The following is a 288358-nucleotide window of genomic DNA, read 5'->3' on the forward strand; positions in this document are numbered from 1 at the left end:
ATGCCATTTTATAATATACTCATGAGATTTCATCTGGAAACTCCATAAAGTTCTAGCTATCCTCACACAACAAGAAGCGGAGTTAAAATGGCAGGAGAGAAAATTTCCTAGCATGATCAGGGAAATGAGAAAGGTTGTCTTCACAGACAGCACTCAAAGAGCATGACTTGCTCATTTTACCAAAATGAAGGCTGTGATGTGGAAAGGAATTACAAGTGATCTTTTTACAGAAAGAAGGAATGAAGGAAGGTGTAGGAAGATGAAGTAGGATGGTGTCAGATGGAAAGAGAACCAGTGTGGAGGTAGAAGAATCACATAAACTGCAAGAGAGACTAACACAAAAAATACGTAAACTAGTACAGAAATAAATTCAGGCTGAAAATAAGGATTCTGTTATGAGAGTAATGAGCTTCTGGAACAAGCTTTTGGTTTAGATGGTGGATAGAGGGGAACCCATATCTAAATTTTATATGGCCCAGATCAGGTCAGCTCACTGACAGTAGGGAACTAAATTTTAAAGGCCAGGGTTTTCCTGCAGCTGCCACACTTCATATTGGTTCAAGGAGTTAATTGAGTTTCATTGCAATTAATTTTGATAAAATTAAAGATAAGACACATCAAAAAAATTAGCCTAATCTCCAGCATGGCATTATAAATTTTCCAGAAATTAGTATAGATTGTTGGAGTTTCTGTTCAGCTCTTGGTGTCTACTGTCAAACTCTAGTGACGCTCAAAACAGCTAACATGGTAGATTGAGTTCAGACATGTGAACAAAATCACAGTCCTTATGTGCTGTAGTCTTTTTTTTCCTACTAATGATTTTTTTCCCAAGGTATACTGCAGAGTGTGTTTGTGCTTAATCCCTAAATTTGACAGGGTATAAATTTTTATAGATACAATCACCATGGTATCCCAACACCTTCTATATTGGGACACTTCAGCACTTGACTTGATCAGAAACACTCTTTTAATGGATTTCCAGAAGGATGTCAATACTTTTATGCTAATTTTACTGTGTAAATTGGATTTAAAACAAAACCAAAAACACAGCTAGAAAAGTATAATTTTATCATAATTCAAGTGACACATCTTCTACACTTTCTCTGTTCCTGGAATTGAAAGAATTGATCCAGACAAGAGACTCAACTGTATATTCCAGAACATCTGCTACATTTTTAAATACAAGCGCAGAAGAAAATACAGTCAGCAGCTTCTACTTGCTTTTTATTCTTGCTATTACCAAGTGAAAGTAATCTAAGGTCAAAAATGATTCCAAATAAAATGCAAAAGCTGTGGAAGATAAATCTGAACTGAAGAAAATTATCTTATTAGCTATCTAAATATGTTAGTTGTGCTCCTTAATCTTGAAGAAAAAGTGATCTGCTAGATTATGTTCTGTTAATGGCTTCAGGATGACTCAGAATAAACTGGAACAAAAAAAATAAAGCAAATAGTGTAGTGGGTCTGATAGCTTTGTGTACAAATCTGTTCACTGCACAATACAAATATAGAGTATGCACCCACTTCATGAGTGCTGCAACATCTCACAGCACTGCAGACACCAAGGAACACTGGAGAAATATGGCTGAGTGTAAGACCAGAGAGCAGATCCACCTGCACGTGCACTGCCTCCTGTGCTAAGGGAAAAATGGTTCATCTTTTGAAACTACTCATTTTCTCCCCTTGGAGATGCTGATGAATTCAAGGCTTTATGGACAGTGAGGAATACACAGAAATAAATTCAAACATATACCATGACACCTCAAAAGGCCATTTCAAACTATTCAAATGTATAGACCTTGCTAAATGGGACAATTTTTCTTTACAAGACATAGACCAAGTGTTAATTTCCTGCAGGTTTCTGAGGAACCTTCATAAGTTTAGGTCAGGGGGAAAAAAAATCAGAATAAAATCTTGCCAATTTCTTAATTATTTTTATTGTCTTTCCTCAGGAAAAGGATCTCTGCTACAAACAGAAATATCCATGCAAGTCATTGTTGCAGAAAATGTCTAGCATAATTCAACAAATATTTCATTGAAAGATCAGCTACAGGAGTGCTAGGAAAACCTCTATTTCACACAACATGATGCTTCTATGAAAGTATAAGATATATTCTTAAATGTCTTTCTTCTAGCCTTGCTCCAGGAGAGTAATAACTTATTTCATAAATACTCTATGCCTGCATGTCATTTGCATTTTTTGTGAAGACAAGACATAATCCTTATATTGAACGAAGTAATCCAGAAACTACTGCATGGTTTGCATGTTGCAATGACTGGCCTAACGTGCTGGCTGAAATGAGAAAAAATTACTATTATCTGTATTACTCATACACCTAACTTCCCACTTTCCCTCCCAGAATAACAGCAACCTTAGATTACAGGTGTTAAGGAGTTCTGAGTGTTACATCAAGGTATAACTGGTATATTGGGAAGATGATGCTGAGAGAAGTCCTCTAAGTTAAAAAAAAAAAAAAAAAGAAATTATTACAAACAGTTCAGAACAGAAAATGAATCTATAATTGATGCAAGAACAGGAGAATCTGTTCAAAAGTTCTACTTCAGCATTTCACTGATACACACAGTAAATGCTTTTAGGGTAAAGGAAACAGTATTACTGGATATTTACAGATAAAGAAGAATTTTCAGAGATGCAAATTTTATTTCAGTCTTGTAATTCATCATAAAATAAATCTGAAGCGTGTGACAGAGCATCAGTGAGAGATGAAAAGGGGAGATAAACTCCTTGTACACCCCACCTCCCCCAGTCTCCTCACTGGTGGGGTGGGTGAGAGGCAGAAAAGGCCTTGACTCTGTGCAAATCCTGCTCAGCAGTGACTAAAACATCCCTGTGGTATCACCAGTGTTTCCAGCACAAATTCAAAGCACAGCCCTTTAAAACCTATTGTGATTTAAATCTACTCCTACAAAACAAGCGTTCCAGAAAAAACACAAGATATTTTATTCAATAGTATTCTCCATCCCCAAATCTACTTTTCCTATGTTTCTTAGGAATATCTTCTATGCATTTGATTATTGGAGAAAAGAAAAATTACCTTTTTGTCTTTGTGATGCAGCTAGAACTCGAAAATATGTCTATTTTATTATGGAACACTAAATTTGACCTGACTCTTTTTACTTTTAAGTTTTAAACAACAATTTACGTATTTCCAGATTCTTCACTGGACACTCTGAAAATGTCAGTTCTTTGTAATCTCTTGCTACAGACCTACTTTTTCAAGCTGGAGAGATCATTCTGTTTTTCCTCATGCTGAATGCTTGAAATGTCCAGAAAAATTTAAATGGAAACATCTTTTAGTGCAGAAGGTAATTCTAGCAATATTAATCTTTTTTGAAAACATTTTCACTGGGATTTTTTTTAAGTGTGGGGGGTTATAAATGAAAAGAAAAAAAGTGACAGAACAAGAGCATGAATTAATCCTTTTTTGAAATAATTAAACCTTAATTCCTTCCTCATTGTTTCATTTATTTAATCTGTCTGTAGACTAATGCAGTGATTAGATTCAAATACAAGTCCTGTTTTCCTGCTATTTCAGGTAAACAATCAGAATTTTTAAGAGCCGATTACTGCCCTGATAAGTCAGGACCCACAGATTTGTGAAAAGAGACAAGGTTACATCAGCATTTAATGACCTGCCTCTAAAAACTGCTGTGAAAAACTTTTAGTATTTCTTTTTCGAAGATGGGGTTCTTGTAGATGTCTGTGGATATTTTTGTAGCAGTGTGATTATTCCTGGCAAGGACACCTCAAAACACTTCTCCAAAACTTGTTTGTTCCTATGACAGCTGCTGACCTAGTGACAGTTTCTGACAATGGCTTAAGCACAAAAGTATCACTGAAAGGGAAGAATCATTTGAAAAGTCATTGTTTGATGGCCATTTTTTTCCCAGCTATAATAAATAACATGTTGTTGCTGTTGTTGCTGTATTCTGCTTAGCAAACCTCAGCAACCAAGTGATAAAATGGCTGTTGAAATTCAACAGCAAAGTAAGAAGTAATGCAAGAAGGAAAAATACTTTTATTGATGGATGCTGAGGACTCCGTGTCAATCATCTCCACTAAGAAAAAACTATGAGAACTTCTGTGGATAGCTCTCTGAAAATGTCAGGAAAAACACTTAACCAGGAATTCAGGTAGCAACTGGATGTTGAGGATCATTCCAGAACAACTTAAGAACGACCTACAAGAAATCATTGCATCACTTTTTGAAGCTGCAGGTTCCATTGGAAAATTTCATGAGGTCTGAACAAACCATTGCAAAAAAAGTATCCTAGAAGATGAACACGATTATAGAATATTTTGCATATTACAGTAAATTACATAGATTTCAGCAAGGAAAATAAATATAACGATTTCACAAGAAATACATATTGACATAAAAAAGGAAGAAATATGTGTCTTCATGTATCACAGCAAGATAACTGGAGAACATGCTAAGAAATAATCAGGCAGTAAGCATAAATCAAACATGAAATTAAAATAAAATAAAATAAAATAAAATAAAATAAAATAAATAAAATAAAATAAAACTGTAAAATTTACTGCAGGATGCCATAAAAGGTTAAAATACAGGGAGGGCTCCGAATAGGTCAGACATACTCATGAGGTGTGTTAGTTCTGTTTTTTAGTGGTTTAATTTTTTGCTATCTGGCCCAAACTAGCTCTTGATAATCACAATTCCATCTTCCAGATTATTATTATTATTTGAACTGTCATATTAGGAAATAACACAACTGGATTCATGTCTTTGACCTACAAAATAATCAATTATTTACACAATGGTGCACTGCCATCAGGATACATCAGTGTTTCCCACCTTGGAGCACCCAGCAGGTATTAGGCATTCTTCTCTGTTATGAAAAGTACAGAAATAAATCCCATCAGTTTGCTGAAAAGAATCCTGCCTACTGCCCACAATGGGCAGGAAGAGACAGGATTTTCTAATCTTCAACACAGGCTTTAGGCACCTAAAGTACTCTGACCTATTCTAATGAAAAGAAACTGCTTGCTGAGTTCAATAGTGCTTCTGAAGCTTCAGTCCTTTCCTCTGCCTTCAAATCTCTCTGTGATTTAGCAACATGACTTCTGCAGATTAGCAAGTGTCAATTAAATGGAGGTTGGTATAGTCACAAGTGCCAGAGCAGCAGCATTTTTCTGTGCTACTATAAGCAGCAGGACCTGAAAACACACAAAATCCACGTGCTTGCAGAGAATCTTGTGTAGGAATCTCTTAGACAGGTTTTCAAAATACTGCAGAGAGTGAGAAGTTGCTTGTCACAAGCCACACATTGCTAATGCCACGTGTAAGGGGTTGAGCAGCAGCAGTGTCTGTTTGAAGCAGGTTCTGGTTGGAGCTGCATCCTCCCCATCACCCCAAAGCTATACAGCCTTGCAGCACACACACACACAGCTACTCCAAAATCTCTGGCAACACCAAATATTTATTTAATGGGATGGATGCAGCTCATCACAAGAGTGCAGCAAGGTCAGGGATAGCTCCAGTTGAGGTGAGCCAGGGGCCACTGTCCTACCCCTGAAGGGAGCAGTGCCACTGACACAGGGGAGGGGAGGGGAGGGCAGGGCAGGGCAGGGGGGTGACAGCACAAGGTCTTGTCAACAGCCTGGTGGTCTTCAGGTAAGACAGCAAGTCAGCAGCAAGGTCAAGCCAGGCAATCCACAGCATTTTCTAGGAATGAGAGCAGAGGCAGACACCCCTGCAACAGGGCTCAGACAGAGACTCGGTGATCCTGGACTAGGCTTAAATGGAACCCTTACTCAGAGGTGTGGAGAGGTCCTAGGCCAGCCTTGCTAAGGTCATCAAGGATTATCCATGACCTCAGGACTCCTACATCTGTGTGTAAGGCAAACTCTACTGTGCCTAACAATCATGTGCAAAAATACTTGCCATTCGAGCTGAGATGCACATCTCAGAAATGGAAAATGAAAAGTACTGGGCTGTAAAATCATAGCATACTGCCCTTTGCAAGCTTAGCTCACTGTAAAGGAGTTATTTTCACATTTCCAGTGAAACTCTATGACATAGCTAAATTGATTTACAGAAGCATTTAAAATAGGAATGTGTGGGATTTTAAAAAACCTGCTGATTTTATAGTACTCTCGCAAAACTGAGGTTTTATGCATCCTTATTACAACAGTAACTAATTCATCAAAACAATGGTGCTGCTATAATGTGAGCTGTTGGTAGTATTGTGCAGAAAACATAGAGCAGAACCACGTGCCTCAGCCTTAAGGAATAAACAGCAATAATGCTTCCATCCTATTCTGCATCTGCAGAATACATTATTTTATTAACTACTGCTAGCTGCAGTGGCAGCACAGGTGAGACTGTGATGCTGTCTCTAATTCTCACCCACCCTGTACTGGGCATTTACATTCACCCTCTTTCCTTCTTGTCTCACTGGTTGCTGCTTTCTGTACCCAGTTATCTCATTTTCCTACAGTAGGGCTCAGTAAATTCATTTCCCTAAGACAAGACTAAGGAATCCTGGCATTTTAACAGCACACATCATCACAGTGTGATGTTTTCAAACACTGCTGTTGAGGGTGAATGCATGATCCAGCTTCAAAGAAAGACTGACACTTGCCACAGAATATTCCTGCATTACTTATAACTTACTATGTCTTGTTCTTGTTACTTTGCTTGTGAATCAGTATATGTGTAAAATCAACACGTATGGAAACCTTTCTATTCCCACCAGTCACTGAAAAAGTTTCTCTTTATTTTTTAAAATTATTGGGGACCATTTTGCATCAGCCAGTTTTAGCATCCTGGAATAATCAAAACCTCTTTAAAAAAAATAAGCGTGTTTGAAAATTTATCTGTTTACTAATGGAATTTGCTGATAATAATTGCCTGTTCAAAGCTTTTATTACTTTCCAGTCCATTTTCTAATAAAATTTACATCTGCAATATATCAATAAGCACATGATCGAGTTTGTTTATGAAAAGAGCATGTACTAGATGGAAAAAAATCAATACACTAACTTTGTATCCTAACAGCTAATTTATTGAAGTATTTGACATTAACTTCAAATCGTTGCTTCATCATTTCTGGGCAGTGTTTACAAGAGGGGAAAAAACTTCCCCAGTGTTCAGGAATTACTCAGCAAAGCTTCTGAAACTGATATGACTTAATGAAAAATAAAAGTCTACTAACCTCTACTGTACTGGGTTTGTGCAGCCAGGTTTCGGCAGCAGTGCGGTTTTTATACAGGTAGGGCTGCTTTGAGAAACAGCTTAAAGCTTCCCCCATGTTTGACAGAAACAATTCCAGATGGATACACCACTGGTAAAAGCTGGTCCTATCAGTGACAGTGATAATTCCTGGGATAAAATAGTTAAAAGGGGGGAAAAAATAGGGTGCAGAAATAGTTGTGCCCAAAGAAGTGAGGAGTGAGAATCTGTAAGAAAAACCAGCAGCAAAGAAGGAGGGGCAGGAGATACTCCAGGCACTAGAGCAGAGATTCCCCTGCAGCTTGGGGTGCAACCCCTGGTGAGGCAGCTGTGCCCCTGCAGCCCATGGAGATCCATGGGGATGCAGATATCCACATCCCACTCCAGAGCAGAGGGATGCCCAAAGAAGACTGCAACTCTGTGGGATGCCCTTGCTGGAACAAGTTTGCTGGCAGGACTTGTGACCCTGTGTCACAAAAATAAGTTCTCAGGCCCAAAGACAAAATAATATACAGGAAATAATTAACTTTTTTAGAAGTACCATTCTGCACTCATTTTCCAGTACCACTCTCGAATCCAGATTATCTTTTTCTCTCCTGTTAAAGGTGATTTTTCATTACTTAGATCCAAATGCCTCACCTTCTAAGTGAATTTCAAATTACAGTAGCTCTGTGCATCACAATCTTCTTGTGACCCAACAACAAAATACGTGTTAATGACTAAAATCAACCCCTACCCTACATTTTCAAAATTTTAGTAACCCTACAAAGCGTCATGGCTCCTGACTAGAATGTTTTGACTTTGAAACTATCTTTACGAGTTGATTACTTTACTTTAGGCTAGATGAAAAATCCAGCAGCATGACCAAAAAAAAAAAAAACCACAGAAAAGAGCAATGAAAGGACATGCCAGCTTATGTCATGCTTTCGTTTCAGTTGGAGACCCAAATATCAGCATATTTCTGCTTCAATTTCAATTTTGTTGTGTTATCAAGCATAGCACCATTTCACAGGAACAAATACCACCAACACTAAATCTACCATATGTGGCAAGCATACATTTATAAATAATTATAACATATCCATATTTACCTGGGAATATCTAGGTATAAATCATAATTCTGATTGTTTAATTTTCTATCTGTATGTCCTCAACAAGATTTTATAGGCAAAAACTACTTTTATATTTGAAGAAAGCCTGAATGTTTTGCAGTACAAGATGATAAAGAAGACAGTGATTTTGCAGATATATCTCTCTCCTAAAAAGTCTGCTCACTTTTTGAGAATCTCCCCCCGTCAAAGAATCTGCATGCTGAAGTTCTGAAAAACTGGTAACATGACAGCAAATACTCAGCAGAGAATTTAATTTCATAGTCATTAACTGTCTGAAAACAATGCTTTTGAGCAGAAAGCTGGTATTCCTTCTCTACACAGTCCTGAACTGAAACAAGAGCCCAGTTCCCAAAACAGAAGCTAGAATGAGACACGGTGTCGTGCATCATGAAAAGCGGCTTTTAAATAACACACAGCAAACAGGAATGTAGTCTTCTTTCAAAGCCGAGTTCTACATCTGTGCTCAAAAAGCATGAACCATGAGACACATGATGAATGTCTGCAAATGTTCACTGAGACTCAGAGTAAAGGGCAAAGTATATAATATCAGTCAGTCAATCAGTCCAGCATCTGTTTGCACTGATTCTTACAGACTGCTTTTCAAATACACAGGTGTGGCATTAAAACCATTTGCTGCTGCAAGTTATGAAGCATCACAATGGCCCTTCCCCATATTTCAACCTTCTACCTTGCACATCATCTTAGAATCTCACCCTTGAACATGGTAAGTCATCCTGCATTGCTTTAACTTTGAATAATTCCTTAGAGTTAGCAGAATTATTTCATTGTTAACTTATATATGAAAATAATTTTACAGGATCAAGACCACACTGTGTAAATACTTGGGTCATGTACTATACCTAAGGCATATTTGAATTGTATGGTTGAACACCATCTATTTTTGAACATAATACAAAAACAAGTTTTGAAGTTTACATATTACAATCTCTTTAACTCCTATTAACAATAATTTATAAGTTTTTTAGGTGTGCTGACACACTGAGATTCAATTTTTGTTGAAGAAAAAACTCTAAGGCGAATGCAATAAGCCTTGACCCCTTGGAAATAATTTGATAATGTCTTAACCTCTCTCAGCTATTGCTGTTTTTGTTATTACCTGACATCCTTCTCAGCCAGCTTTCACTTCTCTATTTGGCTGGGATTGGTTTCCTATTAAGAACTTTTTTGGTGGGCCATCTGAAGCAGTACACTTTACTTCTTCATGGCCATAGTACCTGAAGGAAACTCAGAACACTTTAGCACTAACTAGAGCAACTTCAAATATCTTGGAATATATATCACTAGATTCCTACAGGATTTATTTCTTCCTCTGTCTGAGAAAATAGGCCTAAATTCCTGAAAAGTTTTTACTCAAAAGTTCACCAGTTCAGTGCAAGCTTAGGAGCAAAAGACTTACTATGAAAATTGATAGTGTTTGAGAGAAAAAGTTATAGCTGATTTCCACGAAATTTAATCAGAAATCCAGTCCGGTTTTTAATTTGCTATAATTTTCAGTAGCTTTGAATATATGAAATAGCTATACATTAACATTCCCTTCCCCTCTGCAATAACTGAACCTGTCTAGAGATACCAAGGGGCAAACACAGCAATTTTGATTTCATGCAAAACAGCTGATACCCTTCCAGATCATCTTCTATTGTCTTTATTGTATGTTTGGCACATTGCAAGACTTTTTATTTTGCAATTTGACAATGCCTTTAGATTAAGAATTAATTGGATATATTTATTTCTTCACTGTTACCACAATATATGAGAGTATTTTACTTGCATGGATCAAGTGCTCTCAGACTGTGAGATGAGCTTTCCTGATGCAATCTGTGAGATGATGCTTTCCTGTTAGATCTCTTCCCGAGAAAGATGTACCAAGTCCAGGGAAAAACAAAAAAAAGAAAAAACAAAACCAGCATTCATTTTCTCTTATTTTTCTCCATTTGGGATAACACAAACCTGGAATTTCCTAACTTATGCTTCATAGAATAGGTGCTTCAGTTTTTTGATGACTTCCAAGCAGAAGTGAGCTGGCAAAGCGAGAAGTAACACCAGGACTGTACATCCAGATGTCGTAAATTTTCACAACTATGTGATATTTCCAGAGGTCTATTAGAATGAAGTTAATGCACAGGGTTTCCAATTTCTGTTTATCTCAGCAGTGGAAACATATTAAGTTGTTTTTATTTTGCAAGTTTTTGATTTTTTTTTCCCCTGAATCTAATGGCACTTAATGAATAAGCCTTTAAGTCAACTTTCCAAAGGTATGATTTGATTATCTGTTGGGGAAGAAACAACGGGGAAGAAAGTTGGTTGGTATAGTATTTCTGGAAGACCTAGATTCCCTTCAAATTTGAATTCCCACACTTTGAACCGGACACTCAAGCCAGGCGTGCAGGCATTGAGATATGGGGTGACAAGTTGGTGTTAAGAACTGAAGCATGGAAATAAATCAAGCAAAATGATTTCTTCCTCGTAGTGGTAGGCCACACAGTAAGGATGAAACAAGATTAAGAAAACAACAGATTACAATAATGTATCAGTCTGTTAACTGTGATTTGTCCTTTATTATGAAATATCTACTGTTTGATCTGATCTTGTTTTAAGCTCTTTCAAATTAAGAACATATTTGTTCCCTTAGGTAAAGATCCCCAGCTCCCAATTCCCACATCAATGACATCTTCAGCTAGAGCCAATGGCAAATCTTGAATTATAGATAACAGATATTTTACTAAAAAATATCTAAATACGCTTAATACGTCCCCATTTATGAAATCTTCACTGTATTTATTAATGCACACTTTGTAAAAATATTCAGCATTTAGGTGGAATAGCTGTTTGCTTAGATCTGGATAAACTAGCTCAGTATTACCAGTTTTCAGATTTTTTGATTATTCCCTCCTCGGCTCAACAGAAATTCCCTTCATTTCTTACAGTAAGTGATACTGTTCCTTTACTCAGACTTCATCCTGAAAAATCTCATTCATTAGTTAAGTCAGGACTCTCCTGTCCCATAAAAACAGGGTTGTTGAGCATTTGCATAAGTTCCTGTTAGTAGAGTATATTTCACCTTCAGTTAAAAGCACTTTTTGGGGGGAGAACCTAATAATTTGTAAGCATGGTCTTACTAGAGACTGAGAGTTTTCAAGAAATGTTACATAGAAGCCCACTTTTTCATGCCAAATAAAGAAAGGTGATTATTATATCAGCTCTCATGCTTTAATATAAGCCCGTTGAAAATTCAGAAGTTCATAAATTTCCCGGATCCATTAGAGTTCAGGAAGGTTTTTTTATTTGTTTGTTTTTTGTTTGGTTGGGGGTTTTTTTGTGTGTGTTGTTGCTGTTGTTGTTGTTGTTGTTTTCTTTTGGTCTAAGCTTAATCATTTTACTGGGTTTGCATAACAGTGAAAGATCTACTTTTCCATATAGGTAGATATAAATCTATTCAAAAGACACTGAAGATTAGGAGGAAAATTTAAGAAAAGACAAGTACAGTGCCCAACAAAATTTTGAATAATGCAACAATGAAGCTTGAGAAAGAAATTATTCTCACTTTTACATTCAATAATTACCCTGTTGGAGCAGCTTTCTTACTTCCTTCTTAAAGTTATGCTACAGAAGAAGAAAAGCCCCACAAGACGTGCAGCTAAAATAGTAAAATCAAGCAGTTAGAGCTGTGAAAATCAAGGGGTTGGAGCGGCATTTGTGATTTTAAATTTGTTCATTTTAAGACATAATTTAAACTGTCATTACTATAAACTGTCATTACACAATTACTTTGAATATTTTCCACATAATTCTGACTCGGTGTGTAGTCATTATTCAAGTGAGTAAATATTTAGTAGAAAAATTCAACCCATCTTTATTTACAATCACAGAATCATAGAATGGTTTAGGTTGGAAAACACCCACAAGGGACTTCATGGGGAGATCTGATGAATGTGCTACAATGATGCATTGTCCAATAACATTATCAAACACTAAATTTGACATATTTTCCCTCATTAAGCTGCCTTGAATATGAATATATAATATTCATTGACAAGACTGAACTAACACCATTTTTTCAAAGGCTGCCATTTCTCCTTCTGGGGCTATATTGTAGCCTAAATCCTAAAAATGTCAAAAAATGCTGCATGTACAAATCCCCAGTGCTTGTTTCTCCTGGTAGCCAGCAGCACTGCAAGGTAGACTATAAAAGACGGAAATGAGGAGGCCTTTACAAGAAAAATTTTTTTCTATTAGGTATGCCAAATAAGTTAAGTCGGATTTTTCCTCCATGAAACATGTTAGACAGCCCAGGCAAAGAATTCCTTCAAATATTATATACTTGTAAAGCTTGTCATGCATCAGCAGAAATAATGTATTTTTTTTTCAATTAATAAGGTATATTTAAATCTTTCCAGAAACATCTGATCATAGATCAAATCATAATTTGCAGAAATAACAAAAATATTTCCAAATTCTCAGCTGTTGAGTAGCAGAAAATTGCCAGTGAAACTTAAGAAAATATTTTTGAGCCTATTGGCACTGTCTAGTGATTCTTGAGTAACTCTTAAGATATAACCAAGAAAACCATGTGTGTTTTGATTTGTCCACACTTCTATCCTAGAAACTTTTGATCTCCTACACTGAATGACTCTTGGCAGCTTTGGCTTAGGAAGTCCTGCTTTTCCTGACCTGTGAGATGGATTTTCAGAGTCCTCCTTGGGCTTCAGCACAGCTATCTGGCTACTGATATTTAAAGTGCCTATTTTAAAACTCACTGTACATCTCCAACCTACACTAGCATCACAGAAGCAACTGCTACCTAGACCTATTCACAGATGGTTTGGCTGCATATGACTTGACAGCTGCTGTTGATTCCATCTTAATACCATTAACCTATGAAAATGCATTCAACATAACTGCAGCCTTCCAGGCTGAACTTCATAAAGTAGTTCAAATCATTGTTTGCTGCAGGTCATTAAGGAACTAGTAAACAGACTACTTAACAATGATGCTAATGTAAATTTTCCATGACAGCAGTCACTGGTATCCTGCTGACAAATGATAATGTCCTCACAACATGTCCTTAGAGCTCAGTAATTACTTCTGTATTCATGAGTGCATTTGGCTGGAAGTTTACCTGATCTGAATGTAAAATCTCTCTTCAAACTTTGCATGTGCTAAGTGCATCAGGTGCATGTAGAACATGAATATGTTCAAAATACCTCTAAAATAAATAATCTGTTCACCTCAGGAATTATACAATCTTTTCCCCACCACTCAAGATTCTTCCTGAAATACTGCTTTATTCAGCTATTGCTTTAGCTCCTTGCCTTACAAGATTACACAATAAGAAAGCATTTCAAGGAACAAAAATTTAAATGCTCCAAAAGAAATGCAGAAAAAAATCTTTACAAGTGTCTTGGCTATTTGAGTATAACAGGCTTTTGATATTTCAAACACCACTAGCATAGTTTGAAGCATAGTTTTATGATGACGAGGATGATGATTCTTTCAAGCTGTTTTTAAACATTCTAAACAATTTGAAGGATGAAATTTAAATCTCAGTAGCTAAGACAGAATAGATAATATTTTTAAGTGAGTTTTTTTAATTTTAAAGTGTCCACTAGTTGATTAAATAAAGAAATAAACAATATTGTATTTGAAGCATCAGTGATTCTGTGTGAGAAATCATTAGAGAGGGATAGTCTCAGAAAATAAGAAAATGTGTATCTTTAAAAGAGGGATAACAGGGAATCCAAAGAAAACAGGACAATTAACTACAGAGTGCATTAAAATTGAATAGATGTGCACACAGAAAGCTTAGAAACACACGAAGAATAATAATAAAAAAATGTATATTTTTCAAAAATTAACTGTGTGCAAGCCAAGCTAATCTCCTGGGGTAGGATAACTATATTACTGGGTGAGATGATTTTGGCTGGTGTCAATTCCTCATACTAGTTGGTTCGGGGCTCTGTTCTGCATTTGTGCTGGAAGTAGTGTTGGTAACACAGGAATGTTTTAGTCACTGCTGAGCAGCACTTAAACAGAGTTAAGGCCTTTCCTGCCTCTCACCCCACGCTAGAAGCAAGTAGGCTCAGTGTGCACAAGGAGCTGGGAGGAGACACAGCTGGGACAACTGACTCCAGCTGACCCAAGGGACATTCCAGACCATACAGCACTGGGCTCAGCATATAAAGCTGAGAGAAAAAGAAGGAAGGGAGGATGTTCAGAGTTTGTTTGTGTTTGTCTGCTCAAGTCACTGTTACATGTGATGATGGATCCCTAGCCTTCTTGAAGATGGCTGAACACTGGGCTGCCCATGGTAAAGGGTGAAGGAATTCTTTGCTTTGCTTGTGTGTGTGTCTTTTTATTTCCTTATTAAAATGTCTTCATCTCAACCCATGAGTTTTCTCATTTTTCCCATTCCAATTCCCTGATCACGCTGTGGACGGAGAGACCGAGTGGCTGTGTGGTGCTGAGTTGCCAGCTGGGATTAAACCATGACACAGGGAAGAAGAATAAATTTGCAGTATCTTGAGTACAGTAAGAAATTTAATATTTTTCATATTAAATTATCATAGGAAAATAAGGGAAATGTAATCTTGATGAAAAAAACTTATAGAGATTGTGTGTGACTTCTTGGAAAGCTCTTCTCAAAGAATAACTATCAGTATCAAATGGGGATTTTCTTTCAGACTGTATCCCTCAGAGATTTCAGGCCCAACTCTGTTCAGTGCTTTCATTAAAAGTATGGATTAAAAAGTTTGTGGATGAAATAGGATATGTGAGGGTTACAGAAGTCTGGAGAACAACCTGAAAATCCAGAACTGTCCTAATAAATACACAGTCTAGAATAAAAAAGTAATTAATAAAATAGAAATAAAGTTCAGAGCAAAATAAGTAGTAAGGAGAAATGAATACTGAAAATACCAAGTAAGGAAAGAAGAACCTGGAAGTTTCAGAGCATTAGAAAAGACCTATAAGTCAACACTGCAGTATTTTTGCAAAACAAGGAAAGGGAAGATCCGCTGTCAAACATTTTGCAGGTAAGATATGGGTCAGAATAATTTCCTTTTATTTGTTTACAGGGAGAATGCAGCTGAAGGAGTGCCAGTGGCTTTCAGTGCCATACTCCAAAACACCCATCGTCACTCTGGAAAGAATACAGAAGAAAATAGCAGGAAAGAGAAGAGGGCTCTGAAAGTATTAGTAGTGAAGGAAGACTGCAAAAATAAGGGCTTCTTTAAATCTAGTCAGACAACGACTTGATAGATCTTTTAGGATATGGCAGATTGCTAAGAGCAAAGACAATGATCAATTGTTACCAATTGTTCATGTGAAGGAAAGAAAAAAAAACACAGTATAACTTGAAGTAAAGACTATATAGGTCATATATTAATAAAAAAAATGAGAAGAGAAAGCTTGAACATGACACCCTTGGAGAGTCTTTTAGCAGAAATTCTAAAAAAAAGTAGCAGATAAAGATCTCTGTAGGAAGCTCTGGTGTATTTGTTCCTTCCCCAGAGACAGAGGACTGAATGATATAACCTTTGGAATCTATTCCATGCCTGCATTTCTAATTCAATGGCCACATCATGTGCTTTAGTAAGGACCACTTATGGGTTTTTTAAAAGAGTGCTCGAAGAGACATAAGGTTAGATAATTTCACCCTTTTGCAAAGTAGCTTTTTTTTCCCCTAAAGGCAGCCCTGCTTGCCTTGCACTTACAGATTTCAGTGCTATTTGGCACAGCAAAATACTAAGAAAGTTAACATAAAATATATTCAGGGCAATTTTTGTAAGTATGTATACATCAATGAGCATGACAAAAGCTGACCTGTTTTTAAAGATGCTCAAAGAAAAACTTTCTACCAATAATCCCTAGTCCTTAGAGTATGAATCATTGTGTATCAACTATTAAATAAACCAACAGCTTATAAATTAATTTATTTTCAGGGACATTAGTGCTAGATGGGATCATTACAGCACTAAATTGCTCCATAAACATTAGTTAATAATGCAACAGATAAACCCACCTCGTATCCTCACCACATATTTCTGAAGAAGAAATAACTGGATAAAAACTGACATGTCTTGGCTATCAGAGTACTGGTAAGAACTTATACTTACAGCATTTAAGGCATCAAAGGCTGATTTTCTAGGGAAACAGATTCTAGTTCTGCAAACACAGCACATGGCTATAGCTGAATGACAGCAATTATCTAGTCTGCAGCTTTTGCAGTGTGGGGGACTGGGGCTGGCAGCCAGCAAGAGCTGAGCCAAAGAGACAGATTTATTTGAGATAAACTTTAACCCTACCATGGAGAGAACAATACAATTTTGAATACAGAAAGGCCAAAACTGTGGGCTGAAAATGCATCTTCAAATCCAGGTAATATTTTATGTGCTCTAATTAATGTGAAAATTTAGAAGAAAATAAAGAATGTGTTTGTGTATGGGTGTGTGTGTGTGATTTGAGGAAAGCATTGCATTACTTGATTATATGCTGTTTTTTTCTGAAGCTGAGAAATAGCTTCATCTAAGTAAGCAATGCTTTGGTACAAAAGTATCAACGGTATGACAGCAGGATATTTATCTCTCAGAAATGCAGATGCAGGTCTGTTAGGGACTGGGAAACGCAAGACAAGATCATAGGATGTGGGTGAAAAGTATAATTTTTATTGGCAATTAAGCTCACTAAAACTAATTTTTATGAGCAATTTGGTGTATCAAACTGCTGTTATAGTCCATAAGTATGATTTTACAGAAACAGCATTGGAGGTTTCCTGGTTATCATGCTTGAAATACTTTTTATCAAATTTGTTTCACTTCATGAGTTAGAAAGACAGGGCAGAGGCTTCTTCTCAGCAATTTCACCATTCCCTTTCTTCCCCTGGATCCAGAATCATCCTTTTTGCTCATCCAGCATCATCAATCCTGAGACTTCTGCAGCTGGATCTGCTGAGGTGATTCTCTGCTAGTGGTGGCACAAGCCACACAGAAACCAGCTCACTCCTTCTTGTGGATGACAGCACTCAGGAGGTGAACAAGAGAAATGAGCTAAAAACTATTGCCTTCAAACAAAGGTGAACTTTGGGGTGTTTTTTCACAAGAAGTGACAATTAGGTCAATACAGCAAAATGCTATGGGTAGTGATCAGAAGCTGTTCTTCATACAGGTCTGACATCTTCCTCACTCTGATGAGTAGATTATGTCACAGAGGTCATGGCAAAACATCTTCATGAGAACTGATAAGAAAAGGAAAAATATTTTCCATAAACTTTTGGCAAAAAAAAGGCCCAAAGTACCTAAATGTTTAGGGCAAAAATCTTTTTTATTTTTTTATTCATGGAATTAGGGTGATGTTTTAATATATTTCTGTGTTTTTTTTTTTTTGTTTTTTTTTAATATAACACAGAGAAACAGCATTTTTTTTTTTAGGAAAAAAAGATTTTTATTCATAAGAATTCACATTCCAAACATCTGTAATTACCTAAAACGAGTTTCTGCCTCCTGATTTTCTTCTGGTTTCTTCCCACCTCATTCCACACTGAATTGAGTTTCACTACAAAGTGTTCACCTGCAGGGAGTTGTCTTTGTTACTGCGACTGTTCTTTGCTTAGGAGATGTAGAACCAAGGTCCTGATCCTAGATAAAAAAGGGAATTTTTAAGTACTGCATGATTCAGAAGAGCCATATGCATGTCTCCTGTCCACAGTAAAGGGACATATGGGTGAATGACTTTCTCAACTTGTACCCTTACTTTCAGGTAGCAACCTGACTTTTTTGTGTGGGTTATTACTAACCACACTCCTCAGATATACCCAGGGAAACCCCTCCTTTGCTACTTTAGATTGCTACTCAAATGAATAAGTATTGAAAATGAGAATAAAATACATTTATTTTAAACCCTATTTCATGTAAGTTTACAGTTAGTCTAACTTACCCAGTACCTAGAAGACTAGCAATAACTCATTTTGAATTCAGGAATTAATACAAATGATGAGCAGATATCAGCATTAGCAAAAGATGATCTTTTATCCCTATATAAACAAGACCAGATGGGCTCAGGTGGAATGCTTTTAAGTTGCTGCATTTTTCCCCACAAGCACACCTCTAATTGATGAGGATATTGTCCCATCCTTCAGAATTGCCTGGCACTTACTACTGCAGTAATCAGTACTTAGGAAAGAAACATTGCTTCAAACTTTTGTATTTTCTCAGGTACATGCCATGATGCAGCCAAGGTTATAAATATGGACAGAAAAAAAACTATTAAGCCATGAAAAATGTAATGAATATGAGATCAAATTTAAAGGGAATAGATTCTGATTTTGTTATTTTATCAAATTCCCAGGGACTGAAGCTGTCTGGGAAGTATTGCAGAATATTTTCACAATACTAATTCATTGTGAAATAAAATAACAAACTAAATTCTGTATAAAAAAAATACAGAGCAGTGTATATGAGAAAAACAACCTTAACTATGCATACACAATGATAAGCTCTAAATTAACTATTACCATCCAGGAAGGAGATATGGAAGTCTTTGTGGATAGTTTCCTGAAAACATTGTCTGCATGGTCAGAGGAAAATGGTGTTTTAGGAATGATTAGAAAAAAATGATTTAAGCAGAAACCAGTTTTACAGTACAAAAAAAAAGGTGTCCTATTTCATGTGTCCTGTCTTTCAGAAAGACATAAGAGATAGCAGAGAGAATAGTGGCAAGGAGGATTGATATGTAGCATAGACTATAAGATATCGGAAGACAGAAAGAGGTGACTGAAAAGTGACATTATAAAAGTATATAAAGCTATGGATGATACGGAAAAGTAAACAAATTATTATTATTATTATTACTATTATTATTATTATTATTATTATTATTATTACCTTTGGGAATTTCCAATAAATGGTCAATACAAAATAAGGTTTAAATCAAACTAAATAAGCTATTTTTTTAGGATGGGGTTATAGAGTGCATTTGCACAGGACGCTGCTGGACATGTAAGTAAATATAAGGCAACAACACCGTAGGCAATTCTTCAACTGAGGACCTCTAGAAAATCTTTAGTTTAGAAACCTCAAAGCCCTGACTGTCAGGAGGTCAGAGGACTCCGCAAGAAATAACCTCTCCAAAGTCCCTTAAAATTTAAAGGAAAAGTTTCTTAGGTCTCCTACTATTCCCTAATAAACCTCTATCAGATAATGTTACACATAAGATACTGTTAAAAATGGACATTGAGTCTAACTTAATAAGGCTGTTCTCAATTATATCAGTGTTACCACATTTTTCTCAGACTGAATAAACTCCCAGACTGATATCAGCACAATTTAAATTATGAAAAGGATTTTTCACTTTCCACAACAGATTCTCCTTTCATGGTCAGGGTGTCTTATAGTATCCCTTTAATTTCTTCAGGTCATTAGGTTAGCAAAGAATGATGTTAATGTGCATCACAGTAGAAAGGAGTAGGACTGGTGGATAAACACGTTCAGGGCCATATGCACTGTACTACAGTTTTTCCATTATCAAAACTCTTAATGAGAAATATTATTAAAAATAATTAACTGTTCTCTCCACCCCAGAATTTAGATTAATGAAAAATAGTAAGAATGAAAATGGGAGGAAAAAAATCTCACAAAATGAAATAAATTGCTGTAAAGTCATGTCCTGCAAAGGAGTTCTGCTACTGAAAGAATACTGTATCTTCTTCTGTGGGCTGTTCAGTACTGCTGGTATGACTACAAAAGTTCAGGTGAGACCATGCTGTGGTGGAGTGCAAAAAATTTAACGTAGATGATTTGTATTTTATTTACTCTTTATTGAAGTGCTAAGCACAAAAGACACAGCCTTGTCCCAGAATTTACAGTCTAAGGGATCCATCTGACAGATGTGTGAGCTACAGCATTTCATAAGGCAAGAAAGGACTCAGAAAGTACAGACTCGATTGGTTTTGCCATCATTTATTTATTGCTGAAGCATTTCCAGTGGCCACACAGTGAAAGCTGCAATGAAAATTGAAGCAAGGGTAATCTAAATGAAGGAGTCCCTTTTTGGGATGAATCTCTGTGCCCATAGTTGTGCCATAGGGAGCCATCGTGGTGCAGGCATTTGCCTATTCTGAAAGTAGAGCAGTCTCATTAGGAGCTATGGCAAAGAGGCCAGGGGCATGGTCTTTCCCATTTTAAAGCTGTTTTTACACTGCCTTTGTGCACCTGGAACCTGCAAGGAAGGGGTGATGGTGGATCTTTATTTTTGTGCCTTTTGATACTGAAATTGTCATTCTCCTTTCCTCCTCTCTGTGCTCCTAATTGTCACAACCTGTTCCTTGACAATTGGCACAGCCTCTACTTTCCCCCTTTCTCACTCAAGACCTCCCTCACAAAGTTACATGTGTCTCCAGACACATAATGGCATGCCTTTTCAATAGATGGCGTAGCTAGAATTTGCATTTTGGATGAAAGAAAATAAAAAGAGGAATCAAAGTTGCTACTTCAGCATGCGGATATTTATCTACTACATATGCAACACAAACTCTGTCCACAGTGCTCAGTGTGTCTCTCCCCCATATCCTGCTTTTCCTCTGGGATTCCCATAAGATGAATGCCCTTGGTATCTTCTCTGCAGTTTTATTCCTCCTAGCTAACATACAGCCTTCATCTCTTCCTTAAAATATATCTTCTCATATTATTCAAGCTCCTGCAGGGACTTTTCATACAGGCATTTTGTTCAAGCACAAGACTACCTAATCAAGAAAATAGCCAAGGGTTTCCAAACCTTGCCAGAGGGGGGGGGGGGGGAAATCCCATTCATGCACCTTCTGCAGCAGGAGTCATTCATGCGCTGCAGCAGACAGTCAGCCTCAGCTGATTCTCCACAGAGAGAGTCTTCTCCCTAGTGGTGGCCTCCAGCCAAGGCCAACAGGAGCTGTCTGTGCCCTAGGGCAGAGCCAGCACTCCCTAGACAGACCCCCTCTAGTCTATCACTTCCATACAGCTGATGCATTCAACAAAACTTCTTCCAATACTTTCTTAATTTCTCTGATATTTCATTGTGGAACTCCGAGACCTGTCCCTTGTTCCCTTAATCACCAACCACAACCTTCCTCGTCTGCCTGAGGGGAACTAAAGGAATGCTGGGACCTCAGTTCAGAAATGGCTTCAGTGCAGCACGTCCCCAGCTGTCACCAGGAAAACACACAGGCTTTTCCTTCTGGTCTCCTCTTGCTTGGCAGGGCACAGCTGTATTGGTTTGTGTGGCAAGGCTGTGGTGGGAGGGTGTGCTGCAGAGGTGGCCTCTTGTCACAAGACATCACAAGCTCCCAAGTTTCATCCAGCTCCAAAACAGCTCCCATTGCTGCCCAAATCTGAGGCCATCCGTGATGCTTGGTGGCACCTCTGGGATAACATACTTAAGAAAGTGGCAAAAAACTGCTGCACAGCAGCTGCATGAAAAGAGTGAGAATAATGGGGAAGAAATAGCCCTGCAGACACCAAAGTCAGGGAAGAAGGTGCCCAATACCCTATGCTGAAGCAGGTAGAGGTGCCTCAAAAAGCTGCAGCACTCTGAGAGCTCGTGGTGGAGAAGGTTTTCGGTCAGGAACTGCAGCTCATGGAAAGCCTCCACTGGAACAGACTGTTCCTGAAGAACTGTTCCCAATGGAAAAGACCCACTCTGAAGCAGAGAAAAACAATGAGAAGAAAGGAGCAGCAGAATTTTATGGATTAACCAGAAGTCCCATTCCTCATCCCTGTGTATTGCTCAGGAGGAGGAGGGAGAAAAGTCACGAAAGGAGTGAAGTTGAGCCTAGTAAGAGGTGTTGTGTGGGGGGTGTTTATAGTTTTGTTGCTTTTTCTTACCATCCTGTTCTATCCCTCACTGGCAATAAATTAAATTACCTTTACCCAAATTGAGTCTGTTTTGCCTGTAATAGTAACTGGTGAGGGATATTCCTATCTTTACCATGACCCATCAGCTTTTTCACCTTATTTTTCACCCCCTCCCTTATGGGAATGGGAGAGCAGCTTCATGAGCACTTAGCAACCACACAAAGTTAACCCACCAGAGCAGTAGAGTATAAAATTCTTATCTCACCTTTCCTCCCCTCCAGCTTTAATCCTGATTACATCTCTTCTACCTTTGCTGTTCCAGTTCTTTTGTAAGATAAACATAGTGATCAATTACTTGATCATCTGCCAATCACTTCTCAAAACTTATAGAAATGGGACTTCACCCCTTTGATACTGCAATTCTTAAACAAAATTGCAAAATGCAGGTTTTAACAAATGAGAGTAGATACCAACTTGAACAACTTACCTTGGGATGTGATGGATTTCCAGTCTCTTGAAGTCTTTAAATTAAGATTGGATGTTTCTCTAAAATACATTGTCTAACTCCAAGAGAAATTACAGATTTGATGTAGGAACCACCAGGTGAGACTCTTGGGCAGACCAGCTTGGACCACTATATGTTCCTTGTGCACTCTCAAATTAAATTTAAATTAACATGCTACCATTGTGTTTGAAAAAGACCAAAGCATATTCCTCAGCTCAGTTAGCAGGCAGTAACTCGCTGATCCACTATAATGGATATATGTCTAAAATCCTAATATTTAATACCTATTTTGCATGAATTCACATGCATATGTTCAAGCAATTTAACTATTTTCCAAGTTCACTTGCTCCTAGTGGTGAAGAATCAGCCAGCCATGGAAATATTATCCCATTTTCATTGCTTTTTGTGTGGGTTTACAATGCCAAAAAGTGAAATGATAAAGAATGGAGGAAAAGAGGAACCAATTTTTGGGGAGAATTTAAGGAGACAAAGGAGGCAAATGAAGGAGGAAGAAAGGAAAATCAAGCAAGAGCAAAAGCAGAGGTCACAAAAAAAGAGATGGGTAAATAATGTGAAGAGCAAGCCTGCCGTTTCAGAGAGAAGACTGGAAAACGTGAAGGGAAAGTAAACAGAAGTAGAAGATTTACTGAAACATAAAGGAATGAGTACTCTGGAATGCAGGTGAAGTCTGTTTGCTATTGATCTGTAAAGAAATAATTCAAAAAGTAATTCATTTACAGTCTCCCAAACACATGCACACACAGAGTCTCCCAAACACATGCACACACAGAGTCATGCACACAGCTGGACATGTCCATGATGGTAAGTCTGTCTGTCTATGCATCTCTGCTTTCAGTGTTCTCTGCTGACTCTCCCATGTGGTAGGAGCCCACAGTCATTCTTCACAAAACACTGTCACCCTCTGCAGCAAATAGAGGGGCTGTCTTTCACCCTGCAACAGGAAATTTTGAGGACACAAGGTACAGTAAAAAACTAAGTAATTGAACTTGAGTGGAAGGAGGCAAAACTCTGATCTTGGAGCAAATGTGTGTGTTTCAAAGCAGAGCCACAAAGTTCACCTTAAAAAAATCAATATTCTTTCATACTGCCAATTAACATTTTAAAATTATGCTATTGCAACTCCAATCATTCCCTGTGACTGATAGAAATACCTCGTAAAGCCACATGTGAAGCTAGAAGCTCCCTCCTCTGACACACAGCTATTGTTGGATTATTTCATTACCTATCATTTATTATATATATCTTTTAATTATTAACTGCAATAGACCCAGACTTCTGGCAGCTCCTCTGGGAAACTTCCAAGGCCAGAAGAGGTAAAATTCAAAGGCACCAAAAAAAGACTAGGGCTCCACTTTTTTTTTTTTCTACCCCCACTAAAAAATATTAAAAAGGGACAGGAAAAAAAAAAGAAAAAGAAAAAAAATCGAAGAGGAGGCGCAGTGAAGTTTTTCCTTTCCATTCGCTCTCCCTCTCTTTGGCATGAGTGCCACAGCGATGAGCGCTGCCCTGCTCGCGTCCCTGCGCTCCATGCTCTGCCGCAAAACCCGGGAGCGCGGAGCGGAGCGGAGCGCACCCCGGGAAGGGGGGGACATCCCCCCGCACACCGCGCACCCCGCTCCGCAGCCGCGCAGCACACGCACACCCGCCCCGCCACCTTCACTCGTGATAAGCGGCACCTAACAGCAACGATGGGCTGCAGCGGCCGAGCCTGGGGCTGCTGACCTCGCCCGGCCCTCCCGCCCGACGCCCGCAGCGCACAGTTCAGCGGGGCTGCGCGCCCGCGGATGGGCGAGCGGCAGGAAAAAGCCGGTGGGAGGGAGGCGGAAAAAAAACCAAACAAACAAACAAAAAAAAAAAACAACAACAACAAAAACCCAACAAACAAAAAAAGCGCCCAGCAAACCCCAAAAAACCAACCCGACCAAAAAAAAAACCAAATCCCCCAAAGACGACAAATAAAGGCGAACGCCGCGCCTGCGGCCGGCGGTGCGGGCGGAGCGGGGCGCGCACGGCGGCGGCGGCTCCCGCCCGCGGCGGTGCGGGGGGGCGCACGGCGCATGTCCGCCCGCGCCGCGCCGCGCCTCCGCCAGACGCTGCCCCCCGCCGCCAAACTCACCACCATCTTCTGCATGTGCAACATTTGCAGCCGGACACACTCCTCCGCTCCCCGGCGATGGAGACTGCGGGAAAAATCCGCCGCGGCGGCGTGGCTTGCTGAAGCGGCAGCCGGGAGAGCGGCAGAGCGCGAGAGGGAGAGGATAGCGGGCAAATTCTAAAAACAAAACCACCAGGGGAAAAAAAAAAATAGAAAAAGAAAAGGAAAAAAAAAAAAAAAGGAAAAGGAGGAAACATCTCCTTTTCTCCCCCTTCCCCCCCCCTTTTTTTTTTAATTTTTTTTCTTCCTGGTTTTGTGTGCATCCTCCTCGCCCTCGATGCCTCTTTGAGCAGCATCCAGCGAGCGAGCGGGAGAAGGGGAGACAGAGAGGCAGAAGAGAAGATGAGGATAATTTGCAGACAGCTTGTCTTGTTGTTTTCTGGCTTTTGGGGACTAGCAATGGGAGCTTTTCCTAGCAGCGTGCAAATAGGTAAGCGCTGCATTGGGCTGCGTGCGTGAGTCCAGGGGTTCAATCCTTTGCGAAGTGAGTTGGAAAGGAGGCTCCGAAGGCAGTTTTTGCAGATTTCTCCTCCAGCATCATCCCATTTCTATGCCTGCACGAATCATCCTCGTGTTTCTGCAGATGTGCCTCCGTGTGTGTGTGTGTGTGTGTGTGTGTGTGTGTGTGTGTGTGTGTAAATATTTCTGTGTGCGTTCGCGTGCGGGAGGGAAGATGCTTATCTTGTGCAGAACTCCTTCCAGCGCCGGGTGTGCGATATCAGCAGGGCAGGAAGGGGCTCGGGGCTGATGCCCCTTGGCTGCCTCAGCCCCTTCCGACTCCCCTTGCTTTTGCGTTACTCTCGAAGGAATGGCGAGTCCTGGGCACCCGGGGTTGCGGTAGCCGGCAGGGGATAGGGGTATAAAAGGCTACACCGTCCTTCGTTCGTCACTGTAGTTGGAAAGTTTAGGGTTTTGTAGGTGCCTCCCTGTAATCCTGTACCCCCATTCTCACCCCTTTCCCATCGCCTTCTGCTCCCCTCCTTTCAGACGTGTTTCGGATGGGACGCAGCTATCTGAATTCTTTCCAGCTCAGCTCCATCACTGCATCATTTCTTGTGGACTTGTAAAGATGCTGCTAATAAGGCTGAACTGCTCCCTGCCCGCACATGGCTGCAAAGGAGCAAAGTTCATTATATTCTTCTTCGATGTAGATTATCCTACGCCGAGCTGGTATTCCCTTTTTTTAATCCAGAAAGCATCGTTCCGCTTAATCAGCCCGCCACTTAATGTGAGAGGCTGTTGAGCAGCTGATTTACCAGTGTGCTCGGTATCAGGGAGATGGAGGCTAAACACTTTAAAAGGTCACTGTAATCATGACAAATCTGGGTATTTATGTATGAAAGGCTGAAAACCGAGAAGTCGGAAAAGAAGCTTGAATGCATCAGGGAGGTTAAAATCGATTGAGGATGGTGATTTAAAGGTAGTGGTTGTGATTATGAATACGATTAGTTCCTTATCCATTAAAGTCTTAGGACTCACTGTGCAGCTTTGGGAGAGAGAGTTGCTCGGTCTTACGAGACAGTGAGTAGCTTTCAAATGATTTACCCAGCTTCTTTTGCTTTTTGCTTTTTTTTTTTTCTGTTTTCTTTGTAGGTGGTCTCTTCATCAGGAACACAGATCAGGAATACACTGCTTTTCGATTAGCAATCTTTCTTCATAACACCAGCCCTAATGCATCCGAAGCACCTTTTAATTTGGTTCCTCATGTAGACAACATTGAAACAGCTAACAGCTTCGCTGTAACAAATGCCTGTAAGTAAACATGCCTCTGATCTGACTACCTTAGGCATAAATTGCAGTGGAAAGAAAAGGAAACTACATCGTTATCTTGCATTATAAATACGTCAGGAAGTCTTTGGTACAGATACCCTTTGCAGAAGAGCGAAAGGGGCAGCAGTCCTTGTTAGTTCCATAGTGGAGCAAAATCCCCTCTCCTGCCTTCTGCTGACTAACCTGATGTGACATTTGCTTTAGTGTTATTACTGTAGTTTCTTGCTTCCTGGTTTCTATGGAGATGAATTTTGTTGTTGTAAAGAAAAATTATGAATGTCTCAGTAAGTGCATAAACCCCACACTTACTCTTGTTTGCTTCTGTGCATGCTGTGCATGTATTTGAAAATATATGATAATGCTTGTGCTCCCAAATGCTTTTCTAATGGCTGGAAAGGAGACATGGAAGCAGTGGTGTGCAGGATAATATATCTGAGTTGCTTGACGCTGCAGTTGATCTGGTGATGTCACTTGAGGCAGCCCTGCTCTTATATTCTAGGTTGTAAATGTCTCTTACCATTTCGTAATGCATACATCCTGTGGATATGTCTCTGTGCATCCATACATTGGTGCCAAATCAAGTTAGTATCTGATCTACTTGATTTCACAGACCACCTCAACTGGAACAAATATTCTCATCCTACTATATATTTTATAAACACACACCCACACCCACATAGACACAGAATCACATACACAATGAGAGGAAGACAGAGCAAGAAATGCCCTTAACAAATGAGGTAACATTTCATTTCTTAATTTTTTTATTTAAAACAAAAAGTGGCATGCAATTAGCTGAACTTGCTACTTTTCGGTCACCTCAGGGTCTTTACCAGCAGCTGAAACACGTGCTAGATATGCCTAATCTCTGAGAGGGGCAAAGTATTATTTGTATTTATTTGCATGTATGTCTGTCTCTATTCTTAAAAGGAATTCATGTTATTATGTAAGACAATGGTATACAGTGGGGCAAAGCTGAAGACAGTAGTAGCATTACTATTTTGATGTTCATATTTCAGGACTCTATAGGTTTTCCTCTGTAGCTCTTAAGTTTTTGAATCTCTCCTCTTCATTGAAGAGAGAATTGCCTCTGGAAGTAGATGCACTAAGCAACATTGCCGAGCGAGTTTAAAATAGAAACATACTGGAGAATGTCTTAGTCTTCATCGTGCCTTTAAAATAGGTGCTGTGTGTCTCTTCATTTTCTCACTGCCATCTCTGTGGCACTTTTTAGTATGTAAACATACAATATGCTGTGCAGTTCTCATGAATAATTTATTACGTGATTGCTAAATTTATTTATACAAGTCTTTGCTGCTTCAAGTTTCAGATGACCTTGCCACCTTGTTTAAGAGGAAAAGCTTCTGAGCTGCCAAAATGGCTCCATTCATTTTATGCGGAAAGACTGATGTCCCATAAAGCATTAATTCTGTATTAAGCCATGTATTTGTTATGTTTAGTGTGGAAATCAGTATCAAATGCCATAAGGTAAAAAACATTTGAAAAGATGCTTTGAAACCACAAAGAATCAGGTCTGTGCAGGTGTAGTTCATTGAGAAATTATTACAGTTCATGTCAACTTTTGCAAGCAACTGATAATATTTTTTCATTGGAGACCAATGACACAGTACCTTTTTTAAACTTAAATTTTTAGTAAAAGAGAATGGGACTAAAATTTTTGTGTACTAAATTCAGTGATTTTAGGTGAAGTCAGTTATTCTAGATTCTGCCTGTGCCTCTAGTTCTGACAGTTTCCCAGGCTATTGTTAATTTTTGGACTAAGGATATTGCTTAAATTGAACCACTTTTCTTTGTAAAACGAAACACCTTAAATTCAAATAGTGTTTGCCCAAAACTTTTCTCATTTACACTATTTGTAGCAGATTCTTCACTCATTCCAACCACCTAATGGTTTTTTGCCTTGTATTTAACTGAGGAACACCTTTTCCATTACAATTGCTGTCATTTATAGAAATAGTGATTCATAACCTGATCCATTTTTTCCTCTTTAAGTTGAACCCAGTTTCAGTTCCAAAATGTTTAATGGCTTTAGAAATGATGAATCCTTGTAGTATGGGGGGAGGCAGAAAAGAAAGAGAAAATTAAATTTATATGCTTATGTGGTGTGTATGCTCATATAGTTCTGTACCTCTGTGTTAAATAGAGGTAATCCTAAAGGCCTTCTTTATGTTTCTCCTTGCCACATAAACCCACATGTATTTTTGCATTAGTCCAAGTTTGCATTTATTTCATGTTTTGCATTCTTGTGCCAGTAATCTGACTACTTCTTTTTAAAAATATTATATTACCGAAGAAAATTTTTTAAACAACAAATATTCTCCTAATGAAATGTAGGCAGACTGAGTGACAACTGAATGAACATATCTCATGTTCCTTAAGCTAAATGTGAGCAGAATCCTGCAAAAATCAATTGTCTAATAGCTGGAGGACACTGGCTTCCATGTGATTGAATTTGCTGGCTTGACAGAGGCTTCTAAAGCACAGATGTGTGAGTTTTTCTAACCTAATTAAAGAAACCCCCACCATCAGCTCTGAATTAAGTGATTTCATGGTAATATGAAATGAAAACTCTTTGCTGAACCGCTGTGAACGGTGGGTTTGGACCTTGCTGTTTGTGTAGAAATTACTCAGAGCACATGTCCCCAAATATACCCTACAAAAGCCTTAGAGCTGCTGGATAGAGGTGAATATTCATGTGAGTTCAAGCATAAAGCTCTGAGATATTACCAGTTTCCTCAATTTCTGTTTCCATTTGCTGCAGAGGTTACTTGGGAAGATTCAGGGCCTGACCCTCTGCATGTGTCAGGGACAGTAGAGAGATTATTCCAAAGGATTATGGATGGCATTCTAGCAGGTAACTCACTGCAACACAGGCAAAACTTTAATTTTTATTTTTTTTCCCTTTTCACTAGGCAAAAAGCATACATCAAAATGTTCACCCAGGAGTACTTTTGGAGCTGGAATAATTTTGTGTATTCAATGCCATAGCTAATTTCCACTAGTTATTTTGTGCATTTTTGTTTTCTTCAAACAGGCCTAGAACTTTAGTATTTTATTTTAAATGTTGAATGCTTATGAAACAGGTTGCCTTAGCAGATAGAATCTGCTGTGAGTTATCAAAATTGATCTGATCCATATAACTTTGGTGATTTCAGTTCTTTTTCTTTTCCCTTCACATTTGCGTGTTTTATTTAAACTCTGTTCATTTCTTCTGTGCTACATACATTATTCAGAGAATCCCTCTTACTGACAGAGCTGAAATTATTCCAAAACATGAATAGTACAAGATTCTTACTCATCAGAACACAATACACCAGAGCTGAAACATTTGTCTATTGGCATACATTGGTTTGCAACTTATAAGCAGTAAATTCTGCTCATGATTAGAAATCTACCTGCATTCAGTTGGATTTCAGATGTTGAAGCAACACATTGATTTTGGAGAAGATTTTATATATTTATACTTTAGCTGAATGCAAAGTAATGTTTTTCCTTCTGTGCACCATCTATGTAGTACATTAATATATCTCAGCAACGCATTCAACATGAAACATGTTTTAATACTTACTTATGAGAAGTAGTGCTATAATTTTACAAATAACTATTTGCCTTTCAGCTCTTGTCTTGTGGTTGAGAATTTTTCTGTTCAAGTTTGAAAAATCCCTAATCTGTAGCAGCTTGAAGTTCTTGCACAGATTTAGGCTAAAGGGGATGAAGAGAGATTGATTCAAATCTTTCATTAGTGTTTTATACAAAAGGTAAAGCTTTTCTCTTTGAGTCTGTTTGGTTTTATGTGTATTCTGAGATGAAGATGTACCTAATAAGTGTAATTTAGGGAAAAGGAGACACTTCCTTCCTCTTTTGCACAGTTCTGTTCTTACTAGATTTTAGTCCCAGGAGAAGCAAACCCCCCAAAACATAACCTTGTTTATCATGTGCCATACGGATGAGAAGAAAAGCCTACTGGAATTAAAAATTTTGTATATTGGAATAACTTTCCTCTTTCTCCAAGTTAGTGTCTTCGATTCTTTTGCCCTCTAGATTTATGTGGGGTTGGGGTCCTGAAATTGGAGGGCCTGATTCTGCCTCACTGGTGGGAATGCAGTTTCTGGGGAAGATCTACTGAGGTCAGAGACAGCCCTGAGGACAGACAGGAGCCTCCCTTGTGCCCCTTACCTCTCTGTGTGTTTGTCTCTGGGTTTATACATGCTACTGAGGGGAGAGGCAATGTCATTTTGGAGTTAACTTTCTGCTGAGAACTCTGGAAAGCTGAAGGAATAGACTCACACATAGTATTGCCCTTATAGTCATAGTATTGCCCCTATATTGTGACTATCTTTCATTTTACCTACAGGAGTTTCAGCTTTGATTTATTCAGCTGCAATATAATGGGATTTTCATTAAATTTGGTTATTAATTCTGCTTTATAATTACAACTCAATTTAGCAATAGAAGCGTAACCTTGGTTGAATAATTAGTGTCATCTAGAACCATGGTGTTCTTTATTTAGAAAGTGAGGTTTCATACAGCTGAATGGTGTTTTATTATCAAGAGCAGTGCAGTATTCCCAAGGATGCAGCCTGGAGTGTGTTGGGACTTAACATACAGTCAGGCCTTAACTGCAAAAGCAAATAGTGTACCAGTTAGCTAGAAATATGGAACTGGATTAAATTTTACTCTTCTAAGATAGGTTTGATTACAAAAATGATTTTGAAGTGAGTGTTTTACTTTGATACGTGGAATTTATCTCAAGCTAGACTCCAAGTATTGTAAACAATTTCTGTTAACATTTTTATTATTAGCATTTGCTGATGGAATCAAAGAATGTGTGTGCACTTGGGTGTCATCTACCATAAGAAGGATTCTGTATATTTTTAAGAGATAGGAACATCCATATTCAATGAGTTTTATAACTCTAAATGTGATATTTGTTCACAGCCATACAAGAGAGAGAAGATCAACTGTCAGTATCTCATCAGACTCTGGTTTTAGTTTTCAAGGTTATTTTTGGGAAAATAAATTAGGGGCTTTCGCTGACATACAGTCAGATTTCTACCCCGGAATCCCAAACTTTCATTTCCCTGGCATTAAACGTGACTTTTGTCCTAGCATCTTACTGGACTGACTAAAACTTTAAACTCAGAAGCTTTATAGTAGCCTGTAGAAATAATTTAATGTTCATTTCAGAGGATTAATAAGAAGGATTGTGTTCCTTCATTCCTTTTGCAGAAGGCAGTGCAGCGCAGCACTTCTTGTGTAGGACAAAGCACTTTAACAAGTAAATTAAATTGATTAACTTCAGCTTTATCATTGTGATCTAAGATTGTATGCTAGTCAAAATAACTCATGCATTTCATTTTTAGGTCTTGATTGTTTTGAGACTTACTTGTTCCTGAGAGGGGAAGACATCTGCTTTGATTTCTTTATGGTATTAGATCCTACAATGACTTGTGCAATTTTAGATTGTGAGCAGGTGAAGTTCTTTGGATTTAAACATGTTGGACCAAATAATCATTTCTCATAGTTCCTATTCCTTAATATTTGACTGATTTAAGGGTATGAAATTTGTGCTGGTGCAAAAGTGAAGATATCCCTATGATTGCACCAGTGTAATTATAGGGGAAAATTGGCCTCTTTGGATTTCCATTCCTCTGGGTACTTAGCTTGAGGCAAAGATTTTGGACTAGTACAGCACTGAGTTTGCTTCTGCAGCTGAGGTGGGCATACTGAAGTTATGTGGTAGGAGACAAAATCAAATTAGATAATTTTTTTCCTGTGTAAATTAAGAATTGATTTGAATTCTGGAAAATAAATTTACTCAAAAGTATCTGTTCACAGTGTCTTTGAAATTTTGATGTTGCTTTACTTTTAATAATTTTCTCAAGTTTTAACATCTTCCTCTATCTAGTTCAGGTTCTTACATAGATTTTGGTTTTTATTATGTTTTATAAAGATCTTACTGGCTTTTATGAATGTTGATGTGCATTCAGTTGTTTGTCAATGCAGTTATGTCTTGAGTAATCTCAAAAATTCTGTATTAGTGATGTCAGCTTTCAGGCACCCAAGTTCAAATAGAAAGGCTACCCTACATTTTGGCACTCAGAGACATTCTAATATTTTCCAGAGTCCTTAGCAGTACCTGCCTTCCTGTTGGGAACTGCTTACTGCTGAGCACTTGGGAAAATCTGTCCTTCCTCCTCTGTGCAGTATCTCATGGGGCAAGTGTCTTCTGCTGGTAATGCTACTTCCTTGTGAGGAATGGGTTTCTTCCTTACTCTTTTTCTTGTGGTCCAGATGAAATCTGCCTGACTTGTACAAATAATCGCAGGGTCCGTATGGTAAGAAGATGGAACCAGAGTGACACATGCATGTCACCCTTGTGCTGGCAATGCATTGGAGAGACCCATCTTGTCCTTCCTCTTCACCAGTTCCTCTAAAGCTGACTATAGCTAAGTTTTATGTTGGACTCAGGTGGGAATACCAGGCTACTTACAGCAAAGCTACTGGCTGGATTTTGACCAGCTATGCTAACATTAACAAATTCCAATGCAAACACTGGCCCTTGTCCCGCAGGCTTTTTTTCCCTCCAGGCAGAGCTGTTTGTGATTTAAATAGGGGCTCTAGCTGAGCTGTGATTACATACTGGAACTCTTAAAAATAAGGAGTAGTAGGAATCTCCATTATTTGCAAGGGGAATTTGTTCTCATTTTTCATCTCATAGCTCAAGTTTTAAAACTTATTAAATTGCTTAACTCCTATTATTTTTAAAAACCAGTATGTTTAGCAATTGAACCCCTGGTACATAACTGCCTGTTTACAAAGAAAGTCAGTTGGGCTACTGTTTTCTTGTGTTCCACAGTCTATTTCAGTGTTGTATTTGTATGCAGCAATTGCTCCTGAAGCATGCAGGCTTGTGCAGTACCTTTCACTGTATTCATGGCCAACATGCAGTTGTTTTTTTTCCCTGTAAATACAAATACAGCCCAAGAGAAACAAAAAATACTTACGCTTTTCACTAGATTATTTATCAGACTATTTGTGGGGAAAGGCTTTAAACACATGTTGAAGACATATTAAAATACATAATTATTTAACTACTCATAATAGCACTCTGTTTCTCACTTGCAGACCTTATGTGGGGTAGATCCTGTGCCATTTATGCATGCACACTCTTCCAGTTGCTTCTGTGGTGTATTTTCATAGTGAACTTTTAAACCCATAAAATTGCAACTTCATTTTTATTTGCACATGTTCTTGACCTAAAGTTGAGATACGCCTAGTGAGGATCCATCAAATTTTAGGAAAGTTCACAGGTAGAGAGTTAATTGGTGAAAAGAATTGAGACCTTTATGCTTTTCTTACTACAGTTTTCAAGGATATGGAATTTACACCTTCACATTGTGGTGCAAAAGATGATACGTATATTAGTATTAGAAATTATTATGCAAAATGGTTAGGAATTATTATTAAAAATATTCTGGTTTTGTTAATTCTTTCTCAGATATGTGTTATGCTTCATTTTTTATTATCTTCAAGGTCCCCTTCCAACCCAAACCGTTCCATGATTTCTTTTTGTTAGAGATTTCGCTGATGTCAGGGTCAGATCTGTTTTCCCAGTGGATAAAGTGATTCAGGTAATACACATTCAAGGTAAAGACAGCAGAAGGACAGGAAATTCTTGTAGTAAAATAAAGTATAAAATGTAGCATATTATTTTCCCCCAAAACCTACCTGTGCTACTTTAATATTCCTGATGTTCAGCAGAGGTGTTTCACACTACTAGTTAACGTGAGATATAGATCTAGATGATGCTATGTTGAGGTCTGGAAAACACTGACTATAAGGGAGAAAGATTTTATCAAATACAGATACATCCATTTAAAATTCAGGAGAAGAAACTATAAAAATTTTTAAATAGCATGTGTCTATGAGTAAACTGAACTCTGTTTTTTCACCTAAGTTGATAGGGGGAAGAGGGAAGAAGATTTTACAGACCCTCAGTCTCAGCAGAGTAGTGTAGGTTCTTCTTTCAGTGATTTCCTCCAGGCTTTTTGTGTGGATGTGTCCTGGAGAGGTTTGCTAATAAAGGCCTTAAGCCTTGGTAATTTCCATTCATTTAAACCTGAGAAGAGTGTTTAAGTGTGGACTTTTCAAAAACACTGCAGCTAGGATGATAATTTCCTTTAAAAATCGATAGTCATGGGCTCTTCTCTGGCTGAGGAGTTTTTCTCACTTCTCCTTCAAGTGGAAAGCAGAAGCCAAGTAAAAAGCTGGCTTTTGGGCCTGTTTGTTTTTACACACTCTGTTAACACTGTCTCTGTATCTAGCTGTTTGTGTGGCCTCCAGGTGAGGGTTGTTCAGGGGTTTTTCTTTCTCAGGTCCTTTCTTTAAAAATCAGTATATTTGGTCAGTGATTCTCTTGGGTGGTAAAAGCAGCAGAGTAATACTGTATGATATGTTGTTATTAGATAGATTGAGTAATAATTAGAGTTGCTGTCTGGAGGCACAAACAGAAGTCCAAGAAAAAGAGTGTAAGGGGTGTATTGGGAAGACTTGCATTGGAATCTGCTGCATCATTACATATATCCCATGAAAGTGTGAGTCTGGAACGTCAGGTGTAGTACTGAATGGAAGTGATCCAAGTTACAAGTCCTTTCCAGATGATGTAAGAAAGATGTGAAAGCAGTCTGGGGGAGGAAATATTAACGGATGGCTACGAGCATCATTGCTTCAATGAAGAAAAAGTAAAGGTCACCAATACGTGGGAGTGTTGGGACAACATGCAATAATGTTCACAGATTAAGGCTAGGTGGGACTATTTTGGTCACCCAGTGAGACCATCAAGATGCTTGTCAGCCAGCCTCAATACATTTATCCAACCTCTGTTTTTTCCCCCGAATAGATCCAGTGCTGACTTGACGACTAAAAAAAAAATCACAGGTAAATTTGCATATCATCAACACTTCATTGGGATATGTCAGCCAGTGTCTTTATCTGTGTTGAATGTATGAGCCATAAAGAGTAGGCAAGGGAAAAAAAAATCTACTGGGTTTGTTGTTGGCTTTTACTTTAGAGGGATACCCTAATCAGCATGACTTTTATCCAGTTGTCAGAGCTGTGGAGTTCCCAGAGCCCCTGAGGTTTGTTCTGGATGGTTGGAACTGTGTCTTGCCAGCACAGAAAGGTGGCTTGGGACACCCTTAGTAGCATGGCTTAGGCAAGACATGTAAGGACTTACTGGGGGCTTTTTCAAGTTCCCTTGAGAAATACCTAGGGTAGACACCAATGGGTGGGGCTTTTTCCCTCTCATAAGAAAAAAAATCTAACACAAGCCACGGACTGTGGCTTGAAGCAACAAGTAATATAAGCTTGGTAAATATGTTCCAAGACCACTAAGTATATTTTTGCTAACAAATATATGGTAATCCCTATTATTTGCATTCACAGATTCATCTACCTACAAGTACAACTTAGTGGTCATATATGTTACACGTATTTCACTTTCTATGAGCCACAGAGGATGTGAATCTATTACTGCTTTCACCTGGAGGCTTTGGGCTGTTAGCTTAAAATATCAAGAGTTATGAATTTAGCTTTGGAAATCCCTAGTTTCATCTGCTTTGTGTGTCGGACAAGATTGCAGCCTGAACACAAACATGATGATGAATGAGATTTAAAACACCAGAATATTAGCAGAAAGCAAAAGACTGAATAAAGGAATACAAGAAATGCTCCCATAGCTGTCTTGTTGATCTGTTGCACTGTTCTGAATAGCAAATGTATGTGGAAAGAATAAAAAAGGATAAACCCTTTCTTTTCTGATATTGCAAGTCACTAAAACAGGGACTAATACTAAAGAAGACCTCAACAATTAATTATTGTTATAGTAATAGCTGTATTTACAGTCTTCTGTTTCATACCACTCTATCCACTAAATGCTTTACTTAAATTATTTATTATTCATTTATTATTGAAATCAGCTGAAAAATGTAAAGTTGTTTTCAGATAACTCCGAAAAAGAGCAGGCACAGTTAATGCAAATGCATGCACACAGCAGATAATTGACAAGGTTTCAGCAAGTGCTGTGTGAGATGATTTGGAGCCCAAATGGGACGTGGGTTTTCAGGCATCTTTGCAGACTCAGAAATGAGAGGTTATCCAGAGTAAGGACTGTAATTTAGAATTTGAGATATTGCCCCTGAAGTTGCTCTTTGCCCTCCATTGACCCCCAGCTGGGAGGGAAAAGGGGTTCAAGATACATCCGGAGCTGTGTGTTAAGGAAACACTGGTGTTGGGGAAAGATGTTTCAAAGAGCAGAGAACAGACTGACATGGAGCACTACTTGCTGCATGGGGAATTTTCTGCTTCTGAAAACAGCTGGAAGGTGTGGCTGGTGCTTGTGAACCAGGGATTATAGTTGGTGTGAGTTGACATGACAATAAAAAGCTTTAAGGTGAACTTGTGGTTGTGCCAAGCTGAGAACTTTGTACAGAGGGGGAAGTAGCACCTAGACCAGACATCCAGTGAAGCACAGGAGGAGTTACAGAGTAGCACAAGACTAAAAAATACTGATCCAAGAGACACAGAGAAAACTGTGCTCTCTTCCATCAACTATCTTCTCCTGATTTTCTGTTACATGCCCTAGCTTTACCTGAGAAAATGGGAACAGTGTTCAAGAAGCACCACCAGTGGAACCAGCTGACATGGTGCTTCACATGCTCTGCACCACTGAGGAGGATGCTTGCATCCCAGAAGTGAAGCCATAATGTCCCAATCCTACCCCACATCTAGGGACCCGCTGCTGCGGCTTCTGGGCTCAGCACCAGAAGCCACAGCAGCATATTAGCTCCTGTAATGTATTGATTGCAGATAACTGTCAGCTTAACTACTGCAGGGAAAGGAAGGAAAGGGAAAGAGCATAAAACCTTTGCTTCTTGGTTGCAAATAAAAAAGAAAATGCATCCTTATATGACCTCAGAAAAACTCTGCCTGTTTCTATCTCTTTCTTACTCCCCCCAAGTCAGACTTGGACTTCAAAATGGACAACACTTTGAGGGAGTGGTAGTGCTGTACCATAAAAAACAGTTCATGCAGATGCATTGGATTGCTTCCCTCCATTCATTTCTGGGTCTCTAACAGATGTTGCAGGTGTACTGCTTTTTTATTTCCTGATGAAAGGACCAGAAAGCCCATCATTCGTTCACTTACTCTTTATGATGGGAATCTCTTGCTCTTCAGACCAGCTGACAGGCACCAGAGCTTCATACCTTAATCACATTTTCTTTGTTAGCCTTTCGCATACTATGCTAAATGGGAGACTAGCAGAAAATCCTTCAAGCAATTACAGTAATAGGATAATAATAATTATTGAAGTTCCTTGCACTTATATAGTGTCTGTGAGATTAAAATGAGATCCAGCATAATGTTAGCCCTTTGAAAAGGTGTGGATATCCCCTGCCAGCAGCATCACCTTGAGAAACTGCTCTCCAGGGCCTCACCTTCCTGCTCCCTTGTATTTGATATGGTAAAACAGGGCTGTACTGCCACCTTCCTATTCACATCTGTGAGCAATTGACTGTACAAACGAAGTCATGAAAGAGAATGTGAATGAGAGGAATAGACACCATGAAGAAGTTTTTTTCCTTTTGTGCCTACAAAAGACAGGAGAACATTAAAGGGTAATCTCTTCAGTTCAGAGGGAGCATGCTTACATAAGATATTTTCCTTTCTTGACTGCACATCATACAGATCTTAGAAGTACTAGTTAAGAGAGTGAAGTGTGTCCCACCAAAAATGTAACACTAAAAGGTATAGCTTTAAGCCTGTTGATTTCTTAAAAGATATGCATTTCAGTAATGTACTGCCTTCCTGTCTGGGAAAGTATAGTCTGCAAACTGTTGGATTATTGGCACAGTAAGTTAGCAGTTTCTATCTACGGAAATAAAATCCCTTGAGGCCTTTTCTTAGCCCCAATAAAAGTGTTTCACATTTAACTAAAATTATAAGATTCAATGTCAAGCATTAAAAACTTTGTGCCTATTGTTAGTGCTGTGATAATGATAACTTCCTTACGGTATGTCACCATAATAAAGTCATGCTATGGTTTTTTCATTGAGAAAAAGTAGAAAACTCAGTAAAAATTCTAGGGTTTTTTGTTTGTTTTGGTTTTGTTTTTTTTTTTCTTGTTGTTATAGGCTGCCACTTCCCACACTGAAAATAAAGAACAATTCCAGATTTTATTGCGACCCTGCCCCTTTTTCTCACTTCTCTCAGCAGACAGAGATGGTAGCATTTAAAACCTGTCAGAAGACAGGAATGAAGCAGATTTATCTCCCTGCATCTGTAGCATGGGTGATTGAAAGACTTGTTTGTCACTTCCATTAATATGTCCGTCCTGATGCTTGACTTCAAGAGAGAAAACAATGGCTCAGACTTCCTAAAAATCCAGAATGTACCACAATTCTGCTCCCTCTATAGCCGGTTGTTACCCATATTAGACCTCCACTGGGGGAAGCTTGAATGTGGCCATTCCCGGTGTCATACTGGATGAAATGCTTTTACCACTGGTCATCATCATTGCATAAGAAGGCAACATCAGAAGTTATACTGTAATACTGCTCACTCTCTTCTCTTCATCCTCACCAAACAGATGTTTTGGTCACGGGTGTCTGTTTGGTTGTAATCCCTGGAAATTGTAATACCCCACAGTGGTCCCAAAGGGTTGCATCAGAGGTTTGCTGGAGTATCTCATTTCTGCCACTCATGTGTTTACCCACCTAATTCTATCTCTATTTGGCTTTGTGAAGGACATGAAGAGAGCTGAAGGTGGCTGGCAACCCTGCCCTTACTGGGGCCTTTTACTCTTGCATCTACATTTCATCCAGTACAACCTCTACCCAGATTAATTTTTGGAGCTCAGACTGTTTTCTTAGGATTGTTACTTGTATTTCAAATTACACACTTGGTTGACAGTGTTTTTACCCAAGACAGGAGGTTTGGGATAATAGGAACAGGTCACTGAGGCTACACTACAACTTTTTGGGATGGTGTCTTACACTGAGCTGCAGATACATGCAAGAACATCTTACTTGGTTTCTTCCATCTGTATGTAGAGAAAGCTCTAGAAAACATTTAAATACCTTTATAATCCTGTATTTTTGCTTTATGTGGAGAACTGTAAACCTTTAGGAGATGATTTTTCAGGAAGCGACTTTAAGGTACTTTAGACATTGCACATCCTGGCAGGGCAAATTCCAATACTCTCTTGGAAGCCTGGATGGAAGTTATTTTACTTAGACCGAGTTGTTAATTTCTGGTTGAAACTGCTGCCCAGAAGTCTGTGTAAATGTGTATAGCTGGCAGAGACCTGTTCTCTGTGCATGTGTTTTTGTACTGCTTTCAGCCACTTCAGTGATCGAAATACTAGATGTAGCACTCAGACAGCTTTTGGATTTACGACAGTCCCTGAAGGACTTTGGCTTACAGTTATTCATATAGGTAGTTTTGAAAATTTATGACAGAAATAATAACTCTGTGGTAATATTCATCCAATTGCTTATTTAGAGCACACAGTGTGAGAGCAAAAAAGGAGCAGCTAGAAATTCCCAGGGCAAAGCTTTGGCTCAGTGCTCTGCTGTCTCTCACAGGACGGGGACACCAGAGGCATTTCAGAGACTTAAGGCAGTTTTCAGAATTTGCAGAGATGTAAAACCACAGTGAAATTTGTCCCCAAGCAGCAACTAGTATATTTAACTGTATTTTAGGTACTGTCCTTATCTATTTCAACTTAATTATTGTTTTCTAATATTCAGGGATGTAGTGCACATGCATTCTAGAAGAATTTAGTGAGTCACCTCTGTTCCGCTCCACATGCTGCTCACAGTATGATAGTGATTTTCAGCAGCTTGTTCTGCCCCTTTTGCTCCTCTGTCATTGTCTGTGGTGTTGCCCAGAGCACGCTCTGGATCTCAAGAGGCTACAACAGATCTCACGGGTCTAGGTAGTAACAAGAACAGGCAGCAGGAGATGAGTGGAATCAAGTCCCAGTGACCTGCCTGATGTGGTGTTGCCCTTTCTTCTCCCTTCCCTCTTGAGCCATCACTTCCACCAAGCTTTATGAAAGGAACGTGCCAACCATCAGGGATGATTTATATATATATTTTTCATATTTTTGTTACACTTACCATTTGTGTTTTATGCATTCTTTAGTCAAAAAGACCAGCTGTGACCTGAAGGAAAGTCCTTCTGCAGAGGGGGCAGAACATGTCCTTCTAACAGGCATGTGTTTGTAAGAAGAGGTTGGTGATGTGATCAAGCATGAGCAAGAGATGTGAACATTCAGGTGTGATCTTTTATATATGCTTGGGATGGTAGTTTTGCTTTGATGTTTGATTTTTGTTTGTTTTTTTTTGGAGGTTGTTTTGTTTTATCTCAAATTCAAAAATCACCTGCAAAAATCTTATTAATCATAACAAAGAAAAAAGAAAAAAGATAAAGAGAAAAAAAAGAAAAAGAAAAAGAAAAAGAAAAAGAAAAAGAAAAAGAAAAAGAAAAAGAAAAAGAAAAAGAAAAAGAAAAAGAAAAAGAAAAAGAAAAAGAAAAAGAAAAAGAAAAAAACAAAAAGAGGGATAGGCAGGGCTGGTTATCAGATGGGGATGAGATATAGCCAGTAAAATTCTACAGAAGTCGGGGGGGGAGGGGGGGCTGCAGCTCTTTGAGAATAATGGAACAAACCTTCCCTGAGCTCCAGCTGTGTGGAGCAGTGCCCACCTCTGTGGCTGCCTGCCAGGTGTTGGGCTCCAGACATGGAGCTGCCCACCTACATCCCTACTGGGGAGGTGGCCAGGCAGTGGGGCTGGAGAGAAATCAGCATTTCTTCCACAGAGGTAAGAACCTAAAAATGCTGATTATCAGCTTCAGGCTTACTGCAGGGAGAGTTCTGCCGTGAAAAGCTCAGTTGCAGCTACTAAGATGAATATAAGTGACTCCAAAAATAAATTATTTCAGAGGGAAACTTTCAGACTTTTTAATAAGCAAAATAACTGGTGCTTATTTGTGTGCCTTGAAATGATGTGGGTTTTCTTCTTGCTCTTCAGGGTTAATGCACTGTGGCCATGTCATAAGAGCATGTCTGCTAAGTGTTTCTAGCAAGACATCTTGAAATGCTGCCAGAGACCTGGAGATCTGCATACCTTGCTTTTAACACAGAGCGACAGCTTTGAATCACACATTGTGCCACTGCACAGCCAGGATTGTAAATATCAAATTTTAATTATCAAGTATATTCATAATTCATTAATAGGAGGCAGACAAATAGACTGGGCTGGCTTTGCAGTGCAAGGAAGATAAATGGAAGATGGTGCATAGGTAATAGATGCTGGAGTAGAATGTGTAGAATTTTTCTTTCCTCCATTTTGTCTTGCTGCAGCTATTTTTCTTGAACTTTCAAAGTCATTCCAGGAAGAGGGGCTGGAAATAGGACAAATGTACATTCATCACAAGCGTTCAGAATTCTGAAACTGAGCTTTAAGTACAATGTGAGCTGTTGAGTGCAAAAGCTACAGGATCAGCCATGATGTTATGAATGTTCTGTGGCAAATATTTCTCTAGTTACTTAATAGCAACCATTGAAACTTCAGATGTATTAAATAAAATAATTCTTAACCATGTCCATTGCATTTGTTCTTGAATATATAAATTTAACTGTCTTAATGATAAATATCCCAGGAATTGCTTATCAATTTGGGTGGTATGATAGATGATATGGCATTGATTTAATGACATAGAACCATGTTTAGGTAATGAACTTTTCACAGTCTTTCTCTTGTTAACCTTCCACAGGTTTTGCTTTCTTTCAGGCTAAATAAAAAGTAGCATGTGAGAAGTGTAATATATATTCAGTATATCACATACTCAGCTGTATCTTGAGGCTAGATAGCAGAGCACACAATTGCCTGACCATCAGGCTGTCTTTGGAGAAGTAACCAGCTATAAGAAAATGATGAGCACATAATTTTAGATCATTAGAGGTAATTATTGTAACTAGGAATGCTTTTAACCTAAAGGTGAATAAATGGCACCTCTGCAGTATATATGCCCATGGCTTGAAATACCAACTTAAATGAAAGATGTAGTTGAAGATAGAAAATGGAAATTCTTTGTTCATAATATCCTATTTTTTGTGGAGGTATCTTGGGACACTTAGGATGGAAATGACTTTTAATACAATGTACTATTTGTGGGAGGCTTAATGTCAGATATAATGTTACCTTGCTCCTAAATGTAGTAGTTCTTTGACTGTTTGCATTAGGGCTTGCCTGGGAGGCACCATGGCTTCTACTAGTCCCCACCACATGGGTGTTTGGAGAGTCTGGGGGAGCACAAAATTGCAGGGCCACTAACTTGTTTTACTCTACATGATGCAGTTTAGTTGGGAACACAATTCATAAATTTTAAATGAAAAAGGTACTTGAAACTTAAAAGTCAAAAAATGCCAGACACCCCATTGCCTACTATGAAAATACCTGCTTATAAAATGATATTCAGGAGCATACTTAAGAAGTCATGGCAGGCAGGTAAAGTTCCTGCTGACTGGAAAAGAGGAAACATAACCTCCATTTTGAAAAAGGGGAAAAAAGGAAGACATGGGGAACTAGAGACCAGTGAGTCTCGTCTTGGTGGCAAAGTCATGGAGAAGATCCTTCTGGAAGCTGTGCTAAGATTTAGATTAAGTATTTGGAAGACATTCTTTCCTGTGAGGGTGGTGAGGCACTGGAACAGGTTGCCCAGAGAAGCTGTGGATACCTCATCCCTAGCAGTGTTCAAGGCCAGGCTGGATGGGGATTTCAGCAGCCAGGTATAGTGGAAGGTGTCCTGCTCATGGCAGGGGTTGGAATGAGACAGTCTTTCAGGCTCCTTCCAATTCCATCCAGTCCATGATTTTTCCATTTTCTACTGATCAGGCATTTGGTGTCTTGTTTTCAGGAGTGGTGTGCTGACGTCACACACTGTTCCATCAGCCAGAATGCTAATGGGAGATGTTGTTCTCAGTTTTCTGAAAAACAGGGCTGAATTTTTCTCCCAGCTGAATCACAAAATGTCAAAGGCGGTTTATTTTGTCTGGAAAACAAGGTCAGTAGGGTTTCTGCTGAAGTACTTAAATGGTTTCACACAATTACAAAGTCGGTAGTTTGGTGAAGTGACTTCAACTATCAATTTCTGGTTCTGTTTTTGGTGGTAAAATAAGTAAAACCAGCCAAAACCAACTTCTTTTATGATTTTCAGGACAGCTGAAAATTCCAGAAAGGTTCAGTGATCAGGTATGAATGCTGTGTGTGCAATAGCATCTCCTAGGGAAACACCATGGCAAAATGACTCGAGGTCCAGTTTCCAACAGTTAATTCATGTATGTACCAAAGACAGAAATTTCCTTTTATCTAGATGTCCTCACCAGCAGTGATCTGCTAGTTAAAGACTGAAAATACACAAAAAAAAGTTTAACAGAAGGAAATCAGTGGCATAATCATGTCAGGCATGTTTCTATTCCCTGTATCTGAAAGTTTAAGGGGGCACTTTCATACTTCAGAAAGACATTACACCTTATCAGTTACAAGTTACTTGTAGCCAAGCTACGAGTGACAATAATCATTACTTTATTATCCATCCAGTGTGCTTTTAGGATTTCCCCTTTAAAACACAAGTTAGACGTGCTCTTCAAGGCTCATCTCAGAAAAAACATCAAGTTTTGTGCTTTTTCAAGAAAACCTATTATGTCAAAGTGTCATTGCAATTACATGTATGTGTAAAGTTAAGCATACATACTTCAAAATGCTGAACTATGCATTCAGGACATTTCATTGTTCTTCTGGCCAAAATACAAAAATTTTACAAATGGGGAAAACAAAGTGAAATACTTGCTTGGGGCTAAGGAGTCAGTTGCCAGCAGGCTTGGAAGGGACTAAATTCCCTCACTAGCTTCCTGACAGATAGAACACAGTCTGAGAGCCACTTGTTTTTTTAGATATAGGTGTAAGAAAATTCATGATGGGTGTGTTTTGTGGTTGTCTTCATTCTCTGTAAATCCTCTGTCTGAAAAATAGTATACTTTTTGGAGAGGAAATAAGCTATTACATGGCAATCTATTATTACAAAAATAAATTAAAAACTGTGGATAATTTCTTGATTTTATCTTATAGTGTTGTCAGGAATATGTTCAAAGCCTTAGCATTATGTTTTATTTTCCCTAGAAACATTAAAGCTGTCATTTAATTTTAGTGGGATATACAAGTGATAGTTGGTTTATCATCCAATTTAAAGGGTACATTCTTGGAGCATGGGGCACAGTGATTCCCAGGAAAATTAATTGCCTGATTGTAAATGTCAAGAACAGTTGCTGAACTATTGTTTTACTATTCTGCTTTTAACTTTTGTTTTAATAATGTATTAAATATATAGTGTAAGCTTCTGACTCAATAATCTTTGCCTGAAAAAAAATCTGAAAATATTCTTCTGTTTATTGTTGATCTGTTTTAAAGGAAAATTTATGCCTGTGCTGACTTTTTAATAACAACTGAAGTATGGAAACAATTGTTTCCAGAGAGTGGAATGAACTTTTGGAGTTTAAGTAATAATGATGTAAATTAAAGTTTTTTATTTCATATATTTTTTTCTGCATTTCCTCAACAAAGTTTTTAAGTAGAGGATTTAAAACAAACAAATAATGAAACAACAAACAGATGTGGTTTTGCATGACAAGTGGTAGTCCTATGGGACCTTTTTCTGGAGAATATTAAGTATGCCAATGGTTTGCATGGCTTCAAGTTCAAACTAGCTGTGCACTGGCAAAGATCCATGAGGCCAAACCACTCAGAAACTGCAATCACGAGTTGTAAATGCAAATAGTTGAGTACTGGGAGAATATTCAGGCGAATTACTGACTTCTGGACACTAGTGGAGATAGGTGGATCTTTTACCTGAGGCAAAATTGCCATTCTTGCTATGGGGCGTGTTCCCAATCCTGTAACAATTGTGTAAGAATAGGATGTGTAAGAATGTGTTACACCATAGAATGTGTAAGGACAGGCTAGGCATGATGGCATGCTGGGACTGATCTGAGGTGTCTTTGGACAACTGAGTGCTGTTTCTAGGAAGCGAGGACCACCCGGGAGTGCTGCTCATGCTGCTGAGCATCGACCTCTGGTGACTGTAGGTAATGGCATGGGATGGAAGGGTGGGAGAGGCTCAGAACCAGGGAAAGCAATTTTCTGTCCAATGCAAACACCAGCACTAATGAAAGCCTCACAGGTATTTTCAGAGGAGAATGTACCCTTTCTATGCATAAACATCAAAGGATTCGTAGGGTTACTGATTAGGACGTGCATCTTATTTTAGTTAAAGAAGGCATGGTTAATTAATGATTTTGCGTTCTGATTAGAAAATTAACATTGCTAATGCTGTTATTAGATAACTGAGTTTCGGTGTTATAAAAGCCTTTTGAAATGCAATTTGACAGAGCATATATCAGATTAAATTGGATTGATTATGGGAGTTTTGAAGTTGTTGATTTCTTTGAGAGCTCTGTTAACGAAGCATTATATTGTAACAGAATCCATTAATAGCTCTGTTCTCCTTAGTTAATGGCCTATTACCCTTGGTAGGTAATGAAGTGCAGACATGAGACATCCTGCAGGCAGGGTAGGACAGAGTTACTCCACTGTGACCACTGCAGATCTTCATGTACAGTTCTAATTTTGTAGAGCTGGGGGGATCCTGTTCCCACTGTCAACTTGGGTTGGCAACACCAATCCCACAGAGCACTGTCATGAAGCAAAGCCGGGGTTTGGGGCTGTCTGTTAGCATCAGAGGGCTGGTGTGATAGTACCACATGGCAGGATGGTGCAATGACAATATTCTGTCTGTTCCAGGAACTGGTGAAAAGAATTGACACACTGGGACATGCGACCCTCCCAAAATTGGAAATACTACCTGCCTATCCTCACCTCCCCAAGCCATTTGTTTAGCACTCTACATATGCCAAAGTAATTTCCACAGACCTGCTGATGTGCTAGATACCTAAGTAGACAAGATAGTATTCTGGGTTTCCCCCTCCCAGGCGGGGGTAGGAGTCTCACATCCCAGAACTAGTGAACCAGTTTATTTACCTGACATCTCTATACAAAACCAGACATTTCTAAAAAATCTAGGAGTACCTAAAGACATTTACTGCACATGTAGGGGCATCATTAAATTGGCTCATGGGGTTTTTTTTTTGTGTTTGTTCTTTTTTTGTGTGTGTGTGTTTGTTTGTTTTAACACAAACTGGTTAATAGTTGAACTTAGTGATCTTAAAGGTCTCCATATTAAAAAATTTTGTGATTTTATGATTCTATGTTGTTCTGCTAAGTTTCTTTCAGGTGAGTTACTTTTCTCCCTGGAGGCCAAAGCAACTGTTGTACTCTGGGGTACCATGCAAGAAATGAAAGATATGCACTGAATATTAAAATAAGTAAGTCAGCCTCAGAACTAATAGCAACTAGAGGCTTTGTCTGAATACCAGAAGCTCTTTTCAATTCTTTTACAGACTCCCCTGCACTGTATTTTGGCCAAACTTTATCTTGGCCAAACCCCATATATTCAAAACTTTGGAGAGAAAAAGCCTTGGTGTCTCATCTCTGAATGTTAGTGCTGCATCTTTTCTACTCTCCCATCCATTAATGTAATGGTCCCATTGTGAAGGCAATGGGCAATGCCATGGTACAACTCAAGAGTGTAATCCAAATTCCTGTGGTGCATAGAAACGCCAAAAAATTATTTTTCATCTTCTGAGCTTTTTTGATAACAGTGATGATGCAGAAAAAGATATTTTCAAAGCTAGCAATTGAAGACTGGACTTTCTGAGGTCAGGAATATAAGAGTCAAAAAATAAACTCCACAGTGCTATGTATTGTTACCTTTTGGAGTAAAATTGCCTTTAATGTAGATGTTGTCAAGTCCACAATTACATACTGTGGTTGTCTGGGAGCCCCTGTAAAAGAAACCTGCAAAGGAAACAACCAATAAGGAAGTACATTATGCAGCAGTTCTGTTGCCATCCTGGCATGTAATGTCTGCTTTGTAATGCTTGGGAGATAAAGCAAAACTTTTATTTTATTCTGTGAGGAGATTTTTGAGGGTGGCAGAAAAATTTGGGATGTGAGAAACTATGTACTTTCTGGAGGTTTCTATTAAATTACATGCCCCTAGTATCCCAGAATAATCTTGACTGTAAGAGATGAAATCTGGGCTTGGTAGAGGTTAATAGGTCCTAGAGCAATAACCCAAGAATACCTAAATGCACCTGTCAAAGACTGATAAGAGCTGAGGTCTGTCAGCTGCATTTCTGTAGTTCCGGAATTGTGTCAGCCCAATTTCCTCTCTATTTTATTACTTTCCAGTGACACAAAATTCTTAGGAGTGTCTGGTGCCTTGCAACCCCTGAAACATAATTCAAATTATTTGCCACCAAAAACACACAGACCTGGAATACTAAAATTCTGCCTGCATTGCAGGGTGAAAGTAGTAGCTAATTTATTTTTTTTTTAAGCCCCAACAAAACAAAACAAAACAAAAAACAAAACAAACCCAAAACACGACACTGTTGGCCTTTGATGTTAGTTTCCACTTTGTCAGACTGGGGGGTTTTTTTGATGAAAATGACTTTACACAAAGTTAACTAAATTGAGTTAATTGACATTTATATGAATTACCATTGGCTCTTAATTATTTTATCAAATTTTCATTTTCATTAGTTTGGGTTGTATTTTGAAAAGTATTCTCCACACCCAGAGTTGGACTTGTGAAGCAGTCTTGTTGTTAATGTCATCTCTTTCAATCAAAACAGAGAGTAAAAAGCAGATGGAAAGGATTTACTACCATGAGACAAATAGGAAAGTAAAAAAAAAGCAAGTCCAGGGCACTGGAACATGAGAATAGTTGCACTGTGACCTGTGCCATTTATACCAGGATGCAGAGATTTCTGGAGCCAATCTGTTTATCCATGCCACGGAGACTTATTCAGTTTATGTATCCTTCAGGAATTTGCATAAACCCTTTCTGAATTTGTATATCCTCCTGAAATTCTCAGCATCCTGGTGTGGGAAGGGCACTGGAGACACATCATATCCATCACCTACAGTGTCTTTCCTGTTTTAAATTAGGAAATGAATGGGAAGGAGTAAAATCTTCAGCTACTGGCAGATGCTTTTCTGGAGTTTATGTGGAAAGCTGCACTAAGCTTTGATTAAACCAGACAAAAACTTTTCCTCCAAAATATCATTTAGCCAAACATGCAGATCTGTTGCTATTGATATATTTCATTAATCCATTTAGATTTTGTGAGTATGTCTGACAGCATGTTCTCTCCCTGTCTTGCTCATCTCCTTCACATTAGATATACTTAAATACCGATTTCTAGGTTTAGCATTTGACATTTCAGTTTTGAAAACTACTTTGAATTCAGTGTAAAACAATGAAAATACAAAATGATTCAAATACAGAAGATTTTTTTTATACTTTCAGATATGTTTCCGACTGTTTTAGTGTCAAGAAAAAAAAAAAAATCCCCATCCCCATAAGATGTTGATTTCATTTGCAGAATTTCAAACAAACTGAAAAAATAAATTATTAGGACAATCTTCCTTGTGCATCTTTGGAAAATTCACGTTTATTTTAGAAGCCTCAGATGACAATAATATGTATTGTAGTACTCCCTGGTATAGTCTAATCTTGCAAATAGTAAAAGAACATGTACACCATTGGTACATTGCATGGAGTATCACAGGTGGTAGTAGCACAATGTACTGGATTCCCAAAATAAACAGTTAACTGTCAAAAATTAGTCCCTTTATGCAGCTATGAAGTTGCTACACAACTCCCTGTCCCCTTAAGATTCTTGTGACTGCTCTGTCAATCAAAATCCATGTGGAACAACTAGCTCTTCAGGACACTGGATTTGTCAAAGTCCTTTGGAGAGGTGGCATTTGATTTACAAGATCAAAATGACAGTAACATTTTCTGTAATATCTGTGACTTCTTTTCCTGAAACCACTGCACTAAAATTTTTTAACATAAGTGTTTGAAGACTTCATTTTTGGAAACTGTACTTTTATGATAAGTAACCACAGATCAATTTTAAAGGATATTACAATGTCTGTATAAATGATCAAAAATTGCAAATTATTTAATAAGTGGGCACAATTTTTTATGCCATGCCAGTGAAGAAAGACAGTGAGCAGGGACAGAGCTGAGATGTACAAGTCTAATTCTGTAATGCTACAGGCAGCTGTTCTCTACCACAGTTATTAGAACTCGATGTCCCTCGAGAAAGTAGAAATTTATTTGCTTGCTTTACTCTCAACTCTTTACATCACTTAATAGAGAACAAGAAATAATTCTTATGACAAATCAGTGTAACTAGATAGTTTAGATTTTATTTTCCCTATATTATTTCCCTCCCTATATTTTATTACACTGCCTGATTAGGAAGATACCTATGATAGGTGAGCAAATTGCTTGAATATTTGGGGCTTTCTCTTGGTTTATTTTGAAGCAGCAGAAAGCAACTAGAATCACCAAAAGTGTTCATATTTGGTGTTAAATATTGACCTAATAATTTTTAACAGGAATTTATTTTGTAAGAGCCATTAAAAAAAAAAAACCAAAACAACTTTTTAATGCAAGCTAAAATATAAATTGGGGAGAGGATTTATGTTATTCATGTACTGTAAGTGGTATCAGAAAATCTAGGATATGCATTATTTTCTCCTTTTCTTCCCTTATTTTTTTCCTATATAAAACCAGCACATGTCCCATTGTGGAATTTTAGTTTTCGGCATTACACGTCGTAATCTCTGAAATAAAGGCATTGGATAACTATTGCAGACTACAAATACAGCACAACAGGCTACATGCACTTTCTCCTCATTTCCACCTAGGATGTTCCATAAGAAGAACAAGATTTTTTTTTCCCCCTCCAGCTGGACAGGCTTCTGGTTGCGCAGACAGTGACTGAGACTGATTTAACATCAATATTCTCAGTAAAATTAGACAGCTGTATTAGTAATCTTGCTCCAGTCTTTGTGATGACAAGCAGTGCATGAGTAATAACGAGGTCTTTCCAATGTGACCCTACTGCAGAGCACTAATGAACAGGGATGTGTGTTATTAGTTGATAGTATGTGCCAGAATTAGAACAAAGAAATGCAGTTTAGGGTGCTGCTTACGTATCTAGTGTTGCAGCTGTTTTACCTTAGGGAACAGAAAAGGAGTGGGACTTCTGTGCTGGATCTGGACAAGCGATGTTTCTCTTGTCTTTTAAGGAATTAATATTTTTTCAAGAAGATTGTAGAAAGCTTCAAAAAATTACTGTTCCTGTCTTTACAATAAAAATGCAGGACTATCTGACCTGTAAAAATATTTCAATTTGAATTGCAGTATGGGTGAACAAATAAATGCTTTTTAAACATAAAGTCATGTTCAGTTAAAGGTAATGAATGCTTAACTTAAAAATGGAAATACTTTTCTTAGGTCTTCACATTCACTCTTACCTCAGAACTTATAGTCAAACAAATCAACTGTTTTCTGGGTTTTTCTCTAACATATGGTGACAGATCTTATCTTTTGCTTCCTATTTGCTGATTTGGTGGTAGTGGGCCACAATACTTATGACAAAATCAATTTTTGTATACTTTAGACTGTAATTAACTCTTCATAGATTTTGAAATTGCGACCAGTTTCATAGCAAGAGAGAAAGTAAGATATTACAGGATAAAATTTAATCTCAGAAACACTGTGATCTATAGGTGGTCATTCAAGTGAGGAGACAGTCATGGGGAGCTGCCAGAGGTCCGAGGATTTAAATGACAATATCACATTGGCATTACTGACACTGGCACTGCTGAAACCCACAACACAGTCGTTCACTGGACAAAGGCAGATACTTTCCATCCAACACTGACACAATCTTTTGGTGCAGTAGTGTGGCTGTTGAGATGATTTTTCTGCTCCTTCAGACTTGCAGCTGTGTGTACAGGGGTTGTAGAAAGGAGATGTGCGATGAATTGCTGGCTGGAAGCAGAATGTGGAAGCAAAATAGCAAATGGTGCTGATTTCAGTCAAGGATTCTTTGGTCCTTGGAGCAAAGATACTCAGAGACACCTCCAAAGACATCAAAAGAGATTGCAAAATATTTAATAAACTATGCTGCTGTGGGAAAAAGTTTATCTCTCCCAACTTTTAAATTGCAGATAGATGAGAATCATAGTATAAAATATGTTTTTCATTGTTATTGAATAATAGAAGTTTAGAATAAGGAACACCTAGTTATTATCAGAGCATGAAATCATCAATCCGTTTCAGCTGACCTGCTAATTTGAGGAAACATCTGATCTGTGGTCTGCGTGTCCCCCAGATGATTGCAGAAGTCAAGAAAAAGTGCTTGGAAACCAAGCAGTCTTCCAAGTCCAGTACAGTGCAAAGTGATTTGCTTTGTTTCATCAAAAATGGTAAAGGCTGCTTGATCTACCAGACCACTTTGGAAATGTTTGTGTTCAGGTTACACAGCTGTGTGAGGAAGCTCAAGGCTTGCTTTTAACTGGAAGCAAAGCAAATGGGATTCTAACCCTCATGCTAAAAGTAGTCTTTCAAAATGTTTTGGCTTTGTTAAAATGAAAAGTTAGCCCCTAATCTCTATTCTGAATCCCGTAAAGCTGTGGAAATAGTGAAGGAAGGTAAGTCATTCCTTTTTGTAAGTAATTCTTCCATTCATTTTGCTTAGATTGGTTTCAGTGAGAATTTGCTTGATCACTTGTATGTATAATAGGTGAAAAAGCAGCTAGCCCAGCCAAACTGGGTAACATTTTTTACCAGTTTGGCAGTGGATCTTCCAGATAAAGTCCCTCCCCATGTGTTGGAGATCTGCTGAATTATTGTCTCTTGTGATGTACCTTTGTTTGCAAAAGTGGTGTCATTTTAGTACTTCTGTGTACTAAAGCATTTTACAAAGTGAGTATGTAAATTTTAGAACAGGGAAATACAAGAAACTTAATTTTGTTTCGTTTGTTTTTATATTAGATATTTTAGAATATGTGTTTTGTTTCTATTTACCTGTTTTACCTATTTTATAGCCTATTTTTTGCTGCGAAAAAAAAATCTTTATGAATTACAGCAACATGTATATGTACATATATATATATATATATATATATATATATATATATATATGCGCATATGTATGTGTATAGATGCAGGCATGCAGGTGTGTATGTTAGACTTACCCTAAGCCTAGTTGATGGTTTTGATGCAAGTTTGACACTTCTAGTGAAGTAACTGTAAATACCTTGGGAAAATAAATCATTAGGTTAACAAATGCTGTGTGAAAATTGTGCTCCTTTGGTTTTTGCTTGCAAAGATTAACATGTTTCTGGGAATGTTTACACCAACAAAACTAGCCAGGCGTGAGATTTATCTGCCTTAAAACCATTTGCTGGTGCCATGCAGGTTGTCTAGGACTGGCATGGATTGCTGAGGGACTGTAGGTCCAGTTGCGGGCACTGGAGGAAATAATCCACAATTTGAACCCAGCTGCAAAGGTAGACCAGAAAGAAAGAACCAAGTATCCCCATTTCATGGCTTCTCCCCTTCAGATACACAACCTTACCCCACATGAAATTATTTTCCTCTCCAGAAGTGTGAATGGAGATTAAAGCATTTTATCCCTGAATTCCCCATCAGAGAGGCCAGGGTGAAGGACTCTGTGGGAAGCAAAAGCCCTTGGCTAAAATTAAGAAAGCTACAAAGAGCAGTGGAAGTTTTTCTCTCTGGGAAATTGGCTTTTGACCAAGTATAACCTTAGGGCTTTCCCTATGGGAAATTTAGCATACCTGTTACTGTGACCCTGCCCTACTAAACATTTGCACCTGTAGCAGCTCAGTGAGTTGGCAGTCCTGCTGTTCTTACAAGAAGTATTCATGAGCATAAAGCAGTTCAGGGTCATGAAATAAGTTTGTAAACCTTACATTTTCACAATAGAAAAATAATGCAGATGTATTTTGCTTTCTATTTATATTTTTCTTGTGTTCTAGTGTAACAGACAATTTGTATACCTTTTTTTTGTTATGGGACTGTAATATGTGATTTAACTATATGAATATATTTACAATAATCTGAACAAGTGATGTCTTTAATTGGTAAGCCCTGCTTTGAAAGAACAGCTAAAACATTAAATGAAACTGTAGTATCTTACATTTTTTATTTTACTGACTCATAAACATAGACGGTCTTTTAGTCTGTTAAGGAAACTTTCCTGGCTGACTGTTCACTGTTCAGGGATCACTCTGGCAGTCACACTCCCACCATCAAAGACTTTTCTTTGCTGGGGCTGAAGTCCCTTTTCCAGCAAGGCTCGCACAGTCAGACAAGGTTTCCTTACTTACTCAACCCCAGGTTTCCCATGGCAGTTATTTTCCTGAAACTGGAAATCCTTTAAGTAATTTAGTCAAGGTGAAGAACACAAAGCCAGCTCGAGCCGGGTGCCTCCAAGGAGGGACCCTGAACAACCTAATCCCTGAGCTTTTGTACCCTTGCAGTCTAAGTGTGCCATGGTCTGGGCTCCTCCTGTTGAGTCCTTGGCTCCTGTGGTGTCTCTGAGGGTCTGCTCTCCTGGCTGGCCCCAAAGCTCTCTCTGTTGTGCAAAGGGTCAGCACCAGTTCAGGACCTTTTTCCGACACCCAGAGCCCAACCTGCAGATCGCACTGCAGCCGCACACTGAGATATCTGCACCAAAGGGATTCCTCAACTGGACCACTGAAGTTCGTGTTTGCTGACTGCTCACAAGTGCTCTACTATCCCACATGCTGAGTTTCATGGAGTTTACCATAATGCATTATGAGTGCTGTAGAATGGGAATTATAAAGCTTAACCTGATGTTTTGTTAGAGTCACAGTGGCTGTACACTGAGGATTTGTCATGCCTGACAAATCAAATAATAGACTCTCATGTACTGGGACGGGTGCCCATCAGTACACTCCAAATTAAGCCATGAGGGGCATACTTAATCATATTGATTACATGAGGAGAGTTAGAGATGTAGAGGAAGAATTTCAAATTGAGTAAAACTCAGAGGAAAAAAATGAACCCAAGAAAGGCAGGGCTGAACTGAAAATATCATACCTGGTAAATCCCTGTGCCAACCTATTATTCCCTGCTTGCAGAAGAGTCAGGGGAAGGAGACGCAGTGGAGCCACGTGTATGCCTTTGTCCCTTCCAGCACAGCCCAGCTTCGTGGCAATGAACTTGACGGTGCAGTGACTGTGAATACTGTGGCTCCTGTCAATGTCCTAGAGTCAGTGCTAAGTAGGGCTAGAAATTGAGAGAATTGCCCTGTAACTCAGAGGGGGCCTTTCTGGAAGGCAGTTATCATATCCTAATTAAACATTGCATTTCTTTGTGCTCTATGGACTAAAAATTATAATTTAAACCTTTAAAATATATATCAGAGTGTCTGTATACTATACTATTAACCAGCTTGTACTGTTCCACGTTGACTGACAAGATAATATATATTTAAATAAAAAAGTGACAGTGGGGCTCCGCCAGATCTCCCTGGGATTCAAGCGGCAATTAAACATTACTCAGTCTTCTTTGTACCACAAATTAATGAAGAGATGGAACAATCAGAGGGGAAGCTTACAGCCAAAAAATGCCATTTACGTGAAGTGATCATAAGTAGGAAGTCAATATTTACTGCACTGAAAATACACAGTCTTTCCTTTAGTAAAAAAATTAACCACAGGGCCATGGTACGTGTTTTTCCTCTACAGAGATGACTAGCATAGCTGCAAACAGCTATCAAGGAAATACACTTCCAAATGCTGTTACCACTTGTTCTTGCCATAGAAATAAGAAAACTTTACATACAGTTCTTAAATGAGGGCAGTATAAGTAGCTCTGCACAGTAATTCAGAATGTCCAGTTGTGTCACTTTTACAAGAGTACTGTGACTAACAATAGCTCTCTAGTATCAGGAATAGTGAGACCAGCTTGGGATGGGATGCTAGATGTGGAAATTTGGCTTATGGGTTATCCGAGTGCTTCTAACTCAGGCTCAGACCTTGTGGGCTTTTTGAAAGGAATCTGTTACTTCAAGATGTTGGGTTAGACATGCTATATGAGGTAAAAACACAGCAGTGTTAATCATCAGAACTGATAGTAAGTGTGCTATTTCCACTGGCTAACAGCAGGAATTCACTGCTGAAGAGAAGTCATACCTCAAAATTAAAATTGATTAGGGGCTTAAAAACAATAAAATCAGTTAGAGTGAATAAAATAATAGCTTAACTGACAGTATTAAAAAAACAAACAAACAAAACAAAACAACCAAGTTGCTTGTTTATATCAATGCACTGAAACAGGGAGAAAATCTCCCTAATGTGAGCTGCTACAACATTTATTCAGTTCCAGGGTGGAACTGCTTGACAGCATGTTTCCTCAGCTCAGTAAAAGATGGTGAGCTTGACAAGGGATAATCGAAATAAATCACTGTCTAACCCTAAATTCATTATAGTATTGCAGTGATAACCTGTACTTAAGGTTGCACTGCCAAATTTAGTCTCGTAAAATATTGTTATAGCTGGGTAATAACACTGAAATGTCAGTCATGTTTTTATTCAGGAAATGTTCAAATAATTAATAGACAGATTTATAGCCATTAATATTATAATTAATATTACATGTTTTATTGCTTCAAATGTCCTAGCACTTCCTTGACTGGAGGTGACTTCTTTTTGAAGGTAAAATAAACTCTCAACAACCTTGAGGTTTTCAAGTACCTGAACAGTGGAGTTTCTTCACCTAGGGTAATGCATGAAAATGTATTTTTACAAATGTGTAAGAGAGTATAATTTTCAGTCTTTATATTTAAGATACATAGTATATTCTAGAATGATGATATGTTCCTCTGACTTGCTTGATGATTATTTCCATTAATACAAGTACTGTTTAAATCAGATGGAAGTCAAAATGTGATCTGTGTATTTAAGACTATAGTAAGGGTTCTAGTTTTCCTGCTGAATTGGAGATCTCTGTGTGTTTCAAACTGAAAAAAACGTACATTTCCATAATTAGCTTTTAGATAGAGTTTTTGAAGTAGTATGATACATATGTTTATATGTGCCAGTCATAGTAAGGGTTTGGGGGTTTTTTTTGTACTACAGGTTTTTAGGAAAGGTTTTCAGATAGATTATTTCTTTACAATTGACTTGGAAAAAAAAAAATACTTTTCCAAAGAATTTCTGTAGGTTGCGTAAGAAATTGTTTAAAAATGAGCAAAATTAAAATCTTCAAATAAAACTGATGATTTTTTTACTTTAGAATAATAAATGTTTATGCTTTTATTTTCATCCTTTGGAGAAGTGTAATTGTAAGTTTTACTTTAGCCTTTTTAAAAATACTCCTTCATAGGCAGAAGGGAAATTAAATTATTGTTTGTCCACTGAATAAAGCAAAACCTTCTTCCAAAAAATTTGGCAAAAATACCTGCCATTTCTAAACATACTTCTTGGTGTATGTTTCTTAGTATTGAGAAGCACATTAAGACATCACAGTTATATTCTTTAACTAACAGCTTTCTGAGTATAAGGATGAATATTTTCTTATGCCAAAGAAAGGCAGTCATATTTACAATAAAAGAAGCATTATCAAAGAAAATGCCTTTGAGTTATATAAAACCCAGTTACCATTAAATTTACCTTGCCTTTTGAAATTTCTATTATATATTCTCTCTAAAAAAGATAATCTTATATACCTGTGCGTGCTATTCAACTATATGCCTTGACTTTTCACTGTCTTTTGTGCTCTTTTGAATTTGAATAGATGTGATGTATTATTTAGTGTCAGGAAGCCACCACTATTTAGTTACAGAAACTCTCTTTATAATACTAAGAATGGAATATTATCTCCTCGTAAGAATTTATTATGAAAGTTAGAGTAGGCTGTAGTTTTGGAGGAAGGATACAGAACAGATGACCTTTGTGTCCAGTATTGATTTGATTTAATCTAATTAAAAGCCACATGAAATGGTCTCTGATGAAATGCTGCTAAGCAAGAATTCAATATTTCAGCTTTACATTTCTATGTCATCAGTGGCTCACTCAGCAGTTAGGAGCATTATGAAATATTTTTAATACCTGAGGTGCTCCCAGGTTTCCTGGACCAAGAACCACTTATGACATGGTTGTAGGCACCAGCCCTGAGCCTTGCCAGGGTGGGCTGTCTAGCTGCAGTGCGAGCCAGAAATGCACTTTCCCAGCTGAAGACCTAAAATATCCTGATGTGCCGTCTTGGCTTGTCACCTCAGATCCCCATCAGGCTCTATTGCTTTCCATTGCTGAACAGAGACATGGAGGACAAGCTTCTGCCCTACTTTGTGCAAGGTGTCTATAAAGCACACTCAGAGCCACATCAGTGGTACACAGCTCTTTCTAATATCATTTTGGGGAGGTTTGTTGCCAAATGTGACTTCCCTGTAGGAAGTGGAATGCAGGGGAGTGTCAGGGACTATGATGGGAGCAGGGTTCTTTCTGTTTTGACTGAGAAAATATAAACTGTCTCTGGTAGAATGAGTTCATGTGGTTCAAATTGTTAGATAATAATTTCTAGAACGATAGAGAATGATAAGTTGCCTTTATTGCAATAGTGGCTACATGCTATTAACACTCTTTACTTTGTATGCAGCAGGCAAGGCAGTGTGGTGGAGGCTTGGATGGCATGGGGGAACTGATGGTTTATTTTTGTTTGATGGGGGGATTTTTTTTGCTAGATCCAAATAGATTCTTGGGAGCTAAAGTATTAATCCAAACTAGGACTATACTTTTTATACTGAAATTTCTGTTTTGTTTTATGCCATGTTTGTGAGTATGGCTGAGGCAATACCTTGTAGTCCTTGGTTTGTAGGTGCTTTGGAGTTTGGGTAGCATGGGTACACTATGTAAATGTTCGTAAAAAAAAAAAAAAGTAACATATCTAAAGAGATTTTGCTTCTGCATAATCTGGCTGCCTTGTGTATTTTTCTCTTTGGACGCTAAGGTACTGAAACTATCACACAGATTTATGACTTTCTTGGAGAACTTACAGCTGCTCAACAAGTTTTTTATGTGCCCATTTGTCGTCTATTTTAAGCGGACTTGGTGGATATTTTTTATACCTGAATCAGTGTATGAGTCCCCGAATATTATCCAAGCATAAATTTTCTTTTGAAAGCATAGCATTTTTCATGCATTTAACTTTTCAGTCCAACAGAAGTGCAACGGTAAGTGTTGATTTAGTATAAAAATACTGAATGTTGAGTATATGAAATGCTGAATTTAGAATGTGAAGTATACAGAAAAGCATATAGCTGAGAGCTGCCTATGTGAGCGTTCAATGAAGGTTTATACTGCAAGGTGTCATATTAGTAATGTGTCACACTCTGACTGTCTATTTCAATTTTTCACTACCAAAAGTCAGTCCAATGGAAGCATTTGATTTCAAGAAGTCACAGGTTGTGGTCACCTTGTGTACTGTATATTAGTATTGTCTGTGGTTATAATTTGAAGGTAGTAATATCTAAAATAATGCTGTCCTAGGCACTATAGCCACATAAGGAATCAGTCCTTGACCAAGGGCAGGAGGTGATCAGTGCAGAGAGCAGAAATCCCTTCTCTCCCAAAAGGAATCAGCAGTGCTCATATGGGCAGGTGTTGATAAGGTTGTAGTGGTACCAGACTCTACAGTATTTATGGATGAATCATGTTGATATGAGAAAGGAAGAAAACATATTTTAGCCTAAATTTTCTACTACAGGTGTCAAGTGCTTAAGTGTTTGAGAGGAGTAAGAGTGTTGTACTGCTCCCACTGAAATTAACTGATGTAGAGGCAGCTCTTTCAATCAGACTATGAATTTTGAGGTGTTGGCCTTTATACCCCCTCATGTGTGTGTTCCTTCACGGTTTGCATCCTTTACTTTTCTTGTAAAAGGTTGTTTATTTAGCACATAATTAGAATTCTAGCAATTTCTCTAGTTCCTAAGAGAGAAAGGCAGAACTGGAGTAATAAAATCACACAGGAGAGGCCTGCCTGTATCCACAAACAAAAGTTGAACAGTGCAGTTTTGTCAGGATCATGGATATGTAAACCCTACACAAACATCTGCAAGATATTCTGTTATTCTCCTCCTATTTAAGGGCTTCTAGGAAATGAACTCAAGGGTTTTCCAGCATTTCTGGTGTTGTAGTCTTCAGGCCTTGATGCTCACTAGATCAAAATCTTGGACGCTGTCCACTTTCCTGAAGGGTGCACTGGGAATTGCCCTTTAGCACCTATAGAGAAAAACAATAATGACAGACATAAGTATTCTTTAACATAAATTGTTTTCAGTACTGCTAGAAAAGCTGCACCATTTTCATTTTCTGTGTGTCCCTTTCTGCCTCTCCACAAGCTTTCTTTCCTGCATTTATTAAATATTTATTACATGGTAATATATTTTATTAAATTACAGGAACCATTAATGTGACTTTTTGCTTTGAGTTTTGCAGACTCAGTAAGGAAATACATTAGAACACCACTAGAGATGTAGTGTGGTTACATTAACTTCTGCCATGTAAGTCTGTACTGAATTTGTCTCATTGGCATAAAACCTCTAGAAAATAGACGTTTTTACACAAATGTCATAAGAATAGACTCATAAGAAAATGAAAGCACTTGTTCTTTCTGCCTTCTTACTTCTGCCATTAGAGAGTGTCAAGTATCTCAGTAATTGAAAGGTAAATGTAAACAATAATATTGCTAGGCAATGTTTCAAGGTCAAGGATATGTTTGCAGGTGTAATCTAGCCACCTTACGCACCTCATGAGTGCCTGTAGGGTCTGAGAAAGGTGCTGCATGCCCATGCTGAATTAGGGAAAGGCAGAAAGTGACGGAGAGCTTCAATTTGCGGTAGTTGTTCTACCCTGGGTTTTGTTGTCAGCCTCCTGAAAATAAGGTTTTGGCAAATTGTCTCCATTGGAACTTGCTTTTTGATGAAAAACAGCCAAAGAAGCTTTATGGCTTACATGTGCTGATGCTGAGTGTGTGGTAGCATTCTTCCAGAATCTCCTTAGGAGGCTTCTTATGCTGTGGCTGCAGTTTGTGCCACCTGCAGTGACTGAGCCAGGGGTTGTCGGACCTGGACGTGTTTCTCGGTTCTAAGGTCTGTTTCTATATCCTGTATCCAGTATCTCCTGTGCCTCAAATCCATACTCCAACAAAGACTTGTTTGTGAAATTGTATGCTTACTGTTCTTGAATCCATTTAAATTTTAACCCTAGTTGCAGATAAGATACAAGACTGCTAAATAGATAAAACTAGGTAAAACTTGCTCTGAATAAATAGTGAGATACTGAATGAGGTAAACATGCTGGGAATTTTGCATGTTCCTTAGAAGATTTTTGCTAACAATAGCATGTTACCAGGTACATCAGCTAGAGAGACAGGGATTCAGTAGAGGATTCTTCCAGAGTGTTTTCTGTGCATCGTATTTTTTTCCATTCCAGTGCCCTGAGATCATCTGAACTTCCTGCCTTGTTGGGATATGTGTTTCCTTGGGTCGTTGTCCAGTCCTTCCTGCTGTGTCTCCTTGCTTCGCAGTTTGAAAATTTTTAGTTTGTAAAGCTCCTTCATTTCTTACAGCTACTATGTCTTTATGTCTTCCTCTGATCTCTCCTATCCACTTCACCTGCATCACCAGACCTTCACCATCACAAGCAACATTATACACCACTTGTGGCATAAAGAGATCCTAGCAGATCTTGCTAGCCTTGCAGGGTTGGCATCCTGTCACTTGCATGTCAGGAGAAGACATTCCTATGAAGGCAGCTGCAAGAATGTACCCTATATTCAGATAGTTCACAACTTGCTTAGGAAAGAGTCCTTACAGAATAAAAGCACCTACTATTTTCATTTGTGGTGGAACTGTTTGCTGTTTAATTTGTTGCTAATTTAGACAGTGCTTGCCATAAAGCCTATGCTTGTTTGAACCGTACGTGCCTGTAGCTTGTTTGCACTGTTGCAGTATTCCTTCCCATCATATGTACAAGTTACTCAAAATGTTAGTTCAGTTTTAAATTACTCTTTGTGCAACTGCTGAAGCAAAAGCTTTTTCATAATCCCTTCTACACAAGTATCTGTCATAGAAGAGGACTAGTAACAGGTTTAGGACAAAAAAAAATAAAGTGCCATTTTGAACTGCATTAATTATAAATTCTAAAGCCTGAATATGGACCCCACTTCCTGAACTCAATTAAATAGTTACATAAAGATATTTTCTCTTTTATGCAGCTTTTTTTTTTTCTTTCTTATTTTTAGAATATACAATCTAAAAGAATGTGACATCCTGTACTCATAAGCTGAACCTGCTACATAACCAGTGAGCAATAGTTCTGCAGTAGAGAGAAGTACTATCAAGCTGCATTGTATCCTATGTGGAATCAGTGAGCATGTGAATTAATCTGATGTTTTCTCTCATTTGTCACCAGATGGGTCACCAGATCTATACAGTACCAGTCACTGTCTTACCTCTATTTTGTATTATCCACCGTGAAGTAAAAAGCTCTAGGTAAACAGCAGAAGGGTTCAGTACCCTTCGCTGATTTATGAACACATACAATATGGCTGTGAAATCAGAAGCAATTGCAGTGTAGAAGAAAGAAATAAAATTTTTGGGCAGACCGGGAAAGCTGAAATTGTTTTACTAGTTTGTAGTAAATGTGCAGTGAAGCCCTTTCCTTCAAGAGGATTTTAGTGTCTAATTAATGGCTCTGTGTCTTGCTCTGAATTGAACTCCTAATATGAACCATATAGTGCGCTGCAGACTTGCTTGAGGGAGCAAAGGGTGGTCTAGTCAGCAGTTCACCTGCATGACCTTTACATTTTTCTGAAGGATTGTGCAGTGTCTGTTTCCTCTCTTGCCTTCTGTAGGGGGGAGGTGTAGAGTATCTCCTGCTTACCATGCACGCTCTTAACTCCTGTTAATCCTTTTGGGAACGACACTGTGGTATCGAAGCAGATATATACTTTTAATCTCTAAAGCAGCCCTCTAACAGGTAACTGGAATTTATAGGTCTTACCAATTTGCAGCAGTGCAGGTGAATAAAGAGAATCTTTAAAATAAAGCAATTGCTGACTCAGCTTACATAGAGGCTTGGGGGAGCAAAACTGAAAATTCAGCATTGCTAGTCCCTCCTCAGCTATCAGCTGATTGGAAAGATACCCTTTTAATGCTAATCCTCTGATTCTGGTGTAATGTAAAGTACTGGAGATATGGGTGTCTAAATAACAGTATATCACTAACGTTTGGAGACCCTTTAAAGGGTAACTCCTCAGGGTATCCTTCCACAGCAGGCAGGGAGAAACTCAGAATATTACGGTTTGCTTTATGTCTGAAAGCTAACAAAACTGCTCAAGTAAATTCAGGAAATTTGCTAACATGCAGACAGTTCAGATAGATTTCCTTTGCTGTGAAAGGGTGGTAGGAGCATCTGCTTTTGATCACTTTTGTATTTTTGATTACCTGAGACAAGTAAGGATCAATAGTTGGGGATCCTAACTCAAAGAACAGCTGTCCAAATAGCTCACTGCCAATACATGTTAAATAACAGTATCACTGTGTAATGTCAGATTTATGTAATACACTGTTTGTCAGATCACAGATCACAGAAATGCAAGCTCGTTGTATGGTGCTGGGATGAGCACATTTGGGATGCACTTTTGTGTGCCAGCTTCAAGTAAAGAAAAGATCAACCCATAATTAACTGTGTTACCCTTCCAATCTAGTCCTAATGGCTCAAATGTCTGTTTAATCTTTGAAGATATGTTGAAAAATGGAGCTGAACAGTTTGCAAATAAAGAGCAGTCAGAGATGCTGTTCCTGCTGCTAATTTTAAATCAACATACTTTCAGACAATTATGTTTATCTCCTTAGGTACTGGTGATATGATGAGTAATAGGAAAAAAGTATAGCAAAATAAGAACTCAAATACATAGATATTAAATATTATTTAGTGCAGTTAAGAAAAATGAGCAGTGGTGTCTTGAAAAGCTTAAAAATTTCAGTGGTAGTTCTGATATTCCTGTTAGTTAATTTCTAATACCTGTTGTTTGGTGAATAATTTCTATAAAATAATGGCCTTACATTTGTGTCACTTAATATTTTTTCTCTGTCTGAGTATCTAAAACTATTGTGCATGGTAGTCATTGCCCAGGGTACTTTTAGAGCCAGAACCTTGTTCTTAGTTGTCAGAAAAGGGTTTTTTCAAGTACTATTCACAGGTGTTAGTTCCTCTAAAAAAACTACGTTCAATTTCATATGACCATATTGTAGCCAATTTCTGAGTTTTAGAATGATAAATAACATTGAATTATATATTTTAAGGATGCAGAAATTGCAGGTTTTCTGAGTCATATTGTCATTACCCATTGCATGTTGATTTTGAATAAAATGTTCACCCACCTACTAAATGCCTCCTTCACAATGTACAATATAAGACACAAGTACTGTGAACAGAATTCCATAAAGTAAATATTGCTTATACTTGTAGAAATGGAGGCATTTTGAAATTTCAAATGCAATGAAGGAAAATGCAAATAAAAAAACCACTGTGCTTGCAGATACTTAGGGAGAAATTTCCTGGATCATTAAATGCCTCTTTTCATTCATACTGTGGAAGCATAGCAAGATGCATCTGGAATTTCTGTTGAAAGAAATCACATTCAATTTTTTTCAACTTCCTGAAGCTTAGGACATTCATGGTCTAAATAACATTTTTTACAAGAAAAAGATTTACTGGTTAATTCTAAAGGCTGATAACATGAGACAAAATATCAGAACACTAAATTATATGCATAAATCCAGGTAATGAGGGCATGGGGCAAGTCTGCAAAAAAACTTTATGAACCTAGGACATATTTTAATTACTGTTCTGTATACAGAACATAGCTTTCTAAGAGCTCATGGTATCTGCAGTTAAATTACAAAGAAGATAACATTATACAAAATGAAGAAACATAAATTTGGAGTTTATGTTCGTAACTTCAAAGTCTAGGGATCTTCATATCATCTCAGAATTGAAACAAAAGCTGAACCATAAATCAGCTGGTGTTCATTATAATTTACATACATGTATGTAATTAGAAGTGAATTGAACAGTAGAAAAATACCATCATTTACTATCTTTTCTTAAGAATTGTCTGTAAACATTTTGTGCCTTAACTGTAAGCTAAGTGGCAGCTGTAAGTCTATGTCTTTCAAAGACAAGAAACTGCAAAGCAGGTTCCGTCATGGATCTGGAGACTCCACTAGACCATTGCTCATTGGGATATTTCGGCCTGAGATTGCTGTTAAGTGAATTCCTTGGCAATGGCAGCTGTTCTTTGCTGGAGCTTGCTGCTGATGCTTTTAATGCTGGTAACCCAACTCCTGTAACTCCATGTTACTGCTGTTGTACAACTCGGTGCGTGTGCGACTGCTGCCTTCCCTATTCCCTTGACCTTTTCCTTGTTTGAGTGTGGAGTCAAGCATGTTAGATTGAAATGCCTTCACTGTTGATTTAAGATTAAAAAAAAATAAAGAAAGAAAAAAAAAAGACTTTTCATTGGGGCATTGAGTCTAGGAAGCGCTCTTGGGTTCCATTTAGTTTGCTTTGCTGTTGTCATGGTGAACTCCAACATGGAAGTGGAAAAAAATGGCCTGAGGTACTAACATTTACAGCTCTTCCAGCTGCCTGCAAAGTAAATATATGTCTGTGACCTTAAATTCTAGGGTGTAGTTTTATAGCATGTGGTGAATTTCTGTCCCTAAAATAAATGTAAATTTTAAAAATTAACCCCTTGAAAAATATATTTATTTAAGTCTATAAGAACACATTTTAATAGTTAGTAGTTGAGGATGTATATCTTGGTGTTTGGCTTTCCCAAGGCAGACTCTAAGATCCTGTAATCCTCCCTGGTCCAACAGTAGAGACAGTCTTGTAAACATGAGAGTTTTCTCCATAAAGCTGTCCTTGCAAAATAGATCTGTGCAATTAGCCCTCTGTTACTCTGTTCAGCACTTGCTCCTGCAAATATAATGTTTCACTATTCAAGGGGTCTAATTTAGAATAAGTCTTTGGATAAGAGTGGTAATTTCTCTGTCTGTTTACATCTGTGGTGCTATTTAAAGATGTCATATTGTTGACCAAAATCATAACTTCACAGACATATTTTTATCCAGTAATGTCTGCTGAGGCTATCTAGTTACAAGGTGAATGGGGAGAAAAAAGTGCACTTTTGGAGGGACTGGAGAGCTTTTTTCAGTTTTTGCATTTTCTGAGGTGCTATGTGAGGGAATTGTGAATGATAAAGGAATTGTGCAGTGTGTCAAAGGCCTCCAGTTTCTTTTGCAACAACTCAGAGGAGTAGGAAGAAAATGGAACATTTCCTAAGATTTCTTCTCTTTGAAAGCCATGCTCAAAGGCTCTGTGAAAAATGTTCTATTGATACCCTAGTACCAAGACAAGAGAGGACTCTTCCAGCAGGCCCAGTTTTCCTTTGGGCTCACTTAGGTTGCTACTTTGGGCACGTGAAATGACCTGAGAATGGGCATAGCTAACAAAATTACTTGTGGCAATGTCCATTAGGATCTGGGTTCACATCTGTCACTCCACATTGCACTGCCTTATCTCTCTGCAGCTCAGAAAAGTCTCCTCTTGCAGCTCAGAGTAATCCTTCCTTTAGGTGAAATTTCTGTCTTTATCTAGCTCTTCTTAAATGACTTCACTTTGCTTAAACCATGAAATATATTCCTTCAGCACTGGAAGAAGACCTGCAAATATATCTGTCATTGGTCTCAATTCAGGCTGTGGGAATGTGGCAGGCTGGCTGCTGCAGAACTGTCCCAGTAGTTAAACCTGTATCTGTCAAAGCTGATGTTTCATTTCTCTATACATCTTTCTACTCACATCCCCAAAGTTAGAAGCTGGGCCTTAGAATTATTTGAGTCTGTGTACACAGTTTTATACTTGCACCTGAAAGCTTAGGACAATTCTGGACTATTCAGGGCTTTTCATCTTGGCCAAGCTGTATCCCACCTCAGCCTGTGTGGGTGGGTGTCCTGTCTGTAACACTCAGACACTGAAACAAGTCCTAGCTGGTGAGCACTGAGGAGAACATTTGTGTACACAACCTAGTGTACAGTCAAGATCTCGTGGGTGTTAGCTGTATTCATGGACATGCGTGATTGAGCTGATATTTTATCACTTGATGTACAAACTGAGCCAACTTAAATCACCAACAGAGGAGTGATACCACAAGGGAGCATACAACCAAGCTGCTGTCTTTGGATTTGAGTGTGAGATGGAGGTCCTCTGTATGCACAGTGTTTGCATGGAAAGGATGGATATTTAACGAGTGCAGTGTCTAAGATTTCATGCCAGGAGATGTTCCTGGGGTTCTCTTGAAAGGTTTCCCATAGGGCACGTGAGTGTGGAACTGGCCAAATATTCCATGAATCAATGTCAGTACACATAGCTCAAAGAGGTAAAAAGTTAATGGAAGTGCTTTAGGATAATGCAAAAGGAAACAGATTTAATTAAGGCATATAGCTTTAGGTGCATTATAAGCATGTAAATTTGTTCCTGAAAACTGCACTGAGCAGTTTTGAAATTTTTGTCACTTGATCGAGAAAACCATGAAGTGTCTCTGGACTTCTATGGCTTGAACTCACACAGGAAGACTTGAGGATAGGGTCAGACAGATGCTTGGTAATACATTTACAAGATCACTTTCAGTTTGATCTTGAAGTTGTAGCTTGGTGCACCTAACCGTATATCAGTGCCTCTATGGGTAGTAAATGGGATGGCAGTAAAGTAAAAGATGACAGTAAATGGGATGGTAGTAAAGAGGTCTGTCATTTAACACATTTTTTTTCTTCAAGCCCTTCTTGGGCAAAGCATTGTATTTGAATTGCCTGCTGACAATTTCTTTTTGCTATGAAAATTGCAGAGGGGAGGAGAGAAAGGCTTTATTTCCACATGTCATTAATAAAACTGAATCATTAATCAATTTAAGTGTTTATTTCATTATTATAATTGAGGCAAACATATATGGGGGGGGGGGGGGGTGTTCCACTATTTTTTATTACTGCTTTGCTTTTCACTATTTTTTATTACTTGGTAGTTATGAAACAAGTATTATTGATGATGGCTTTAAAGCTGGAATGCATAGTAGTTATTTTATTTAGCATCCTTGCTTTTTCTTTAAGATGCCTTAAGCTACTGAAAAAATCATTTACTGTGTCACAAAATTTCCCGCCTTATTAGTTAAAAGAAAATATTTCCCTACAGATATTTTCACATGTAATGCTATTTCCCATATTTCACAAGCTGTTTGCAGTTTAAGCTTAATCATATTTGCCTCTCTGCCACTGAGGCTCTTTAGAATTACCTTAGAGATCTAGATATTATTTGGATATTTATAACATAATTAGATTTGATGTATCATACTTTGTTTATCTCAGTTAATGCCTAAAGGCTTGATTCTGATCTGAGATCTGCAGAGGCATAGCACCAAATTTGGAATAAATTCTGTATTGGAAATGCTAATAGCAGTTTCTGTCCAAAACAGTTACCCTGCTCTCCTCCTGTCTCCTAAAATGTGTTGGATTGGAAGGATGCATTTGTATTTTGTGAGTTTTTTTTTAAGAATGAGGTAATGGCAGGAAGTGGAGCCGGTCTGCAGTATTTTAGTCTTTTCTCATGGTGGTACTCTCTGTAGACATTACTGTGTAGCTAACATAAGAATGCATTTTATTTTCTCAAATCAATATGTCTTTGATCCTTCAAATATACCCTCCCACAAAGAGACAGAATCACCTGTACATTCCGTGCTTTTGATTTGTATTTTTTCTCTCCATTTTTAGTAAAAGAGAGATCCAGACATAAAATTCAGCATTCCTGGAAAGTCAGTCTGGACTGGTGATGTTTCCCAGAGATCTTTATTCTCATGAATCAATTAATTAATCATCACCCAGAATTTGTAGTTTACTCTCAGCAAATGAAAAATATTTTTGGTTATCTTCCTCCATATTCATTTGCCAAGGACAACTGTAAGCTTCTGACTGCTAGGCATTCACATCTTGATTTGCTTTAAAAAAGTTTAGTATGGTCCTACCACGCTAGAGATACTCCCCATAGTACTAGAGCTAATGCTGCTCTGCTAGAAAGAGTTGCAATATGTGTTGGCTGGTGATGCAACAATTCTTGGTGCCGAGAACTTGAGTTTGGAACACACTGAATTACAACACAGAAATTTATATTCTTCCTTGTGTTGCATGCATTGGCAAAATGCTGTCAGCATCCTTCCCCCAGACACATATTTTGATCATAGATCTGATATCATAATCTTTAACTAAGCTGGTTTATCATGTTGATCTTGAAGGCTGGTGATATTTGAAAGCAGAAACACTTGTCAGACCTACAGTGGTTTGCCCACATTGAAAGTTTGGGGAACCTCCCTGTGTTGAGCTCTGAGAACAGTGTAGAGCAGGAAAACCCTGGTGTGAATTGCTTCACATCCACACTGCTTTTGGTTGCATTCCTCAAATATATGTGCCAAAAAAGCAGAGCTGGTACTGCTTAGCTCATCCCTGATTTAGGTGTTGGGTAATGCAGCCCATGGACTCTGATTGATAGGAAATCTTTCAGTTTCATAACTGTCTCTTCTTTGTCATTTGAAATCTGACTCAGAGTCAATTAAATTCCAATGGCCATAGTCATGCTTTGAGACCACTATCCCTCATGTGAAAGGAGCCCTTTTAGGAACAGGTAAGGCTCCCAAAATCTTTATGTTCATCAGTCTCTTTCAAGACGTGGAATGTGTTTGTGGATTTCCTGAATAAGATAAAGTAGGGGAGAGGTCTTTTTGAATAACCTGTTTTAACAGACTGAAAATACAGGATTATGACTTTAAAGTTATTTATAGATAAATAGAAACAGATATTTGTATGTTATATAATATGTTATATATATAATATGTTTATATATGTTATGTATATTTTTATATATATATAAACATATATTTATATGTTTTTATGGAAAAACAATATTCTAAATTAAAGTTTGCTGACATGCAGTACAGGTTTAACTACACTTAAAAAAGACAATGCACATAAAATACTCTGCAATTCTCATAAAAACATACAGGCAGGGAGACTAATTTTTTTCTGGTTTATCCTTTAGATGAAGAGTGCTGTTTAGTATTCATAAGGCAGAGGGTAAAGTCTTGCTTTTTGAATTCTGGTGCACTGTTGAAAAAATGACTAGTGCTGAAAATCACTATTTCTATAGAATTAAATTTCTCGTTGGACTGTTTGTGTCATTTTAGAGAAATATGGCTTTATTGAAGAAAAGACAGATGAATATCCTTTACTCATTAGTAAGAGGTTCTGCATACACTATGTTATTTCTCATGTATGCAAATTATAGTGTACAAATAAATTTTAATTGCTAATGATTTTTACAAAAGTTATCAATTTCATTATTTCAGAATTTTGATACCATGGAAAATTATTAATACATTAAGTTTTTTAGACAAGAGCAGGGCCATAATTATTTCTGCTATTAGTATTCTAGTAATTTCCAGAATTTACTGAGTGCTTAAGAAACGCAGAAGACAACATAGCCTACACCTAAAAAAAGAGCATAAAACAGCAAGAACAGATGTAATATCCAGAGAGTTAGATTGATGGTAGGCAAATGTCTCATTATTTACAGGTTTGCTCCTGTCTGAGTCTAAATTTAACACATGTGTGGTATTTAAGCCGTTGCTGTCTACACTTATCCATCCAAGTGGGAAGTGACCAGCCCGTGGCTCTGGAGTAGGCGCCACGCAGCCCCTGCCAAGGCTGTGTGCAGAACCACCATGAGGCTGCTCATCATGGGCATCACTGGAGCAACAAACCCCGCAGCCATGGGAGCTGCAGGATGCTGCCAAGGCCAGAGAGGCTCTGCAGGGCCTCGTGGCTGGGCTGGGCTGGGAAAACGCTCCCATGTCATCCTTTGTGTATGAAATGCTTCAGAACTTTGGATTTGCTTCTTTGCTCCACTGCCTCCCGGCCCCATTTGGGGATGGGCTGTCTCTTGCTTTCGTTCCCATGAAGCGTGATGATGCAACATGCAGGAGCAGCTGGAATTTGGGCTGCTTTCTAGCCTTTTTCGTGCAACAGTTCTGGCTAGGTTGATGTAGGCTTTGTACCTATGGGCCCTACAGTGCACATCTGAGAGCTGCCATAGGGAAGAAGAGTGACTCAAAGAGACACCTGGTAGTCAAAGAGACACCTGGTAGGGAGTGGGAAGCTTTTCCAAACATTTCAGAGCAGGTGATCCCATTGGAGTTGAACCATGGAAGGAAGCGAGGGCATAACTGTGAGAAATGTAACAAATGAGGTGTGAATAATGCCTTCATGACTATTTGCTTTCAATTTGCTGCAGCTGGAGATCTCAGAAGCAGCACTGGTGAGAGCTCAGAGGTGATGCTGTGATGATGAGCATCAAGGGAGACCCTGTCAGAGATGACTCTTACACGGACCAGAAAGTAACGAGTGTGATTTCTGTCAGGCCAGTATGCAGGCATCACTGTGAGTTGAGCTGGTGAAAGTGCAATAGGAGAACAAAGCAAAGAAGATGTCTTATATGCAGTGTGAGAAAAAAAAAAGTATTAGACATGACTTGTGGGAGGGAGGAAGATGAGGAGGAAAAGGAGCCAGCATTGTGCTGGGCTATATCAGAACTACATGGTGAAGAAATTCCTGGAGGAAACAGAAGAGCTCTGCTTTGTCATAGCGAGTTGAGCAGATACTGTGAAATCATGAGTTAGGTTGATTTATAGAACTGAATAAATTGAGACAGGCCATCACTGGAAAAGCAGCTTTGCTGTGAGTCACCTATACAAGAATATTACCTAACAGTGTGTGAGCATGCAAAATGGGAGGAAAAAAAAGAGAGAAAAGAGGCAGGTTCAAGAGAAATCAGCGAATATGGGTAGACAACTACATTTGACTGAGCCAAAAAATTATAATGACTGTTCTCACTGTTTTCCAGTTTCTCAGCTCATGGAAAATTAACACGTCAATCGGTCTGAATTACAACAACTGAAAATCAGACCTTCAATACTGAAACAAAGTAACACACATAAAACAGGCAGTAAGACCCAATAAATAACTTATTTGACCTTTATATATTATTTATAAAGGGCTATGCATGCAAAGCACTAAGCACCTTCCATTTTCAATAACCAGCCTGCAGCAGATCCCATAAAAACATTGCTTCAGTCTCACATGGAAGGATGCCAGATTTGTCAGGTGTTAACCTCAGGCAGTGGGATATGATGACTTCTGCTGCCTTATTGACATGAACTAGCTGTGTAGTGATACCCAAAAAAGATTTTAAATAAATAAATGCAAAAAAGTGTGCCTGCATGTCACTGGTAGTGAAATAATGACAGAAAACCCCATAGGATTGAATACAAATTAATAATTGATACAAATTAATTTAAATATGTTTTTTGTTTAAGACTTTCTAAGATTAAAGAAAAACAAAAACTCATAACCTTAAGGCAGATGAACATGAAGTTATGGTTTATGCAGGGGTGCTAGTGGAGAATGGACCATCTAGGAAAATTATTGTAAGTCAAGAACAATTATTTATGTAATGTACCACATTTATACCAATGAGCAAGAGCAAATGGAAACTGTTGCGGTTGTGAAGTTCCTCACATGGAAAGGGTTTACAGTCACAGTCAGGATTTGCAGGATTCTGCATTGGGTCATTTAGGTACAGATTCCCCAGTGCTTAATGGGCTGAGATGCAAAGATTCTGCTTCGGATCAGTCAAAAGTCTGATACCAGAGGCTATGGCTAGCATTTTTTATGACTCTATATAATTTTTAATGCAAGTTTGGAAACAATAAAGAACTTCATAGTTTTGTAGCCTTTTCTTAATTTATCAATATAATGGCTTGCCTTTCTCAGATCTGATCAGGCTTTTTGTTACAATTTAAAATGAACAGGCAAACAAACAAACGAAAGACCACAAAAATGTTAACATCCAAAAAACCTGTAAAAGAGTCACCAGAGTTTTAATTAATCAATTTAAATAGGGCAAATAAACTATTTAGTTTATATCATGACGGTGCAAGACAAGATTTTAGTATGGTGTCTTCTGAACTAAATATCTGTTTGTCCAGGGTGTTGTGGTAGACTAGTTGATAGCAAAGTGTCTTGCTTGTAGATATCGGCTGGGTTAACAGCAGCTCATCTCTTAGATGGGATGATATAAATTTCTACTAGAAGAAGTGGAAGAAGCTATAGGATTTATTTGGCCTTCTAAGCTTTACTAATGCAGAAAATTGTGCAGATTTGGATTAGCTGGATTTCCTTCTTTGAATTGTTTTTCGTGTACAAATGATTTAAAGGTGTGCCTTTTTTCTTTCAAATCTTGAAGAGTTCTTTGTCTTCATGAATTCTACATCTGCTGCAATATCTGTTTAGCTCCTCTGAGAAATCAGAGTTTTTTACAGTGCATAGATTGGATCTCCCAGTGTATTTTGGAAGGTTGAATTTGATGATCTTGGAGGTCTTTTCCAACCCTAATGACTCTATGATGTCCTGTTGGTGTTGGCTTTCCCTCACCTCATGAAACTTTCTGAGTGTTCAGCTTGCAGTTCAGTGTGTCTGAGAGAGCAGGGCTTCTGCCTCTGCTTATGGGGCAGTTGATCTACACACTGGAATGGCTGGATTGATTCTTCACACTTAAGTCATGCATTACATTCATTCTGTCCCACTTGAGTGTGCAGTTTGTGCAAGCCAAAGTATCTTTTCCATCCTTCTCTTCATTTAAGTGTTTGCAGACTATTACTTTTCTATCCTTTAGAAATGTTTCTTCTGATCTCTTTCAGGAAGCAAATTTAAAATTATTTTTTCTTTGGATTCTTCTTTCTCCCCTTTGCTTCTCACTTTTGTATATTTGTATTGTTTGGTTGTTTTCTTTTCAAAGAATAAAAATAATCTCGTAGAGAATGTCACTGGCTGATGTTGGCTAAGGGCCACCTTACCAATTACTGCCATGGACAACACAGACGTGATTTTGGGAAAACTAATTAAGCCTTCCTGAGTCCTTCATCTTGGCTGCAGGGTTCAGCCATGCCCTGTGGTGGGGCCTTCAGAGGCAGCCCTGGCCTCCCTCATTGTGGTCCCTGCAGCCCTCCTGGCCAGTGTCTGGGTGCTGATGCTCATAGAAAGAGACACAATTCAGGGAAAACATACAAAGAAAAGTTCTTCCCAAGGCCAAGTACATTTTCTCCATTCTGTTTTCTAGTACTTTTGGTCTAAAGCTTTTTTTTCTGGTATGGCTATGTGTATGAAAGCTTATTGTCTTTATTTATATATATAAATTTTATATTTTTCAAATTATATTATTTAATTCCTAAGATGCTGCTGCATCTTTCATAAGTTTATCTCCCTCGCTCTGCTGGTTGCTACCTCCATTTTTTCCCCCCTCTCACTGGTAATCAACTGTTAGTTAGGGTTTACTGCTCTGTATTTATCAGAATTATTCTGCCTTTTGGTGGCCTGCTAGAGCTTCCCCATAGTTGCTGTTTAGTATCAGAGGGCACTGGCCCCATTCACTTCTTCCTATTCCAGTGTGCTTTGGGCATAAACCTGGTTGATGCCCGAATCCTTACCCCAACCTTGCCTCTTTCACCCCTTTGGACAGCACTACCAATTCCAGATTTCTTCTTACTGTGATTGTCCACTGCTTTCAGGAGTAAATGTACTTTTCTTCTTGGACTTCTTTTATTGTTTTCCATGGCCAAAACTGTTTTCATAAGCCTCAGACATTTGGTTGTACATTGGCACAGCCATACTTCCTTTTACCTTAGCCTACTTTACATGTTACCCTTCTGTTAGGTTCTGTTCTGTATATTGACATCTCAATTTTTTTTTCCATACATATATATGTAATTTATATTACATGTACTTTGAACATTACTATATACTACATATTAATATTTCCTCTCTTTGAACTTTAGCCACCATTATAAATGGTTTAATATGTTTCTCAAACTCTCACTGTACTCTTGACTGAAAATTATGTTTTTATTACTATGTTAGCTGTCCTGTATCATGATGGTTTCAAACTTCTCTGTCACAGCTAGAGATGACTTAATTACTGGAGTCTTCTGTTGATAGGATAACTGAGCTTGAACATGGGAACGTTTAGACTCTGAAGCTGAGTTTTTGGGGGAAGCTAGTTAAGCATTCCTGATCTGAGAAAAGCTTAACAATGCAAAAGATGGTAAAATATCTTTGTCAAATCCATCTTTGGACAGCTTGTAAGCTGAACACGTTAGTGTGTACATGTGATTTTAGCTTAGTGAAATGTTATCTTCTAAAGTATAAAAATATAATCACTGCAGGGCTCTGTTTAACGAGTTCAAAATCTGAGTCACCGAAGCTTAATTGCAGTATTTTGTGAATCCAAGTCAACTATTTTTGTCTTACAAAATTATGACTTCCTGTCCTTATAAAACTACTATCTATTTTGATGCGCTTGTTTCAACTCTTGGCAGTGATGAAGGTGTATGCATTATTCATGATCCTTGAATGTCAGGTGTATTTCCAGCTGCATAGCTCTCAAAGTTAGACTGCTCATTTTATGACAGGTTTTTTGAGTAGCACTAGTGTCAGGTATGACCAAGCCACATGTTAAAAAATCCTCTTTCTGCTTTGCTCTTAGACATTTATAGAAATAACAGAGATCAAATACTTTTATTATATGGCATATACTTACATATCTTTAGAAAAAAATAAAATGGAATATCAAAAACACTGTTCCTCTACTACCGTAGCAGCAACTCTTGTAATCATCTAATCATCCTGTTCAGGAGACCAGGGGAAATGTTTAGTTCCATTGTGGGAATTGTGGTCTGACCAGAGAGCTCTTTTTCAAGTGAAAATGAAAAATTATCTGAAAAAGGAAATTAATAAGGATGGAGAGTTCTGAAACAAAATTTTCCAAGTCAGTTTATAAAAATGAAATATTTTAATCTTATTTGAAATAGAATTATTTGTTTGGATTTTACTGGTGAAATATGGGAGTCTTCAGGTAGTTGTGAGTAGATGTCAGAGACCTCTACATTTATAGAAATTATATTTTCCTAATAATATTCCTATTTAGATTTATTTAGAGAGTTTTTTGATCCTACTCTACACTGTGATATTACCCTTGGGGCTTTTTTACTGAAATTAGAACCATTGGCTCTCATTAGATATTTTTATTGTTTTGAAATTATTTAGTAGTCCTTGGTTTTTGACATGTGGAATCTCAAGAGATGAAGAGATAAAATTTTGAGAGAGGTCAGTAAGTAATCATCTATGCAATTAAAGATATTTCATGTTTCTTATGAACTCTACCCTGGAAAAATGTCACAATTTCTAATAACTTTTCTCTTGTGTTAAATACAAAAACTAAAACTAATTTTGGCAAAAAATAATTTGACTGTGTGCATAAACACATGTAACTACCTTTTTACTTCATCGTTTGTGTACTGCATCATTGTCTGTTTTGTCCCCATTATAAATCTAAAATATGTGCACCATGTAGTAGATGTAATTTAAGACAGTAGCCTTGCAAAAAGAAGATATTTTGTCATCGCCTACGTGATGCAGTACAGCAAGGATAACGTTGCAGCATTTTGCATAAGAGAGAGCCCTCTATCAGAGACTGCTTAAGGCATATCTCACTAGCTGCTTGATTTCCTGATTGCTCAGCATTTTGCAGAAGATTGGAGTTACATTAAAAGCAAAGTTATGTGGTTTTGACAAATTATTCACTATTTCTTTGCTGCAAGGCTAGTGCAGAAAGCAACTTGCACTTTCCTAGTTTGGCGCAGAGGAGCTTTTAGGTGAAGCAAGGCGATAACCTCGCTTCACCCGGCCAGATGAGTGCAAACCAAAACACTGCTGAGCGCTGAAGTGTCACAGCACTCCGTGCCGGGCAGAATGTAAGGCTGAGTGCTGGTGTTTCCCTCAGTAACCCTCAGCTAAAGCATTGGTTTTTCTCCAAGGAGAAGCATCCCTGTCCATCACAGGCTCTGTGGTGAGGTGCTCAGTGCTGTGACTGCCTTCCCTTCCCAGGGAGGCGTAATAGGAGTGAGGCTGTGCAAGTGGGATGGAACAACCATGAGGATGCTTCTTCATCTAGCTTGGAGGTGTCGCCAAGGTTAACCCATCCTGCACTCTGCATCAAAACCACTTCCACAAAGAAAACAAGATGTGTCATTGCCATAGGAGGCAGCCTCCTGCAGGGAGAACAAGGCCTAATATACAGACTGGACCCACTCCTTAGGGAAGCCTGCTGCCTCCCTGGGGATCTGGTTAGAGATATGGAGACAAAGCCTCCTACCCTGGATATAGGCCTCAGATTCTCAGATCATTAATGATTTACCAAGTAGGCGGTGTTGAAGTTGCACCAAGAAGTTCAAGGGTAATCCAGAGACTTTATGGCTTTGGGATGACCGGTCAGGGGATGAGGAGCACAAGTCATATTCTCTATCCATCCAGTTGCAGAGAATGACGAGGGAAAAAATAGGAAGAGCCAACAGGTTCTCTTAAATGTATGTACACCTGTGTGATATTCCTTAAATGTTGAACTGAAATCTATTTTGAAGACCTACATCTATTTTTTTCACAAACTTTCCACTAACTTCACTTACAATGTGTGTCCTCTGTCTACATAGCCTCCTAATTTTATTAATAAACAGAATCTGCTATGCCTGTGTAGGGACTGATTTTCACAGGTGTTCTGTTACAGCTCTGTTCTGCCACTCACTTCCTCGAGGTAGTGCAAAAAGATATGACAGGAAATAGACAATAGTACGACAGGATGAAATATAACCTCCAAAGAGCAAGGCCTTTGCACTATTCTGACATATCTAGACCTATGCCTTAGGCTGTGTACGTGTCAAATAATCAAATTGTGTTGTTTAAAATACTCATTGATATATGTTGTTTTATTTTCTGATGCTGTGGGATGACTTCAGGCTAGATTTTGCCCTTGTATGTGCAGAAGCAGTTTTTACTGACTTTGAGGCAAGGTGACTCCACACAGAAGTGGGATGTTGTCTCTCAGCCTTTATGACAATGCACTTATCTAATCAATCAAAGCTGTGTTTTTGCAACACCTCATAGTGCACCAAATCCATAATAAATGACCAGTCTGGATTTCTGGAGTTAGTAAGTGATTTGGAATAAAACATGTTCCTCAGCCAAAATAACATTTTGTCATGGGCTTGTCCATGCATAAGTGGGTGTGACTTTGTTATGTTTCTACAGTTGCCTTACTCATGGTTCAAATTTGTATTGGGATAGAACAGTATTGTTATCAAGTGCAAATATGATTGTGTTTTAAGTCTGTATTTTCAGACACATGCGTACATTTGTGTTCATTGATAAGCCTTGGTTGTTAAGGCTTTGGGGTGGTTTATTTTTCTAGTAGCTGTACTGACTTTGATCATAGTAGTTACTTACTTTACATTGCAATGTGCAACGAAAATTGTGATGTTTTCAGGTAAAATTTATAAGAAGGCCTGTTAACCAATATCAGTATCCTGAGCTGTATGAAAAGGGACAGAGACAGTAGATCAGAGTATTACTCACTTTGAGCATCAGCCATGTGAGAAGAGGCTGGAGGGGTCTGGTCTTGTTCAGCCTGGAGCAGGGTTGGCTTTAGAGGGGACCTGTCAGAAGCCCCAAGTGCCTATGGGAGATCATCTAGGAGATGGAACTGGGCTCAATGAAGTAAGGCCAGGTGAGAAGATGAGATAGTGAAAGCAAAGTGACTCAAGAGAGGTTCAGATTAAATATATTTTTAAATGTGCCTGTGAAGACAGGCAGTGGAACGGAACAAGCAGATACATTCTGCCTTTTCTGTCCTTAGAGATTTTCAGCCTCGGCCAGGTGAAGACCTGAAAATATGGTGTGACCTCAGAGTTGACCTTCTGTGAGCAGCAGGTTGGACCAGAGACCTCCTGAGGTCACTCCTAGTCTGAACTATCCTGTGATCCTGTTCCTGCCCTCCAGACAGGTTACTTGAAACCACTATCTCTATTTGCCTTTTCTGAATTTTGATCTCAGTTAAACTCAAGGATAAAAAGTGCCAAGGTTAGGAAATTGTGAGACTGCTGAGTTTGTCAGCACTGAGATCAGAATATTATGACAAGGAACATGATGCTGGAGGAGATTCCTTTGAGTCTCCAATATAGTCCTCTCTATTCTCACAAGCCACCAGCTGGCAGGCCATCCCTCTTCTTCAGTCTAGAATAAAGGAGAGTAGAAAATTAGGCAGCTAGTTTGGTTAAACTATGTCTTGATCAAATCATACTTGTACTTAGCAGAGGAATTACTCTGCAAGTGAAGTATATGTGGCTGTGAAGTAGATGATCCAGGCACTGAAACCAAGAAAGTACAGGGATTGGATTATTTATTATTTTTTTAATCTCCTCAGTGTGATTTCAACACAGCACACCTTAAACTCAAATGAATCTGGAAGGAAGTTAAATGACCTTACCTAGATTATGTTTTATCTTAGGCAAAAGAGTAACTAGTTCATGTCTTTCTTTTGTGAGTGGGTATAGAAGTAAAACTACTGTAGAAATGCTAAAAAAATAGTCTAAGAAAGAGACTGCAGAGAAAATCAACTTTTAAAATGAGAAGTTTTCTGTGTTTCCATGCATAATGCCTTTTTCACAACAACCCTTTTACTTCAAATCAACCTGTGAAAAATATTCTGTATTTTTATTCTGAAGCTCGAGTAGCATCTATGTTTCTTTGTTTACCCATAAGCAAAACAAATTAATCAGGCAAAGAGTAGTTATATTTTGTATAGCTGTATAGGAGTAAAAAATGCTTTGGTCTGTACCTTTTTCCTGACTGATTGAGTTTAGATATACATCACCATTTCTTTTACATCTTTGGTTGATTGAAAAGTCATAATCAGCATTATCAGCATTTTCTGGACTTGAAGAAGCTGATTTTGGCCAGTAATTGCATATCTGTGTAATAAAATCATTGTGGTACCTAACTACTGAGTTTTCTGTATGTTAGAAATGTGAAGATCATAAAACTTTTTCAAGACAAATATAATGGGACTTTTTTTAAAAAATACACGTTATAGTAGCTTTGAGCTAACAAATTAATAGTTTTTAGAAATTAATAGAAATTAATAGCTTTTAATGACAGAGGTACTTATATATATTAGAATATATGCATTAAGAAATGTGTTACAATCCTTGTTCAGGGAAAACTTCAATTTCTGTTAATGAAATTTTTCCTGAAACAGAAGAGTAAGCAAGATAAGTCTCAGTGTAAGGAAAAACCTGCTTTATTAAAACTGTTTTGAGTACATCTTTCTGGACTAATAAAACTGTGGAAAACCTTTTATTGCCCTTTTTTTTTAAAAAAAATCTAATTTTACAACTAAAAAAAAAAATTGAACCTGGTTTTCTTAAATACTCTCTCTTATATTGGTTTCTTTTCCCCCAGTATGCCTGTAGGCAGTACCAATCCATTATCCTGAGCCAGTAGTTTGATGCTGCAGAGCACCGTGGAGAAAGGCAGCGTGTACAGAAGCATTTCTGCACTCCCTGTTTCGTGTGATTGGTTGGGTTCCACATTACCACAGTCACATTTCATCCACCAACTCTTTGGCCACTGTTAATATCTTTTTCTTGTTTCTCTTTGCTGTATATAGCAACAGATTGACTGGGAATTATGAATGGATATATGCTAATTAAGACAATAAAGTAGTTTAAAAGTACACAATTGTTAATAGGATTTGAAATAAGAGGTAGCTTGAGGCCACTACTGCAACTAGCAGGCCATTTAAAAATTATTAGCATCGGGCCCAGTGGATCAGTAGTAAAGTACAGCTGCCTTTTTAGTAGAGTATCTGAGCTCCCAGCCCCTAGACCTTGAGCTTTACTCCAGTGGTCACAACTGTGAACTATGCTGAACTAATTTTGCTTATTCCTGCAAATACCAGTATAGAAGCTACTTGCCTTACATAATGCCTAAGGTGATAAATACAATATTTTATTATTCTTAAAGCAATCTTTACAGCAAATTAATTTCAATACATCAACAAAGACATGTTCTTGCATATCAAGCTGCTAAATATTTTATTAAATTTCAGTAGTCTGTTTTCACGTACAAAAGAACAGCATATACTGCTCATTTTGTTAACCAGACAGTTCGTTGAAGAGATGGACTCTGCTTTGATCAGCCTAAAGTCCAAAAATAAATAGAAAAAACAAAGGTTTCAATTGAGAAGGCTGCTGTTGGAACAGCGAAAGAAGTTTACATAAGGTGACTGCTATTTTAAATCTCTTGTTATAAACATTACAAAAAAAAAATTGTAATGGCAAAGCCTGTTTAACAATTTGCCTCCTTTTCCACCAGACCCCACAGTACACCCTCCTTTGGTCCATTCAGAGATAACAGGGTGCCAGCCAAATAATCTCAGCTACCTTCTTATCTGTCTTCTTTTCTAAAACTATCACCAGCACATTTGCCAGCTCTGCAGAAATCCCAATTATAGATAGTCCATTTCAAAATGCCTTATGGATGAAGCCCCATTCCTGCAAAATATATGAGAGAACAAAATGAGAGAGCTCATGCTCCTTTTTTAAATTAGTGAAACTGTGGAAGTACTTAAGATGGTGCCTGAAAACCAGGCATGAAGAAGACAGAATTAGCTGAAAACTCAGGTAGACCTGGAGAGCACTGAAAACATATTTTTGTCACTGCCTTTTTTTTTTTAAGCATTTTCCAACTACAAAAGACACGAGCTCTGCCTTGAGAAGGTGTATTTTTGTGAAATGAAGAAAACTCATTGCACGTAGAAAGACATGAATTGGTGCATAAAACTGAATATTGACAGCTGCTTTAGAGTTGGCCCAGCAATGCCCTCTCACTTAAATGGTTTTGAATACATTTTGCTGTCTTTTTGTTGTGCTTTACAGACTATTGTTCTCATTTATAACCTCACAACCTGGCAATGTCATAGGAAAAGAGATGGAAACAGCAATTTTGATTGTTGTGACAAAAGCAGGATGGGAGCTGAAATATCTGCATCTCAGCATGCCTAAGGAGAGCAATGGGGAGATAGTTTTTGAGAAGCAGTTTGATTTCTTGGGGTTTATGATTTTCAGTCAGTAGGTTGTAATGACATTTTTTTGTGTGGTTGCAGAAAAGGTTCTGGCATTACTGTAGTCAAGGGTGTAATAATTAAATTTAGTAACACCAATTGATTTTAATGCAAGTTAGCAGTTTTGCTCTTAGAGGAGAATACAAGGTGTGCTAAGCAATTTCTGCCTATGAAAGGCGGTGTTGGGTTTCAGAATGGCTACTTGAGTCAAGGGGAGATAGGTCATGCCAAGTATTCAAAACCACTCTCTTCTACAGTCTGCTTTTAGTTTGGAAGCCCTTAAGAGCTTCAGTTTAGGGCAAAGACAACATTTTATTTAATGTTTTACAAGTATAGAGTTAAAAAAGAGGTGTTCATTCATAATAGAAGTTAATTATTTCATGTAGAAGTTAAATATTTCATGTGAAATATTGTTTTGTGTGTGGTAACAATGCTTTATGAGACAGCATAAACATTCTCCTCTCATCAACTGCTAGGCCCTCAGATAATGGCATGTTCATTTCCATAAGTATCTCCTGCCCCAGAATGGAAATGAAATAAACTCTCCTTGATAAACTAACCACGGGGAAATATGTAAGTAAGACAAATATGTTAGACACACAGTGGTGTCTCTTATTAGGCTTATCTGCATACTTCTTTTAGAGACATCTAAGCTAACATCAATCTTTTGATAGTAGAGATTTATGTGTTTAAAACAAGCAGCTGTACAGAATAGAAAAAATTTGTGTTCCAAAGAACATGCGCACATATTATAATATATAGACAGGTATGTTTAGGCATGTATTAAACTTCTTAAGTCTTGTTTTAGGTGAATGGAGTTATTTAGAAAGCATACCCTATTCATGGCACTTGACACTGAAAACTGCCTTTCATATCAAACAGTTGGAGCTTGAAGTCATTAAACACAGGGCACAGCCAGAATGTATTTTGGACTCGGGTCTGATGAGCCTGGTCTTCCATTGAGAAGGTGAATGGCTTTCACTGTAAATAACCTTGGTCAAATGGTTCATCCATATTTTATTTTTAGAAAAGTAATTCCTTCTTCTCATTACTTTAGTTATTATGTGAGAGCTATAGCTATTGAAAAATGTGTTTTATACATAAAAGAAGTTGAAAGATTAATTTTTTTTTTAAAGAAAGAAAAAAAAGCTCGGTGGCAAAAATTGAAGACAGTGGAACATACATTTCCAATCATCCATGCCAAGCATTTGATTTTAAAAACACCCATTTGTACTGTGGCTGATTTCCACTGGCATAATCATGACAGGCTAAGAAGAAGCCCTCATGAGCAGAGGAAAATCTGCAAGGCACACTGGGAGAAAATGGGCAGAGGGTAGGGAGCTAGTTTGGGGTTTCTTAAATTTTGTACTTCTGGCCCTACACAGACAGTAATTCCCTAATGTCATTTTGATCAGACATGTCCGTGGTAGGGAGAGTCTACATCTGAAAAAATTCCTTAGCTGTGATTACTGCATTGCCCTGGGAAAACAGGCAATCTACAAGATGCTGGAAAAACCTCAGTGCAGTGAGATGGCTGAAACAACAAGGCAGCATAAAGAACCAAGTACAAGTACAGAAGACAGGATCTGTTTGAGTGTCCAGCATGAGATGTCTGAAGTAACCATGATTCCCAGATATATACAGTCATGCAAGCAGGCTAAGATCTAAATTTCTGGAGAGAAAATCTTTTGCTATGGTTTTGGTTTTGTGAAGTTAAGACTAATAATGCCTAGGATTTTTGAGGGAGGACTGCAGTATGAAGTACAGAATGATGAAAGAAACCTCAGAGAATCCTTGCTGAACAGGCCAGTGATGGATGGTAAGGGTATCTACAGTCATCTTACTGATTCTTTGAAAATACTTCATTCTTTACTCCAATCATATGAAGAACTTAAGTATTAGCATTTTGGTTTTCAGAGAACTGGTCCTTGGAAAACTCAGAAGAGCTAATTGACGTGTCTATTGGACATTAAAATAGGAGTTTGAAAATTTACAAACTCCTTGGCTTTCACATCTCTATCCTTCCAGTTACCATTAAGGCAGTTCATTAGATCAAGGCTAGGAAAAGCAGTAAAAACAGAAGGTTGGTACCATTTATGAGGTAATTCTGGGCTGTTGGAAGCACCTAAATTCTGAAAAAGCTATCATTACCAATCCTTGTGTGGAAAAAGAAACAATCCAAATAATCATGAAGTGCATTTTAGGTGTACATGGCAAAGTAAATTTCACATTATTTTTAAAATTTATTTACTCTTCAGAACACACTTGCACTATCACAGAATAAAACTCATAGGAGCCTGGAAGTCTCCTATCCACTGTAAGTAAAAGGTCCTCAAATGTTGGTAGACTAATAGAACAATTGGAACTTGATATATCTTCATCCCTGAAATGACAGCTCAGAAGATCCTCCTTGGCTGGGGAATAGATTCAGAACACCCTCATGCACTTTGTCAACAGTTGCTGTCCTGCCAATACCTAGCCACAGGCTGCAGAAGGCAGCAGCAGAATTTTTCTAGATGCTCTGAAGTTTTGTCTCTCTGATTGAGTTTTATAGAACCTGACGATGTGATAGCACAATTCCATTTATCCAACAGTAATGCTGTTTTCAAGTTGTACTTCCTACTATCAAGAGGAAGGAAGCAAGGGAAAGAAAAACAGATTTTTTCAAAAGTATTCAGAAACTTTTTGTATGTAAATACCAGGTATGAGGATTTAAAAAATTACTGAAAATGCTGGTTTTTTTCAAGTTAAAGTATGTGTAATTAGATAATAGTTATTATTGACCCATGGGAAATTGGGGGAAAAAAAATATTTTCATCACACATACCTCTTAACATGAAAATGTTTTCAGAAATTAGAAACCAAATTTTCTGGATCTTTAAAAGATACTCAGATATAAGTGTGGCCAAGCAAGAAATCTTTTATGTAATGTTATTTAGTCAACATCGTGTGATGAATGTCTGTTAATCTTATTGAAGCCGAAAGGAATCCATGGCTTCACTCATTCTTAATAGTAAACAGCAAAGTTGGAGGAATTATTTAATATTATATCCTTGCACAATAGCATGAATTGAAGTTAGCAATGGTTTAAGTTTCTAGTGAAGGAACTCCTGGTTGATGTGAAATCAGTTACTGAGGAGAGAAAGTGGAACCTCAGCCCCGCCCTGGGCCAACGCATTCAAAGCCTGGACAGAGATCATTGCACTTTAAGGGACTACCTGGAAGCATTGGCTGGAAGATCAGGGTAGAAGAATAAGAATTTGAAAAACAGACTCATCAACAAAAAACAATAGAGTTCTAGTGATGGATCAAATAACATCACTCCCCTAAGGACAGACTATAATTACAAAACTACAAAGCAGACAGAAAATCACATATTTGGTTAAGTTTGAATGAAAACCACCCTAGAATGAATCCTCATGCTGGACCAAATTAGTTACGTCTTTCATTACCTGCCTTCTGTATCTTTCTTTGCCAAATTTTTCAGTGATCTGTGGAGATGTTTCCTAAGCCAGAGGGAGCAGTTAAATGTCACTTGGAAATGCACTAATTTTCCCCAATACTTTCAAAAATGCTGTACTTGAGCTTCTTCAAATTAAAGCAGTGTTCATGGTTTGTTTTTTTTTTCAGTTCAGTAAAATTAGAATGCAGTATTTGTCATAAAGAACAATGTTGGTTTAAAATGTGAATTAGAGAATCACAGGATCATTAAAGCTGGAAAAGGCCACTGAGACCAGAAGTCTAACCTTATCTGAAGAGTTATTAAACCAGAACATTAGGAAAATGTGCTTTCAAGAGAAAATGCAAGCTATGGTGTAGGATGTTCTGGCATGTGCTCTCTTAAGAAGATGATGGATAACATTGGAGAACCCCCATCCCCCCACTGCCTCCCCCCACTCCCCAGTTAAATAGAATTATAGAATCGTTTGGTTGGAAGAAGATCTCTAAGATCACTGAGTCCAGATATAAACATGCCATGTAAACCATGTCCCAAAAATGCCACATCTGTATGTTTTCTGAGCACTTTCAGGTATGGTAATTTAACCACTTTGTGGGCAGCCTGTTCCAATGCTGGACACCCTTTTTAGTGAAGAAATTTTTGTCATCTCCGATCTGAACCTCCCCTGGCACAACTTCCCATTTTCCTCTTCTCCTGTCACTCATTACCTGGCAGAAGAGGCTGACCCCCCCCGGCTGCCCCCTCCTTTCAGGCAGCTGTAGAGTGATGAGGTCCCCCCTGAGCCTCCTTTTCTCCAGGCTGAACACCCCCAGCTCCCTCAGCTGCTCCTCACAGGACTTGTGCTCCAGACCCTTCCCCAGCTCCGTTGCCCTTCTCTGGACACGCTCCAGCCCCTCAGTGTCTTTCTTGCAGTGGGGTCCCAAACTGAAAAGAGTATTTGAGGTACAATTTATGGTAGAGCATTCATCAAAACTATTTAGGTTAAGAGCCATATTATATGGTTTCACCTCACATCTCAAATGCAATTCAGTTAATTCCTGTCAATTACAGTTTTTCTGGTGGTAGTACTGCAAAATTAACGTGTATTTCTCCAAAACGAAGAAAAAAGTTGTTGCTATTTTTAACTGTAAACTTCAAATAGTTTTATGTGTAAGAAAAACCTGTGATTACCTAGCTATGTATAAAAAGTTATTTTTATGTAATTAACTGCACATTTCATAAGATACCCTCCGATTTAAAACTGATTAAACTGATTTTTTTTCTTCAGCTCTTTTTCTTCTGGAAAGAAAAGCTTCTTTTTAAATATGCCTATTTTTTTCCCTGTTCAAGATAAATTAAAAAAAAGAAAAAGAAAAAGAAAAAGAGGCTAGTGTTGGAGAGAAGGGGCCATCAAAGGATTACTTCTTAAAACAAAATTCATATTTTTCTTTGCTCTTTTTCATTAAAATAGGGTATGGGGACAGGTTTTATAAAGCCTTATATTCTGAGGGAAGAAACAAGCTGCAAAGTAATTTGTTTTCTCTTCAAAGAAATGTTTGGATTAAGTTCAAATTTGAGCTGAAAGAAGTAATATATCCTGTAAGAAAATGAATCAATCCAAGAAAGAGAGAAAATGTTTAATCAGAGAAGCAAAAAATCTTTAATCACACAGGCAATCTAGATAAGTTATAAAACATGATTTCTCTAGATACTAATTTAATGAGGATGAGTTTTCCCACAGCTGGCAAACTGAAAAGGTGATAGGATTTTGCAAGAAGATCTCTAACCACCAGGAGTATGAGAGGTGTAATGCTCACATCAGTTAAGCAACTGGGAATTTTATGATTGATTCCATAAACCAGTTTCTTACTGTAGTCCAGTCTAATTTCCATGCAATCTGTTATGCCTCTCTAAGCTTTTATCCTGAAGCAGAAAAAAAAATTGAAAGATGGCTGTAGAGACTTTGTCCTTGGGAAAACCTGCCAGTGTTGTAGGAACTTCCTACCATGTTTAACTTTTTAAAAAACTTCTATAGATCTGAAAAGCTTGGAACTCTCACATGTTACTGATATTTTTATCAGCTTTTTAAAACAGCCAAAAAAGAACTTCTGTACCAATGTGGATTCTCATTCATGTGACTATGAAAGGTAAATGCTGCATGTGGATTCTCTATGGGAGAGCTTTCAAAAAGAAAGTTTTGGCAGAGTTAGGTATATGTACGTGTATGTGCATTGCCAGACACCTATAAATATCAGATCCATGGAGTGCACAGGACTGGAGGACAAAGGCACAAAGACTGGATGATTTATTGTAGACAGAGCTGCGAAGTGCTTTTAAAAAGGAGAAAGATTTTTAAGTGTTCAGCAAATGTGAAATTCATGAGGGGTGTTCTATCAAAGAAATTTGCCAAGGCACAGAGGGAAAAGAAATTTTGTAAATAAACCCAGTGGAAATTTTTTCTTGTCCTGTAAAAACATTCCATTGTATTTAAATTATGTGGAATTATATATTAATGAAAGTAAAATACTTTAGTGGTGCCCAAGTTTTCAGATGGAAAGTATATAAAGATGAAAACAGTTGGCCTCACAGAAATTTATAAATGGCCAGGATGCTTTGTGTTCTTCATCAAGAAATTAGAGTTGTGAGCACTTTTAAGGAAAATAGAGATACATGATCTTTGTGTGAGAAATACCTGGAGCCCCTGGCTGCAAGTGATCTATGTCAGTCATATGAGATGGCCTCAGAGAAGGGCAGCTCCAAATCACATTGAATCGAGGGATGGAATGAGAGTTAAAAATACAAAAGTATTTTTCCTAAAGTGAGATTGTGTGAACAGTTTTTAATCTATCTATCTAAATGTAGGTGCCAAGCCTTTCATAATTGTGTAGTTTCACTTTGCAGTTAAAAAGAGAAAGGTACCTCTAGAGGATAAATCAGTGCAAGCAATTTATCACCCATTTTAAGATCGGTCTCTGGAATATACCCTTTTTCTATTTCAGAGATGCAAAAAAACTGCCAGAAACTAAACCCTTGACTTTTGGGTGGTAAGAACCAGGGGAGACAGACTCCTCCACTCTCCCTGTGTGACCCTATACATAAAAAACACACATGCTTATTTCATGACTTCTTTTGCAGTTGGCTTGGAAGAAACTTTAATCAATGTGTTAATTCACAGAGAGAAAATCTTGCCTTCATATGAAGCATGGAGAAGAGTTCAGAGGTTGGGTCTACAAGCCAGTTTTACCTGGTCTCAATGGTCTTCTCTTTTATTTGGGGCATCTCTCAGTGTAACCTTCAAAAGTTAATGTTCTGTAGTTTTGTGATCTGGTATATGACATTGTACATAAAGTACTGTATTACAAAGTATAAATTTATTTTAAAAGAAGAAAATACCATGCATGTTAGTTAAGCTTGTTCAATTCCATTTTCAATTCAATAGGCAAGAAATGCATGATCACTTTCTGATATTGTTTCAGGAATTGTCTTTGAGCAAAAGTAGTCTTTTAGAGACAATTCACAAAAATAATTTGTGGAAATGCAACAATTATTTTAAAAATGTAGTAAGTTTGTATCTTGTTTTGCAATATATTCTCACATCTGCAGCTGAACAAAGAGAATTGCATTCCCAAAATTACCATTTGATCTAGCACATTAAACCAAGGCTTTCATTGTACTTAGGAGAATATTTTTAAATGAGCTGCTAAGTCTCTTAGAAGAGAGTACTAGAAGGAACCCACTGCTGTGAATAAAAAACACTCATGAATGTTCTGTGTTCAGTGGATCTGTCTGTTGAATTCCAGTTAAATACTCTTGCACACTTTTCAGTACATCCTTAATCTTAGGCATACAGCCAAACACAATGATGTTTAGGACAAAGACTTATGTGGTTTTAGCATTTCAGAATTTACTATGGAGCTGCAAGATACAGGCCCACTAGGTATAACATTCATACACATTGGGGTACACTCAGAAGTCACATTGAGACAGCTGGACCATTGTGCTACACGTTTTACAGATATCTAATAGGAGTCTGGCCTTCCTGTCAAGTGCTTATAGTCCTCAATAGAATACACTGTTTAAACCTTGGAAACTGAGATGGGAGAATGCAAAGTGACTCGCTCCAGGGGATGAAATTAGTTTGAGATATTCAGTACCCAACATGCCAGACTTCTCATTATGCAATATCTTATTATGGGAGGACAAATGTTTGAGAGGAATAAATACTCAAGAGGGTAATGCTTGTGATTCATGTAGTGCCTTTTTGTTCACTTCAACCACTAATACGATGTTAAATTTTAGAGCACTAAGCTGGTTTTGGTTAAAGTTATGCTGTGATATTATTTCTGGTTATAATGCTTTAGATATGTTGCTACCTGACATGTGATATATGCCTCCTAAATGCAAGATAATTTTCTTGAAGGAACTTGTGATCAAAAGCAAAGGTAGATGATGATTTAGAGGCTGCAGGGTCTATAAATAGAACATGAATAGGGTTTTGTTGGATGTATTAACTATATAATTTGTAAAATCTCATTTCCCTTTTGTCCTATTTTAGATAACTGTATTTAGAGGTATGCTATGGTACACCAAACAATTTTTAAGATGGTAGCAAACTGGTCCTAATACATCTATAATGTTTTTCATCTACCCACTTTATGTAATACTGTTTCTCTTTTATAATCCCGTCTGTCATCTTATATCAGTGATTTAGTTCAGCTCATTAGGTTCATCTCAGTGTTGGGAATTTTTCTTAATGCAAGAGCATAATTTAGTGTTAAATCAGCAGTCTCAAACACAGCTGAGGAAGAGCATATGTGTTTCAAATCTGTACTGGATTTGGGTGCAAGATAGTTTAAAACTACAGAGGAATGTATTTAGATAATTTGTTTTTTAGTTCCAGAGCTCTAACTAGCCCTGTGTCCTCTTCCAAGAGGTGGAGGTCAGTGGAGTGATCAGGAGGAGGTGGATCAGAGAGCACAGAGGAGAAAGAGAGTGTTGGGGTGATCTGTGCAAAATGAACAGAAAGACCTTTGGGCATTTTAACAGGAAACACCAATCTCAAAACTGTTTTTAAAATACTGCCTAATCTCATCTCCAATGTCCAAGTTCTCACAGACATAAGTTGATAAATCATTTGACCTTAGGAGGCAGGTTCATATTTAGATTAAATTATTTGTCCTTCTGTGCTTCATCTCACATGTAGAACTTGCATCTCCGTATGGGTAGGCTGTACCTCTTGGAAGGAGTTCTTCATGTTGGGAAAATTTGCACACTATTTTTTACATCAGTGCTGGCAGGTACACAGCAGCTGAAGAAAACAGTGTTTATGACTGTGACCCATGAAGACATGGACCACTGATGGCATTGCAGACACACCTCAAATGAAAGTCTTCATGTGCTATTATAGTGGCTCAAGGAAATGTGACTCCCTAAATATACTTTTTTCAATTTGTTGCTCTCTGGGGTTTAACAGATCGAAGAAGTATAGAATAAGCTAAATTGGAAGGGACTCACAAGGCCCATCAAGTCCAGCTCCTGGCCCTGCACAGGACCATTCACAAGAGTCACACCATGTGCCCAAGCGTATTGTCCAAATGTTCCTTGAACTCTTCAGGCTTGGTGATGTGACCATTGCCCCGGGGAGCCTGTTCCAGCACCCAAACACCCTCTGGGTGAAGAACCTTTTCCTGATATCCAACCTAAACCTCCCCTGACACAGCTTCAGGCCATTCCCTCAGGTCCTGTCACTGTCACCACAGAGCAGAGATCAGTGCCTGTCTTTCTTTGGCTGGCAGAAGGGAATACAGGGACAGCCTCTGAGAGTAGATGCCAGGGGCCACTCCCATGTCAGACAGTTTTCAGCCAGCCCCAAAGCAGACCTGCTAGTAGTGAAAGCTGAGCTTGTCAGTGATGCTGTGGTACCTCTGCGATAACACATTTAGTAAAGGATGAAAAACACTGCATAGGAGCAGTGAGAACATGCGAGAGGAACAGCCCTGTGGTGCTCCAGGTGTCAGAGCTGATTCCCCTGCAGCCCCTCATGCAGACTGTGGTGAGGCAGCTGTGCCCCTGCAGCCCATGGACATCCCTGGGGATGCAGATATCCACTTGCAGCCTGTGGAGGATCCCACACCAGAGCAGGTGGAAATGCCCTGAATGAAGCTGCAGCCAATGGAGAGTCTACACTGGAGCTGGCTCCTGGCAGGAGCTGTGGCCCAATGGAGAGAGAAGCCCACACTGGAGCAGGTTTTCTGACAGGAATTGTGGCCTGTGGGGGACCCATGCTGGAGCAGCCTTTTCCTGAAGGACTCCTTAGAGAATGCCTACAACGTAGCTGTTCTTGGAGATCAGCAGCCCATGGCAAGGGCCCGTGCTGGAGAAGATTGCAAAGGATGGAGTCTCCTGGGAGGATCCAGTGCTGGATTGGACTCTCTGAAGAGAGTCAGACACAAGTTGTCATTGGCCCATCGCAATCCCTAATCATCATTTGGATGTCCAAAGCATGGGAGGAAGTGAAGAGACAGCAATGAAAGACTCTCCTCATATCTGAAAACTTCCACAATGCAAACTACTCTTGAGTCTTTCAGTTTTGGCACTTCCATAGTTTGTGTTTTTATGTCTGTCAACATATCTCCAATAATTTTCAAAGTATGCTCATAAAAGTGCATTTGTCACTGCTTCGTATTTAGGAGGGAAAAAGAACAAAATTTTCTTAGAATGCCAGTATGCAACTCTTTTGCCAAGCATAATTTAGTGCATTTTTTATAAGTGAAATGCCTTTAGAATTGTAAGAGAAATGGAAAAAGAATTGGCAAATTCAGGTAGTCATGTTTGCCGGGAGGCATTTTCTGAGAACTGTAGTGGGTTGGAATGCAAATCCTCGTGGCTTTGCTGATTTTGTGGTTGTTGCTGATTACTATAAAATTGATTCAGGAGTGTTGCAGGATTTCTGCATATGTTTAGTCTTCATCTCCATAGTGTCACAGGCATTCTTCTTCTCTGTGGGTTTTGTACTGAGTAAGAAAAGGTCTCATAACCCTCATCTTTGAATTTTTTCCTATCAAGGAGCAAAGAAGGACACTCTTTAGCTATTTCCCAGTCTTGATCTCAAGTATAATAGCACAAGTTTTCTTGGATCGGCTATTTCAGGACTTTAATGGTATTTAGATAATGTTTTATCACATTTGGATTTAGACTGGGGCAAGGATAGTTTGCTTTGAACATGAAAATTATTATTCTGTTACTCTAAGTTATAAGTACTTTAGGATCATATTATGTTATTTAATGATATTTCAAGTTTGACTCTTTTCTCCATCCTGAGAATGAATTCAAGATTTAACTCCACTAAGTGTACAATTTCACAGCTTGGCATTGATTTCTTGAATTTTTCATCATGTGGATTCCTACTGTAAGGACCATGTGTTACGAAAAGTACTCTGCCCCTGTAAAACTGCAAAGAAGTACAACAGCAAGGAGCCTTAAGAAGGATTTTGTCGAAACAAGAAACACATTAAGTAATTACCACTTACGTGAGGTTGGTGTTCAATTATTTCAGTTGTCAGAGTTAATTGAACTGTGTTTAAATATAGAGAAGGCCTGCCATATCCTCTTGTAAAACAGAGATAAATCCCTTTGCAGAGGAAAGTAACATACAGGATGTGACTGAATGAATTATTATAGAAGGCAGATACAATAAACAAATGTTTAAAAAGAATTATTTTAAAAAAGATTGTGTTTTTAAAAAAGGAGATATAAAGGATATTTGCTGCAGAAATGAAAGCCGAAGTTAGGGCTTCCACTGAAAAATGAAACTTTTAAAGGACATTCAAACAAAAGTACAAGGTCATTTAGATATTTAAATAAAAATACAGGGAATGGGAAAATAATTGAAACTGTCCTGTATTGATGATGGGACAGAAAAGCAGGAAAATCTTGTTGGAGATTTAAAACTAATAGATACTTCATATTGATTTTCACTCAGGGAGAGTGTTGATCTTAAAAGAGGTGTGATGACTAATGGGAACACAGAAGTCACATCTTTCTTCCCTGGTTCTTCAAGAACTAGTTTACTGAAGGGCAGATGCAATAACAAGGGCCTCTTACTACAGCTGTTAAGTAAGTTGTGATATGTATGGTCAGTGAAGTTATAGAACAGATTTTGATGGAAAAAAAGCTTTCAAATATGGATATAAACTGAAAATTTCATAAAATGCAACCAGAAGTTACTAAGGTAGACAGTATAGGATTGATCTCTATCTTCCAGTTGCCAGAGAATGCAATAAAATAGACATGCTCTTAAGAGAAGTGATTTGTGGAAATGAAGACAAACAGAGTCAAAAGACAAGCATGAAACTGTGAAGGAGATGGCTACAAATTTTGGTAGAAGAATAGGTACCAGACTGGAGAAGTACAATTACAGGAGAAAGATTATAAGTGTCTAATTTTACAGCAGACAGAGATAAAACATCAGGGTACCATGATGGAATTTGCTGGAGAGGCAGGTAAGTACATCAAGCAGAGCAGATTAAGGCTTTAAGCATAGGAGTAAATAATTTTAAAGGAGTGCAGAAATATGCATGGCATGCTGGAAAACAAATAGGGACTAATGAAAATAGTCTGCTATAAGCAGAAACTCAGCATTTGCAAGTGGCGCAGAATGAAGAAGGAGTCAACTTTTGATCCCAGCATGATAATCACTGATGTTCAGATTTTGGAAAAAAACAGTGTCTTCTTAGGATATGTCAGGAAAAAATAGTTTATAGAGATGGGGAAATAATGTTAGGAAAAAAAAAAACAAACAGAAAACCTTTAAGTGAAATTCTCAACATGTCAGTCATCTGTGTTCAAGCAAGTTGAGATGGGGCTGGGAAAGCAGAGAGCAATGCTTCCTGTGATGATCAGTGGAATGACAATGGAATTAGTGGAATCATTTGAGGGGTCTATGGGAATCTGTTTTGTGTGGTCCAGCAAAGAAAATACTAAGAGGGTTTGTAAGAGATGCATATATTGAAGGTGAATTTAGATAAAGGAAGAAAACCTTTGAAAACGCTTTATTGATATAAAATCTGGCTATAAAAATCATTAGGATGGGAGTCATAACAGTGGAGGAGAACATAAAATCATAAAACTGCCCTCAAGGTACTTACTCCAGTTCTGGCATCAGAACTGGGTAAATCACCCAAACCTTTGGAGAAAAATGCACAATTTGTATTTTCAGCTCTTTATGCAGTAAATGTAATATGAAAAAAAATAAAGCTGAAGTGATTTGAATTTGCTAAGGGTGTACATTGTACCCTGAGTGTGCTGTACATACAGAATGACTGTGAACTTCAGGCTGGTGGGAGGGTGTCTTAAGTTTTCCCATGTTTAGGCAACATGTAAGAATGGACTGTGAGAAAAGAGGTTCTGCAACAGGAGAGCATAGGAAATACTGAGAGAAAAGCATAGGAGATATGGCGATCCCCTGACTGCTTCTTTCTTCATGTTTTGTGATTCTGGGAGAGGTAACACTAATAATGATCACACAGTTTCTATTATCTTGGTTTGTGCTTCAAAAATATGGGATTTTTTTTGTAAGTCCCTTTATGAACTGATAGAAATGCAGTAATTGCTCAAGAAAATACTCACATGCCTACTTTTATGTGCAGAGATCAGTTAAGTCCTTACCCAGTCTGATGAAATCAATTGAAGTCTTTCCCTATGTCTTATATGAGTCCAAGAGCAAATCAAAACTCAGAATAAATATTCAGGTCATTTATTTTCTGGTTTTCAGTTAGCACAGAATAGAAAGAAAAGGATTTGGGCAAAAGTCAGATCACATTGACTTACTGTGTTTTACTTAAACTGCCCCCTTAAAGTCCAGGAGATTTTTCATGAAGTAGGTTTTTACTCAATGTCTCTAGAAGAGTTTTAACGTACCACCAGGGCATCCTGCTTAAAAGGGAGCAAAGGTTCTACATTGTTACTGTTCAGAATGTCAAAATTTCACTTGCGAGGTCAGTAACATTTTTTGGATAATTTTCACATTTCAGAACATGAACATTTTTCAGTTCAAGGTAATGGAAATGCTCAATGCCTGATACTGTGTAGAGCTATGGGTTTTTTCCACTGGTATGCAAAAACACATTATTCATTTTACATTTTATTTTAGAGAAAAACCACTATCAATAGTTTAGTATTCTATTAATAGGATCAGAAGGTCATGACATGTAATTTAGCTATTTATTTATTGGTTTCCAGAATAAAACACATGTGAAAATTGGATGTAACTGTACAGGCAGAATTGCAAATCTTCAAATTAAAAATTTGGTGACGTTGGAATGTGAAAGTTCATGTTTACAGAGTTGGTCACTACTTAAACTCTGTTTGTTTGCTTGTTTGTTTGTTTGTTTCAGTTTGCTCCCAGTATTCTAGAGGAGTTTTTGCCATTTTTGGACTATACGATAAGAGATCAGTACATACCTTGACCTCATTCTGCAGCGCCTTGCACATCTCCCTCATCACGCCAAGTTTCCCCACGGAGGGTGAGAGTCAGTTCGTGCTGCAGCTGCGGCCGTCCCTGCGGGGAGCCCTCCTGAGCTTGCTGGATCATTATGAATGGAACCGCTTTGTTTTCCTCTACGACACAGACCGAGGTAAGCTGTGACCCAGCTTCCTTATCTCCACCGTTCAAATGTCTTTTGCAAGAGCTGTGAACTTTTATGACCTGTCGGGAGCTTGGGGAGCCAAATTTTAGAGGGCCTTTGAGGTGAAATACCTCTGACTGAGTAGCTGTGCAGCAGAAGGAAGAACTCCTTAGTCTGCAAAAATTGGGTATTGGATTCACATAGTATGTAATCGACCAGCCAAAGCCTGTGCTTTAAGTCTAGAATACTAAAATCTTTAATAGTAGTGAAATAAAAACACAGTTCAATAAGCAGAATGTTACAGCTCTGTTCTCTGTTCAATTCACTTCCCAAGTGACAGCAGTACAAAGAAGTGGAGAGGAACAGCCACTTCTCTGCATCTGCACTGGTGTACGCTGGGATGAGAGTGAGCCTGTGGGACTTCCAAGCTTTGGAAGGTCAAGGCAGAGTAAGGCTCTGCCCTCAGGCTGTGCCAGAGTACTGGAGGTCAGAAGCAATACCTGCCAGGCACGATGTATCCACAGGCCAGAGAGGGAGGGAGTGCTGCCACAGCCTATCTTCTACTCCTTTCAGCTGGAGTTATCTTTGTGATGGACTACACTCTTACAAAATGTATAGTTAATTACAGAAGAGGCTGTATTTTTCTGCCCATGGTCTCCATTCCACATCCCAGTGTATCTCATAACTGTTTAAGTGGTAAACTGTAAGTGCATCTCTGTATGTCACCACTCAGTGAAGAACTGAGAGATCAAGGCTGTTCTCTTGACTTGTATGTTCATTCTGCTGGCAAAGTCTTTGTTTGTGCAATAGGACTGAAACAGCTTAGCTGAGCTTCTGCAAAAGAGGCAAGATTTTTATGTTGGTGACTTGCTTTTGGGGGGAAGCAAATAGCATAGATGTAGTCAAATAATTATTTTACTATAGCTGTTTCAATATAGTTTCCCATGTGGTCAGTCTATTCCAGAATTAAAGTGGCTTTATTCCAGTATAATTACTCTACAGAAGAAATAGGGAATTATTTAATTATTTGAATACGGCTGTAAAAATTAATTTTCTCATACATATAAGCACTACATTTTGGTGAGCTTTTACCTTGATATGCTGCCTAAATATCTGAATTTGAATCAAAATTAATAATGGAAGAAAATGAAAGAATTTGTATTGTTTCATATTTGTTTGTTGTTTTTTACTAAATATACTTTTTAATGCTTGCTGGACTCATGAAGGAGGTTCTGGGAAGCATTATAGAATGCATTAGTCAACTGGAAAGAGAAAAATATAGCAGAATTTTAAAGTATTTCTACACAAGATATAGTAATGGGTAACAAGAAAACAAGTACAGAATTACAGATGTGGTCTTAAAAGTTCAACAGATTGTTAAGTAAAGACGTGCACAACCTGCACAACCTTTCTCGTCTAAATTCACACACTTAATTAGATTGAAACATCATTTTTGAGCAGGTGATATCGCACCAAGGACAGTTTCAGAACAGAGTCTATAACAACATGGTTAATAATTAATTCTTATGGCACTGAACTTGGCCACTCTGAAGTCATCAGCACGTCTTTGATAAAGACATGACATTTTCTGGCTTGGATTCAGGAGGTGCTGCATTGGGTAGTCTCTCAAATTCTGAGTAGGTCTTATGATGCAGTTTCATGCAGGAGAAAATAAGATTCAATGTATTTTTTTGGTATTAAGAGTACTATAAAGACACATAACTGTTGAGTAAATTTTCACCGTCTTTGCACAAGACAAAATTTCAATGTGAACCTGAGATAATGCTTTTTAAAAAGTAAGCATCACCTGACTATCAGAGTAACTGTAAAAAGAAAAAAAAAAAAAACCTTTAATGTTGAGTCACAGAATCTCTGTCAGTGAGGCCAGAAATTAACCTTGTCCAGATTTTGTCGGAGATCATTCCTTTACATGCCAGATGTCTCCCTGTTTCTCTGAGCAGCCCCATCAAAGCAAATGGAAGGAAGGTGAACCCCCTCAGCATTTTGCTGCTGGGCTTGTAAATTGATCTTTGCTGCTTAAGTGGGAAGCTATGAATAAGCTCTTATGGGGGAAGGTAAGCAATAAGCCTAAATTCCAACCTGACACAGTAGCTGTCTGTGAAGAAGGAAGCATTTAGCAGATGTCAGTATTGCAAAAGGCAGAAGTCCTTCACAAAAGTTACAATGATGAAACAGACTTGGGCAAACCTTCAGCAGTGGTGGACAAATGAATGTTGTTTTCAGACCTGCTTTCCAGCCTTTCTGTCCTGCTTGATTCTTGGTTCTGTTGCATGTGATTCAGTTGCTGCTCACTCTTGGGGGCTGAACAATTAAATCCTATTATCAAGGTAGGTTTCTCTGTTGTATCATTCCATTCATCTCTTTGACAGCCCCTAAGCTCCCTGCAGAACCCCAGTCTTGAATGCTGGAGCTACCTATGTTAACATTTCAGTGTAGGTCAGGAACGTACTTTTGTTGCATCTCTGTGTTGCCACATACCACACTTGGGGTTACACCCTGTAGCAGTCTTGGACCACACAAACTCTGATGAGGCTTCAGCTATTATGTTAAATCTGCCTTTCTGATGTACTGCCAAAGTCACAGTCTGGAAAATCACTGTCCTGTGGCAGAATGAAGATACTAGGAAAAATGGCAAAAATACAAAATTAATTGGATCTAGCAGGGGACATTATGGAAAAGGAGAGCAGGTTTTGCAAGGGGCATTAGACCTAAGAGAAAGATGAAGAAAAATTCAGCTCATTATTTAACAGGGAAAAGTGAGCAAGTGAAGAGTGATGCGGAAGGCTAAAGCCTGAAGGGTACTTTTGTTTCAATACATTTCTCTTTCTCTTATCCTCCTTCCAGGTTTAAAAAGGTTCAATTATAACCTGATGCTTAATACAAGTAATATTAACAGCAAAGTGCCAGGAACACAGACAGGACGGGGAAAAAGCAGTCTGAATAACATCTATTTGAGTTGTGCAAAACATAGTAGGAAAGGGCTGGAATAAAAACCCTGCCTCCTTGAGATACCCAGAGGAAAGGGAAATCCAGCAGGAAAAAAGAGCTCAGGTAATATTTGATGTGATCTCTAAAGGGAATTAAGAAAAAAAAAAAACAAAAAACCCACAAATGAGTAGAGCAGAAGAACATTCAGTTTATATATGTTCTATTATCATGACTGAGAGGTGTTTAATTTAAAAAGAGGCATATAATCAAGTGGAGCTGTGTATCTGTAAATCCATGGGATTTTTGACCTAGCACAAGTATGCCTGTAGTGTGATTTCACTAGCTGGTGACAACATTTTCTAGCACCAGAATGAAAACTTTAGACCCTGAAACCAAAGAAGAAGGCTGAAGGAGTTTGTGTGACATGTGAGAAGCTGTTTAAGAATAAAATCATAGAGCAATTTAGGTGGGAAATGACCCATAAGGTAAAGTCCAACCATTCACCTAGCACTGCCAATATCCAATATAGACTTGAGCGGTTCAAGAATTGAGCCTACAAGAGGTCAGTGTTAGTTTTCCACACCATGTGCAGCCTTATAGAGAGCTGGAATGGCTGAAGTTGCTGGTTGAACTGCAGGGGTTACCCAGAGCTGAGGGGTCCCAGGATGGAGAGTGGCAGAAGGCTGTATAGCAGTGTAGGGACACATAGGATACCAGGGAGAATGGCAGCCAGCAAGCTGGAAACTTCTTTCACAAAATGTCAGCATCCATTTGAATTCAGCTGTGTTTCCCAGCAAGATTTTTCAGTCCCTGGCCGTGACTAAAGTGGGGAGCACAAAGGGTAGAGCTACCAGCTGGCCTAGAAGTTGCTTCAACAGAGAGAAGGACTAGGTATATTCTAGAATAGTTATATTCTATAGAAATTAGGCATCATGTGTAAACCTGCTCATGTACCTTGTACTTTTTTCTTGCCCTCCACTCCTTTTAAATACATGTTCCTAAAGTCAACTCTGTTACAGCTGCAGATGAGGAAAATAAGCTCACTGTGCACATGGTGGATTTAATTTTCCCACATTTCTGGGTAGTGTTTTGATAGCAACTCCTTTAAAGTTGAAACTCTATGACAATCAAAACCTTGCAGAAGGTTTATACGAGTACTGGTGGCCTGTTAGAATTAATCCTACAGTACACAGAGTAGCAATCTCTAGGCTTTTGTCTCTAAGAACTCGTGGAGGATAAGTGAGTCCCAGAAGAGAACAGAAGATGTCTGGAGAAGGCAAATAATGGTACGGGAAATTTAAAGCTTTCCCTCCTTTTTTGAGGGAGATTATGGATTTTATTTACAATCAGTTTATCAGGCTAATCTAATTTCCAGCTTTGGCAGAGCATCTGGCTCAGCAGGAGGCATCAGCTTTGGTGTATCCAGGATTAGTACCTCCAGCAATACTGCCTCGGTCCTGACTTTCTCACAGAAAATATAGAAAAGAGATGTTCAACTATAGCAAGGCAATTTGAAAAGTAGATACCATAGCCCCAAAATTTTTGCTAGTAACATCTTTTAAAAGTAAGAGCAGGTATCAGGTGAGGCACAAGGGATTTGTCGGTGAATTCGCGTGACAGCACGGAGAAAGGCTTTGGTGGGTTCCTGAGCCTGGCCAAGGTATAAGTGGTACAAAAAGGGCTCACGGTTCAAAGTGATCTGCCAAATAGATAGTTCAAGAAGGTCAAATGTGATAAGGTGGTATAAAGGCTAAACATAGTAGGGAACAAGTATAGATACAGAGTGCAGAGTAACTGTCTCAGAATTAATATCATGGAATATATTTCAGTTGAGGTGAGCCATAAGTGTAATGTAAGTACAGAAAGCCATACTGTGTCCAATGAAGTAGAGATTATTCTGAAATTTAAAAAAAAAAACCCAAAAAAACGTTGCATGTGAGACATGAAAGCTGAATATTGCTCTCACCTGGCTGGCCATGCTGCTGTGTCACACAGATTTCCACTGCAAAAGAAAGCATCAAAAATATTAAAAAAAAAAAAAAATCCTTGCCCTTTTAAAGCACCGAATATTGTTTTCAACTATAACAAGAGCTTTCAGTATAAGTGTAGCACAAGGATCCATTGCTGGAATGGCACTGTGATTACTGACCACCACATACAGATATGTTTCAAGGGTCCACTGAAGAGAAAGAATATTTAAGAAGAAAAAAAAAAATGTAGGCAGATTTAAAGTGTTCCTAGGAAAAATGTTTCAGTCAGGTTAGAATAAGCTGTTGAGGTTCTTACTACTAGGATAAGATTGTTACCTCTTCAGAGGTTTTGAAGAACTTGGTAATATCCGCAGTGGTGATGGGCTTTGCTATATCCACCTCAGATGATCTCTTATGTCCCCTCAGGATTTTTTATGTAGTTGTCATGATTTCTCTAGGAAGCTGGGAATGGCTTCTTCACAGTACTTGGGACGCTGAAAAGACAATTTTCTAAATTTTCTATTATGGAGCAACTTTCAATAATATATTATTTCTATTCAATTATATATAAATAGCCTTTGTAAAACATTTAGTACATTCTATTATTCAAAAATCAGATCAAAAGCATTCTAAGTGAACAAGATAAAAACACTGTAAAATCAGGTTGAAGGACTATCATTATGATATGGTACTCAATATGTTATCATTAGCTGGGCCTGTAGGTGCTGGAAGAATTGGTCCTACATCGAGCTTTACTCAATATTTTTACTGCACTTCTGAATTTTTTCCACGTCTCAGTAGTGAAAGTAGTGGCAATGTAATAGCAAATTGTAAAGTTATTTCAATACCTCAACTGAGAGAGCTAAACTTACTAAAGTCAGTAGTGATATAAACATATAACTTATATTTTTATGTGCATAAAAATACTGAGTCAAGGCTCTTATTTTTAAAATAAGTTAAAAGGACAAAGAGTTGCTAACAAAAAGCAAATTGCAGGTGGCCTTACTATACAGTACTGAAAAAAAATGGTTGTGAGACTAAGTGCTCTTTATTTATTGTTTTCTGCATAACACTGTTAAGCCCAAAGCTACATCACTCTTTCCCTAAACTTCTAGAATAATATCACAGGTAGGCCTGGAAAAACAAGTTATGTCTTGGATTGTAAAGAACGTTATGTTGGAAATCTGACTTTGTTCAATTGCAGTCATTCACTTGGTCTTAGACCCTTTTTTCGTTAGTATCACCATGAAGAATTTGGTAGGATTCCCACAGTATGAATTTTTCATCCTACTGATCTTTGGCAAAATGTCGGATAATAAAAAAAAACATCAGGTCATGTCTGGGTCCAGTGGAAGGTTCTTACTTGCATCATGCAGTTTTGTCCCAAACTTCTGTGAAATAAACATCAGTGTTGTCAGGACATTGAAGAAATATCGGTAAGAAAAAACAGTATCCAATACCTGCTAACATCATGCAGGTTTGAACTTTTCCATATTCCTCACTAGATCTGGTTAAAAGCTGTTTGTCTTCAGCAAACACTTTTACGTGGGCAGTGAATCATGTCACACATATTGGGATCCAGCTACTGCTGTGTTTGTTCTTTTCCAAAGTTATATTGTAATTTAACAATGCAGGCCAATCTGGACTGATACACAAAACACAGAAAAAAAAGTTTTGTCAAATATCGGTGAATTTGAGAACTTCAATAAGTTTGTCATATGACAAACTGTTGTCTGTATCCATAACTGTAAATTTCATGATTTTAATGAAATACAGCAGTGTGCTTTATCCATCATTAATTGGACTACAGCAAATTTTGTTTTGCCAGTGTTAGCTCATAAATAATTATACCAGCAAAATGCCAGCTCATCCTCATCTTCACCACAGGTGGTAGCAGCTTGAAAACACAGGTAATAAATGCACACGTGAAACTGAAATGCATCTGGATCCTAAAATCAACATTAGTAATGATACTGTGACTTTGCATCTTTCCCTTGTATTGCCACTAAAGAGAAGCAATACTGGTAAATCAACGGGATCATCATTCAGTTTACTATGTGTGAAAAATATTCCAAGAGCTTCCAGAATTTTTCATTTAACAAAAGTGCTCCTCTTGCTGACTGAAATGGTTTAACATTAGATCAAGGTAGAAATTAACAGAAAATGTAGGTATTGGAATCAAAAGTTGATCATCAAGTGTACAGATGAGTCCCCTGACTTTGGTATTCTATATAAGATGTGGCTCAAATTATGCTGCATCAGAACTTTTCTGTGTGTTTGGTCATCTGGCTAAACACTCAGAACTTGGAGCACAGCCTAATATGCAAATGTCATAGAAATATATAGAAATATATAAATCCTAAAACATGGAATAAACTGCTAATCTGAAGAACTTGCCTTCCTTTATTCTTAGTGGGTGCCATGTAGAAGACAAGAGACTCATGATAATTTTAAATATCGCTTTTTAAGTTGCCATGCCAGTGAATCATCTCTGCCCTTTCTAATGATTTGTTTGTGACAGTACTGTAGAATCCTTATAGCTAAGTTCTTTTCTCAGTAGCATTTATCTCAGTTTTGCACATGTGTAATACAAGATTATGCCTGTAACTTCTATATGTTTTCATATTCCAACATCCAAATATAAATAACATTGCAACTTCCAATGGCTTGTTCTAATGATATCAGAGAATTAGAGAATAGTTAATTTGTTGTTACCTGCATATGTAATACATTCCTTTAACTGAAAACATGACATTTTTATCTGGTTTTTACACACATTCTGTATTTACTTGAGAGCAGGGACAGTATGGTCTGTAATTATGAATGTCTATTTCCATTTACTTAACAGCTTTTCCACACAAGGATGTTTTGCTGCAGTTAAGGAAAAAAGTGACTTCATTCCACTTTTTTCCTCAAAAAAAAGCTCATGTATTGGCATTTTCATTCTAGATTTTCTGAATAGAATTAAGTTCAGCTGCTCTTACGAGTTTCAAATAGCAACTTTGAGCAGATTTCTGATTTTATTATTATTCAGTCCCAGATAAGAGGAGGTGTTTTATATATGCAATGATTGGACTTGTGTTCATCTTTTCTGTGGATCAAACAAATTACTGTCAGGGAGCAAAGCATTAAGCAGAAATCTGTGTTATGGTTCACTAGTATTTAGCTTTCATAATAATATTTAGGGTAGACTTTGCCCTTCTTTACATAAATCTATATCAGTGGTATCACGTTTGACAAAAAAACTGCCTTCAGTGAAGACAGCCTTGCATCAGCATAACCCAGAGCATCTTTTCTAAGTCTGAGGCTGTGCAATGTCACCACTGCACACTGGTCAGTAGTAACACTGCAGACAGTTGATAGATGCAGCACCCAGCAGCCTGGACCACCAAAGGAGGCCTTGAAAAGACTCAGACGAGGAAGCCAGCCACACATCCAAATGCTTGTGCTTTAGAGATTCCTTTCAGTATGGACATCCGAGTCCTGCAGCTGCTGAACGTAGCCTTTTATATGGCCACAGGTGTTGGCTTCAGTGCTGGCGCACGGGGTGGTAGCAAACAAAGGGGAGCATAGTCAGTGCTGCCAGAGACCAGACGTGGTGCCAGTTTAATGCTGAATGTAAAACAAATACTTCTGCCAAGTTGTTTCTAAATGCTTTTTTAGTTAGAAAAATTAGCTTGTCTTTTGAGAGTATTGTCTATGTGTTGATGAATGTTCCAAGTTTTAATACAGCATAAAGCAGGCTTTTTAAAAATGAAAATAAATAAACAAGATATAGACTTCCAAATATCAAGGCATACTATTTCATTTTTATGCACCTGTTCAAAAATGTTTTAAAAATAATCAAATATGTTTAAAAAATAATCAAAATGTATAAGGCTAGTTTAATTCTTCATGATCCCTCCTTGGCATACCTGTGAGACATATATCCTTTGTATAGTGTGAGTTACTTCTCCAGAGCTGGAGCAGGAAGTAAAGGTAATTCTGTTTTAGAGTAAATCTGTGTTTGTGTACAAAGGTATTTCTAGAGTTGCACATTCTTAATTCAGCTGATTGAGCTGTCATTCCATCATCTATGCAATCTGTGATTTTAGGGCTACATTTTCTTCTTCTGTGAAGAAGCATGTTCCAGTGTATTTAGATGTTCACTATTCTGAGATGCATTTTCCCTGTAAATGAAATATATTTTAGGTGGTTCACTCATAAATTACAGCTGAATCCTATTTGCATACATATTTATACAAATAATTTGTCTTTGGTCAATTCCAGAAGGAGTGGTTGAAGTGTAGACATCCTTTTAAAATGACTGACTGCTTATCACAGTGCTACAGATGCTATTTCTGCCTCTGTACAGGGAATTTCCTGCACTAGTATTTACAGATAACAGCATTAGCAGCTGCTTCTGTTACCAAAGTTGCAATGCATGTTTGAGGTATTTCACATTTTGCAATTGGAAAGAAGACCAAAGGGTCCTTTAATCCTGGGGTCTCAAAATCCCTTTTTTGTACTACTACCTTGGTGGATTTTAATATTAATGCACACCTGGATGCTGCAGGATGTTTTCCTTTGGACAAGAGGCATACATTTTGTTCCAGTGTGACTTCGGCTGCAAATGGCAAGCAGAATATTTAATGTGGTTTTGAAGATCTGGGATTAATAAATGATGGAAGTGCCACCAAAGAGAAGGCTTGTAAATACAAAACTGTTTGCTAGTGTAGGTCCCTGGAACAATTACACACATTATGTTAACCTCTCACTGGGAAAAAATAAAGAAACTATCCTGGGAGTAAGGACTTGTATCCTAGATCATCCCTCTCCTAAGGGTGAGTCCAGTCAGCGTGGGACAGTGGGCTTGGGAAGGTCCTAAATACATGATTTTATTTCATAAAAGGTATTGGAGCCAAATTTCCTCTGTAGTGAGCTCAGAATAAGAAAACTAAATAAAAAATGTCAAGTGTATGTAACATAATAAACCAGTATTAAACACGGAAAAATAATAAGCAACATTGTTAAAGTGTGTTATTCAAAGAAGTCTCTCATACCAGAGGAATGTGTTTGCAGATACCTCTTATAAAATTATTTGATATGTATTAATAAATCAAGTAGAAAGGAAACAGTTTACTATGTTAGTAAACTTGATAAAAGTAAGGCTTCGTGATATCTCTGTCTTCAGTGATATCCTTCCTGTAAAAAGCAAAGTGGTCTCCTTTATATAATGGGATAAGGAGGGTTTCGAATAGACCCAAATTGTTCAAAACTCTTTTTAAGAATCTTTAATAAGGGAATAAGGCAGCTTTGCTAAATTTACATTATAAACATTTTACATTTAGAGTACAAAGCAGGTAATTAACCTGACTCTTAAACATAAGTACTATCCCAATCAAAGACCTATCAATTATTTTTGTGTGGAATCTACTTTTGAGGGTGTGGATGAATTTTTATCTTTATATATATGTGTGGGTGTGGGGAGGGTGTGTGTGTATATGCCTAATGATAATATCTCCTAGCTTTGTCTGGATGCAGAACAGCTGAAGTCATTTAAATATCAAAAATCTTCATATCTTGCAAATTCAAATCGTGCTACTGAAAAAAAAATAGCAGTAATTTTACATTATATTTTCTTCTTAATTTGTGTTTTCATTCTCATTAAGAAATATATTAAAACCAGTATTTCTCAACATCGCCATTATTTTTTTTTAAACTATTCAAAGTAGGAACCTCATAAAAAACAGCATTTTCCCGTGAAGGGCATTTTGATATTTGTTTTTTCAGGGAAAGAGTTGGAGAAAAAATGTCCCAGCTAATTCTATCAAGTAATTGTTTTACTGAGAAAATAATATCCTTCTTCTGAAGTGTTAAACAAATGTGTTTTAAAAGACCAGTAAGTCATTGTATATACCTTTTCATTTGTGTCTTTTGCTAGATTGATTTCACATCCAATTTCTCCTCAAATAAGCAAAGCATTCTGCCAGGTATTTCCTAATGCAGCTACATGCTCTTGATCTTGAGGCAGAATGGAAAACTCTGTTCTGGATCCAAGGGTGACGTTCACTGTGTGCTTTTCTGCACAGGACTTCTATTATTCTGTGAAACATCCCCTAACCCCCCCCCCAGCTGATGCAACCTTCTCTCTTGTGATCTCTTCATTACCCCTTGTGAGAAGAGGAACTTCCATTTCCCTCTGTATCAGAATTGTTTCCTTGCGAGTTCTGAATCTCTGGACCGTGGGTAGAACTGCAGAAACTTTATCTTCTATCCCTTCAGAAATTCTTCTTTGGTAGGGTTTCCCAAAACTCAGCTGTTCTGTTGCTTGCCTTTCCACTGCTTCAGGGAGTTTTAATTATTTTCAGTTGCATTATCTTGTGAATCACCTCAGGATCTACCTCAGCATTGCTGCTTTCACATATTTGCCCAGATTTATTACCTTGATTTTGCTTTTCTTTTCCTCTTTGATAACTTGTATTGGCTTTGTTTCCATACCTTCTTCTACTCCTTTTGCCACCTTTTCTTGTTCTATCAGTGCATTCCAGTAAGCCGGGTCCATTTTCAGTTCTTATATGTTATTTCATAGTCTGGGAGCATCCCACTGCCACCTATTTTTATTTCTGCTATTTACAGTTATCATAGCTCACAGGTTTTAGCTTGAAAATTTAGAAAAAACAAACATGTAATAAGATTTAAATTTAGTCTGTGGCTGTCATAGTGGAAAAAAAAAAGCAGTTTTGCCTCAGGGTGAACAAATAGTTAGCAATGTCTTTAATGCATGAACATTCCAGTTTGAATGAAACAAAAGACATAAAAAAACAAAAACCCAAAACAAAGCCTGAAAGCAGATGTCGATTATTTTTTCTTTTAGTCTAAGTCATTTTAGAATGAGAAAGAATTCCAGTTTTTGTTTACTTACTTTACTTCTGCTAAAAATGTCTATGGTTTTCACGTGCCTGAATCACCAAACAGCAAAAGGAGAGATTCACCAAGTGTATTATCTTGTGATCTCGACTGCACTTCCAAGCTTCCAGACAAATGGTAATAGGAAATGCATAGAGGTGCAGTATTTCATCTGTACCAAAAGATGAATTATCACAAGTAGTTCTAAACACAAAATTACATAATTTCTCCTCCTGCAAGTCAGGCACGTCGCAGTGACCACTGCACAGCTGCTGGTCTGGGCGACATCCAGGCAGACATAGTCACAATTGTCTCTTTTCTTCTGGGTCATTCTGAATTCCTTCAACAGGAAATGGAGCACAAGCAGAAAGTTTTAAAAACATCCCAGACATGAATCAACAAAAACCCCAAACATCTGCTCATCAAAGCTCATCAGAAAACAGTGTATTTTATTTACACTACTCTTCTGGGTGTACTGAGAATGCCTAATAAGGCTAGAGATCACTGGAAAATGTTGCTGGTATGAAGTGTACATTTCCCTTTCAGAATAACTGGCCTAATCTACTCAAAATATGTGGACTACAGTGTGCTTCTCTGCCATTTTGTTATTTATTTTAGCATAAAGTGATACAGATCTATTAAAAAAGCAGCTCACTTCAAATCAAAGCTGTCTAAAAGAAGGTACAGCATATGAAACAATATTTTAATTTGTTTTGAACATTGAATTGTTCTAGTAAGTGCAGAAACCGGGACAATAGAAAACACAGTTGGTAAATTCATTCATCGGAGATGTGAGAAACATTTTCACATGTGAGGAAATGCAGGGTCATATCCTCAGAGCAGCTCAGCACAACCTACTGACTGCATCCTGTACTGAGAATGAATTGGGCCACTGGGTTTAAACATCTAATGTTATACAGCTTTTCTGTTCCACAGGACGGATCCTATACACTGTGCTTATGCAGGATTTATGAATCCATGTGTCCTTACAAGAGGTGTCGTTACTGGGGCAGGTCTAATTTCGGATTTGTCCATAGTAAGAGCTCAGATACCCTTTTCTTCAGCAGTTGGTGTTTTTGTAGAGCTGCATTCAAGCTATTACATGAGGAAATGGCTAAATAAAAGGTGGTTACTGACCTTAGCTACTTCAGCTATTTTAGCAAGGGGTTCACCTCAGCTACAGTGAGAAAACAGTGTCTTTGACTTTGTCTTTGCAGACATCCTCGCTCCTCTGTGCATATCAGAAGGGGAAGAAAATTTTCTTTTGTCAGAGTAAAATTTTTTAGGGAGCAAAGACATTGTTTAAATTCTTGCTTATACACTGATCCTTGTCTTATTCAGGGTCTTTAAATGGTTGTTATTATCTTAGCATCAAAACAGTACATAGTATTTCTTCTGAGGCTTTTCTGTTTGTGTTCATAGGGAAGCATCTTCCTTAGCTTTTAAAGAAAGCCAATAGAACTCCTTGGTCACTCTCCTATGGACACAACTTGGAAATGATGTTTTTCTTAGTAAATTCCAGAAGCAGCAATATTTTCATAGTGTTTGTTTGAAGAAGGAGGACATCAGCTATGAATGACTGGAGCAGCTGTAAATCACATAAGGGGAAATTATTCTTTGCAAGTGTGGAAAGGAATCTTATTCTGCATATCTGCTGTGTAGCTACAAAATTTTGCTGTCAATGCCAAAAAAGGATAAACACCTGCTGAAAGAACTGTGAAGAAGATTATCTCTCTTTCTTACACATGCACTTATGAAACGTGTGCTACATACTGGACCATCTCCAGGTTTTTTCTCTTTCTCTCAGCATTTTTCTAGCCATTGAATTAGTTATTCAGCCTCTCTGCCTGACCTGTGGAAAAGACATCTGCTATGGAGAGAGGCCAAATATCAACATATGACATGCTTCAGTTTTGTGGTGCCAACCTCGTAGGATAGAACACTTGTCTGTTTTTTATTCGACCTGCTTTTTTTATCACATGATTTTGTCACTGTGATGTGGGGCCAGTACTCTTTTCTGCTTCTTTTTCACCAGGCTGGAAAGAGCTTCTTGCTGACTTCTCTCTACCTGTGCAGCTGTAACAAGGCTGTGCCAGCAATGCTAACGCTCCCTTGCCAGTTTTTAAGCGTTCTGCCAAGCAGAGAGAATTAATAACAAGATCTGAATCATCTCTAAAGTAACCCCTGTGTCCTATTCCTCCAGTATGATGTCATTTTTCAGTTTCTGTCCAGGATGATAAGAAGGATCTCCTATACCCCCAGAGCTGAGAAGTGTGTCAGGGCAGGCCACACCATTATTTCAGCCTACCCTTTTGCCTTTGCATCTCTAAATGTTTAAAAACCTTTAGGCCAGATTTTACAGTCCATGTCATGCTGCTCAGCTGGTGCAAAGTGGATGGACTCCAGCCAAAGCTGGCAAGTGGCCATAGCCTTCCCCTGGTGCCTGTGAAGACAGCTGGGACAGGGCAGTGCTGTCGGTGTCCCCGTGGCTCCTCCGTGGTGTCACAGGCAAGGCAGCCCAGGCCAGACCCCCAGCCTTGGAGGGGACCCCTGTGCATGAGCCATGGCTGACATTGGCCCCTCTGAGCACATCCGTGTTTTAGAGCAGAGCTTTTGTTTTTAGACTAAAAACCACAAGAGTTGAAACAATTGAAAGGTTGGAGTGGAGGTTAAACTAACAGGGAAAAACTACTAAAGCTGAACCATAGCTGATAATAACAGCAATACTCATGCCTACTGTTTCTCCAGCAGCAACTTTCTACTGCAATGTGGGCTTAGCTTGTTTCTTTCTTTCTTTCATCCTGTTTCATCCTTTTTGCTCCATTTAGAAGCAAAAGCAAAGGTCTTTAAGAGTCAAGATTAACTGTCAAAAATTAATAGTGGAAGACAGTGCTTTGGGATAGCCATGCTAAGTTAGTGCCACACCTTCAAGACATGCTGAAAAGCATTCCTTTTAGGTTTAAAAGTGTTTATTTTTTTTTCTTGTGTGTGTGTGTCAAGAGGAAAGCTTGGCCTTTGGTCTCCAGAGACCTCTACAAACTGTATGAACGTATGCAGAGCAGGAGCAAAGGAGTGGATCATGCTCCAGTGAACTGTGGCACCTGTTTCTGCTCCCAGCACCTTTCTTTCCTGTTGCAGCTACCAATGTCTTGCTTTGGCTGGGTGTCAAGTTTTCCTTCCCCAGGGATGTGGAGAACAAGCATAAGATGGTACACTCTGAGCTTCTCCCCTCTCTTCTACCACAAATCAATCATGAACTTTATTTCATATTTGCATGGTATCCTTTGCTTGTCTCCAGTGCACTGCAGTGGTTTTGGTTTATCATTGGGTGTGAAGACTTTGAGGCAACAGTTCTGCAGCTCATTGTTTCTATTTCTTCAGCCTGCATCTTCTGTCTGTTGTTTGGAAAGAAGGGCAACTCTGACTGCTGGCAAGAGCATCCCTAAATACCAGTAATTTGATAGTAGTGTGGTAATTAAAAAGCAGTGTGATAGAAGGCAGACCCCTTTTGTAGAAATGCAAACAGGCTCCCAACACTTTGCCATTCACCTGGCAGTGGCTGTGCCTTGTCCTTGTCCTGCCCTAAGTGTGTGAGCTGCCTATAAATACCACAACAATTCCCCTTTGGCCTCTGCTCTTATTCGTAAGGGGTTATACCACAATGGCTGTGATAATAACAGAGTACCTTAATTGATATGTCTGAAAGAGCCGTCTGGTACAAGACACTAAATTCTTTCTGGTTCTCTGCTCCATTTGTAGTAAAGAGACAGTTTCTGAAGGCCTAAAAAGTTATCTGGCTTGTAAAGAAAAATCCACTCTCTGGCATAGACTGAAGTTATAAAATTTGATCTACTTAACTAAAAATCCTATTAGATGGATTTACACATGGCTCTCTGACATCTGGCTGCCCAATATGAAGAATAGGACCTGAGGCCTTTTAATGGGACCTGAAGTCTTAAAGCTGTTTAATGCTGTCAGGAATTTTTTTCCAGGTTACTTTTCCATGGTTCCTTTGAATTCTGGTGCTAAAAACAATTCAAACTTGTGTCTGATCCATATAGACCTTGCAGTTTGGAATATCATTGTGCCAAATGACTAAATCTATTACATTAGGATTTGATAAACAGCTTTGCTGTAATCAATTTTTTTTTTTTTTTTTTGCCACAACTAGCTGCATGGCATGGCAAGATGCATCTCCTTTGGGGCTGCTTCGAGCTCTTAAACAGTCAATTCTCATTTTGGCTTGTTGTTTTTAAATCCATTTTCTTCTTGACTTCATAGTGATTCCTCTCATCCCATTCTGCAAAACCATGTGACTCAATTTCAAAGCTAACAGTATTTAGTGTTTTCTTCCTTGAGTCTCTTGCTTGGAGAGCCAGGCAGTTTTGTGAAGCTCTCAGCACTCCTTTCTGCCCAAAAAGAAAACATGAAAAAGGAAATTTCTGTCCTCCTCCATTGTGCAAAAGAGTTTGTGACCCCAGGACACTGCACTGGCTCAGGAATCAGGCAACAAAACATTTATCTTTAAATACCTTTATTTGTATTAATCTTGTAAATTTTTAAAAATATTTTTTAGTATCAAGCAATTGCTTTGGAAATTTATTTGCTTAGTTAAACTTCAGCTAACATGATCCTACCAAGAAAAAACGACCACCCAACAAATGAACCCCCAAAGTCAACACACTGCTAAAGATCCTATTAAATTCGCAATCACTAACAGTTTCATTAATTTGGATTATCCCCTACTCCCTTAATCTCTTTGATTTCTTATCTTCTAGATAATAATGTTCCTGTAAGTGAGAGACATGTTTGCCAGCATCTTGGTACCATCTTTGCCATAGCTGTCAGAATTTTCATAACCTGGGCAGGAGAAAAAAATGCATATACCATCCTGGAATAACTAGAGAATTTGCTTTCTGCCTTTCCAGGAACTCAAGGTACTCAGAGTCATGCTTGGCAAAACTTGGTGAGATGTTTTTCCCTAAAGTGTTTGGAGTGGTGTTTCTGGGCCCTGAGCAAACATCTTTTCCTCCAGCATCCTACAGTCTAAGCACAAGGAGAGAGCATTGCTGTATTGGGCACACTGAGCTCTTATTGGCTGTGAGCAATATTGGTACAGGTGTTTTGCAAGGCAGAGTAGCTTACTTCCTGGATAAAATAGTATTATTTTTAGGTGAAATATTATTTGTCTGAATTAAAACACACTACACCAGGTTTGCATTTGGCTACCATAAATGATCATGAAAATGCAAGGCCTTATATATTGATTTCTCACTCTTCAGATCACTGAAGTTTACAGTACATTTGGCAAGTGAATATTGACCTTCACATTGATGATGGTCAATGTTATCTCTTAAAACATTTAAATCCTAGTCTCATCTAAATAGAAGTGTATATCTTCTTACTACCTCTCCTTTTTCCATATGGATTATTGTATTATAAGTGACAGTCTATTAATTTAGCCTGGCCTTACTTTGAATCATACATATGCTTGAATTTTCAAATAGGGTGTTTGAAATTAAAAAAATGTATTAAAGAACTCTGGTGAGACATAGTGGATTTATAAAAATAGAAAACTGCAAGTAAAAACACATACATATTTATGGTGAATTTTCTTATCCCTGTTTATATGTTATGTAGCATAATCTTTCAGTCACAGTATTAGGTCTGATCTGCCACTGGTTTGTGTGACAAGAAATTTAGAACAGCTCACATCAATCCAAATAAATCACAGTATGCAAAGAGTTAATATCAGCTCTACAGTGTGAAAGCTTTTTAATGCATGACTAATATATGTGCATGTCTTGTCCTTCTCAATTAAAAGGACCATTTGGGGCTGAAAATGAAATCCTAGATGAACTATCCTCCAATTAATAAAACAAGGGATACAGAGCTTTTAAAATACTTTGTGATTCATAGATACACTTCACAGAGTGCACGTGGCAGTGGCTATTTCTTCAGCCTGATTCAGCCTTCACTGACAGTGGTGAAAATCAGGAGTAACTCCAGCAAAGGCTGTGGAGCTACCTGGGATAAGATGAGAACAAAATGAGGAATTTATTGTCACAGCTGTGAAGAAAATATACAGCAGTGATGGATTATTTCTTTATGGACTATGACCTAGCTTGAAGGAAGGAAAAATAGCAGTGGCCTATGAGCAATTGATTTTTTTTTCCCAATGATGAACAAAAGTAGAGCCATTGTTAGCCACTACTCTTATGCAGAGAAAGAACTGAAAAAGCACGGAGAAGTTGTACTAGATTGGAAGATCTTTTTCAAAGATATTTTCACTTTAATGACTGGAACACAGTATTTTGCTTTTTTCTAAGGGAAAATGTATGTCTCTGAAAATGGTGACAAAATCTGCCTGGTAGCAGACAACTTGGAGAAATGTATGCCAGAGACTGCCTGAAATATTCTTTATTTGCAGATTAGGATATTTTAATGTATGTAGTTTTGAACTATTGCAATCTTCTATGACTGTTTAATTCTTTAGTTAATAAATAATGGATGACTTTGGGTTAAACGGATCAATGAAGACTTTAATTTACTGAGGTTTTTTCAAACTGCTTTAACTCCTCTCAATTTTCCATGCATACAGGTTAGTATGATGCTTATATTTGGTTGAGAGTGAATACTGCAAGTCACTACCTGGTGCTAGTAAAATTCAATAAGCCATTTAATTTATCTTTTTCTTGCCGTCCCTTGTCCTTTTCAAATTAGATCTAGCATTTGGTTTTGATCTTTAGCAAAAAAGTGCCACTATATTCTTCTTCTAATGAATCAAAGTACAAACTGACACCGAAGTCTAACTGCTTAAAATGCAGAGGAAAGAAGATTCACTCATTGATAGAATTTTAATAGCCAACAAGGCTTCAATAAATGTAGTGAATGAAAAGCAAAAGAAGGATATCGAACTCTTATTTTTTCTTGGTAAGATCAAAAAAAGAGCTACAAAGATTGGGGATTTAAGCATCAAAAAACTTACATGGAAAATTACTTGGAGCACTATTTTAAAGTAGCCAAAGAAAACCTTTAAGGAGCAGAGTCCTAGGTTCAGGACATGCCTTGTCGTCTAAATCCAGATGCTGGGAAATGTAAAGTGTTGTTACTACAGGACTAAGGGAGCTAAAGGGAAAAAGAAGCTTAACAATTGAATACCAAGGGCAGATAGCTGTAGATTTTATTCATTGTCTTTGAAATTAATCAGAGGAAATACAGAAGCTATCTAATAAAGAGAATAAAGCTATTGTTACAAGAGCACAGTTCTCTTTCTCCAGTTGAGTACATCTGAGAAAAGATACAGTAGATTTATTGATCTATAGGTATTCTAGATTTAAAGAGCCATGGAAAGGTGGTAATTTCAAAACTCCTGAAGGATTTTAAATACAGTTTTGAATTATACCACGAAAATGACACAGGATGTTGATGAAGGTATAAATGTAACATACATCAATTATCAGTTGCAGACTGTGATGAATAACAATATCTTGAGTTATACTCTTGAGTAGAAACAAAGAAGAACTATTACAAGGAAGACAACTCATGGCAGATTTTAAGCCAGTATCTGAATGTAAGGGAGCATGACAAAACTGATAGAGTGTATAAAACATGGCAATTGCCTTTTGGCATTCTTGTGAAGAAGCCAGTATTGCATAGTATAAGAGGTGGGATTCTGGATGGATTTGGCTTTGTTCAGTGTCAGATATTACCAGCAGCATAGTAAAAATATGGCAAGGACTCTCAAAAACTGTGATGTAAAACCTGTCTATAAAAATTGTCTGGCCCAAGTTTCTCTTGGATAGTTTGCCCAATTGCATTCAGTGTGGTAGGACTGTGGTAATTTATCCTAGGTGACAGTAGGTCTTAGAGTTTTGAGATAAGCTACGTAAGAGAAGAGACCTCAGAAAAAAAAAAAAAAACAAAACACTGAGAAGTAATCAATCTTTTAACTCCTGATATTGAAAAACCACCACAAAGCTAACAAATTGTTTTAAAACTAATGACAACATAAAGTGAAAATCTAGTTTTTGTGGGGAAGCAGCATTTCACTCTGATTTTCAAGCCAAATCACATAGTTTCCTCAAAGGAAGCAGCTGCCATGTTTTCTGTTGTTAACTGGTAAAAGTCACCTTCAGGTGATGCCATTGAGGTAGTACAGCTGGCTAATGTTTGTGTGGGAAATAGGAATATTCAAATGCTAATATGAAGGTACTTTTGAACAGCTAATATTATTGAGTTTGGGAGCAATAAAATTATAAATGTAGATGATGAAAAAGGAAAAAAAAAATGTGTGTGTTTCTGTATCATTTGGTATTATGTTGCCTAAGCATTGTGAAAAATACTGATATATCTGATGCCATGACAGTCAAAGTTACTGCAAATTCTTTAACTATAGAGTGACTAACTTATTCAAATATATAGAATAAGGAGGAAAAAAAAAAGAGAGAGAGAGAGAACCCATATCTTAGAAAATGTTGGGGCTTTTTCCACAAGCAGTCTTTAGGATGGTCATCAACCCACAAAAAATAGAATCTTATTTTCTGAACTAGAGGAGTAAAAGTTCTTAATTAAAGTGTCTAACAAAAAAAACAAACAAACAAACAAACAAACAAAAAAAAAACAAAAAAGAAAAAACAAAACCAGAAAACCACAAATGGACAAATTCTTCTGTTTTCTAGTAGCACAAAAATGCCATGCTTCAAATGTAACAAGGTACACAAAGTACAAAAGGGAAATGAGTCTAAAAATCTAAAACCACCCTCAGTGAAATTTTAAACCAAGCTTTTTCCTAGATCTCTGATGTCGTTATCAGGTCTTACACATCTACATTGCTTTGCAAAGAGTATTTGTGTGTACTCTTATATTCTTAGCACTTTCCCATGCCTGTGATAAACGGGCAATTAGCTAATTACCAAGCTGCTTTGAGAAAGATTGTCTCACTTGGGCTTTCTTCACTGCTTTCCAATTCTGTCTTACCTGTTTTTTTCTGTTCTTTTTGTTATCCTTGAAGGTCACTTTGACTGACTAAGTGACCAGCTACTGACCACTGTGATTTGTGATTACAGCATCAGGCATCTGCACTTCACCTCTATCTGTTCTGCTCTACACTACACTTTTATCCTAACTCATGGACTTCTCACCCTATAATTAATATGTTATCACTATCTACTAGTTAGGAATAGGTGCTGTTCTATATCACCACGCACAGCTGAACTCCAGCTGAATTATTTAGACAAGTCAGCTGACTGCCAGATGTTGTCTGAAGAAAGCTAAAACCTGTGTACATGGTGTGGCAGGCTGCTGACTCCTTCTCCCTGAGTTACGGGTTCTTCACTCTTCTCACGGGTTCTTCACTCTTCTCCCCATCTCTGTCTTCCAGCTCAGGGAATGGATGGATACCTGGCATACAACTGATCTCATTAATAAAGACTGAGGCAGAGAGGTACTTAATACTAAGTACCTCAGCCTTTTCCTCAGCCTTTGTCAGTGTCTTTTTCCCCTGCATCTTGTAGAGAATGGAGGTTCTCCTTAGCATCCTTTTGTTGCTAATGCATTTATAGAAACATCTTTAAGTCTTTTTCAGCAGTAACCAGATGAAGTTGTAGTTGGGCTTCGGGCCTTCTAATTTTCTCCTTTCGTAACCACACAGCATCCTTGTAGCCTCTCTGAGCTGCCTGCCCCTTCCTAAAGTCTCCTTTTTACCCTGAGTTCTAGCCAAATCTATGCTCAGCCAGGTGTGTCTTCCCTGCCAGCTCAGCTTTCAGCACATTTGGATGACCTGCTCCTGTGTCTTTAAGATTTCCTTCTTGAAAAATGTGCAACTTTTCTGCACTCATTTGCCCTTCAGGACTGCCTCCCAAGGGATTCTGTCAAGTGAACTGCTAAACAGGCCAAAGTCTGCCCTCTGGACCTTTTTTTTTCCCACATAATATATATGTATTTGCAGATTTTCAATGTCACAACAAAGTGCTTTATAGAAACATCCTAATAATGAATAATGCAATTATTAATAATCACAACAGCCCAAGCACTAGTTCACATCAAGAGCATGCAAAATAAAAAAAAGCTATTCATTGTTAATAAGTGAAAGAATATTAACTAGAAAGCTGATGCTCTAAAATGTTCCTAGTAATTTTTTACTAGAAACAGACATTAATTTAAAAACATGGTCATGTACAAATTACATTGTGAGAGTTAATCAAAGAACATGTAGTCAAATTAAAGAGAAATACAATTTTATTTTTGTCTGATCCTTAACCTGAGAGGGCTCTGCCCCAGTTGCAGTTGTAAAATGAGAAACTGGGTAATCCCCTTTAAAGGATTAATCCAGCTCCTAAAACAAAAACAAAAGCAACAACAACAACAAAAAAAAATCAAGGAAAAAGGCAAAATGAATTAACAAAAAGCCCTGTTTAATTGCTATTAGAATTCATTTTAAGCCTTGAGTTAGTATAAAAGAAATACTTTTGTCTTCTTCATTGAGAAATATCACAGCTACTGTAGTTTTGATCAACACCCCTGCTTAGTCTTGGATTGCATTTATGTATTTTGCCTTTATATGGGTTTCTTAGTTTGCTAGACTTGATGCAGTGTTAAAAATGAGAGCACAGATGAAAAGAGGGTGAGAGATTGTCTTGCTAGACATGGGCAGAATTTCTAACATTACATTTTTTCTGTCTGTTTTCTTCTTTGTTTTCTTTTCTTTGAATAGTAAACCATCGTGTTTCTGATGGACACCACAAAAATGGTGAAGAGATGCAGCACCTCTTACCGTTCCCATCAGTCTGACTCAAAGAGAACTGAGGGGTTCTTAAGATGAGGTACTGGACTGTGTTCATCACCTGGGCATTTTGCCATACATGGGGCAGCAGTTCTTGGCAAACTGCTGCACCATGAGTCCATCCCACAGGCAAGAGTGCTGCACCATGGGCCACTCTTCCACAGGGTCAGTCCTTCAAGGACCGGCTGCTCCAGGTGGGTCACAGTCCTACCAGGACACCTGCTCCAGGGTGGGCTCCTCTCTCCATGGTCCCTGCCAGGGGTCTCTGCAGGTCCCTGCCAGGAGCCTGTTCCAGCACAGGCCTCCCACGGGGTCACAGCCCTCTGTCAGGCATCCACCTGCTCTGCTGTGGTATCTCCTCCATGGGCTCCAGGTGTATCTCTCTGTCTCCCTGGTCCTCTAGGGGCTGCAGGGGCACAGCTGCCTCCCCAGGGGCTGCAGGGGAATCAGCTCTGACACCTGGAGCACCTCCAGCCCCTCCTTCTGCACTGACCTTGGTGTCTGCAGGGCTGTTCCTCTTGCGTGTTCTCACTCTGCTCTTCCCTGGCTGCAGTTACATCTTTGGCTGGCATTGACCCTGCTGGACATGGGGAAAGCTTCTGGCAGCTTCTCACAGAAGCCACCCCTGTAGCTCTCTCTGCCGCCAAAACCTGGTCATTCAAATCCAATGCAAACATACATGTGAGTCAACAGCAAAACAGACCGATATCCCTGCTAAAATCACAGAATCAAAGAATAATTTGAGTTGGAAGGGAGACCTCTGGATGTCATGTGAAAGTCTTCCTCCCCCAAATATATGGTGAAATTCAGCATTAGAAGGTTGCTCAAAACCTTTTCTAATCTGGTTTTATTATCTCAAATGATAAGGATCACAGATCTCTGAGAAATCTCTTCTTTTGATTACCTTCATTATGAGAATTTAAAATTTTGTGTCTGGAGCTTGCATCTATTGGGCCTTTCTTTCTTTTATGAGAATTAAAAAGTTTAGGCCTGGAGCTTGAATTTTTTTGGACCTGTCTTTCTTTTGCTGTGTATAGCTATGCAAAATGAATAAAGAAACTTATTCGGAGTCACTTACACCAGTAATAGCCTTTTTCAATCTTAGTTATGGTGTCAGTAGTATAATTTTATAATAGGATGATATTTTTTTTTCTCTGCCTTGAGGTAAAACTAGCTGCAGAGACAGAAACTGTACATTGTGTTGGACTTTGCTGGTTATATACCCTGTTAGCAGGGGAAAAAAACAAGCAACGCTGCTCCATTCTGTACTCTGTAAATTATCATCTCCCCTCCACCTCAGCCCAACCTTTTCTGAGACACTCAGATGCAGTAACAGTTCTTGAAAAACCAGTGAGTGGCAGGATTGAAATCATTCCTGGCTTTAGTGAGTAGTGCATGAGGAATTGGTCTTACAAGGAGTAGGGATAATCTAATGGCAGGGAAATGTCCCACTTCTTAGATATGCAAACACACAGTGCTAAGGGCTGAATTTTTTTGCTCCACTGCCTTTGTAGATGGGGGCTGTTTCCCCCGTGTGCTGCACCTATGTGAACTGATGGAGGAAGTGTAAAGGAGGCAGAAATGAGAGGCTTGCTGTGTCTCTGACCCCCAGCACTCTCCTCACAGCAGCTGGGCTGCCAGGAGGGCATCTCAGTACACCTGGTGCATGCCTGGCTCCGGCTGCTCCCACTGCAAGGAGGAAGCAGGGGACTGAAATGTGACTTTCTGGGTCACTGTGCACACCCGAATCTGCCCCTGAGCTATGCAATTACATATTTTCCTTATTCAGGGATCATGCTGACTATGTGATCTAAATAAATTTCAGAGCTTCTTTTCATGTAGCTGTGATTAGATAAGTTGGCACAATGGCTGTTTTATAGAACTGCAGTGCTCTCTGTCTATGTAGAGTGCAGAGAAATGCTGAAAAGAAAATTCTGAAATAATTATTTCTTCAACTGAAATTTGGTTTTCAAGTTATAAATGAAGGGTATTGTTGAAGAGGGTTTAACTGGATATTTTTCTCTCCTGGGAGATGTGTGCAAAGCTCTCTACCCTGTAGATAAGGCAAGGGCAAAGCTAAATTTGATGCACTAAATGTCATGCTTCTACACTTTCTGGTAGGCGTACATTGGAATGATGTTTACAACATGAATCAGCACAATTGCTCCTGATAGGTTGCTTGTATCAATTTAACTTTCCTCCAACAAAGACAGCTCATGGTTTCTTTTCTTTGAAAAGCTGAGTACTTCTTATACAGCATAAGGCTTCATAGCTGAATTTTATGCTTTTATGAACATCAACAGAAATACCTTTTATTGCATTTGTTCCTGATGGAATTACTATACAGAATGAAAAATTTTGATCTTAATATAACTCCTCCAAGCCATAAATATACTAATGCAGGACATCCAACATCAGACAATTATAAGTGTCCATATGCCAGAAAATTTGAACTATTGTTCTCACAGACTGTAATTTCTTCCTGCTGGGTATCTGCAGAACTTAACATTTCTTAGTACTGCTTTATTGTACTTAATTTTTGTTTCATCGCTACCTTGCATGTGATTTATTATTACTGAAAGTTGCTCATTCTGATTTTCATTGTTTTATGTGTTCACACAGTACGTTTTTCCAGTGTTGTATATGGAAAGGTTTGTGGGTCCCGATTTGGGGATGAAAGGAGGATCAAAGTCAGGAAAGGAGTGGGGATAATAAGATAACAGCGCACGTTCCTGAACGATACTGTGTAATTATGTCAGAAGTCTCTCCCTGAACTGATGCTTCTTTCAGGCCCTGTACTGTAACTGAGACAGCATCTGATCTGGATGCATTTGTATTGTGACTTCACAAAAATGCAGGAAATGATGAGATAGTACAATGAGATACAGAAGCACTTGTAGCCACAGAAGTCTCTCCTTGTCACTACTTGTGTGCAGCTGTTGTATGTAAAGACTGACAGTTCTGTGAACTCAGGATGAAAGCACCAGAGGAAAGGAAAAAAACAACTCTATTTATTCAATACTACATTGTCAATAATGGCCAGGCTGCAATTTAAAAATGGATGCATTTGTTCTAGATCTGATTTTGAGTCATTGTTCCAGGAGAAAGTTAAAAACTGATAGTGAGGGAGATTGAGAAGTAATAGTATCATCCTCATTTTTGGAAACAGGCTATCTCACATGCATACTGAACTGTGTCAGTCTGGTACAGAACAGTGACACAAATACTTTGGAAATGCAAACAGAAATGCTGCACCATCAGAATGGTATCAATATTATAAAAGTACTAAAACCAGCAAAATTAATGAGGACCTTGATGAGGAAAATGAAAAAAAAAAAAGAGCAAGAAGTTTTGCATGGGTTTGAGAAAAAGGAAGCAACAAAATATGAACAGAAAAATAATTCTGTTTATGAAATTGTTTATAGAAAATTTTGCTTTGGTGCTTTTTAGCAGTGGTCAATTTATCCCTATTCCATAAAGGGGGACATATTTGCGAGCAATTATTGAAGACCTCTTCATAGTCTTCACAGAATCACAGTAATACAATTTATCCCATATATTTCAATAATGACAGGACAGAGTTTATTTTTCATTTTTTAGTCTTTAATTTTATTTATTAACAACTTCCTCCTCTTTTGAAAAACAGAATGATGTTACCTTATAACATACAAGTGTTCTAAAAGTGACTACATTATATCTATCCTGGGATGACTGAGATACATCATCTCTAGGTGCCTGTCAAGGACCAGGCCTTAGCATACAGCTACATATTAAGAATGTTAATATTACAGGAAGTGAATAGGGGCTGCCGAAGTTCTTTGTCTGTAAAATTGCATTAATACCTGTTTTCTGTTTCAAAAACATACTCAATAAAGTACAATGTTTGAGATGCTGAGGTACAGGAATACTAGAAGCTATAGAAGTCTATGAAAAAGGAATCTGAAGGTTATAAAAGAAGTGATAATTAATATAAAACAGAGGGGGTTTCCTTCATTTCCTCTATTTTGTGATTTGTCAAGTCACATGGCAAACGACTTTGTTTGTGAAAAGAATAAAGTCTGTATTTCTTCTGTCACATCTTTTGAGCAGGCAAGAAGCCAGGTTATGACATAAACTGATGTCCCTTTTTTGCCTTTTTGAACTATTCATTATGCTACAGGAGTTGACATTTTTATTTAAACCGCTCCCTCCCAAATTAATAAAGTGATGTCAGCTACATGTAGAAGGCCAAAACAACCAACTGTGGATGATTCCCCTTCAATATCTGTCAGATACAATTTTCCAAAGCATGAAAAAGGCAACTTACTCAATAGCACTCTACATCCTCTTATGAGATATATTTCGTAGATTGATTACATGTAGAAACAGAGAGAGAGGAGCACACTGAGGCATCCTACATTGTTTTTTCTTGCAGTTGCAATTTGACTTTCTGGCTTCTCTTGCACTTACAAGAGGTACAACTGCTGATCGTACTGAATGATCACTGTTACCTGGTAAACCCTGTCACGAGTGCTGTGTAATAGCAAATGAACAGCTGTGGGTTTATTTCTTATTTCATTTCATTTTTCACTCTTTCCTTCTGATTCTTAATGTACTCTGGCATACAGCTTTTAGCTTCATATAGCTGCAAAGATGTTTGAGAGAGTCTTGGCAAAATTGGAGAAGGTGGCAGCAACGAGGCCCAGGTACAAAATGGCTGAGGACCATTGCACATTTTCTCTTTAGAAGAGCATTCAATCCCCAAGATGGTGTTCACTTAGAGATGGCAGAGTTGCTGAAAGGAATTAATGTGGGAGTGTGTCATAGTCTTGACTATTTTTTGACTCCGGTAGGGTGGATTAGCTGCTAACAAAATATCCAGGTGATTGTTTCATCTAGTATTATTCAGAGTCTTTGGTTTTGAGATTCCATCTTTGCAGATGTAGAATTCTTGGTTTGCATAGATAGCTGACAAGCGATTCATTGAACATAATAAGACATGAGTCAAGACAGTGTGGGCCATGCCTACGCTCCATGTTATGCTTTGATTGGGATCTTGCTTTTTTGACCATTTTTGTCATATTGCATGGAGGTTTCCTGACTGCTCAAGAAAAATTCCAAAAATGGGTCTTCCTCAGCACCCCTAATAGATGAATAGCATGATAATTTAGAATGGAATTAACAGCAGAACTACCTAAAGGCAAACTACCAAGAAAATGGAAGTAGTATGTTCATATGAGTATTGTTTCTTGGTATCATCATAGTACTTGAGAAATGTAGTTACACACAGAAGTACAAAAGAAAAACACAGCCACTGCTTAAAGTGATTACATCTAGGCATTAAACAGGACAGTGAGAGTACAAGATGGGAGAATTCAATAATATAGGGAGGCATGAAAAGTATTCCTAACATCATGCCAGTCTGCTCATTGCTGAGCTTTCTTAGTTGAGGTGGTATGGAAAAGTAGTATTTGAGGAAGGGTAGCGAGGTGACTAAGCAAATGCTCACAGGAATTCTGCTCAGTCCTCACAGATTCTGCAGAGCCACAAAAGAGAAGAAAGCTGGAAAATTTAGTGAGTGTATGTGAGGTTAACATCACTGATCATCATCATCATCATCAGTAAAATAAATGATAATATGGTGGAGCTTGTCAGAAAGGGCCTTGAACGTGGTGAGAAATAGTTAAATTTGATACCATAAGGAAAGAAGAGCAGCATAACAAGAATACAAAGAAAAGGATATTATCACCATAACAGTAAGCTAAGAAACATTGAGTAACATTATGAATGGATATGAGTGAGGAAAAATTCTGTCTGTCAGAAATCAATAAATAATGTTGAAATAGATGAGAAAAAGGATGGAAGCTATTGTGAGTTTGGAGCGCAGTCTGGAAACAATACCCAAATATTAAGGAATTTAAACTGCAAATATAATTTGCACCATTACATGTTTAATGTGATAAATTATTAGCAGGCTTAATGTGATAAATTGTTAGAGTTCTGATGTGTAGGTTAAGATCCTGCCTTATAAATAAGATGTGCTATTTATGTTACCACACTATTTAAGTTAATAGGCAAGTCAAAAAGGAAAATTATTCATGTTGATCCTGAGCTCATGAGGAAAGAGTAGAAAGGCAGAGAACAATTTTCATGTGTTAAAAACAGGCTAGACTCACAAATGCACAGGTTATACATTTGACAGTGGCTAAATATCTAGGAAAGTATAGGGACAGAATACAGATTTAAATGCTTAAGCAGAAACTTTAGCTGATACAGACAGGAAGGTGGGAAAGCAAATGAGATGATCTGAGAGAGACCTGGCAGACAAATATGCTTAAAAGAATTATAAGCAGTGGATTCAGAAAGCTTAGAAAGAAAGGACATTAAAGTAGTATTTTTAAAGGCAAATGGATGTTGGATTGGTAAATTCTGATTGGGAGGAAAGGATGATAACTAATCTGTTTGAAGAGTATGTACCTTCTTATTCATATTTTGAAGCTTATAAAATAAATACTCCAAAGGCAAACATAATTAACTGTTTTGTTGGGTTTTTTTTCTGTAGCCTCATTGCCACTTTATATGAAATATGTGGGTTGGTTTTAGAATTCAGCAATTCTTTGAGAGTAAAAAGGGCATAATAGTGGCTTAATGTGTGAAGGGTCTGTATTAAATCGTTCTATTAAGAGCTTTGTTCCACTAATTATATAGGTAAGTGATAATATAACTGGTTTATATTACATTTAGAGTACAATATGCAAAAGGAGGGATGTTGCATTTCTAAACCTCCTTTGCTGCAGAAAAAGATAATGAGAGCTATATAAAGTTCTGAAATCATAGCCAATTTATCAGGCCTGCTATGTGAGCTAATGCAAGACTAGAGACATACTGCATCAACTGCTGATCATTTCATACCACTTTTAATGCCTAGAAATGGAAAGAAAGAAATTAATGGGGAAATAAAGAGAGAAAATGGAATATATGTAATGTATTTCTGACACTTTGAATCTCACCCTATTATTAGTCTTTTTATATGGAAAAAAAAATCCAGTGAAATCAGACAAGTATTCAGATTTGAAGCTTTATTCCATATACAGGGATTTTAGGAGATACTCCAAGCAGTGTTGCAAAATGGTATATTTCTGATAAGGATCTAAAGTGAACAATGAATGGGAGGTAACACAAATATGATTCCCTTAGCAATGATGCTTCATGATACCATAATTATTTGTTTATACTGCAACAGTAAATATTATTTTATAATACTATTACTAGAAGTCTATAATTTGCTTTTGAGGCCTTGCTTTAGTCTAAGAATTGACTTTGAAATGTAAACTAAATCAGCTCATTTTAAGTAAAGGAAGAAGGAGAAAAATAATAAGGAGCAATAGTAATAATTTGAGGCTTTGGAATAGCCTCAAATAGTAATAATTTGTTCTCATAACATAAAAATTAATTTGATTTCCAGTCTGAACTGTTGCATTTAGGCCTAAAAATCAAAATTATCTGCATATCTGTTTATTTAGGAATGTGTCAGAGGGCTTGACGTAGTGGGAATTGGGAAGCCATAAGAAAGCACCAGGGGAGCAGAGTAGTGGGAGAGGCTCTCATGTTCTCATCTGGTGAAAAAATTGTGACTGTAATCCCATCCCAGTTGTCTGTGCCTGAATTCAGAGAGTATATGGAACAAACAAGTGGGATTAGGTGTAACACACCACATTGGTGAGTTACAGGAAGCAGTGCTGTGGCTCCAAGGGTGGGAGTATTGCAGGGCATAGGGGACATGGGCAGGATCCTGTGCTGGGCTCTGTGCAAAGGGGTTACAGCACTGTCCAGGATATTTCCTATGGAGCGTGGGGGTCAGGAGCAGAGGAGAGACAGATAAGCATGTGTGATGGTACCTCCACTAAATGCAGTCAAGAGGTGGAAGTGAAGGAAACTTTTAGGCAGCTGGAGAAACCTCAAAATTGCAGGTTCTGATACTCATGGGGAGTTTCAGCTGCCCTGATAAGTGGTCAAAATGCAATAAGGTGGAGTCCAAGCAACACAGGAGATTTAAGAAGCACATCCAGATGATTTATTGAAACTGGCAGTGAAGGTGATAACCAGGTGATAAACCAGGTGATAACCTGTTGAACCTGCAGCTACAAGCAAGGAAGAGTAAGGCTGGAGATGGGCAAGGCAATGGTAGCCTTATAAGCAGCCACCCTGATTATGAAGTTAACACAGAGAGGTAAGAGAAGAGTCAGGATCCTGGCTTTAAGGAGAGCAGTTCGTTTAGGGATTTTCTTGGCATGGTCCAACTTCTACCCTGTAGAGGAAGGGGTCCAGGAAGCCAGTAGATCTTCCAGGACATTTTCCTCAAGCCACCTAGATTATCCTTTTTGATGTGCAGCAAATCAAGTAAGCATGGCAAGTACTTGAATAGGGAACTCCTGACACAGTTCAAATGCAAAAAGTAGGTCCACTGAAAATGGAAGCAGGGACAGGCTCTCTGAAAGACTACAAAATCATGGCTCAAGCATGGACCTGTAGAGTAGAACAAGAGTCAACAAAGGGGTGTAAAGTGTGTCTGAAAATGTATTGGCAGAAGAAGGAGGGAAAGAAAACCCATGTGAGTCCACTGTCCAGTGAGCAGTTGAAGAGTGGACAAGTACACAAAAATCCCAGCACCTTTTATCTTGATTTTTTCTGGGAAGATCTGCCCTCAGACCCTCTAAATCGGGGAGCAGTGGCAGAATTGGAATGAACAAGAATTGTGTCAGAGATCTTTTAGGGCAATTATTTTTTTTTCAGACCCATGGAACTAGATAGTTTATATCCAAGGGTGTTGAAGCAACTGTCTGACATCATTTAAAGGCTGTTCTCTGTGGTCTTTGAAAGATCTTGTTGTTCAAGAGGAGGTTCATGATGACATGGGAAAGGAATACTTCATAATCACTTTCAAGCAGGGAAAGAAAGAGGGTTTGGGGAAATAGAGGCTTGTCTTTGGCTCAGTCTGCCAAATAGTTATGGAGTAAATTCATTCCTGCATGTATGAAAGACAAGGAGGTGATTTGGAATAGTCAGAATGGATTTACTAGAGTAAGACTGTGCCTGAATGATTTGACTGCTGTGATTGAAATATTGACTCCATAAACAAGGGTAAAACCAGTTGAGTTGTGAGTAGATATGTTTAGTTGGACTCTAGCTGGGCTTTTGACATTATCTTCTGTGCTGTCAACAACTGGGATACAGTTTGGGTGCATGAGTGCTGAGGTGGGTGTATTGTGGGCGGCATTAATTCTGCTGAAATGGTTGTGATTATCTGTACAAACCCCAGTTTGCAACCAAGTATTGGTGGTTGGTGGTGTGCCTGAGGGGCTGAGGGGGTTTTTACTCCAGAAAATACATACCATGCAGCTGCTCACTCACTGCCCACCACCCCACCCCCAGTGGGGAGGAAAATCAGAAAGAACAAGTAAATCTTGTTGGTTGAGATAAGATTTTAATTCTTGAAACAAAGCAAAATGTAGTTATACTGATGATATTAACAATAATGATAGTAATGAAACAAGAGGGAGAATAAACCCAAGAGAAACAAGTGATCCCCAGTAAAATTGCTCCCCACCTGCTAGCTGATGCCCAGCCCATCCCCCAGCAATATGGTCAACATTAAAGACTAGGTCTGCAAAAGCACTTGAACATGACTCCCACTATTTTCTGAAGGATTTTTTTAATATATTTTGTGGTGCTGATGTTTACATTCTAGGAGATCCTTTTGAGAAATGAATATTCTTTCTTCCTCAAGTGTGTCTTGTTGCCTATAATTTAAATGCTTCTATTTTCATAAAATCATAGCATGGTTGGGGTTGAAAAAGACTAATAAAGATCATCTAGTCCAACCTCCCTACCATGGGCAGGGACATCTTTCACTACATCAGGCTGCTCAGGGTCCCATCCAGCCTGCCTTTTGAACAGATGCAGTGGTGGGACATCCACAGCTTCTTTGGGCAACCTCTTCCAGTGCCTCACCAGCCTAACTGGAAAGGATTTCTTCACTTGAAAGAATTTATTTCTTATATCCCACCTAAATCTACCCTCTTTCATTTTAAAACAGTTGTCCTTTGTCCTGCCACTACAGGCCCCAACAAAAGGTCTCTCTCCCTCTTTCTTAAAAGCCCACTTTATATACTAAAAGGATGCAATAAGGTCTCCCCAGTTTTCTCTTGTCTAGACTTAGCAGCCCCAACTCTCTCTACCTCTGACTGTTGCAGCCCTCTGACCATTTCTGTGGCAATATTCTGAATTTGTTCTAACATATCCATTCTTTCTTGTACTGGGTCCCAGAGAAGGGCATCTACTCCTGAGATGAGATTTCAGGAGAGCTGAGAGTAGATTGGAAAAATCATCTCCCTTGACCTGCTGGCCATGCTGCTTTTGGTACAGCTCAAGATATGGTTGGCTCTCTGGGCTGCAAACACACATTGCCAGATCATATCCAATTTTTCCTCCACCAGCACTTCCAAGCCCTTCTCATCAGGGCTGCCCTCAATCCATCCATCCCCCAGTTTGTATTAATTGCCCGGACCCAGATGCAGGACCATGCACTTGGTCTTGACGAACTTCTTGAGTTTTTCATGTGTTCACTTCTCAAATCTTTGAAGTTCCTTTGGATGGCATCATATCCACCTACCAAATCAGCTGGACCACTCAGCTTGGTGTGCTGTGCAAACTTGCAGAGTTTGCACTCAGTCCCATTGCCTACATCATTAGTGAAGGTATCAAATATTATTGGTCCCAACATGAATTTTTGAGGAACACTGCTCATTACTGGTGTCCGTTTGGGCATTGAACCATTGATAATAAATCTTTGTCCAATGCAGCCAGACAGACTTTTTCTTATCCTTCTAACAGTTCAGGCATCAAATGTGTATCTCTCAGATTTAGAGGTGAGAATGTTGGGGAGGATGATAGCAAAAGATTTGGAGAATTTAATATAATTTTTACTTTTTTTAGCATTTTGAATTTGGGACACAGAGAAAGGGACACATTAAGAACTGGTACTTAGAGATTGGTACTAAGAGATTGTGTGTTATAAGCATTATGGGGTTTATTCCTCTTTTGGCCCAGAGAACTGTGTTAGGAAGACAGGAATGGTTTATTTTAAGGAGATTAAAATATTTTCCTGTGTTTTAATCAATATCTAAATTTACAAATTACAAAAATGTGCATTTTTCTTTTAAGTCTCTAAGAATTGTTTTGACATTTTACTCTCCTTTTCGTGCCTTTTGGTTTTTTCCCTCAAAACATGAGTGAAGGAGTAATTTTTGGCAATTACAGCCATTTTGAGCCTGTATAAAGTCTTACCATGTTTGTATACATTACTAAGAGGAGGAAAATGGAGGAAAATATTGTATTCCTTCATGCTCAATGTTTACAATATATAGCATAATGGTTTCTTAAAAAGCAATATTGAAGTTCTGACAGGCATGTGAAAGTATTTCTCATGCATGAGTTATGCCTTCCCCTACCCCCACCAAAAATGCTGCCTAAATGGATTTTTTTAACCACTCGTCTTTTTTAGTACACATTCCAAAGAGTAGCAGATTACTGCATGTAACTCACTATGTTCATTGATTCATTGCAAACCACAGTTCTGCTCTCTGAGCTCCATATTTCATCTGACTTCTTCTTAAGTATCAGGAGGTTTTTTACATATTTAAGATTTTTCAAACAGCCCTGAGACAAGTGTCAGAGAAATTAGATTATCATACCTCTGGAGAACTGAATTTACTTGGATACCACTCTTCAAGGTGCTCTAATATTCAGTTATCTCCTGAGACTTCATGCTCAGTTATGTTAAATAGTCTGTGTGCTTCCTAACACTTAATGTTTTTTTATTTCTTTCCAAACTTACAACAAATAAATGGTTTATACTTTGAAAGGATGATTGTTAGTGTTCATGTGCATAATGTTGAACAGGATGAACAATTTTTTTAATCATTATTTGGTGCTGCATTTTAGCATGTTTATTCCTGTGGCTTCTCTTTGAGAAAGAGTGATTCTGAGAATTGCTAGGATGATCATCACTATGCACCATTTGTGTCATGAAAGAAAGAGGCTCGTCTGTAAATGAAAAATTACTGGGTTTCATCTATTATTAGGAGAATAAATGTAATGGAAGAAGTAAAACTTCTTAAACTAAAGAACAGTGTTGAGTCAAACACAAAGTAATTTAGAAATGGCCAAAAAAACTAGTCTATATTGGGAATAAGATTATTTAATAAAAATCAGAGAAGGTTGTAGAAGAAGCACCACATGAGCTTTATGGAGAGAAGATTATGACGTACTTTTAAAAGGTTAAGTGATGATTCTTGTCTTAAGGTTAGATTTTGTCTAGGTTTTTGTCACAGAATGACTTTTAGTCTTTGAAAGAAAGAAGTGTGTTGTTCTAATATCATGTGCTTCTACTACAGTGTTTCTGTATCAACTTTTAAAAATGGCATAGATCTGGTTTTTGGGAAGATACCATATTCAGCAGTGTACAGATAGGGAACAAAGATATTTGGTAATTTCTAAGTAATAATGGTAGTTTTGTAGGGATAAAACCCACTTTTCAGATTCAAACATACAGGAATGATAAATACTGCAGAAGACTTCAAAAAGACTGTACGCAGTATAAATCACCCATTATCAGTAATCAGTCAAAGAACTTATAGTACAGAATAAGAACTTCTGCTGGTTTACTTTTTGTAAAATTGTTTTCCCTAGTCCTGGGCTTGTATTGTCTTACTTTTGCAAATGTCATTGCCAATAGGAAAAATCAACATTATCTGAATAATCCAAGAAGAGCCCAAAATAAATAGAAAGTGATCCTGTTCAAATTCTCCATGAAATCTAGGATTTAGTTTTGTAAACTAAGGGTCAGAAATATTGTGTCTAGAAAGACCACCACAGTAAAAGAAATATCAGGCTTCTGAGAAAATCAACAACCAAGAACTGCCAGGATTTTATTTACTTGTCAAGGAAAAGTAAGTTTCTGAAAATGAGATGCTTGACCCTTTCATAGAGCTTGCCTCTCCATGTCTTATTGTGTCTCACTGTCTGAGGGGAGCTCTTCTTCTGACTGTTCAGGTCAAATAACTCCTCTCTTTTATTAGATACACTGGTCTTTGGCAGGGCTTTTAGGAAATTAATTCACTTCCTTTTGGACTTCATCCCATGCCCAATACCTAACCGATATTTTCAGGAAGACCTTTTCTCCTCTTGCTGTTCACTGGGGTGTTATGTCTACTTGTCAGATTTTTTAAAAATCCTCAGATTTTGAGCAGTCAAATGAAACAGCCTCTTGAATAAAAAGAAAAAGAAAAAGGGAAAAGGGAAAAATGAAAGGGGAGGGGAGGGGAAGGGAGGAGAGGAGAGGAGAGGAGAGGAGAGGAGAGGAGAGGAGAGGAGAGGAGAGGAGAGGAGAGGAGAGGAGAGGAGAGGAGAGGAGAGGAGAGGAGAGGAGAGGAGAGGAGAGGAGAGGAGAGGAGAGGAGAGGAGAGGAGAGGAGAGGAGAGGAGAGGAGAGGAGAGGAGAGGAGAGGAGAGGAGAGGAGAGGAGAGGAGAGGAGAGGAGAGGAGAGGAGAGGAGAGGAGAGGAGAGGAGAGGAGAGGAGGAGACCACAAAAAAGCCAAACACCAAAAAATAACCCCCAAAAGCAAGCAAACAAACAAAAAAAATGGTTAATTTGCAAAAACCCTTTTGAAAAGCGTTTTCTATCTTGCTGACTGTATTTTGCCTGTATTGATATACATTGAATAATAATGAATTGACAATAATGGATTGCCTCCACAATTACTGGGAGGAATTTGTGTTTCCCTGGACGTACACACAGAGACACAATCTGATTTTAGGTTCATTTTTTCCTTCCGTGGTGTGCAGAAGATACATATATTCTGTTGGGACAGTGAGTTAGTACAAAGACCTGCTTGTGGGGAAAGAAGAGGAATCAGCAGGCATCCAGGATTAGGCCCAGCTGCTTCCTGATGCCAGGAACAAGCCCTCTGTGTTTATCAGATTGCAAGCAAAAACACCAGATTAAATTCTCTATTGAACTATTAGAGGTGAGGTCGCATAAATAGCATAGAAAGGTTTAATTCCCTCTTCCTGATTCATCATTTTTGAGTGTGGGCAAGAGTAACTATAATGAACGCTCTAGAGAATCAGAGGAGATTTTAACACAAGGTAATGTACTCATGATACATAAAATGAGGAACAGTCATGGGTTTCATATGATTATCACCAATGTCTTTGAACTTTTTTACTTCAGTTTTTCACTAATCCTTAATTTCAGCCTTGGAGTGGCTGAACATTTGGAGTAGCTTGGCACTCTGCTTAAGGAATAAGTGACTGAATGTTATTTTATTGCACTAATGTAGAATATAGGGTTGTTTCCCAGACTGTTGGGCACTTTCCATAGACTTTTTGCCTTTTTCAGGTGAATTCATTTGTGGGTTAAGTTTTTCTGTTTATTGAAAAAGAGCATTTATATTTAAAAAGTACTATGAAACAGATACTCAGATCCAACACTAAGTCTGAGGATCTGGATTTCTGTAAATTTACTGAGATGCCTATAAATCCCTTTAAATGCAATGGAATACTCTAATGAAGCATAGGTTTGATCTTCAGGGAGAGTCCAACCTGAAGACAGCTCACAAATCCTGAAAAGACCAAAGAAGCACTATCCAGAAAAGAAAATCACAGGGTGCTAATCTATATGATGTGCCCATTTTATTGTCTGCTCTTCTGGATGCCCAGTTTCCTGCTAAGTTTTCTCCTTCCACTTTGTTGCAAAATCAAGACATTTTGCAAACTCACAAAGACCCAATCTAGTATAAAATTTTATTTTTAAGTGGATTTCACAATCCCAAGTGACTGACAGCACCTTCTAGGTTCATTCTTTCTTAAATCACTCTTTATAAGTTTATCCCATGCAGGTAGTTTGTGCTGAAAGTTGTATTACTTTGAGATTTGGCCTGTGACATTTATGAGAAATATTTGTTTGGAATGTCTGCTGTTTTCAGGGTTATTCTGTAAAAGCAGATTCTCATGAACCTTTCCAGAACACAGATGGAAGTTCCCAAGGATAAGGTTAGGCATTGGCACTGGCTTTCCTAATGTAGGAAAAGTAGGTATTTTGCCATGCTTTAATTATGTATCTTAAGAGCATCAAGTCAGAATATATATGTAGCTGACTTCTTAAAAGCTGAATTGTAACAAACCTGCAAGATAGAAAACCTTTGGAGTACCAGAGTGTAATGGAGAAGTGTGGATTTTAGGTGAGAAAGTTCAAGAAGATATGATTATGTACTTACAAAAATGTAGCTTTCAGATTTGATTATTATTGTGTTGCAGCATAAAGACCTTTTCTGGTGCTAGTTTTGAGCAGCATGAGACCACAAGTTCAGTACCTCATGGGTTTCAGTTGACATGCAAGCCTGGAGCATGCCTGAGGCAAGTTATTGTGCCAGCAATGGAAGTTGCTTTTCAAACTGAGTGGTGTAGCACCACTTCACTGCAAGTTACCTCCCTGGTAAATGTTCTGTATGCATTTGTTAGCATGGAAGGCTGGGGTTTTTTTAAAGTTTCTTTCATAGCCTGCTATTAACTATCCTGTATATTGACTGAGTACATTTCAGGGTAGAAGATTGCTTTTGCTATTGCAATTCATTGAATAATGCCATACATTTCACCCGCACAATTCTCCTCAGCCAGGAAACAGCTAATATGGACATACTGACATGCTGACAATGAACTGTCAAAAATGTCATGAATTCTAAAGAAAAAGACTATGCTTATCTATGGTAGACATCTCTGGCCATGTTTTAAGTGCTCAGTTTCCAAATAAGGCATGTCAGTTAAAAATTAGAATCTGTCACTTCATATCTTTTTGACACAATCATAAAACATACGCAACATGCATATGTTTAAGCCACGTTCCAAAATTGGAACATCCTTTTTAAAACCATGTTGCAAAATTGTGCCACATATGTTGTGACACCCTGAAGTTGTGAAACTGCATGTATGTGGAAAATATATTACAGAAAGTTGAAGGAACAGGTGAGCATTCTGTCTGAAAAGTGAATAATCTACTTCTTGAGGAAAAGTATATCAAAACAAAATTTAACATAAAAATAAAACATAAGTTCCAGTCCAGACTATGATTTGTCATGTTTACTACCCAAATTCACCTATAACACTGAATATGCTTTGTGATAGGACAGCAGTTCTAGTGTCTAGTTCTAGTCTTACAAAGGAGGGTCCCCTTCCTGTCCGCCTTCCCTCCAGCTGTAAAGTTTTGTCATCATACTGGGATTTCATTTTCATATCTGGTTCTTTATTAGGTTTAACTTTTTTTTGTCAATTGCATTTTCACCTGGCACAGAATTAGCTGCTATACACTTAAAACTCAGTGAATGTATTAAATGGGTTTTGGAATTAAATGCTCTCAAATTTTAATTATATCAGATTTCAAATATTGAACCAGCTTCTTTTCCCGTGAGTAGTTCCAGCTAAAGTCAATACGAATATTTTATGTGTTATGCAATGGGATTTGTCCTGCCTTTTATAAGAAATCCTAACACCCACACACACAGAGTATTTCTCTAGTTCTTATTCTGTGAAAAGGCAAGTTAGACTATGGACTGTGTAGTGACTTATCTGTTATGCTGAAAATGAATGATAGAAAGAAAAATGCTAAGTAAATTATTTGCTCCTAAGCGTATTTCAAAAGAAACAAATAAAAATAAAAATGAGAATAGATGTGTATTCAATATGTCTAATTTTTATTGTGTATTTTTGATCATCCTACTTTTAAATAAATTATTGAATATCCATTTAGAAGCAAGTTGTTTTATTTTCAGACTGATAAGTACGAAAAATGCCTCTGAAAAATTTTGTTGACCTAATTAAAAATAAAAGTAGGTGTAAACAACTTGTCCTACCTTTGAGTCTATTTGGTTTCCAAAGTCATCTTTTTTGAGACCTTTTTCTGCACATGTACTTGGTACAGCAACTGGAACAATAAGGCCTTTGAACATGACATTACTTATGTAAATACAATTATTCCAATCAACATTCCTAAAATTGTATCTACATTCTCTACTATCAGCTGTATTGTACATGCCTATATTTCAGATAGTTGTCTCAGGATCAGAATAACCTTTTTAATCGTAAAAATGTGTTAATACCAGACTCTTTCACTGGTAAAGGACTTGCTCATTTTAACTACCATAGAGATGAAAGCTAAATAGTGAATATTAACATTCTCAGACAGAGATAAAACCTTAAAGAAATACCCATTAAGTAATTACAACTCTTTTTCTTGCACAAATGCATTCCTAAATGAAGACATTAAGGGTTTTTTTAAGTTTTCATTTAGTGATACACCAGTCAAGATGACATCATCAATAGAATGCTAAATGTATGCTGAAACTGATATCTTGTATTCCTCTGTGAGTAGATGTTTTATATTTTCTTCAATATATCAAGGAGAAATCTCTGCTTTGTGTCTGTAGTGAGCAGCCCCAGAGAACACAACATGATGCCTCAGAGAGAGTAGCTCCAGGCCATGGAAGCAGCCTGGCTCCAGGACAGAGGTCCTTGGAGGGGGCATAGGGAACAACACCACACAGGACAACTTTGCAAATTTTCACAGTCCCCCCAAGTGCAGCAAGGTGGTGTGGTGTAAATGTCCTGCAGTGTGTCAATACTGAGATTTTGTCCTCCTATCATCTCCAGTGTTAACAGCTCAGCAGGGAAGTGCCTGCTGCTGCTTATACCTGTGCAAGTTGTCTCTTTTGAAACCATCTCTAAGGGACATAGGCAAATGTCCAGTTTCTGTAATGGTAATGTTTGTTTATTTGCAATTAATTAGCCTGGGATTTGGCTCAATGATTTGGAACCTGAGTTAGCAGGTAACTTTAGCAGGAGGAATGAGGTCACCCTGTCTTTTGTACTTTGGGACAGTGTACAACATACATCCCAGCCTGGAGTCATGGCACAAAGCTGCCATGTGAGTGCTCCTTCAGGCTGCCACCAGGCATAATTCAATATTGAAAGCAGAACACAATGTGCTTAAGGAATTCAGTGCAATTTTACAGCTGTAGCCTGCTCTCCTCGAGAGTCTTTAGGATTCCCAGCAAGGGAGCCAGGAGTGATGCCCACTTCCTTCCACTATGCTTCCTGAGAAAATGCCTTTGAGGAATTATTGTGGCCCATGCCCCTTTTGGAATAATGCTTCAGGGCTCAGGTTGAAAAGGTTGGGTGTCACTTCCTTAAGCAAATTGGGACATTCAAATCTACATTGTATCTCCTTAGGAAAATAAGACAGTTGGGGTAATTTATAGCATTTAAGATGCTGTTTTGCAAAATAATATCTTGTCAATCACATTGAAAAGGGCAATGGAAGCACAAGCCAAAATATATAAAGAACAATTAGTGGGAAGTAGGATTTTTCATAGTGGTTTTTTCACAGGTCAATAAGCATAGACAGTGTTGTTCCTGGCAGCAGAAAATTAAATAATAATGTTTATTTAGATGGCTTATCATCTTCTGTAGATTTTTATGAATAGATTTTAATTTCCAAGTACAGAAGTGGAGTCATCAAAAAAATTGGTTAAAGTGGGATTTTTCTGTTTTTGCACTTGTACAGCTGAAATTTGACCTTATTTACTATTTTATTTTCAACTTAAAGTCTAAAATGCCAAATATATGTTCTAGAACTTTAAAAGTGTCTTATATCTAGTGATCAGTTCCTGCCTTCTCACTTCTCATTCCTCTCAGATACAGAAAGTTCCCCTGTAATGCCTTATTTTTTACCTCCTTGAAATTTTGCAGCCAATTCCCACATCCTCTGCAGCTTTTTCAGATATTCTTTTATAAACTAATTAGCCACTGAAGACAAGACTACATTAAAGGTTTCCCACCTTTCTGATAAATATTCTTTGTACCATGCTGCAGAGTAATTTTCTCAGTCTTTTTGTGCCTTGGCAACTATTTTAGCATTGTTTTCATACTGTGGGTTTGCTGGAGAGGTTTAGACTAAACCACCCAGGACATACTCAGTCCTAATGATCATGACACAGTGTACTCAGGGGCATTCAGTAACACTTGCAGAATTCCATGCGTTCTTGACCAGGAATACCAAGCAGGTACCTTGCTGCCACTGCTCGCCTGGGTATGCAGATACCAAATTGTGCCTCTTGTTTCTGTTCGTGGAGATGCCCTAAATAGAAACATGTAAGCAATATCCATTTTTATTAAAGAGATGTTTCCACTCATTTGAAACCTTAGTCATTTTTTTCTCCTGGCAAGTCCAAGGCAAAAATGCTCACTTCTGCTCATTAAGACCTGGGATTACACCAGAGTGTACTTTTCTGTGAATAAACAGCTGTTCAGGGCAAGGAAAATGCCCAGCTCTAAAATGAACAAAGTTCTTAAGATCATTTGCTTTCAAAATGGTCAATGCAAGTGCCATTGTATAATGAAATGTTACAGGCACTTAACTTTTATGGACCAGTTATTGACTGGTCACTGTGTTCATTTTCAGACATTAATGCCAAGGTCAGTTAAAACTAACCAAGTACAGATCAACATATATTTCTTACTAGAAACTTGCCAGGATTTTATTCACAATTTTCTTTCCTGGTCTGTTTTCAGACAGGCCAGTCACAGCTTTCAAGGTCTGTAGTCTTTTACCTGTTATCTTTTCACTATACCTTGCCCATTTCCATGTTTCCCACTAAATGTCACTTCCTACAGCTGAAATTTAATTTAAATTGTTAAATATATTCATTCTACCAGAGCTTTGAACATGAGTTTATGATTACTTCTTGCCATATAGCTTGCCTCAGTGGGATGTAATAAATTAGTCTAATCATATGGTGAGTGCTTACTTCATTCTGTGTTCGTTCCTGCTAGGAGCTGAAAGTGTCTCTGTAATTGTATGCAAATCTCTTCCCCAGATAATCAAAGGAAACCTATGTGTAGCTGCCCATCCTCCACAAGAGAAGCATAAAAGTAACCTAACTTTTAATTCTACTTAAATGAAATGTTGTATCTTCATATGTGAAATGTAGATACAAAATAAAAGAATAAAATTTGAAATGTGTGAGTAGCAGATACTGTGATAATATTACTGGTTGCTTTTAGTCCTGCTTTTTACATATGCATAACATTATGTTAATAGTCTTCATGGCATTGAACCTGAGAAATAATAATATTTTTCATTTTAAACATGGAGGAGTGTCTTCTCCTCCAAAAAGTACATGAGACATATAATAGAGGGTTTCAAGAAGATGCCTGTTTCCTTCTCCTGCCTGCAGAAGGGTACTGGATGGACGAGCTCAGAATTAGCCAAATTCAAATTAGTCAAAATTTCAGTTTAGATAAATTCTCCTGTAATTCTCTTACTCTAAGGCATGTTTTATATATTGGCCTCAAATCATCTTGATTTGCTTCCTTGACCTCTGTCAAAAATTTCAGCATTACTTTTTTAAATGTAGACACCAAAAGGAGATTCAGCCATATAGGAGTAGTCCAGTGTGAAGATCATATCATCCTCTTCCCTGTTTCTCTGCATAAGTATCTAGATGTTACATTAGCTGCCTTACAGCATTACTGGAAAAGATCAGCTCTGTATATCAATGGCTGTGATAGCAGTGTTTGTGAAGACACTCAAATGAGGCAAGGTTACTAAATGCCTTTTGCTCTGCCAGTTCTTTTCAGAGGAGTACTGAAAAGAGTGAGAAGAGAGTAGAGGAAGCCAAAACAATAAACAATCTCTGTTCATTTCTCTTCTTTGAAATTTGTGTCATTTCCTTGCATGCTGCTTTGCACAGGTTCATATAAAGTAGTTACAGATATGCATACATATAGATATATTTACTTGTTATGTACATATATATGTACACTTGTAATGTCTTGGAACATTTAAAAGAACTTACTCAAATATTTTCTCACCTTTTTTTTTTAAATTGAAGGATTTGGGGTTTTTTTAAGAAAATCAGATTTTGAGCCCTTTTCAGGATTTAGTTGAGGGTGATATTAGGAATCCCTCAGACGAAGTGCCTGGCACGTGCGTTATTCAACCTCATAGGATCATAGAATCATTTAGGTTGGAAGAAGTCAAGATCAAGTCCAAACACTAACGCAGCACTGCTGTGCTCATCCCTAGGCCATGTACCTCATTGTCACTCTGCATGTCTTTTAAATGCCTTCCAGGGCAGTGTCTCAACTCCTTCCCTGGGCAGCCTGTTCCAGGGCTTGACATTTTTCATGAAGAAATGTTTCCTAATATCCAATCTAAACTTCCTTTTGTGTAACTTTATGCCATTTCCTCTTCTCCTGTCACTCGTTACCTGACAGAAGAGACCACCCCCCCTCTGGCTGCCCCCTCCTTTCAGGCAGCTGTAGAGTGATGAGGTCCCCCCTGAGCCTCCTTTTCTCCAGGCTGAACACCCCCAGCTCCCTCAGCTGCTCCTCACAGGACTTGTGCTCCAGACCCTTCCCCAGCTCCGTTGCCCTTCTCTGGACACACTCCAGCCCCTCAATGTCGTTCTTGCAGTGAGGGGCCCAAAACTGAATTTGAAGCCAGGTGAGGGGAATGATCATTGTCATTACACCTTAATAAAAGCCACTATATGAAATCTTCAGATGTCTCACAAGTTGCTGCTCCAGTTCAAAAAGAAGGAACCTCATCTTAATCCTGGTCTTCATAAGAAAAGCACTGAATTAATTTTAGGAACTGGAAGAAAATCATAGATCTTTAGAATTATCTCCAAACTGTTAGTTGGGGGATCAATTAGCTTGTAATAAAATTGTGGTCCATGTATCAGTTTAAAAGAAACAATAAGACTTATTTCAAACTCACTTCAGTCAAGTGGTAACCATAACTGCAGCATTCAGATTTTAAGTCCTGTTTTCCCAGAGCTTGTTACATTTTTCTGAAAAAGGTAAATACTTCAAAACATACATTTCAAAAACATCTTAAATGAAATTTAAAATCAGATATGATGTGCCTGGGATCTACAAATAGAACTTATGGAAGGAGTAAGTTTCTAAATATTATCTTCTGTGTAGCCACTTATAAATATAGACATAGCCACAAGTGCATGGAGATAGAATTAAGATTGTGACTTCCTTCACAAAAATGCTTGTTAATGTGAATGCCTGTTGCTTCAGTGTGAAGCCTGAAACTTTCTATTTTCTCTCAGGCAGGTATTAGAAATGGCACAGCCAATAGGCATCGTAGAGTGCCAGATATTTTATAGTAAAACACTATTTTCTGACAAATCCCTATAGAAGGGAGGCAGAAGACCTGACATGAAGATCTTAATTTAGAACCCACGGCCAGTTCTGTCCTAGGGCACAGGTATCTTATTGAGGCCTTATAGGAAAAGTAGTACATGAAGATAGCACCATAATACATTAACCAGAATACGCTAAAGTACTGCTAATTGGAAGATATACGAGCTCTTGAGAGCTTCAGCTCACCGTGCTAACATCCTTTGACATGTTTTTTTAGGATGTTATTTACAGAAATTTCTGTGTACGTTTGTATACCATCACAGGGCAAAGTAAATCCTATTAAATTCAGAGGTAAATTGTCAGCAAGCTAGCAATTTCTGGAAAATAGCTATGCCTGAATGAAGATATTGCAAGAAGGATAATTTATTATTGGTCTTACAAACTATAAGTTTAATGAAATTAAGGACTTTCGCGAAAGGTAATAAGGTAAATATTTGAACTTACTTTCTTTTCTTCAAAAGTAGATTCATTTGTTTCATCTTTTCTGCCCTCTCATTAAAAATACTGATACACATTAGCCCTAATGATTGTCCCAAGATGACATATCAGATAACTTGTTATTTATAGAGACTACATAGATGTCTGACAGAGGGTAAGCATACCACGTGCTTCTTCTTTTTCCCCCTCTCTTGGTCCACTTGTTAGCTCAATTGCTGGAGGTTTTTAGGTAGTAATTTGTAAATTTTTGATAACACTGTAGTTACATGCAGTTTCTAGTTTAGTATTTAAATATAGTAGGAATTTTCTAAAATTTACTTAGTGCTGCTTGTAAACTATAGAGGAGCCAGTGACCTCTCACCTGAGCCAGTTGTAGCTGAAGCCAATGGCATAACTAAAAACTAGACAAATAAAAGCAAATAATACATAAAACGCTATTTTTTTTTTTTGCTTTGGCATATATTGGTAAGTGCCTTTGGATCTTTTCATCTCCATGCATGCTTGTCATAAGAAAGATTATGGGGCTGCAATGTAATTTTGAAGGCATTTAGTAAAATGGAAAGGGTATCTGAAAGCTGTGAAAGCCCAACAAAGCTATTAGACTGGCTTCAAAACCGGGGCTTTTCTGCAGTCCTTCTCAAGTTCCAGTCATCTCTATCACTCAGCACTTCGATGAGACACCTTTACAGTGTTTTTCATATGAAGGCTGCAGGCTCTGAAATGTAAAGGGGAAAAAATCTTGCTGCTGAGGGGGTGTAGCATGAATGGGACCTGACATAGCTTGAATCTTTGATCATGAATTCCCACTGTGGTGTAAGCCAAACATCTTCCCATATGCTCCCTGAAAGGATGTTTCTTAGACTATGTTGTTCCACATAAGACTTAAAAAAAAAAAAAAAGTCATGGTTGTAATACATTGGCAGCATTTTCATGTAGCTTTGTGTTGTCCTCAGGAAAGAAGGATTATTAATTGCTGCAGATGACCATGCACAGGTACCATTCTCTAAAGAATTAAGGGAGAGAATGGCAGAAAATCTGTCCATGCACCATTGCAGGATCATGTTTTGAAGGTGTCTCTCAAACACTGAGATAATATTCAAGGTCATAGTTGTCAGAGAGGCAAGAAACATGAACTCCAAAGTGTTTTCCTTTATCATCAAATATTCTAAAATATTTGAAACAAAAGTACAATAGAAGAGATGGCTAAACTGGATCCATTATTTCCTCAGTTTTGTTTCAGAACCATTTGTAGTAAAATTGTCTTGATCATTGATGGTATAGATGGCTTTATTTACAACCTGCATCATAGTAGATCTCTTTGAAAGCAGACAGGATGTGGGAAGCTGAGTAAACCCAAACATGGATCTCTCAAAAACAGATTATGTGAGATAAAGCAATTTTCATTCTATTACAAAGTGATTTGTTTTCTAGACATTGGAAAAAATTATGTGTCTCATTCTAGTGCAAGTTATTACATTTCCATGATATTTTGCTGAATGAGTGCATTGGGTTTGCGTGGCAGAGGTTTGGTAGCGGGAGTCTACAGGAGTGGCTTCTGTGAGAAACTGCCAGAAGTTTGCCCCATGTCTGAGAGCACCAAAGCCAGCTGGCTCCAAGATGAACCTGGCACAGGCCAAAGCCAAGTCCATCAGCGATGGTGGTAGCACCTCTAGGATAATGTATTTAAGAAGGGGGGAAAGCTGTGCAACAGAGACAGAAGTGAGAATAGGAGGGAGAAACAGCTCTGCAGACACCAGTGTCGGTGCAGAAGGGGTAGGGAGGATTCTCTCTAGAGCTGGGGTTCCCCTGCAGCCTGTGGTGCAGACCCTGGAGAGGTAGCTGTGCCCCTGCAGCCCATGGACATCCACAGTGGAGCAGAGTATAGAATTATAGATGGTTTGGTTGGAAGGGACATTAAATATCACCTACTTCAAACACCTCTGCCACAGACAGTGAACCTTCCACTAGACCAGGTTGCTCAGAGCCCTGTGCAGCCTGGCCTTGACTGTCTCCAGGGATGAGAGAGCACACAGGGATGAAAGCATCCACAGTTTCTCTGGGCAAGAATGACTTTCTACAGCCGTATGCGTGGCTGAAGAAAGGGGAGGTGGAGGGAAGGTATTTATGGAATTTTTTTTCTACATTATTCTGCTCTGATTTGATTTGCAATAAATTAATTTTCCCAAGTTGAGATTGTTTTGTCCACAGCAGTAATTGGTGATTGATCTTTCCTTTTCTTTGTCTTGACCCACATTTTCCCTCATCCCATCCAGTTGAGGAGTGAGAGTGATAGAGGACTTGGTGAGCACCCAGCATCCAGCCAAGGTCAACCCATGACAATGAGCTCAGAATTTTTTTTCTTGATGATCTTTCAAACAATGGTGACACTCAAACTCAGAAAGTATATGAGATTCACTGTCAAATAAAGAGGTATTAAATGTTGATCCATTCCGGTTGCAGGATCTTTTTCCAGTATCTTTGTTAATGATTTGTATGAAGAAGTATAAAATGCATTTGTTAAGCTTGCAGAGGATAAAAATTCAAGAGAACTGTGTGTACTCTGGAATACATTTTTATAATACACCACATTTTCACCAATGTACTTCGGGAAAAACTTGGATCAATTGCAACATATCCAGAGGAAAGCAAGGAAAATTGTGAGAATCGAGACTAAAACATTTTCCACAAGGAAAAAAACTGAGAGAATCTTGTTTCAGAAGCAGAAGTGCAGAGAAAAAAGAAGTGTAACAACAGTCTTCAGTTACATAAAGGATTGCTTTAAGGAAGAAGGGAACAAACTGTTCTCCAGGCCTACTACAGATAGGACAAGAATGAGTGGCTTTAAATTGTGCTGGGGAGACTTAGGTTAGACTTTAGAAAACATCTCCTAATGATAAGGATAATTAAGCAATGAATATATTACCTAGGATGTGACTGAATCCTCTTTAGAGATTTTTAAGGACAAAGAAAGATATCTGTCTAGAATTTTTAAAATATAATTTATATATCTTGGGGAATGGAGGGTTAGACAGGAACAGATGGAACTATTTCTTGAGTTCCCTGTCTTACTTTCCAATCTCTGCATCATATCTGTGGATCAGACCCAAGAAGAACTCAGAACACACCTGTAGTTCTAGCTTCCACTCTCTCACCTGAATTGTCCAGTTTCTATGTACCTTTTGTGAATGTTATGGCTCCAGCTCACACTGTAGAAAAAATTAGGGATGCAAGCAATTTTGTTTAAGTTCTGGAAGTTCTACGCTGACTGAAATTTGAAACAAAACTGTATATTAATGAAAAGGTAATAAACACAACAAGAAAAAATTAAATTTGCATGAGTTTGAGTGATTGTAGTTATTGGTGGAATGTATGGTCATGCATAATTCCTACTGTAAATTTCTTGTATGCTTTTCATCACTGTTTTTACTGCATTCATTTTGACAAGATTTGGCCAGATAAAATAAATTATAGATATTTTCACTAAGCCTCATGTCCAAAGTCCTTCAGTATTCATTGAAGAAAAAGCACCTTTGAGACAGATATTTAAGACCAAAAAAGAGGGGGTTTATGGGTCACATGACTCTCCTTTGAAAGCTTGGATTATTAACTTCGACAACTAAACAGCTAGAATTAATCTACATGGATCCAGTCTTGAATTTTAAATATATTGGCTTATCCTCACCAAATGATTTATTGTTTATTCTTCACTTCTGCTGTGTGTTGGATTTATAAAAAACTCACCCTAATATTAATTCCCATAGTTGGAAGTAGCTTTCGCAAAGTAGCTCCACCAGTGTATGGGGCTTTTAGAATCATAGTAAATCTTGGGAACGAGATTTATTCCTATTTGAAAGCTGGCTGGCCCTGAAAGAGGAGCAAATGAATTTGCATTTCAGTAACGTGGAGTATATGAGCCCATATAAGCCCATCTTTGGAAAAGACCCATGTTCATCAGAGATGTTTTCTATGCCTGGGGTCATAACAAATATATTGCATATGATGTTTCCAAGTTTATTAACCTGTTAACTTGCCGATTCATTATTGCTGGTCTGCTAACCATAGTAAAATACAGTCATAATATGTAAATATTGCAAACTCTTCATTGTAGAAAATCAATAATAGGTTACTGCACAAAAGCTCCAGAATAAGAATTATTTACTGGGGATGCTAGTTTTTGGAGCAAGCAGCCACTTTGCTGTCTGTCTCCTGGCAAGCCCATCAGCGATGATTGCTTGCGCTTAGAGGGCTGGGGAAAATGGTTTCCCAGAATGAAAAGGCTGCTGGAAGAGGAAATTTATTGAAATTTAATTATATCTCTGTAATTGATCACTAAACTATTTTCTGGTGAAAGCAAGCAAGCAAGAAATGGGAAAAAAAAATGAAGAGGAAAAAGAAAAATGTGCATTCCAGCAGGAAAAAAAATAAAATAGTGCTTCTCTATCTCTTTAGTTTATGCTGAAGAGATTTAGATATCAGATCTTACTTTTAATTTAAATTGAAATAAATTAAATCAAATCAAATCATTGCATGCTGAAATGAAATTGGTCAGGGGAAAGCCTAGATGAAATAAAAAAGTCTGAAAGGTAACTTAAATTTTAAAATCAAAAAGATTTCTCATGATTTCAGCTACTTGGGTGGAGGAAGGTTGTGTATAGGCTCCAATTACGGAAATGTTGCAATGAGTAGGAGGAATCCTGGACTACAAATGGACCATTTTACACACTTCAGCCCCCAGAAGATATCTGACCCTGAAGGAGTATTAATATCTCTACAGCACCAGGTGCACATATGCTAATATTTTCCTATGGCTGATGCATTTTTTAATGAAAAAATGCCAGTGGGTTGTGGAATGAGGGAAGAAGTCTTAAAAAGTCTGAGATTTTATTTGTAATGTATTTAACTGTAGTATCAACACCAATACATAGATTTCTTGTAGTAGGCATCTCCAGCTTTGATTTTACATGAAATGAATAGAGTAACTTTTCATTTTCATGGTTGCTGGCGGGTGACAGGGATGGTGTTCATGTTTTCTTTCACAACATTATGACTGTGTGTTTTCTTTGGGGACAAAAAAAAAAAAAATCACTGTATGGTAGATCAGCACAATTAACCCAACCAGACAACAGAAAAGCAAGGTGAGAAGAGATCAAGAAAAAAAAGTTGCATACTTGCCCTGTTGCTGTTTTGACTCCAGGATATTGAGGTGGAATTGGTATTACTGGTCCTTAAGCAGTTGTCTAATAGTATCTACATTTAAGCAATGACCTATAAAAATCAGTTGGTAGACTTCCCATCACAAGTCATTTGAGAAAAATGCCCCAGAATACAGTCCCATAAAGAGGAAAAAGAAGTCCTTCTTGCATATAATGTCCTTGCATTTGTGAAGGACTTCAGCTGAGTTTTCAGGAAGTTATGTTCATGTTTTATTTAGTTCATAGATTTGCTAAGAAAAAAAGAAGCCATGCTCTTTGAAGGACCAGGAACTTCTTGGTGCACACGTCCAGGCTTCAAAGTTATGCTTAGGAACAACCATGTGTCTTTTTTTAATAAATTAGCTATTTGCAATTCATCAAGGTTGAATTAGTTGATGAGAAAGGGTTACCATAAAAATTTGTGAGAGAATTTAACTTACTTTTATATATTGGCATAGTCCTAAACATTTTCTTAAATAATATTGTTTAGAAAAACATGGATCCTGCATCTCAGCTGATATGAGCTAGCCTAGAGATTTTTTTTGTTTGCCTTTATGCAACAAATATTATTTCACAAAAAATGGGAGGGAATGTATTCCAGAAAATGAATCATTCATCTTTCTGTAGCGTAACTGAGGATAAAGAGCAGGTAAACACAAAATAAATACCTTTTAGATGACAGCTATAATATTCATGTCTGCTGTCTTTACTTGGGCAAACATCTTTCTAAAGATTAGGAATTTTGCTTGAATAGAAATGTAGCATTCAGTTTCTGAGAATTGTCCCAGGTTAGTTTTAGAGGCTTTTGCTTTATAAAATGTTTGCAGAAACCAATTTTTTTCCTTGGCAGCTGTAGCCAATTATTTTGGAAAAATAAGCATTCTCTACAGCATGCCTAATTTTTATCCAACTGAGACTGTGAATGCCTTTATTCATTCTGTGTAAACTTCATCCTTGTCAGTTGGTTATATTAAAAATTGTTCCTGCACTCTGAATAGATGACCATGCCACTGATGGGTCGTACGGGGATTCTGAACTCTTCTGCTGGAGGATTTTGCACCATATCCACTCAGTGCTGTTTAGCTGTGTTGTGCCTGCATGTGAAAACCCTCATCTAAGTGCCAGCTACCAACAAGAAGCTACAGAAGATTCAAATACCTAAATAAGGGTAGTTGCTAATGAAATGTGGCAAGTGAAACCTTGATCCAAGATAGAAGAAAAGGTTTTCTATGTGTTTGTGTGATATTTGTCATGCTTTGTGCTGGGATATATTACTAGTTTGATCAAAACACATCTTAGTGAAATTGTCCAAATGAAGTAAGAAAGGAAGAAGGGAATGTCAATTGCTGTTTCAAACACCATTCATTCAGAATCAAAGAAAATGTTAATTAGTGTTAGGAAGCTGAATTAAGTAAATGTTGACTGCCTTGGTAGCAAAGATCAAGTCAAAGTTACACTCTAAGTGAAGCAGGAACCCCTGTAACATTGGAGTGGTTTTGATATATGTCTATATATGGAAATGAATAGGAAACGAAGCAAGAAATACAATGCTTGGGAAAGAATCTCGTCATGATTTGCAGAGATAATTACAGGCAGAAGCAGATTGAATATAGCAACAGGAAAAGCAGAATAATTATGCAGCAATTAACAGGAAAGCTGATGGTTCTTTGAAAAAAATAACAGTCATTGGGTTAAAAATATATGCTGAGTACAGAAATGTTTTAATACTCAATACATCAAGTATTTTAATTCATTTCCTGCAATAAAATACTGTTTCATAAAATAAATGTCTCATTTATGTTATAAAATATGTTCTGCATTTTATGTATTTATTATAATTGTTAGTATTTTTATCTAAAATATGACATCTGAATTGGAGGGAAAATAACTAATAAATGTTCATTCTGGAGGGCTAGTGCATAATGTCATAAAGATAGGAAAAGTTATATTTAAAATTAATATTTTCAAAGACTGCAAATGTTATAGGAGCCAGTAGAAAAATGGTTGCTCCTAGATTTGCAAGAAAATTAGTGTCTCATGTGTCCAAAAAACTTCATATTATACTAACATTATTGTCTAGTTTTATTTGACTGGAGGCAAACTCAGATTTCGGTTGTGTCGTAGGCCTTCTGCTAATTAGTTAATACTAAAAAGTGCTCTTTCTGAAATGTAACTTAGAAATATTCCTCTTGAAATCTGTGGAAATGCTTCATAATTCTTCTTCAGGGAATCTTCCATGCAGTGGCATCTTTAAGTACATTAAAAATGACACCTGGGGGTCACTGCACTCAGGCATGGGACACTCTTGTTGAAGAGGGAAAGAGGCTACCTCTGGATAACCACATCATTCAAGAAAAGTTTTAAGAGATGAAATCTTTCACTTAAAGCTAGTGGGGAAAATTCTGCCAGGTAATGAGATAAACAACCCTGTTGTGGTTCTAGACAGGAGGACCTTCTCTGAATTGTATCATTTTTATGAATATTTATTGAGAAACTTACCTATCCTTCTGTTCTTTTTGTCTTTTTTAAACATTAACTCTGGATGTTAGGTGTACAATCTTCAGTGCTTTAAACAAATTCCCTATTTATTCTGGATGAAAAATTGAATGATACATGCTCCCTGCTTCAGGGGTTGGTTGAGCAAGTCATGACAAAGTTTACAAGCTGTCCCAAGTCATGTCATCAGCTCCCCTGCTGCCTCTGTACTGCACATACCCAGTGGAAAAAAAAAAAAAAAAAAAGAAGTTGAAGGGCTGGTGGTCCAGGGCAGCCTGAGACTGCCCTGCAGGTTCAGGGGGAGACCTCTGACAGGACACTGCCTTTCCCATCTGTGAATGGCCTAAAAGACAACATGGGAGGCATCAAATACTGGTACTGATAAAGAGCCATAATCCTGCCAGTAGTAACAGTTAATGCTTCTCTGGTGCTCTCCATTCATTGACCTCTAATCTCTTTGCATACATTGATTCAAGCTATATGGAAACTCTGAAACATTTCAATGTAATTTCTATTCATATATCTATACTGGCATATAAATGCATATGTATAATTAAGTTAAACAAAGAATTCCCACTAAGAAGCATTAAAAGCTGCTTGGGTTAAGTGTTGTTATTAAAAAAGCCAACCCAAACCAAAGCTTTTGAATGCTTTTGTGGCATGCAAATGCTTTTGCTGAATGAGTAGGCTCAGATTTTTCCTTTGCTGTGTCATTAAATGCTCAGATGCAGAAATTGTACAAAACTAATCTGAGAAGCTGAATGCTTGAGTGAAAGAGTTTGTATGTATGAATCATATGAAGATTATCCATAATGCTCACTCCCAGCATTCTGATCACAGCAGCTGTAATTTTTATTAATTGAATACTGTACACTGATCATGACAAGCAGCACAGGTAGGGATTCAAATATTCTCTTATTTCCTTCCCTGCAGGAACAGAGGTTAAGAGGCATTATATTGATTAAGGACAATTCCTATTCAAAAAATACAATGATTGTGTTACTAGTGTATTGTATCCTTCTCTTTCAGGTTATTCAATACTTCAAGCAATTATGGAAAAAGCAGGACAAAATAGCTGGCAAGTCAGTGCCATCTGTGTGGAGAATTTTAACGATGCCAGCTACAGGCGGCTTTTAGAAGATCTGGACCGAAGGCAAGAAAAGAAATTTGTAATAGACTGTGAAATAGAGAGGCTTCAGAATCTCTTAGAACAGGTAACACCTGCTTTTAATGTTACTATAAACACATCACTGAAACTCCAGATGAGATTGCATTTTGTTTATTTTGTCAATGAAAATGAAATTGATTCTTTTAATTTATTTTTTTTAACTTTGTGGGCCCTATCTTTGTATGTCCACTTGCCTGTTCCATTATCTTTTCATATACAATACTTGTCTTAGCAGCTGGCATGTCAGGGCAGAGAGCCTCTCCTCTCCCTCTCAGGACTTTGGTGGTGAAAGGTGCCAGCAGTCAGGGCAGCTGCACATTCGGTCCCACTTCCCAGCACCTCCCTGCCTGATGCCTCCTGCATCGGGGTCAGAAGGCTTCTGGAGCAGCATGGTGTTGTTGAATTATCAGTGTGTTCTTAGTCTGAACCTTCATGGGGGTAAAGCTCTGCTTTGTTTGAGGGTGGGAAAAAAAATCTATTTTAAATCCATTATTCCTTCTGTATGCCAAATAGCATAGGTCATGTACGTCTGATCATAAAAAACTTTAAAATTATTGTAACAAATATTGAAACTGATAGCTTTATCACCTTATCAGGGTATTTAGGAACACAAAGAGCAGTGAATGAAAGTGCTATTGAACTGGGAAGAGAGGTCCAGTTCTTCCATCAGTTACTCATGGAAACACACTGCTGGGGAGAGAAAATACTGGGTCAGACAGACTGGCTTGCACTGGGTGTTATCTATACCAGCGTGCAAAGTGAATATCAAACACTGCTGCTCTGATGTGGCAAATCTATCTCTAGATAGTGTCTATGTGTAAGGTCTTTCCTAAATGACAAAAAAAAAATAAATTATGCTTTGAAAGAAAAATTTTGCCAAATGACAGGAAAATAACTTATGGTTAACTATCTGCATCTCCTATGATCCCACATAATACATTGCTGTGGCACCCGTTCAGTGTTCAGTGTCTCCTGCTGCTGCAGGAATTGCAGGGAATGAATGCCATCTGCTGGTGCTGGACCCTCTGCCACCTCTCTGCTTCTCTGAGTTAATGCATTAGAGAATTTTGAAGGTTTTGTTGCAAAACCGTTCATGATGCATCTGCCTCTGAAGTCTCTGGGAAATGAAATGTCGTTTTGATACAGAAATTCATAAAATAGTACTCATAAATGCATAAAATAGTACTCAATGTCATATATACTTCAATTTTGCTTTCACCGGCAGAAGGTAAAGAGAGAAACTGAGAATTTATAGTGTGACTGATACAACAAGGACTTTTACTATGACTATTGCCAAGAAAAGGACAGATAATGCTGTATTGCTACAGATACTCATTTGGCCATCATATCTTTCTTTATTCTAAATTCCATTATGTTTTAATACATACTTTCTACAGCGTACAATTAAATCCTCCCCCAGTTCAACCTACATTGTGTTAAAACAGAACACCCATGTGAGGGTCTTCTAAATTACATTCAGAAAAAAAATTTCTCCCTCACCTCTGTGTGTGCACATGATGTTACCTGATTTCTTTTACATGGCATGCAAATGTGATAAAGAAGCAGTATGTTCTACTACCACAAGCCTTGAAGTACACCCACCATCGTGCATAGGTGTTCCTACTGACTACCCACTCAGTTTCAAAGGAAAATTAAGTCACTGAGTACATATTTAGATCTCACTGATCTAACGTGTACATTTTATTTTCAACCAGGATCTTCTACTTATTCTCCTTCTAGATTGGCAGCTTCATAGTCAGTTCATGCAGTCTGGATTTTGCATGCCTAAAATAGGTAGCTAATGCAGGCATGCTAAGAAATAAAAATGGGGTTCGTGGCCACAGCAGGCTGAATCAGACATGGTGAGTTTGTCTCACACCTCTACAGGACAAGCCTTAAAGCTAATTGAGCTGCTTTTTCATTAACTACACAGGGAGAGTTGAGGGTAGGAGTTAACACCTTACATGCAGCACACTTGTATCACTTTTTGGAATTGATTTCTCTAGATACTGTCTAATTTTGGGTGGGATAAATTTTACCTAGGAAATGAGTTTTTTGTACTTTTGCTTATGTTTATTTGCTCCTAAGTGTAAAGTCTTTGCCCTAAATCTATGCTAGTGAAGTGAAAGAAACTGGCTTGATGGTTTGCAGATTTAATTCTTCTCTCAGTAGTCACTGTCTATACATATCTAACATATACATATCTATATTTGCATGACCTAATTAAATTAGAAGTCAAGTATCATGTGAATTCCCTTCTGCAATATGGCTGGAGATTGTCTCCAGCCTTCTAAAGGACCATCAATGTGAAAACAGGACTGGCATTACAGCCAGGCTAGAGAAATACTGCAGAATAGCTGCAGCTTCACTCTCCCCTGTGAAGGTCCTGGTCTTCCTAGACATGCTGACCTACAAATGAGCCTGGGGCGCTGGTTTGGGGTTCCAACATGACCCTCAAAGACCAAATACTGCCTTGAGGATGGGCAGCCAGAAGAAGTCTCAGACACAAAACATTTAGTTTTCAAAAAAATAAAAATTAAGAAATTAGCAAAATTAAATTAGCCCTGTGTAGAAAATGCCAAATAACAACCACTTTCAAATATCAGCCACTGACTTTTCCCCTTTGCTTGAGGGCTTTAATAACCTGTAGCAGACAGGTAAGGTGGCTTCACAGCTTCACAGATGGACTAAAAGTTGGCATGTTCTTCTCTGCATGCACCGAGGAATTGATTAAGCTTCAGTGAGTCTAATTAACTCAACTTCTTTCCTGCCTAGTTCTCCTGTAATTGAGAGCCTAAGTTGTGACTATACTGTAATACTTAGCAATGTACAAGTAAATGTTCTGCAGAACATTTAGGAAAAGTAATTAAATCTCAGTAATGAGACCATAACTCAAAGCGCTTTGCCCCTAGATCTACGCTAATGAAGGAGAGAAAGTGGCTTGTGGTCTTGTGGGTTTCTTCTCAACTGACTGCCCATGTACATACACATTCACACTTCTCATGACTACGTATCTCAAGTGGTGAAGACTGGAGGCTTTTTCACTGGCTGTGTTGCAGAAATGAGCTGATGTGCTCCTGCCCTGCCCATGCCTGCTGCCCACTTATCTGACCTGATGTTTTCTGCTCACTGCTCTCTTCACCTGCCAGCAGAGAAAAACAGCACCTTGCTGTTTCCTCGCTTCTTGTACTGCTTTATTGTTACCATTTCCTATTTCCTTTTGTCCCCTATATTTCTTAATTTATTAGTTTTTCTCGTTTATTTTTTCCTCTCCATGTACATTGGTGTGTGTGCAGTAGAAGCTATCCCCCGCACTCTGTATCTGGGACTTGTCTTCACAGAACAGTTCTCTCCTGGAACCCAGTGATGTATCTGAATTCCAGACTCCCCCCATGCACAACCCAGATCGTGCATTCTTTATCATGAGATCTTCCTTTTAGTTTTTATGTAGCTGTGATGTTTTGGGCCGGGCCAAGTCTGTATTGTTTTTTATGGTGAAATACAGAGAAAGGGGTTTGCTTTTCGGATTTCCATTCCAGAAAGGGACAGTAGGGCTGTTATTACATTAAATCCAGAAGATGGATTCAGCCTACACTCAAGGATGTGTATCTGGTTTGCTTGAATTGCTCCCTCTTGTCTTCATCTCAGCACAGGTTTCAGATCTTACCTCTCAAGGATACACCAAGATTGTGATGGTTTTCTTAATAAAGCTGTGCTCCTCTTCTTTGGTCATATTTACCCACACAAGACTGACTTGGAGGTATTTGAGGATTATTGGAAACAGTTTCGTTGGTTTAGGTGTTAGTGCCCATTGGTATTGCTCACCTCAAAGCCCTGTTTGAACATAACACTGAAGCAAGACATCCATTTCTGCACACACAAAAGAGTTGTTGCCTCTGTGATCAGTAAGAATGACAGTGTCTTCAGCCTGAGTCAGCAGATCTCCACCTACACTTAATAATCTGCAGTAATTTAAGCCTACTGAGATAATTTTATCTCCTTTTCATCCTTTATGCTCAGGACAGGGAAAGAACACCTTACCTTCTTAACATCTTTCAACACCATAACCAGGAAAACCTTTTTGTTATCTGGAAGTGAAACTCATCCTTTATGCTCCACTGGCAGACCTTACCATCCTGCATCCCAGGCTCTGGAAGACACCACACAAACACCCAGACTGTAACACAAGGGGACTCAATGCTTGTGACCACTTGTGAGCAACATGACCACTGCTGCTTGCCTGTAGAAATAACCCAAAACCAGTGTGCTTCACTGCTGAGCAGGACCCCCAAAGCAGTAAAAATAAAATAGAAAGTGTCTCTGTCCATGGCAGGGGGGTTGGAACGCAATAATCTTTAAGGTCCCTTCCAATTCAAACCATTCTAGGATTCTGTGATCTTACAAAGATCTATTCCATGTCAGCTTTTCACACAGCTTTCAGAAAGTGTGTTTCTATTTTGGAGAAAGCACATCTGCACTTAATGGTTATAGAAAACTGTTTGTGCTTAACAGGATGCATTCTAGAACCTTGTAAATGTTGTCACTAAATCTGATTTCCGGTTAATTTACCTAGCCCTTTGTTTCATCTGTACATACACAGCCATGAAAAAAAAAAAAAAAAAGGGCAGCACATTTTAAATTCAAAATATAAACCAGGATAGCCCTTTATTTGTGTTGCAAAAGTGCCTAGAGACAGAGGCAAAGCGTCATTTTCTACAGGCATGAAATTAGGTAATTTTTTTACCATTACCTTTAGAGATTACAGAAAGGGAGCTAAAACAAAGACACAGAACGATAAAATGATAGCTCCACAGTTTTTTGCAACAGCTATAGCTTATATAGCAGAATGTATTTCTAGTGATTCATTTTCTGTCAAGGACCGTTGTGTCCTTGTTTACTGACATCCCTTTTTCCACAGCACTTTCAGCAGGTGGTCTTTTTAAAGCACAAAAATATTCTGTTTGAATGAAAGGATGAAAGTCAGTGAAAGAGATGGAAAATTCTTTGCTTCTGTGTCTCTTCTCTACAAGCTGTGTTTCTAAAGTGCTCCCATGAATTTAATACAAAGAACTTTCTGCTTAAGACGAAACGAATGCTTGAAGCCCATTGTAACATGATTTCCAGTTCCTTCCAACTAATCCAGTAACACTGGCAGCAAGCTGTACAGCATCTGAGCAGTCCAGGCCAAAGGAGTCATTTGCCACATATGGCACAGCAAGAAACACACAACTGTTCATTGAGAGTTTTGTTTCTTTTCTTACCCCTTCTTTTAATTTTATTTCTCTTCCTTCCTTTTAAAAAATGGCGTGTCTGTTTGCATTTTTCTGCTCATTCAGTGAAAATTAGAGGTCAAGGCAGCCTAAGGCTGAAGGTTATATCTACTAAAATAAGAATTATTACTTTAAACTTCTATGTATTTACTGAATTTCTATCTGGAATGCAGAATCCACGTTCCAAAATAAATATGCCAAAAAAAGCAATGTGGGTTTATTTATTACTGAGAAAGCTCAAACAAAACTAACACCACACACCTATTTAAACTTAAGCTATGAAACTCCCAAGTCAGGCTTCCCAGTCTAACAAAATCATTATTTTTTAATTTTATTTTTCCCACAGAATTTTATTCACATTAGTAATTACTTATTGCTTAATTTGTATAACTGCAATCTGAAACAATCCAGAAACTACTAGAACAAATGGGAGTGGTGTTTAGAAGTACTCAAACAAGTGATATCCCTCTGTCTTTTTGTGGGCTTTGTTTTTCTCCTAGACCACCTCTTCCGCAAGCACCATAAAAATTTTCTTCCCAGAAGTGTACTGAGCAAGAAAGAAAAGACAATTCCAATGGCTAATCAAGAAATGTGTGGAAGGTGTCAGTACCTATGTGCTGACTGGTAGCTGTCAGACAGGAGATGTTGTGTCCAGGTGCTTCCTGTCCTTTTGGTGGTTAAATCAGATGGGTCTCTGCTCTCTACCCATCAGCCAGTATTAATAAGAACTGTACAGACTTAATGCCTTAGATGTCTTAGACAGTGTCTTAAAGTGTCTTTCAAATATAGCTGAAATTGCCATATGTGTTACAAAATGTTTTACAGAAAATTTGATAAACAGACCCAGAGACAGCTCAGTAGCAGAAAAGTGATTTCCTTAGGAAAGATTACTGAAAATATACAGCTAAAACCATACATTTAAAGAAATATCATGGTGCTCTCTCCTAGATTATACTTTATTTGATTAGTTGGGATACTTTACCTTTAGTAAATGCACAAAGTACATATCAGAGACTTCCTCTATTACTTGTTTGTTTGCTGTTTTGCAAGCAATGCTGAAGTGTAATAAAACACTGTGGTCAGATTTGAAGACTATCACAGAAAATAATTTTGAATATTTCAGTGAAAACATATTTTATTTGTTCAACCACTGCATTTGTTCTTTTTACTTCTTTAGATACTAATAACCCTTATTATTGGAGATGCAGACTGTCATTTGCTCAGCCATAGCTGATCTTACAGCTATTTCTTAGAGCTTGTTCAGTGTTCAGAAATGTGTTCAGGTCAATAATCCAAACAGATCTGATAATGACACTGAAAAGTGTAAGGTAAAAGTCATTTATATAATGAGGAATAGTGTTATTAACTATAAATATTTTAGCCTTTTCTTCTGATCTTTCCATGTTTTTTGTTTTTTTTCATTTTGCTGTTAACCTATACCAAAAGGACATGTAAAATGATATAAGGAAGCTTTCAAAAGCATGGAGTGCTGAAATTGAGTTTTGTTCCCCTGTCTCTTTTTCTGATTCTCATTGTCATCACATATTAAGTGGTGGGATTTGTTTTCAGACAGATTTTGTTTTTGGAGCTGGTTTTGAAATTCAGACTGTGAAGTACTGCCCTGAACAGTTCTATTTCACAAACTAAGAGAATAATTGGGATTGAAGGTCACCTCTGAAGATCACTTCTGGTGCTCAAGGGGGCAACCTTAGATCAGGTTACTCATTGGGCCTAATTTTGAATGCTTCCAAGGATGGAGATCCTGTAACACTTATATTTCCTGTTTCACTATTTGACTACCTCATAGAAAAAAAATAATTCCTCATATCTAGCTGGAATTTCTTGTATTGCAATCTGTGTCCCTTTTGTCCTGCTGTTTTACACCTCAAGGGACAGTCAGGTTCCCTATTCCCTTCACCGTCCCATTGGGTTTTTATAGATAATTGCTAAGATCTGCCTGACCTATTTGTTCTCCAGGCTGCTCCAGTCACAGGTCTGTCAGCTTCTCCTCATATGACAGATGCTTCAATACCTGTTTTGGTGTTTTATGGACTGTTTCAGCCTGTCCATGTCTATTCTGTGCTGGGGAGCCCAGCAGTGGACACACCACTGCAGATGTGCCTCAGCAGGGCTGAGCAGAGGGTCAGGATCAGCCCCCTCCCTGACAGTAATTCAGTCCAGAGGCTTTCCCTGGCTTTCTCTGCTGTGAGGGTGCATGACTGGCCCATGGGAAACTCAAACCAGAAGCCCTGGAGCTTTCTGGCAAGGTCTCTTCCTATCCAGTGTGTACTTAGACTGTCCTGCTGTGCTTGGTGAGTCAGGCTGAGAGTCAGGCCGTGAAATAAGGCACAGATGTGCCCAGCTGAGCTCCTTTGGTTCACAGTACTCTTTTTACACACCTATAGGCAGCTCTTGAGATAGAAATACCGAGTGAGTGAGTGAGTGAGTGAGTGAGTGAGTGAGTGAGTGAGTGAGTGAGTGAACTGTGTATCGTCTTGTATTGAATCTTGCAAACCCGTGATGTGCTTGCATCAGAAACAGCCAGAAGGAAAACTGGGGTGATCAGATCAACCTCTGTCCTACATTGTGTGACTACATCTAAAAAGTCCTTCACTAAGCCTGGCCGATGCTTCTGCAGCATTTTGGTTCCTCATTCTCTGCTACTTCTTCATTATTCCAGATAGCCCTCTCAGGCAAATTTTTAGCAGAAATTTGATTTAATTGTGTCTCCATAATAACCTTCATGTGAAGCTCAGCAAAGCGAGCTGAAAACACAAGCTAATTGCAATTGCATTTGCTTAGGACCTTTATGTTTACTTCTTCCTGAAAGAGAAGATTGCTACCCCTAATTTCTGTTTTCTAGGTCTTTTCATATGCAGTAATGTGACAGCATTTGTTTCTATATTTATACAAACAGATATGTCCATAAACACATCCACATGATGAGGACTATATTCGGAAAAGTAATGTTTCTCCTTTCTGCATGAATGGCAATGGATTTCCTTTCTTCTTCCATCTGTAGCAGCTCCATCCTCTCCCATCGTCTCCATCTGACAAAGCTGAAACCTCAGCATTCTGTGTGTTCAGTTTTCCAATGTCCACTGTGAACAGCATTTTCTTCTGAATTTTGTATAGTGAATCAGTTTTGCTGTCAGAGATCATCAATCTAGCTCCTGGTGTACCAAACAGGCTTATTCCAGTGGTTTTTTCCTGCACCGTGCTCTCCCCAGCCCACAAGAATGAAATAGGATGTTTCCCAGCATATGAACACTTTTCTCAGCTCTGTCAGTGCTCTATATCATCAAGATCAAGCTTCATTGCTCAACCAGGGCTTATTTAAGCACAGGGACTTTAAACACAGAGGTGAAAACTGTTATGGAGCATCTGGCACAGATTTAATGCTTCAATATGCACAGCTGAACTGATACATAACAATAAAAATGATTGCCTTATCCTGTCTAATATTAAAATGTACACGTGGATGTAAAGTTGTCGCAAAGTACTAGTATCATTAGTCTTGTAAAATCTGCAAGCCAATAAGCTCTAATTAATAACAGTCAACAATTGCTATTAACAAGCACAACAGAGAAGTAGCTGCCCAGTGTCTTGAATGCTGTTCACAGCTGTCTGACTAACTCAGTTGTTCAATGTGTTGTTTGACATCACTGATTCCTCAGCCTTGAAGAGCCTTGCGATACGTTGTTGAGAAATAGCCTGTATGTGTTTGCCCTGAAAATCAAATCTCTCTGATAGGTAAAATGGAATGAGTTGTCACAGCAAGAATTAGCAGTAGTAGTAGAAGAATTAGTAGCAGTAGTAGTAGTAGCAGTAGTAGTAGTAGCTAGTACTACCATCAAAATGAAAGCAAATGTGTGTGTGGAGAAAAGTACAGAAGCATAGTCCCCTCCTTCTTCATCTCCTCTCATTTTGTCTCAGGAGTGCTAAACTTGAACAAGTAATGCTTGCCTGCTGAATTTCTCTAAATTGATTGAGCTGTCAATTTGGCTGGTTTAAAGAAGTTTTTTTTCTCGTCTTCGTTTCTAGTGTGTCTACTAACTGAAGACAGCACTTGGCACTTTTGCAAATCATATTTAGATTGCTAGCATACTTCTTTCAAGATAATAATAAATTAAGACATGATACTTTGCAATAAAATCCAACATAATACAGGAAGGCAAAAATTAACCAGACACATGAGTTACACAGAGTACAGCCCCAATATTCCTACGTCCCTGTTTTTCATGAGCACAGAGATGCGTTGGCACAAAGTACAACACAGATGAGTATTTATCAAGAGACGCATGGCTTTTACATGTAGTTTAGCAGCATAATGTAGATTTCTTTATCTCTTGTTTCAGAAGCAGCATGGGCTGTCTGCAGTTTTCCCCTATGTCTATTAGATTTGTATGAATAAAATGCAGGTTTAGTTCTGCTCAGACAGAACCACTGGAGCAAATCATTAGCCAAATGATTTGGTATGTGCACAGCACAGAGTAGTGTGGGCTGGTAGCAGCATTGTTGGGCTTCATACCACATCAGGGACCCAGCAGCAGCTCTCTGCATATCTCAGTCCCAGAGGGAATGGGAGATTCATAAAATGCCTTTTCTTCAGCATTCTTTACTCTCCATGCTTTTTTTTTTTTTTCCCCTAGAGGACTATGGAGTTGCTTCTAAGCAACATGTCAATGCAAACTGATAGCTCTTCTCCTTGAAGGAGCCTGCTTCCAGCCCTGCCACCAGCAGTTTCCTCACCCCACAGAGCCAGGAGGAGCTCTGCATAGGCTCATTTCTGTGAAGCAGCTGGGATTTTGCACAGTCTCACATTGCACAGTAATAAGAATTCATTTTGTTACTGCAGTACACAACTTGTGAGGTTTGGACATGAAGAATAAGTTATTTCAGTCACTGAAAGAACAAGTAGGCAGTAGGAGACAAAGGATGAGTATGAACGATTCAAAGGATTTGTGAAGTGACCTTCTTCTTACACCCTTCATCTCTTTCCTTGCTTCCTTTTTCCTTACAAGTCTGCATATCCTATTTAGGATAGGAGTAGGCTTTGAATGCAAACAACTTCAGCAGCAGAAGGAAGCAACTAGCCATGCTCAGGGCACTGGTTAATGACCTTTGAGCCACGTCTCCATGTTTTCTTCCCCAGCGGCTTCCTGCACTGCACAGGGCTCTCTGCTTTGCCAGCTGCTGGTAACCATGGGGTCTGTGGGGGAAGCATCATTCTCTTCCAGCCATGTGGGAGGCAGGTGTTACCTGCCCTGTTACATACCCCTGTTCCAGCTCAGCATTTGCCTTCACAAGAGACAGAGCCACATCTGCTTTGTTCTCTGCCTTCTTTAGCATCCTCTCTAGGGGCTGCCCACCCTCTCCCCAGTAAGAATGCCCTTCTCTGAGCACTAGTTGTTAAAATTAGGCTTGTTTCTCAATTGCTTTTTTTTTAATGGCTTTCTGAAAGATTTTTTCCTGGCTTCAGATATTGTCTAAAACCCCACTTCAGTTGTGGTTTATATCATTGCCATTTCTGCTGCAATATTTCAGGTCAGGTCTCAATCTTCTGTCTTTAACAAGTGTCCTCTCTTTTTATATTGCATTAGACAGACTTCATTTTATTGCAGGTGTTCTTTTTCTTAAGGCAGTGGATTGTGACACAATAGCAGAGGAAAACCTTTGTTAAAGTCCAATTGATAATGCACAGCTATCACCCTTTGAAGAGATTTAACTGAAAATAAGTCCTTTTCACTCCAGCTGTACTGACCTCCATCTTCTGTAAATCATAACGAGGGACATTTCATGCTACAGAAGTTAAGCATTATTTTAAAATGAGTTATGTGCAATATCCATTTCACAGTAGTAGAGAACAGAGGATGACTTAGGGCCAGATTATCTGTTCAGATGCTGATGCAAGTTTGCAAATGATTTTATCAAAGTCAGTGACCTTGCCACACACAGGGGAAAAAAAAGAAAATAATCAGACCAGACACTGGTAGCCCTTCTTTTACAATAGTAGAACAGTTTCTGAATTTCCTAGACCAGGCTATTGTTCAGCCAAATTGAAAGAACAGTATTGTATTATAAAGCCACAGAATTGTGTCAAAAGCCTGAGTTGGATCTCACTGGCCCTGATTTTACTAAATTTTAAAGTCAGTGTAATTCTAGTTACTTTCGATTACCACTGGAATTCTAAAATCAGAATAAGGCATTTTCATAGTTGTATTATAGTAGATCAGCAGCTAAAAATTCTCACAATGCACTATTCTTTTTTAGTTTCTTTTATATGTATGCATTTTATAATGTGATTAGATCATAATGCTGATTTGTTGGGGTTTTTTAAGTTCTCCTTTCTTCAGGCACTTATATAAACAGTAATATACAAAAAACAAACAAGCAAACAAAATTGTGTTAGATTCTGAAATAAACTTGATAGCTTAATGGCCTTAATATCTCACATATTTTTTTATTCTCTTCTGTTTTATTTACAGAAATTAGATATTAACCAATAGTGTGACTACAGGGAAAGACATGGAATGACTGTTGTCTTCCCTGTTAATGGCAATTTGGGAAGCAGATTATATTTTTTTGCTCCTTCTTAACATTGATAATTATTTAATAATTTCTTCAATTTTACAGATAAAAGTATAAAAAAGCTCCAATTCTAGTTACTAGTCACCTTGGTCAGTGAACTAAAACCTGCAAATCAACATGCTGCAAAAGCCACTACAGCATCCTGCTTACACCTGCTCTCAGCCTTCCCCAATAAAAACAAAGTTTACTCTTCCCAGCAGTTTATTCCTATAATTTCCCTGAGCAAGCTGAGGTCACCCTAAACTCCCACTGTGACAAAAGCCAGGTGCACTCTGTTTGTGTGGCATTTAAGAAGACAGACTGGGAGTACAGAGCAAAACCAAATGTTTAGAATGAAATACTGCAGAGCACATAAGTATTAGTGTGCATAATGTGTGAATACTGCATACTGCCCTGGACTGCTGGCACTGGGACAGCTTTGAATCAGAGCATCTTGAAGCAGTGAAGAGCACAGTTACACACACAGGAGGTTCTTCCTGGCCTACTGTATCAGCAGTTTCCTGGTGTTCCACTGCTGGTGTGACTGGCACAGCCCAGCTTTGACACCTTAGCCCTGCTAGGTTTCACAACTGGCCACAGTGAATTCTGTGTGAAGCTCCCCAGCAGAGCCACCAAAGGCCCCTGTGACAGCACTACCCTCTCTTCCAGGACCTTGTTTTTGAAATTAAGGCAGTTCTCACTGCTCAGCCTTGTGTTGCATGGATCTGCCACCTGCCTCATGGATGCTCAGAGCCTGTCTAAGAAAGTGCAGCCCACAGGAGCACAGAATATCTTAGATGGAACATGCATTTTTTTGCAGTCAGTCTCCTTGTTCCTGAGTTTCACATCAACGTTGGACTCAAAATACATGAACTGCTTTTTGTTTAGGTGATGCTAAACAAGATGTGCCCTGAATTGTAGTGTGAGTTCAGTCTGGTCACCAGGTTAGAAGGAGTCCATTGTAAATCTCTGAAATGTATGCTATGGATGCCAGCTCCTTAGCACCAACACTTTTTCTGTACAGGTCTTATCCCACCTGCTGCCCTATTTGCTAATGTAGATGTTAGACAATGCCAGTCTACCTTCCCTCTGGGCTGTGGTTGAACTTGGCCTCTTGATGTGAATTGAGGGGTGCACAAGGAAGTACCCAGGTTTTTTAAATACACCCAGACTTAATGAACTTATGTAGCAAAGACTTTCTAGAACATTCTCTCTTATCTGCCAAAATCTCAGACCTGTTTTGGGTTCTGGGTGATATCTACCCTTACATGAAAGGAAAAACTTTAGCCATTCTTAGCCAGTTAGAGCACAGAGAAGGAAAGTGAGACTTCACATTCCAGACTGAACTAGCTGTCAGGCTCCTTCCCCTGTTACAAGGAGACCTAAGTTCATTGCCTCAATGTCTCTCAGGGCAGAAGTACAGTGAAACAAAAGCGGGGTGGTTCAGAATTCATATGCTGTTTTGTAGATCATAATCTGCAGCTTTGAGTATTTGAGAAAGAAAGGTGACTGCATGCGTATTTTGGATATTCTAAACTATGATATGTTCACAGAAAGCTATTCCACTAAAAAGGCACTTTTTCCCTAAATCATAACCAGTTCCTGGTTTTCAAAGTCTGTGTGATAAATAGCTGTAAGACTTTCCAAATTCAAAATCAGAATTGTACCCAAACTTGGTTGAAAACAGAAGCCACTGCTTCTCTTTTCTGTTTACACAATAAACTTTTTTAAGGTGAAATTCATCTCACTTAACATTAGGGATATAAAATGTAGGTGTCTATATCAGAGCTAATCCCCATCAACTCTTTTTCTACTCAGTGCAGAAAAATAGGCACTTTCAGGGCACAAGCTGTCTAATTAGTTTTATACATGTGCTTTAGAATAATCTGAATCATTTCCTCAAAGTGCCTGCTCTTTCCACTGACTATAAGGGAAATTAAGACAACGACATGATATGTAACTGTACTTCTGTTACTCACCTGAAGAAATAAGTTTTGAGAGAATGCAATGAAAGTGTCAAATTTCAGTTTTTTCAAAAATATCATGTAATATTCACATCAAATCCAGGAATTCTGAAGTAGTATCTACATGCATTTGCTAGGAAGAAGCACAGAAATAAATCTCAAAAGGAGATTTATCCCAAGCTGAGGCTGAATAGATCAGGAGCAGTTCTGAGGAGAAAGACTTGGGAGTGTTGGAACTAGATGATCTTTAAAGTCTCTACCAATTCAAACCATTCTATGATTCTGTGATCTTAAATTATGTCAGTCCACTTAATAACTTTCAGGTTGTGATGCAGTATTTATTTTTAAATGTAATGTTTTTAACCTATATCAGTTTCCTTATAAGGGGGAGGCAAATATTTTCATTACCATGCCCTGCTGAATGAGTACAGGTGTGTAAGCTTTATTGGGATCTGAGATCATATTCTTTTTGAAGCCATTGACCCACCCAGGACTTGAAACCTTTTCGTATATGGAATAATTAATGACTTGGCAGTATCCTCCTCACATGTGTTGAGCTTATAGTAGGGAAAGTTGTGACTTCTCCCTCTCTGCCAGCCCCAATAAAATGGTAGCAATGGTATTAAATCACTGATCTGGGAGTTGTATTAAGTCTAAGATTAATTTATATAAAGGGTAACAATCTGGTCATGGCTTGTGTGTTTAGTGTCTTTTGGGACTTTTTGGGTTTATGTTTCAGTTTTTAAATACAAGCACTTCAGCTGTAGACTATTTTCCTCTAAGGAAAATTTAGGGAGGAAATCTCCGAAGGGGGTCCCTCTAGAACACAAATTCAAGCAGCCCCTCCATCCACCATTTTGGGAGACATAAACCTCCTGTGAGAGAAGTGGAAAAAAACCTGTTTATTTAAGAAGCAAAGTAATCACAAATATGGAAAAATGAATAATATTAAACAATGGAACCTCTTGCTGCTCTGAAGAGATGGCAGGTTCAGAGAGAGATTCCTTGTCGTGGGTGGCAGCTCAGCTAGCTCAGTCTCTTTCAGTCCCTCCTTTGCTGGAAAATGCCACGTCCTGGCCCTGGTGGGCCACAGGTGTGAGCTCCTGGTGTTCTTCTGGGTTTTCAGTCCAGAGCAGGACTGACCAGTTCCAGGAAAAAAGACACAGTCTTGGGAAAACTTTCCTTGCTGTAGCTAACATGGAAAACCAGTAAAAAAGCAAAGAAAAATTCCCACTCTTGTCTCCCACTGTCCATGCTGAACACAGCACAGTCCAGGAGAAGGATGCAGAGGAGCGAGTGCAGACTCTGAGAACAAACTCTGCATGTCTTCTCTCCCCCTTCAGTCTCAGATCCAGTCTTAAAGCTGCAGAACTCAATATCCAGCATAAACAGAACAGACAACTGGGGATGCAAACATCATAAAGTCACCCTGGGACACCTATACATATGAAGCAAAGTTTGAGATAGAGCAAAAGGATAAAAGACAAATCGCTTTTAGTTTATTGGTTTAAAGTAGTGAAATTAAAGCAATTTTGACCACATACTTGTGCCACATCCCTTGGATTTTCCCATCCATTCTGCTGCAAAAGGGAATTGATTTACTGGAACGATAGGGTCGAGAGTCAATATTCCCAAGTCTTAATCTAGATTTCGATAATGGACTCCTGGATGTCTTAAGTCCAAATATTTCGCCCTTCATCAGCTTTTCTTCATCTCTAAAATGTGTTTTTACTCACTTTTTACAGCACTGGGGTAAAGGTCTGCAAGGCATAGTGAATGTTTGTCGTCTTTTGAACATGAGGTGTGATCCCTAAAAACAGGAAGTTGCCAATTCTTAGGCAGAGAAGAATTAGAGCTAAGATTTCAAAGCAGGAAAGGAAACAGATCCATAAGCTTCCCATTATTTACTGAGTAACCTGCACTTCGTGGAAAACTTTTGCTTGTGTCTTAGTTACTCATTTGGAGAGAAGCTAAATTGCTTTCTGGAGAGGTAAAAATTTGATCTGCATGCAGACTTTTTCTAAATGAGTGGTAGACTATCAAAAATAAGAGTTCTAAGGACTATACTGTTAACTGCAAGCTGCACATTTTAGTTACTAGTTACTGGTTATTAGTAGTGGTTAGTTTCTTTAGTAAAAGCAGCTTTAATCTGCAATGCATCTATTATCACCATTTTCTACTGACAAAATATTACCTCATTTTCTTTTTTCAGCGCATTAAATGAGAGTCATTCCATCATAGAAATTACAATAATATTGATGCAACGTGCAGGTGGACATAGTTTTTGTCTAAACCCTCTGGCTGATCTTGCCATATCATGATTATTGCCTTTTCTGCACTGCTCAATGCTGTATTTTGGTTAAGCACTCAGACAACCTTGCTCTGTCCTTCCTCATGCCCATTCCCAAAACTTTAGTGTTTTACTAAGAGCTCAATAACACTCTTAGTATTTCACCATGTCAAGAGCAAACAGCTTTGATGTCAAGAGATGAACCCCCAGTTTCATTCATAAATTCTGCAATCATTTCAAACGAGGAAGTACATCAGTGGGTAGACTTTCTAGCTAATGTGAGATCTCCTTCTTCTCAATTTGTATCCCATAGATAATTGCTCTATTTGGTCAAATAGTATATACTACAGTAACATTTTTTATACTAAAGGCTCTCAGATTGCCAGTTCATTACTTTACTCACTGTAATTTTAACTTTTTCCCATTATTAAGCCCCTGGAAAGTTATAGCTATGTTATTGCAAAAAGACTCCCAACATTATATTACTGGTGCTGTATATTTCAGTGGATATCTAGCTTTCTAAACGCCATTATAGAGAAAATAGTATGACATTGTTTTTCCTTTTTTTGTCTTATTTCTCTCCCACAGATTGTGAGCGTGGGAAAACATGTTAAAGGATACCATTATATTGTTGCCAACCTGGTAAGATAATTTTCTAGAATTTACCCCTGCTCGGTAAGTGAAACACTCAGTTCTACTTTGGAGTTATAGCACTTCAGCACTTCCCATTTGTCTCTAATATGTGGTTGTACATAATACATTCTTTATGATGTGTGAAAGAACTTGGGTTTCTTATTGCAGCTATCTAGATATATAGTAAGTAATACTCCTAAATTTTATCAAAATCAAGGTAGGAGAAAGAACTGATACGTGTATCTTGAAGCTGAATTAGAATTTACAGTACTACAGTGATTTTTAATTCATCTTTTTATTATTAGTAACATAAGATTTCTAGAGGTAACTTTTATGCATTCCCCAGGGAACATCTATTTTCCAGTAAGATCAGCTATTTCCAGTCAAATTACTAGTTCAGTATTTTTACCTTAAGGCTAAACTGGACATTCACAGAGCTAATGTTCAGAAGAGGGCAAAGAAAGAGCAAATGCACTATTTTATTATTTAAATGACTCATTCTTTAAGCCAAAATACCTGCCTGGCAAAACACAGTGAATGTAGGAATGCATGCTTTAAACTGTTTTCTTTTACTCTCCCTCAAGGAATTTAGTTGACATGAAATATTTTATTGTGCTTTGCTGCAGTTGAACCTTAACTTAGTACCACTTCAGGTTATTTATAAAGCCTCAGGTGCTCCAAATGAGATGTCTGTGCTCTTAGGTCTTATAAATTAGATTTTTCAGCATTACAATTTTGTAGTTCTCCAAGTAATTTTTCTCATGTAAAGTAGTTGCTGTAAACAAGGAACTGGATGTTGCAGTAATCTGCTAGTGAGGTATGCAGTGGAGACAGGCACATCTGATCTACTTCAGGAGGGGTACACTTCATTATCTACTGTCTGTTCAATTTTGTGGGTAATATGGCTTCCTGATGTGTCACTTTTTATGTTTACCATCAGTATCCCTTAGGACATGAATCAAATCTCTCTCCTTAATGAGTGTTTTTTCCCTGGGATACTGGGTCAGTACCCCAGTACCCCACAAATCTTTTTCCTAAATATTTCTAGATTTGTGTTTTCACTTGTGTTTTCATTGATAAATACAAATCAGCACAATTTAAGAAAGTTAAAATAAGATACCTCTGAGCTAGCCTTAGACATAGCAGCAGACATAGGAAAGGAGGAGAAAGATTTATGCTTGCTTTTTACTGCTTTAGCAGTTTGTGTTATGCAGTTTATTGAAGTTCAGTTCTGTCTCTGAAGGCCAATTCCAGTAAAGAATTGTGCTGAACAGATTAGTCAGAGAAACCGATAGGTCAGGAGATGGATGTGCTTTATCTTCTCTTTCAGTGTTGAGGTTCACTCTGGGTTTTCACTATATAGCAGATCTAAGAGCTATCACAATCCTATTCAAGAGAAGTGTTATTCTGGTGTTGTTTTCCTTGCACTAACAATGAGATCCTCGGGTGCTGTCTCTGCCTTCTAATATCTGCTATATTATCTCATTTTCAGCCTAAAAAATGAATCCTGGAATAAATGCATTTACAGAATAGTGTTGTTCATTCTTTAAACATGCAAAAAAAAAGAGTGATGCACTTTTTAAAACACTAGTACAGGGCTTATTTCAATCTGACAATTTTGATGGAAATTAGATTAAGCCTTTAATATTCTGCAGGCATTTTTCAGTTGATTTGCCAAAGGCACTTCCTCAAAAACTGTCTGCCATTCCCAACAATGTGTTGCTTAGCTGTCAAGACCACCCTAGCAATAATGTGGAAAATTTATTTCTTGGCTTTTTTCCTTTATTACAAATGGAATTTATGAATGAAAGTTCAACATTATTCTCCATTTTTAAATTTTGCCTTCTAATGGAATCCTGCTGTTGTGCATTCTTTATTCTGCCATGATGACCTAAAACAGATTGGACCCACAGTGGTGTAGGAGGGCAAACAAAACCTTAAATTGATTTTCTAGGGATTCAAAGATATTTCTCTGGAGAGATTTATGCATGGAGGAGCCAATGTGACTGGATTTCAGCTAGTGGATTTCAGTACCCCAATGGTAACTAAGCTCATGCAGCGCTGGAAGAAACTGGACCAGAGAGAATATCCAGGATCTGAGACCCCACCAAAGGTACTCCCTGATCTGAAGCACTACCAAAGATATTACTCCAGTGCTCTAATTTCTGATTAATATTGTTGAATACGTGAATGAAGCCTTTAATATTTAAGCAGAGGAGAAGGCAGTTGATCTTACTATCACTGGCCATTAATTTTGCCTCTCCTTACATTTGTATGGTGGAAACAAAAACTGCAACACATTTTGCTGATGTACTTAAATATCTGTTGTCCCTTATTCTCCAACTTCACTGCTTTACCGACAGCAGTTAAAGGTCAAATGCTTAACTGACAACTTAATTTCGGTAAAATTTACATTAATTAGTCTAATTATCTAGGTTTCTTTGGAGTGCAGATCTTTCCTGACAGATTAATTCTTCTGGATGACTTATTACTGTAACTGTAAATTTGCTACCTTTAAATTTTCATATGGAGTTTCCTCTGAAAATTTTCCACCTCAAAATCTCATGTAGAAATCACATTCAGGCATGATTTTTAATCTCATCCCGGTGTTCTTCTATCCTAATCCTTCACAGATTGGTAAGAAAATATTTCTTTGACATATAATTTTCCTGGCAGGCAAATCACAGCACAGCTGTAAATATGACTTCATCAAAGTAGTTTTGTTATTATATGCACTAATGCACACCAGACATGCTTGAAAATGGGCCCCTTTGTGCTAGGCACTATGCAAAGATAAGCAACCAGCCTTCCTTTGGCTAGGACATTGGTAGCTTGGCAAAGTCTAGAGAAAGCATCAACATGGGTGTGATGAGACATAGCTACAGAATTCAGTGAAACTACAAAAATTTTTTAAAATAAAAAAAAAAAAAAACCAAAACAAACCCCAAGGGCTTGGAATGCAGACATCGTCAGTAACAGTTGACAGAAAAATTCTACCTATAGGACTCCTTGCCACACAAACAGGGTCATTCCATCTGCTTCTGAGAAGTCAGCATGATTAATTGGAATCGCACATAATTCACCTAGGGATAACCAAAATTTGAGGTTATAAAGATAAATCATGTCTCAAAGACCTCATAATCTGCAAGACAAAGGAAAAGAAGGAAATTAGATTTGAGTAATGGAATTTGAATTTTGGAAGTTAGAGAGCATATCAGTAGCAGCCCTGGGCATGAGAACAACTTTTCCTGATGCATTGTTTTCATCAGAGGACCATAGTGAGAAAACACCTCTTTGTTTATGTGGCTGCAGGCTAACATCTGCCAAAGACTTGTTCTAAACATTTCATTTGGCACGTTATCAGCCTAAAGCAGTTGCTGTAGTTAGTGTAGAAACACAAACTGCTCAGGGTGCATATCAGGCAGAGAGCCAACACAGGTTTTCCAACAGGAATAACCTACTCTTGAACATTCTTAACAGTTCCAGTAGCCTAGATGTCTGCTCATTAGCTGTGCATTTTTTCAGCTATATTTACTCAGTGAGTTACTGCTTCTTTCTTTTCTTTTGAGTAAGTTGGTCGGATGGGGGGGAAAAAAGAAAAATACTTGAATATTTCAAGCTTAATTTGGTTGTTTTTTAATTATTGATTAAGATACAGATTTTTCTACCCTTAGTAAATACAATTTTAAAGCTGGACCTACTGAAATGTCCTGCATTTGTCCCTTAGACAAAATAGTTTTTGATTTTGAGGAAGGCTGTTTTCTAAATGAAGTAGAAACTGCTGCATAATGAATTGAACTAGAATTATCTTGAAACAGCAGATTTTTTTTTTGTCAACTCTGAAAGGCTGTGTTTGTTCATCTAATTAGTATACATCTGCATTGACATATGATGGAGTACTTGTGATGGCTGAAACTTTCCGTAATCTTAGAAGACAGAAAATTGATATTTCAAGGAGAGGAAATGCTGGTGATTGTCTTGCAAACCCTGCAGCCCCATGGGGTCAAGGAATTGATATGGAGAGGACATTAAAACAGGTAAGGGAAGGCTTTATTCTTTAGAATTTTGGATACCAGTTGCACACTATACACACAAGGGTAGTAACAGGAGAGGGAAAATTATTTTTTACTTGGAAATTGGAAGTAGCTTGGGCTGTTCAGGTTGTTCTGATTTATATGTAAGGAACGAAGGCAGAGAGAAACTGCTGCTATTTGAAGCTATTGTTAGATCTTTTGAGATATTTGGAACTCCCTCCACTGTACTGCTGAATTAATTTGTTACTCTTGCGAATAACCTGGCTGTACAGATATTGTCATTTAAGGAAAAGGTATAACCACATAATATAACCTTTCAAATATGTTTCTGTCATCTTCAATAAAAGTAGACTTCTCCCAGGGAAATCACATAGGTAGTTTCGGGTTTGTTTTTTTTTTGGTTTATTATTTTTGTTGTTTGTTTTTTGTTTTGTTTTGTTGTTGTTGTTGTTCTTTCTTTAAAAATAAATAACCCAGAGCTATGGGTTATTTCAGGATTTTGAATTCCTGATGAATATGGATGCCTAGAAAGTTCCAGATCTCTGTCAAGATGATTTAGCCTTTACTTTGAATGGGACAGTAGAGAAAATGAAAGTCCTGCAGTAGAATTTAAATCATTGCAAATGAGCAGACTCCACTCGGGAGAAACTGCTGAGGAGAAGTGACTGCTGACAGAGCTGGCAGCTTTGTGCCTGGAAGCCAAGGTTTCAGTCCTGGAGAAAAGTCAGCAGAGAGAAATGGACATAGGGAAAGAGTAAGTGATTTCAAGCCACATCATGACTCTTAGGGAGAGAAATAAAGCATTTTGTATGCTTCACATATTCTGTGAAGATGCACAGATCTGTAACAATTGAGAGAAACATTGTCAGGCTTCTCTGTTCAGGCAGACAGCATGAGACTTCAAATTCAGCCAAAGAGGTTTTCATGGCCAGATCCTGATAAAATCAAAGCTAGAAGCTATATGGCCATGACTTCTCTGGGACAAGGACCACAGCTTGGGTATCCTTCAGTGACACAGTAAAGTGCTGAAAGAAAGAAAAAGTGTTCTGGTTTCAGCTGAGGCACGGGAGGTGGGAAACTGCCACAGCCAATAGTAAGGCTTCACATCTGTCCTTCTCCATTCTAATTGTTTGGAAACACCCTTTTCAAACCCTGTCCATATCAGCCCTGTATCATCTTCCATGAAAATAAACTGCTTTGCTGGGGCTAAGGTTGTTGTCAAGTTGACCTTGATGACATGTATATACTCAATTTGTACATTTCATCCACCAGAGTGAGAGCTAGAAAGACACGTGAGCTCAAGCCAAACTTCCTTCAGGTTTTTACGTATGACCCCAGGAGCGATGAGAATAGTAAAAAATGTACTTCTCTTTAGAACCTGCAGCTGGAAGATGTTGAGCTGCACAGCATAGAAGAAAAAAAGGTCCACTGTGTCTTTGTTAGCAGTTAGATACTTAGATACATATCTAAGCCTGTTTTCATCATGGTTTGACAAGGGAAAAAAATATAAAGAAAGTAGCCAAATTTATTTCTTTGAACTGTTCTACAGTAGTGATTTTAGGGTAATTTAAGCATGTAGGCAGGATAACTTGCACTGCTCTGTGACATTTGAAATAAAGAACATAAGACTGTATCTTCATGGTGGTTTTTCTTCCATTCGTAGGTTCGAATACAAGGCTTGACTGGAAATGTTCAGTTCGACCACTATGGTCGCAGAGTCAACTACACCATGGATGTGTTTGAGCTGAAAAATACTGGCCCTCGGAAGGTATGTGCTGGCATTGCTATCCTCATCTCATGTAAATGAGTTGTGTATGATGAAATGGTTATGCAAGCTTATATTAAAGTGGACTCTGCGGTTTTGAAAAGGTATAATACATTGAGTGCATGGATATTTCAGTGAAAGCAGTTTTTAGCTGCCTTTTCTACTAGATGCTATTATTTAGTGCCTCAAATTGGGGAACACAAAAACAAGTGTGCATCTTTGAGTGGTGGGATGTTGGTCAGTCAAGCATACTAATGAAATCCAGCTGGATGACATGTTGCTAGGCTGCTGGGTGATGGAAAGTGGTCAGAATTCTGAATAGTAGGTATTTCTTGCATCTTATCCCAAGATTTCTGTCTTGAAAATTACTTGCATTTTTAAGTAAGTTGGTTTGTACATTCTGTGTAAACATGAACCATAGGCTGTAACTAACACAGGGCTTTTAAGGATGCAAGGACAGAAGAGGAGAGGAGAGATGAGGAAGAGAGAATGACCTGAATACTTATATTTTCTGAAATTTATTGCAGTATCTAATCCTGTGTGCTTGATTGGCTTGATTACTTGTAAGCAAATGCACTAGACATTAATACATGTCTAAGCAGATCTGTCATGTCTGAATGCTCATTATCACTCAGCCCAATCACTTTGAAAAGATAAGCCTGGGCATTTTGTTGATTCTTTCTCTTCTGTGTTGAAATTCATCCATTTATCATAGTAAATAAAAGCAGAAAATGTACTCAGGCTCAAGGATTTTCTTGCCTTTTTTTTTTTTTTTGAGTCATTATGGCCTATTTTTTTTTGGTGAGGTCATCAGAACAAGAAAAAGGGTCAGGTGATGGTGAATAGGATACTCATGGCTGCTAGAGTAGGGCCAAAGCAGTCAAAATTTAGTTAAATAGTCCTCTGCTGTTGACCAGAGATTACAAACACAGTAAATAGTACCACAGATGAAATGTGGGTCCCTGGAAACAATTACCTGCCATAGTAATGAGGAGGCAGAGTGTTAAACTGCAGACCCAGGGCATAATTGCACATTTGGATGAAAAAATTGCCACTATATCACGTATGGAGCTGTAGACCAAAGCAAAGCATGTGCCCGCATATAAGGCATGTTGGTGCAGCTGTCTTCTGAAAGTGTGACAGATGGCTGAGGAATAAATTGGGAAAGGTGAGTTTGTCTCTTCTCTCTTGGGAAGTCCACTGTCTTGTGCCATAAAATGTGTCTGGTCGTGCTACCAGCCCTGCTTCCATCCTGTCCCCATGCTGCACCATTGGCAGCCAGGAGGATATATGGGTGGCTGGGGTGTACTGGAGGAAACTGTGAATTATGCCCTTTCCATGCCCTATTCCCAGTTGCACAGGAGGGAAGGTAAGGTGCAAAGAGATGTGTTTAATTAGGTCACAACTTCAGTAACTCATTAGGGAGTTTGCTTGTCACCAAACTTTTGAAAAGAGTTGATGTTTCAACCTTTGTCACCTGTTACGGGAGAGGTGCCTGTCTGGCACCACTGCAGGCGTGTGCTCTCTTTTTGCCCGCAGTTTAAGGGGAGGGTGATTGCAATCAGAGGAGCTATGTCTGTGATGTGCTGAAGGCTCAAGGTACCTTTTTTACCTTTTAGTCATGCCTCTGTGCTACTCCTAAGTCATTACCTGCATTTGATATAACAAGTCATAACAGCTTTGACAGATCTGGCTACTCACAAGAATTTATTTCTCATGTATTTGATAGTCCTTTGTATAGGATCATTGGACCAGTTCGGTGGTCTGGCCTGACAAATCCTATATAATATGTCAGAAATGACTCTACTTAATTGAACTAAGAGGCCTTCAGTATTAATGTCTTCTTCTCATGTCCAACATAACATGACTTATGAGTCACCCAGCACTATCCTTTCAAAACAGCCTTTCCAGTCAGAGTAACGCATGGCTCTAACCATTATAAAGTGATTTTTGTTGCCCACAGCTTTAAATATGTGAAGAGACCATTAAAAAATGGCATAGCTAGACAGAGGTAGACTTCCAAATAGTTTAGTAAAATGGGAAATATTAGCCTATGCTCATGTTGGCTTCATTTATGCAGCACTTCTTACTTGGCTCTTCTCTGCAGAGCAGAACCAAAACCTACAAGTGAGGGGAAAGTGTAGGAGGACAAGGATCACAGAGATGTAATGGCTCCTGTGACTGGAGAGTTGTGATCAAGTGATATAGACCTTTCACTGGTGCCCAGGGACTGGACCAGAGGTGATTAGCACGAACTGAAACATAAGAGGTTCCTTCTGAACATTAGGAAATACCTTTTTTAGATTCTGAGAGTGACCAAGCATTGCCACAGGCTGTGCAGGAAGGTTGTGAAGTCTTCATCCTTGGAGACATTCAGAAGTCATCCAGACACAGCCCTGGGCTTTAGGCTGAACAAGGGCTTTGACCAAATGACTTTCAGTGGTCCCTTCCCAGCTCAATATTTCTGTAACTGTGTCATTCACCATGCATCCTATCACCAAAATTAAAAAAAAAATGGGAAAGATAAAGTAAACAAAGAATATACATTACATTACATGCACAAGACAATCCAAGATTTGGATTCTGAATTCCAACTTGACAATATGAAAATTAATTATCAAAATGTTTGAGTATTCTCTTGCCCTCAGTGGCTTATGAGCTCCAACAGGATCACTTCAGTAGTTACTAGAAGGTTCACAGGCCTTCAGAAAGGATACTATTCATTCAAATGACAAGCTGTTATGGCAAATTTACTTTGAGGCAAATATTTTTTGAATATTTGAGGCAGTATTTTTTCCTAAAAGATAAATTCATCTCCTGTATAACTGGATGCAACTGCTATGAAGTTTGATTGCAACCCAAATAGAATTGGAGGTCCTTTTATAGCTAAATTTAATCCTATCCTTTGAGGAGGCTTTTCGCTGTGGAGTTGAGGAAAATTTATGGGAAAGCATACTGTTATTTAGTGCTCTCAAAGTGACTGTGTATCTCTATACTTTTATACAAGTGTCATGAACATATCTTTCATATTTATTCAGTAATCTAGTTGCAAAGTTACTTTAGTGCAGGTTTGCACCAAACACATACAAGCTCACACCAGTGCACAAAAGCTTAAATTCCTTTAAAAGATATCTGTAATTTCTCAAATAATGCCTTTATCTCTGTCTGAATTTTCATATGGTACTTTACTTCTGTAGCACAGTACATCATTCATTTTCTGCTTTCCTTCTGAACTTCATAGCAGTGAAGAATTTCACAATGAAAAATCATCTTTCACTATCATAACAGTTCCCCAAACCTCCAGATTTTGGTGTGCATATGTTGCCTTTAGCTAGTCACAGTTTTTTTGAGAAGAACTCTACATTTTCAATAACCAATTGTATCTGTGGATGTATGGCTGTCTGGCTGAAAAAGAGTATTTGTTAGCCATGCATACTACTAGGAAAAAAACCTTCCCCTCCACTATATCAGCACTGCTGACACTTCCTGTTAGCCTTGATTTAGGCTCCAGTGCTGTAAGAGCAATAACAAAAAGAAAAGGAATATTTCAACTAAATATACCAGAACTTGTGCATGGGCAGTTTGTGCTTGTTTGCTTCACTAACAGAAAAAAAATCACTCATGTTCAGTCAAATTGCTCTAGGGACTATTAAAATTACTTACCTCTCCATGCATTTTTTCAAAAAGGAAACTATTGAAATAGTAAATGTAAAAAATCAAGAGGAAGCTTGACTATTTTAATAAAATTCAGAATATATATAATGCATATGAGACCAGAACCAGAAGCACTCCCCTGCTCTTTCAGACTCTCACATCACTGCATTGAGCTGAACATGTCATAGAGGCAAAATCCTATGTGATGGTGAATTTAATCAGGGTTCTTCAATAGTGTTGGAAATAATGTTGACTATGTAACTGATTTGATCATTTAGCCAGCTTCCATCACACTGGAATTTTTCATCCAAGGCACAGTCTCCTTTGGTCCTGGCAATTACATTGAAGCTCTGCCTGGAGTCCACTTTCCACTAAAATTCCTGTTCCTCTTCTAGTAAGGTAGACAAGGCACTCCTGTCTCCCAGCTCTTGGTCTCATAAACTCCTAGTTAATCAAGGAACGGGGCAAGGGGCAGTTGCTGCTGACTCGTCCCCAGGTGCTCCCAGAAACTGAGCTGTGTCTGGTTGAATTGCATCTCTTTGATAGAAACGTTTTAAATCATGTGTCTGTTAAATCATGCTGGGAAGAAAGATCAGTCTCCCAATTCATTAGGTTCTCAGCAAGCAAGGGAGCCCCCTGAGGTGGGATTAGAACACTCCTCTACTGACACGTTTGTGCTCATGTTGTCCATTTGACATGGAGCTGAATGGTGTCAGTGCAGGGCCAGAGGAAGAAGCCCCAGCAGCCTTGTAGGTGGATGCACAGCCAGCCATGATCTATCTGCAGAAAAGAGAACGGGCAAGAAGGGGGAAAAATAGGTTTGGGGGTTTTTCCTCCATGGGATTACAAGAATGATTGATTCAAATCTGACTCTAGAGAAGTTCATTGCCAGCAATGATCAAAGGCAGCTGTTTTACCTTAAAGCTGCTCAGGGAAGGGTTATGGCAGCCTAAATGTAGCCAGGAAGAGAAAAACCTGATTTGTTCCACCTCCCTGCAGGCACTTCCAAGAGATATATTTAGGAAGAATTCAGTCTCACCATGCTTTACAGTCAGTGGGAAAAGCAAGCACCTTTCTAGGAGGGATACTTATCCTGCATGAGCTGAGTCACTGTGTGCTGGTACTGTCTGTCCTGTGAGTGTAAAGAAAGCATAAATAACAAGGCTTCTAATGTAGGTACTAAAAGGTCAGTGATAGCAGTTAAGTGGAACAAGCCTGATATAAATCCCGGTGCTGGGATCTCCTGGGAAGGCCATGATGGAGCAAGGAATTGAGATCAGCCAAGGGATTGCAAAACTGTCATCCAGACATCTTTCATTCCTCTGTCTAAGACCAAAAGATCTGGAGGACTAACAAATTACAATATTCTTGTGGGGAGAAAAAAATTCTTGTATCTCATTTATGCCTCAGGACACCTTCAAGCTAATGAAAATGGGATTTTCCTTGTGTCTCTGGTTGAAGTAAGTAGCCCAGATCATTCAGGACCAGCGAAGCGGAGGCAACACCAGGTCTGTGTCTGTGCAGCAGGGGTGCAGGATGATACATCCAAAGTGGTAGATGCACACTCCCACATCTAACATGACAGCACTTCCTTCAGACAAAACCATTTTGGATCACACTGCTGTTCTTATAGTAGTTTATATTTGTAGTAGTTATGCAGAATCGAGACCTTACTGCAAATGATATACATTTTGTTTTGCAGGTTGGTTATTGGAATGACATGGATAAATTAGTTTTGATTCAGCATGAACCTACACTTGGAAATGACACTGCAGCCATTGAGAATAGAACAGTAGTTGTCACTACAATTTTGGTAAGGTGTTTCTTTTTTTAATTCTTATACTGGTGTGTGACACAATCTGATTTCTTGTTATGATCTAATTTGGTCTGCCAGTTCCTAGGCTAGTGGGAGGATGAGAACCATGTATCTTAATTATATTGATTGTCATGTCTGCACAGGTTTTTTTGGTATGCATTTAATATAATGATTCCCTTGAGATGAGGTTTTAAAAATTGAGTTGTGGTAATTTTTTTCTTTTATTCAGACTTTTCCATTTTTTACTAAAATAAGTCTCAGATATGAATTCTTACAACCTCTAATTGATAAATCTAGCCTCACAAGAAGCCAAAAGAAAAGAAAAACACAAAACCTTTAAATGACAGAATAGAGCAGAGGGTATAAAATGAGATTACTGTAATGCCACTGTACCTATTTGTTGGTAAAATATAAACTCAATAATTGACTTTAGCAAGAGGTAAAATTCTAAATAGTATGGTTCAGTCAACTAGTCAAAACTGGATTATCTACTGTTAATTGTGAATGAAAACATGAATTTAGTAAATGCATTCTTAATGTGTTTATTCAGCATTGCAGTAAAATTTCCATTTTAATAAAATCTACATAGATTTGGAGTTTGATTTTCCAGGATTATTATGTTTTTTTAAAGAGTGGTTGCAAAGGAGAATGAGTTGCTTCATTAATTTACATTTTTAATTCACAATTTTTCAAAGCAATTGTTTCTTACAAATCTGTATTTTAAGCAAAATATTTAACATTTTTCCCTCTGAAGTCAGACATGCCCTTTAAAGCTGATGTTTATCAAAGCCAACTGGCAAAGGGTGACCTTTACGTGACCGCTTTTAAGATTTTACATCTCAGTTCACTGCCCTTTTCACCTGCTTCATTTAGACAAGACATGTTAACCCAATAAACTGTGTCTCAAATGTGAAGGAATATTCTGTAGGTGTTATTAAGAAATAATTTTTGTAACTCAGTACAGAGTTTAAAATAATCCAAAGGAAAGCATCAAGACATTTTCTAACTAAAAATACAGTTAATTACCGGATTTTCAGCAGTGTGTATCAGCATTTATGCATTAAGTATGTCTTAACAAATCTCCTGTTGAAGGTTATCATTCCAGGATACAAAACAACCAAACTACTATACAGGAATTCAGAATGTAACTCCTAACCAAATTGTGTAACTTTTAATTTTATTTTTTGCATGGGAAATTTAAAATATATGTATCTTTTTCCTATTTAAAATAAAAAAAGACTCGGTGATGGAAAAAATATACTTCAGTACAGTCCTCCTCTTTTCAGCCTCTGATGAAGAATCCTATTTTAAGAAATTGATCAAGGAAGAAAAGAGTCCCAAGATGCTGCGAACATTCCTAACTAAGGCTCAAGTATTAACCACCAGTCTAGTAACATTGAGCTAATTTTTCCATATGGATTACTGTTCCTCTGACTGGATGACCAGGCACTGAACCACCAAGAAAAGTTCTGTGACTAATCTGAAATGTCTAGAACAGATGATGTTAACCTTCAACTTTGCCAAGCTGAGAAGAGAACGATGTGAATTACAAGCTTTCAGTCGAAATTTTCCTCTCAAACCAATCTTGATACCTTTGACTGAAGCTCTCACACATGAATACTGTAATTTCCATAAATAGCTCCTAGCTTAGGAGAAGCGAGTAAAATATAATAATGAAAAGTAATAGGAAAGGTTTCTGTTCACCAGAAAGGAAAAAAAAAAAAAAAAGAAAAACAAGAAAGCTTTTAAAACGTGTTATCTTGCCTGTCCTGTTTGCATTGAAGCATTTTGATGTGCATAATAAATGTTGTCTTCAAAAGAACTTTTCCAGCCCTGTATTGAAGGGACTGGTGGGATCATTTGCAAAACCAAAAAGCTGAATTAATATTCCAAAGCATGCCCTGTGTTTAAGCAGCATGTCATTTTTTGGATAAATGCAATTAATTGAAAGTACAGCTTCTTGACCTTTCCATGTTTCAAAATCACAGTGCAAGAGAAATATATTGGAATTTGGTTTGAATAAGAATATATGGTGAATTCTGCCTTATCATGCCCATCTCCCATGTACTTCTCTGGGAGCTGCACACGTGATGCTGAAGGCAGAATAGAACCATGATTCTTAATATTGGCCTGCTAGGACAGCGTATTTAGCTTCTGCAAGAATATGATCACACACACAAAGAAAAGAAACATTTAACTAGAATAACTTTCAGAGTCCTGTTATTTTTCTCTTCTTTGGTATGTTGCAAATGCCACAGAGACTTTTTCACCTCTTCACTGCCCTCTTCATGTTGGAGGGAGGTTGAACCATTGTAGATGACACATTTAATTTTGGTTGCATGCGTATTTTCCAACATTAAATTGAAAAGCTTCTGCCAGCAGTGCTGTCAGACTTTTCAGTCTTCAAAGACAGATGTCATGGCAGCATAGGAAAAGCTTACAGGTTTTCAGCATGGCTTACTTTAATTTTTGCCTAAAGCCAAATAGCACAAGTTGATTTGTCCTCTGTTTCTTCAGCTTCTATGTGTCTACGCTTACTTTGCTGTAGTGTGGCTGTATGGCTGTTGCATAGAAACTGCAGTATAATGAATTCGCTCTGCACTCAAAGAACTTAGTACAGCATTTTCTACTATGCAAAATGTTTTCTTCATTTGTGACATAGTGAGAGCACATAGCAGTTATTTTACATATTTGGTTTAAGCTGTCAGCCTATCCCCAGTTAGCAGTGTGGTGCAGTGGCAGCCCAGAGAGAGAAGGCAGCAGGGGCAGTTGATGTTCTTTACCAACTGCCATTTATTGGCATTTGGTACCAACTGGCATTTCCTATTCTGCACCTCATGTGATGCACAGCCTCCTGCACTCTGGAAAGGACAGATTTCCTACCTGTGCAGAAGCATTCCCTTTGGGATGGGATGGTAACACCTCCAAATGCACAGTAGACTTATTGCATGACTGGAGAAGGTTGCTCTTTGCTCTAACACTAAAGTGAAGTGAGAGACTTGTCTAGCTAGGGAGAATGATCATCTCTATTTTAGCAGGTTCAGAAATATGGTCACAAGTTGTTGAGGTAGAGTTTAGGGAAGCATGCTCAGAAGACAAATCCAAACTCTTCAATACATTACATGATACAGCCAACTCTGTACTTAACTCTGAGACTGCAAAACTTTAAAATCACAAAATTCCTTTAAAACCAAAGCTTGATGATGAGCTGTATCTGCATTGTGGCTTACAGTTCAATATTTTAATGAGATATCCTTCGTGTTAGCAGATTAAGTTTCAAGGGCAGGATCCAGTTCACAGCCAAGTCACCTAGATGTGGATGACTTTACAAAGGGTATCGATTCAGTTGCATTCAGTGACATTTAAGATGCTCTAGGATATATATAGCCTGTCCCCCATTTCTTACACTGGCAGGGTGACCTTTGCCTGTCTCATGCTGTATACGTGACCTCTCCCTCTGGATGTTTTAGCTGGTGTATGTACTTTTTCAGGCATGTGGGGTAACTTTTGCCTCAAGTCTGTAAGCCCACAAAGATTTAGAAATTTGTTCAATGGCCCATAGGTGGATGCCTTATACTGAGGGTATCAGACCTATCTGTAAAAGGCAAGCACAAAGCACCTGCCAAAAAGCACCTTGGGGTCAAGCAGGTCACCTTAGGGCATCTAAGATGATAGGCAACTTTCATTAGGTGACTGAGAATCACCATCACTGTTTTGACTGATGTACTCATGATGGAGTCTTACCTCAGAAATTCTAAATACAGCCTTTTTTCACATAATAGAAAAATATTTTTTCATTAGAAACTTTATTAATTAAATTCTTCAGTAGACTGGAGAAAAAAAAAACAAAGTTTGTTGCATGAAAATAATGAAGACTTCAAACCGAATCCTGGACACTTTATTCAGAAAAAAAAAAAAAAAAAGTCACCAAAAAAAATCATCCTTTGACATCTACAGAAGTTTCTTTCAGAATAAAGTGTGATAGTGTGTTCCACACCTGTTCTAAAAATCAGAAATTTCCTTGCACAGATATTTGTCACTTTTACAAATTATTTTTACAATGGTGAATATTTTGAAATCCACTGTAGAATAGGAAAACCAAGTTTAGATCTGTTTGTTATCTGGGTTAGTTACTTTGTCCGCCTTCCCTTATAGTATGAATCATCAGTTGTGAGCATTTAATTGTACACATGAATTTGTGGCAATGTGGTGGAATGATTTGTTTACATCTATAAAGGTAATTGTTGCAGACATCAACTGTATTTGCAAATGTTAAGTATTGTTATGGAATTGTGAATTATATAAGTAAAGCTTGCACCATTTCAAATATCTGTTCTGTGCTAGTCATTGGTCATTTCAATGTGGACTTTTCCTTGATTCACTACCCCATAGAGTACTCTTAAGCAACTGAAATCTTGCCAGTATTGCAATGTTGAACCTCATTCAGCAGTAAGGCAGACGTGTGTTTTATAACAGTAGGTTAAAAGCACATAGTCCAAAAATAGAGTAAGCACAAAGATGGTGAGGAGAGATAATCTTCCTATTAGACAAGATGCTATAGCTGGAAACAATGAAAAAGCAGGCCTATGTTTTCAGCTATTTCAGCTGATTTAATAGAAGATATTGCCTCTCCACAGATGACTTGCATCTCTTCCATTTTTAGACTACCATGATTACACTAACATTACTACTTACTTTGAAAATGCTATTGCAATGGATTATACAGAATAAAAAGGTGTTTTTCAGTGCCACACATAGAAAAGAGCATCAAGATATGGCTAAGTACATGTTATTGATCAGTTCAGATATTTCATTACTTCAGTGTGACCTTGAAAGTTCATTTGTGTAAGTTACTTGCTAGCTAACCAGTAAAACTTGCCTTTCAGTGTCCTTTTATTATAACAACTAAAAACCTCATCAGATTGAAACACCCTCAATGTCTGAAATGGACAGGATTTAAAACTAGGGCTACTATTTGATTTCCGTTTTTTTTTTTAGAAACAGTCTTTATCAGAAACTCACATGCAGTCCTACCTGCATTCTCCCATCAAATTCTACCTTAAAAAGAGATATCTGATTACTTGGCAGGTAAGGTAGGAACAACAATTAAAGAGGTATAAAATAGGTTAGGAGGGAAAGATCAACATAGTAAGCAAATGGTAATAGGTGTTGCTGTTATCTTTAATTGTACCTTTTCACACTGGCAGATCATACTCAGTTGCTGCTTCTTTGAAAGCTGTCACAGTAAGGCATGCTACCCTACTCTATAAGATAATTGCATTACAAAAAATGCTCCCTGCTGTATTTTGCTCTAAATCAGCAAGCTCAGTGTAAGAAAGGGAGGTGGATGGGGAAGAGAGCCAATGTAGTTTCTCCAAGTACCCAGCAGATCCCTTTGAGATCTTGGTGGTCATTCCACTGGATGGGATGGCTTCTGCTTGTACCTACCAAGGGCACTGTTGGGACACTGCACTTCCCTTCTCAGTGTTCCCTCACAGAACTCCTGGGTAGGAGGATTGAAGTTCCCTTAACTTTTAACAGAAAAAAATGAGGCATCTGTCACTTGGCTTTGCTGTGCAGAAACTCTTAAAAACCCTTTTTTGCAGCAGCCCTGCCAGTGGTGAGGTACACAGCGGAAGAAGCACAGTATCTGGGTTTTGGAAGAAGGAGCAAGCTGATCTGGCATACTCTGTGCCTGTCTTCTTCGAGTCCACCTCCAGAATTATCTCCTAATAATGTCTCCAGTGTGACTCTAGTTGCATGCCCTTTGGCTGGGGATTTATGGCTGAATCAGAAGAGTTAGAAATAACTAACTCTGCTTTTCAGAAAGCAAAATTGCTTTTGAGGTGCAGCAAGCAATGTAGCTGAAGCTTTTAAGGAGAGTTCACAAATGTAGGACAGTGGATAGACTTGGTTGCTCTTCTAGCAAGCACTTGGTTGTATCACAGACAGGACAGAGAATTTTTCACCTCTGTTTATTTTAAATCTTTTTGTATGCAATAACATATGTGGAAAGACACCGATTTTGGCTCTTCCTCGCATGTGAATAAAAAGCCTTTGTGAGGGAGGAACATGCTATACACATGGCCGAAATACTTCTGAAAATCAAGAACTACTGCAGAGATCAAGATCTCCCTGCTTTTCTCCCTCTCCCCCTCTAGAAGACCAGTGGTTGAGATCGAGGTGATTTAAGTAGGGATAAGGACACTAGAAAAGGGGCAGGCTGCTGGCAGTACTCAGCCGTTTTCCTTTGAAGATGCAGACTCTATACAGACAAAGGCACTGCACTGCACACATGTAATGCCACCTATTCTCCCTTGTTAGACACCTAATAGAGGTTACAAAATTGTTGTTGCTTACAGATGGTGTTCTTGTTGTTTGTGTGAAGCAGACATTGCTGCACTACATGTTTAAAAGTATTTTTTTTCTACTAATGATATCTGTAAGAAAAATGTGAATAGGGTAGAATACTACCAAGATTAGTGTCAAAAGACCAACATTTGCCAGGGATAGCACAGAGAAAACTTAAGTTGCTAGTATTTTGTGATGTAAATTCAAACAATGGGTGACCTAAGTCAACCTTTATATTAGACAAATATTTCATCCAGAACTGGCTTTGAATATGAAATACAAGAAGTGATTTAAAATAGCATCAGAAAGTATAGTTTTACTTAATAATTTCTAAAGTCTGAATTCACACAGAGCTAAAAAGAAAAATGACCTTGATTTCCCAGTCACATAATGTTCAGTATTGTGATAGTATGTTTTATACAGGGAATGCAAGATCCACTCTTCCATACAGGTTTTACTTGTTTTCAATGGCACTCACTGTCCAAAAATATTTGGTACTTCTTTTTCATACAATATGTTTAATCACTGTCAATTTAATACCATTCTTGTCCATGCATATCACTTAAGTTCATGCTAAAAAACCTTGCAGAATCTGCATTGTTTATTCAAAAAGGAAGACGCATATTTCCTTGATAATATATTTCTATGTTCTCACTAAAATGTGTGTAGCCTCTTAGGAACTATTCACTCTAAACCTCAAGAAAGAAAGTCTCTCCATCTGAAATTACATAGGCAGTAACCCCACTGTGTTAGAGGATATGTTTACTCAGTGAAGTCAGAAGTCTACGCTGTACCTTCATGATTTCACAGCCCTTTGCACTGTATAGGCTCCACCTCAATTCCTGCTTTAAATGTAGCATATACTGCACTAAGGTCTTCCATTTAAAACAAAGTAAGGTTGATAATTCTTCTGAAATGTATAAACCAAATTAGTGTAAAGAGTATACCTTGCCAGAAGGATTTCTGTTCATACATATCAATTTGAACGTGCTAATACTGTCCATTAATTTTTTATAAAGTGTGTGTTGTTCAGTCAGTTCATGACGTTTGGTTTTTTTTCAGACTATATTTGGAACACTTCTCCTTTACAGTTCTACTTCTTTCATTATAGGAAGCCCCATATGTTATGTTCAAGAAAAACCATGATACGTTTGAAGGGAATGACAAGTTTGAAGGATACTGTGTAGATCTGGCATCAGAAATTGCAAAACATATTGGTATCAAGTACAAAATTGCCATTGTTCCTGATGGAAAATATGGAGCAAGGGATCCAGAGACAAAAATCTGGAATGGGATGGTGGGAGAACTTGTTTATGGGGTAAGCATACCAATTTTTGAAGCAGGATTTAATATATCATAGTATAAGTCATAAAATAGGAAGTATATGTGCATTTTATTTAATCTTGGGGTCACAGAAAAGAAACAGAATCTTGTTTCAGATCTGTGTGTTTTCACTTATTTTCAAGATAAAATTTAATAGTTTCATGCAAGTTCTATTTATTCAACCAGTACCTTGAAACACTTGAACATCCATAGTTTGTATATCCCTTGAAAATTCATTAATGTTAGACATTATCTATTCCTGACACACTGCAGAATTTGGTTGGGAAGAATGTCACTCACTAATTCATTTTCATGGAATGGTGGACAGATCGTTTTAAAAAGATGGGATTCTTGGTCTAGTTTGAGAAATGAAAAATCCACCATCATGAATATTAAACATAGGTAATAAACCACTACAGACAAGTACATAATTAGGCAATTCACAATGAAGACAGACTTTAAGGTGACCATCAATAATAAAATTTAAAAGCAAACCTGATAAGTTTAACAACAGAGAACATTATGTTTTAGAGTGATCTGGAGAAGGATTCTTCAGAATACCATAATAGTTAACAGTTCTGTTGACACATAAAGTTCCAATATTTAAAGAAAATAGCTCCAACAAACCTAAAAAAAAATGCAATATCTGGTGCTACCAAAAGTAGCAAAACTCAGATCTGAGCTTGCTGATGACTGCAGGTGCTATTATCTGCACTGAGAACAGTTCAGAATTCTTAAAGAAACTTTTCATTTCAGCGATGGAATAAAAAAACCCCTCAAACTACTCAGGTGTGAATATTTCCACCCATGAACTCATAACATGCCTCAATCTCTCCATAAAACAATTCCTGCATACCAGTTGATCCATCCCCAGTTGCACTTTTCACAATTCCATTGACAGTCTGGGCCATATGTTGCAAAGGCCTCGTGGCTTTTGTAGGAGCTCCATTTCAGTTCCCTTCTCTCAGTTTAGCATAGCTGATAAATTCTCTAGATTAGCATCAGTTCAAGGGACTCCACAGAGTGAAACAGTCTCTGTGCTGCAGGAGTGTGGGAAATGTTGCCCCAGAATTTTGGTGATCTCCCCTGGCAGTTGGAATGGAATGATTATATCAGCTTTACAAAACTCTCCATGTTCTTAGAAGTTCATGAAGGAACCAATTTTGTCTTCAAGGAGTAAAAACACTGAATGTCACCAAGCATGTATATCTACTTCAGTGGCTTGAAAGCAAGTCAGCTCTTAGGATATTTAAAGATAAAGCTTTTTCAGACTTGTTTTATCAAGTATGGAGGTTACTCCTTCTCTGGCTTTTAATTACAATAGCAAACTCGTGGATATAAATGGCCAAGCACTGTTTTATACTAGAATGCTTTTTCAATATTCCAAGATATGTTACTATTCATGAGAAAACTCTTGCTCAGATGTGCCGTTTCAGTGGCCTATCATCTAGCAGAAAATTATAGAGGAAACATATTGCACTTTCATCTTCTGTTTGTTTGGGGTACTTTTTTTCCTTCTTTTGTCTTAAAATATTTACCTCATCAAACCCAAGCTGCCCTAGGACTAGACTGAAATAAGAAGTGTTTAAGGAAGCTCAAACAGATGTGTAAACACCTGCAGCTTTTAACAGAGCTGAAAGCAGTAAAGTTCACAGGTATGAGGAACCTGTTTCAAATTACCTGCACGAAGAAGGGCAGCCTAGAATACAAGGCCAACACTTCATTTTTTACAGTGGAGAAGAGTGAGGAGGAAGCTCTTTCCAGCTCTCTGTTTAGGATGGCTGCAGTGTCTCTGGGATTGGGCACTGGGAATGAGCTGCAGCAAAGGTCTTGGAGCAGCTTTTTTCCTGAAGTCAACTGTCGCCCAGTACATTTGCTCCACTGTCATAAGGCACCTTGGGGCCGTATCCCTCCTGGTGCATCGGTGGCAATTTGGAATTCGGCTGATTAATCCGCTGAATTGCAAGAATGGTCTCTGGCACATTTCTGGCCCATAGTTACTGTCCAAAACAACTCCTGAGCCCAGCTAGAAGCTGGGATTGAGCGGAGACCTTTCCCTACAAGCAGCTTGAATGTGGCCCCCCACGCAGGCCCAGGGGCCGGGTGACGCGGCCTGTCCAGTGAGTGCCGCCGGGGCCTCAAGGCCGAGAGCTGCGCCAGGCATGCTCAGTCGACTTCCACAGGTGTAGCTTTAGAGGAAACTGCTCTTTCTCTTACTTACAAAGTTTTCTGGTAAAGATTTCCACAGGGAATCCATCAAGAGCATCCTCCCTGCAACTTCCTTGAGACCTTGCCAGACAATTTACAGAGCTTCTGGTTCCCAGGCCTATTCCACATAGAGAAAGCAGAAAAATCAGTCAGCCAGACACTTTGCTGCAAAGCTCTGCTAGAAGAGTGTGTTCATCTTCTCTGATAGATCCCCTAATCATAAACACAAGTAGTCTGAGTAGTTGGCTGTGTTTCAAGCAAGGCTTTTTATTTGCAGCCAGGACTGGGAGAGAATTTGCAACTGAATTAACAAGTTGACCAAACGATCTATTTGGGAAACATTTTACGGCTTTTAATTCCCAACCACATTAATGGACTGACAGTTTTGCTCTGGCCAGTGAGACTGAATCCTTTCTGTACAACACAAAAGGTTCCTCTGCTCTCTTCTCACACCCCAATGCTCCTTAGCTCTATCCATATTACTGAGTGTAGATGTGTGAAAATTTTATCCCATGTTCCCTTAAGACCTGTGTGCACCAGAGGTTGTTCTGGTACCTGGACACTCAGGTGCTGCACAGAGCAGCTTAGTCATTTCCTAAACTCCGTGGTCGATTTTTCCATCATGTCCCAGAGGAAACATAATATAAAATGCTGTGGGCTACAGTTTTGCTAAGATTGTACATAATGTCATGGTGGGGATGGTTGCTTATTTTCCTGGGGTTTTTTTAGCACATTATTAAAAGGTACCAGGCAATTTTGGTCATTTGTCCCTAATGCACCCAAATGCATGCAGTAGTCCATGTGGATTCTATTTGACTTGCTATCTAGCTCACAGAAGAAATGCTGGCTAGGGATGAAATGCCATTAAGCACATGTAACAGGTGTTTCCAAATTCACTAGCAGTCAGCTCCAATTCATTCTCCTTACTCAGAATGCTTTTCTTTCACTGCTTAACCCAAAAGGTCACAACTCAATTCTGTTTGAAATCTCAGATGCCATGAGCTTCTGAATTTAAAATCACTTTCTGCATGATTTTTCTCAGATAGCTTTACTACCTTCATAATACTTGTACCAAGCATATATTTTATTCACAAGGGTAATAATTATATATTCTGGAAAAGAAAATGTCTCTCACCATCAGAATCAATCTTGTCTCATCATATAATATTGGAAGGATCCAGAATGCATCTCTACTTGGTAATGGTGGAGCCCTGATTGAAATGCTGTTGCAGATGCAGTTGATTTAACTGTGAAGTATCATTAGTCTTTGTCAAACCAGACTTCACTGGCAACAAAATAATTGTTTTTGCACCTAGTTATATTGTTAATCATTTCAATCCGTAGTTATATGGTGTATATTAACTGGGCAAAGCACAAATGCTGATAATTCTCATGCATAGCTATTTCCATTATTTAGCTTTTGCAAAGAAGAGTTTATGTAGGCTTTACATGGCACACAATAGACTTACAAACCTCGTAATAATAGGATCAGTCTGGGGGACTGTAGTTTCTCCAAATTTTTGGCATTTAATTGTGACCTAGCTATATATCTTCCCTTTGGTTTCATTGGCATGAAATGGATTTATCTAAATTATGAATTATCTGATACTAGATCACTATTGTAAAAAACAGGTTAAGTTCCTATTTCTCCTCTTTAATTCCTTCAAGTGCTGTAGGCAGCTAGTTCTGATGTTGTTCAAGTTCTGCATACCCTATTTGAGCATTTAAATTTGGTAAGATAAATCCTCTCCATCATTTCACGTATAATATTCAATGTGCTAAGAAGGTATTTGAAATCTCCTCAATTCACTCTAAAATGGCGATGTCACTTTTCCAGCTCACGCTGTGAAAATTAACAGCCCCCAGAGATCTGTGTTTTAACCCCAGTAGAAATCTTCAGACACACAAAAAACCTGTTAGCCAACACCTTTGAAGACCAGTGGCTAGGTCTGTCATTTACAGTGCATTAATGAAGATACCACTGTGTGACAAACACAGAGAAGATTGACAGGAAGACATCACAGTTGCCATGAGTCTCACTTAATTAAAGGACTCCAGATTAGGCATTCTCAGTAATCAAAATTTAGAAATGCAAAAGATGTTGACTCTAAAGAAGGAAACTATTACTCTGGAGGAAAGCTACCTATGAGTGAGATGAAAAACAAAAACATGAAGGTAGCTCAAACCATCCTACAGTCTTTAGATTGCAGAAACTAAGTTTACTGTATAATTTTCAGGCTACTTAAAAATATATTTTGGACATGTTACCCTTCCTCATACAATAGCTGTTTTCATAAAACATCTATTTCAGCCTGACTTAGGTAGACACAAAGGATTAAGAAGCCATTTTTTTTAAAAGTGTCTTATATAACAAAATGTAAATTAAAATTCAGAGGATTAGCAGTGTTATCATAATATTTACCTGAGACATTAGCACCAGAGGTAATTTCTGATACCTTTTCAAAATTATTATTTCAGATGCATTGCTTAAAATGTAGTATCTTTATATAAAATGTTGGCGTTTGCATCACAACTATTTCAGAATGATGGATATAATCTGATGATTAATATACAGCCTTCTTAATACAAATGTGCATTTATGGGCTATTGCACTGGAATGAATCAGTTCTTTTGAATTATTTATGATTGCAAAGCTGCCAAAATAGGTTTAATTTTTAACTACACGATATTGGTTTAAAATTAAATTCCATAAAACATATATGGCTCCATAAGAAGTAGTGTATAAAATACAAACCACAAATTATTTTAAATGCATTTACCTGTTTCAAAGTTGTAAGATGACAAAAAAGCTCCATTTCAATATTTTCTTTGGCACACAAGCTATTTACATAACTTGGATTAAACTGTTTGAGCACATCCTTATTTTTCAGCATGTTTTAATCTCATTGAAACAACTAAGTGTTCACAAAATACTATTACTCTCCTGAGCCCATAAATTATAGAATATATGTATAGAAGTTCACGCTGGTCGCAGAGCACAGGCTCTACTCTGTGACTGTACCTAGACACAGCACCATGATGATGAACAGGAGAAAGGTTTCAGCAGCTTTTGCATCTGTTCCCCTCTCAGAGGTGCATCCCCAGGTCCCCATACAATTCCCATCTGATGTGCTGCTGTACTGACAGCTTTAGTGTAAAAGGCAAGGCTAGGCCTAAGGAACAGACCTTAATGTAACGTAGTGTCCCTAATGACAAAAACAATCCATTAGTCTAGTTTATGGATTAGCTAATCCATTACCTTAGCTCCAATATTTTATAGTGCATACAGACATCATTGTTAGCAGCCATAATCACCTCCATCAGTAATGATTCATTCAAGATTGGCATCTTCATCCAAAAAAAATATTAGAAACACGTTTAGAAATGTTCCTGACACTAGTGGGAATGGATTCAGCACACATTTTATCCTTTTATCACATGATTTTACACACCTATTTCCTGTATACTTGCCATTATTTGCTGTTTAAAACCTAATTCAGTCTTATTGAATTATATTTCCCTTGAGAAAACTCTGTGCAGTTTGGTGGAATCACAGCAACAGTTAATTATTTTGCAGCCTCATGCCATTTGGAGCTGTCTTGAGTCTATGAACTGCTTTACCTCAAAATATTATTATGTCTTATGAAAATATTACAATTAATTATTGTTTCTGGGATCTTAAAAAACCTCTATACATTCAGTGACAATAGGGTCATTCTAATTTTCCATTTTTTCTTGAATTCCTTTATTTAAATCTAAATTAATGCCTAAAATTATCTTCCAACACTGCTGCTCACCTCTATAAGATTTAAGAGTCTTCTCCTTAGAGGAAAAATTAGGTATTTGCATAATTCTATAAAATAAAAACCTGTAATGTGTATATTTTACTGAAAGCATATTGAGTAAATTCAGAGTGTGATAGAAAGAAAGACAAAAATGCTGCAAAGAGCATTGAAACCACAGTGTCCTGATGTTAATAACATACCTTTGGAATTAGCTGCTTTAGCTGAGTATATAAGCACACATCAATTAATCTATACATCTATATTTCTTTTTTCTTTATAGAAAGCAGAGATTGCTGTTGCGCCTCTGACCATCACTTTGGTACGAGAAGAGGTCATTGATTTTTCTAAGCCTTTTATGAGTTTGGGGATATCCATTATGATCAAAAAGCCCCAGAAATCTAAACCAGGAGTGTTTTCCTTCTTGGACCCTTTGGCGTATGAGATCTGGATGTGCATAGTCTTTGCCTACATTGGTGTCAGTGTGGTCCTGTTCCTAGTTAGCAGGTTTAGTCCGTATGAGTGGCACACAGAAGAACCAGAGGATGGGAAAGAAGGACCCAGTGACCAGCCTCCCAATGAGTTTGGCATATTCAACAGCCTCTGGTTTTCCCTGGGTGCCTTTATGCAACAAGGATGTGATATTTCCCCAAGGTTTGTGTCAAATCTTTTTACATTTGCATTTTATCTTCAACACTGAAGCATAAAATCTTCCTTCGTTAATTTTCCTGGCAGTGTTTTGAAATTTATTCTTCAGGAAGCTTTTTTTTCCCCCCCTTTTTTTAATAGCCACGATCAGAGCAACAGATAATATGCTTTGAATTTCAGACATTACTATTATTTTACTGGTGTTGATGTTCATAAACCACAAACAGCTCTCAGAAACAGCAGGTTCACACAGGGGAAATTCCACTTGGTTGACTTCAGAAGAACTGTGTTGTTACCAGATTAGTTCCATTGTGCTACACCCATGAAATGCACACAGTTGTGCTGAATATCTGCCTTGCATCAAGGAATATCCCACTTCTGTTTCAAGTTCTACAGTGCTGCTTCACATATATTGCTGTCTGTAAGAGACAATATTTGACTGTCTGTTTCTGAGAAGCCACGCTGTGTTGCTGAGATATGCCTTACAGAGCACATGCCTCAGATTTACTACATTTTGGGTCCTATAATACATGATTTGTCCTATAATATATGATTATCTGGTACATGATTCATCTAATACATGCAGTCCAGAATTTCTCAATCTTTTAAGAAGTTCTGGAACTTCAGCGGGCTGTAACTAAAATTTTTAATTAAATATTATGACCCAATATTTCAAACTTAAAAGCTTCATTTTAGCCATTTGCAGTGACATTTTGAGTGTTCAACATTGAACTAATCCTTCTATTACTGAAGTTAGCAATAAAACTGGTCCCGATTAAGAGCGGATGTGCATTACTCCTCAACAAGCTTCTCATCAAATTGCAGGTGTTGAAAAGGAAAATACAAATTTTTACTTAACAGAAATGTCTCTTTTATCACAAAATTCTTGCTTCTTAAAGAAGAAAAATGTGGATGTTTAATGAATGATTGCAGTAGCTTGTGGAACTTTTGAGAAGTTTGGGTGACAGGAATATTTTAATCCTAGATCCAGCATTATCCATATGCAAAGCCTTTTGCTTTTTTTTTTTTTTTAAAAGAGGAAACCAAGAAAGCTACTGCTGTCCAGCTACCACGCTTTACTTTTGTCTCTAAAAAGAGATTACCTACCCAGTATTTTTCAATTTTTTTCCATTTTTAGGCATGTCCTGAAATAATAGGAACACTGAGATTACTGTTGAAGAGAACTTAAGTTTCTGTGTATGTGTGATACACATTAATACAGTGTAGTCTACACTGTTGACATTAAGTTTCAAGAGTAGAAGCATTTATTAATATTTACAATGCAAATTATCTTCCTCCCATTGATTGTTACTTAATGACAAATGTTTGGCAATAATGGTGCCTTTGCTCGCTCTCTCTCTCACACTCTTCACGGCTCAAGAGACAGGAAAATGTGCATTATCTTATTCATGTTTAGATCCCTCTCAGGTCGCATTGTCGGAGGTGTCTGGTGGTTCTTCACGCTCATCATTATTTCATCCTACACTGCTAACCTCGCTGCTTTCTTGACTGTTGAGCGAATGGTCTCACCCATAGAGAGTGCAGAAGACCTTGCCAAACAAACCGAAATTGCTTACGGGACACTGGACTCAGGGTCAACCAAAGAGTTCTTCAGAGTAAGTTGGTGCATCCATTAGAGCAGCTATCCCTACCAACCACTCTTATAAGATGCTTGGAAATGTGAAATAATGTGACTTTGAAATTATATGCAGTATAGTTTTGTAACTCCTGCAATACTTTAGCTGCACTTTTACCCCCACAAGACCATTTGCTGAAGTTTTTTTAAACTATGGAAAGTTTATTGATCCTGTCAAAAAAAAAGAGATGCAAAAGAGATGCCAGGGGGGATACTGAAACCAGTGATAATTAAAGCAGCATTGTACTATTGATTTGTGTGAAGCTACAGTACTGATGTGCAGCACTGAAAGCCTATGATGGTAACGTGGAGTCTTGCAGGTTTTGTTTCTGCTTATGGATTCAGCTGTGTGCATTTTGCTTTAGGGTCTTGGGTGGTGGGCAGCAAATGCATTTTTTAATTGCTGACTTTCAGATGGATGATAAAGAGGAAATTTAACTCGAGGGGATGTGGTTGGAGCATTAGGAAATAGCCTAAATAGCCATTCATATGCCTGTGCTGTCTCTATTGATTACTTCATTTTCATTTGCTTTCCTGCATTAATGTGGTTGGTATGTAATCCTCATCATTTGCCAGCTGGAGAGCAGGGAGCTTGGACATCACAAGCAGTACATAATAAACAGTCCTTCCTGCTTTATTTCATGTCTCCAGGAAATGAAAGTTAAGCTCAGCTGACCAAAGTGAGTTTAGTGTTTGAACATAGCTCTGAATAAATGCTGTAAGCCGGTAACACTTCCTTGAAAATAACAGCTAATTAGGTCATGATTTATCTGAAATGTGGAGATTAAGGGATTTTTAGAAGTCAGGAAGACGGAATGAAAATTTCTTCTAATTGTCTAATTGAAAGGAGTTCTGTGCTAGGTACTCACATGCACCTGCACTGTTTTCAATTTGGCCAAACTGAACTCAGTAAACCATTAACAAATTTTTCAATGCAATTTGGCAACTATAGACAATATCCATTAAAAGACATAGTCTCAAGTGAAATAACCTTTTTACTGCAACAAATATCCCCATAGAAGAGCTTGCAAATCTGTTGTATTAGCTAAGGAACGATGATTTATAAGATATAAATTTCACTTAACAAACACATAGTGATTGGACCTTCACATCATGAAACTGATCAAGGAGTTTAGTTTAATCCAGTTTTCTAGATTTCTTCTGCAGAAACTGGAGAAAGAAAACAGCCTTGTGCACCCTGAGTGGGATATGTTATGATGAAGTAAAGCACACGTTAAAGTATCTGCCTCTTTACTTGAACTCTAGAGGGATCCAGCTGAAATGGCTAGGGTGCTTGGTACCTCATTTTTAATGGATGCTGTTCACTGAAAGGTTTCTAACTACACCTGTCTTACTATTTTTTTTCTCATGAGTATAGTCCTTCTTACCTATTATTTATATTCACCTATGTTTCACCCTTAAACACATTTTTAGTTCTTTTTGTGGAACATGAGTTGTTTTATTCTTGAAGCTCCAGTTTCAGTCCATCATATGTTGAGGTGGTAACCACAATATATGGGTACAGATAGTTCTTTCTACTGGAATGAAGTTGTGATGATACTTTAAAGCATGATGCTGCTGGCCAGGCAGATTTATGTTTCTTTGTATTTATTAAGTTGTTGCATTTTCAGGAGTATCTAGCGCTTGCAAATTTTGTAGGTGATGATATGCAAAAATTAATTTCCAAAGAAATAGTAGACAATGAAGGACTGGAATTGTTTTCTTAAGAGTTTCAAATACTTGTACAAGGCATTGTATTGAAGTACTGAGACCAGATTTATGATGTAGAAACAGTACTGATCACAAAAATTTTGTGGTTCTTTTAAGTCATCCTGTAAACACAGATTTTTTTTCAATATTTTATGCAAGTTCTCATTTTAAAGAGAAGACACTATAATGAAGTAAAAAAAATCTATGGTGACAGCCCATCTTTCACTTCAATCTAAAAGTGTTGAGAGAAAAAAGAAGGAAAATCAGTGTTGGTCTTTTCAATTTTTTTTTCTTTCAAAATACAGAGGGAAACATTAAAATTAACTACAAATGCTAAATACCATTGCATAAGCAAAATTTGAATCTTAATGAAAACTTGAACTGTGTTAATCACTTTCTTTAAAATGGTACAGTTTAGGCCTTGCTTTCAAATGATTTCTAGTCTCTGTCACGGTATAGTGATTCTTAATGATACTTTATGTGCTATTTCTAAAAATATTTCTCACAAAACAGGGAGAAAGATAAAATATCAGCAGACAATATTTACACAAAAGCTGTTTTCATAATACATAAATTAAGAGCTAGCCTGAAACAATAGTACAAGAAGACTTGTGTGCCAAGTCTAACATTTTGTGGGCTTGGAAACAATTCACTTTTTGGTATTAGAACCATGTCTAACTTTTGTGTCAGTGGTAACTGTCTGGCTGAAGATGAGCCTTCAGGACATTTTCTCATCATTTTGTCATTTCTGATCAAAATGTCAGGAACTCTGAACACCTCTTCAGCCTGTTTTAAATCTGGATTGAAAGCAGAAAAGGGAAAATCATTTTCTAAAGCCAACATAAAGAAAAAGAGGAACTTCGATACTGTTAGCTCTTATATACTCCTATTTTCTGGTTTAGATGCAGGGAGAGTTGTATTTTCCAGGCAGACTGCTCAAGAGGGAAGGTAGTTAGTTTTAGCAGTTCTACTCAGAAAAGCCCAGAATGGAAATTATCCCAGCTTGGCTGACTGCAGGAAAAGCTGCAATATTTCCTCATATGATAATAAAAAATATTTGTTAGCTCACTCTTCAATTTTCACTCTGAGTTGACATGTAGAAATTGAATGTAAACAAATGAAAGTTGGGGAGGAAAAAATGTTCTTAGAGAGTAGATACCTTGTTAGACTTTCCATATTTTTTCTATTTTCACCAGCAAAGGAGACTAGATTCTGGGAAAAAAAAAAAAATTAAATGCAACCTTTTAAAGTTTAGGGCAGTGTTTCCAGCTACTAATCAACATGTTTTATGTGCTGCATAAGGTTTTAAATGAAAGTAACCTATTATATGATTACTTTATAAAGAATTAGACGTAATGGATGTTAACATGAGAAAAATGTTTGGAAGTGAAGGCAGGAAAAGGCAAGAAAATACTCTTGAAATTATGACTGATTTATTACTACTCTCTTCCATTTTTTTCTTTCTGTAAATTTGAATCCATGAAATTACAACAGTGTAAAGCAAAAAGAATGCATTGGTGGCTTAGTTTATGCTCTGCTTCCAGCCACTATTATGTAAATGTAAAATAGCTGTGTCTGCAGTGGAAAGGAAGGGTGACAAGTCAGGATGTAATTATGGACATACACAGCTGTTGTTGATTCAAATGTTATTATATTTGACAGAAAGATAAAATTATGCATACAGAAAACTAAAAAAGGAAAGCATAATATATTATCTTCTGCTATGTAGCAGTTTTACTGAACATTTTTAGTTAAATGCCACTTATTTTCAGGATAGACTTAGGTCCCTAACAAATTATTTTCTAAGTAATAGTGCAGTCATTCGGTAATTGGTAAAATGAAGTGCTTCAGGGAAATTACTCTCACGTATAAAAAGGCTCAGTTCCAGGCTTCTTAAAGCCATTTTTAATTTATTTAATACTAAGATAATAGGATCTGGTATTTGTTTAAATAATCTAAGGCCCTTTGTTTTGGGGCTTTATAATAATGAATATTTTCCTGGAGCACTCAGCACAGTGTAGGAAGACGCTCATAGATCAAATCTTGCTTAGCAAGAAACTCCTCTTGACTCAAATAAAAGCTGACTTGAGCATTGGGTTAAAAAGTGCTTTTTCAGACACATAGGGGAAGACAAGTGCCATCTGTTATTATAAAAACAGAGTGTAGTGTTCAGTTGACACACTGCTGGTTGCCATGTATGTATTCCTAGTGCTGGAGAAAGCAAAGTTGTTGAGTGAATGTAATGAGCATGGGAAACTTCTCAGCCTGACAGCTTTTCCTTCCTTTCTTTCAGTGAAAATTTTTATTTGCTTTAATTTTAATGAAGAAGTTTTATTTTTGCTTAAGTATTTATTAATGCACCCTAAACCATGAATTCTTGTGCATTCTTTGAGAAAGTATATTTCTTACTCAGTAATTGGCAGGATCAAAGTCTTTAAAATTAATCCACTAATACTGCAGTTCTAAAATCATACCTAATTCTTTAAGAAAGATGTTTATGGCATTTTACTTCCTTTAATATTTGGTCCAACTTGCTGTTTCCATCCTTCATTTTGAAACATCCTCAAATATTGTATAGCATTTCTGAATATAAATCAGGGCAGTCCTGGACTCTGAATTATGAAAGCAGAAATCTTGCTTAAGCTATTGTGGTTTTGATGGTGTAAGAAGTGGGTATTAGAGAAAAGCTTTAAGATTCAGCTGAGTATTTATGAGGAGATTATTTTACTGTTTCTTTTAAGAGTACGGGCTTATTGTGGACATCTATTTCATATATCATTCCCTAAAACACACTTTACTGTACATTGACTGTGTGAACTTCCTCTGTCTAACAGCAAATTCAGCTTTGCAGGTTTCTTTTTTGACTGCTAGAGGGTAGCCCAACTTAAAAATAGTATTTGCTATTGTCGTATTGATACTTTCATTTATTGTCTCTTTTAAAATAATGAAATTCAAATAAAACCCTTCTCCAAGATTTTCCCAAACTCAAATGTCCAAAAAATTAAGTATGATTGATTTTGTTTGAGCAGTGCCATTCTGAAATGTTGCAACATTATTTCGTTCTAACTTGTTTTTTATTGCCTCCAGAGATCAAAAATAGCAGTGTATGAAAAGATGTGGACCTACATGAAATCAGCTGAGCCATCAGTGTTCACTAGGACTACTGCAGAGGGAGTAGCTCGTGTCCGCAAATCCAAGGGCAAGTTTGCCTTCCTGCTGGAGTCCACCATGAATGAATACATTGAGCAACGAAAGCCATGTGACACCATGAAAGTGGGAGGAAATCTGGATTCGAAAGGCTATGGCGTAGCCACACCGAAGGGTTCTCCATTAAGGTGGGTGGAATAGTATAACAATATAAAATGTGTTGTTATAGTATTCCACCTTCCCTGATGTCCCTGATATAGCTCTTTTTGTTTTGTATGTGAACATGGTATGTTATTTTTATTTTCTTCCATTTCATTTTTTTTGATCAACAAAGGTAACCGTTTATAATTTCAATATGGATTTAGCAACTATAATTGGCGTATGTTTCAAGGCCATATAAAAACCAAACTGGTTGAACACTAGCTACTTGAAGTCAGCCTCAATAGAATTAACATCAGTTATTCTATTTCATCAGCTTTTTACACAGAATTCAACCTGTTATAGTAGTATTATGCTTACATTACCTACATCAGTATCTGCATCAATAATATGCCTACATTTTATGTTTTGTTTATTGATCTCGGCTACTAATTTCTGAGTAAGAAGTTGCTTGTAACATCTTTTTCCAAAAAAAAAGTTGCTTCATTAAAGCAACTTCTTTAAAGTACTTTTTTATTAAAGCACCTTCTTATTTAGAAAAAAATGTTTGTGTTTCTAGCATTATGCATTTCAGTACTGCCTTCAAACTCACCAGTATTTTCTTTATCACGATATCAGATGCATTCAGTAAAGTAGGAGTAGAGTTTTTGATTCACAGGCAGAACATCATCTGCATTTCATTTAAATTGTCGGGGGACACAAGTCAAGGTACCAGCTTTGTGTTAAAATTGAATTCCGTTTCTTTAAGGTTTAAGGCAAACAAAACTTGCATTTTCCAGTGTAGATTTGCCAATTTCCTTTGAAACAAAAGAGCAACTAGTGGTTGAAGGGGTTATGGCCTGTGGAGTTTGACAGTGATAAAGTGCACGTAGGTGGGGGAAAGAGAATGCTCCACAGAGTGCTCAGCACCCCATTTCTCACATTTGTGCTCATAATAAGGGATTACAATGTGAAACAAAGGGGAGGAAGTAGGTGTAAGGGAAGAGTTGCAAATGCAGATGGAGCCATATGTCTGTTAATGAAATAAATAAGGAGTTATTTGTCTACTGATACCTGTTACTGCAGAGGAGACATCTTTACCACTCTGCAGATACCTAGACTCACTCTTAACTCATCAGTTTAACCTGCACACAATGCCACAAACATCAGTAGCTGCAAATCTATTACAGGGATGGTGAAAGGAGTATCATTAGAATCATTTCCATCCACACCACAGCAAAAGAAGATTTGTATGTGCAGGGGGAAAATGAGGCCAGATATTTCAGTGACTGAATATGAATATTTGTTCGTTAACATTCAGTACCTCTCAGATTTAAAAATTTCCATTTTCACTGCTGAATAAAGTAGTGAGAGAACATTAGGAAGGTGAGAGAGGAAAAACAACAATAAAAATGTTAATTCTATAGCAACACGTGTCCAGAACTCATAGAATAATTAAAGGTGGAAGGCAGCACTAATAAGAGAGGGTGATTTATTATCTGGATATATTCTCAAAACACTTGTTTTTTATTTTACATTTCAAATGGACTGATATCTCCTTCTCAGTGTTTCATACAACCTTAGAGTGGTAGGCAGCACTGTAGTTTAGGGTAGTAAGGAAATGCCTGTTGCTGACAGTCATGCTTTCCTGAGCCAAAGCTAGGACATACATTTTAGGAGTACTTTGGCTGCTGTCATATATGTGGGCAGCAGTGGGCTCTTTGCTTTAAGTGAGTGCATTATGGTGTTCTTTAATCCCTTTCCCTTTTTTCTGCAGAGTATTCAATACCAAGAGACAGCCTGTTATAATGAGCAAAGATAGCCTGTGGAAGTTGATCTGTGTCAAATTTGGGCTTACTTTAGGTTTGTTCAGTTGGCTAGACAAAAATACGTAGGAGTAGTGGGGATGAGACATAAAGCAATTAGAAGTAAGAGGGCCTAGTAAGACTAACAAGAGCAGAGAGGAAGAGCACAACCACAATTGTAAGGATCCAGTGTGAACTCCTGGTTCCATCCCAGCTAAAGGCCAAGCTCCCAGAAATTTCAGTGAGGCCACAGTTTCCTCTAACTGGGGGTCAGCAACTACTGCTAGGGTGATGTGATCAGACATGTAGTTTTTCACATCCTAACTTCCTAACATCCTAATATGTTTCAAAAAGCAGAATAGGACAAATCCTACCGGACTTGAAAATTGGACCAAATCTTCTTTCAAGCTGTCTCGACTGGCTGTTCATGTCCATGCCTTTCCTGAGCCTTTCTTTCACATGTGCTAAGCTGCTTGTTCTCCTGCTGCACCCCATTCCCTCTCCAGCCCCAGTGACAAACCATCAGTGCTGCTTACCTACTAAAAACATTAAGCAACACACTTAATGTTCTGGATAAAAATAAAGAACAAGCAACACCTCACATTTGTACCACCTCTTCCATGTATATCTATAGAGAGTAGCACTTAGAGAAAAGGGGAAAAGCTTCTTCCCCCTGTGTTTTTGAAAAGACTCTGCTGTAAATTTTAACTGCATGTTTCAGTATTTTCTGAAATTTTAAGATTTAGGATGTTCTGCTTTTGCTATTTTGACTGTATCCCACATGGTAGTGTTTCTGTCACTGATCAGATGACTTATATAACTGCTGTCTGCACAGATAATTGCAAATATCGAACATGCAGTTTGAAATCCATGAAGGGCAGGCTAGCTGAGCTCATTACATAAATTAGTCAAAAGACATAATTTTCTACAGGAATTGTAAATTCTATTTTATTTAATAATCCTAATTTCCTATTTGAGTTAAATGTAGACCACAAATTGCTTGATGTAGTTCGCAAATAATTGCAAGTAGCATATAAAAGTTAAGCATTTAAATGCTATATTTGATCTGTTCAGGACTAGGGAAAAACACCAATTTTTCCAAATGAATTATTAATATCAAATTATTCACCAAACTGTTTGAACACCTATTTCATTAAAAGTATTTTAGTCTTAATACTCCTCCTATTTACAAGGATATAAATCAGGAGTTTTTTTCCCAGAAAATATTGTAGCATCTGAATAAAATTGATATGAGTGTATAGAGAACCAGGCCATATATTTTCACACATCTAACTGACAGAAAGTGGTTCTTCCAGTAGCATAGGAGTAGCGATGGTTCCCTGCCATCCCATCACCAGGCTCATGTTCATTACAGAGCACATACCCATCACTTGGTTCATCCAGATGAAATCCACCTGTCAGAGACATCCAAGGACTGGTCTCTCTGTTGCTCATGGCCATACACATGAGCAGTTTAGTGGATTTTAATTCAAAACTCTTCCTTGTTGGGTTTCATGCTACACTTCTGCAGTGTTCAACCAGTACCTATTGGCTAATTGGAATTACTGATTCTCAGTGCTGGTGCAGTATTACAATTAATGAATATCACTGAATGGAGGAGAATGGGAAATGCCTGATGTGTGCGTCTTTTATGCCCAATGGGCAGTAGCACATCACATATCATGTGTGTCTCCTTCCTTCCTTCCTTTTCAGTGATATTCATTTCTATATGATGTTGTAAAAGACTGATGTGTTTGAGAAGGAATGTGGGATTGAGGGCAAAGGCTCTCATCACAACAAAGATTGAGTTTCTCTCATGGCACTACCCAACTGTTCTTACTGTTTCCTCTTCCTCCTACGGTAGGTATCTTTCCAAAGCCATTCTGTAGTACTCAGTGTGAATTAATGAGTTTTTTTCTTCAAAGGTGGTGCTTTCAAAGGTGGTTAAGAGAGTGCTGCTTGTCTGCTTAGCAAGACCTGCCTTTGTAGAAGTGTTGTGATTAGAAGATATTCTCGTGGCCAGACTTCTGGCTGTTGTGGATCACCCCTGGGTCACCTGCCTTGCCACTTGCAGTAGCTGTGTTTCCAGAGGGAAATCTTCTGGAGATCTTGTACTACTCAAGTCCTGTGCCTTGCACACCTCTGCTTTTCTGTTTTAGATATGTAGGCATCATAAACAAGTTTGAATAGTGAAGAACATGAAAGAGTTCTCCACTCTAAGAAGTAGAAAAAGGAAAGAGGTGAAAAAGGAGTTACGGGCAATATTTTCTCAAAGGTACACTAAAAGCATTTTCAGCTTTTTGTACCTTGAAGCTGTTTTATGTAAAGGGGAATGAGAGGTTGGGCTAAAAAATGAGTTGTTGTCATATTTTCTCTTACTGTTTTAACTAAGGACGCTAGTTAAAACAGTAACTGTTTTAACTGTCCTGTAGCCAAAAGTGTGCAGCATGGATGAGTGGAACCTGCAAGGTCATATCTGCATGGTGAGACACTTTGAGCCCAGGCAGATGAGAATGGCAGGATTAGATTTGGACAAATGATAGAAAACTTTGACTAGATGCATCAATGTGTTTTAGAGATTGGTGATATTTGTTCACCAACCTCATGAAATCCAGTTCTCTAACAAGTTCCTGCTGTTGGAATTTCAGTTCATGTTTATATATATATATGAACCTGGGATTCTATATTCCATTATTCAAGACTCTATTCTTTTTATGCACTAAAGGATTAACTCTGTTTGCCTTTTGGAAGAATTCTTTATGTTTTGGAGAGGAGGCAAAAAGGTCCACCTGGTGATACCTGCTGGTTTTTTGCAGTGTGACATCTGGTGACACAAACTGACTCTGCACATTGCGCATTCTTTACTGTGTTTAACATAAGGTGCACAATTGTGGGCAGTGCCTCAGGGATGCTGGTGTTGCAGATGTAACTTTCTGATCATTCTAGCAACTTAGGTGGAGAGAAAAGCACTACAGAAGTGGACCTAGAGATTTTAGTTTCTATCCCGTGCAAGGGAGGAGTGCCCTGCAGATTGCTGGGGATGCAAAAGGCATCCAAACGGTGCCCTGTCAATAGCATGTGGATTCTTCTGCTTTATATAATATAATGTGCGATACCTGAAAGATATTTACCTCAGAAGTGAGAGAACTGTGGTGGAAGGAACCTTTTTTTTGAAGAAAAATGAATCTGTGGGAATAAGATAAAGATCTGTTATGTAGGGAATCTTTGTGTGCATGGGCTCTATAATCTACCATCTTGATCTCAGTGACTTCATCTTCTCCTTGTTTTCCTGAGGTGAACCTCTAAAATTGCCATTCTTTCATTGCTTTGTTTCAATTTGGTACTACAGCTGGCAATGTTACCTTTGCTTTACACAAATATATCTACACATGTATCTATCTTAAAAATCTAGTGTTGGAAGAAAACTTATTTTAGTAATGCATGCTCATTCATACAAAATTTTGAATAACAATATGGCAGTATAGTTTCTTCCAGTGGGACTATTAAACTTTTTATCAAATGTTGTCCTAGATGTTTTTGGAGACCAGAGCATAGGGAGCATATTTTGGAAGGAATTCCCAGCTCATCAGTCACTGCCAAAGCTGTTTATTGTGAATTTAATATATTATTCTGAGATATACCCCAGTTCCCATTTTATCCTGGATTTGTAGGTCAGTGAGCTGGTAATTCACACCCAGCTCTGTAGGAAAACCATCAGAGTCATTTTGCAATAGTTAGTTGTAAGGACGGGTAAAAATATTTCCTCCCAAACTTCTTCCATGCTTTGGTTTATGCTTTCTATAAGATTGGATTTGTGTGTACAAAAGGATAGATATGATATTCACAGACTTCCTCTGAGCAAGAGAAGAACTAGGAAAAATGTTTGAGCTGGCCACCCAAATTTTTTACACTGTCAACATTTGTTTCTTACAGAGGACTTCTTCCACTGTTGTTTTCCAATGATTTTGTACTGCAGAAATCTATGAATCTTTAGAAAAATAGACTTTCCCCATCAGTGAAGCTTCCTTGTACAAGTTGTGTTGTATCATAAAAGAAAATTTTCCCTGGATCACTCTTTGGTGTACCCTGTATTGTTCAGTTTTCAAAGGTCTTTATAGTTTTTTTTCTTTTTTAACCAATATTGTTGATGCAACTATTCTGTCTTGGTGTTTCTGTGCATCTGGGCTGCATTCTTCACTCAATGGCATGTTCCTGTTTCTAGAAAGAAATAGGTAAAGGTAATCTGTGGTTGGGTCATCCTGATAACATCTGTGGCCCTTGTGCTTCTGAGCATGTTCAGGCCCTTCAGAGAAGAATGGGTATTTCTTTTGCTGGTTAGCTGTCTTCTGGCTGGCAACACTGGCACATAAAGGCCCTCCCAGATCATTCTGAGGACAAGCAACAGTCACAGTGAGGAGAGACACAGAGGAAGCAGGTTTGATTTTTTTTCATATTTCTCTTCTTCTGCCGGAGTGTCTGGTCTTGCCCTTAATCAGTGCACTATTCACAGAGTCATTTCACCAAAGTACAGTGGGACCTAGAAACTGATGTTATTTATATACAATGTAGAGAAGATTTAGAGACAACTGGTGAATAATTGAGGTTTGACAACTAAAAGGAGTGATGTGAAAATACTGAGTTTGACCTCTGCACTTTTGAAGCAAGGGCCACTGGAGAAAGCAAAAATTCCTGCATAGTTATGGGGTGGTCTGCTGAACAGGATTTTAGTCAGCTTACCAGGATTTTCCAAGGTCATTTCTTTGTATAATACAAAATTATATGAAAACTAGAATGTGATCTGTAGCATTTTATACATACGTAAACATTATCCTGTTTGACTGATGATGTAGATCATACTGTATGACTTTGCATAATATTTTTCCCTTCACTGTAGGCATAACGGGGCTTGAATTGCCACCTCATTACCATTCAGTGTCAAAGCTTATAGCTGAGATGTTTCTCAAGCAGGTCAGATCCTTCAGAGCTTATTGGGTTTTCTATCAACTGAAAATAACATGTACTCAGTAAAAAGGCAGAGAATGGGTTACTTCTTAGGAAGTAATATAAAAGTCAGGGGTCAAAAGAAGATCAGTGAAGAGAACCTGACAATGAATGTTATCAAGTTGTTTTTTCAGTTGAGCCAGGAAAGCATACTTAATTTTGGTTACCTGGATTATTTCTGCCTAAAAACAGAGTATCTATTTGGAAAGTAAATGTAAAGCCTTGGGAACAGAGATTAGAGTCCCAGCTTGCTCTGTTCCCCAGTGATGCCTGTTGGATTAATTTCATAATTTTCAATCAAGATAAGGGACTTCCCTGTGCAAAAATAGTGCAGTATAAAAGGGGAAAAATTGATGATGACTAACAAGATCCATTGCAAGATGTACAAGCAAATGTATTGAGGCAAAATCTTCTACTTGAAAGAGTTTTGCTCATTCTTGCAATTTTTACTTCTAGAGGAAGGAAATTGTAATAATTCTGATTTAAGTCACCAAACTGCAGTGAAGAGCATTGCTATTGAGATAATTCCTGATACTTGAGTCTTTGAAAGAAAACAACTCATTAGTGTCCACGATGCTGCACTTGCTGAATTTTCTCTGACCTAGTGGGGGAGGCAGGAAATTGCTAGATCTTTCAAGTACTTCAAAGAGCCATCTCTGACCTGCCTTGCCTCACAGAGCCTGTTTCTTCATTGCCACTAGCAGGAAGTTTTCACTTCTCAGACTTCAGAGACAATTCATAATTGAACAAAAATCTCTGTGGTTTGGAGGAGAAATCAAAAGTCACAGGAATTTGTTCTGCTACCATTTCTATTTTCCTACACTACAAATGACAGTAGAAGCAACTGATGGAAGGTGTAGTTCTTCCAAGAAGCTCAGCTCTCATTTTGGTCACTCTGTAAGGTTCTGGTGCCTCTCTGCTAGTTTCATCCTTCTTCTAATTCCAAGGAAGGTCTTGGGATTTTGGTGAGAAACATTGTGAAATGAAGTGTTTCTGAGCAGGAGTGAAAGAACAGAGCACAGAAACAGCAGTAAAATTATTGCACAGAAAGGTGTTGGTTTTTTTTTTAATCTAAACATTTCAGTGACAATAGGTATTTTTCAATTAACAGTATAATCAGTGTAAAAGGTGAAGCTACCATTCTGTATCTTCAGCTTTACTGTTGGCTTAAAAGCACAATGAGGCTTATTTTATTTTAAAAAAATATTTTTTACAAGCTGTCTATACAAAACATTTCTTATTCTAATATTTAGTGATTACTAAAAATTTCTTTACTGTCCTACAGAAGCATTGGGGCAGTCTGAGGTAGTCACCACCAGGAAAAGTTCAATAAAAAGCTTGTTTTCTACAAAAAATCAAGGCAGCAAAAAGATCAGAGCTATTTTATTGCTTGTCTGTTTCAGAATTGTTTGAATGCAAACAGGATAGGAGCTTCAAAATAACAAATCTGTCCAAATTAAATTTGTCAGACTGCTGAATTCTCTGACAGGTAAAAAGGGGCATATATTTAAGTTTAACCAATGAACTTACCTCAGACTATCAGCAAAGGCCATAATGTCTCAAAAATACTGATACCATTGCTGCGCACGCATCCTACTGATTGTGTGGACTTTTACTAATCACTGATAGCCATTAATCCCCACTGTAAGCTAGTGGGATACAAAAGGTTATGATTGTTTCCAGTCTATAGATCCCCTGAGAAATAAACGCTGCCTCTTGGCACTTCAGAAATAATTTTCTCCTGCCCTTTTCCCTGCCATTTCCCCAATCCCTTATAAAGCATCTCAGTGGAGGGCAAGATGCAGCCCTTTATATTTTAACAATGCTGCTCATTATTATTTCTCTCTTTTCTTTTTATTACAACTCTCTGGCTGTTTAGGTGTCAAGTCCCAGGAACTGCCCTTTGAAGCTGATGGTACAGTTCCTGACAACTAAAAGGCTTATCCCACTAAGATAATAATTGTTCAGGTAAATTGTAGGTAGACCAAAGCAAGGGAGCAGGCTGCTGAAAGGCATCTCAGCAGCTCATAACAATACCTCTCTGTGGAAATGACATTTAGGGAATAAATACAACCTGAAAAACATTTTGCAATTAATCTGTGTGGTAGTTGCAAAACTGCCCACTTCCAATCGACAGGAACTACTAGATGGACTCCAAGAGACATAAAATGGCCATTTAGTCTTTGTGCAGCCTTGGTGCTTGTGAGAAATCCCCAACCAAAAGTAGGGAGAAAAGTTTGTTTTCTTTCTTGTGGTTTCTTTGAACTGAGAACTGTATCTCAGACTGGCACAATGTGTGACAGAGTAGGCATTATGGATTGAACATCCCAGCATAAAAGGTAGAAAGGTGTTGACAGCACGAAACAAGATTTGAAAGTTTTAATGTATAATTTAAGTTACTGGGTGTCTTGAAGCAATAACTCTAAAATGCAGTTCTTTCCCATCTTCAAAATGTTCCCAAGTATCTCAGGTTCCAAATAAAAGTGGCCATATATGTATCGCATTGAACAGTACAAGTTTAAAATATTGCTTTTTAAAATGGTGACTTGTGGTTGATCAATAATTTTTCCTCTTAACTGGTCTGCCTCATGTGTGGTAGGAGGTGGAATAAAAACTAGTGTTCTTTTTCTCAACTGTCTCTAGCTATCCTTAGCTCAAGTCTCATTACTTTCATAACTCGATGCCTCATTACTTTTATAACTGTACTTTTATAACTTGGCGCCTTACTCCCATTTTCTGTTTTCCTCCTTCTGCTTCCTATTCCAACCAAGTCACTGAGTGAGAGCTTAAATCAAGCCTTAAAAAGGATTTAGCTCCTATTTAACTATATCTTTTAGCAAGTGGCATTACACTTAAGAATGCTGTGTGTTCTTTTGTTGCTACTCTTTTTTAACAATTTTTGGCAGGACTGGCAATTTTCTGTAGTCAAAGTTTGACTAAAATTTTCCCAGCAGTATTTTAAAGCCAAAAATCAACTGGATAAAACTGATCCATGCCTGGCCTGCTACAGTGACCTATTCTATTGTTACATTTCATGTACTTCTTTCTGCTCTAGAAGAGCACATGAAAATAATAATCTGCCTCCAGCACACAAAGAAAACAGAGCTTTTTTAGTTGTTTTTTTCCCCTCCTCTCTTGGTCAGGAATAGCATCTCTGTGCAGGAAGATCCAGATCTCTTGCTAGCTTCACGATCTTCCATTACTAGCAGCAGGGATGAATGAGGCCTGCAGGTGAGAGCAGCCCCAACATCTGGCAGCCCATCTGTTACCTCCAGAATATGTACAGCTTTTTCTGTACAATCTGCTGCTGATACGGTTCCATTTAGTGCAGCCCAGATTTGCAACTATGCCTTTATGAAGCTTTTATATGTAAAATTAGATCTTTCAATTCTTTGGTATGGATGAAGGCACCTGATTTCACATATTTTATGCTATGTCGTTTGTGTGATTTAGGTCTATTTTGGATCTTAAAACTCTTAAACCCACAGAAAAATTCATGGGATCTAGTTATTTCCTAGAGAAAATCTCAGTTTTTCCTAGAAAACCCAAATTGCCTATATTTCATGTGCCTAAATGTTAATTACTACACAATTCACATTTTTACATTTTCCGTCAAAATTTTGAATTTCAAGGTTTCCACAAGAGCCTTTTACTGCTTGCAACGCAAAATATGAGGAGACAGGTTTTAGGAGGATGGTCATTTCCTTATTAGTTTTAAATAAATAGAAAATGCCCTCTCTCCAAGGCTAGGGGACCAACTCACATTCAGATGCTCTGCATTTATTGAGATCCAGCTCCTCAGGTTTTAATCAGTATATGACACTATTTTTATTATATTCTATACCTGCTGATAATATTTTTGGTTTAAAACCACATGAACACTTTACAATTAGTTCTGGCTTTTCAATTTAAAAAATAAAATCTCAGTATTTGAAAGTGCAGTTGAAAGTGAACAGAAAGTCATCACAGTTTCTTGAGGATGTAGGATTTTTTTCCTGTCACAGTTAAATAAGCAGGCCCCTATTTTTGGCATCTCTTTTAGACAGTGGGCAATTATCCAAAGCAGTTTCCAATTAGAGTGCTTTTAGTTCATCCAATTTGTAGGCCACAAGAGAAGATGCTGTTGCATCAGATAAAATAATTGCAAACATTCAGACTGCATTTAGAACGTTACTTTTTTTTTTTGCCTCCTCATTTAAAAAAAACCATCAATAAATTGAACCTATTTCATGGAAGATGATCAAGATGCAGCTGGATATGGATCTGGACCTTCTCTGATGAAGAGAGTCTGGGAGAGCTGGACTTGTTCAGCCTGGAGCAGAGATGATTTTGGGTCATCCTAGGAGCAGCCCAGAGTGTCTACAGGGGAATCTTTGAGGAGATGGAGCCAGACTCTTCACAGCAGTGTAGGGCAGGAAGGTGGGTGACGATGAGCATAAAATGAAATGGGAGAAGTTCAGACTGGATGTAGGGAGGAACTGTTTCCCCTGATTGCCTGAGGGCAGTCTGACAATGACACTCTGCTCAGAGAGGCTGTGCAGGCTTCATCCTTGGAAGTTTACAAAACGTGACTCATTGGAGCCCTGAGCAGCTTGGTCTGACCTCAGGACTGACTCTTGTGTGAGCAGGAGGTTGGACCAGACAATTCCTTAGGCACTTTCAAAACTGCACTGTTCTACAATACTTTTATGAGAATTATGGCCACAATAAGGATATCTTCAGCTATCACATTGAATATCGTGGAGCTGCAGGAGTATTTGGAAACTTGTAGTAGCTTATGGAAAGTGATGTTTATGATTCCTGCATGGTAGAAAGTCTTCTCCTGACCACTAGGCTTTAGTTACAATTTCTGTGAATTAAATTTCAAGCAGATAATTCTCATCTGAATAAAAATTTCTTGGTGGAAAAGCAAAATAGAGTGAGAGAATCTGAAGTCGTGAAGTGAGTGACAGTGTTTCATACCTCTTCTTTGCCAGGGAAAGAGGAACAGTTAACTTCCTAAGCATATTTATACAGCTGCTGAGTGACTGATGGTATGGACTTTTTTTGGAACTCCTGAGTGGGTCAAAATGTGGAAGAGTTTGTTTGTTTGTTATGGGAATCAGGCCAGTTAGGTTGGTTGTCTCCCACTTTTGGCAGGAAAAATTAGGAGTGTGTTGTGGTTAAAGACTGAATTGTGGAAATACACATAGAAGTTTAAGCTTAGTCTATCTCTGGGAGACCAGAAGGATAAAACCTCTAGTAATGGTTGCCTGAAAAGACACAGAGATTTCTGAGAAGCAATGAAGTTTGATTGCCTGAAGTTGTGAAATACTGGTGAGCTTAGTTAATGACCCTGCCCAGATTTCCTGAGCACCTGAGGTCAGTGCACCTTCTTACTTCAGATTCACCTTTGCAAATTGAGGGTAATGACAATTGCCCATCAGCCTCAGAGGAGTAGTGAAGATTAATAGCACAGTGCTTATTGTGCTGTGAATATTTGAAACCCATTCCCACTCCAGATGTTTATATGTTTGTTTCAAATCCATGGAGGTGTGTGCATCAGGATAAACAAACGGTGGCAGATTTCACCGTGTCTTTGGTCAAAGACACTGTTCTGGAAAGAAAATTATCAGGAAACTGTAACTTTAACTAATGGTTTCTGAAACAGTCTGTGGTCTGTGACCGTGTTTTGTGTTCCATTTAGGAAGCAATGGTAGAAATCTCCATCACTAGTGGACCCTACTCCATATGGCTTTTTAAATTAAAATTGGCACATGGACATGTGTTCAGGACAACTGTAATTACAACATTTGCATCTCCATATCCACTGTGGAGATCTATTAGTACTTTTAATACTGTGTTTTTCCTGTAGCCTGGCTGCTTGCATTTGAAACATTACAAGCATATGTTACCATATTGATGTGATTGTGCTTGGTCCGACTGGTCTGAGAGCTGCTACATTTGCACTTCATGGAGTGGTTTGGGTTGGAAGGGTCCTTAATGATCTTTAGGTAGACACCTTCTACTAGACCAGGTGGTGTAGTGGATGAGAATGAGTGGGACATACAAAAGGCTTTTCCTTCACCATCACCAGTAACAGTACAGGGACGCAGAGCGGTGCAAAAGTGAAGGTGTTCCATGCTTAAGTGGACCCTGCTTCCATGCTGGGGGAAGGTGGAGAGTTCTCTGCTGTCTACATGGCTGTAGCAATGGTGACATCATATAGCTGGTTGCCAGAGGGATTGGATTGCCCTTGTGATCATTTCACCTGATCTTGGGCTGATGTCCAGCTGGCTTCAGGGCATTTTAATTATCAGCACACTGGCTATTGGACCAAACATCTCATCTGGTTGCTGGCACTGTTTATGTTTGTCTAAGCATATCAGATATTCCTCATTAACTTCTGCAATAATATTCAGACAGAAAGTCCTAGGAACTCTTCCAGCTAATCCCCATTTTGGCTGCTGACCAAATAAGGCTTTATATGGCACAACTGTAATTGCTTCATTTGTATGGTATTGATCTGCCATTAGGCAAAACACAAGCCAGCATTTCACTAGGGCGCAAGTTATGCAGTGCTCTTTATTTGCATTGCAGTTGCAGCTCCAATTCCCACCTGGGAAATAGCTCCCCTGTTTTTTTCTTTCAGTCTCTGCTTCTAATTAAAGTAATGAACTTCAAAGTACTTACATCATAATTAGACCAAAGCTTAAGAAAATATGTCTTAGCTGGAATCTTTCCATTTATTGCCTTTATGAAAAACATCAGTATGGAAGTACAAAGAAGCATGAAAGCAATGTTACATTAATCCCTCATGCCTCTACTCAAAGTTTAGACCTGCCAAAAGTGTATCAACTGTACAGATCTCATGAATTAGTGATCTGTTTCTGGAGGCCATAAAAGTCAAGAATCCATCCTGATTTCTGTGCTGCCAATAGCTTTTGGCATACTGGCCATGTTTCATTAATAACTTCATGGACATTGATATCAGTGGATGAATTCCCTCAGAAGCAAACAGCAGTTTTGCCCTACAGCTTTCCCATGTGGAGTAAGCTTTTCTTACTAGGAAAATGTTATTGAAGAGCTTCCTTGTATTACAGCACTTTTAGTACTCTACAGAAGGCTGATGGTATCTGGCTTCCCACTCATTTCACGCTTCATTAAGGTGGGACTAGGGCTTGATGGCTCAAAGGTCCAACCAGACAGGCAAAAGGTAAGAAACGGTACCTTAGAAACAGAACAAGCATGGGCTTGTTCCTAGAATAAAGATATAAATAGAACCACAGAATCATAGAATCACAGAATAGTTTGGGTGTGAAGAGGCCTTTAAGGGTCAGCTAGTCCAACCTTTCTGCAATGTGCAGGGACTGAGCAGGTTGCTCAAAGCTCAGTCCAGCCTGACCTGGAATCTTTCCAGAAATGAAACACCTGTCTGGACAACCTATTCCAGTGTTTTACCATCCTTACTCTAAGAAATTTATTCCTTATGCCTAGTTTAAATCTATATTCTTTTAGTCTAAATCTGCCTTTCTTTAGCTGAAAACCACTACTCCTTGTTTCTAAAAACCTTTGTTCTCATCCATCTTTCTTATTATCCCCTTTTAAGTATTGAAAGGCCTTAATAAGATCTCCCTGGAGCCTAGTTTTCTTCAAGTTGAACAGCTCCAACTCTCAGCTAGTTCTGATGGGAGGGCTCCTCCGTCCCTCTGATCATTTTTTGGCCCCACTCTGGACCCACCCCAATCAGTCCCTGTCCTTTCTGTGCTGGGGTCCCCAGAGCTGGATGGAGGTAGTCAACAAGAATGTAGTAGAGGAACAGAATCACCTCCTTTGACCTGCTGGCCAAATTTATGAATTCAACTGAATGTGGCTACTCCATGAGTTCCTGAGAACAGAAACAGTATTTTTTTTTCCTAAATGCAGATTCTGGGAAGATGACAGAAGTTGGGGTTTTTTCTTTCACTGTAGCTCTTGCCACATATACCTATATCTGTCACCCCAAAAGTGGTTAAATGCAGCTCCTTTTGTATGACTCTTTGTACTGGTTTGAACAGCAAAACCAGTGAGACTTCAAGTCAGTAATACAATTTTTAATAGGGAAGAGGAAAAAAAAAAGAAAAAAACAAAATACATGCAATAATAAAAATAAAACCACTGACAGAGTCAGAATACAACCTGATACCCTGTCAGTCAGGGTGCTGGTGCAGTTTTCCTCCAAAGGGTCCAGCGATGATGTGGATAAAAACCTGGTTCTTCCTCTGGAATCCAGTGGGAAAAGGCTGCCTTTGGCGTTCTAAACCTCAGTTTTTATCTAGGTAGGAAAGGCTTGGCTTGTCCTCCTGGCTGGAGCATCTCCCAATGGGATGATGTAATCTTCTCAGTTATACAGTAGGACTCAATGGCCCATTAACAGAAGACATTTCCCACAGAGATAAGGATGATCACCCTTCTCAGATGGTAATAGAATATGTATGTTGTATTGTAAACCAGGACACTCTTCTCTGAGGACATCTCAGAAATATTAGCTAGGATATAGAACTTTTATCATTTTTATGGAGAATCATAGGCTGACAGTGAGTTAGTTTATGAAAAAAGGCATGTAGAGATGCTCAGTTGGGCACTTTTACTTGTACAAGTCACTCCATCATTACTCCTGATGTTTTTCTGCAATTCCTGAGTGTTAAAGACATCTTATACTTATCAGTTGCTCTTGTGAAATCCTGATGCTTACAAGAACAAAAATACAGTAACATATCATAAAGAGGAGAAAACAATCAAAGACCATTTCAGATGTATCTCCTCTTACCCATTATTGTATGTCCATAAATGGTGGATTCAGCCTTACATTAATGAAAAAATGAAGTCTGATTGTGAAATCTTTTAAAATATTGAGAGATTTGAACCAAATCTGCAAAAAATCCATGTGCAACACTGCATTAGCATCTTGGGTTTTTAATTATGCTATCCACTAAATAGAGCATACATTTATATAATTCATTGAGATATGGGGCTGGTTAGGAACCAGAAAAACTAATATTTAAGTTTTAGTTAACTCAGTAGGATATTTTATTTTCCATGATTTGTAGTGAGATTCAGCAATAAGTTCTGACTCCTTTTGGAAGTCACAGTAATGTTTCTTCTGGGATAGGTGATTCAACCTAGGACTGGGTCTTCCTGCAGAGGAAAGCTGTGAAATGCTCAGTCGAAGGTACAATATTTCTACCACTGCTGGGACATGTTGAATGGAGTGAAAAATTAGAAGCTGCTGAAACAGCTGCTACCTGCTTTGTTCTGGAAGGTCTTGAGGCAGTAAAATCTTCCTCTGCATAAGGTAGCCAGGCTGTCTAGTAATCCATCAATGATATCAAATGGATTGAGGTGGATGTAAAGAAGGAAGAGCTTTCTAAGTTACAAGGAACCACACCACATTTCTATTCAATAAGTACTGAATTACATCCAAAAGAGATAAGTTTTCCTAGCCCCATTCTGGGTAAAAATAGTCTCTTTGTGGCATTCAGAAGCATAAATTTAAAATGCCTTACAAATATGGTTAGGATATTATATGAAGGAAAATTTAAATCTTCTGGCCATTATCAGAAATGGCAAATAATATTTTCAGTACTGTTAAATCATCCCTTTGAAAAACAATAAGATCAGTTGTGCAGGCAGTAAACTGCAGCATTTGGCTTTTTCTTGAGATGGAGAGACATAAGGAGTTTCAGCCTATTCCTGGGTAACAAAACATAATGTCGTTGCAAGAGGCTTGTACTAATGCAGTCGAGGAGAGAGGAGAGGAGAGGAGAGGAGAGGAGAGGAGAGGAGAGGAGAGGAGAGGAGAGGAGAGGAGAGGAGAGGAGAGGAGAGGAGAGGAGAGGAGAGGAGAGGAGAGGAGAGGAGAGGAGAGGAGAGGAGAGGAGAGGAGAGGAGAGGAGAGGAGAGGAGAGGAGAGGAGAGGAGAGGAGAGGAGAGGAGAGGAGAGGAGAGGAGAGGAGAGGAGAGGAGAGGAGAGGAGAGGAGAGGAGAGGAGAGGAGAGGAGAGGAGAGGAGAGGAGAGGAGAGGAGAGGAGAGGAGAGGAGAGGAGAGGAGAGGAGCTGCTACTCCCTGACTTTCAGAAGTGCTTATCCAACACAGATGGAACCTCTGCCTGGCACTGAACCACATGCTGTGCTTAGCCATGAAACCCCAACCTGTCTGTGCCAAGACTGTAATTTTCTTTCGGCTGGGGGACCCTAAATTTAGGAGAGGCAGGTGAAACAGTATCCAAACATCTTGCTGCAGCAAAACTGTGAGTTGATGTCTGCTTCACCTAAGGCATAAAAAGCAAAAGGCTTTCTGCCAGCCATGCTAGAGATTAATGTTGCCCCATGTGAAAGCATTATGTATTTGGGGGGGTAGAGGGATGTAGTTGCACATGCTCACTTTGCAGATTTCAATTTTTAAAATATTACTGTAAATTCTTCCAGCAATTTCAACTATAAAAACCACAAATGACACAGGGTTACTAATGTTTCTGAGGTGAGAGTTTTGAGGCACTTGGTAGTGGGCTAAGATTATCCTGAGAGCAATTCCTTCAGCATGGAGACAGCATTACACTGGTGCTCAGACACTTTCGAAAAATATCACTCAAGTGAGGGATTTGCTGAGGGTGGTGAGACTGGCACAGGTTACCCAGCATTTTTGTGGATACCACATCCCTGGAAGTGTTCAAGGCTGGGTTGGATAAGGCTTTGAGCAACCTGATCCAGTGGAACTCCCCATGGCAGGGGAGTTGGAACTAGATGATCTTTAAGGTCCTTTCCACCCCAAACCCTTCTATGATTCAATGGTTCTAAGCCTTTAAAAAACATATTCTGACTTGCAGGTGTTGGACTGCAGCAGCCTATTCACATAATCCTGCTTATGCTGGAACCAGCAAGAAAAATTGTGCTTTAAAAAGAAATGCCCTGCTCAAAGAGAACAGGATTAGGTAGTTGTTAGCAAAAGCTAAAATAGCTCAGAGTTGGGAGAAACTAGCATTTCTGCTGCTGCTAAAGACTGTGTACTGAACCAATATGAACAGCTTCTCTAGGGATAATTTTATGTGTTTTTTATTTACAGCAAAGCTTGGTATAAAACAGAGAAACAAGCTGAGTTGCAATCCTAGGTCAACTGCTGATGTTTTTACACAGGCAAAATATATATTTAATTGCTTGTGCCAAGAAGTGTTTGCATACTGTAATTGGAATATTTTGCTGCAAAACAGCTTTCAATCTATATAAATATTTTAAACTACAGTCATCAGACCTCTAGCTGGTGTAAATTGTCAGAATCTCTTTGAATTCAAAGTAGTCATGGCAATTTTTAGCAGCAGTGGGTCTCCCATTAATTGGAAGTCCTGCTGATCTTCAAGGTGTCAGTTTGGCTCATATTTGTTTACACAGCTTAGCTTGAGGAACTAAACTGTGTACTATACTTAGGATACACATAGAAGCTGTAAATACTCACTGCCCCTGGAAATTAACCATCTTACTTGGATGGTTAGATGAAGAGTGCTATACTTATTTTAATTAGCCACAATTGAAAAGTATCTGAGCACTGCTGTAAATTTCCCATCTCTAAACAGATAGGAATAAACGCACATTCTTGTTAAAATACTTTATTCTTATTGTTTGACTAATATTTTGATAAATTTTTATGTAAGTGGTATTTTAAATGCAGTTGGACTTGGACAGAGGATTTTAAAATAATGTTTTCTAACATTATTTTCAGCTTCTAATGCAGCACAGAACCTACCCAGATCTTTTTTTGCTTTTTTTGGCTTTCTACAGACCAGTCAGTTCTTCAGGGGTATGTGAACTTTTGCAAGAGGAATTGAGGAAGCATTCGCTGTTCTGGTGGGTCCTGAGCTGGACCTGAGCATTCTGCTGAGATGGCTGATGACATCCTTTCTTTGATAAGCATGAATATAGTAATGGAGGACCTTAGCAGAAAAGCCTGAGAGACCCACTGCAGAAGAGCTAGTATATTATGAAGGCACACAACATGAATATTAGCAGTTCTTTATCAAATATAAATGCTGGCCAAGTTATGACAGCAAGCCCCAAAGACTCTATATTGTTTGAACTAATATGTAAAAATGTTTTGATGACTACTGTGCTTCAGTATTTGAATATAGTTTTTTTCATGCAAGTTACAGGACAACATGCAAACCTTTATAAATTCCAGTAAAATATTTCCCCTGTAAGATTTTAAGAGGATACACTTCTAAAGCAGGCCTTTTGTCCTTAAAGTTTAGGTTATTTTTCTTGTAAAAATGTTCATTCATTAGCTCTCCTTTTTAATATTTACATTATTGATCCTTCAAGCCTTCTGAGTATACAGTGATGTAAGCTTTGGCTACATCTTCTGCATTAACAGAGTACTTGTTTCATTCCTAATTTATTAAACATATTCAGCCAGTGCCATGCAGCTTTACACTTAATTTCTCTTGATGAATTGTCAAACAACCCCTAAACCACACTACATTTGTGTCGTGGTACAATCTGCCATCAGCGCTTTTCAAAACATGGGTAAAATAAACAGCTCAAAAGATGTGCAGGTCTTAATTTTTTGCTTGGTAAGGTTGCATTTTAATTTATCCTGTTAAAAATCATTTGAATGGATGATATATACAAGCTATAAAAGTGCACCCACTTGTGTTTCACTAAGCACATTTAAGATGGATCCTCAGCTGCATCCAGGAAGCGCTAGGCTGGGGGGTGAGGAGAGGATTCTGGCAGCTGTGGCCGCCTCTTCCCAAGCCACCTGGGCTGGGTGCAGATTAGATCATAAGAGAATAACTGCAATTCACATCACTGAAATAAGGTCACTGACCTTGGGTTCACCAAGCACTCTCTGTGCCTTGTCTTGCTGGAAAAAGCCCTCCAGCCTGCGCCAGGAGTGCCCGGGGGCAGGTCTGCAGGATGGCTGCACCAGCAGGGAGCTGCAGGGAGGGACATCCAAAGTGCAAGGAAGAAAATGAGTTTGGGGTTGCTTGGGATGCTTCCAACACTGGCTGTGATACTGCAGTCTCAGGAAAACTTGTTCCTTTAGTGGTGATGCACTACCACATCTGTGGTTTTACTTCCCATTTTACAGTAGTTTGCTGATCACCCTTTTGTTTACAGGTACCAGTTCTATAGGAGTATATGTGCAACAAACTTATAGGACAATGTGGTCATATGTTTTTATTGTAATAGAAGGGAAGCCTCTGTGTTTTTCCAGTTGGTCCATACCTCACATATGGCCCACCTATGGAGCTTTTTTCATATAACATTCAGTACTCCTTGCTGAACTCTGTTGTATGTTCAGATAACCTGAGGTTAACCAGAGATGCCATCTCTCTGCACATGATTTCTAAGCAACTGAGTGATTTCTGAATCTTGAAATCCCTTGTGGAAATGATTTATGAAAAGCCTTTTGGAGGGTTGTGGCCCCTGCTCTGCTTTTGCCTCGGCAGCTGCAGCAGTGGGCCCAGCATTTCTGGGATGATGGGCTGTACAGTATGGCTGCAATTTAAACAAGGCTGGTTTTGTGTATGTGGGGTCTCATTAGTGAGTCACGTTATTTTTGTACATCTTGCTCATTCATTATTGCAAGTGAACAACATCCCCAACTCTAGCAGTGAAACAACAGTGCCGCCATCTGTGATGATAACTGCAGAACTGTGCTAAGAATCTGCCCAGGATGCAGGGAAGTATTTTTGCTATCTAACATGCCAGTTACACAGAATTTATGAGACTAAGTTCAGGAAAGGGATTCAGGAAAATGTCAAAGCTGTTTAAATAGCTAAGACATTTAAGTTTTCCTGGCAGAGCTCTACCGACTGCCTAAAATATTGTTATTAAATGCCTACTGCAGAGATCCTGCCTTTTTCATAATGAGTACGTAGGTACCTGTCTGTGCCTTTATGCCAGTATTCAGTATTTAGTATTCAGTATTATATTCAGTATTTAAAAGTGGATATTTTGAGGCTGTTCTTCATGGAGGCAGTCTCCATGAACCAGGCCAAGGCTGAGTCCTTGGAACTGCATTTTTGGGATGATGCTGAATGGTGCAGATGTGTGGTGCTTTCCACCCATCCTGTGAACCATGGTGCATCCAGAAATTTTGGGAACTGAATGACTTTAATGAAAAGCAGCTGTGGCTAAGAGTGTACATATTTGTATACAAGTATATATACATTTGGACACATATTCAGCCTAACCAGGCTGGAGAGAGCCTTTCCTTTCTGTTGTGTGTAGTCAAGCTCTCAGCATTAGGCTGTGAGAACAGGCCTGATCTTACTGAGCAGAATTAATTTAAACATTTTATTTCCTGATTTCTAAGGAGTGATGAGTTTCTGTGCTGAAATTGATGTTGGAAGTGCTACATTAGGCAAAATTTTATGTCCCTTTTCATGATGTTCCACTACAACTGTCTCAGATTTCCAGCAGTGCTTGTGATGTCGGCCATGGTGAGCCTTAGCCTGGATCTCTATCTCATTCCCTTGTGGTGCAGGGACCTTATTGTGTCTTTCTCAGCTATGGAAATGCCCCTCCTGTGGTTGAGCATGCATATGAGCTGGGTTCCACAGAGTGGTGCACCATGGTGTTCAGGTCATTTGTTGCATGCCTCCCTCACTGCTTCTTATGGACTGAAGTCCACCAGATGGGTCAACTGCTAACCATTGATGTGATCCAAAGTCACTGGAAGTCAAAGCAAACCTCTCTGCTCACTTCCCTGGGCTTTGGGCCAGCACCCTGCTGCAACTCTTTGGGCAACAAATGATGTATCTGTTTGGAATCTCTAATGCTATTTTGTAAGGGACTGGGTAGTCCTGTTGTCATCTCTCTGTGCAGTTTTATCTTTTGATAACTGTGTAAGGTGTATATACAGCACAGATGGGGTCTTCTAAAAAAAAAAAGAAGGGATACTAGTTAATGTTTTAAACTGCTTACTGCTGTTTATTTATAGAGAGATGGAAAGTGATTTTAAATGAGAGATAGTGATTTAAATCTCATCATGTTTTTTCATACTGTAATTCTAAAAGCTGGTTAAAAATAGCTGGGATCCATACATTGAAATCACTGTCCAAGCACCCAAGTACTTGTGAAGCAAGGGTTGCAGTTTTGTCTGAACTGGCTTGATTATTGCATGTGAGGACCCTGTTTTCTTCAGACTAATGGAAAAGGCAGGACTGTGCAGTGACGCCAAGGATTAAGAGTCAAATATTAAAACCCTTGCCTGCTTTCTGCTGTTAAACCCTGGTTCTTGCAAAGACATCAGTTCCTTTTTTAAGGAATACATTGTCTTTAGTGGGAGTTTGGACTACGTGTGGTGTTGAGGATACAGTCCTATTTTTCAAGATGAAAGAAAAGTTTCTGCCATGGAGACTCAGGTTTCCAAATGTCTTCCTCTGTGGCAGAAGGAAGCACTGTCTAGGGTGAGTGCGGGTGGTCTAGCCTGGCTCTGAGGTCTTGGTATATAATTTTCAATGCAGTCACCATTGCACGTTTTAGGCACTACCTAGGAGGTACAGAAGTGTTGAGCAAAGGTGCTGTGTGTTCTGCTGATCAGAGGGAAATAATTTATTTCCACATGTTGAGATGGACCTGGATAACAAAGCAACAGAGAAAGCAGTGTGAAACTAACCTGGTTTTACATGGCCTACTAGACATGATGAGGACAATAATGTGTTACATTTATAAACAATACAGTTTAATTTCAGGGTGATGATTGCAGCTTAAATCCACATTTACTTCCTCATCCTTTTTATTTTCATTTCTCTATTGTGCTGTGAAACTGTCTATGGATATGGCTGATAACCCAGCTAAATAACCCTCTCATGAATGGGTTTCATTTATTTATTTTTATATTACTCTAGGATTACTATCAACCAGCTGCAGCTTCTCTAAATGAATGTGGGAAATTTTTCCTTGATAATCTTTAATGCTTTGAAGGATAAATTTAAGTATTTGGCAGTGAGAAAGCTCTTTCCCTAACATGAAAATTAAACATGAAAACTTGTATTAGTTGTCAAAGACATCACCTAGTTGTTTTTAACTAATCTTGGAATATCCAAATGAAAGGTGTAAGTAGACATTAACTTGAAAAAAAAAATTAAATCATCAGGTAACATCTTCAACCAAAATAAGATGAACTTTGAAAAGAAAAAACCTTTCTAAGGATTTCAGCATAAAGACTTTGTGTAATTTGGTGAGCTTTAATGTTCACTCTTAAGAGACTACGGCTCAGAGGAAATAGTTTGAAGGTGCTTTTTTCAGATAGATGGTTAGATAGGGCTTCCCATCTGCTTTACAATCAGACTGAGATTAAGTGCCTTGCTGAATTAAGAGCTAGTGATATTCCTTGAGATACATTTCATTTTTTGTGAGAGTAATCAATCCTACCTGCATCTGTAGAACTGTCAAAGCATCTTCTTGTATTATTGCTGCCCAGTGTGACAATTCAACATAGCACCATTAAATTAGACCTTGGTTTGGATCCTGTTGAAGCAGGGAGTTTTGACATTGACTTTGTAGACATCAGGCTCCAGATACATATCTAAGAGATTTTCAGAATAAGTAATGTTGTTCAGTATCAGAGAAATAGTGTTTCCAGGATCATCTTTCATCATGGCCCAGACCCAATGTCCTTAAAAAGGTAACACTTATGTTTAGTGTACTGGAAATTTGTCTTTTAAGTGGCAAGGCTGGCCACACAGTTACCTTTCTGAATGGGGCCAACAGACTGAAAGCACAGGCTATTTTTTTAAATAAAAAGCTGAGCATGAAAAATCTGTGATAAATATGGTTCAAAAGCAATTGCTTCCCTGAACAAAAGCAACAAATGAACAATTTCATTCCAATTTTGCAATTGCTTCTCTCCCTCTGGAGTGTGAACCATAATTAGAGCACTCACAAAATCACATTTGTCAGCCTGGCTGCTAAATTCCCCTTAGAAGATTTATCCACCAAGAGCAGTCTGTTATCACTCCCACTACAGCCTACACTTCTCATTTTCACTTTTAAGGACAGACAAGCAATTCTTTTATCTCTATTGAAAATCTCCTGTGAGTCTAACTGCAGTGAAGTTAGGTAACATCAGGTCAATGCACAAGTAGTTTCCAAACTTCATGACCAGCCAGCAAAGACCTGTCTTTCATCCAGGAGGAGCTTTATGAAAAGCTGTTACCAGAAGACAGTAAAGGTTTGTTCTGAAGCTGACATTTGTCCCACAGATGGACCAGTGTAGTAAAGGACTCTCCATAAGCTGTGAAGTACCATTATCTTTACCTGCTTGCCAGGAAAATCTTTCTTAGTAAGAGAAAAATTTCCATTCTAAGACCAGAAAGGACCCCCAAAGACAAGAGATCAGCCATCTCTAGAGAGGCTGAATAGCAAACCCAAGTGTCTTCTAGTGCCATATGATTTGACAGAGCCCTGCTGCCAGAGGATCTCTTCCTGGTCCTTCCCCAAGTGCTTTGAAGGTGTTGCATTCTCTCATTGTTGTTGAAGTGAGGATGCTATTACAGCCATAGTTTTTTTCATATCCCACTCAGTCCTGACAGACAGATCTTGAGAGCATTAAACAAATTCAGAGAGAGAATCTCCATCTTTCTCAACCCCATATCATTCCCAAAGAGCAGTAGTTAAGCTACTGACATCTCTCAAATACTTTGAAGATGAACCATATCTCTCCTCCATGTGCCCCTGCAGATCCACACAAAAACTTGGGCAGAGACCCATCAGAGAGAGTGCACATTTCTGATAGGCATGGTTGCACTAGGGACCTCTGGACATAAAAATAGTAAGATACAATTTTACTGATACTGATGTAGTTGTGTACCATTAGGATATGTGACTGTTTATGGTCTTAGTAATACAGATAGGAAGTGGTACACTTAAAAAGTCCAAAGTTTCCTTTGGAGATGATAGTGGCTGCATAAATACCTTGGCAGGTTAGGTAGCAACTGATTTGAAAATGTTAGATAGTGACTATAGTCACTATCATAAATCCAAATGCCTTACAACTGGGTTTGTATGGTGGTCTGTACTGTCTGACCACTGCCATCCAGTCCTGATGACCTCTGGACACCTAAAAGGAAACCTCTGAGCATGCACAGAAGCAACTGTATCCTAGGACGAGTTGTGTCCTAGTTCTTGGCTGAGTTTCAGTACAATTCCAGCAGACTTGTGTACCTACAGAAACAGTGGTTCTGTGCTTTACCCTTTGTGTTGGCAGTGCCCCTCTTCCTGCACAGATCCAAAGTCTCTCTCAGGTATTTCTATCATCTGAAAAAGAGCATTTAAAAATTATATGGAGTACACCAGAATCGCTTTCAGTCTGTCGTGCCCATGCCACTGTGCTGCTAGCAAAGAAGGATTTGTCTTTCACTTAGTGGAAGCATAACATGTATAAACTCTCCAGAGAAAAGTCCTCAGGATGTCAAAAAAATCTTGTATCTATCCTGGATGCTCAGGATGTCCAAATATGTTTCTTGTCTCTCAGCACTTAGCTAATTAGCTGGCTTTTCCAACAGTGCTTGAGCTTCAGTTTGGCCACACTGTTCTGATGTTTCCCCAGTGCAGACACCCTTCATCACCACTTTCCTCCTCCATTCCCCAGGTGCTCTTTGGGCTGGGACACAGGGTGTTCTCCCAGAATAGCAGGGCAGTTCCTCAAGTCATAGCACTAAGCTAGACCCCAGGTCTTGCCTTTCAGCTAAGCCTCTAATATGCAAAGAGAGCAGGAGTCTAGAGCCTGCATCCCAAACGCACAGATGTGCCAACAGCAGGGTTTCAGACCTCTGGGCACTTTTGTCCAGTGCTGTCTATTGATTGGCTCTGGACAGCACCTTAGTGTGTGAGCTGTTAGTCCTCCTCAGCTCTTCCTCCCACAGCCTGTTTCTGGAGCCCTAATCTGCAGCTCATGCAGGATCAGTCTGAAGAGCTTCATGTCAGAACTGTAGTGAGACAGCGACTGGCAGTGTCTAGCCCAGTCAGTCTGGATCTTGTCTCTTTAGTAAGTGGGGATACAATTTCTCATCTGCTTGAAAAAAACAGCCTGGGCCCACACTGAACATACTTCAAATATAGATTCAAATCAATCTGTGTAAATCGTTTTTAATTCCAGGCAGAGTTTTATCACCATTTTGCAAAAATAGTTTGGGTTGGTTGATAGAATTTTTGCATTAAAATCCAAGCTGTTCTGAAAATCATTTCTAGAACTGCAAACACATTTTTCACATTTGGAAGTAACCACAATTGTTTGTGATGCCAAGGGCTTTGAAATATGGAAATGAGAGGTTTATTTAGTGTGTGGATCAAGCTTATAAACAGCTTAAGTCCTCATTCCTTCTAACATCTTAACAGCTGTGCAGTTTCTTACAAAATATGTTTTATCGTTTCAAGAAATGCTGTTAACCTCGCAGTTTTAAAACTGAATGAACAAGGCCTCTTGGACAAATTGAAAAACAAATGGTGGTACGACAAAGGAGAATGTGGCAGCGGGGGAGGTGACTCCAAGGTTAGCCTCAATGTCACCAAAAGCGGGTAAACAGTATGTGAAGTAATTGGTGCATCTGCTGGGGTCTTACCTGCGACGAAACAGCTTCACCAGTAGCACAGCACTGCTGGTACCTGCAGCTGAAACCGAGGTGTATGCAATTACTGTCAAAGCAAAAATATTTGCATTTGTTTAAGCAGCCCAAGAGGAACTCGTGAATGGTCTCTGGAGTGAGATCTATCACCAGTTTTCAGAAACATGCCTCTTCTGAAATTGTGGTGAGCCTTTTCCAGGCTTGTTAAATACCTTCAGAAGCCTGCTCTAAGACTTTTTTCCTACTACCTGGTATTACTTAAAATATTTTTCAGTTATATTAGAGGAGAAGGGGGGGAAAACAAGGGTGACTATCCCTGAGGGGTAATTCAATGTATGGTCCAGGCTCAGGCATCCATTGTTGACACAAACCATACTGGTACAAATTACAATTTTCACAAGTATCCAAAATTGAAGACGAGTTTCAGATAAATTATTTTCATGCTGACAATTTCTGATATATTTCCAACAAATTGAATTCTATGATGGTTCCCTAGGCATAATTTACCAGAATTTATGGGACAGGAATTTTAGGCTGCATGCTTCACTGAGGTGTTAGTAGCTTCATATTCTTCCTGCATTCCCCTATCTTCCATATGGCCAGTACCAGCACTTCCTTGCTTCATTACAGCTTCACTTGAGAAACTGCTTGGTGCTGAAAAGAAGCAAAAATGTGGAAGATGGTGAAATGGGGGAGAACTGAGGTATTATAAATACCCCTTCTGTTCCAGGCAGCATGTAATAATGTGCATTTATGTGCTTGTGTGTGAACAATATATTAGAGAATGCTGCACAGGTAGCTGTGCAGGCGCAGAGCTAGTGAGATACAGACGAGTAAATATGACTAATTTATCATACACAGTTTATGTAGCTTTCTTTACAGTTGCCTACATTTATTTTTTTCTTACTATTTTCTCTCCTTTTTTAGTCCTCCTGCTCTTTTGCGCTGTGCCCTGGCCTCAGGGACCATCCCTTGGGCTGTTCTGCACTCACCCAGAACTGGTCTCCTAATCCTCTTCACTTTGCCTGCAATCCTGCTGCTCTACCTATTTTTCCCCACACCGCTCTGCTCGCCAGCAGTCACAGTTTCAAAAATGGTCTCTATTTTCTTTTCCAAAATATTCAGATATATTAAATCCAATAGCACCTCTACTCAAGCCTGAGCTTTTGCATTACTGGGGGAGGAGTATTTATTTATTTACTGAATAAGCAGAGAATAAAATCATTAAAATACCTAAGTTTTCTTAGATTATCCCCCTCATAAGCGTGCATAAGAGTGAAACAAAAGCTAGATAGCAAACTAAGGATGTTTTTTGACTTACTTTCCCTAATTACCAGCCACAGGTGCTATGAGTTATGAAGCAGGAAAATGGGAACAGCTCATGGTAGAGGGACACACAGGGCTTCACCAGGGAAATGTCTGGAAGCACTGAAGGAGCAAGTTTGGTGTGGTAGAAAGTGACAGAAAAAGCAGTTGGGGGGTAAAAGTAGAAAAGAAAGGCGAGGAGTGCAGTTCATGGACGAACAGAGGACCTGTGAATGCAGGAGGAAGGAAAGAACACATTGCCAGTGGAAATAAACAGTAGGTGACATGGGAAGTTCAGGACACAGTAGACAATGTGGTGGGCAGGACAGTGTTAGCAAAGGATGGAAAACATGACAGAGCTCAGCTCATGGTTCTGGGACAATACACAGCCTGCCATGAGCATTCATCTGACCTTGGGCCTGTTTCTTGCCACAATTTTTCCCAGGCACAGCTGAGTGAGTAGGCAGAACCTGTGGTCCTGGGACGCTCCAGGTCTATTATGTGCCTACACTGCCCACGTTTGATGGAACCAGGTACATTATGCAGGTGAGCAGGCATTCCCACACTTCTCAAAATCTGCATTGCAGCAGCATCTGGTCTTGGGTTATAAACTACAGCCAGGCTGATTCCCCAAAGGGTAACTTAGCCATTTATTATCTGTAATATTCATTTCCTTGTTCAGAAACAGCCTTGATCAATTGAAGTCAAGACCCTTTCTACTGAATTAATAGAGCTCTAAGTATTTTATTTATTTTCTGCTAGTAAATTATCATTAGTAGAATAACTGGGACATTATGCATTACTTTTGTAAACCTGATAGCTACAAACACGACCTGAACTAAGTTCCTACCTTCTGAAGAAGCTTAAGTATACTTCTTTTCATTGTATGAATTTAAGAACAAACCCTGAGCTTTTTCAGCAGCTTCAGTTTAAATTTCAGGGCTTTGCACTCTCATAAATGACAATAAGAAACTCCTCTTGAAAGAAATACAGCACTTGAGGCTTGGCTGATAACTGTGCTGGTACTATTTGAGATTCATTATTCAGAATATGAGAGTGTAGCCCCACAATAACCCTTCATGATAGTACAGAGGACTACAGAAATGAGGGAGCTTCCAGAGAGTTCAGCTGTTCTCCAAAGGCTTGTATTGCTCTGTAAAACAAGATGTCTCCTACCTCCATTCTCTGCTGTTAAAAGGTTACCTCTAGCCTCCCCATTTATTGTTCCTTTTAAGGGGCAATCTTCCAAAATTCAGAAGGACAGTTCAGAAAGCTGCCCTGTGTGAATCACCTGTGGTTTAGTGATCTGATTAATTAGTTCATGATTGAAGATAAAAGTGAGTTCCCTCAAGTCGTTTGAGTGTTTTTGAAAGTATTACCTCAGATCCTAACTGTACGTCATCATTTCACGTGGTGCATGGGAAGGTACTGAAACAGTTTCTGCCACTTTGCTCCATTGTTTTTATAAAGCATGAGTGGACAGAAGCTGTGCTGGTGGAGATCCTTTCCAGTCTCAGCTGGCAGCCCTCAGGAAAACACGGTGGCCCATGTTTTTCAATCAGCTGATGAGACTGACCTTACACTTAATTAAAGGCTCAGCCATGAGTGGTAATGAAAATGCTCCTAAAATATACCCATGATTGCACTTTTTAGATCCCTTTCTGCAAGAATTCTGTATTTGTTTCAGAATCACTCAGTATTGTGATTTAAGTGTTATAATTGCCCATTTGTTGTCCTGAACACAGCTAGCTCAGAACTTCATTAATGCCATTTTAAAGCACTCTGAATTTGCTGATGTTGCTGGCTCAAGATCCAGCCTGAGGCTCTAAAAAAATGGCCCTTCCAGCACCAAGTGATTGATGACAGGATAAGAGGAAATGAGTAAGAAGCCAAAAGAGGAGGCAGAATGGCTGAGAACATGATGAAAAGTTAGAAAACTCAGTGTCCCTGTGCCCAGGTCAGGCTGTGCCAACACCGACTTCAGCATGTGGGTGAAGAACAGGATCTCCTGTGCTGTCACACAACAGTTTTGCACTCTGGCTACATGGGGCAAATTCTTCTCCATAGATAATGGCTAATTTTAATTATTATTTCTCATATATTATCCTTACATGAACTTGAGGCAGTTCGATCCTCTTTATATACAACAACAGAGAGTCTCAGCAGCTGTGCACTGGGAAAAAAAATTTTCACAAACTGTGCCAGTTTACTCTAGTTGAAGATTTAGCCAAACATAGTAATTCAGGAACCACTAAACAATTAAACCCAAATTTCTAGTCATTTTTCCACTGCCATATTAAGTATACAATACTGAACTTAATGGGAAATTTAATATAAATGTGACTTTAGTACATTTCTCTTGTTCACATACAGCAAACCATAATGATTTTTTTGTTTCTGTCCCCTTGAATATCAGTGGGACTATTCACCAACATGACTGTGTAAGCAATCTAGTAACAAGCTGTAGTCTCTGAGTTTATGACTGGCATGGTCAAAATAAGTGACTTGTCCCAAGAGCTAAGGTAACCTGGACATGCATCTCATGCTGTTGAAAAATCTACTAAAAATGAAACAAACAAACAAACAAACAAGCCTAAAATACATTAAATTTCATTACACCTTCAATCACTTAGTGTGATTGCAAAGAGGTGTAGATATGCTGTGATTCTGAAAACCATAAGTGAAACATCTTCCTTTTCCACTCTGCGGCCCCTTAGTCTAGGCGTCCTATATTGGACCATGTGCATTTCCCATCACAGCTGATGATTTAAATTAGGACAGAAATCCTGTTTGAAGGTGTAAAATATTTTAAACTATTGTAATATATAATTTTAAGTTTTTCTCAGAATGCTTCTCCCTCATCACAGCTGGGACTGTCTGAGGGCAGATGTGAAGGAAATGGCACAGAGCCTTGTTATGGCAGGCAAGAAAGGGAGGAGCAGAGGACAGGCCTTCTTGAGCTTCAGAAGAACCTTCAATCAGAAAGTTTTCCACCAAAATCTGTGGAGAGGAGAAACAAGGACCTGGCATCTGTCACATAACTGCTGCATCCCAATGAAATATGGGAACTTTCTCTGCTGACTATTGCCACTAAGATCACTTAGAAACTGAGGCTATCGTGGCAATTCAAAGTGTGAAATTGATTGCTCCTGCCAAAGGAAAACCTGAGAGCTTCCTTGCAGAGACAATGCAGAAAGGATGACATTAAAGGAACTACAGTTGCAAAACAGAAAAAAAAAAGAACCTACCTTTTCAGGCTTTATATGCCTCAAGTGTTAGTGCTGGGAAAAGAAATAAAGCAGCAAAGGACATGGAGACATCTGTTTTCTGACTTGTCCCTACCTTGCTTCTGGCCTTGATAGTTCATATCTATTCTAGTTACCAATTTAATCAGTTTAATCTGCAGCAACTCCCTAGCCTTCTGATTTTCCAAGTGAGAACAGTACCTGTATGCCCCCTTACCTCTGTCATAACCAGCCCTGTGACACTGATGGGATTTAGGAGCATGGGGATGTGGCTCAATGCCAGTGCATGACACGTTACAGATCATGGCTATTCAAATAATATTAATTATTTTGCACTTATACTAGAAGCCAGCAGAGGATCATATTGACAGGCAACTTGTCAGCACCCCAAGCCCACTCATTTCACAGCTGTGGGACTCTCATGTTCCACTGTCAACCTGCACAGCCTGCTGCCAGAAGCCTTAAGGCAAAATGTAAGTTTGAATACTGGAAAAGAGCAAAATATGGGCATTTTTATTTCTAGAATCAGGGTATTGCATATGAATTAAATGTGTGGGATTTGGAAAGTGGATGAAGCTTTTCCTTTACTTAGAGTGATCACTTGAGAGTCCCTGGAAAATCCTCTCACCCAACTGTGGCTGTCAAAAATTTCTCCAAGGTACCAAGGCCTCCTCAGCAGTAAATGAAGAGACAGGCATCTCAACATCATCCTTTGTTAATATTGGTATCAAAGCCCACCATTTGGAGGTACCTGCCTCTTCCCATTAACTGCAGGGAGGTCTGGACAGACAGACAAAGCATAATTTAGGGGTGAAATATTGAGGTGAGGTGAATCCTGCCACTTTAGGTACATATAGAAAGTGTAATCTGAATGTATGAAGTGACAGTATCCCTAGAGCTAAGAATAGCAACAAGGCTCAGAAGCTGTTACTTGTGTAGTAAATAGCTATATACAAGCCTGCACAAATATATTAATACATAAGCATTTGGGGATTTCCAGTTAAACCAGTTACAGAGTGCAATAAGACCCTTCCCTCTTCAATGCAAACTATTTTAGTACATTCAATTACACTATACTAATTAATGTTTGTGCTGGTTATTTATTTATTAAGCCTTGAATCCATAAATTAATGTTTAAATGATGCATGGATTATGGCATATTATGGGAGATAAATTTTCCCATAGGAATCTGCTGGCACACACAGAATCATGTCATTTAACCTTTACCAGCCCAGAAGGCTATCTATCACATGCCATTTCTGTTTATCTCCCTGCTTCTCTAATATATATTGTATTTGCATGCACACCTGCACATAAATAGATGTCCATGTAAGACAAAGAGGTATCCATTAAGAACTGGACAGTGATTGAAGTGGAAAGTGCATAAAATAAGGCTGCTAATAATTTAATTTAATGCCATTATAGTGATAGGATATAGCATAAAGTGGGGCACTACCATAATACTCTGAGATTATTCAATGAGTTTAAGCAACTTCACTGTAAACCAATAGCATTTCATGATTCTGAGGCATTGGATTAGGTTTCATTTCAATATTAAACTCTGTTATGCCATCCACAGCAAATGCTACCAGGAAGAGAAAACTATTCCAAGTAGAAATTTATCACCAGCCTGGGACCCTTGAAATATTGACATGAATAAGTGAGATTTAAGGAAAAACTTTGAATTTTAAAATTACGTTGAAACAGGAAGTGAAAATGGAAGACTCACTGTCCTTCTTAGCTGGAGATAAGGGGATCTTCGCAGCTCTCCCCCCAAGTTCTTTGCATAGAGACCTATTACAGGGCTGTGCCAAACTGTTATGGGCAGCACACTGCAGGAAGCATTTTCTTTTCTTGCCAGGATAATTTTGAGGGCAGTAAATGAAATACCTATGGCCAAATCATATTATTAGTTTGTATGCATACAAACTAAAAATAGATTGAAAGCAAGGAACACAAATTAATGTTTCTTAAGTAGCATACACAGCTGTCTTACGTATATCTCTGAAGGGTATGTTGTTAATATGTGTAAGCCAATAGTTTTGGGTTCACAGTAATTGCATACTATTTATTTACAAATCTTCCCCAGCAGTATGTGCCTGTTACCTAAAGCGATGGAGCAGGTCCCGGTCATATGTCTGTCTCTAAACCTGGGCCAACAGTACATGACATAGCACCCACTGTGGCCTCTGCTCTGTCACTTTGCAATGCGATTCTATGTAGTTTTACTTGAATAACATAAAATAACATATATAATGTTATTTATGTTATTTTCCACGTGAAGAACTCCTGTAAACCTTGCCGTTTTGAAACTCAGTGAGGCAGGCGTCTTAGACAAGCTGAAAAACAAATGGTGGTACGATAAAGGTGAATGTGGACCCAAGGACTCTGGAAGTAAGGTCAGTCGCTACAGTTCGGGACCTAACTATCGTGTTCACAAAGCAGTAGAGGAAGTAGTAAACAAAATGACATAGAAATACAATAAGCAGCTGTAGATACAGCTTTGGCCCATCTTAGTGGGGGTCATGCTTTAATTTAAGGAAGCACTATTGTATTTTAAAGTCCTCAGTGATATAAATTACCAAAGATCATCCCACATATTCAGAGCATCTCTTGAAGAAATACAAAGCAGATTTTTGGGTTTGGAAGAGGCAGGTTGGATTAGTTGTTTCCTTCCTGCCTGGAGGGTATGGACTTTTCCCACTGACTACTTAGGAAATGTCCCTTCACACCTTCTTTTGGAGCTGCCCCACCTCAGCAGTTTTCTGAAAAGGAGAAATGCAAGCAGGAAGTATTGCCTTTCATTGCTGACCAGGAAGGTGGTGTCCCTGGCTCCTTGAGAGCCAAGGAAAACTTAACTTGAGCTTTGAAGTGAAAGGCTTCAGTAATTAATAGCTTTTACAGCTTCCAGTGTTTACCCTAGTCCATACCCAAACAGTAATCCTAGCAGCTTGAGAGAGCTGACAGCTCCTTCTCTTTATGGGGACAGTCCCAGAACCAGGTGTTTTCTGATGGCTGGGAAGCACCACAGTCAGTGTCAGCCCTGTATTTGAGGAGTCTGACATTTCTTGACAGAACCTGACTCCATGCCAGCCTCTGCAGCCACAGCTAAAAGGAAAGAATGACAGACACTGATTGCTTGCTGCTTTTATTTCCTAAGACTTACCTTAATAAAATTAACATGGGAAACAAGCTTCCAACACATTTTTCTTTTTCTGGCAAGTGCTTTGAAAAAAAAGCAGTGAAAACCATTTAAGAGGATGGCAAAATACCTGTAAATAACAGCTGAAAAAGCCTCAACCCACCTCAGTCCTGCCTCCTGCTTGTTTGCAAGCACCATGTTAGCAATTGCCACCAGAGGAACAGTCATCTCCAAGATGCTTGGACTCCTCCTGGCCAGCTAAAAAGGCATAGATAAAGCAGAACCCAGCTATAAGCCCCAGTCACCCCTGTACAACCACTAAAGGGAACCTTTACTGTGCTAAACTACTGATTACATAATGAATAGTGCCTCTTTAAATTAAACATCCAATTTTTTTTCAGTCTTCATAAGTTAAAATTTCATAGAGATTACAATCAGAAGTTAAGTACTCACTTTAGCTAAAGATTATATAGTCTGCGTAAGAATAAAGTTTTATAAGTATTTTAAGGCACACAATGTAGCATATGAAGTCAATCCTGAGAGAGTTCCTTGAGAACTATGCTGAAAAAGCACATGGATTTAAAGTCGAAAAATGTGCTTCATAACTAAGCAGTGAAGAATAGAGAAATGTAGAATAGCTATTTACTACAATACACCCAAGAAGGTGGTTGTTTGTAAAATGGTGTATATTTAATAATTTGCTAAATAAAATCCTCACTTTTATCTAAATTATGAAAAATGTGTTAAATTGCACACATTAATACTTAGAAGTATACTGTTGCTGAGCTTAGTAGTCCATGGGCATGTTCCAGAACTGTATCTGTAGTAAAATAAAACTAAAATGCAATAATAGGTAAGAGGCAAATACATCACAATGTGTATGGTACAGTGTGTACTTTCAAAGGAACTGTTTGTTCAGAGAAAGAACTTAAGCCTCGCATATTATTTTTGCCTGTCATTTAAGTATTGGAAGCTCAGTCTGGATCTTTTAAATTAACAGCAGTGCCTATCACAAGTACAATTACTGATTTTTGTAAAGATCAAGCAGAGTCTTGTCTGATATATAAATGGATTTCTGGATTCCAAGGCTTCTGAAGAGCTTTACATAAATGCAGTTTCATATCAGTGCTGAAATGTCCCCTAAAGAGAGCTAGACATGTCATTGTTTAATTCTCCATGTAATGGAAGCAATGCTTTGCAGTAAGCAAGCAATGACATACTGATATGTTGTCAGTATACTTGGAATATATTTTTATGCCAACCAGGAAAACTAGTTGCTTAAAATATATCTTACAGATCCAGATAGGTCAAATTTTGCTAAAGTATGTAAACAGGTGTCATTAAATTTCAGCTAAACATTGTTATTTGTCTATTTCTGATGTTTTAATGTGTGGTTTGTGCTTCTTGAGATCCATTTTCCAGGGTTAACTGTGTCACTTCTGTTTTCCCAGGACAAGACGAGTGCCTTGAGTCTCAGCAACGTTGCTGGAGTCTTCTACATTCTGGTTGGAGGCTTGGGCTTGGCAATGCTGGTGGCTTTGATAGAGTTCTGTTACAAGTCCAGGGCAGAGGCGAAGCGAATGAAGGTGGCAAAGAGTGCACAGACTTTTAACCCAACTTCCTCGCAGAATACCCAGAATTTAGCAACTTATAGAGAAGGTTACAACGTATATGGAACCGAAAGTATTAAAATTTAGGGGTAGGACTTAGGGCCTACTACAGCGAGTGGGTGATGCATCTTGTAACGCAGTGTTGTGACATGTCTGTCTAGTGGTGCTTGCTTCTGAACAGAGCTTTATATTTTGGAAAACTTCAGTGCAAAGTGGTTCAGTTCTTTTGGCTGCAGATGTACAGTATATTATTCTATGTTGCTAATAGACATCTGCATTGCAAGGAATTTTTAACATGAAAACTACATTTGAAACAACTCAAAGTTGTCAAATCAGTTGAGAGATGACAACTATTTTAAATAAGAAAGTATATATCCAGAGGGCCAGTTTTTAAGTACTTGATTGGAAAGTTTGTTTTCTGAAAGACTTGCACTCTACTAGTGATAAATTGCTGCAAGCCTGAATTATTCAATGTTGGCCCTATCTGTAACCAAGATTTAGGATAGGCAACATCACTGAACCATAGTTAACCTAATGGAAGAAAAGGCACTGTTACAAGAAGTCTAAATGTTGTTTTACCTTCTCCCCCTCATCCCCTCCCTGTTCCGTCAACCTCCCTTCGATACATGTTTTATGCTAATTGTGTGGCTTTTTTTTTTCTCCCCACAATATCCTGCTTCAGGTCAACTTTTTACCACTGTAATAGTCACAAAGACTCACTAACCAGTGAAGAGACAGAGATTAGGATCCTCAGCTTTCAGTAACAAACCCCCTTGCATAGGTCAAGACTAGTGTATTTTTTTAGACATTCATGCAGTGATTTTGGAGGCTGAAACACTGATGCTGCTGAGCTGCATCCTGCACAGCTCCCCTGAGTAGGTGTGCAGGGATGGTTTACTAATGTACTTGCTCTCATCTGTACAGTGAGCGTCTTGCCAACTAATCATTAGACAAATCAACTTGATGACCTTTGGAAATGGCATGTAGCAGCAAATTGAGCTTCTAAAAATAACTTTTATGTAGCTCCCAAACTGTGCTGGCTGCTTTATAAGTGAATGTGCAGCTAGCACCCTACCCTGTCATGCTAGATCTCCCTTGCCCTTCCAAATAGCAAGCCACATGTCTCCTCTGTTGACAACTATCTTCAGCTATATTTTCCTGAGCCATCCCTATAGTGGAAGCAGGAAAACACTAATTTAGGGAAGTGAGATAAATAATATAATACTTATGTTGCCACCTAGGGGAAAAAAAACAAATCTTGTAGGAAACAACTGGAGATCCACTTATTATTTTTTATTTATTATTTATATAGCGCTGGAGTAGACGGCGCTGTACAGTAGGTGAAGTGTGCCAGACACATAACAGGTCCCTGTCCCGAGGAGCTTACAGCCTAAAGGCACAGCCCGTACAATACCGAACCATACAGTACAGAGCAAACCCAGAGTGAGCAGAGAATGGTGTTTGAGCATGCTAGCTGGAGCGCTGCGAGGAATAGGTGGGTTCTCGGGGCGCGAGGGACGGGGCTGGCTGGGAAACTGTCCCCTACATGCTCTTCTCTGGGGTTTTCTTTTCTTCCTTGTTCTGCAAAGAGTCATGACCCCTGGGTATATTAGAATTGTAACACAGCTGCCAATTCACCCATGTAAAAAAAAGAAAAAAAAAAAAAAGAAAAAGATAAGATAAAACACTAAAAAAAACCCAGAGTTAGCTGTGCACTTTGCTCACTACTGAAGATGTGAGGCACACTGTGGGTCAAAGAGACTCCAAGAGTATAGACCAGTGTTCATTACTGTGAACTGGGACACAGGACTTCCAGATGCTAATATTAATCCCCCAAGTCCACTCCCTACTTACTGTCAGTAATAAGGGTCTTAAAAAGAAGTAATCCTGTGCAAGTCATTGTGCAAAATGCAAGTGAAAGGCACTTTTTTCCTTTAAATTCTTTAGTGGTATGCTCACAACTGAATGTCCCCAGGCTGCTATAAAAGCAAGAATCCCAGAAAACATATTCCTTATCAATTCTACAGAGTGCAATGCATTCAAAATACAGTCTTAAAAAAAGCAAACAAAAAAAATGAAACTTTTGCTCAAATACTGACCTGACCCAAAATGGCTGAGCATGCTAAACATGGCATGACTTGACAATCCCCACAGTTTCCACCCAGCTCTGTTATTCCAGTGCAGCAGATACTGATTATTCTTGCAGGTTTTTTTTTTTTAGTCTTAGTGTTTTATTAAAATGAAAAAAAATAGAGCTGAGTTTTACATTTGAAGGAAAGATCATAAGTACCTCAGTCTAAAGTTTGGATTTCTGTGGGACTTGCTGTAATACAGATGAATTCCTATTGAAAAAACATACTTTAAACAATAAAAAAAAAAAAAGATACAAAAATGTTACATTTTATTTTACAGGAAGTTCATTTTTGGGTCATTCAAAACCTCTGATAATTAACATTTTGGACTGCAGACTTAAAATTCACCAAAAAATCACTAGAATTTTGAACAAATAGTTAGACTTCTGAAATTCTTCTTTCTTCTTATTTGGTGTAATATTTACGTGAATTTCAGAAAGTTCAAGTGAACTTCTTATAAAAATGCTTATGCTCATATGTGGAAGACTGCCAAGGCCCAGTCATCCTCTCCTGGCCACACTGGCAGTGAGAGGTACCTGTGTACCACACTGCACAGGGGGACTATGCCATCTGTTCATACATGTGCTAGCCATAAACCCCTGTTTAGCTGGCAGCATTACAGAGCCCACAGTCATGGCTGCACATATGTCTGTAGAAATATGACTGTCTTAAGCATTTTGAAACCTTTGATATATATATATATATATATTTATATTTTTATCCAAGGAGTAAAGAGGTCAAATTGGAACTAAAACTTGCTAATATGGAAAGATGACTGGTGGTTCTAACCTGCATGCGTAACCAACACATCTGACTTTTTAAGCTAACATCAAATAGTTTTAATGTATATGTTTTAAACTAATATAAAATAGCTTGAATAACCCTCTTGACAATTAATTTTCATTACCATGATTTTTATTTTAGTTTCATACAGGCAAACATGAGTTACCTCAGGGAAATTCACCCTGCCTGCAAGGAAGCTGAAAGTGAAAATGAAGGACTATTCTGTGTGTGTGGACTGGTCTATATGATAATGGACTAGCCTATATGTGTGGGATAAAGACATTCAGAAGCACTGGCAGGCAGTTGCATCTGCTGAAGGCAGGGAAGAAAGTTTACTTTAAGGAGGGAACAATCCTTTTCTCTTTCTCTTTTTCCATTAGTATTAAGCCCTTAGTATACAAGTAGAGCTGATACCAATAGCAGTGAGGAGATTAACATCCTTCTGTCCAGCTGCTCTAAGGCAAAGCCCTGCTGAATTCCTCACCCCAAACCCACAGGCTTTTGAAGGGGTTGTTCCAGTATCCAGCCAGCCTCCACCACCACCTCTCCATGGCCTTCTCAGTGGGCCATGAAGCTCAGGAACCAGCTTCCAGCTCAGCTGCCTTCTCTTGCTCTCCCATCCCATGCTGTTGTTTGCAACCAATGAATTAAATTAATTTCCAAACTAGAAAAAGGAATGAAAGACATCATTATTACAATTACTACAAAAAAGGTGAAGTGCTACAGGATGGCTCAGTAAGAGTGTAATGTACTTATTTTGACTTACATACTTTCAATTTCATAGTCAAGAGAGAAAAATGCATTTAAAGTTCATCTTAGATATTTGGGCCAAGTATGGCCCAAGTACTAGAGGAGCTTGAACAACCAAAGAACCTACACAGGCTAGGATATTTGCATTACACAGACTGAGGATATCAGTTTCCAAAATTCCCATTTCCTGTTAGGAACAGGGCAGTCAGTGTTTTCAGTTGATTAATTTCACAACTAATCTAATCATAACTAATGACAAATTTGAAAATATGTTATTACTATTAACCACATACACTTACTGAAAGGAGATCTTCATGGTCTGGGTAATATTCACAGTAAATACCAAGACTTTTCCCTCTTATCCCAGCCACTCCTGAAATTGTTTCTGCATCTAGGCCATTAATCTGAAGTTGTAGAAGCACAGTTAAGCAGAGTATTAGCTTGGCTTGTTATCTATAGATTAGTTTAAAACACAGAGCAGACACCTCCCTGGTTACTTGGCCTTATGGCGCTGTCCCAAGTACAAGTTTGACCTGATCCTTCTGGCTTTGTAAGTGTCCGAGTTGTCCTGTGCTGTGTTGCTGAGCTGTTTTTAGTCTTGCACTGAGGACAGGAGTTATTTCCTTGCAGATTTTCTGTTTTTCTGTGGAAGGCTGCTGAAAAAGTGTTGTTCTCTTCCCCCCCCCACCCCCTTTTTTTTATTATCCTGGATCCCTTTTATTGTCTTTTTGTCCTGAGTGTGGTGTCAATGGCCAGAAAGTTATTTAGACTGAGCTACTACAGCACAGTTACATACAACTTGTATATCCCATACAAATCTGAGTGCTCTCACTCAGGTTTCCCAGTGGGAAACTCTGAATGGCCATGAGCAAATAGCTGATCTGGAGAGACTCTGGTACACAATGGTGACTTTCTGGGAAATTTAACACATCTGGAGTAAGCTGTCCCTTTTCCACCCAAGTTTGCATTCTAATCTGGTTTGGACTCTCATCCCTCTCCCACCCTAAAGCACTTTTAGTTTTTTTCTTGCCACTGGCCAGAACATGCTCCCTGCACTTCTGCAGTTACCAGTATTACCAGTATCCATTTGCAGTGGGACTCAGGACGTGCACCATGTAAATCTATACCACACTGCATTGTGTCTGTGCTTTGCAAATGCAGAGATTTTATTATTTTTTTTTCCGCTGCTGGGAAGTTGTTAAAGTTTTTGGTAATGTATAGGCCCAGGTCCCCACTTTCTCATCACCTCTGCTACATTTCTTGTATCTGGCTGTTGTTTTTGATCAAGATATGTTTGGTAACAGTCCCTGTCACAAAGTACAGTGGCGGCAGGGAATGCTTTCAAAGGATGTCCTTTATCAAAGCCAAGGTTTTTCAGTGTAAGGGGAATGCCATAACACCCTCTGTAAGCTGAGGCCTTTTCCTGAATTTGGGTGCTTTTGAGGGCTGAAGTTTTTAGGGTGATTGGTTTGGAAAGCTGCTTTGAAATCCAAGCTCTGACTGTGCCACAAACAGCTGCTGTATTTTTGACAACTTTTTGAAGGAGCTACTGATAATAATGCAATATGAGACTGGTACATTTCCACAGAAGTGCACCAGAAGCAGTGGAAATATTTGGGAGTTTTAAGAACTCTTCCTCATCCCTATATACTCATATATAAAATTAACTCCACATATCAAACACCAGCTCGGGATTTCACTACTACCTCAGAAGGAGAAACTGGGCTCAGAGGGATAAAGTTCAAAATGTAGAGATTAATAATAAAGCAAACAAAATTACTTTAGGATGTTTTTCATCCTTTTGCTCCTATGTGAATGCACCCTCCTATATCCATTTTTTCCCAATTGGTATTTCAGACTGCATCCGTGTATACCATTCACATAGCTTCTCCTGACTAGAAATCTGATTTCCCCACTAATTAATATCTTAACATGGTTATCTCTGAAATCTCTTCTAATGTAGTATAGTTTGAGTGCCTTGCTGCATTTTTTGACCTTAGACACCCTAATTTTAGCCATCTGGAAATCATTTACTTTAAACTAGTAATCTTTTTTTTTTATAATGACATGGGAGAGCCCTATTAGATTTGGCTACTGATATTTGGATGACTAAAGTTAGATGGCATAACTATTAATCTTTTAACATATCCAGATATTCTGTTCTGATTTACCAGAAATGAAAGATTTTCAAGTAACAAAAATTTAAACCTTCCTATGGGAAACTTAGGCATAATGTATAAAACTGTATTTTCTCTCAATAAATTACATTTTCTTTGGAAGTTATCACCTTCTCTAATTGTAGGGCAATGTATATATGAAAGATATTTGAGGACAGTTCTCAGATTTCCTGATATTAAATATTTGCATTGTGAAAATAAGTAATAATTTCTTTAGATTGGAATGACGGAATTGCCAGAGAGATAGCTGGTACAGTTATTGCAATTTATAAACAATATTCAGTAGTTATATCTAATCCTGGCATTTGTAGTTGAAGGTCAAAGTCTATAAACACCTGTGTATGACTTTATTCACAGATGCTAATGCTTTCAGGTTCCAAAAGGTCTTCTCACTGTATATAAATTTAGTTTGAAGCAATTTAGATGAAGGTATTACCTCTTCAGTTAATTTCATTACCAAATTCAGATTTTCTATTTAAATCAGTAACAATTTATTGCAATGAAATTTACCCTCAGAATTGCTAGTCTTTTTTCGCCCAGTAGACTTAAGCGCTATGTATTATATTTATCTTGATTACTACTTTTATATTTAACATTAACATGAAAAAATGCAGATGTCTAAAATTTAATATTTTGGTGTTTGCTGTGTCCCAGTTGGCTGGAGGACAGAAACATTATAACACTTTCCTCTCTTCTGCTTTTTCTTCAAACCTAGCTTACCTTTTCTGAAGCCATAAGAAACAAAGCCAGATTATCCATCACAGGGAGTGTGGGAGAAAACGGACGCGTATTGACTCCCGACTGCCCGAAGGCCGTGCACACTGGAACTGCAATTAGACAAAGTTCAGGATTGGCTGTAATTGCATCGGACCTACCATAAAAACCAAAAAAATAATTGAGTGCCTTAATCAAACTGTGTTGGTGACTGATGGGAACACAGCACAGACTGTAACGACATGGGAGTGTCATTGATGAACTAATAATTTGGCTGAGAAAGGGAAGTACGTCCAAATGCGCCAGACATCATCAGCAACAATGTGTGCATGAGCTCAGCTCGGAATCCCAAACTCAGATTTTATATCAGGAAAATTCATAATTTAGTTTTGTTGGGGGGAGGGGGTTGGGAAGGGTGTATTAACAGCAACAAATTTCACTTGAGTGGACTTAAAACTAATAAGACTTGCCAATTTAGCGCATTAAACTGTGAAGAACATGCTCAGAAAGGACACCATTCTGGTCTTTGTCTTGACAAAGAGAGAAAAATAGATATAGAAATCAATGAACATGCTAACCTGTGTCTCCAGAACATCAATATATACAATGGAAGAATACTCAGCTGTTCAGCTGTAGAAATGAATCACTAAACTGTGATTAAAAAATAATAAATATGTAAATCCTGTGAAAAAAATAAAGAAATTATTTACATTTTCTTTGGAAAAAGAGGAATATTGAAACATGCTTGCTTTTTAACTGATGTAAATTCAGTAGAGGACAACACAATTCTTTTTTCTAACCATCTTAGGGAAAAATCATTGCAATAATTGATATAAAATGCCATCACTGTAATAAAATCCAGAGATTTTTTTTTTATATAAAAGTTGTTGGTCATCCTCTTGTTTGCTGTTACCTTCATTCTGTTCCATCATTCTGTGTTCCACAGACTTGCATCTGTCTAATACAAGAAACAAAATTATAAAATGTTTAGAGTACTTCATCAGTCTGCAGTGTAGAATCAAAAGAGACTACGGGTCACTCATGTTACAGATATTATTTATAATCTTGTTCTGTGTAAGAAACTGTGGTTTTTGTACCCACCAAAAAGAATAAAACAACAATTGTTCTTATAATATTGACAGAGCTTGAGTTGTTTTCTGATCATTAGGAATGCCACCTGGAAAATAGAAAAGAGCTGTTCATTTCTTACAACAGGATTCAGAATCTTGTCTGAATCAGAGACTGTCTGAGTCCCTGCACATTTCTGAAATGAAGTCCATAGGGAGGAGGGGCTCTGAGCAGCTAAAGAATTGTCATGATTATTCACCAGGTGTTTTAGTACTAGTCACTGAAAACTTTTCTGAAGTGTTTAGGGAATCATTTAGTGATAGCGTTTGTCCTCTGGATAGATCAACGGATGAGATGCCAGGGAGCAAGGAAGTACAAATGACAGTCCTTGACACTGATGTGATAGATGATAGATGAAGCCTGCTTGGTATCCAGGAGCCTCAGTTCTCATCCCCCAGCCTATCAGTGGCGTGCCTGGGAAAGCCTAGCAGCCACCACTTGAATAAAAGCCCGATGTCAACAGGAGCAGGCACGTCTGTAGGTGCAAAGTTGCAGCAAGTCTGTTCTGTGATGGTCATTCGCCTTGGCCTCACAAGACCTGGCAGTGGTGTCCAAATCCAGGGTATGGCCAGCAGCACAACAGCCACATGCCAGAGCCCAGACTGCAAGTGAATTCAGACTTGGAGTAATTGTAGCTCGTGAGTTTCCCAGGCCCATGAGGGGCCATGTTCCAATGGCCCCATTACATTTCCCCAGAGCCTGGTGCTGGTGATTGTCTCAGCCCCCAGGGCTCTCATGTGCAGAGTGGGCCCTGAGTGGAGCCCAAGGCTGCCCAGCAAGGACCAACCCCCAGCTACTGCCAAAAACAGCAACCAGACACTGGTGAGATGATGCTCCTACTGCTGAGCTGATGCTCTTTCTGTCTGGCACAGACAGCTACAGAGTTGCACAGCAGGGGTTGGTTTCAGTCCAGATATCAGCAATATAAAAACGAGCTTCTTGCCTCAAATACTCTACAGAGACCCCTTACGGCTACTGGGGAGCAATAAAGAACGGGAGTGAGTGACTTCATCTTAAAGTAGACCTTAAAATATCAGACAGCTGAATCACAGGAGCAGGAGCCTAATCCTTCTGCTAACCTTAATGTAGGCTGACAGAAACCAGTTCTTATACAGAGCTTGACAGTGCAGGCAAACATGAAAATAAGGTGATGCTTGCCCCTCAGGCATAATAACTACAGTGTGTGCACGGATCTTAGAGAAAAAGGCAGATAACACTACTATGAATCACTGTGACTAAACTTTCTCTACATCCGTGTTTTACTGGCATGTTTAGCACATTCATGAGTTACTGTGAATTGTTCTGTGTTTCTTTGGCTGTGTTAGGTCAGTTGTCTGGTTTTTCTCTTTTTGGAGTAAATCTGGAAGCTCCCTTCTTTTCACAGCTAAATTTAAAAAACAGCTCCTGGGTGGGTTGGTTCTGAGTTTGTCCCTTTTTTTTATTTTTTTTTTTTTAAGAAAAAAGTGTTTGCCTCTATTTTTCTCAAAGTAGCATATTAGAAGATGAACAGATTGAGAGACTGAGTATGAAGAATGCTGTCTATTTTGTTTTACTGTGTCTGTCTGTTCTTCCAGGAGCTTGTCTTCATCCTTTCCTTGTCCATGACTGTGAGCAGTACCAGGGCTGTCTTGGGATATATACTGCCTTCCAGTGTTACTCCTCTTATACACTTGCCTGTCTCTTTAACACATGATATTTATTTTTCACTTTCAGTAAACAGCCCATTGCTGCTGTTAGGAATGTTGCTCCACAGAGCTAATTATTAATTCCCTAAGTCAGGTTTCCACTTGGCAATGTGGCACCCAGGTCCCTTGAGGAGTCCAGTGTCAGTAACCATGCACCAAGAAGGATTCAGAACAGAGCAGCATGAGCAGTGCAGCCACCGAGCTGGTGTGACCCACTAAGGCCATGTGGCCAGCAGCCAAAGTGAGGAATCACCACATCCTCTTACCATTTCCAAGCCTTGTCCTTGCCAAGGGAATGCTTTACTGAAAGAAAACTGGTCAGTTGAAGTAAAGAGGATATTCCCACTTTGCTGATGCCTGTCATAAGCACATAAAATATTTGAAGAGAAAAAAAAAATCTAGATAGGCAAATGCTACAGCAGGGAGAGTTGTACTACAGTTCAGATGGTTGAGAAAGCAATCTCAGGGTATTGGTCTGCTGCCGCCACAGTAACTTACTCTTTTGCCTTACTCCAGAGGGTAGCTGTTGTATGACAGCTGTGACCATGGAGAGCAGCCCTGCCGAGAAGGACTTGGGGGTGCTGGTGGATGAGAGGCTGGACACGAGCTGTCAGTGTGCACTCCCAGCCCAGAAAGCCAAACGTGTCCTGGGCTGCATCCAGAGCAGCGTGGGCAGCAGGGCAGGGAGGGGATTCTGCCCCTCTGCTCTGCTCTGCTCTGCTCAGACCCCACCTGCAGTGCTGCACCCAGCTCTGGGGGGCCAGCACAGGGAGGACAGGGACCTGATGGAGAGAGTCCAGAGGAGAGCCTCCAAGTGCATCACAGGTCTGGAATACCTCTCCTGTGAAGACAGAGTGAGAGAGTTGGGGTTCAGTTTGAAGAAGAGAAGAAACCCCTGTGCAGATGTCTCAGATGGCCTAAGGCATCTCAAATAGTGCCTGTGGGAGAGTAAATTAATTGTTTCCCAGTCTCTTCAGATGAATTCTTTTCAAGCCTCCATTGACTAGATCTACATAGAGTATGAAAAGACTTCAGACACATAATTTTTCTATAGATTTCTAAATTTAGCTGTCGTAATGATGAACTGAATTATACCAACATTTATCTGCTTCTAAAACAATTTCCGTTTCAATGTAATCAAGAGCAATTATTAACACTCACAACAATATTAGACTCATCTGCAAAGTATGTTTTCTGAACTGGTGTGAATCATAACGTAGGACCAGCCTGCGACATTCACTCTTATATTAGCAGCTTTTTGTCCTACGCATTAAACCCTCCCACACTGGTTGTGTATTCTATTAAGCACCTATTAAATTTAAAACCAGTATAGACTTGTTGGGTTGTCTGAGAACCTCACAAGCAGAATTAGTTTTATGCAACCACTTGTTATTGCTGAATTTCACCTAGGGACTATTCTGGGAACTGAAAGTACATGTTCTGAATTGAATTGGCCTCAGTGCAATTGAGAACAGAGCCTGGGGAAAGGAGTACAGCTTTATACAACTGGTTGTAATCACTGCATGTGGTAGAGGGCTGTGGCACCTGTTCACCTCTGTTCCTTAATAATTCTGTAACAGCTTCTGCCCTGACAGGATGTCAGAATGAAGAACAAATATTCTTTAATATTCCAAGTGTAAGTATACTTTTATCCATGATTAGAAAATTGCAGCAGAAGGGACCTCCTAAACCTCTCAACCTGCAGAATTTACCTATCACACTAATGCCAAAAACAAGGAAAGGCAGCCTGCAAGGAGCTGCAGAGATTTGTTGTAGACATGGATTAATTAACAGTGTTACCACAAAATGTGTAATTGGTATTCAACAGCAAGTTTAGCTTCAGCTAAAATGTCTAAGGGTAAGAAGTCACCAGTGGAATTATAAATAGAAATTTAGAGTCGCTTCCTCTTCTAAGTGAGAGGAGTGCCACAGATTCCAAATAACTTACTGATTTCATAATGGTTGCATTAAATTTAAGATCAGGCAAGCTGAAACTAGTTAATAGGAAACATGAAATATACACTGGATGAGTTTTCTAGAGATCAGCTCCTTCAAACTTCCATTTAAAGTAGATTCAGCCTTGAAGATAGATCAAATTCTATCATAATTTTAGCATCTCCAGTGTTGAAAATGCATAACCTCGCTGGTTTTGAATGTCTTCAAAAATTCTGACCACCCTCAATATCTTCCTAAGGGCAAAGTTTTCTCAATTTTTTGTTGTTATACTGTATTGAGAGTAGATTCAAAAAGCAGCAATACATATCACAATCTGCTTAACTAAATGAAGATGTGCATTATCATTTGTGTTGCTGAGCTCAGAATCTGAACCTATCTGTTTGGGGATATTATCATCACATTTCAGAGGAGTGTACTCTGCTGTCAGTCTTTCCTTATGGCTAAAGCAAGGATTCAAGCCCCTAGCACCAAATACTTAAAAGTTCTAAGGCCAGACCCTGATTGTCTTTTAGATTGTTTTATCTCTAAGAGCTTCAAAGAGACCTTCAACAATGCTAAACTGTTGAAGTGGACTTTCAAGTGCTTTAAGATAAGTTGCACATTTTCCTAAGTCCTGGAAAAACATTTATATTACTTTTCAAGCTTTTGTGTATTTTAGCTGCTCCTGTAAGGATTCCAGTGCTAAGGCCCCGATTCTACCTAGCCTTTTGCCTGATACTCATTGTTCAAATCTATGCATAATGGTGTAAAGATGTAACCGCTAGAGTGGATGGAAAGATCTGATATGGTGAGACTTTCAAATGCATTTTGGTATAACTGGGTAGAAGGTGTGGAGAATTTGGAAGTCACAAGTCTGCAGCTGTTTAAATCCAATAATTCTATTTAAATAATTTCTACACTCTACCATAGTCATGAAGCCCATAAATACATAAGAGAGATGGTATCTTCCCTTTTTCCCTTTTATATTCTGGCTACCTGCAATACGGTCAGTTGCTGGAAGTTCCCTGACATTTTTCTCTTAAGAAAAAAAAAGTCTTTTTTGGTTAAAGGATAGAATCAATATTCTACAAAAATAATCATCTGTTAAAACTCCATCACAAGGATTAAGATATGGCTGCTGGAAAACCTATAGAAAATGCAATAGCATTCTGAGAACATCTGATATTCGGGGTGACACTGATTTCAAACATCTCCAGTTTAACTATCTAGAAGCTTATAGGATGCAGTGTAAATATCTGGTTTCAGATGGCTGTTTATGGGTGGGATAGTTATGCCCTAACAAACTTTTCTGAGTTTCGTTGGTGAAGACAACAAAGAATGACTCATTCAATAGTTGACCTTTACACTACAGGTGCCTACACTTGGGCTGATGACTCCTCCTCATGGTGATCCATGTCCAGCCAGAACATTGTGGAAAGGAGTGATTCTGGCATGTTTGCAGCATCAGCGAGACAAGCTCTGATCACAGTGTCAGTGACACAGGGAAACAAGGATGGAGTTGCTGCCATCCCTTCCATGAATGCTTATTACCTTCAGCTACACAGTACCTGATGCCAGAGGTTGCTTGTTAGCCACTCAGTGTGTAAACACACAACTTTGGTCTCCCTGCTGCTCTCACAGCTGCTACTGAGATATCACCAGCCCCTAGCAATGACTGCTTTCCCTCAACTCCAAAAGATTATGTTGCTTGATACCTGTTGTGTTCAAATTGCCATTTCATTAATATAAGCCACTGGGAAGCTGGTGGGAACCCTGGTTGCAGCAGCAGTTGGATGTCCCAACATTTGAATTCTTAAAGGAGAGGTGAGAGGAGGTGAGGAGATTATTCCCTAGTGGTAAATATATCTTCAGAAAACCTCAGTCATGACATTTTGGATCAAGAGGGCTGAAGGCAGGTTAGCGCAGCCTGAGGCACTATCTCTGTGTATTTCACTAGGAAATTTTAGTTACTGCTGGAACTGGAGCCTGTATTTCCTACAGCTAAAGTGAGTTAACTATGGTAACATAGAAATTTCCATTTTCATGTTACTCTATTAATGCTTATTTCTTCACACCAAGTAGAATATCTACAGAAGAAACCCAAGCCAGGGTCAGACTGGTTTTCATCATCATCACAGGAAATATCCCATGAATCAGACCTAGGATGATAACAAATATATCGAAAATACATTAAAATGACATAATTTATAAAAAGACTAGATATAAGACTTCATTTCTTCATTTAGGGAGTATTTTAAACTAATTCTAACACAAAGCAAAAAAATGAAGCCACTGTATGAAACACTGAGTTGCATCAGTCCCAAGGAAAATGTAAAGATGCGCTTCCCTCTGAAACAAGCAATTATCACTCTGAATAATGTTGTGAAGAAATGCCCTTTTCCCCAGAGACATGTCTGAGTACAAGGAGGAACCCTGAGGAAGGGGGATGTCAAACAGGTTGAGTTACATTGATAACCATGACACGTTTAGTTAGGTTTGATATTTTCCAAGTGTGTGATCAGTCGCTGAAGACTTTGAAGTGGCAAGCGTGATGCAATTGAGTCTGAAATTCCTGCAGAGTTCCCAAACAAAAGGGGGGGGGTTCTTTTTAAGCATGTGGGCACAACTTCTCACCTGTCTCCTCTTTCTCCCCATCAAACAGAATTTGTTTCAGGAGAGAGTGCACTTAAGGTCACCACTTTCAGACAGGTTCCTCAGTGCTTGGAAGGCAGGAAGGTGATGTGGAAATGCTGCAGCATCCTTTTTCTCCCATTTTATTTGGTCATGGGAGCAAAGCCTGAGGGAAGACTGTAAAACACAGAAGCCATTAGCAAGCACAACTGATAGGATTTGGTCCCTCATGCTGATATCCTTTCCATGCATTCAGATCTGTCCCCCTGATTATCACATCCTCTGTTAGGAACTGAAAACCAGGAGTCACAGTGACATGAAATTAAACTAGGAACAAGGAACTGACAAGCATGAACCCATTCTTCCTACTTTTGGCAAATTCTCTAGGATGTTTCTAGGATAAATCATAGGAGTCGTGACACAAAGAGGAAATTGGCTGATGCTTTCACTCAGCATTGTTGTAACCATGCTGTTTTCTGAAGACCAGTGAAGTTCCTTAGGATTGCATGTGGCCATAGAGCACTAGCAATTGTGGTCAACCTGAAAAAAGCTCTCTGGAGATTTTATTCCTACAAGGCAACACAGGTTTTTGACTTTCCATCAGCATGAAGTTCAACCAAACCAGTCATACTGTCTCATCTTGCTATGAGCCTCAGTAATAGTCACAATCCACAGTCCCTGGACATGTCGCTTTGTGGAATGCTCATCTGGACACTTGTGAATCAGCAAACAAGAGGAGCAGAAAGACCTCCTCTAAGGTGCTTTGTTTCAGGTCCTGCTACTGGTCCCATCCTTTCTTCTCTTTCCTATCTGCTGGGAGGGAGGGACTTTGACCCTTTTCCCTGTTTGTGAGATTCTAAGCTAGAATTCTGTCCTGTCAGGCATCAGTGGGCTATAGCTGGGGAGGAGGAAAGTGATTGACGGAAATTTGAATGAATGAGTTGTGAACCTGCTCTACTGGTTAATGTTTGGCTGCCTTTCCTCTTTACAGCTCCCTTGCTCTCCCCCACACTCTCTTAGATCTCCTTCCTTAATTCAAGCCCTATTTATTCCTTTCCATTGCAGACAGAATTCCTAATTTATTTTTTTTTTTTATCTGCAGGAATAGGAAGGTGTTGGTGCATTTTCTTCCTGACTTTTTGCAATAACGCTACAGAGCCACTGAGCCTTCATTCTGCATTTCTGATGTGGATATTACTCCTACTTAAGTGTACAGTTTTATGTTTGTCCATCTTAAATTGCATTCAATTTTTCTAAACTATTTATCCAAACTCTAAACTTCATATAAAACTTCTCAATATTTCACATGAAATAGAAAATAATAAGGGAGAAAAAAATGGATAAGTATATTTTAATAGTGAGAAACATTATTTCATTATCACAAATTACCAGTGCTATTAATATTTAATAAAACAATTCTTCATTCTAAAGTTTTCTTATTAAATAGGTGATTTTCTGCAAAACATTGCAGAAAGACTGCATTTAAAGTCATCACTTCAGAGTTATTTTCAAAATGATGGTCATGAAATGTTTTTGAGGCATTAGCAACAGATGATGTTGTTATAGCAATAAAGCGATGTGGTGACTTCGTGGAACTGAGTGACATTACAGTGACAGTTTGGGAACAGTCCTTTGTTTATGAACTTGGCTTTGAAGAACAAAGAGAGATGAAGCTTTGCAAATCTAAACCTTCTCTGTTTATAAAATGCCAAATATCCTAACTTCTCTCTGACCAAATTTACAGCTGTAGAGAAAATAAATATTTCAACAGTATTTCCTCAGGCCCATTTATTTTAACATCCCTTGGGAAAATAATATTTATGCCCATATAGTTAGATTGCGCAAAGGGATGAACATCACATTTTAGCAAACTTGATATATCTGAAGAGTTTCCCAGTAGTTAAAAAACAGAAGTAATTTCTAGGCAGAACAATATTTTTTTCTTTCCTGGTATGAAGTCATCAATCAGAAAACTTTATCTTCTGGGTTTTTTTTTTAATTAGCTCTCTTGGATAAATGCCAAAAACAATTTATTCAGTAAAATGATGTTAAGACAAAAACTGTCCCTTTCTAGAACATCCTTTCTTATGGTCTTTGTTAGAAGAAAGAAAAGGAAATAAATAGATTTGTACATTTTTCCACTGTGGTACTGAATTTTTCATAGGGAATCAGCACATGCCACTAAGCAGCATTTCAGTCAATGGGAAGACCAGTGTCAGCCCCCCCCCCCCCCCCCCCCAAAAAAAAGGAAAAATACCAAAGTCCAGAGTTCCAGCTACCATTAATGTCAAACAGAAAATGTGCAATTGAAACAAAAACAAAGAATTCTAGCAGTATTCTCAGAAGTAGAAAATGCTTGAAGAAAGTCCTTGGAATGAGTCACAGAAAGACTAAATCTTTTGTACTGAGCTGGCCCTGGTGATCAAGCAGAAATCCTAACATCTTGTTAGAACAAATCCAGTGAGAGTTTGTTCCAAGGAAAGAGAAAGCACCTCTGGAAATGCCAGTCAAGAGTTGTGTACAAAAGCTTGAAGGGAACATAGAGGCAGCAGAAGGACATGACACAGTGGAGAGAAGTAGCAACAGCAGAAATCCAAGTTAGACAATTGTAATGAAAATTTTTACAGAAAGGTTGGTCAAACATGGAGACAAGGCTTCTCAGAAGGACTGTGGAGATTCCATTCTCAGGGGTAATTAAAAGTTGTTGGATGTGGTTTTGAACAACCTGATCTATCACTGAGATGAGATGAGATGAGATGAGATGAGATGAGATGAGATGAGATGAGATGAGATGATGAGATGAGATGTCCTAGCTCTGAGTGGGGGTTGGTACAGAAACTTGCAATGGCCTTCTTGCAAGCTAAATGATATTCTGAAAACATTTTTTGGTGGAGGACTCTTTCCTTCCTGTCACTGGCTTTTCAACATGGAACAGCACTGTTCCTTGAATGGACAATCTAGAGAGAGATAAAAACAGTTTTGTGGTGAAGCAGATCCTATGGAGTGAACTAAAGAGAAAAAGGCATCAGAACTGGCTGACATGAGACTTTGGAGCTGTTCTTAAAAGCACATTCCATGAATGGGATCTTCTGACTTTCAAACCCCTTGCAGCCACTGTGGCAGCAATGAGTCACAAAGGTGAGGGAGCAACAAGTTTCCTGGGACAGAAGGAACAGGCTGCTGAGCAGGAGTTCTATGCTTAGCATGAGATACAGCAGTGCGTGCTGGGAGATGATGTGGAGGGTGCAATTTAAGGTGCTGATCAGGCACAAAACTTAAGAGTCAACAGCACACCCACAGATCCTGATTTGTCCATCCCAATGGGGAACTGGCATTCTTCACCAAGATTTATTCATATCTAGTATATCTAGTAAATTATTTGTTTTAAAAGGATGAGACCATGTACTAAACTGTTGCTCCTTATAATACCCAGCTTCCTCACAGCTCCTTTCATGACCAGGTAGCATATATTTCCCAAATCTCTTTCACTAAGAGAACCCCCATTTTGCAAGATACATGTGTGGTTGCCTGGACTTCTACTGTCCATAGGCACACTGCTCCCAATATACAGGGAAGAGAGGTATTTTCATTTCTAAAAGAGATTTAAGGAAAAGCATAGAGTCAAAGGAATAGGAAGAGCAAAGTCCCAGCAGAGAAAAGATGTGTGGTAGATGCAGTGCTAAGGTGGTCATCATTGCTGAAGGGAGCAAACACCTGTAGCAGAGTAAATGCAAACTGTTGCAAATTAATCACACAATCATTTACGTTGGAAAAGACCTTCCAGATTGGTGAATCCAACTGTAAACCTAACATTTCCTGGACCACCACTAAACCTAAAACCCAAGGGATTGCTGTTTTCTGGTGTTTGTTTTGGTAAAAGACACCATAATGACAGGATTGCAAAGACATAAGGAGCATCCACTAGCATACAATTTAATTTATACCATATAAAGATAACAGGGAAAAACCACTGGGGTAGGCTGGTCACTTGGTTTTACAAACTAATTTTTGTGTGGTGCATGCTGACTCCATGTCATGATACTCACCTACCACCTGATGTGTTTATCTTCTTGAGGCACTCAGACCTTGATTGTTTATTAGCAAGGACAGTTTGGACAATCCCAAATTGCTCTTTTTAGAGACTCACAGGTGAGAAGTGGAGAAGGGAAATTACAAGCATCTCACTGGAGGGCACATTTGTCACAGCCCACAACACCTCCCATGCTGGTGCTGGGCTTTCAGATGCCACTCAGAACTGACTTAGATGCTAACTTTTCTCAAGGTTAAACACAGCTATGTTCTGTATACAGGAATTTGATTATGTTGTTTTGCCTTTATGTGCTAGAATACCCTACCCTCTGAAATCTCCCATGTAGATATTACTAGACCTTAATCAAACTATGTTGTCACAACATATTCTCTCAGATAAATTAAATTGATCTATTATTTAAAAACCTGGTTGTACAGCAGTTTTTTTTTCAACCTGGAGCAGCTCTTGATACATTCACCCTTGGGCTGTGTCAGCACAATGCTTTAGCCAGCCATATTTCATACTCCTAAAAGCTTTGTCAATCTGAGACCACTTTGGCAGAAGGAAGGGAAACCTCTCTGCAGCCCTGTGAGACCCATTCAGACATGTGCAGCTCAAGGCAGAAAGCTCTGCCTTGCCTGGTTTTAGCTGTAGGTCTGCCTGACCTCTCCTCAGGGACGTGGCAGGTTTGCTGTCCCAGCAGTGACCCAGGTGCTCCTACCTGCTGCCACCCCTCCCTTCAAAGGCACTCAGTGAAGGCACTTCCCAGACCCCACCACAGCCACCAGCCCTGGATGGACACTCAAGGAAGAGAAGAATGAAGCCAAGCTTCCACCCAGGACTCCTAGGACAGGTTCACCCTCCCCCCAGAGCTGATCCTGGAGCAACTGGCCAAATCCCAGGGCAGTCACAGACTGTCAGAGGGAGGACAAGGTGGGATGAGAGCCCAACCACACTCGGCAATGAGTTATTATCACATGCTGCAATGAACATGTGGTGGCTTTTTCCCTGCCTACTCCTTGCGGGCCGACAACCTTGTTCTGTTAATTTCAGTGGGAAATGTGATGAGTAGGTGAATATGTCCCCTGAATTGGTATTTCAGGCAGAAAAGATTAATTTATGTATATCTGATAATTGCTGATGCATTTCTTAATTTGATTTCTTTTGGATGATTTCCTATATACCCACACATATGCAAAATAAAGGAGAAAAATTTTTTGGCTTCTGTATTTCATGTATGCTAGTAGCATTGTTGGTGCGTTGGGTTTGGGGTTTTTTTTGACAAACACATAAGAACTGCTAAAACTTACCAAACAGACTCTGCTTGAAATTGAAATTTCTTGTATAGCCCTGGGAAAAATATTCCACAGGCATTAGCAGTGCTGGCTGCCCCCAGACCACACCAGTAAATCTTGACATCAGCCTTTAGCTCAAGAGAAAATCACACCTCAGACATCCTTCTCTGTGTTTTGCTTCTGGAGATGAACTGCCTGATATTTTGGTGACAAAACTGTCTGCCCATTTGTAACCCTCTTGGGTCATCTTGGTGATGTCAAACTTGGGTGCTGATATATGGGAAACCACTATAGGGAAATTCCTGAGAATTTATTTGAGCTATTCTTTCTGCTGCTGACATAAATATGCTCAGCTCTTGCAAACCTGCTTGTCCCTGAAGATTCTCATCACCTATGAAACAGCATCTCTCAGGGCTGCAGGGGTTGATAGTAGTTATACTGGAGGTCAAATTCCAATAAGGAACAAGTTAAAAATGATAAATTTGAAAACTTTGCAGGTGTTTTAGTTCTCACAAATACCTTGTTAGAATTTCCTGTAGTACTTGTTTAAAGCAAGTTCCTACCTTTGTTCAGTCCCTATTATTTCCCTTCCTTCTCCAGTATAAAATATCTGTATATTGGGCAAAACTTTTCAAGGTCTCCATTGTACCCAAGATTCGGGAAATCTAAACAGGGCACTTCGGTTTTACTAACTGCCTCCCTATACTGGTTTAAAAAGTATTTTAAAATTTTGGTTTGAACTCCAGGTTGAATATGACAAAGGAACAGAGGTCAGTCTAGAAAAAATATCTCTAATAAAAATGCAGGATTAATAAGATCAGTGTGGAATTTACATTGGAAAAACAAAGACTGTCAGAAAAGCACCTTGATGGGAAGATAATGGTTCACCTGAAAATATAGTATAAAGTCTCAAAGGTCCCTATTTGTTTATTTTCTGGTATTCATTTTTAGCTATTTCAGCTATCAGATTCAGTCTAAGCAATGCCATTGTGGCACATAAACTGTATCTATCACAACTCTGTATCTGCTAACTCTTCTCAGACACTCATCCCAGGACAGTTCCATAGCCCAGGCCTTTGACAAGAAATATTCCATGAGGAAAATGTGCTATGCAACTAACTTGAGCAAATCCCTTCTGCCCTTCCAGTTTATGATCTCCTTTTCCTTGGATGCACCACTAAATTTCTGAAAGTCTCACCACAGATGTTCACCATTGGTTTTGGAGGAATGATTTCAGACTAAAATCCATTTTTCTCAGTATCACAGAATCCGTTTGAATAACCAGCATAGTCACTTCTTAACAATGGGACTTGCTTCTTCTTTTTTCATTCTCAAAGAGGTGAGCTTTTTTTATTTCCTTAGTAGACTTTGGATGTGAGACAATGCTATTCTCCTAGTCATTTGAGAGCGAAAGTGCTTTAAATTTCCTTAGGAGTTACTAGCATTAATTTGGTCTCTTCCTGACAGTATCTCTGAATTCTCCAACTATTCTGGCTCTCTATCCTTTTGTTCTTTGCTTGCTCCAGTTACAGAAGCACAGCAATGGTGAGAAGGCTGTGAGCAGATGGAAAACCTGCCACAGGACCTGGAATGCTTGTGCCATGCTGGACAAAGACTAATAAAGGAAAACAACAATCTCCTTCCCTCCTTTCATGAATGAGTGCTGTAAATTGCTTAAAGAATCACCAACAAAGGTATCAGTAAAAACAAGTTAATTATAAAAGCGACAGCATGACAAAGTTCATTGGCAAGGATCACTCTGCTACTTACCTGATGGTTAAGTACAGTGAGGAAAAACAGCAAGAAGAAATCCTGGGTCAACCAATCCAAACCAGAATGGATCAAAATAAACCCAAAACTACCTTTGTGGAGACAGGGGAGAGAGGGGAGGTACAGGAAGAGAGTAAAGGATTCATATGGGAATTACAATAACACAATAGTAACTTACTTACAGGCCTAACTAAAGTACTTAATAATCCAGAAGAGCAGCATTTTCCCTACATTGGCTATAGCGCACACACACACTTGTATGGACACAGACACTGGTCCAGGAGAGTTCAAAAGGTCTCATTTTGGACTGCTGTCTATAGCGCCTCGAGAGAGTAGGCTCCAGTCATAAAAAACTTTCATCCTGACTGCTCTTCGGGTCAGCACTCTTTCTTTGAAAGCTTGAGAACAAAAATGTCATTCTACTTGGGTTGTTACTCAGGCAAAAAAGAAAATTTCTAAGGCTGTCCATTAAGGCTGTCCAAAACCAGAGGGCAGGAGGCTGTTAGGGAGCACAAGTTTTTGGGAAGGAAAGATGATTCTGATAAGATCAAGAGGAACTCTTTCCAGGCACTCTTTGTCATAGGCTGAGGCCTCATGAGCATTTCCCAGATCACAGTATGGCTTGGGAGGAAAGGAGGGATGCACCACCACACCTCCCACTCATGAAAACCACCAAACCAAAAACGTCCCATATGTCAGAGTTGGTGTGTGCACCTGGGTAGGAGTACACCAACACTTGGGAAAAGTGTTCAACTACATCACCCATGGGCTGAGGGGCAGCTCTTATCCTGTGGTCCATGGGGCCCGTCTCCATCAGAACCTATATTCTCCCAAACCTCCTTTGGTTTATATGCACATACAGACATGCGCATTTCTGTTCATGTCTCCATACACTGAAAAGCAGTAGAGACATTTCTAACCTTCTGAGCTTCCCTTGGTGCAGGCAATGGTGAGGATGCCAGCACAGTGCTCATCAGGAGAAGGATCATGGCTCTGACACCATCTGTGCCATGCAGAAGGTTCTGTTGACCCCAAGGGAAGCTGGCAGATCAAGTCCAAAGGTTGCTCTCTCACTCTGACAATGTCAGAGCAGGTTCAGGAGTAGCTTTTCAAAGTCGGCTCCACTGTTTTTGTTTTTCCCCTAACCTCCTTCCGAACTCTTGAATAAAAAGCTGTGAACTGAAGCTCACAGAGCTTGATTTCCTTCCCAAAAGACTTTTGTTCTACAGGAAATAACTCTTTTCTACAAAAAGAATAAACATATGAACTACTCAGACTTAAAAATGCTCATGCATCAAAAGGGAGAGTGTGAAGAGGGCACAAGGGATTTATTTTCTGAATGGATTTGTTCATCCTGAATAAAAGTTGGCATCTTTTAATAGACTGAATTTTCTTTTCTGGCAAACAGTGCAGCAAAACTGACAAGTTTCTGAGTACAGCCTCCTAAATAAACAGCCCTGTCTCCATCTTGCAGAAACATAGAAATTATTATAAACACTGCAGATGGAAATACAATCTGAAGGAAGGGAAGCTGATGGGCTCCAGGAAGAAGGAGGACCCAGCACATGCACTTCGATTCACAGGAAGGGTCCTTTTGTGATAAAAAATTAAGCAGTTCAAGTGATTGTGCTCACTCCTGCCCCTGAAAGAACTGCTTCCAGAAAATATTTTCTTATCAAGATGATCTAGGACAAAAAATTTAGATTATCCACATCTTTAATAGGAGGTCAATTATAAATCAGTACTTTATGTGACAGTGCCTATCTGACTTGACAGAAATGCTTTTTCTCTGGTGTGGGACAGTTCAGAGGCTGGCGATAACCCTCAGCTTGTCCTTTAGAAGTAAGAGCTTTCCTGAAAACCATTCTGGATTAGCCCACCCTTTTTCCTCTATATTTCTGAGCCAAAAGATCTCTCTGGCTCCAACCTGTAAGAGAAACAGTGATAGTTCTTTTAACTGTAGTCTGGTCTGAGTGATTTAGAAAGGTCATTCGTGTACCAGTCACCATCCCTAGAGCAGACCATGTGCCAGTGTTCTGGGAGGTCTCTGCAAGGAGACCTGCACACATCTAAAAGCAGCTGTACTCTTGCGCAAGCCTTGTGCAGGTCTTGAAAAGTAGCACCCACAAAATCGCACAACAAAAACTTATTTTATTTTCATTAGACTGGTCCATTTCTTTCTCCTGCCCTCAGCTCTGAGATTTCTTTTTTTTTTTGTGTACTAAAACCAGTAGAATACTAAAGAAAGAATAGTAACATTTATCTATGTTTTCTTTCCTTTCTGTATTTAGTGCAATTCCTTTAGCTTTGAGGCAGTTGGAAGAGGACAGCCACAGTCCAGTGGGATGCTGAATGTCTCCTTCTCCCCCAGCTGCTCAGAGTCAGCACAAGCTGACCTCTGGGATCCCAGGCTCAAGGACCATCACACTCCCCAGGGGTCTGTGCTGATACTGCCCCTCATCTTAGTCTCACCTCCTGAGTTCTCAGGTCCTCTCCAGAAATCTTGAGGCTTATTCCCCAAGGAGGGATGACTGAGCAGACCTCAGCTACACAAGTGCTCAAAGCACTAGTGTTGCTCTTGTTCAGCATATCAGAACCCAGGCATGGTAAAATTAGCAATTCATTAGTAATTCTTTGCATATTCTATTTCCCCACTTTTTCTGCTTTGTTTTTACTTTCTTAATTGCTATTTGATGCAATTGTGAAAAAAGATGCATACCAAAAGTGGAGTGACTCAACAAATTACCTGCTTCACAGTAATTCTCCAAAATTCTCTTGGGTGGAGCAGTTTGCTGTTCTCAGAAACAACCTGAAGTCCTTCAACTAAAAAACTTCTGTGTTAGTAGCATTTTTATAAAATAGTAGTGATGTTTCCATTTCAAAGTCAGTTGAATACCTGAATCAATAGAAAAGCATATTGATCCCACAGAACCAACAAGAGAGGTGAGATCCTAAGCATTCTGTAGTTGGCATCATTCTTGGCCTTCACCCATGTCCCTGGAATTCACTTACCTACTCTACCTCTGTTATCCAGGTCCAGAGGTAGTCCTTTTGTGTTGTTCTTTTATCATTACAGCTGGCCTTGCCATTTCGGTTTTGCTCATCTGCCATGGAAAATCCAAAGTAATGTTGTACTGTTTCTCCTCGAGAAAGGGGAGGAGGCAGTGGAAGGCAGCCTCTGTCCAGCCAGAATGCTCTGTCTGATGCCTCGTTTCCCTATCTCCTTGTCTCTCTACTTGTTAACACAGTTAACTCCTTCCAGCAGTTTTAATACCCACTGTCAGAGCAGGGTGTATACTACCTGTTTACCAGTCTAGTCCTCCTGCTGCTCTCTCCCCTTTGGACTATCTCTAACTGAATTCTGAACCACAGACCTTTCCCAAAGTTTGGATACAAAATGACCTTGACATAATTTGAGACACAGCTACCTTACCTTTGGTGAGATGACAAAATCCCCATTAAGGTAATGGACCTTGACTTTCTGAGGAGTTCTTAAGTTTGTTATTTCTGACTAGTGGGATCTCACTGGTATTCCTTGGGGAAAGGACTATATACAAAAAGAATGGCAGATAGAATGTAAGATGGAAAAGTCCTAGGTGCAGCCCAGAACAAAAGTCAAAGAGCAATGAAGACCAGAGAATTTTATAACATATATAGGAAAAAAATCCTATTTCTGTTTAATACCTAGGAATAGGTTGTGCCCTCATATCTATAAAGATATGCAAAAACATGAACTTTTCTTTATTGAACTAAAGCAATAGTCTGTCTGACAGAAATTCTGTCTGTGAAATTGGCTCCTAGCAGGTCCTTTTCATAAAAGCATAAACATGCCCCACTAGGGTCAGGTTTTCTTCTGCTGTAACCTCAGGGCACAAGAATGTCATCTGTCCCTAAAGGCCACAACTCTCTCTGCCCTTACTCCATTGGCATGGCTGTCCTGGTTGCCCCTGCAACCCATGCCACACTCTTGCACCCCATACTTGCAATACTTCCCTTGTTAGGAAAAGGCACTCCCTATATGCTACGCCTGAATGTTGCCGGCACGTCATAAAATTGTTTGACTCACAAATACCTCTATGACAGAGAAAAAAACCTTTGGAAATCTTTTTTCCACAGGCCTAGCACTGAGCAATAGTAGTAAGTAAGATGATGAGCTCATTTCACATAACCCTTAGAATAGTTATAAGAAGCAGGTAATGATTTTCTCCAGTACATTAAACAGGTGACTAGAAGATTGGCAATCCATTAACAGAATAACACACAATAGCTTTCTGTGGAAGAACATTTAATTTTTTATCTTTCTTGGTTTGCAAAGCAAAACTTTATAAAATGCTTTTCAAACTTCAATTCTCTCTTTTAAGTTCTCATTTCTGTTATCTCTACAGTGAGATAAATATTGGTCCGAAAAGAAGTATTCAAGCAGCTAAATTGACAGGGGAGCAAAATTAAAAATTTGCTTCTTCCTTTAACTCTTATACGCTCTGTGATGGGGCTATCCATCACAAGCGAGCTATCTCAGGATTGATCACAAGTCTGGCACAATGTAATTACTGAACCAAAAGCATTGTATTACATAGCATGAAATGAAATAGCAACTTTGCCTTCCACATTATGAACCCACTGACTAATGATGGAGTGTTGCAATTAGAAAATATGGAAGTAAAAAGACAAGGTATTTCACAGTCTACCAATGTATAGAATAAAACTACTGATAGAGTGAAGCAGGGAAATTAAAACCAATAAAACTGGAACAGAAAATAACAATGGCATTTTTAATAATCTGTAAAAGGAGAGGATGGAAGTGTTCTCTAAAGCAGGTCCAGTTTAAAAGGATTATGTGCAGCATCTGAAAAGGGCTTCTCCTGTCTTGTGTCAGTGGGCCCATTTTTTTTTTTTCTTGTATGTTCTCTGATGGCTGGGAACTCTTGCATTCATTGGCATCATGTGACCTAGCATCAGGAGATTTTGCTTTAAGAGACCAGAGAGGAAAATGCAATGAGTTGTGGGCAAGAGCTCCCATTGCCCAGAGCTCCCTCCCCAACTCCTATCTGATGCTGCCTGAGTGGCAAAGGGCTGAACACCATGTCACTGCTAGGTCACCTGGGGACACCAAGCCAAGAGCATGAGTGGCATAGCTAGCGCTTTGGAAATCACGGGTTTAGTACAAATTGGCAACAAAACACAAAAAGAAAGAAAAAGAAAAAAAGGGGAAAATATTAAGTACTACAGTTGCCTCAAGCCCATACTAAAGGATTTCTTCCCTCCTCATATTTGCTTGAAGCATGCATCTTCACATCTTCAAATAAGTTGATTATCTGTAAACAAAAAAAGACAGTTGGGAATTTATTAAAAAAAATGCAATCTCTTCTTTTCTTCTCTCTTTTTTTTTTTTTTTTTAACCTGGAATAAAATCTTTCCATAGTTCTAATACCAACTACAAACATTCTGAGCCCCTGATGCAAAACAAACCCATTAACCTACAGAATAATACAGCCTACTTGTATTTCATCTTAACACTAGCTGCAAACTTAAAGTGTCTAAGTGATACACGTATTCAGCCTTAAAGTGATACACAGAAAATGAAAAAGAGAAAGAAAAGAGAAAAAAGGAAAACAGAAAGGAAAAAGATAAAAGAATAGAGAAAAAAGTGAATGCTATTGCATATGGTGACACTCTGACACTGTTTGGCTTAAATTCACTAATTAATTTCAGCAACAACAGAGAAAAATTAGTCTTTCCTCCTCCCTCTTCTCCCACCTATCACTTCTGTCAAGGCTCCTGACTGACAGAGAGTAGGATTTTTGAGGGTATTTTTGTGTTTGTAAAATATCAGCCCTAGGTCTGACTCCAACTCCTTGTAGCACTCTGTGCCTTTCTGCAGGGAGCTTTTGGGGGCGAATGAGCCAGAGAGGATAATCATCACTGATGCTCTTTTGTGGCAACTGCATCAATAGTTCTTCTGTGAAAAGGTGAAGAAGTATATATTATGGGCTTCTGTTCCCACTTGCAAGGGGGATTTTAGAAACTCTTCCTCTCCTAGCTGATAATTTCCTGGCTAGTAAAGACACCTTGAGGTGACAAGAATACAAATTCTTATGAAATCCTAACCATCTCTTGTTTATCTTAATAAACCAATATTTATACCTCATGTATATTGCTTGCAGCATCTCTTTATGCACAATGAAAGTTGCTCCAAATGACATAAGACCACTGACTTAAGGAAAGGGAGTTGTCTTTGAATCCTATGGTGCTTTGTAGCTGTGTCCTGTTTGAATCCTACTGTGCTTTGTCAGCTGTGTCCTGTTGGGATGCTGTTCATCCTGGGCTGTTCTTGGGGACTACTTTTACAACTTCACCCTATGATCAGTGTTGGTAGAACAGTGAGTTCATGCATATGTCCTAACTTGAGTGACATTTACAGGGTTGAAATCTTGACCTTAGGCTTCACCAACAGGATCACAGGTTGGTAAATCAAGCAATTAAAGAGATTGCAGATTAGTATTTAAATATATTACATTTTAATTCAAATTACCACAAAATGACTGCATTTTCATTATGAAAAAAGCAAGCCAAAAATGGATGCATTAAACTCTGTAATTTTCTCTACATTTTATGTCAAAACTGTATTTTCAATGATTTATCTCAATACTTAATTTCATCATTCAGTATTTTCCAAGGCGCTTTCTATAACCAAAAGATGCACCATTTCCCTAGGAGGGTGAATAGTTGTTAGGAAAAGTAATTGCTTACATACAGCTCTATTAACATTTGGAAAAATGTTCAAATTTCTGAAAATATTAAGAATTCAGAAATGGTTCAGATTTATCTACCTATTTTTCCCTAAAACCTTTAATGCTCTTGGGTTAGAATTCTGAAGACATTCAATGTAAAATACAAATCATTATCCTGATAGATAAATGGAGCAAAACATGAAGACAGAGGTGCTGGGAACACGCAGCAGCTCAACTACCAGCCAGAACAGAAGCCAGAGTCCACATCTGCTCCTTCCTGGCCAGACATGTCTCCCAGGTAAGACTGTAGGAACATTCTCTCTCTCCTGGCTTGGTCCTTCTGGTCACTACCTCTTGCAGAGCGTATCCATGCTGCCCCTTGTTGCTACTCTGACCCTGTTTGGCAAGACAGAATAGTTATCTAGAAAGTTGGTCACCTGAGGGCACAGTAATCATAAAATCCATGTTATGCCACTATCTTGGTCAGTGTTCTATGCACTAGACACCTGACTAACTCCATGAATTCTGCCTCTCATGCTTTAAAAGGAAAATCACAGAAAGTTACTTTTAATGCCAATTTGCATGATACCTATCAGGGAGCTGCAAATTTGTCCCTTTATTTTGGGCTATTGGATCTGTGAGGTAATGTCTTGGTAGCAGGAGGGGCTACAAGGGTGGCTTCTGAGTGAAGCTGCCAGAAGTTGTCCACATGTCCAACAGAGTCAATCCCTGGGGGCTCCAAGATGGTCCTGCCCTTGGCCACAGCCAAGTCCATCAGTGATGGTGCTAGTGACACTGGGAAAATGTATTTAACAAGGAGGAAATGCACAGAAGCAAATGCAGCCAGAGGGGAATGACAATATCCATGTAAAAAAAGCCCCAGACACCAAGGTCAGTGCACAAGGAGAGGCAGGAGGTATCCCAGGTGCTGGAGCTGAAGTTCCCTTGCAGCCCATGGTGCAGATCATGGCAAGGCAGCTGTGCCCCTGCAGCCCATGGGGGAACAGAGATCCACCTGCAGCCTATGGAGGAGCCCACGCTGGAGCACATGGAAACACCTGAAGGAGGCTGTGACCCTCGGGGAAGCCTGCACTGGAGCAGGCTCCCAGCAGGAGAGAGGAGCTCACACTGGAACAGGTTTGCTGGCAGGACTTGAGACCCCATAGTGGACACACATTGGAGCAGCCTGTTCCTGAAGGACTGCACCTGTAGCAGCCACACCAGAACACATTAAGAACTGCTGCCTGTGGGATGGACTCCTGTTACAAAAGTTCATGGAGGACTGTCTCCCATGGGAAGAACCCCATCCTGGAGCAGGCGAAGAGTGTGAGGAGTCCTCCCCTCGAGGAAGAAGAGACAGCGTGTGATGAAGTGACCACAGTCCCCATTCCCATCCTCCTGCACCACCTGCAGGGAGAGGTAGAGAAAATCAGGAGTGAAGTTAAGCCTGGGAAGAAGGGAATGCCATGGGAAAGGTGGCTAAAGATTTGGTTTTATTTTTCATTACTCTACTCTTAACTGATTGATAATAAACTAAAATTTCCCTAAGTCGAGCTAGTTTTGTCCACAACTGTAATTAATGAGTGATCTCTTCCTGCTCTTATCTTCACCTATGAATCTTTTGTTGTATTTTCTCTCCACTGTCCAGCTGAAGAGTGATGGAGCAATACTGATGTGAACCTGGCATCCCACTGAGATAAGCCCACCACATTCAGGAAGAAAAACACTTGCATAAATTTTCCCCACGGCATTTCCATCTAACTGGTTAGTGTCTCCTTCATTTTTCTTTTCTCAAGTAAGCCCCAGTTAAATGAAGTCCAGCTTCATCTTTCTGAATGACTACACAGGGAACACAGACATCAGCAACTATGGGGTTGCTACAGTGCTCAGTATCCATGTTTATCTTCAGATGTAGCTAGTTTCTCTGTGAAGAAAGCCTCAAGAGACATGTTGGAGTGTAGTAGTCAAATTTATTTCCACTGTAGAAGCACACTTGTTTCAGTAATAAAAAAATAATCTTTGCAGAATAAAAGTAAACCTATAGTGGTATAAATATTATTTACTTGCACAAGAATTCACCTAAGTCACTCAACATATGTTTAGACTTAGTATTTGCACAGTCCTACATCTCCAGTGGAGTTAACAAAGTATTTACTAGCAGAAAGATGAGAAAGGTGAAGTCTGGCTCAGATGGGATTTAAACATATATGGAATAACAGAAAGCTTCCTTTCCTTGGGCGTTCGTGTTTTTTTTTGTTATATGACTACATTGCCTATGAAAAATACTAACAGCCTTCAGCACTGACCATTTTTGTTTGTCTAATTAAAATATACTACATAGAGAGCCACAGAAGCCTCTTCTGGCTGCCTTGCAGACGTGACCTTGGTGCTGGCCAGGCAGAACCAGCAATGAGTGTAGAAGTGTTCAAGTTCAGAGGTGGTTAGGCTGTGCTCAGTCTCCGCGTCTTCATTTCTGAGACTCCCATCACCAGCTACTACCTTCCAAGAACAAACAAGGTCTAGCAATTTCCTTCAGGGGATCATCACAGACTCATTAGACATCATGGCTGATCAATCAGTAAATCTCCATGCTATGCTAACACAAGTGCTCTACTCCATATAGCATTATTAACGATCTGGTGAAACCAACAGACCAGCTTATAGCAGGTATGGTTAATGTGTTACTTTACCTAATATGAATATTTAAAAACAAACAAACAAACCAAAAAACCTCAAATGTATTTTCTGCATTCCCATTCAGCTCAACCCATGGAACAACAGTAAACGTAACTGCAATGAATTTAACTTGCACTTTAACTTCTAGATAACTCTTCAACTGTTTTTCCCAGTTGTGGGGGTGGAGAAAAAAAGGTGTGTGGGTGAAATAAAATTTAATGAATCACTCTCATAATGACTCCATATTCCTGTGTTCTGCCAAAATTATACCTCTTCACCATATAGGCTATCGTCAGCACCATGTCCTCATAGCAAACACTGATTTATTCTGATCCTTCCTTCCCGTTGGTACAGAGACAAAAAGTACAAGGTTCAGCCTTGTTTCTTCTCAAGGCCTCTATGAGAGGAGGACACTGAACTAATACAGCACAATACTGAAGACAAGAGAACATAATACTTAAGTTCTGATACGCTGAAAAGCAATTTCACACATAAGCTCATTTATGTAGGCACACTGACATATTGAGCACCTTTTTTTCAGTTTAACATCAACATTCAACTCTGAACAGAAGAATGTTAAGCCTCTAGGACAGTTTCAGTATCAAGGAAAGAACTACTTCTAATTTAGAAACATCAAAACACTAACATTGACACCTTAGATGCAACGTTCACTGCAAGTGACCCTCTCTCTGAATTCGAAGGCGCTCCTTCTCCACTTGCAAGCGTTCCTTCTCAATCTGCAGCTTTTCTGACTCAAACTTTAGGAATTGCAGCCTCTCTTTCTCTAACTGTAAACGTTCCTTCTCAAGTTTTAACTTTTCAGTTTCTAGATCCAGAGGCTGCATTATGGGTTTTTCAGTTTGGGTGAGGTCATTTTCCAGGGCAGGTTTTTCAGCATGCAGAGTCTCTAGCCTGAGTTTCTCCCACTCAATCTGAAGTCGCTCCTTCTCAATCTGAAGCCTCTCACGCTCCAAGTCAATGTGCCGCAACCGCTCCTTCTCAATCTGCAGGCGCTCCTTCTCCACTTGCAACCTTTCAGCTTCGATGTCCAGTCGCTGTTTCTCCAGCTCTACCTTTTGCTTCTCCAGATTTATAAGCAAGTGAGAATCTTCATAGGCTAACCTAGCTTGAGCTGAGCTCAGATTTCCAAACTCTTCAATGTGGGGGAAATCTGGCAGGTCATTTTCCTTTTTCGAATCTGGCAAAACTGATGACAATATTTCTTCTTCTTCCTCAATAGGAAACTGCAGAGAAGAATGCGACAGACAAGAATTACATTCCAGTCCTTATGCCAGAATAAATTTGTTATGTACAATTCGACTGAAAAGAACATACTGCATTTGTTCATCCTTAAAGCTATTCAGAAGCGTTTAACTTCTATGTTGTAAAATAACTATGCTACATCAGAAGATTTTTTTATCATTGCACAGGAAGAGAAACAGGCTTTATCTGAAAGGTAATATCTAGTAATGAAAAATGGAAAATCTTGTCAGTGAACATACAAGAACACCCAGAAAATACAGCACAGCAGTTATTACAGATCATTCGGCACAACTGATAGAAAACTGGATCTAGAAGACCATATGTTGTTCCTACCTTTCATAGAGCTGAGTGACATTTACGTAAGCCACCAGGCATTTGTTGTGACTAATTATTTATCAGAGCAGATGGATCCATAGGCTATGTGTTATGTAAGCTAGCCTAACCTTCAATAACTTGGGCTATTCCATTCCTAAAAAAACATTTAACACTGGTATTTTTCACATGCTCCTAACTCTTCCAACTCTATTAAGTGGGTCATAAAGCAGAACTTGTTTAGCCATTATGTATTATCATATTTGTTGTAAAGCTATTTGGGACAGAGATGATGAGGTGGTTAGGACCACTGCTCTGGGCAGACTGTAACATTTTGTGTAGTATCACAGCCCTTATGTGCTATAAATTCATAGTACAAAAGAGAGAAACTGTCTCCCAATATGCATGCTGCAAGAGAAAGGCAAACTGAGAAAGGTAAGTGCTCAGAAAAACCTTATGACTAGGAGAGCCACTGCCAGTCCTTTAGCATTAAAGACACACACTGTTCTTCAGCACTGTCTGACAGTAGTTCTCACAACCATCTAACAGCTTACACTGGTTTTCTCCCAGCATACGTATCAACAGAGTTAACACAGGAGTGACTTCTCCACTCCTCCCACTCAAAAAATCCCCCCAAAATCCAACAAAAAATCTCCCCCCCTAAAAAACCCAAAGCAATAAAATACCCCAAATAAAATTGTTTGAGTACCCCTTTTGGAAAAGAGAACTATGCATTTAAAGAGGAACAGCAAAACTATCCCAACATTTGGCTGCACTCTAGCTGGTTGCCTATCCCAAGGACAGTCACAGTACTAGGATCAATTGATCTGCAGAATCCACTACTGCTGGTCAAATTCACACTGAAATTTTGACAGAGAGGAAAGGCTGACTGAGTAATTCTAGTAATGTTTTCATCTCCTGTAGGTTCATTTCAAGAAATGCAAGCAGTATCATATTTCTTTCTGCATTCTATTTCTTTCTGTACATGCAGGTAAAATGTACTTTCATTTGTTAGAGACGAGCCCTTCTCCGTTCATCCATTGAGGCAGAATGAACATTAAAATGACCAGTTTCCTTCAACAGTGTATTCTCCTTGCATTGACTTAAGTAATTCTTATCTGTAGCACCCACAAATGGAAAATAGGTGCACAAAGTTTAAGGATATCAAATCAGTAATCAACATCCAAGACCTTACACATAAGATGCTAGATCTGAATACCATGTCTCAGAAAAAAAAACAGAAGCAAATGCTATGAAGAAACACAGTAAAAAGCCTTAAGCTGAAATGAAGCAAAGGCCATACTGCATATAGCTCATGTATGTCAGCCACTCACTTCAAAATTCTGCGGATCCTCCTCTTCCTCTTCTACTTTGATTTCTGTTAAAGATCCACCGGCTTCTCTGAAATCAGTGATATTTTGCCATTCAAAACTAGATTCAATTGCAAATCCCATTTTCTCATCCATATCTTCATTGAGAGAGTCATCTAAATTGGATGAAGGAAGGTGAAACCCAGCACCTACTACTTTGATGTTTGCATTCAGACGTTTTCTCTTCATGAGTGCTCTCCAGTCAAGGTATCGCCTTTTCACCTCTGTCCCTGTTCTCTGCTCTCCTTCACCTACTGCATTGACACACTCTGCTATTTCCTCCCAAGCTTTCCGTTTCATCTCATTAATTGTTGTATTAAGTTGCTTCGAAAAGAGTACTTCTCTCCTTTTTCTGATTTCCTTAAGGAGAGTTTGAGTTTCCTGAACACTAAAATTGCTTTTTCTTTTTCTTTTTAACTGTTTCATTTTTTCCAGGCTTAACCTAGTAATTTTACTACAACAGACTACACAGATGATCTGACACTAATCAGCTACTAATATAAATAAATTTAAAAGCAAATGAAAGCAGAGCTCAGTTCTCATGAAGTAAATTTTCTCTTCACTTTGTTGTATTTTTCTATTTGTCAGGCTTCCTAAGAGAAAAAGAGCAAACAAGATAAATCTCCAAGGTATACACCATATATTCTCATTTAACAACTTGAATATTAAGTCATCATTTAAGGAATGCATATTTTGAATTAACTGTTTATTTGATAAAGAAAAACCATTTTGTTAAACATTCAATACAAAGTAGTCATAGATACTTCCTGTAATTTCCTGTGAATTATAAAACCATTAATATAACCATGTCACGAACTGTTAAGGTTGATTTGATATTTCCATTACAAAAGTACATCTATTTAATTTCAGCTCTTAAGAGTTTTGCCAGACAGGATTTCTTTAAGACTGAAATTTGACATACAGATTTCAGTTTGAATGCTCAATTACTTCCAAAAGAAGCTGAAATTGTTATATCACTACTTCAAAAACATTAAATGTTTAGGGGAGTGAAATTTCTGAGACACATTTTAGATGAGACACGATTTTCATTTTAAAAAAAGTAAATTAATATGAGAGGTTGACATTTTTGAGGTCTTCTAACTTAACATAATCATAAATAAAAGATGTGGAGCAATCCTTTTGAATGTCATAAAATAACTACTAGCTTAGACAAATGTCATTTGTTAGACATTGTAACAGGAAATATATTTAAGTCACTATATGCCCATGGTAAAACCCTCCTGTGTCCATCTCAAGCTGCTAAACATCTCATGTCAGGTAACATGGCAGCTTTAAAGTTCATCCACTGCTCTAGCACCAGCTGGTCCTGTGCCTGATGCTGAAGAGAACTCAAATCCCCATAATTCACCTGTCAGCCTGTGTGCAACTGCAGAGAAGGGGAGAGTGAGTGGGAGGAACAGGGGACTACAAATGCAGTCACGATTATTATTACTACATTAATAACAGATCACATTACCAAAAAAACCACACACAAAACCCAAACCAAATCAAAAAAAAAAAAAAAAAGAACAAAAAAAAACCCAACCCACCAAAACCTGGAAGCAAAGACTTAAGTTCTTGGTCACAGACTGCTTGGCAATAGGTCCAATTTAGGATTATTTTGAACAGTCTTTTGTACATGTTACATACCACTGCAGGTAGGTTTAAAAGACTTTTTAAGTCAAGCATGCCAGGGATTCACTATACACTACAGGCAGTTTCAAGCTGCTGTTTGTTCACTGTTCATGCAGTAGAGACATTTGTTCACCTGAAGGCAAATGGCTTCCAGATTACAGATTCAATTGTTACAAACTAATGGACTCAATTTTTAAGTACCTCTCCCAGCTATACAGGATTCTTAAATTACTAAGTATTTTTCCTCCTACTGTTCTCCCTAAACTTTGTTAAAGAATACACATCACATTGCACTACAACTCCCCACTTGGGGAATAATGTCTAGTAGTTTAAGCATTGCTCTTCATCTCCTATACACTACTGATTGTAAGCAAGTAGCTCACATGCAGTTTTCCAGGTCAAGCAACATTCTTTCACAGCCAACAGGTAAGCATGTTGCCATCAAGTATTTTTTCAAACACTGCATTTAAAAAACTGCTTTACTACTTTTCCTCACTAAAATACTACTCTCACTGTGAAGCCACTTACTTCCAAATGTAGCAAATGTGTAAAACCAAGTCCCAAGAAGAAATCAAGTGCTTATAAAGCACAGGCCTGTATCAGCACACACCACTCTACAGTGCTCCCATGAAGCTACCCAGCACTTTGGACTCCTCAGACTCAAGGAGGAAGCTGCATGCTGCTGTTCAGGATGCGTGAAACTTTCTGCCCTTCTGAAAATAAAATCCCAATTGTTTTTGAGAAAAGGGAATTATTTTAAAAAATAATGTAACCTACTGCTTTAATGCAGACCCTTAACTTGACATGACAAATAGTTAAAAAAAAAAAGCCATAGTATAGAAAGTCAGATTTATACCAGAAGACAAACTCTCGGCTAGAATCACACTAAACTTTTCTGAGACCTTTTATATATCTTTAAGCATACTCCTTAGCAGACTTCTGCTGAATGACAGCCATTTTCACCTCAAGGTATATACAGGTTAAATCCTTTACCTAGCCTGAGCTAGGAGAACAAGACACTTTTGATCATTCCCAAACGGAACATTCCAACAAGGAACCACAGGAATTTACATATTCATTTGGTATCTCTAGTTACCCTGGCCTCTTCTAAATTTCTCAGGGCTAGCACAGCAGGATAATGTGGGCACAAACACAGAAAACCAAACAAAAATAAACTGGGTTTCCAAATACAGTTCTACATCAACATGGAAAAGGCTGATAGGTAAGCTTTCTCCTCAGCTCTGGAGAGGGCTGAGAATTAAAACATGCAAATGTCAGGCCACTCTCTGGGCCAGCCCACTGTTCCTTGCACCAATACTCTGCATCACATGCTTCCCTGATCTCCCCAGCCATGCTTTGTTAAGTGTCTAAACTCATTTTCGATTTTATGCCATAAACCAAGGACACAACCTTTAAGAACTACAATACTAACTTGGAAACTCTTGGCAGCCAATTACTAAGTAAAATTTTCTTCTAGACATTTTTAAACTTCTGCTAGAACACATCTGACAAAAGCCCCTGAATTTCCCAGTGGAACACCAGCAAATATATTTTAAAGCTCATGACTACCAACTTCCAATTGGTAAGGACATCCTGCCCCTTTAACTCCTACCTTTTTGAAAGCACACTGCCTTGTTAAGGACAATTCTTTTCTGATTAATATAAATGGAGTTAGTGAATAGTGTTAACAGTATATTTACTCCCAGAGATGGCTCTGTGTACCTATCTGATATACTAACTAAAAAAACATTATTATCTAACAGAAGATGAGATTTGTGATATTCAATTCCTAGCAATTGTGAGATGGTTCCTAGGATATTATTCTGTAATGAGGAAAAAAGAAACGTTACATACTCAAAGTACCTAAGAGATGGGAATATAAATAAGCTAGGATTTGTACACCTTCTAGATAGCTACAGGAAAACAAAAATCCTAATATTCTAAACTTCAGCAGCTAGGATAGCATTAATGCTCATCCTAGTAGCTGGGACAATGCTGTGTTTTGGATTAGTGCGACAATAATGCTGGCAACACACCAGCATGTTGGTAGTGGTTAAGGTTTAAACCAAGGACTTTTCAGTTGCCTGTGCTCTGCCAGTGAGGAGGTGCACAAGAAGCTGGGGCAAACTGCAATGCAAAATGTACACTTTTTATGGCTTGGGTAGAAATGTGAAGTGCTGGCTTAAAAAACAACAACAACAAAAACCCAAGCAATGCTGATGACATCATGAAGACTTAAAGGGTCTTCCAGAAAAGATGATAACATGGAGTTTTGACTTTGGGTCTGTCAGGCCAAAAGCAACCTGTGACCAAGAAGGGGCTCATCACTGCACCTAAAAAAACCACAAACTGTTGGGGTAAAAAGAAACAAGTACTGTAAAACTAAGCTGGAAAGTCCATAAACAGAGAGAATATGCATACACTGGATACCTTTGACATAATTAAAGGCAGAAGCATCCTCATTCTGCCTGTTATCTTTTCTGTCTCCTTTGTTCACACTTTATTGTCTGACCACGTTGGTCCAACAAAAAAAACTTAGCAAATGCCAAACAAGCAATAAAGCCAACAAAAGCTCCACGTATCCATGGAATGAAGAATGGTCTACCATGAATGGAAGACCATTGCTAGCATCAAACTTGAATTTTATGAAAATCACGACTTTTTACAAAAGATGATGTCTTGATTTTTTTAACTTTCAGAGCTTATTATGAGGACCTGCTATCTCTAAGTTTTTTTAAACAAGATCAGTCTTGAATACTTTCTACCTAAGGTTTCTAGAAAACTTTTTTTGTGATTCCTAACAGATGGCTACATTAGCATGGAGCAGCTCAAGCTTTTGTGCAAAGGTTTTTAGTACAGGAGGATCTGGCTGCTGCACAACACTTCACCCAACACAGCTCTGCAACAAGCCCGCAGTTCACACAAACGAAAAAGGAGGGACAGAAGAGAACCAACAACACCTAAAAGGGACAATTCAACGAAGCAGGGAGAAAGCAGAAAGAAGATGGGAAGCAGCTGGGAATTCAGGCTATAGAAGGAAGAGACTCGTCAAGCCGAAGCTCCCGCTCCCCCGGACGAGCCACGGCCACAAGAGGAACAGAAAGCCTCGTCCCTGCGCGGGAGGGAAGCGCGCTTGGAGGCGTGAGGGCGGGCACGGGTCCGGGACCAGCGCGATCCCACCCGGAGCGCTGCAGGAACAGCAAGGCAGCAACAAAGGGAGGCGGGGGCACGGGCGGCTGCCCCAGCCAGCACAGCCCGGCTGCCGGGGAGCAGATGGGCCCGTGGGCCCTGCTGCAAGGCAGGGCCTCTCCGGCCGGCGGGGCCCTGCGACTCTCCCGGGACTAGGAGAAGCAGCAACAGGACCTCCCCACGGGGAGAGAAGACGGCGGGCAATGTCCTCATCACCCCTAGGGGCCGAGGGCAGCGGATCCCCGCCGCTCTACCCCCGCGAGGGCGGCGGGGGCTGCCCTCACGCCGGAGGTGAGAGGCCTCCCCATCCCGCGGCCGGTCCCGCTGCCCGCCCCGCCCGGTCCCCGGGGGCCGCGCGCTCGACTCACCTGCGCCCGGCGCTCCCCTCCGGGCCGCCGGCCCTTTAACGGCCACCGCCCTCCCATTGGGCGAGCGGCCTGCCTATCACTCTTCTCCGCACGCCTATTGGTGGCCCGTGTCCCCCTCCCCGCCGCGCCAGGCGGGCCGGCCTGCCCACGGCTCCTCCGCCGGCGGGGCCGCGCCGTGCGCAGCCGCCGCTCGTCTTCCCCAGGCGTGCCGCTGATTGGCTGCGGGCTGCCGCGGCCCGCCCCCTCAGCGAGGGCCCCTCCGCGGGGTGGGCTCGGGGCTGCCGCTTCGCCGGAGGGCGCGGCCCAGGGAGGGGTCCCGTGGGTCGGGGCCGAGGCCTGTGAGGGAGGGAGGGAGGGATCGAGGGATCAGCAGGGTCAGCCCGGGCGCGCTGCATGGGATAACCGTGCGGGACCGGCGCGCGTAAACCATCCGCGTAGCCGCCAGGCTCGCTATGCTGCACCCAGAGCGAGCGCGGGGCAAGCGGCTGTTCCTCCTGAACTCCGCCGTTTGTTATTACGATGGAGAAATGACGTTTATCACGTCATGTAATTAAAGATATGAAAGTATTTATCGGGAAGTGCTGCATGTGTGATTTGCTCAGCCTTTCCAAGTTCTTTCACTGGACCGGTAGTTATTTGATTAATACAGCTTTAAGTGATCCTAACTGTGATAAAGTTACAAACCACCCTAAAATGGTATTTTTCAAGTTCCTGCCATCTATTAATTTACCAGTTTGCTAACAGGTAGTGATAGTTTTGCTGCCACACTTGCCCATTGTGAACTGAAAATCAAAAAGGAAAATGGTGAGGTGTAGCGAGACATTGCTGACATATGTAATAGAGGGATATATATTTCTTACTGAGACCCATACGTGAACTTGTCTTCCCTTTACATTATAACCAGTATTCTAACAGTGCTCAGAAATAAAATTCAAGCATACCCTAAAGGTCTTGCAAGCTAGTTCAAACTACATTCAGGTGCAAATAGGTGAATAAATTATGGCAAGGGGGGGTCTTTAACAGTCTGAACCTCTGCTAGTCTACAAAAACAATTGTACCTCATTGAATATCCTTCTTCTATTGTGAAGGAACAAACCCACTAAATATTATTAGTATCAATTAGAATAATTTTAACTAGGAATCATGACTTCCTAGAGTAGTCATGCACATAAACCTAAATAGCTCTACTTTGTCTCAAAATTGTTACTCTACTTTTATGGAGGCTGTTGCTCACCAGTGAAAAATCCTGGTCTATACCAGCTTCCTCCAACAAAAATTCTTGGATCTCCTTTATTTATGCGAACTGTCTTGAATTTATGTGTAATTTATGTGTATTTTAATAATTAAACCCAGATTCTTTCTTCCTTTTGATGACAGTAAGAAAATTCTTACCATATGGTCTACTTCAGATGCAAACTGTTCAAGTCCATGGTGAATTCCCGGATCTGTACAATACACGTACAATTTCTTTCTGTTTGTGCACAGCGTTATGTAACTTAAGCTCTCAGATTTGGTCTGTGAATCCCTTCATTGCTCAGTAGAAGCTTTATATATTGTGAATGCTGTTGAAATGCTTTATACCTGCCTTCAAAAGGCTTTTGCTAGCTGAAAGGCTTTAGGGGCAAAGGCCTTGGAGTGTTGGATGGTTAATTTTTATTGCCATAACTCTAATTTATCTATAGAGCAGTCTCAGGGTTACAAAATTTTAAGTTTTGGAAGGATACAACACAACACTGGGCTCTGTAACTTTGTATTGACACCATCGCTGCAAGCCTTGGCATGCAAATTTCAGACTATGTAGATTTTATCTCCTTTTATTTATAGCCACTTCTACTAGTGTGGAAGGTCTATTTCAGTAAAAATAAATACCCAATCATTTGCAATACTTAAACTGTTAAAAAAACCCCTGTATATCAATCTGATCTAATTTTTAAAAATGATAACAGTTTAAATGAGTACCTTACAATGGTAAACTTAAGAACTTTTCAGCAGACAATTAAAATTAGCATGGGAACAGTAATTCAATATGCAAAGGATAAACAAATATAAGGTCCAAGGTAAATTAATAAACCCACCTCACAGCAGTTTTCATCCATGCTAACTGGATTCTTGGTTATATTGTTTGAAATGTTCTCCAATTGAAAACAAAAACAAACCTCAAAAGAGATTACCTGCATTAGAAACACTGTACATCCTCTCCAGTTTGAAACTCGCTGGGGAGAAAATAAAAAAGACACCCGAGAAGGATTCAGTTGTTCAGTGCTTTATTTCACAAAAGAATTAACATCTCAGCAAACATGTAGTATTGTACTTTCCACATATCAGCAGAGCCCAGGCAGCAGCAAAATGTTACTGTTTTCTATGCTTTATTGGGTGCTGGAAGGAAAAAAGTAAATTGAGCACAACGTTCAACTATAAATATTGTCAAATACATCCCTGTTTTCAGCCTGTTTTAATTAAAATAGATCTTATGCTGCCTCCTGTTGGTCACCTACAAACAGAAACATCTAAATCTCCACATTAGGAACTGCAGTCAGCACATTCTATAGCCTATACCTTACCTACTACCCTATATTGACAGGAGGTAAAGTTTTCTTCACAGAGTAATACCATAAATAAATCTGACCCAGAAAATCTACTCCATTTTGTGAATATAACGAATTTTAAACAGCAGTAAATTGACTTACTACAAATGTATTTAGAATATAAAAATCAATTAGTCCTTAAATAATAATCATCAGGTCTGTGCAAACATAATCAATGAAACACCTGAAAAATTGATATTATAACAACTAAACCAGTATGATAACATTACCAAAGTGCCATAATGTTTTGATAGCATTCTTTATAAGTTAAGTTTATCCAATATAATCATCACTGGATATTAAAATCCCACATACAATATATATTATCTTCATGTATATTTTACTGGTCATGCTTATAATGTATTCTGTGACATAAAATAGAATACTATTAGAAATGTTTTGGTTACATCAAAGTGCAAATAGCAGATTATAATTTTACATGCATTTTGTGTGTTTAAACATCACTCTTTCAGTGAGAACATACATAATCATTAATCTAGTTACTATTTTTAGAGGAAGGTACTTTTTCATAAAGCTTTGATTCAAAGAGTTTTGAAGTCACAAAAATATTCAAGAACTCACTTTGCATTAATTTTGTGACTTTTTAGTTGCATAAATGCTGTCTAGACTGAAAAATTTTAGATCCCAACTACAACAGTAACTCATGTGAGTAATTAACATTATTTTGTGTAGTTCACTGAGATTTCTTACATCTTTAGCGATTAATCACAGGGATTTGAACATAGGTCCTTACTTCTGTCATAAAGTCTCATTTTTAACCATGACTTTCTAACGCTTCTGCTTCTTCTGCATTCAGTTCTGCTACCAGATTTAACACTTCGTATGTGGAAATGTGACAAATGATCCTTTTTCCTTCTTTGAGAGCTGTAGTACAGGTTTACCTGCTCAACTGCAGAGAATCAGTACCATTTCACAGTAACTTCTGTAATCAATGCTAGAAAGTAACTGACATTACTACGTTGTTTCCTGATCACTGAATAAGAGCTCAGCTCCCTGTGAAACCCATGAATGATTTGTCAAACTGGGAACTGACATTAGTTCCTGCACAAGTGTAGTGTAAAATATTAAAGAAGCATGTCTATTTTCCCCATTCAGCTTGTCAGTTTTCACCGTCTATACTGAGGAATTTTTCACATACGTCATCATTGCTCTGTCTGATGTCAGATGCCAGTCTTACAGCAAGTAGCTGGGTGGAAGACTGCCAAAAAGACCTGCTCTAGGGAAAAATTTAAGAGGAAAGAGCATCACCTGAATGACTCGCTTGCTGTTTATGTGATCCAGCAACTTTGTCATGACAGTGGCAATTAAAACACTCTTGCAATTCTCTAGTCTCTTCCAATTTGCATAGCTATTTATACCCATGTACTATGGGCATATGTTACTTTCCCCAATGCATAAATTGCATACTCATATTACTCAGGTATAAATACAACACAAATACACAACCAAAGGTGAATTGGGCCTTGTATCCCAATGATGAGACAAGTTGCAATAAGTAATGGTTAACAAAGTCTCTACGCTACCCTGAGTAGTTTCATTAAAACTAAAACTACCACTTTCCTATGTGTTTTTTTCCTATTGTTTCAGTAAGTAGGAATAGTATTCTTCCCCTCTCTACTCAATACATTTGCTTTGCACTAACAAAAAGCAGTTGTGTCCCAATATAAAAATACTTGTGTTTCTGTAAGGTGATTGTAAAGGTTACCTAGCTACATTTAGTTAAAATATTATTTGGAGACCTATTACTAAAAAAAAACCCAAAATAAATGTGGAAGTTGCCTGAAATACCGTAGTAAGCTACTTACTTCTACAGAAGTGACACACATATTAATATACAGAAATTACTGAGTGGAAGGGTCCTGCTCTATTAACATATTCTACAAATGTACATGATTTTATTTTACATACTTAAGAAAACTGTTATGATGAATGTTATCCAAATTTGTAAAGGTATCTGATAACAAATTACAGAGTCGCTCACAGAATCAGAACCTTCCATTGTTTACTGTTTAAAACAAAAACATGTTCTAGGTAATATTAAGCTTCAAGCATTAATATTCAGCTTGGGTTTTACAAAAAGTACATACAGTAGTGATGTGATAATGAACTTACCACAGTTGTCTCAAGACATGAAAGATGTGTCTGATACCTCACTAAATTTTATTAATGATTTAAACTGCTTGAGAAGATGTGATTATATGTTTAGAGCCATTGTTCTGTCTGGCAGAAGACAACCTTACTACTTTCATAACACTTATATGGAGCATAAAGGCTCTCAGTGTCTTATCTGGATACCCGGTAAGAAAGGAAATTCTCAGACTGTGGAAAATTACAAATTAATTTATGAACCTTAGTTGATTTCAATGTCCTCCTGTCAGAAAGAGGACTGACTTTTTAAGCACGAGATCAAATTTACTTCACAACATATGGCTAGACTAATATTAGCACTAAAAGTCCATTACAATTTTAACATTATCATAGCTGACTACTTAAAGTTTATCAAGCAATATATTGTGTAGTGTTTACTGTATATTTTAACATCTAAAATTACCATGAAGTTCAAGATAAAATGTTTTAATTAATTTAAACCACAAGAGATGATTTCTCACCTCAGAAATACTATTTACTATTGACTTTTAATATGGGGGGTGTAGTTTTGGAATTTTGTATTTGATGTATGACAAGATACAAACTTTTCCCACAGTTAACCGAAGCAACAGCTACAATTCTTTTTACAGCTTGCTGCTATAAGCAGCCTAGTGACTGCTTAGTAGGTAGCACTGAAGACTTCAGAGATGGAAGACTTCTGTTAGAAAACATGCTGAAGTGTTTTTTCTTTAGTTAGCAACACGACTGAAGCAAAGCTATCCCATGAATCATCCATCGTGTAGAAATATTACCTACCCTGCAGTATGTTATCGGAGTTTCCTTTGCCAAAGTTAATGGGACGGAAACAGAAAAATAAAGCTACTACTAAGGCACAAGGATGGAGAAAAACTGGTAAAACTGAAGAGCTGAAGTAAGATGACAGGAATTACCAGTCTCTTCAAGTTAGATACCTGGTTTTAATACTGTGAAGGTCACTTTGGCTCTTGTACTTGCTAAGGTCATTGTGATAAGATAAAGCTGACAATGAATTCCTCTTACAGGTTTATGAACATAGAAAATCTAAATAACACTGATGAAAATGTCTTTTAAACTTCAGTTACATAGGGAAAACAGTATCACAGTCAGTTTTCTCATTTAGCAATTTGTCTATTGGGACAACTGTGAATATTACCGAAATAATGGCACATATTAAACAACTAATTCCTCATTAATATTATTTTTGGAAAATTAGTATCATTTTGAAAAATATTCTGATAATTACAGAGAAGAGTTGTATATAAAATTAAGTAATACTGTCTGTATAATGATTACCATATTAATGGACTCTTCCAAAAGCAATCCTACAGCATTTAATTTCAACTGAAAATTTCAACAAACAAGTACATATTTCTTCATCTGTAAACTAATACTTAAAAATTGTTCTACAACTTGTGCATTTAAATAGACTCTTTTGACTTGGGAGTTTCAGAATTCTCCAGAGCAAATCGTCAGCACAGGTGACCAGGGGTCCCTATATTTATTAAACTGAATGACCTGACAGTAAAACTCAGTTAAGGCTCTTGGCATTGGTGAAACTTCTTCCCACTCAGACCTACTACTGTGGTAGACTTGAACTTCATCTGTGATTTCTTCTGGAGCATAATCACCACCCAGTATATAAATTTTGTCTTCAGTCCCAACTGCCCCTGCATTAAAGCCAGCGCATTCAAAAGATCCTTCTCCTTTCCAAACACAGGTTTCTGGGCAAAAACTGTAGACCTTGTAGGTGGAAAGATCGCATATGTACAATGTACAGTTCACTGGAACAGCTTTGATTAGAGTTGCATGGAAAAACTGCCCAAATTCTGCTACAAGCTCAGACCACTGATCAGTCATAGCATTATACTTAAAGAAACAGTCAAGAGATGGATTAAAGGCATCAGTAATCTCTACTTCTGAGCCAAGGACATAAATTATATTCTGGCATGCACTTGCTTCTGGATAGTAGATACCTCTTGGTAACTGGCTTACAGATTTCCAGTCTTTGGAAAGAGGATTATAGGATTCTACATCCAAAAGACTCCGTGTTTCCTGAGCTCCTCTGGTCTTTCCACCTATTACAAAGAGCTGATTTAAGGTTACAACAGATGTGTGCATTGTCCTTGGTTTCTTCATAGCTGACACTATGGAGAATTCATTGCTGACTGGACAGTAGCACCAGGTTTGGTCAGTGGCATCATGAAATGGTTCAGCAATATGAAGCCGGACAGTTCTATAACAATTCCCTTTGCACCCTCCAGTTATAAATATTTTTTCTCCATAGCTAGACAAACTTGACCCTGGCAGATCAATCATGTGCGTATGTGGTAGTTCTTTCCATTTATCTGTTTTGATGTTGTAGCAGAATGTATGTCTGTTTTCTCCATCTTCATCAGTTTTATGAACAAATATGTATTTTTCTGTTGTAGAAGGACGTGCATCTGGAAACAATCCACTGAAATTCTGCACACTTTTAACTGCATCATTGATTATTACTGAGCAATTAGCACTCTTAAGTAAGTGTTCTTCAGAATGCAGAAAATCCTGCAAAGTCTTTTCAGGTAACTGGTGTAATCTCACTTTTTTAATCAAATTAGGTAGGTATTTCTGCCGTGTTTCTAAGTTGTGTTTGGTCCATTGGAGGACAGCTTTCAACACTGATTCTTCCTCAGGGACATTTAGTTCATCAGCCTCGAGACATTTTTGTAGTATCTCAAAATTCATCTCCAAGAAATCACTCGATCTGAGCAGCAATGAAAAGTGGTGCTGTACAAAATCTAGCGCATGGTCAAACAAGCGGACAGACCCATAACTTTCTGAGAGAGAAAGCAACTGTAAGCAATTCACAAGATCAATACTTTTTATTAGGAAGTCACTGCAAGCTTTGGAAAGGAGTGAAACTTGAAGGAATGACGACAGTTGGAAGAGCATTTCCACATTATCATTGGTTATCTCTGTTTTTCCCGTGTAAGCGTAATCTAGAAACGCTTTCACTGCCTTAGGTGATAGGTTACTAATAGTAACATTGCCATCATCCCGTTCTTTCATATTAACTTCAAACATGGCTCTGTGAATAGAATAGAGAAGATATACACACACATTAAAGATTTAGCAAACAGATGGGAACACTGATGTGAAAGGAGAGACTCAGGCACGTAATAATGTGGGCTGGTCTAAAATATGGAAGTTCTTATGCAAACAATGAATTTACTTGGTGTGTTTGAAGAAACAAATGATCAGTGATAAGAACATATTCAAAGTGATGGCTTAACAAAATCCTAGCAGCACCTGTGTTTTGTATGGATTTTCACAAACAGATGAAGTCTGCAGCACTCAACGTGACAGAAAACGCCAAAGTGTTCAGGACAGTATCAGTTTCGACTTTGGGAAAGAAAGGCTGATTTTAAAAAATACATAGTAAAAAAGGCCCCATGAGTTAGGTCATGCAATGTGGATGACTATATAAAATTATGTGAGGGGGGAAAAGAAAAAAAAAAGCCTTCCAAATTGCAGGCTGAACAAATGGCCAGAGAGATGATGGTTTAGTCCTCAGAAAAGCAGGTGAGCAGTAAATGAGAAAAAAACACAAGGAAACGTAATTCTTGCTGTAGAGTTGACAGAGATGTATGAGTACAGGCTAATGTCAGAGAAAAAAATGAGGTTTTGACATATGATTGCCCAACACAATGAAACTGTGCAGAAAGTAGATTGTGACCGAATACAAAGATGATGGTTGAAACTGTTGAATGAACTGCTGATGAGGAGATTTGTAGAAATTTTATTACAATTTTAACTGATTTATTCCAAGTACGTAATAACATTTAACTCTTTCACACAATCTAACATGACAAGATAAAATAATTAAAGTTTTACAAGCAGGTAAGTGCTGGCAAGAGAAGAGTGCTGCAAAATCCCTTGCCCTACCCTCTCAGAGCCTAGGCATCAAGCTAGGACAGCAGTGGCTTCTGAATAAGATAATAGTGGAGGAAGAGTTGAATAAATCATCAAATGCGAAGTAGAGAATCTGGATATTATTATATCATAGTCAATTCATACTTAGAAAAGTGTTCTTTTACATCACAGTTCATTAAACACTTAGTATCTCTCTTGTATGGGATGTTTTTTTTTAAATCATATCCTTTACTGAAGCCAAAGAGGGAAAAAATATACACTGTGTATAGCACATACTCTTTGGAACATGAACATCCTGTAAAGCAGGAACTTGCCTGATTTCCTGTACAAGAACGTAATATAAAACACCTGTGTCTCAAAGACCTCTTTGCATACTAAGTGGTGATCCTTATAATCCTTTCTGCATTAACCCATGAGCTACGTAGTCTTTTATTAGGGAGTATAATAGCAACTGAACAATACCAGAAGAAGAAGAGCAATGTAGGGAAAGGCGCTGACTGAAAGCTAACAAGTAAGGTTCAAAATGTTGCTGATTCTTCTATTTACACAATGAAGCCAAAACTAAGAGAAGTCCAAAGGCCAAGGAAGACAAAAGCTGTTCCACTTTAAAATGTATGTAATGAACTTAGGTACTTTTTATTCCTTGAAGGTAAAAAATGGGTCTTGCATTCCAGGATAACTTACGAATCTGATGGCTGCTATTATCTACCATATCGACCATTAGGAGCAGGGAGAAATCTCTCCTGGCAGATTTTAATCTGAAGAGTCTGCAGGTAATGAAAAGGACACGTGGGTTTCCATGTGCTTAACTTCACTTCTAAAAATTACCATTGGAACCTATTTCATCCTAGTACTTCTTTCTACCAGATCATCTCGGTGCTGTCAAGCAGTTAAAGACAAATGAAAGGAGTCCTGTGGGTCAGAGAAAAAAACAAATCTGCTCCGAACGTGGATAAAGTGCTCATTTCATCCACATTTCTTCTTTTCTTCAGTAATTCTTGGAACACATCTAGCTATCTTCTGTCATATATGGCATACTTACTTAGACCATGGGATGTTCCAGGACATTTGAAAGTAACACTCACCTATGTACAGGCAACTGAATTGAAGCTACTAACTCATTCCCAGGAGTCAATTTTTTCATTGTCAGAGTCTTAGCTTTGTTTTTAGTAAACTGTATTCAGAAACATTTTCAGTGTGGAACTGCAAGTTTGAACCTTTCTAATAAAAAGGCAAGCAAGGTTTTTTTATAAATTAATATTCTGTATGTGAATGAAGGCTGTCCCTTAAGAATACATAGCTTTAAGCACAAGAAGGAAGATCCATTTCATGCTGGAAGGCTGAAATCTGTACTTTAGGAAAAGTATGCCCACCTGTTCAAATACCTCTGAAGACAATCTCTACTATACTGAGCACTCTTCTCAGACAAATAAAAACCAGTTCCATTCCAAAGTTATGTACAATTTATCCATAACTGCTCAGTACAAGATGTATTTGCAATCAATCTGTTACATCTCACAATATAAATGTGTCAGAGTACATAGACTACCATGTAAAAATTCAAACAATATCCTTGCAGGCCTTCAAGTATTGATATGGGCAACAGGTAACTCTTAAATATACATAACTTGTGTCAGTTCTACCTAACAGCAGAACCACACATTTATGATCTAAAACTTGTATTTCAAAGTTTTGACTGCTGTTGGAATCTGATTCATAGAGTCCTCATGGCTTTTTGAAAATACAAAGAGCTGTATCTGGAATACCCTTAAAATGATGTTTGAATACTTTGCTCAAAACTCTGCAGATATATATATGTAAATTGTGACAATTCTTTTAACTTTTTTTTTAAAATTCTATTCCTTCTCTCTCTCCCAGAGAACTTAGTATCTATTTCCTGCAAACTCATGCCAAAATTAGGTTTACCTGAAAAAATCACTGCATGCTGCCAGTACACAACGATGACAGGGAATTATTTCATCTTTCACAAGAATTTTAAAATCAAAAAATGTATTTTGTTCTCTGAACTTTTGAAGTACTTTTAGAATTTGTTGTCCATGACCTTCAGCCACTAAGGAATTGATTTTATTTTCAGGAACAGAAATTCCATTGCAAATAGGTCTGCTAATGTAATCCCGTTGATTGGCCATGTTTTCTTCAATCTATTCCTGAAATGAAAAAATAAGTAATTGATTCTACATATTATTAAAAAAACTCAAAATCAATACACCATAAAACAAACAAAGAAGTTACCAGCATTTACCAGAATTTAGTTTGTAAATAATATGCACAGTTAGAAATTTGTTACAAGTGACTTTTACACTGAATTTGATAATACTACTACTTTGTAAAATATATTCACACTGCAAATTTTTAAAGTAAATTATCTGCCATATATCAGAGAACGGTTCTACAGATAATACCCACCTGTAGCTATTTTTTCAGTAACGTCCACAGGAAACACACCAAGAAGTGTGTTTAATTGTCATTTAAGACAAAGACTAGTCCTAGGCTTACCCTCAAAAAAACCCCAAATTCTCTACAATTTCATGCAAAATTAAGATGGAAAAAGAAAACTTCATTACATATTTTACATTGCAAAAGGCTGATCACTCTACACCTTGTAGTGGAAGGGAGACACAAGCTATTGGACTGCATCCTAAGTGGATCCCCATGAGGCACTCTGGACTGCAATAATGGAATACAAACAACACCAACAGCCTGGCTGAATAACAGGATTGCTGGGGCTTACCCACTAGGGTCATTTAGAGACACTTTGGTGACAGTACACCTTGGAGTATTTAGTCAATTGAAACTGATTTAGTCATGGACCTCTAGTCTTGTTAGGAAGCTTTATGTTTGCCCACTCTGTGTTTCACTTAGAGTGGTGTAAATTACCTGGCTTTAGAACCCATTTAAATTTAAGACCATCTCCCTTTGAGAAGCCAAGTTTTTTTTTCTGGTGAAAATCCCTACACTGAAGTGTGGTTTTTACTATAGTAAATTTGTTTTAAATGTTTTTTACAACGAAAATATTTTATTCCACTTTGTCAACACAAACTTTAAACATGAGTATATTTCATTTACACCTATTTGAAGAGCTATTTATATACTGCAGGTGTATAAACTGCCCTTACTCCAAATCTGAGTCAAGACTGCCTATTTTAAAACTTAAAGAAACATTCCAATTTTTTTATTCCAGGATTTTGCTTCCACAATTCCAATTAAAATCAGCAACAGGTAATGGCCCACCTGAATTGACAGGGGACAAAAAATCCAAACAAAACCCGGAAACAAGAAAATACTGGGTTTGTTTTTTCATTTTGTGAAAAGGCTCATCTGATGACATGATACATTCAGAGCAAACTAAACCACCAGGCAGTCTTCTTCATGTGAGGTACTTTCACAGCAGACTGATCTATACTTTATCTAGTCAGGTAGCTCCAACCACAAATAGAAGAGAAGAGATCCAGTGATCGTGCTGCCAGCACTGGCACCCTTGGAGCAGGCATCTTCTCCTTCCCATGGCCAGACAATCTCAACGTATTCACTCTTTCCATTCTAAGCCTGAGGAACTAGGAAAATACAGAAGAACAAGACCACCGTTTATTCTGATAATGTATGGCCTCATAAACCCCACTTCTATAAATCATAAAACCTTTTTGTATGTCAGAATTCTCTAGAATACCCTTTTCTTATGAGTTTAAAAGCCTGCTCCTCAAAAGGCTGAATCTTCAAAAGCAGAGTTGCTTCAATAACTTTAGTCTGCCACATTGAAATAAACTTTTTTTTGAAAAGTATGTGAATTTCAAGGTTTATTTGGCATCACACAACTAACATTTCTTCTAAAAGAAATGTAAAACTTTCTGCAAAATTCTGGAACTGACAATAGATACTAGACATTCTTCTCCACTTATATGTAATTTCTATAGTAACCTCCAACCTACAACGTGCCTTCTGTAGATAAAATTACCAGTTTCAGTAATATTCACATTTATATTATGAACATGGAAACATCAAGTCCAACTATGCTATTTTAGGCAGTAAGAGATCCCAACTCTAATGACCCATTTACTGGAGCTTGGTTCTTAGTAATCCTCACAAAGATAGGCTTTGTAATTGGAATTCTGTGGGAGTTGATGGAGCAAATAAAAGAGGTGTTCCCTAGCATTCCTGAGCTTCAGACCTCCTCACTTTATTTCATACAAGCAATCAGTGTTTCAGAAAGTTTTCTTTTACCACACTATTACCAAAAAAAATTGTATTCCAGTACATTGGTGTAGAGACTGTACACCTCTTAATTACACAATCCATTTATTAATGCCTAGATATATTTGTTCTTCTGTTAAAACTGTTAATTTTATTTTCCTTTATATATTTATTCACTCTTACAATTATCAAGAGTGTTGGTACCCTCTCTCAACTTTTATTAGAATGAATAATTGTCAGAATTTCCAAGGTCCTTATAAGGCTGAGTTTCTGGTTTTCCTTATTTTTTCTTGCAGTTTTATCTTTACTCCAGTTCGATCCTAAACTTCTTTCACTGACTCAAGATTTGTTGTACAACATTATGGTTCAGACCTCATCACTGTCTCACTAGTCCAATTTGCAAGTCATCTACTGCATCCTAATCCTAATCTCTAATGGCAGCCTCTCATTATTTTCTTAAAAGCAAAATTCGGCAGCGTATCTTTACTGGTTTTGCCCACAATTAAGGAATGTAGTAATGAATACTGTACAATGACTTAGCCTAATTCACCCTTCTCTCCATTAAAAAAACAACATATTAAAAAAATTCAATTTCCAGCCATCTTGTAGCCAATTCCTGACTCATTTTATAATTTTGGTATTAATGTACCACTTCAATGAATCTGTTGATAATTTTAGAACCCTCCAAACTCTCTTAACCACTCAGCTGAAACTTGGTATGTTAAACAAGGCATTTCTAATTATTTCATGCATTCTTTCACAAAGCAATATTAATTAATCAGTATGGTTTTTTATACATATTTGATCAACTCTGACAAAAGGGTAAGAAACATAGGGGGTGCAGACACTCGTTGAGGAGGTCTGCAGCTCAGGAATGCTAGGGAACACCTCTCCTTTTATTTGCTCCATCAACTCCCACAGAATTCCAATTACAAAGCCTATCTTTGTGAGGATTACTAAGAACCAAGCTCCAGTAAATGGGTCATTAGAGTTGGGATCTCTTACTTTTGCTTTTTAAGACATATCTGTGTGCTGTTCAGCAACTGGCCTTGCAGCCTCTCCTGGAACATGACACGAGTACTGCTGTACGTGATCCAATCTCTCACCACCTGACAAAACCTCCCTGCTCTAGTACTGGACCTTTACAATCTTACACTGACAAATGCCCCCTCAGCTATTAGCCTGCTTTTCTGAAAAAAAACCCCAAGAAATAACAAAGTGACAATTGTTTGACAAAGACAGCTGAAAACTATTCCAAAACTAAACTCCCCTAAAGTTAAAAGTTAAACATTTGCCCTGGCTTACTCTTACCTTAAGACACCTCAAACACAAAGCCAGTTGGCTGCTACAGTGAAAACTGATACAACTTCACAGTTATTAAGGTCAACCCCATATTACACATGTGGGGAACATATATGTATCTCTCAAAACTATCTGTACAGGTCTCCAGCTGAGGGGCCAGGCGTTCTGCATGCCTGACAGTCAAATGGCAAGCAGTGGCCAGTCTATGTAGTTCCATACAGCAGCCAGCAGTTGAACAGAAGGCTGGGGATAGTAAGCTACTTTTGATCATTAGGGTGGATGAAATAAGGGACCACCTGGGAGCTCTGAGGGTAGGAGCATTCTTACCATCTGTCACAAAATCCAGTAATACGGGCCCAGACCTCGTTAGTTGTGCTGCTTATGAGACCCCTCTGTCGTAGAAGCAGAGTGGTTTGGGTTGGAAGGGCTGTAAGGGATCACCTAGCTACAACCCTTTGCCAGTTTTAACACTGTCCTCTTCCCAAGGGACAGAGCAGTCTACAACACAATGAGCTCATTAACCACACTGACAACTGATACGACCATAGTCAAAATATGAGATATACACACATTCCTCTTAGTATCTAAGCATTGGTTAGAAGCTACAAGAAAGTGTTTAACTGACCTTAATTCCATGCAAACAGCTATCAAAACCTCACTGAATTTCTAGTGGAACATTTCACTTCACCAATACTAATGCTCCCTTTCAAAAGATACATGGAGGATGTAACATGATTGTCTTTTAATTAGCAATCCTTCTTAAGTG

General features: G+C 38.5%; 3 protein-coding genes across 6 annotated transcripts; 1 reads left to right on the top strand and 2 right to left on the bottom strand.

Moving 5' to 3' along the window:
• The first annotated feature begins 25011 nt into the window (after positions 1 to 25011).
• On the top strand, positions 25012 to 241584 carry GRIA4 (glutamate ionotropic receptor AMPA type subunit 4). 4 transcript variants are annotated; one of them, XM_062514597.1, is made up of 16 exons: positions 25012 to 25275; positions 26439 to 26597; positions 95807 to 96046; positions 150094 to 150278; positions 166915 to 166968; positions 168914 to 169072; positions 170829 to 170996; positions 172657 to 172761; positions 178115 to 178225; positions 185691 to 185897; positions 192176 to 192546; positions 193958 to 194156; positions 198974 to 199221; positions 232395 to 232509; positions 234704 to 234838; positions 241420 to 241584. In XM_062514597.1, exons 1-16 carry the CDS (start codon positions 25188 to 25190, stop codon positions 241582 to 241584), a joined length of 2709 nt encoding a protein of 902 aa, XP_062370581.1. In that variant the 5' UTR covers positions 25012 to 25187. The 4 variants fall into 4 exon arrangements, with proteins under 4 accessions (XP_062370581.1, XP_062370583.1, XP_062370576.1 ...); XM_062514599.1 differs by lacking the exon at positions 241420 to 241584 and adding an exon at positions 236175 to 237015; XM_062514592.1 differs by lacking the exon at positions 232395 to 232509 and adding an exon at positions 225373 to 225487 and having other exon boundaries at positions 25101 to 25275.
• A 24383-nt stretch (positions 241585 to 265967) lies between these two features.
• MSANTD4 (Myb/SANT DNA binding domain containing 4 with coiled-coils) lies at positions 265968 to 268670 on the bottom strand. Its single transcript, XM_062514612.1, has 2 exons — positions 268209 to 268670; positions 265968 to 266543 (listed from the first exon to the last, which is right to left on the bottom strand). The coding sequence occupies exons 1-2, from the start codon at positions 268668 to 268670 to the stop codon at positions 265968 to 265970; spliced, it is 1038 nt and encodes a 345-aa protein (XP_062370596.1).
• A 10945-nt stretch (positions 268671 to 279615) lies between these two features.
• Positions 279616 to 281236, bottom strand: KBTBD3 (kelch repeat and BTB domain containing 3). Its single transcript, XM_062514622.1, has one exon. It carries the CDS (start codon positions 281230 to 281232, stop codon positions 279616 to 279618), a length of 1617 nt encoding a protein of 538 aa, XP_062370606.1. The 5' UTR covers positions 281233 to 281236.
• Between the last annotated feature and the right edge of the window lie 7122 nt (positions 281237 to 288358).

This window comes from Cinclus cinclus, chromosome 2, assembly GCF_963662255.1.
Source record: "Cinclus cinclus chromosome 2, bCinCin1.1, whole genome shotgun sequence".
NCBI lineage: Eukaryota > Metazoa > Chordata > Aves > Passeriformes > Cinclidae > Cinclus > Cinclus cinclus.

Excerpts from the sequence above, each read along its gene's own strand:
- GRIA4 (XM_062514597.1), top strand. The coding sequence starts at position 25,188 with ATGAGGATAATTTGCAGACAGCTTGTCTTGTTGTTTTCTGGCTTTTGG. Across the intron at positions 96,047-150,093 it reads CCTCTACGACACAGACCGAG|GTTATTCAATACTTCAAGCA; the intron begins GTAAGCTGTGAC and ends CTTCTCTTTCAG. Across the intron at positions 172,762-178,114 it reads AAAATACTGGCCCTCGGAAG|GTTGGTTATTGGAATGACAT; the intron begins GTATGTGCTGGC and ends TTTGTTTTGCAG.
- MSANTD4 (XM_062514612.1), bottom strand. The coding sequence starts at position 268,670 with ATGAAACAGTTAAAAAGAAAAAGAAAAAGCAATTTTAGTGTTCAGGAA. Across the intron at positions 266,544-268,208 it reads AGGATCCGCAGAATTTTGAA|TTTCCTATTGAGGAAGAAGA; the intron begins GTGAGTGGCTGA and ends TCTTCTCTGCAG.
- KBTBD3 (XM_062514622.1), bottom strand. The coding sequence starts at position 281,232 with ATGTTTGAAGTTAATATGAAAGAACGGGATGATGGCAATGTTACTATT.